This window comes from Neoarius graeffei, chromosome 22, assembly GCF_027579695.1.
Source record: "Neoarius graeffei isolate fNeoGra1 chromosome 22, fNeoGra1.pri, whole genome shotgun sequence".
Classification (NCBI taxonomy): Eukaryota; Metazoa; Chordata; class Actinopteri; order Siluriformes; family Ariidae; genus Neoarius; species Neoarius graeffei.
The window spans coordinates 45,216,965-45,470,292 of NC_083590.1; the positions used below are offsets into that span (position 1 = coordinate 45,216,965).

The 253,328-nt window shown below is 42.1% G+C and overlaps 2 protein-coding genes across 8 annotated transcripts; both read left to right on the top strand.

Annotated features, from left to right (window-relative positions):
* The first annotated feature begins 2,410 nt into the window (after positions 1-2,410).
* u2af2b (U2 small nuclear RNA auxiliary factor 2b) lies at positions 2,411-43,350 on the top strand. Of its 3 annotated transcripts, XM_060904852.1 has the most exons (12): positions 2,412-2,944; positions 9,658-9,678; positions 10,046-10,178; positions 13,922-14,025; positions 14,332-14,483; positions 16,090-16,206; positions 31,657-31,795; positions 32,026-32,105; positions 32,415-32,537; positions 32,628-32,714; positions 38,723-38,974; positions 42,595-43,350. In XM_060904852.1, the coding sequence occupies exons 1-12, from the start codon at positions 2,896-2,898 to the stop codon at positions 42,727-42,729; spliced, it is 1,392 nt and encodes a 463-aa protein (XP_060760835.1). In that variant the 5' UTR covers positions 2,412-2,895; the 3' UTR covers positions 42,730-43,350. The 3 variants fall into 3 exon arrangements, with proteins under 3 accessions (XP_060760836.1, XP_060760837.1, XP_060760835.1); XM_060904853.1 differs by lacking the exon at positions 9,658-9,678 and having other exon boundaries at positions 2,411-2,944; XM_060904854.1 differs by lacking the exons at positions 32,415-32,537; positions 32,628-32,714 and having other exon boundaries at positions 2,411-2,944.
* A 28,845-nt stretch (positions 43,351-72,195) lies between these two features.
* Positions 72,196-212,625, top strand: cnot3b (CCR4-NOT transcription complex, subunit 3b). Of its 5 annotated transcripts, none has more exons than XM_060904855.1 (20): positions 72,196-72,361; positions 120,658-120,718; positions 127,792-127,859; positions 128,058-128,132; positions 136,722-136,811; positions 143,464-143,592; positions 143,751-143,846; positions 154,904-155,123; positions 155,357-155,484; positions 155,609-155,662; positions 155,810-156,710; positions 156,843-156,948; positions 157,318-157,459; positions 166,167-166,238; positions 183,898-183,994; positions 184,233-184,277; positions 192,494-192,692; positions 195,310-195,442; positions 195,527-195,652; positions 211,030-212,625. In XM_060904855.1, exons 2-20 carry the CDS (start codon positions 120,694-120,696, stop codon positions 211,126-211,128), a joined length of 2,805 nt encoding a protein of 934 aa, XP_060760838.1. In that variant the 5' UTR covers positions 72,196-72,361; positions 120,658-120,693; the 3' UTR covers positions 211,129-212,625. The 5 variants fall into 5 exon arrangements, with proteins under 5 accessions (XP_060760838.1, XP_060760840.1, XP_060760841.1 ...); XM_060904856.1 differs by lacking the exon at positions 72,196-72,361 and adding an exon at positions 104,651-104,672; XM_060904857.1 differs by lacking the exon at positions 184,233-184,277.
* Positions 212,626-253,328: the final 40,703 nt, after the last annotated feature.

The following is a 253,328-nucleotide window of genomic DNA, read 5'->3' on the forward strand; positions in this document are numbered from 1 at the left end:
TGCTGATCCAAGAAATCAAACTGGTGACCTTTTTGTCCCAATGCTGTTTCTACAAACTTTAGGCCATGGCTTCTGCAGGATGGCTGCTGTAGGATTACAATTTCCCTTGTTCCAGCATGACAGTGCCCCTGTGCACAAAGCAAAGCTCCATTAAGACATGTGGAAGAACTCCATTAAGTTTGGTGTAGAAGAACTGAAGTGTCCTGCACAGAGCTCTGACTGAACTCAACCCCACTGAACGCCTTTGAGATGAACTGGAACACCGACTGAACCCCAGACTTCCTCATCCAGTGCCTTAACTCATGAATGCCGGGATCAGACTCTGCGATATTTTTGTCTTTCATGATGGTCACCATATCAGGTTAGTCAATCATAGTGTCATAAATTCTAGCCATGTCTTGATCGGGAGACTGAAAACACTCCAAGTTTGACCTCGACCAGTCATTGTTTACGTCCACGCATGTCAAGAAATTTTCAACCATGGTTACAAGAGGAACATCAAGGAACACGTCATAGGAGTTGTCAAACTTGGTGAGAAAATACAAAAAATTCTGACGTTCAACTTTTTGTCAGGGGGTCATGGGGGCATCCCGTACACCACATCACTGTTCTTTAAATATGTCACACGACAAGGCCTGTTCGTATTCTTATTCATATTCATATTCAGCCATGACAAAACTGTGTCAACATCAGGCTGAATTTGTGTCGTCTGATCCCGGCGTAATGCTCTGGTGTCAGAATGAACACAAATCTCCACAGCTATGCTCCAAAATTAAGTAAAAATCCTTCCCAGAAGAGTGGATATTATTATAACAGCAAAGGGAGAATAAATTTCAAATGGGACACTCAACCATGAGTGATAGTCAGGTGTCCACATACTTTAGACTGTTGCTGGTGGACTCAGTGGTGATTATAAGCTGTATAATTATAAGCTTATATAAGCTGTACAATTATAAGATGTACAATTACGCACTACCTCACCTTAACAGCTGCTAGTTTGTTTATACTGCTTATTTCATGTTTCATGTTTACCTGCGGCGGCACGGTGGTGTAGTGGTTAGCGCTGTCACCTCACAGCAAGAAGGTCCGGGTTCGAGCCCCGTGGCCGGCGAGGGCCTTTCTGTGCGGAGTTTGCATGTTCTCCCTGTGTCCGCGTGGGTTTCCTCCGGGTGCTCCGGTTTCCCCCACAGTCCAAAGACATGCAGGTTAGGTTAACTGGTGACTCTAAATTGACCGTAGGTGTGAATGTGAGTGTGAATGGTTGTCTGTGTCTATGTGTCAGCCCTGTGATGACCTGGCGACTTGTCCAGGGTGTACCCCGCCTTTCACCCGTAGTCAGCTGGGATAGGCTCCAGCTTGCCTGTGACCCTGTAGAAGGATAAAGCGGCTAGAGATAATGAGATGAGATGTTTACCTGCTATACCTCAAGTGCCCTTGACTGTTTGGTTATTTGAACCAATTTGTGTGTGTATATATGAGTGTTTAGTCTACGTCTAGTTCATATCTAGTGTTTATACTGTTTATATTGTCTGTTTGAGTGTTTAGTCTGTGTGTAGTTCTTATCTAGTGCTTACACTGTTTATATTGTCTGAGTGTTTAGTCTTTGTCTTGTTTTATCTAGTGTTTATACTGTTTATCTCATCTCATTATCTCTAGCCACTTTATCCTGTTCTACAGGGTTGCAGGCAAGCTGGAGCCTATCCCAGCTGACTACGGGCGAAAGGCGGGGTACACCCTGGACAAGTCGCCAGGTCATCACAGGGCTGACACATAGACACAGACAACCATTCACACTCACATTCACACCTACGGTCAATTTAGAGTCACCAGTTAACCTAACCTGCATGTCTTTGGACTGTGGGGGAAACCGGAGCACCCGGAGGAAACCCACGCGGACACGGGGAGAACATGCAAACTCCACACAGAAAGGCCCTCGCCGGCCACGGGGCTCGAACCCGGACCTTCTTGCTGTGAGGCGACAGCGCTAACCACTACACCACCGTGCCGCCTATACTGTTTATTTATACTGTTATATTGTTTGTCTGAGTATTTAGTCTATGTCTAGTTCCTATCTAGAGTGTTTATACTGTTTATATTGTTGTTTGTTTTTTTTAATTATTCTATTTTTATTCTATTTTTATTTATTGCATTGCCTGTTTGCACCGTGGGTCAGAGAGGACTGAAATTTCATCTGTGCTGTATGTCGAGCATGTAGAGCATATTTGACAATAAAGCTGACTTGACTTGACTTGTAATAACCCTCCGCGCCTTTAGATGGCTCCCGAGTCTGACGAAGCCGTGAGAAGCTGGCTGAAACACAAAAGCGCCAGTACTTCCTGTCTAAGCGCACTAACTAGGCTATACGTAGTGCACTGAAATACGCCATTTTGGATTCAACCCCAATTCCACTTCCGCCTGCGCAGAGAGAAACGAACCTGCTAGTAAATTAGCTACGTTGAGTCGGTCGCTTAGCTGGTGGTGTATTTGTGCGGAAGATTATTATCTACAACAGGAAACTGTTTTATATTTTATTTAATCCTTTACAGTAGGAAGAAACATAGTTATATTTACACGTATTTGTGTTCAGCTATAAAGCGTGTAAGGTTGTTTTTGCGAGAGCTTCCTTCGAACCAGTCAGCCTTGTTAGCTAGTTAGCTAACGATAGCTAACTTAGCAGAACAGGGGGGAAAAAAATAACCAACACCGCGAATTAGACTAGAGGAAGTTTCTGTACGGTTAATAATTGTGCATGCAGCTTTGATAAACCCAGGTTTCTCCGTTTGGCCGAATGTTTCATAATAGACAGAGACATTTAATTTTTGAAGTAAGATAACGTGGTAGGTTAAAGCGTTCACAGGGTTGCACACGGTTCCATTCATCCGCTGCGAATTCAAAATGTCGGAGTTTGACGAATTTGAGAGACAACTGACCGAAAACAAACAAGGTGTGTATCTGCTAGTGTGTTTCATTAGCACTGAGTTTCACTGATGTGATTGATTTTTCTTCTCCTGACGCATATAAGGCACAAAAAGACACGGTAAAAACAATGACATTTAATGCTAAACGCACTGCTAAACAGCGACAGAAATTTCGAATCTTTTCAGTGAGTCGAATCGTATGAGTCGGTTCATTTTAGGAACCGACTCCTAATAGGCTCAATTACAGGACAAAGGTGGTTTTGGAATGAAAATTTACGAGCCGTTCCACCGAATCGGTGCCATTTCCGTCCCTAGAAAAATTATATGTATAAATGCACATAAAAAGGTACTTTAAAATACATTTCCTTATTACGCAGAATGTCCTGCACATCCATCTGATTTCAAATTTTAAGATATATAATTGTAAGGATTAATAAAAAACTACCTAAAACACTGAAAAATAGCATGTTACCTGTCCCCGCACTCTAACTTTATACTTAACTATGAAATATTATGATTAAAATCCTTCAGAAGCAGTATTTCTTTTGCACTGTTGTGTGACTCCATATCCTATCCATGGTTTAAATATATTTTTTTCATAAGAAATCCACAATATCTTAGTTAAAATACACATTTTAGTCGTGTCCCTGGGTTTTCACTCAGTCCTGTTACCCAAACATATTACCTCATCTGACAAATTCCCTGTGGGAAGACCAAAAGTTAGTTCTCTCATTTGCTTTTCTGTATATTTGATTATTTTTTTTTAACTTTGACTGATAAGGTCAATGTCAACATACTGTCCTGTTACTTAAATTATTTCTTAGGTGATATTTGTTTATTTTAAAAATACAGATTTTTGGTAAATCACTAGAATGTGCTAAGTGTGGTCATGCTATTAGCGATGATGCCATGTGGCTTAATTCCATGTATTAGCTAATCCTAGGCTAAAAACCCAGTCCTGTTACTTTCAGTTTTGGTAACAGGACTGAAAAAAAGCAGCCATCTTTGACTTCCAAACCTTGTAACGTAGCCTGAGGTTGACCAATACACATTTTGAACAGTTAAATGTGTGTGTTGTTATAATCAGTGTTGAAAAGATGTAACAAATTAAGTTTGATTTGCGAGTGGTACAACAAGCAAATGGCACCCATTTGGTGGAATGTCCCTTACTCTTAACTGCATATTAACAGAATAACATTATTTTTCAAGGATATATCTGTACATACACACAGAGTACTGTGCAAAAGTGTTATGCACCCTATTATTATTTTTTTTAAGATGTCTGTCAAGTCAGTACAAAAATATTCAGATTTCCAAACACTAGTTTTCCAGCACAAAATTAAATGTTAAAGAAAATGTTTGTATCTGAGTACAGAAAGCAGAACATTATATAAGGGACACTTTTCAGACTAAAAAAAAACCCAATCAAAGGCTGTAGGGTTTTGCTACAAAAATAAGACAAGTGTGACAGTGCCAAGAAAAAACTGGGTGATTTTGTCACTCAGTAAACAAGTTTTGGGTTTTTTTTTTTTTTTAAATAAAACGGCACACACTTGTACCTGTTAGTGCTGTTTGTTTTTTTTTTTCTTTAAAACGAAAAAGCTTAGTCACTAAATCAACTTTTTTGCATTTATTCCTGTTTACTGCTACTGCTTTATAGTATTTCTTTCATATCAAAGCATTGAATTCCATTATTTGCGAAGGCGTCGTTACTCTACAGCCTTTCTTTGCATGTGCCTTTTGTGCAGTACTGTACTTCATCGATTTGCATATATTTACACTCACTCCAAATGTGCACTGACAAATCCTCTAAGAATCCTGTAATGATATTGTCTGTTTTTTATTAAGGAACTTCATTTCCATGTAGGTTGATAACTCCTCGCTTATATAGTACATCAGCAGGCAGCTGTGCAGGTGGAGCCTCCCTGTCATACTGTCCTTGTTCACACAGATGAGAGTCAAACATGTCTCAGCATTCACGCTCAGATCTTCGTCTCCATTGATCACGTTACGCTGCATGAGGAACAGCGTTGTATGGAAATCCCGAAAGGCCTCGAGTTATTTTTATTGTTCTTATGGTCTCAAGTTATTTTTCCTCATGAAGTTGAAATGCATTAGCTACACATTTGAGAATTTAACCGCACTGCACTATAAGAGAAAATAAGTGTCGCAGCGGGAGAGTTCTTGCTTTTACAGCTCTACGATCCTGAGTTTAGGTGACTGTGTGGCGTTTGACTGTATTTTCCCCAAATTTCCCCTTCAGGATCAATTCACCATATCTGTTTGTCCATGCTAGATATTGTCCAGATGAGTATATAACTTAGAAATCTGTACTATGCCATCATGGACACCTATAGTGATCCTGAACAGGTGATCAGTTTCATTGCTGGTCAGTCTGAGGTCCTGAGACGTCTCCAAGGTTACCGCATGAGGTTTGAGAGATGCTACCTCATGAGGCAAAGTAATTTATTTTCTGACATCGCTAAACAGGAGCCTTCTAGCATTACGTCACTGTAGCCAGTGACACAATTTTGCAGCAATTGCATCCTAGTTCCAGAAATCTTGATCACTGGTTGTCTTGTGAACAGAATCATTTCACCGATATCTATTAAATTTCATGCGGTAACCATGGAGACGTCCTGGTTACTAAAACTGACTAACTGTGAAACCCGTCCACGCAGTCACCCGAACTCATGATTACAACCTCATGTATGCTTAATAATGCATTTCAACATTATGATCTTGAGCCAACGGCTTGTATGGTGTGTTCTGGAGAAAACCATGCAGAAAAAAAATTAACTTGTTTCCTTACAGGAATTCCATAAGAATAGAATGTAGTTGCTGCAGGATCGCCAGAACACCAGTATATGGCAGCATGTCGCGTGCCAGTGTGCTACATGATTGCAGAAAATAACTTTGGTTATCTTGATCACAAAAAAAGTTGTGATTTTGAACAGTACAGGGAAGAAGAAAAATCTGACGGCTTTTGTTGACTTCTGGAGCATTGCCTTTTGTAGCATCTATTTTTAAAAAAAAAAGGCTCGAGTATGCAGGTCGTATCTCAGTGATCATCTAAAAGATCTATAATTGCATAAAATGGCAATGACTTTTGATTAATTACAAAGTGGACGTGTAATTTGTATGCAGAAATCTTATTAGTACTTAAGGTGGTGCTTGAAATTTTGTGAACCCTTAAGAATATTCTATATTTCTGCATAAATGTGACCTAAAACAACAGAGTTTCACACAAGTCCTTAAGTAGAGCATGAGAATCCAGTTAACGAAATACGTGAGACAAAATATTCGACTTGGTCATTTATCTATTGAGGAGAATGTTCCAATATTTACATATCTGTGAGTGGCAGAAGTATGTGAAGCTTTGCTTTGAGTATCTGGTGTGACCCTCTTGAGCAGCAATACCTGCAACTAAATTTTTGAGGTAACACTTGATCAGATGGTCCTGCACATCGGCTTGGAGGAATTTTAGCCCATTCCTCTGTACAGAGCAGCTCCAACTCTGGGATGTTGGTGGGTTTCCTCTCTAACTGCTCTCACAACATTTCTATTGGATTAAGTTCAGGACTTTCACTTGGCCATTCCAAAACATTATTCTTCTTTAACCATTCTTTGGTGGAATGACTTGTGTGGTTGTTGTCTTGCTGCATGACCCACTTTCTCTTGAGATTCAGTTCAGACAGATGTTCTGATATTTTCCTTTAGAATTTGCTGGAATAATTCAGAGTTCATTGTTCCATCAACGATGGCGAGCCATCCTGTCCCAGATGCAGCACAACACGCAAACCATGTTGCTACTACCACCACCATGTTTCATGAGCTTGAATTTTCTAATTTCTTGAATTGGCTAATCCTTCTTATATCGTCCAATCATTTAGCGCGTATTAAATTAAAGCATATCACGTGGTTCCCACATGGTAAGATGGCAACCCTATCCTGTATGGCAGGGGTGGGCAATTATTTTTTCCATGGGGCCACATGAGAAACAGAATTTAGTGGAGGGCCGGACCAAAAGGCTGAACTAAATTCTGCATAATATTAATTGTATTTCTTTATATAAAGCAGTAAATAACATTGTTTTTACAAGCTGCTAAGACTGGTAAGAGTATGTAAAAAACGAGGTTGCCTTACAAAAAATGTCATTTATTCAATCAAATTTCCCAAAACAATGGTTAACAAAATGTCAAAACACAAAGACATCACAATATTGTCTTTCTACTCCAAATATCAAGCAAGATACATCATATTATAATAATGATGCCCACATTTGTAGTCTAATCACCTCATTTGGTGTTTTTCAGTTTTTCGGATCTGCTCTCCGCAAACTAAACACATGGCTTTATCTCTGACTTCAGTAAATAAATACTTAGCAGTCCATGTTTTGTTGAAAGCCCTGCATTCGGCATCTACCTTTCTTCTTTTTGCGGACATTTTGGGGGCTAAAGTCTTCTTGTGACCTGCTCGCAACAATGTCGATTCGGTGTAGGTATCAGATCTATAGATCGGCTCGGGCGCCTGCTGGTGACGTCACACTATGTGATTGGCTGGACCGTTTGAAGGATGACGTACAAGTTTGTGGTTGGTCTGGACAAATTACGGAAGTAGTTATCACGGGATTAGGTTTCGTGGGATTTCATGTCATTTTCATGTCGCGCACATGTTGAACACAACTTCAAAATAAAAGCAATGCACATTCAGAAAAGAAAAAAAAGAAGAAACTGGTTGTACGAACCGCTATTCAGTCCATGCATGAGGTAAAATTAGAAAATACGTTTATTTTGTAATTTCTAATTAACCTTACGCAGGCCGGTCAGAATGAACCAAAGGGCCGGATGCGGCCCGCGGGCTGTAAAATGCCCGGGTCTGCTCTATGGTATAGCGTGATGGCAACCGCAAAAAAACCGAAAGCAAACGCTGTTCAATTTCAGCTTCGCAGAAAAAACTGGCAAGTCTCACGGAAAATGCCCAGCAGTGTTCTCCCTGGGTGCTTTTAAAGTGGCGCACCGCCAAGTTATAATTCTGGCCCGCCACCCTTCCCTTGGCCAAAAAAAGTAACTTCATCAGTATACACCAAATAAATCAAGTATTCGATTTATTCTAATTTTGTAACTATTTAACACGCAGAAGACCATTAAACGAATGCATACGGGGCTACCTGAAGTGGCCAAAATAACTAGCCAGCAGCGTTATTATGCACCGGTTACGCTTATCCATCGTCTTTTCTGACCACACACAGTTACAGTAATCATATAACAGCGCGCACACATTAGTTAAGTTCAGGTCTTTTATTTTACGTATCTGTGTAGGTGAGAGCTGCATTTTTCCGTTGCTTCAGTGTTTGTTTACTGCAGGACTTCCGGGTTCCTGGGTCAAAGGACCCAAACTACGGAGGCCGGGGTGGCTTTGTAGTGCCAGTCTTGGGCACGCGCGCCAACTCGTGCATTGATTGGAGTGGTTTCACCCAATTAACATTGTGTATTGTAAAAAATGTATGCATTTATTGTAATTGGGTATTTTGTTTGTGCATGGAAGTTAATTTATTTTTCACACACAGAAAAAATAATTAATTCAGGGATGCGCATCACTCAACTGAAATGTCAAATGAGTCTCACATTGACAATAAAGATGACGTACAGTAAGTGTTAAATTTTTTGTAAAATGATTTTAACAATGATTTAGCGTTTCCTATCCATTTATTGGCCAGTTTCACTGTCAAAAAAGCCCAAAGTCCATCAGCTTCAGGGGGACTTCATCCTCCTGGCCCGCCACCTTTTATTTTTGAAAAGTGGAGAACCCTGCCCAGGTTACATTTTAAAAGTTATTGCTATTTTGCATGTTGGTCGTTATATATTCGATTTCTTCGTTCTGCAAGCGTTCATATTATGTTCTGATTTCCCAAATCTTGATTGGGTTTTGTGGCATACAGACTGTAATTGCCATGAGACTCAGGAGTGACTGTTGAATTTCTATTTCAGGTGGACCATGGAGAACGAACGATTGGCTGTTAGAAATTGCGAAATGCGTTTTTGGACCCACATGGGGGCCTAGGCAGCCCCCATGACCCCTGGCTTAATCTGTTACTTTTCACATTTCATCTGTCTTCCATACTAATGAAAACCCTGGTTTTGTAACCTTTACCAGCCTGATGAGCCTCGACAACTCTTTTTGAGGTCCTCAGAAATCTCCTTTGATCGTGCAGCGATACACTTCCACAAACATGTTGTGAAGACCAGATTTTGATAGATTCCTGTTCTTTAAATAAAACAGGGTGAACACTCGCACATGATTGTCATCCCATTGATTGAAAACTCAACTCTAACTTCACCTTCATAGTAACTGCTATTCCGAGTTGTTCACATACTTTTGCCACTCCCTGATATGTAATATTGGATCATTTTCCTTAATATATAAACGACCAAGTATAATACTCTTCTTATTTGTTTCGTCAGGTTCCCATGATCTACTTTTAGGACTTGTGTGGAAATATAGAACATTTGAAAAGGTTCACAAACTTTCAAGCACCATTGTAAATGCAAAGTAATGGCGTGTTTTCCAGGGTTGCACTGCGTCGAGTACTGTATTGATTCTGTTTACCAGTTTTGTTTTGTTTTTTTCATGTCACTACACCAAGTCAGCGCAGCCGTGACCTGTTGGTGTGTGTGGTAAAAGAAGAGAGAAAATTATGGCACCCTCTGATTCTTACTCTCGTTCTCTTTCAATACAGGTGACGGCGTTAACGGCCATGGTGGGTATCAGTTTGGCGTGCTCACTTATCCAGTGCTCAGTAATACAAACATCATAACTTTTTTTTTTTTTACTTTTCTGTTTCTTCTTATTGCATATGTTTAAAAAAAATACTCTGTCAGATTTGTACATGCACAGACTTAAAGCTTTTCTTGTGTAAGGCTCAGGCAGGTCTTCTTTGTCTTTTTTTTTTTCTCCATTTTTCTTTTTTTCTGCTGCTGCTTCTATCGGTTCTTCTGTCCTCCACAGCATTATATTTCCTCCGGTCTGCCTTCAGCTAGGTGTATTTTTGTGACCTCTCCCTGTAAGTTTTGTGACCTCGTCGTCTTACTGTTTTAATCCTGCATTGCTCTGTTGCCTCTCTTTAGAGCGGGACAAAGAAAATAGGCACAGGCGTCGGAGTGGCTCGCGAAGCCGTAGTCGTGAAAGGAAGAGGAGGAGCAGAGAGAGAAGGAGCAGGGAGCGTCGCAGCAGCAGCAAAGACCGCAGGCATAGACGCAGGTGAGAGAGGAAGCAATGACTGCTAACCGAGTCATTCTAATACATTCACATGACTCTTGCTTGTAACACAATTCCAGTTTGTGATTTGTGTGTTGGTGCAGCTTCACTTGGTACACGCCTTTATAAAATAGATCTTACTCAGTCACTGGGTTTGTTTAAATCTTTGCTCCAATCAGTTTTTATCCTTCGCTGGCTGAAAGGCCCGAAGGGGGATTATGTCGTGGCGATTTCCGTCTATCCCGGTAAGGGTTGATTCTGAAATAAACTCCTCTCTCAATTTTTGGAGGAATTTCGCAAAACTTGGCAGGATTCTTTGCTATATGTCGGGAATTAGCATATTGCAATTTTGTTCAATTCCGTCGCATTTTACTAGAGTTTTGGCCTAATTGCCGGGGGGGGGGATATTGTGCTCTCAGAGCACTCTTGTTCTGGTCATTTCATGGTTTTAGTATTTGGCTCCTTTATTACTGGAATAAAAATACTTGAGCTAAACATGATGTATGAGAAATAGAAAATACAGGTAAGGCACATTTTGCTTTTCTGAGCTAAACTTAGTTCATTGTGAGCTCTAACTCTCCTTGCAGCAGAGGTGGTAGCATGCAGCCTCGTAGCATGCTTCTCTAATAGTCCAAAAAAAAAATCAAACTAATCTGAAGGAAGTGTTTATGGTGCACATGTCAAACACAAGGCCTACTGATGTTTCATTTGGTGTGCGTGAACTGGGGGGGGTTTAAAATGCCGTCACGGCCTGTAAAATCCTCCTGCTCAACAATTTCACACTACCCAGAATTCACAGCTAATCCATCGAGTAAGATCAGAAGGTAGTTACTGTAAACCACTCTACTATATATACATGCGCTCCAGTTTTCATCGTGGCTAGCTTGAGCACGATCGAAGCGCATGTGAAAATCAACGCTGTGTGCTGTGCTTGATGTCTCACATCTAAAAACCGTTCAGAAGCGTGACGTTTAAGGCACAATTCTCCACCAAACACACTTTCCATATTAGTAACACTGGCATGAAATACATCCAACAAGAAAAAGATTAAAATATGGTGTTAATAATGGGGTTAAAATATTATACTTTTATAAATTCTGATAAATTTTTCTTACAGAACTCATCGCAATGGTTTGATTTTGTCATTACGAAATAAATGTGTTAAACTGTAATTGTGTATCGTCTTGTGAATCCTGTACTGGGATCTCGCTCGTACAGTGGTGTTAATGTATCATCTCATGCCTACTACACACAGATAAAATCATATATTGTAATAAATAGATGAGACCATGTTATCATAATAAATTACAGCATGATGCACTTTCCTAAGATTTTGTTGCTATTATGATTAATTTTTTTTAATATTTTAAAAATAATTGCATGATAAATGGAACTGAATGGAAGCAGTTCATTTCACGTAAAGGATGGTCAATTATTATTATTTTTTTAAGCAGTGTTTTTTAATCCCCCGCTGGCTGAAAGGCCCAAAGGGGGATTATGTCGTGGCGATGTCTGTCCCGGGGAGGGTGCTCACCTTCTGAAATCAACTCCTCTCACAATTTTTGCAGGAATTTCATGAAACTTGACAGGATTCTTTGTCGGTAATGTGCATGTTGCAATTTCGTTCAATTCAGTCGCATTTTACCAGAGTTATAGCCCTTGATTACCAAACTTGTACTTTGACAATTTCATGAGGGTGTATTAAGTACTTATAGCATAGAGAGAGTTCCCAGCGGGGGATATTGTGCTCACAGAGCACTCTTGTTAACTTTTCCCAGTTTCAGCATTACAATTTAGTTTTTGGAGGCGTTAAATAAAAGCATCAAATTTGCAGTTTTAATGCAGCACTACTGTTGCTGAAAGTTTTTGCTAAATTGTATATTGTGATATGGTATGTGTGTGTGTTGTAGAAGTATGGTGATATATTTTTGTCATTTTGCCCAGTGGTAGCTGCAACTAATAATTTTGGTACTTGAATTACTTAAAGAATATTAAATGGCAAAAATATTTACTGAAAATATTTTCAGCATTTCAATCAGCTAGTACTGCTGAACAACTTTCCTCGGAGTAACTAAATAACTCGCAGCGCTATCTGCAGTCCACTAGTACTGACCTTTATCACATGATTTGTGATGGCATGAGAATGTTATACTGTGCCAAACTAACACCAGGGGACAGTATTCTGCTGGCTGGATTGTAATCCGAATATCTGGGGTGCAACTTTTTGATCAATGTTACTGCTGTTAATTCTGAAACACAAATGTGAGCTGCTTTCAGAGATATTGTGTTCATTAGTTCCTTTCAAAGTACTGCATGATATGTTTTGTTTTGATTGTTTGCCTGTGGTACTAATGTTGGTGGATATTTTACTTGAACCTTGAATTCGTGCCAGACTTGTTGCCTAAGCATCAAGTTGCATCTGCGTTGCGTATATACTATTTATCAAGAAAACTAACGCTCATATCTGCAGTAGTGTCAGTGAAACATGGGATAACAAGTGTTGCCAGGCAAAAAAAAAAAACCTTGCCCAGTAGCACTTATGAATATGAAGGAAGATATCGGGGAAAAAAATAGGTACCCTGTGGGTACATGTGGCCACTGCTTATAAATATAAAATTTTTTGATACCATGTCCATACAGTAAATATAGCGCATATACACACACTGAGGCAGTAGCCACAAAAATGAAGCGTAATTTAAAAATCACAGAAGTAGAATATACAAAGTGTCTGTAGTTTTCGAAACTGAAACCTCCGAACCAAGGCTGACCTACACATGCTGTCGCCATGGCCCAAACTCTTATTTCCTGGAAATGGCCTGGCACTAGAATACACTTTCCCTCTGTAATACGCATAAACGTGTCTGAAAGCAATTTTCTTTTATTCTAGTCAATTTATTTCAAATGGTGAACTGAATTGTATACACTCACCGGCCATTTTAATCCAACCACGGCAGTGCCGTTCTGGCGATGCGCAGTCGTTACACTCTTGCATATGAGTGCATGAGGCAGTAGCCACAAAAACCTTGACCAGATGACCCCCAAAATATTGGAGGTTCTATTTGAGACCAATGCTCATCTATCCTGAAAGTTTCATGAAGGTTGGTCCAGATGTTTTCCCGTAATGTCGTTAACAAAAAAAAAAAAACCAAAGAAACAAACCTGACCGAAAGCAATACCTCACCCCCAGTGGACCCCGTCCCAGGCGATGAGGTAATAGTTAATAATAAAAAGTGACTTGAGGCACTAAGACGATGAATAAACGGCATATGCATGCTTTTTGGTAATCCATATGTTATAACCGTGCATACACTATGCTGTTGCTATGCAAGTACAGGATGCACAGCCTTTACAGCATCACATGAACACTGAGTCACTCTGCACCAATTTGTGACAATACTGAGGATTTGCGCCTCTGTTATTTCAGTATGGGGCCAAGCATAACAATGCGTGTAATTTTTTTTTTTTTGTATATTTTTAACACCAAAGGTAACAAACAAGCAAAGACGATAGCATTGTAGGAAATACAGAAAAGCTTTGCCTTTGATTCCCCCCCCCCCCCCCCCCCCCAAAAAAAAAAAAAGTTTTTGTATTTGGAGTAAACTGGATACACGGGTGGCCAACGAACATCAAGAGGGGAAACTTTTAAAATGACCTGTGTCCATTTTGTGGTCAAAAAAAAAATCCTTCTTTCTGCCAAACTGTGTATATTATAAATACCTGTACCTAAATTTTGTCTCTGAATTCAGTCGCTCCCCACCGAGGGAGAAGAAGAAGAAAATCAAAAAGTACTGGGATGTCCCTCCTCCAGGCTTTGAGCACATCACACCAATGCAGTACAAGGCCATGCAGGGTGAGTAAAACACCGAGCAGTGTATATGGTGGACTCTTTAACCGCTTGATGCAACTTTTTACTTTCTATGTTTTCTGATATTTGCCCTTCATTTTGCCTTTTTTGGAGTTCCTTTCTTCAACAGATTTAATTTTATTCACCCTGTTTTTAATGTCTTGTGCTCAAGCACAAGTTTGACACCACATGTTAACGTCACTCAAAGTCCAGCTTTGTGTTTGTCTATTTTGTTTGTCATCCTGACTCGATAACTGCTCTCTCTGTGTGTGTGTGTGTGTGTGTGCGTGTGCGTGTGCGTGCGCGTTTCAGCTGCTGGTCAGATTCCTGCCACAGCACTGCTTCCCACTATGACTCCAGATGGACTGGCTGTGACACCTACCCCAGTGCCTGTAGTAGGCAGCCAGATGACCCGCCAGGCTCGGAGGCTGTATGTGGGCAACATCCCATTTGGCATCACAGAGGTATGTTGGAATACACTACGCTGACTGAACACCACTTCATCATGAGCTATTACAGTTAAAAATCCACTATGGCCAAAAGTATGTGGACACCAGGCTCTATCACCTGTATGTGGTTCAGCCACAAAATTTGTAGTGCACAATTGCATAGTGTCTTTGTCTGCAGTAGCATTAGTTTCCCTTCACTGAAACTAAGCCCATGAAGACGTGGAGCCCTGACCTCAACTCCACTGAATATCGACTGTACCCCCAGGCCTCCTAACCCAGCATCAGTGTCTGATCTCACTCATGCGCTTGTGCTCGAATGAACAAAAATCCCCTCAGCCACGCCCCAAAATCTCATAGAATGCCTTCCCAAGAGTGTGGAGGTTATTATAACATGATGGTCAGGTGTCCACAAACTTTTGGTCATACAGTGTAGATTTTGTATAAATAACATGACATTTTGCACCATCCATTGGGCCTGACCCCACACAAGCAAGCAAAACCGATTCCGTTTATAATAATGGGGCTAAACAGCTTCCAACCACAACATAGCAGACATGTCCAGTACGATACATCGTTTCTGCTTTTGAACAAACACGAGAATCTTTGCTAACCACACTGTTGATATGGAAGGAGACATGTTGTACCCTTTTTCCACAAGTTGACACCATTCCCTCAAGTCTTAATGAAATGTCTGACGCGCTTTGGTCAAAACATAAGGATGAAGAAACCCTTATCCCCCTGTCTAAACAGCCCTGTTCAAAATGTCTGGTTTGAGCATCTGTTCCTTTAAATGCTAATGAGCCACTGCTCACCACACCCCCTCTTCTGCCAGTCAATCAGGGAGCACTTTCCGAATGAATATTCTTTCGCGCAAACAGTTCTCAAGCCAGGAGTGGAGATAGCCTGATAATTCTAATGAGCTCCACTTGTGACACAGAAAGAGGAGCCAAATCTGTGGTGGGTTTCCTAAAGCCTCTTAACACTAAGAGCATCTTAACTAGGAGTGTGTGTGTCCACTGTGCTGCTCGCACTACTATTTAACGATCTTTGTGCTATGATGCTTTTGGGGAAACTCTGCACTGACTGGTTTGTTGAAGCCCATGTTTTCTGAAACAGGAGTCCAAAAGAAACTGACATTTCGGAGTTTTGGGTCAGTAGACACTCCTCCAGATACCCAAAAGTATATGCACAAGCACTGAAAAAGTGAGTTTTCTTGATATGTCCTCTTTAATATAGAAAAAAAGCTGAGTGGCTTAAATGAATACTTAAACAATCTTCTCAGTAGAGCGCGCACGCTGCATTAGCGGAGAGAAAGTTAATTGTACTGCTGAGTCATCTTGTAAGCAAAGCAATTTAGGACAAGTTATTGAATTGATGATTTGTCTATCCATACTCATGTAATGGTGTAATTATTGACGTGTTTTTTTTTTTCCCTGTTATCCATGGTACCAATTCCAAGTGGAAATTGTAAACATCCTATCTTGTCTCACTACAGACCACCTTTATTTTTCAAGCACATTCTACATTCATGGCGTCATCCATTTTTTTATACTTGTGTATGAATCATAAATAAAACATGAAGTTTCATATCCTGTTAATGCTTCATCTTCATAATCCTCAGGAGTCGATGATGGACTTTTTCAATGCTCAGATGAGACTAGGGGGTCTTATTCAGGCTCCAGGAAACCCCGTACTTGCTGTCCAGATTAACCAGGATAAGAACTTTGCCTTCCTTGAGGTAGGATGGTTTTAATTTTTTTTTCTCTCTCTCACACTTGCTCTCCTCTTACAAAAATCTATCCATGTAATCTAGTTTTCTACTGAATCTTTATTCTATCTGTCTTTAATCTGTTGATTTATAATGAGGTGAAGAACCACCATCATTCCATTTCTGCAGGATATCTCTGACAATCAAGCATATTTTACTTTGTTGTGCTGGTCTAAATGCCGCAAGGGAACGATTTGATTCTCAAAGTACTTTGGATGATTTTTTTTTTTATTAAACTTTTTACTGAAGGAAAAAAAAACAGGTTATATGTGCTGCTCTTGATTTTGTGTACATCCTCGAACTCCTAGAACTGCCACCTTATTGTGGTGGAGGGGTTTGTGCGCTTGAATGATCCTAGGAGCTATGTTGTCGGGGGCATTACGCCCCTGTTAGGGTCTCCCAAGGCAGACAGGTCCTAGGTGACAGGCCAGACCAAGAGCAGTTCACCAAAACCCTTAGGGAGAATAATCAATCAAGGACCGTGACGTCGCCCGGTATGGCGCAGCCGGAACCCCACCCTGGAGCCAGGCCTGGGGTTGGGGCTCGTATGCGAGTGCTTGGTGGCCGGGCCTTTGCCCACGGGGCCCGGCCGGGCTCAGCCCGAAGCGGTGACGTGGGCCCGACCTCCTCTGGGTTCACCACCCACAGAGGTAGCCGTAGGGGGCCGGTGCAGTGTGGATTGGGCGGCAGTCAAAGGCAGGGGCCTCGATGACCTGATCCCCCAACACAGCTGCTAGCTGTTGGGACATGGAATCTCACTTTGCTGGGGGGGGGGAAGAGCCTGAGCTTGTGCGGGAGGTTGAGGGGTACCGGCAAGAGATAGTCGGGCTCACTTCCATGCACAGCTTGGGCTCTGGAACCCAGCTCCTCGAGAGGGGTTGGACTTTCCACTTCTCTGGAGTCGCCCATGGTGAGCGGCAGCGGGCTGGTGTGGGCTTGCTTATAGCTCCCCAGCTCAGCCGCCATGTGTTGGAGTTTACCCCAGTGAACGAGAGGGTCGCCTCTCTGCGCCTTCGGATTGGGGAGAGGGCTCTTGCTGTTGTTTGTGCCTACGGGCCGAATAGCAGTATAGAGTATCCGGCCTTCTTGGAGTCCCTGGGAGAGGTACTGAGAGGTGCTCAGACTGGGGACTCCATTGTTCTACTGGGGGACTTCAATGCTCATGTGGGTGACGACAGTGACACCTGGAGGGCCGTGGTTGGGAGGAACGGCCTCCCTGATCTGAACCCGAGTGGTGTTTTGTTATTGGACTTCTATGCTAGTCACAGTTTGTCCATAACGAACACCATGTTCGAGCATAGGGGTGTCCATAAGTGCACGTGGCACCAGGACACCTTAGGTCGGAGGTCGATGATCGACTTTGTTGTCGTTTCATCTGATCTCCGGCCCTATGTCTTGGACACTCGGGTGAAGAGAGGGGCTGAGCTGTCAACTGATCACCACCTGGTGGTGAGTTGGATCCGCTGGCGGAGGAGGAAGCCGGACAGACCTGGCAGGCCCAAACGTATGGTGAGGGTCTGCTGGGAATGTCTGTCCGAGCACTCTGTCGGGGAGGTCTTTAATTCCCACCTCTGGGAGAGCTTCTCCCAGCTTCCGAGGGAGGGGGGGACATTGAGTCTGAGTGGACCATGTTCTCTACCTCCATTGTAGACGCAGCTGTTCGGAGCTGTGGCCGCAAGGTCTCCGGTGCCTGTCGTGGCGGCAATACCCAAACCCGGTGGTAGACGCCGGAAGTAAGGGATGCTGTCAAGCTGAAGGAGTCCTATCGGGCCATGTTGACCTACGGGACCGGACAGCCCTTAGCAAAGAGCCCCGAACCCCATACTCCCGAAGCACCCCCCACAGAATACCACGAGGGACATGGTCGAATGCCTTCTCCAGATCCACAAAGCACATGTGGACTAGTTGGGCAAACTCCCATGAACCCTCAAGCACCCTATGAAGGGTATAGAGCTGGTCCAGTGTTCCGCGACCAGGACGAAAACCGCATTGTTCCTCCTGGATCCGATCATCTCTGCTTTTTGCGGATGACGTTGTCCTGTTGGCTTCTTCAAACCAGGACCTTCAGCATGCACTGGGGCGGTTTGCAGCCGAGTGTGAAGCGGCTGGGATGAGAATCAGCACCTCCGAGGCCATGGACCGGAAAAGGGTGGCTTGCCCTCTCCAGGTTGGTGGAGAAGTCCTGCCTCAAGTGGAGGAGTTTAAGTATCTTGGGATCTTGTTCAAGGGTGAGGGAAGGATAGAGCGTGGGGTCAACAGGTGGATCAGTGCAGCCTCTGCAGTGATGCAGTCGCTTTACCGGTCCGTTGTGGTGAAGGAGCTGAGCCAAAAGGCGACGCTCTTGATTTACCGGTCGATCTCCGTTCCGACTCTCACCTATGGTCACGAGCTTTGGGTAATGACCGAAAGAACAAGATCGCGGATACAAGCGGCCGAAATGAGTTTCCTTCACAGGGTGACTGGGCGCTCCCTTAAAGATCGGGTGAGAAGCACAGTCACTTGGGAGGAGCTCGGAGTAGAGCCGCTGCTCCTCCACATCGAGAGGAATCAGCTGAGGTGGATCGGGCATCTCTTTCGGATGCCTCCTGGACGCCTCCCTGGGGAGGTGTTCCAGGCATGTCCCCCCGGGAGGAGGCCCCGGGGAAGACCCAGGACACACTGGAGGGACTATGTCTCTCGGCTGGCCTGGGAACGCCTGTGTTCTTCCCGAGGAGCTGGCCGAGGTGTCTGGGGAGAGGGAAGTTTGGGCTTCCATGCTCAGACTGCTGCCTCCGCGACCCAGCCCCGGATAAGCGGAAGAAGACAAGGCGAGTCTTATCAAACAGAATATGAAGAGAGAAATGCATCTTTCAAAAAAAGAAAAAAACGGGAAGGCTCACATCTTTACAAAAGCACCCTCCCCTCTATCACAGTAATCCTGTACTTAGCTGAACTAGGCAGTTTTAGGATTCAGATAGTAAGAAATAACTTGAAAAACAAATGAAAATAAAATGAACAATAGCCACTGTAATGTAAATGAATTTGTCTGCCCCATATGCACCTTCCCTTGTCCATGACTTTTCCTACTAACAGTACCTTATATTGGGATGGTAGTAACAGCAATGATAAGAACATCAACAATATAAGTAGTAATAATGAATAAAATAAAGAAAACTTGTGCATACATGTGTAATTCTGACTGAGAATTATGAAATAGCTGGAACATAAACAAACTGAACCAGATGAGTGGAGTCAAAACTAGGGGTTTTTATCACTTTACCCAGTCTCCTTGCCTGTAAGTTGCTATATAGTTTATCCAGATTTTCTAGTAATTTTCAAATTTATCTTGTTCAAGTCTAAGAACGAATGTTAGCTTCTCCCTAGTAAAAAATAGCCTGAACCACTTTGATCCAGTCCTCAACTGTAGGAGGATCTTTTGCCAACCATTTCCTTGTGATTGCTTTCTTACTTGCTAATAGTGGAATATCATACATATTTGTTTTCAGGCCCCTTCAGTGTCTGGTCTTAATCCCAGACATAAGGTCTCAAACCCTGGTGGAATCACTATCGTCATGATTTTCTCCATGGTCAATTTAATTTCTTCCCAATATTTTGAAATGACCGGGCAGTCCCAAAACACATGAAAATGTGTTGCCTTACTCTCGCCACAGGATCTCCAGCAAGATGTATTTCCTCCTAGGGAAATCTTTTGAGCTGGAACTCTAAAAAAGCTAACTATACTCTTCCACCCAAATTCTCTCCAAGACAGGGCAGATGTACTTTTCCATTGTTGTAAAATTATTTTTTCCTACGTCTCCAGCTCCATCACAATGTTGCATTCCTTCTCCCATCTCTCCTTTATATATGTAGTATCCTCCCCTTCCAATTCTTGTAATAATTTGTATATCTTGGATATATTTCCATGGCCAGGGTCTGACCTGCAGCCAAGTAGAAATATCTTCACTATACCCAAATTAATTTGTCGCGTCTCATTATTTTCTCTAAGTAATGTCTTGGTTGCAAAAATCTATTAAAAAAAAAATTCTGATTGGTTAAATCAAATTGATTTTTAAGATCTTGGAATTGTAGCAGTGTGCCCCCCCTCATAGAGGTCACTGTGTTTTGTTAACCCTTTATCGGCCCACTGTTTAAATCTTGCGTCCAGCGGTCTCAAAAGTAGCCGGTCACCGGCGGCAAATCGCCGTCTGTGGCTTGTTATGCCGCCGGCTATTGTCAGTCGAGTCACAAAATTTAATATTAAATATTTCTGACAGCAAAAAAAGTTGTGAACGTAAATTACATCCACTATGTCATGTATGTCCGTTGCCGCGTCAACTGTGTTTACATCCTCGACACGAGTGCAGCCATTACTGCCGCCTGTGTTTCCAGATTGGGCGGTTTTAAGTGCATTTTGGTGGGTTTTGAACATATTTTGGGCTGTAAAACGTCAGCAGTATCTGGCAACATATTTTTTTACTTAATACAAGAAATTAATGGATGCCAACGTTTTTGCCAAAATGATATTTTATTTTCCATTGTTTAGGCAGCTTCAGCATCATACTGTGAGATTCTGTTCAAATTGTTTTTTTCTTCTCTGAAGCCTGAGCCATTTATTTTATTAGTTTATAATTATTGTTTAATTTAGTCTTCAGGAGAGACTGCCTGCACACAGTACTAGTATTAATAGTTTTTTTTTTTCCTTACATGAAAGCTGAGGCATTTATATTATATTTTAAGGTAACTTCATGTTGTGCTGTGAGGTTCTCTGCACTTTAACTTTTGAACCAACAGGTGCATTTGGATAAGTAAAGCCTATTTTTCTGCATTTTTGTCGTCCTGGTAATCTTTTATATTGGTAAAGTTGTTTATAGGACCATTTCTCAGTGTCTGTTTTTTTTAATCAATAGTTTTTCAGTAATAACTTAATATTTAACATATTACTCAATTTTAAACAACCCCCGCGCCTCCCCCATAGTCTCCAAAATTTCTGTGGGAAACACTGGCGTGCGTAACAACACTAATCAAGCTTAAGCTAGACGACCCGCCTCAAATACCTGTCCCGGGTAAATGTTATCCCAATTTTAGATGGCCTGTTCCAAACCATCCCGCCCCATGAAAAATTCGTACTTGCATATCTATCTATCCGTCCGCCCGCCCGCCCGCTTTGCGTGCATTATGTCTGCCGCTGGCAGACATTTTACCATTTTACACCCTGTTGTAAATTATTTGTGCCCTGCTATTCTCCCAAACTTTGAAGCCCCTGGCGTCCATTCTGTTTGGTAAGAAATCTGAGTCATATCCATCTCATGATCCAATATGGTTCTTTGGCCTTGTTTGCAGTAACTACCCTGTGCCAAATCCTAAGTGATATTTTTATCCATGGATTTGTCTTTTTGGCAAGTAACAACCCACTGTCCCCTATAATTGCTTGTAATGGAATATCACTGGATATGACATTCTATCCCTTTCCACTTGGCTTTATCGGAAGGATTGCAGATGTTAACCAAAATTTTTATCTGCACCACTTGGTGGTAATTTTTAATATTCGGGAGGGAGAGGCCTCCCTTGTCTTTTGTTAGTTGAAGAGTCTTATCGCGGATTCTTGGCCTCTTCCCCTGCCAAATGAATCGTGATATTAATTTGTCTAATTCTTGAAATGTTCTGTTGGTATATTTTGGAACAGATATAACAGTCTGGGTAACACAATTTTTATTGCTTCCACCCTTTGTCCTAATCCTAAAAAGAGCACTAGGTTCCGTTTAGTCAAATCAGATTTAATTTTGGAAAGTAGGGGGTCGTAGTTCTCTGATTATAATCCTGTTCAGGTCTTTTGGAATATTCACACCTAAGTATTTAATTGATTTTGATTCCCAACTCCCTTTAAATTCCTCTCTAATCAGTTGGCTAGGAGAATAATTAAATGTCAAGATTTGGGATTTGTGGGTGTTTAGCTTATAGCCTTGATAATAGACCATATTCCCTCAGGGTTGCGAGCAATTCTGGAAGGGAAGTGGATGGATGTCTCAAGTATATCAAGATGTCTGCGAACAGGGCAATTTTATGTTGTTCTTGTGACACCATGATCCCCTTTATCTTCTCATTCTGTCTTATCCACTGACTCAGGGGCTCTATAAAGATGGCGAATAAGAGTGGAGAGACAGGACAGCCCTGTCGACATCCCCTTTCCAAATCAAAATTATTTGATGTTCCTCCATTAATCCGAATTTTGGCTGTTGGTTTATAGTGTCAAGCTCGTATTGTCCTAACAAAACTGGAATCTCTTTAGTATCTTATATAAGAGAGACCAATCAACAGAGTCGAATGCCTTCTCTGCATCTAACCCTAACAAGACAGCCTCTAAACTGTTATTGTTCATATGGTTAATTACATGCAATGTCCTCCTAACGTTGTCCTGTGTTTGCATCTGTCTAATGAAACCTGTTTGATCCAGCTGTATAATATCTGGGAGTATTGTTTCTAAACGTTTTGCTAGAATTGATGTGAAGAGTTTATCCTGATTCAACAGACTAATTGGGCGGTAATTGGAGCAATCTGTCCTATCTTTCCCCTCCTTTGGTATAACAGTTATGATCGTTTCTCTCCAAGATGGAGGGATCTCTCCTTTTTTAAGGACCCAATCAGTGCGTTTACATGCACATAGAGAAAATCGAATTTCTGCCGTTGCTCGACTGAAATCAAAGTTCTAAATGGCATGGAAACACCTTAGCTAGGCTGAAATTGAACCGAACCTGATTTCTCGTAATCGAGCTACACGACCTAGATTATGCGGGGTTTTTTTTTTTTTTGCGCTGAGCTACTTAGTGCATGTATACCCTATCGAGCTACGGAGTCGAGCTATTTACTTCAGCACTGCCCCTTCCAGAAGTGACTAGTGACAAGACCACAAGCGGGAAACACAACAGCCTCGGTCGGGAAAAAAAAAAAAAAAAAAAACAGCCTCGGTCGGCATGACACTTCACTTTAGCTGCCACTTTATTAGGAACACTTCTGTTCGTACATAAAAGCTACAAACACTCTTCTTGTGAACACGGAACTGATAACTTTGTTTATACTCTTGAATAGCTGCTCTTTATGACGACAACCGGAAGTGTACCAACATGATGGGGCGTGTAGCGCCACCTGTGGCTCGGGTGCACAATGTACCTCACACAATAGCTCGATTCCCTTGTGTGCATGTAGGATTGGATTTCTCTGGCACCCCTGCTGGGACCCTTAGCTCAATTACCGACAGTAGCTCGATTTGGATGTGCATGTAAACGTACTGATTGGAGATCACTAAAAGTCTTATCCCACTCCGCTGTAAATCCATCGGAACCTGGAGACTTATCAGGCTTGAGTCTAGAGATTGCCTTTTGCAGTTCCCCTTTAATCACATTGGCCTATAGGACTTTATTCTGGTCTTCCGTAATTGTTGGGAGGTTAAGTGATGCAAGCAGAGATTCAGGTGATTTGTCCCCCTAGTGGGCCATCCGGGCATATAGGCTTTTGTAGTATCTTTCAAAACAACTATGAATGTCCTGAAAGTCATGTTTCATTTGTTTAGTTATTGGGTCTTTAATTTATTGTACTACTCTCTCTGCTTGTTGCTTTCTTAATCTGTATGCCAAGATTTTAGTTGATTTACTACCTACTTCATAATATGTTTCAAAAAGGTTCGTTTCTTCTGAATGTCTGCCTCATAGATTTCTTTTATCTGATTTTTAATTCCCCAAATTTTCTGAGTAATGTCCAACTGGGTATCTTTGTGGGTTTTTTATTTTTCTAATTTTCCTAACTCTTTCTAGTTTATCCTTTTTTTTTTTTTTTTTCCTGTCTGAGCCTCTTTTGTAATGCCAATTTCGCAGTGATTTTCCCTCTCAAAACAGCCTTGCCTGCATCCCATACCATAAGTGGGGACACTTCCCCATTATCATTTTCGGACAGGTATAACTGAATTTCCTCTTCAAATTCCTCCTTCGTTTTGCCCTTAAGTGCATTTAAGTTAAGCCTCCAGGAGAAAGTATTTTTGCTATTTTTTTTTTTTTAGATTTAAATCTAGGTAAACCGGACTGTGGTCCACCAAGTCCATTATTCCAATTTTGCATGACCTTACCAAACCGATATCTTTACTGTACATAAAAAAATAATCAATCCTTGAGTAAGTTTTGTGCGATGAGGAATAAAAAGTCTAGTCTCTAGTTGTAGGATTGAACTCCCTCCATACATCACAAATACCCATCTCTCTTATCCTTCTCACCTTTTTGCCTACTGCATTATTCTGAGTTCATCTTGACACATCCCACTTTGGATTCAGCCTCAGATTAGTCACCACCATAAATCACCATTCCCTGGGCTTTTGTAATCATTAGATCAAAAATGTGTGTCTAGAACCCCCAGGTCGCACCTGGAGGTGCATATACATTTAAAAGAGTGACTTCTGACTTCTAATTTTCCTACCACCATATTGCACCTTCCTTCCTTGTCCGTGATTTCTGTTATCTTTTCAAAAATTACCCTTGTTGATATCCGTGTTGCCACCCCCTTCTGTGTCCCGTTTTATAGGACGCTGAGTAAACCTGATTAATGCCCTGCCTTTTAAGTTTAGCATGCTCGGAGTCAGTTAAGTGGGTCTCTTGCAGAAATATTACATCTACCTTGTCTTTTTTTTCATTTTGCCCAGAATTTTACTTCTTTTTACCAGATTAAGTACACCCTTCACATTATAAGAAGTCAACCTAAATGGGACTTTATGGCTTTCCATTGTAGATCCAAGTACTGCCTTTAATCCTAATGGCCCCCCCCCAACTCTGTAAAAACATAAACACAATAAAGAACACGAATAGAACAGTCCTGTGAAAACGTGAACTTGGTACATTTTACCAGTGTCTCAGGTTGAACTTCCTGTTTTTGAGGTCTTGTTTGTAACCCTGAAGGAGCCGAGATCTTTTCCCGGCTCGGAGGGAAAGCCTCCATACATCTTTAGGTGTGAAGGGCCCTCCTTAAAGTTTTCAAAGTGATCCGTGCTTTTAGCTTCCCTGATCAGGCAAATTATATTATTAATGTCATTAACGTAGCCCCAAACGCCTTCTGTAGTGGTGGTTTATTAATAGTTCGTTCCACAGTCATTACTATTATGCCTCCTTACCATGGAGAATCCGCGCCAAGACAAAACAAGTTCACTGGTCAGCCCGTCTGAAAACATCCAGTCTCTTTTTAAAACCATTCCGCTGCGCCTCTGGCTGCTGCTCTCCTCCTCTCGGGAACCGGATTTTGTGCCACATCAAAGTGGTTTGTATACAGTCACGGACAGACCTCTCTTCACCGTGTCCTTGGTAGCCTACTCTGCCGAGTTGTAGAGGCATGTCTGTCCCTCGTAAAACACACTCTTTCTGGTTTGGAAACGTATGTTATTCTCTCTCGGCACCTTCTTGTACCTCAACATCAATGTCCTTGACCTATGGTGTCCCCCAGGGGTCAATCCTTGGACCATTACTATTCAACCTTTATATGCTCCCACTTGGACAAATTATCAAGAACAACTCAATTTTGTATCACTGCTATGCAGGTGACACCCAAATTTATTTTGCTCCATCACTTAATGATTATGCCCCCCTTGAATGTCTCTACCAGTGTATCAACCAAATCAACAACTGGATGTCAAATTTTCTTTAGCTGAACACAGATGAAACAGAAGTAATTCTATTTGGGGAAAAAAAGATGAAAGACTCAGGATTACCACTATTCTTGACACAAAGGGGATTAAAACAAAAGATATGGTTAAAAATCTTGGTGTTTTCATTGACAGCGAGCTAAACTTTGACAGTCACATGAAAGCAATCACTAAATCGGCATTTTATCACCTAAAAACATTTCCAAACTAAGAGGACTTGTGTCAAAAAATGATCTGGAAAAACGTATACATGCCTTCATCTCTAGTAGGGTTGATTACTGCAATGGCCTTTTCACAGACCTGCCAAAAAAGACCATCAAACGACTTCAGGTGATTCAAAATGCAGCGGCTAGGGTTCTCACACGAACAAAAAGAACAGAGCACATTACTCCAATTCTAAGGTCCCTTCACTGGCTTCCAGTAAGCTACAGAATTGACTTTAAAGCATTGCTGCTGGTGTACAAATCTCTAAATGGTACAGGGCCCAATTACCTCTCTGATATGTTGCAGCGGCCTAACCCAATCAGATCTACCAGATCGCAGCAGCAAAATTTACTGGTAAAACCTGTTGTTAAAACAAAGTGTGGTGAAGCAGCTTTTAGCTACTATGCAGTGCAGCTATGGAACCAACTCCCAGAGGACATCAAAAATGCTCCTGCTGTTGGCAGCTTCAAATCTAGACTAAAGACCAAGCTGTTTTCAGATGCTTTCTGCTAACTGATAAATATCATTACATGTTTTAAACTTTACTTAACTTTTATTCTATTTTATTCTATTGTTTTTACTGAACTTTTACTTCATTTTATTATTTTACTTCTATTGTTTCTTTTTTTTCTCTCTTCTTCCTCCTTTATTTTATGTAATTTTATTTTCTATTGTTTACTGTTTTGCTTTTACCTCTGTAAAGCACATTGAACTGCCACTGTGTATGAAATGCGCTATATAATTAAACTTGCCTTGCCTTCGCCTCTGCGTATTCCCGGCGCTTCCTGAGGGTCTCCAGTGTGTAGTCGTGATCCACAAAAACTCTTCTCTCCTGATAGAGAAACCCCTTTTTTCGCCATACCAGTTTCAGGATTTCTTCTTTTGTTTTGCTGCTGGAGAATTTAACAACTATGGATCTCGGGGGAGAATCGGCCGGTGGTTTTGGTCCCAACGCGCGGAGCGCGCGCTCGATCTTGAGATCGTCGGTCTGAGGCAGCTCCAGTTTTTCCCTCAGCAAATTTTCCACAAATGTCATCGATGTGGAGTTGTTCTCTGACCCTTCGTCTATGCCGTGTATTCTTGTATTCTCCCGTTTTGCTCTTCCCTCTTGATCCGTTAGCTTATCTTCCAGTTTAGCCTGTAGCTTTAACAATTCCCTCATAGCCTCCTCCAGCCCCTGCACTCTTTCCTCTGTGTCTGAAATTTGCATTTCGGCCTTGTTGACTCTACTGTTAATTACCCTAACGCCCTAACGTCCTCTCATATTTCTCGGAGAGTGTCTGCGTTTTCCTGCCGAAACACTCAGCTCTTGCAGTATCGTTTGCAGGCTAGCCGTGTCTGCATTCACCTGTAGCTCCCCCGTGTCAGGATGGCTAGCTGTGTTGTCTTTGACCGACTGTTCCTCAGCTGATTGAATCCTTTCCTTCGCCTATGGTGCGTGTTTGTTTTTTTTGGGGGGGGGGGGTTGGGCATATTGTAAATGCCTCTTTAACTTTTGCTAATGCTTAACAATCTTTTGAATAAATATGGCGTATTTCTTGATTATCGGGGAGCTCTGATCTGCTGCTGCCTACATCATGGCTGCTCAACCGGAAGTCCTGGATGATGTTTAACAAGGTGCCGCCACAAATTTTTATAGTGCATCATGTATCTGCAGCATCTCATTTGGTAATATGTTTATGTAACTTAATTTGTTTTAATTATTTATTTATGAAGAAATGACGGTACATTTTAGAAATACCCTTGCCATGAAAAAGCCTGAGGTGCTGATGTGGCTTAAAAATAAGTATAATTAGGCCAAAGCTTTGTGTTGTAGATCAGAGTTTTGAGGTGCTTTCGTGCCTAAAAGTCTTTGCTGAGTATGAATTGAAATGAAATTTAAACTTTTGATTCATTTACCAATGAATTTGGTTCAGTTTTGCACTGCATATAATTAAACACAAAGCAAAAAAAAAAAACAGGTGAGTGGCCGAGTGGTTAGCATGTCCGCCTCTCGATCAGGAGATTGCAACTTCTACTCACGGTCGGGTCATACCAAAGACCAACATAAAAATGGTGCCTACTGCCATCTGGCAATACAGATGCGAGCGGGGAGTCAAACTCTCGTGCTTACCTGAGAATTAGCCCCCGCACCATAACCCTAGCTATGTAATATAGGTGAGAGACCGAGGGCTACAAAACTAATTGTCGCCGCCAAACGCGCCATGAATGGTACGTGAAGGACTTTGACTTTTGATACAGCAAAAACAGGTTGGTCAAGGAGTCATAAATACAGTGACGGAAAAAGGTTTATATAAAAAAAAAAAAAGCAGTGTGTGCAGAGAAATCACAAAGGTTCATATACCGCAGGTTAGTTGTTGCTTTTTTTTATTTTTTTAAACAGGTGTTACTTTAACTATGGACAAATAACTGTCAGGTTGGGGGGGGGGGACGAATATCAGAGAACTCCGTTCAATGCGATTTCCAGACAGTCTCATAACGGGTACGTTTTCCAGCTACAGCAACGACACAGTCAATTCTTTGGTCCTTCGTTGCTGTCAGTGATGTCAAGATGCATTTGGGTCCACGCTACAAATGTGATGTGGCCATGTGTTTCCCAGACCACCTCTGAATGAGGTTTAAGTGATCAGATCGCAATGCACGTTTGAGACATAACACCTGTCCACTTACCATCCTTCAGTGTGGGGGAAATAAGGAATTTTAAGCAGATGGTCACAAGTCTGAAATGTTGTCTGTCCATCCAAATTTCAGCCTGTCCGAATGACAGACCAAAGGCCCAGAACAATGTGGTCGGGGGGCCCCAGAAGCTGAAGGGCTTTAGATGCCTGGAGATGGCTTCTCAGCTATTTCCAGGCACATTTTTGTGATCTTCAAAGGCCAAATTACACGAGACATTAGTTGCTAATTACAGTACAAATTGAATATCATTTACAAGATAATGTCAGAAGATTCAAGAAAAACATGTTTAAAGTTCTACCCAAGAAAACAGTAGCACACTTTCAGTTCCATGTCCAGAAAAAAGTATGGGGGGGAGCAAGGATGTTCCAGTTGGTTACAGCTTACTGGTACTCATATATGTAGGTACTAGAATAACTCATGAAACATTTGTCAACAATGACCATTTTTTTATACTGTTTTTATAATCAGTCTATAAGACATTGAGTAATTAGCAATACAACAATTCTTAGTTCATAGAGTTAAAATTTTGAGTCCGAGATTCCAAGTAACTTTAACAAAATGACTTTTAAAATGACTCCAAACTAGATATGGTCATATCATTTGGCATTCAGACTAAAATCGGCTGGACTAGAAAATAAAAGAAAATAAAAACTCTCAAATCTACATCCTGCAAAAAGCATATGACTGTTATTATGAATGGGGAAAAAATGTGCATAACCATTGATTGGCAGTTTGGCACTGAACTTTACTGTACTGCAAAGTTTCATGTAAACTGAACTCTTAATCAACTGACTGGATCAATCAGATACTGTCAACCCTAAAACACTAGTTCAAGTACATCGTGCAATAAAAACTATTGGTTTATTATTGTTTTTCATTTAGTGTGCCACTCGGGGAGAGGGAGGTGCCTGTGAATTTTGATGGGGCAAGGACTTTCAGTGGCAGTTGTGATTGATTTTGATTTTTTTTTTTTATTTAAATCCCTGCATGCACAAGTGGCTGGAGCCAGGGCTTGTGCTAAAGTTTTCTGCGAGCTGTGCTCACTACTGCCGTTGGATCGGACCACGCCTGGGCTCGTTTGAAAGGTCTCAGGGAGAGGGATGTCTGTAAAGTTTGGCGGGGCTGGGACTTTGGGTGGCAGAGTTATGAATTTATAAAGTCGGGCCTGCAGGGCCCCTGTTTCACAGGCCGTGTTACGACATAACGTATTCGCCCAGTGTAACATTTGGAAGAAAATCACAAGTAGATTATAGGGCTGAACGATATATCGTTATCATATCTATATCTAGATATGAACATTCAAGATATTAATATCGAAAAAGCAACGATATAGACGATATAGATATCCCCTCCCTGCGCTCGCCCTGCATGTACAGCTCTGGCAGTCACAACAAACATCATTTTTACGATTGCCCTTGAGTGCACCGCTAAGGCCAGCCAACCACAAACATTATTTCATGCTTGCTGTGGATCGACAGCTGAAGCCAACCAATGACAAACATATGAGGGCAGGAGTGAGGGAGACGGAGACCGACGTGCGCGCGCGCACACTACACACACAGCGGGGAAATATTAAAAAGAGAGAAAGAAAATGAGTGCAGAAGATAATGCGGCCGGTGGCGGTGCAGAATCTGACTTGGTGCCAAAACACAAATCATCCTCCATTATTTGGAGGTATTTTGGATTCAAAAAGGACGATGTTAACCAGAGTGAGGTGTTGTGCAGGTCGTGCTTAGCAAAAATTGCGATGAAGCAAGGTAGCACAACAAACATGTTTCACCACCTGAAACACTATCGCGTGCTGCACGAAGAGTGTATGACAATGAGAGAAACACCGGGGACTTCTCAGTCATCCCAAAATAAGCCAAAGCAAAGTTTGATTGCTGATGCGTTCAGTAGCGTTACACCATACAAGTCGATGTCCACCAGACATAAAGAAATTACAGACACTATAACATACCACATTGCAAAAGACATGGTACCTGTGTACACAGTCTCGAAAGAGGGCTTTAAAAAATGGTTCGGACGCTGGACAAGCGTTATAAAATACCATCCCGAACACATTTTAATCAAGTGGCCATTCCGAAACTCTATAATGAGTTATAATGCATATAAATGCATTTTCTGCATACAGTTATGTGATCTTTTGAAGAATATAAGATGTTGCACTTCAGTGCACTTTCAATGTTCCACCAGCTGCTGCATTTATTTATTGTTAAAGCAGAGCTCCAGTAAAATGTTTGATTTGTAATTTATTCATAATTTGTTAATGTTTATGACTGGCAGTGAGTTCTTAAAAATAAAACTGCACTTTCCACATTTTTTTTTTTGTATTTTTTTTTTCTGAAAAATGCTTGGTTTTCCCCAAACCCGTAGTCATATCGTATCAAAATCAAGATATCTGGTATGAATATCGAGATATGAAATTTTGTCCATATCATTCAGCCCTGGTAGATTAGACCCATATCTTTGCGGGGGGGGGTTAAATTGGCCAGCCGGTCCGATGCTTTTAAAATACAGATGGACAAGTGCGAAAATGACCGGTAAATGTCTGCCGGTCTGGTTTTATTTCCCACACAGATTCTTTCACCCATGACGTAATGACGTATTTATGCCAGGTGTGAACAGTGCCTCACTTTTGTCCACACCGGAGTGCGATTGCTTTATTGTCTCCTGCCCAAGCAAATAGCCCTGAGGTGGAGAAATGCACCGGGGTTTAATTCAAACAGACCACAGATGTGAAAGCACCATTGGACTACAGTCCAAGATCCTGCTGTTTGCAAGGACCTATCAAAGCAAGTGTGGGATAAGGTCCTGAAAATGTACCAGGAAATCTTGTGAATAACTGCCTTTTAAAAGTACAATTAATTTCTCACTCTCTACTTTAGTTGCGCTCAGTGGATGAGACCACACAGGCAATGGCGTTTGATGGCATCATATTCCAAGGCCAGAGTCTGAAGATCCGCCGGCCACATGATTACCAGCCCTTGCCGGGCATGAGCGAGAATCCCAGTGTGTACGTGCCAGGTGGGTTTACTAGACTATCGCAGCATATGTCTTTTGACTTTAACATCATGGTATCGTACTGACAGAGCTATGGAATTTTCACGCTTTACACAATGCATATACTTCATGAATTTATAACAAGATTTATTTTCAGAGTAGATTTTTGTTTGGATGAATTGTTCTGCTTACTCGAAGGTTTGGATAATTCCTTTGGCTTGGATATGTGTGAATATAAAAATGCTGTTTTTCAGGAGTGGTGTCCACTGTAGTCCCTGACTCTGCTCATAAGCTTTTTATTGGAGGCCTGCCCAACTATCTCAGTGATGACCAGGTCTGTTTGTACTTCATCAAAATGACACGAATGCAAAAGATAATGTTCAGCTGATCTGACTGAACAGAGTATGCTTTTATTTTTTTATCCATTTGAAGAATCTTTGTCCATTTGATGTATCCGTTCCTCTTGGTAATGAAGACTAAATCTTGACTCTTCTTTTTTTTTTTTTTTTTTCCTTTTTTTATTCACATTCACTGCTTCTAACAGGCATTTTCTCTAATCTTCATTGGCTCTTTGAAACATACACATCACTTGGAACAAAGCAAGGACTTCACCACCGCCTCTGCCACCTGTTTTATATTTTAGGTAAAAGAGTTGTTGACGTCCTTTGGGCCTTTAAAGGCATTCAACCTAGTGAAGGACAGTGCCACAGGGCTCTCCAAAGGCTATGCCTTCTGCGAGTATGTTGATGTCAATCTTAATGATCAGGTGGGTTGAAGCATCTGCGTTGGAGGATACTCAACACTCGTCATCCAAATCAACATGTTTCATTGTGTTCATTTTGTGTGTGAACTTCAGGCTATTGCAGGACTAAATGGGATGCAGTTAGGGGATAAGAAGCTCCTGGTCCAGAGAGCGAGTGTAGGAGCCAAGAACGCAACTCTGGTAAGAAGGTGTAGTAATCCCTGATGCAGGTGGGGCACAGAAGCACGGCAGGCGAGAGTTGGTGTTCACGCAGACACTTTATTTTGCTGTTTTCCTTAGCTTTTCTCAGTCACACACACGTGTTCTGGTCAGGGGGGAGATTCTTCTCTGCTCTCCCCCTCCCTTTATACTCCATCCCTGCAACAAACAAACAAAAACACACACACTAATTGACACCAGGTGTAATGACTTAGCCACTTACCTTCCCCGACCCCGCCCTCCATTCACAGACTGCTGCTTGGCCACGCCTCCGCTGCCACATACCCCCACCGCCCGACTCAGGCCGGGGAGCTGTCCCCCCCCCCCCCCCCCCCCCCCCCCCAAACGGGACAGGAAGTCCGCCACCACCATCTGTGCCCCTGGCCTGTGGATCACCTCAAACTTAAATGGCTGGAGAGCGAGATACCAACGGGTGATCCACGCATTGGCATCCTTCATGTGGTGGAGCCACTGGAGGGGCACATGGTCCGATCAGAGTGTGAAAGGGCGCCCCAGCAGGTAGTATCGGAGGGCGAGGACCGCCCACTTGATGGCGAGACACTCCTTTTCAGTTGTCCTGTACTTGCTTTCACGTATCGACAGCTTTCGGCTGATGTACAGCACCGGGTGCTCCTCACCCTCCACCTCCTGGGACAAAACGGCCCCCAGCCCCCTGTCCGATGCATCAGTCTGCAAAATAAAGGGGAGAGAGAAGTCAGGGGAGTGTAAAAGTGGCCCCTCACATAGTGCAGCTTTTACCTCAGAGAAGGCCTGTTGGCATTGCTCCGTCCACTGGACCAGATCTGGAGCCCCCTTTTTAGTGAGGTCGGTTAGTGGGCTGGTGACGTCCGAATAGTTAGGTAGAAACCTACGATAATAGCCAGCCAGCCCCAAGAACCGCCTCACCTCCTTTTTGGTCTTGGGCCTCAGGCAGGCAGCAATCGCTGCAGTCTTGTTAATTTGGGGACGCACCTGCCCATGACCCAAGTGGAACCCCAGAAACCGTATTTCCACCCGCCCAATCGCACACTTTCGGGTTAGCTGTGAGGCCAGCTCGCCTCAGCGACCTGAGGATGGCCCTCAGGTGTTCCAAGTGCCGCGGCCAATCATGACTGTAGATTATTATGTCATCTAGATAGGCGGCCGCGTAGGCAGCATGAGGGTGGAGGACCCTGTCCATAAGCCGCTGGAACGTAGCGGGTGCCCCAAACAACCCAAAAGGGAGCGTGACAAATTGGTGTAAGCCAAATGGTGTGGAAAAGGCCATTTTCTCATGGGACAGAGGAGTCAAGGGGATCTGCCAATATCCCTTGGTTAGATCCAGTGTCGAATAAAAGCGAGCAGCGCCTAACCGATCAAGCAACTCATCAATGCAAGGCATTGGGTACGCGTCAAATGTAGACACTGCATTGACCTTTCTATAGTCCACACAGAACCGGACCGACCCATCGGTCTTGGGAACCAGGACCACTGGGCTGCTCCAGTCACTGTGGGACTCCTCGATTATGCCCATTTTGAGCATGGCCTTGAGTTCATCCCGAACCACCTTTTTCTTTTGTTTGGGCAAGCGGTAAGGGTGGCTACGCACTACCACCCCTGGGGGCGTTTCGATGTGGTGTTCTATGAGGTGGGTACGACCCGGAAGGGGTGAGAACAGGTCGGAAAATTCCTTCTGCAACTTGGCTACCTCCGTGAGTTGGGTTGGCGAGAGGTGGTCTCCACAAGGGACCGGAGTGGTCCGAGATGTTAACTTTTTTACCTCCGGCCCCAGCGCCGCCTTCTCTGGGACTACCAACGCCACGGGGAACCCCTCATTCCAGCGTTTTAAAAGGTTGAGGTGGTAGACTTGCAATGCCCCACCCCTATCCGTTCGCTTCACCTCATAGTCGACATCCCCGACTCGCCGTGTGACCTTGAAGGGCCCTTGCCACTTGGCGACTAATTTAGAACTCGATGTGGGCAATAATACGAGTACTTTGTCTCCCGGCGTGAACTCTCTAAGGTGTGTGCCCATCATACAGCCGGCTTTGACGTTCTTGTGCCTGCCATAAATTCTCCTGGGTTAGGTGCGTGAGGGTGTGGAGTTTTGCGCGCAGGTCAAGAACGTACTGGATTTCATTTTTACTCGGTGAAGGTCCCTCCTCCCAATTTTCCCACAGCATATCCAGAATGCCACGCGGCTTACGCCCATGTAATAATTCAAAGGGAGAAAACCCTGTGGAGGCTTGTGGGACCTCTCGTACTGCGAATAATGGGCTCGAGCCACTTATCCCAATTACGCGCGTCTTCACTTACGAATTTCCAGATTATGTTTGAGTGTCTGGTTAAATCGCTCAACTAATCCATCCGTTTGTGGGTGATAGACACTGGTGCAGATAGACTTAATCCCCAGTAACCCATATAGCTCGCGCAATGTGCGTGACATAAACGAGGTGCCTTGGTCTGTCAGGATTTCTTTCGGAATCCTGACCCGGGAGATAAAGTGGAAGAGTGCCTCTGCAATACTGCGTGCTGAGATATTCCAGAGAGGCACTGCTTCCGGATATCGCGTTGCATAGTCCACTAGAACTAAAATAAAGCGTTATCCCCGTGCTGACCGATCTAATGGCCCGACGAGATCCATCCCAATTCGCTCAAACGGGGTCTCGATTGGAGGAAGAGGGCGCAACGGCGCTTTTGGAGTGGCCGCAGGATTGACTAATTGGCATTCACGGCACGCTGCACACCACCGACGGACATCCCCGCGAATCCCTGGCCAATAGAACCGGGCCATTATTCAGGCTAGTGTTTTGTCTTGCCCCAAGTGTCCAGCCATGGGATTAAAGTGAGCCGTATGGAATACGAGTTCCCTACGGCTCTTTGGGATTAACAACTGGGTTACTTGTTCCTTAGTTTGAGTGTCCTACATCACTCGGTACAATCTATCTCTAATAATGGCAAAATAGGGGAAGGTCAGTGCCGCACTCGGCTGAAGAGTTTGACCATCGATTACTCTCACTTGGTCAAACGCATGCCGCAGAGTCTCGTCCCGCGACTGCTCTAACAGGAACTCCCCAAGGGACTCCCCGAGAGAGGGAGGAGGAGCAGGTTGCTCCTCACTCTGATGCAGTATCGGCGTGGACGGCTCTGCGACAGCTTCTCCAGCCAATGCCACACCGGGATCTTCCCATGACCTACTAAGGCAGGACCCACTACGTGTTAAATACTCCATTAATTCTTTAAATCCCGGCCAATCAGTTCCCAAGATCTGTGGGTAAGACTAGAACTAACTGCCGCCTTTATTCTATGTGTTTGGCCCCGGAATAGAATATGGACAGACACTAGCTGGTAATGGTGAACATCCCCGTGCACACACAACACCTTCACCGCTTGTGCTTCCCCCCAATGCCTCACCTTGCACCAGGCGTTGGTGAATTGAGGTCTGATTACAACCGGAATCCACCAAAGCGTGATATGTATCCCCTTGAATACTCACCGGTATGCGATACGTTCCGGCCCAATCGGGGACTGTTTCTGGTGCGTCGGGGATCCAGATGACAGCACCCACCTCCCTTGCGGAGCTCTGACTCTGGAGATGCTCCGATTCCCCGCCGCGCCAGCACACCGGCCCAGGCTTTCCCTCTGCACTGGTGTTATGGGTGTCACTCACCTGAGGGGGAGACAACACAGACACAGAAGAGGGAGATGGGAGGACACCACGGGTGCAGCGGGCCAGCTGGGGAGGAGCCAGCCACCGCCTTCGTGGCAGGGGAACGGGGTGGAGAGGGGGACAAGAGACAGGAGAGAGGGAAGAGAAGCGAGGGGAGATGCCTCGTCTGCCTGCCGTCAGAGCCACCTCCAAATGGTCCTCCGCCAGCTCGATGGCTTGTTCCAGCGACGCCGGGCGGTGACACTGGACCCATTCCGCTGTTCCTTCCGGAAGTTGAGCGAGAAACTGCTCCAGTGCTACCAGATCGATGATCTCGTCAGCGTCACGGTCTTCCGCCCTCAGCCACCGCTGGCAGGCGTCCCGGAGTTGCTGGCTGAATGCAAACGGCCGGCCGACCTCCTCCAGTGTCAGTGTCCAGAAGCACTGACGGTGTTGCTCCGGGGAGCGGCCGAGCCGCTGCAGGATGGCTTTCTTTAGGCCTGCATAGACCAGCCGGCTGTCAGCAGGGAGCTGCTGCGAGCTGCGCCTCGCCAGTCAGGAGCAGGAGGAGGCGCGCCGTGCGCTGCTCCAGCGGCCACCCCCACGCCTTGGCTGCTTGCTCAAAGAGAGCGAGGAACGCTTCCGGATCGTCCTGCGGTCCCATCTTCGTGAGGGTGGCGGCAGCGGTGGCCGATGGCCCAGCTGGCATGAGCAGGTGCCGGAACGCCTGGCGATCTTCCTGCTGGGCCAGCATCAAGGCTTCGAAGCGCTGCTGCTGCTCCTTCTGGAGGGTGATCAGCACTTGATGCTGGTTCTGCTGGGCGGTAGCAAGAGCAAGGATGAGCTCTTCGAACGGGGAGGACTCCATGGGGTGGGTCTCTTCTGTGTCCTGGGTTTTAGCACCACTGTAGTAATCCCTGATGTGGTTGGGGCACAGAAGCATGGCAGGCGAGGGTTAGTGTTCACACAGACACTTTTTTTTTTTTTTTTTTTTTTTTTTTTAAATTTTGCTGTTTTCCTTAGCTTTTCAGCTTTTCTCAGTCACATACGCAACACACACGTGTTCTGGTCAGGGGGGAGATTCTTCTCTGCTCTCTCCATCCCTGCAACAAACAAAAACACACACACACAAATTGACACCAGGTGTAATGACTTGGCCACTTACCTTCCCTGACCCCACCCTCCATTCACAGACTGCTGCTTGGCCACTCCCCCGCTGCCACAGAAGGCGATCAAAAAAAAAAAAGCTGCATCCGAATACTGTTTGTACTCATGATGGTTGAGTACCGACAACACAGCCCTAACTGTGGTACGTTCCATGACTATGTGAGCGAGTACAGAGATGTCCACAAGCACTGGCGACTGGTGGTTTTCTCCACTTGCACAGACGGTCTGTGCCGGCTACACGATCCAGGGGGGTTTAAATAGTCTCTGCTACCCATAATTTTCTGCAAATCCAATTATTTCACCACAAAATTGTCTTCGATTCGAGTCATGACTGGAAGCCATGTCATATTTGTTGATCAATTCTCACGCTCTGATTGGCTGGGCCAGACCATGTGACTACACCACACCATAGCATATGTAATGTTACAGAGCCAGGCAGCGCACTACAGCATAACTGAGAAAGCCAAGCGTGCATATATGTGGAAGGAAATTTCATACACGTTTTAGTAGTTTATTAGTTGAGAGTGCACCAGAAGGCATGTAAATCTCAATTTTTTTTTGGGGGGGGGGGGGGGGGAGTTGGCTACTTCAGATTTTCTGGAGAACCCTGGAGTAGTAAGGGGACAATTCAGTCATACACCGCTACTGTCTTACCTGTCCTCTCACCTGGATGTTCATAGATGTGAGACATCCACATCCGACATGAAAATTACGCATGTATGGTCTTTTTTTTTTTTTTTTTAAATGTATAAAAATTCTTCAAAAGCATAAATGTTTAAACAATTCCTGATGCGTGTGTACGTTGCTGGAATAAACGGCCTTGCTTTGGACAGCCATCTTCTATTTTTCCGTGGGGGAAATGTTCAGTTATTCTGAGGCTCCAGCTGAGTTGTGGGATATCATGGTGTGGTATATTTTGCATACTACGGATGTAACGGGTTACCTGGGTACTGTTTGACGACTATTAAATGAGTACTGAACATTTACACCCTACATGCTGCTTTATGCATACCAAAAGTATGGAAGTATGTGTATTCAGACGCAGCCATTGTCTTGTGCCCTGATGCCAATCTTTTGCTGCCGCCCCCTCCTCTGTTCCTATCTTTCCCTAATGTGTTTAAATGCTAAAGAGTACAAGAACCCAGATGGATCCATGAGTCTGTTTCTCACCGGTCAAACTTTCTTTGGATTACAGACGAGCATAAATGAGACCCCGGTGACGCTGCAGGTGCCAGGCCTGATGAACAACTCCATGAATCAGATGGGAGGAATTCCGACTGAGGTTCTGTGCTTGATGAATATGGTGGCTCCAGAGGAACTTCTGGATGATGAGGAGTATGAAGAGATTGTCGAGGACGTCAGGGACGAATGCTCCAAATATGGGCAGGTCAAGAGCATCGAGATCCCTCGCCCTGTCGACGGCCTGGAGGTCCCTGGAACTGGAAAGGTATGGAAAAGATTATGCTTGTCTTTCAATTGCAGCCAAACATCTTCATGATTATAGATTTTTAATTTCTTTATTTTGATCATTTATAATTCCTGTTCAATTTTACATCTATATAATATTTTGAAAAGCAGAAAGCTTTTTTTTTTTTTAAATTATGATTCCATGAATGTAAATGGTAACTAAAACAAATCTAAGCATGAAGCAGAATAGTGCTTTATATAAAAGTTCAAGTTAAGCATAAATTGTGCATGTGGCATTTTTATTTTTCTATTTTTAGCTGGAATTACTAGTCAATCCAGTGTCGAGTAAACTTTAAAGCCGTGTTGCACATCATGATGTCTCATTTAAGACTACGTTCAGACTGCACCCTGAAACGACCCATATCCGATTTTTTTTTGCCCATATGCGACCTGTATCCGATTTGTTATTGACAATCTGAACGACACAGATCCAATTTTTTTCACGTGACCCAGGCCGCTTGGATATGTGGTCCTAATTCCGATGCATATCCGTTATTTTCACATGCGACTGCAGTCTGACCGGACAGGTTGCATTCATGCGACCTACACGTCATCAACAAGAGACAAACGTCACTTCTGCGTTGGCTAATCCCGCCTCTTTGGTGGAAAACAACATTTGTACGGTTTTCGGAATTTAAATAGACTTTTATAGAACTGATCAAGCTAATGGTGGATTTGGTAGGGACCTGGATGTTGATCTGTTCGCCTGATTAAATAAAACAGTTTCTATAACTGATTTATAACTTAAACCATCCTGTATTACAAGATTATAAGATTGTTCTGGAAATTTCCAGTAATTTGACACCTTCGGTCTCATTAGTCTGCTGCCCACATTAATCAGATTATTGTGTGAGTTCCGCCGCCGCCACAAAAACCACATCGCCAGGTCTCGCCTCATCTCCATGCTTTACTTGCAAACTTGAAGAGTGCGCTTTTTTTTGTTGTTGTTGTTTACGTATTACGTAGATGTGCTTATTACGTGTTAATTTCCGTATGCGGGACACTTTTGGGTCGTTTTCCGTTCATATTGGAGATCGCATACAAGTCTCATATGGTAATGTGAACGGCCTAACAAAAAAAATCGGATTTCACAACAAATCGGATATGGGTCGTTTCAGGTTGCAGTGTGAACGTAGTGTTTGACAACTTTTTTTCTCCCCCCTTCTGAGGCAGATTTTCCGTCATTTCAACATAATGTAGTTTATATGTTTGCGTTAAGATGTCTTTACATGGCAGTGTTAACAGTGCTAACAGTGTGTAAAGGTGGGCCAGTGTGCAGAACTCCTAACAGCACATTGGATGTGTTGCCTGTGCTATGCGTCATACGCACATAATGATCAGTTTAATCAGCTTGCAGGATCATGCACTTTTCCTTTTTTCTCTTTTTTTTTTTTTTCTTCTTCATGCTGTAGGTGATGTAAAGCAGTTCTGTTGCATCATCCATCTTTTTTTCCACCAAGCCAGTTCTGCCTTGGTGTCTTCTCTGAACGTTTAGACAGGTTTGAGAATCATACATTAAGTCGCAGAAATTGGGATTATTTCCGTTGAAATGTTACCGGGGTAACATTTGCGCAGGGCAGAATCATGGTGAACAAAATGCATCTGCTTGACTTGCTTTTTGGAAATTTCCCCAAGTTGTTCCATGTTGCATTTGAAGTTTGCCAATTTCTGATCTCGCTTATGTTTTATCAGAATGGTGGCGAATTTCTTGCTGTAGTCCCTCCCATAGGCACTGATGTCAGTGGGATGAGTGAATCATGTTTTGCTGTGCTGATGGCAGATTTTTGGCACTGGCAGCAGTCTCTCTCTCTCTCTGGTTGAAATGTATTGGCCTGGTTCTAGATTGGGCACCAGCACACATCATTGGAAAAGGGCTCTTTGTGACAGAATTTTAGATAAAATCATTCATGAAATGGAAATACTTAAATAAATGTATTGCATGATGATTAATATGAAATATGTTCCAAAAATGGGAGTTTTATAACTAGTTGTTTTTTTTCCTTTGTGCAATTACACACTTGCCATCTTCAATCCATTATTCATGGAGATCTTTTTCATTCAAAGTCGTCTATTTTTCTTATTCTGGTGCAATACACTGCCCTCTAGGTAACTCCTAACATGCTTACAGGCATCTTTCAGCAAGACCTCTAAATCAGGTCTGACAAATACACTGCAACCCTGTTAGAATGATCTCTTTGAGTGATGTCCAAATGGTTTGTTATATGGAAAAGTTCGTAATACTGAAATGGACCCACTTGTCACACTCATTCTTATGTAAGACAAGACCAACTGTGTTTAATTTAGATTTAAGCTTAATTCGCTTACATGTTTCTGAAGTAAAGGAAATAAGTCCCACTCACCGTCGTTTGCTTGCCGCGTCATCTTTTTCAGCCCATTATGTCGATTGTAGTTGTGGACGAAGTCTTGGTACTCTTTTGCTTTAGAAGTTGAAATTGAATTTTTCGGGATGCCATATTCTTTCGACAAATTCGTTGCTTTTTCACCACGCTTTAGACAGTCCAGGATATGAAGTTTGTCCTCGGTGTCACGTCTGCGCACAGTGGCACACTTCGAACTGCTACTCGCGTGCAGCGCCATTAGGACTAATTGCCATGCACCTGTTCCAGATTATAGTGTAATCACAGCGCACGCTTTTAAGGACTCTCTCACACAGGCTTTGTGAATGCATGCGCTGTACCTTGTCTCATCGCGCCAAGCCTTTTGTAGCACTGTGTTGATATTCCGCTTCTGACTCTGTTTTGGGTTTTGCCTTTTGTTTCCCTTTATCATGTCTGTGCCTCGCTTGATTATTGCCTATTTCTTGACTAATTTTTGATCACTCATTTGGAGCTGTCTGCCAGCGTGTTTTTAAATGAAACAGTGATTTTACATCCATCTATCGCCTGCATTTTCTGAAAGATGGAGAGTAGCCATGACAGTGCTTATGGAGTAAAGACTCAAGTAAAACTGCTTTTCGCTCATAAAATAAAGGCCTTTTTTTTTTTAAATCTGTGATTGTCGTTCTCGATAATTGTTAGTGATTGACACCAAAGTGAGCCTTTGTTTTATGATAACATTGTTAACGTAACTGCAGACTTGATTAGGCCTACTTATTGTTCGTTGCTGGGGAGAAGAGGAGCGCATGGCTCAGTGATGTTTTTTTGATGACTCCGACTCGCTGTCATTAAAGGCGGGGGACATGAACTTGGTTCGTTATATCTGAAAGTTCATCGTAAGAGTTTATAGCGGGTTGCAGTGTATATGGCTATATTCTGACCCCACACACAGGGAGAAAGAAGTACCTACATACTGCATAGATACAGGAAGTTTAAGGTTCCAATTTCAGGTCATGAAAGCTTCAATCCTTCGCAACTTTTCAGGCAGCTGTCACATCCAGCGATATTTTTTTTCTCTTTATTTGCTCTGTGTTAAAGGTTAAGCAACTAATTATTTTTCAGGAAACAGAAGGCTGAAAAGTACAGCCAGACAAATCAGTCTTCTAGCAGGGGAAACTGTAGTGCGCGCGCACACAGCACATACTTCAAACACACAAACACCTCGCTGTACCAATGCCATCCTGTGTTTCTCTCCTCATTACAGATCTTTGTGGAGTTCACAACAGTTTTTGACTCCCAGAAAGCAATGCAAGCCTTGACGGGGAGGAAGTTTGCCAACAGAGTGGTTGTGACCAAATACTGCGACCCTGATGCCTACCACCGCCGAGATTTTGTCTAGATCAGAATGCATGGGAGTGGAGAGAAGAGGAGTGTGTGGCGCAGGAGAAACCAGATGAAAGGCTGTATTATGACCGAGGGGTGGCAAAAGGGGGATCTTTTCTTGTAGTGCAAGGTGGCATTTCATTTTTTTTTCTTTTTTTTTTCTTTTTTTTTAAGCAAAAATAGCTTTGGCACAATAAGTTTGCATTTTAAAAAAGCAAGGAGTATTAATTGAGTTGAATTTGTTTTAATTGCATATTGAACATTTGTTTCAGGGGGTGGGGGGCTGGGGGTTACAGTACATAATGCTTCTAAAACCACACGATATTGTCAGTGGCATGAGTGAAGGAAATAAATTGCTTCCTTTCACTTGACTTTGATCCCTCTATCATCCAAATTTGCTGTTGGTGACCTAACCACCATGATCCTACTACACTCTCTCAATTTTTCAGTCTTTTTATCTCCAAAATTAGTTTAGTTCAACTGTGTGTTAGTTTATATCCAGCTCTGTCTGTCCTGTTTCCAGTACACATGACTGCCTCTTCTATTGGTAATGTAACTTCAAGTCTAGCATGGCACCTTTGTGTCTCTGTGTGAACATAACCCTCTTTTGATAATAAACTTAGTGAGAATTTGAAAATTTATCAGTGGAGTGCGTTCTTATAAACCTCGGCCGATTAGTTATTTCCATGTGATGCTAAAAGACCACCTTTTAATGATTTTTTTTATTTTAGGGAAAGGGCTACAAATTAAAACTTAGGATGTCTGTAATGGATTTGTTCTGTTTCTCACTTTTTTTTTTTTCGAAATCACTTCATATTGTTAATCATGAAATAATTTCTGATTTGAGGCAGGAGGGAGAAAAATATGCATTCTGAGCCGATATAATAAGAATAATGAAGTGAATAATAGGCTTTCTTGATTTCCACTTTCATTAAACTACTTGCATAAAGTAAGTTTTTAGCACAATGCATTAGATTCTTTAAGACTGTAAATAAAGATCTCCCAGATTTCACTTAACATCTGTTCATTAAACACCTCAGGTCTGTGAACACTAATCATTTTGCCTCGTGTTTAAGATCTGCAGTTGGGCAAATGTTTAGTAATGCTAATGTATGATTTAGAGAATTCACATCAATAAGATTTATTTTAAGGAGCTAGAAAAAGGAAGAAATGGCATGCTGATATATTTTTATTCCTCCTCCAGTGAGATTTTTGAACATTGAATGTTTGATCACCAGCAAAGGAACTGATTCAATTTTGGAGTTTGGTCTGAAACGGATCAAGGTCGAATATCTAGAGAATATATATATATATATATATATATATATATATATATATATATATATATATATATATATATTTTTAAATAGCTTCCTTCCTGTTTGTCAGACAGAGATGTGACTTTCGTGTTCAGGAACTCAAGGCAAAATTTCTAGCTGTCTATGATTTTTGCCCTTGGTCTGTCCTTGCGTCTGTCCACAATACTTGTTAGCACAGTATCTCAAGAATGAGTGGTTGAATGTTTATAGGATCGCACGGAATTATCACTTGAACAGCAGATGAAGTGATTTGATCCAAACAGGGTCACGGTCACAGCAAAGCCTCCTTTATGTTGAAAGAATATTTTAATGGTATTTCTGGTGTACACAGTCACAAGGAGTAGACTTGGTGGGGATGGAGGAATTCCTGTCAACACTGCTGGCATTAGGTTCGACTTGCTTTAAATTTGCATCAAGTACTCATCGCTGTGAAGGTTTTGTACCAAATATAGTGCAACAACCCAGAACTGAAATGGATTTTTACCATTACACTGTGAGAGAAATATATTAATACACACATTACCACCAATCAAAAGTTTGAACACGCCCAATTCAATGATTTTACTTTATTTTTGTTAAAGTGTATGTAATGCCTTATTGTAATGCTTCAAAATGAATATCATTAGTAATGACCAAAATTAATTAAAGCAAGGGGGGAGGGGATGTTTTATCAAGCAAAAAACTTGATAAATCGTGGCTTTTGGATCCTGGAAAAAGGCAGCCTTGCTTCAAGTCTCATCTCGCATGATGTCTCGCATGGAATCTGGGTCATTTTGGTTCATCTGACCCCGTACTTGTTTCCTCACTGAAATTGGATATTGTTGGAATCTTACAAAAATAACGATGGGAAAGCGCTGCGTTGTTTGGATGTTCAAATTCATATACAACTCCGATTCCAAAAAGGTTGGGACAAAGTACAAATTGTAAATAAAAACGGAATGCAATAATTTACAAATCTCAAAAACTGATATTGTATTCACAATAGAACATAGACAACATATCAAATGTCGAAAGTGAGACATTTTAAAATTTCATGCCAAATATTGGCTCATTTGAAATTTCATGACAGCAACACATCTCAAAAAAGTTGGGACAGGGGCAATAAGAGGCTGGAAAAGTTAAAGGTACAAAAAAGGAACAGCTGGAGGACCAAATTGCAACTCATTAGGTCAATTGGCAATAGGTCATTAACATGACTGGGTATAAAAAGAGCATCTTGGAGTGGCAGCGGCTCTCAGAAGTAAAGATGGGAAGAGGATCACCAATCCCCCTAATTCTGCGCCGACAAATAGTGGAGCAATATCAGAAAGGAGTTTGACAGTGTAAAATTGCAAAGAGTTTGAACATATCATCTACAGTGCATAATATCAAAAGATTCAGAGAATCTGGAAGAATCTCTGTGCGTAAGGGTCAAGGCCGGAAAACCATACTTGGTGCCCGTGATCTTCGGGCCCTTAGACCGCACTGCATTACGTACAGGCATGCTTCTGTATTGGAAATCTCAAAATGGGCTCAGGAATATTTCCAGAGAACATTATCTGTGAACACAATTCACCGTGCCATCCACTGTTGCCAGCTAAAACTCTATAGTTCAAAGAAGAAGCTGTATCTAAACATGATCCAGAAGCGCAGACGTCTTCTCTGGGCCAAGGCTCATTTAAAATGGACTGTGGCAAAGTGGAAAACTGTTCTGTGGTCAGACGATTCAAAATTTGAAGTTCTTTATGGAAATCAGGGACGCTGTGTCATTCGGACTAAAGAGGAGAAGGATGACCCAAGTTGTTATCAGTGCTCAGTTCAGAAGCCTGCATCTCTGATGGTATGGGGTTGCATTAGTGTGTGTGGCATGGGCAGCTTACACATCTGGAAAGACACTATCAATGCTGAAAGGTATATCTAGGTTCTAGAGCAACATATGCTCCCATCCAGACGACGTCTCTTTCAGGGAAGACCTTGCATTTTCCAACATGACAATGCCAAACCACATACTGCATCAATTACAGCATCATGACTGCGTAGAAGAAGGGTTCGGGTACTGAACTGGCCAGCCTGCAGTCCAGATCTTTCACCCATAGAAAACATTTGGCGCATCATAAAACGGAAGATACGACAAAAAAAAGACCTAAGACAGTTGAGCAACTAGAATCCTACATTAGACAAGAATGGGTTAACATTCCTATCCCTAAACTTGAGCAACTTGTCTCCTCAGTCCCCAGACGTTTACAGACTGTTGTAAAGAGAAAAGGGGATGTCTCACAGTGGTAAACATGGCCTTGTCTCAACTTTTTTGAGATGTTGTCATGAAATTTAAAATCACATAATTTTTCTCTTTAAATGATACATTTTCTCAGTTTAAACATTTGATATGTCCTCTATGTTCTATTCTGAATAAAATATGGAATTTTGAAACTTCCACGTCATTGCATTCCGTTTTTATTTACAATTTGTACTTTGTCCCAACTTTTTTGGAATTGGGGTTTTATGACAGGACATTCAGTTCACAAATTTACGAGAAATGACACGAATCTAAAGCGACAGTGGGTGAAGTTTGTGCAAACAAAGTGGGCAGATTTCATGTTGCCTACTAATAATAAATCTGATTCAAGTGTTCACCACCACCATCAGAACGACCACATGGGAATTACTGGAGCAAAAAAGAAACCCATCGATTTTATAAATGACATTTGATCTGACATTTGGACAGTTTTTTTTTTTTTTTTTCCCTTCCCCTCCATAAGCTTTCTCGCACTCTCTCTCACACACACAGTGCACCAGACGCAGGATTATGAGCAACATTTACACGCTCGTGACAGCTGATCTTATCTGATGCACTTTAACAGGAAGAAAAATGTGTGCGTGTGCAGTCATTAATTATTAACTGAAACATGTTAAGTGCTTTCAGATTACAAAACTCAGTTTGTTTTTAGTTTTGTTTAAGAAAACATGATGAAAGGTCACCACTGCTTTCTGCACATCTCTATCCATCTTTCCATCTTGTTTGCGCAACAGAGGAAGACCGTCGTGAACTGAGTGAATCGGCAGTTTCTCATCTTGGGGGGGGGCTTGAAAAGAGAACCATTTACTCTGGAATATCCTTGATAATCATCTGCTCCTTCATCTGACAGATAAGAATCCCAATCATTATTCTCTCCAAAACGTGATTCCATATCGAGACTGCTCTAACCACTGCTGTGCACATGAATGAAATTGATACCTGAATTGTTACACGTGAGACATCACATACCCCTTTGGGATCTTCCGGTTCAGTCTCGGTAGATTCCATGAAAATCGGCTGATCTTATTGATTTTTCATTAATTTTATGGCCTTTTGGATCAGCAATGGTTCGAAAATACATGGTCAATCAAGATGATTGTTGCTTTGTACATGGAAAAAAGTGGGGTTTTGAGGCGTTACATACACTTCAGGTCTTAAAGTAATGATGGATGTTGTTTCTCTTTACTTACTTGAGCCGTTCTTGACATAATATGGGTTACTACAGTTGTGGGATAGGGCTATTTTATTTTTTATTATTTATTATTTATTGTTTGATCTCAAATGCATTAAGAAGGTAAGAAACTCGTCTACTAATTAACTTTTGACGAAGCACAGCTGTTAATTGAAAAGTGTTCCAGGTGACTACCTCATGAAGCTGATTAAGATCATGCCAGTAGTGTGCAAAGCATCAAGGTAAACACTGGCTACTTTGAAGAATCTAAAATATCAAACATATATTTTGTTTTTTAACACTTTTTTTTTGTTTGTTTGTTTACCACATAATTCCACACGTTCCAGATGTTATTTCATAGTTTTGATGTCATCGGTATTATTGTACAATGTAGAAAACAATCAAAATACAGAAAAACCTATGAATGAGTAGGGTGTATAAACTTATTGACTTTTACTGTGAGAGAGAACATGGAGGGTGGGGTGGGTGGTATTTTTTTTTTTTAAGTTTGTTTAAACCAAAAAGCAGCAGATTTGTTGGGCACGGGTCAGTACTGGAAAGGACCATCACTGCTGGCGCTTTTTGACAAATGGAGAACTTGTTCTTGAACTGGTTTCGTTCAGGATTCTTTGCCAGCTCGTGAACCAGCCTGCGTTTCCACCAGTTTTCAAGGGACCATTGTAATTAAGGATGCATCATTGGTGGAGGAAGTTGAACAATGCACAACAGAATTAAACAGTTGCAAGATGGTGGCGCACATTATTACCCGTGAGCTTTTTGTTCTATTGTTGCAGATATTTTTCATTCCATTTTTTTCTGAAGCTGTATTCCAGGGGTGTCCAAACTGATCCATGAAGGGCCGTGTGGCTGCAGGTTTTCATTCCAGCCATGCAGCAGCACACCTGAGTTGGCTCATTCAATCAATTGAACTGTCTTCACACAGTCAAATACTTGCAGCCACACCCACCCTTGATTAAAGGGTGGGTGTGTCAGTTGATTGAATAAGCCAAATCAGGTGTGCTGCTGCATGGCTGGAATGAAAACCTGCAGCCACACGGCCCTTCATGGATCAGTTTGGACACCCCTGCTGTATTCCATCCACCCCACCCCCATTGCTGTGCTTTGCTTCCTCTCCAAACTAATGAGACGCCCACTGATGTCACGGTTCACACTGGAACCAACAGCTATATTTTGGTTCTAGCTGGGAACCAACTTTTCAGGTTCTGAACCCATTAATTTTTGGTGGAAATGCTCTGGATGGTTCAACATTTGGCGGATGAACTAGAATGGAACCCGTTCCCTGTTGGTGGAAAAGGGGTATGTCTGTGATTACAACTGCAAGTCATCAGTGATATCTCTATCAGCTGTAAACATCTGCAGCTTGATGTGTTTGCCCTGTTTACGGCAAAATTGCTCAAGCCATGTGGTCTTGGATAGAAGTGGCTGATGAACAGCAATTTCAGTTTTAAGTTTTGCCACAGATTCTCAAATGCATTCAGGTCTATGTTTTAACTGGATCGGTTGTCTGTGTCTATGTGTCAGCCCTGTGATGACCTGGCGACTTGTCCAGGGTGTACCCTGCCTTTTGCCCGTAGTCAGCTGGGATAGGCTCCAGCTTGCCTGCGACCCTGTAGAAGGATAAAGCGGCTAGAGATAATGAGATGAGATGAGATCCTAAAATGTTCATGTTCTTGGTTTTGAACCACACCAGTGCAGCTTTAGGTGCTTTGGGTTGGCCTGTTGGAAGGATCCAGTTAACTTGTGTAATTGTATTCATGCGTCTTTTTGGTAGCCAATATGCAGTAGTAATATTCAGGAGGCAGGTAGTTAAAGGAAACTCCTGGATGTCTTAACTTGGGGCCCGATTTTCCGATTTCTTTGTGTCCAAATATTTACCAGGAACAAAAACAATTGAAATCAGTCCAGTATTGAGTTATAACCAATCATCTCTACGTAAACAAGTGTTGCCAGGCAAAACAAACCTCACCTGTCAGCACTTATTTTATACTTGTATGTTGAGTGATATTTGTCATCAGCTGTCAGATTATAGTCCAATGAAAATCCTTGAGTTTGACACTTCAAAGTCATTCAAGGTTGACGGTCACAGCGGGAACTGAAAGCCCATATGGGACAACTTATGTTGATAATGGTAAACATCTGGCTATCATGAACAATTTTAAAGTTATAGCCCTTTGAAAACCCATGACCTTCAGTTTGACCTTTCAAGGTCAAAGATCATGGTGCCAAATGAAAGGCAATATGGGAGTTCATATATGCTCATAATAGTAAACATTTGTCTATGGACAGTTGTTTTTAATTTGTCATGGAAAATGTTATTTTGACTGAAAGGCTGACCTTTCCGGTGCCCTTGACCTTTACCTTGACCCGATTACCCCCAAAATTTAATCAGGTAATCTACGGACCATTGCCCACCTACCCTGAAAATTTTGAAGTCAGTTGGTGCAACTATCTAGACGCTGGATTGTTAACAGACGCGCACACACACAAGGTCAAAGGTCATGCTGCTAAATAAAAGCCCATATATGACTATATGTTGATAATGATAAACATCTCTCTATCTCTAACCGTATTTGAGTTATAATGGAAAATATGCAAATTTTAGCAATGACTTTGACCCTCAACTGCTAAGGAAACTATGAGAGATACCCTGTCATGTAGCATATCAATGGAAGCAGAATTGAAAGATGGATATTTTTGGAATTTGTTGGAAGTAAATCTGATGAATATGGAGGAAGATATTGCAAAAAATATATATATTTTGACCTTTTTCTTGACCTTAACTGGATGACCCTCAAAATGTTGGAGGTTCTACAGTGCCTTGCAAAAGTATTCATCACCCTTAGTGTTTGTCCTGTTTTGTTGCATTACAAGCTGGAATTAAAATAGATTTTTGGAGAGTTAGCACCATATGATTTGCACAACATTCCTACCACTTCAAAAGTGCACTTTTTTTTTTATTGTGACACAAACACTAATTAAGATGAAAAAACAGAAATCTGGAGTGTGCATAAGTATTCACCCAATTCGTATGAAACCCCTAAATAAGAGCTGGTCCAACCAATTCACTTTGTAAGTCACATAATTAGTTGATTAAAATCCACCTGTGTGCAATCAAAGTGTCACATGATCTGTCACATGATGTCTGTATAAATCAACCTGTTCTGGAAGGACTACGAAGCAAGCAACATGAAAACCAAGCAGCACCCCAAACAGGTCAGAGACAAAGTTGTGGAGTACAGATCAGGGTTGGGTTATAAAAAATATCCCAAACTTTGAATATCCCAGGGAGCACCATGAAATCCATTATAGCAAAATGGAAAGAATATGGTACCACTACAAACTTGACAAGAGAAGGCTGTCCACCAAAACTCACAGACCAGGCAAGGAGGGCATTAATCAGAGATACAACAAAGACATCAAAGATAACACTGAAGGAGCTGCAAAGATCCATAGCGGCGATGGGAGTATCTGTCCAGAGGACCACTTTAAGCCATAAATTCCACAGAGTGGGGCTTTATGGAAGAGTGGCCAGAAAAAAAAGTCATTGCTTAAAAAAATCACATTTGGAATTTACCCAACAGCATGTGGCAGAGTCCCCAAATGGGCGTGTGGTCCGAACAGAGGGTGAAAGGGTGTCCTAGTAGGTAGTACCAGCAGGCGAGGACCGCCCACTTGATAGCCAGGCACTCTTTCTCTATCGTGCTGTACTTGCTTTCATGCATTGACAACTTCCGGCTAATGTACAGCACAGGACGTTCCTCTCCCTCCACCTTCTGAGACAGAACGGCCCCCAGCCCCCTGTCCAATGCATCTGTCTGTAAAATAAAGAGGAGAGAGAAGTCAGGGGAGTGCAAAAGTGGCCCTCCACACAGTGCAGCCTTTACCCAAGAGAAAGCCTGTTGGCATTGCTCCGTCCACTGGACTGGATCTGGTGCTCCCTTTTTAGTGAGCTCAGTCAGCGGGCTGGTGACATCCGAATAATTAGGTATGAACCTATGATAGTAGCCAGCTAGCCCCAGGAACTGTCTCACCCCCTTTTTGGTCTTGGGCCTTGGGCAGGCCGCAATCGCTGCAGTCTTGTTAATTTGTGGATGCACCTGCCCATGACCCAAGTGGAAACCCAGATACCGTACTTCCACCCGCCCAATTGCACACTTTTTCGGGTTAGCTGTGAGACCTGCACGCCTCAGCGACTTTAGGATGGTCCTAAGGTGTTCTAGGTGCCGCAGCCAATCATTGCTATAGATGATGATATTGTCTAGGTACGCAGCCTTGTAGGCGGCGTGAGGGCAGAGAACCCTGTCCATGAGCTGCTGGGATGTCGCGGGAGCCCCAAACAACCCAAAAGGAAGTGTGATGAATTGGTGTAACCCAAACAGTGTGGAAAAGGCCATTTTCTTTCGGGATAGAGGAGTCAAGGGGATCTGCCAATATCCCTTCGTTAAATCCAGTGTCAAGTAAAAATGAGCAGTGCTTAATTGATCAAGCACCTCGTCAATGCAAGGCATTAGGTATGTGTCAAATTTAGACACCACGTTGACCTTTCTCTAGTCCACACAGAACCGGACCGACCCATCAGTCTTGGGAACCAGGACCACTGGGCTGCTCCAGTCACTGTGAGACTCCTCGATTATACCCATTTTGAGCATGGCCTTGAGTTCATCCCGAACCACCTTTTTTTGTGTGTGTGTGTTCGGGCAAGCTGTAAGGGCGGCTGCACACCACCATCCCCGGGGGCGTCTCAATGTTGGTGTTCTATGAGGTGGGTACAGCCAGGCAGGGGCAAGAACATGTCGGAAAATTCCCTCTGCAACTTGGTTAGCACCATTTGATTTACACAATGTGCCTACAACTTTAAAGGTGCAAATTGTTTGGGTTTTTTAAATTATTATGACACAATAAGGTGAAAAAACAGAAATATGGAGTGTGCATAGGTATCCCCCCCCCAAGTCAATACTTTGTCAAGCCACCTATTGCTGTAAATACAGCTGCAAGTCTCTTGGCGTATTTCTCTATTAGCTTAGCACATCTAGCCACTGGGATTTTTGCCCATTCCTCAAGGTAAAACTGCTCCAACTCCTTCAAGTTAGATGGGTTGCATTGGTGTACAGCAATCTTCAAGTTATGCTACTGATTCTCAGTTGGTTCAGGTCTGAGCTTTGACTAGGCCATTCCAAGACATTCAAATGTTTCCCTGTAAACCATTCCAGTGTAGCGTTAGCAGTATGTTTAAGGTCATTGTCCTGCTAGAACGTGAACCTCCATTCCAGTCTCAAACCTCTGGCTGACTCAAACAGGTTTTCCTTCAGAATTGCCCTGTATTTAGTTCCATCCATCTTTCCTTCAGTCCTGACCAGCTTTCCTGTCCCTGCAGATGAAAAACATCCCCACAGCATGATGCTGCCATCACCATGCTTCACTGTAGGAATGGTGTTCTCAGTGTGTTGGGTTTGCGCCACACATGGCATTTCCCATGATGGCAAAAATATCAATTTTAGTCTCATTTGACCAGAGAATCTTCTTCCATGTGTTTGGGGAGTCTGCCACATGCTGTTTGGCAAACTCCAAATGTGTTCTTTTTTTTTTTCCCTTTAAGCAATGGCTTTTTTTTTTTTGGCCACTCTTCCATAAAGCCCTGTTCTCTGGAATGTATGGCTTAAAGTGTTCCTATGGACAGATACTCCCATCTCCCCTGTGGATCTTTGCACCTCCTTCAGTGTTATTTTTGGTGTCTTTGTTGCATCTCTGATTAATGCCCTCCTTGCCCGGTCTGTGAGTTTTGGTGGCTGGCCTTCTCTTGTCAGGTTTGTAGTGGTGACATGTTCTTTCCATTTTGCTATAATGGATTTAATGGTGCTCCCTGGGATATTCGAAGTTTGGGATATTTTTTTATAACCCAACCCTGATCTATACTTCTCCACAACTTTGACTCTGACCTGTTTGGAGGCTCCTTGGTTTTCATGTCGCTTGCTTTGTAGTGTTGCAGAGTCAGGGTCCTTCCAGAACAGGTTGAGTTATACAGACATCATGTGACAGATCATGTGACACTTTGATTGCACACAGGTGGAGCTTAATCAACTAATCATGTGACTTGTGAGGTTAATTGGTTGGCCCAGCTCTTATTTAGGGGTTTCATACGAAAGGGGGTGAATACCTATGCACATTCCAGATTTCTGTTTTTTTCATGTTAATTATTGTTTGTTTCACAATTAAAAAAAAAAAATTTCCACCTTTTAAAGTTGTAGGCATGTTGTGTAAATCAAATGGTGCTAACCCCCCAAAATCCATTTTAATTCCAGATTGTAATGCAACAAAACAGGACAAACACCAAAGGGGGTGAATACTTTTGCAAGACACTGTATACAAAAGAGAAAGATACACTGTATAAGAGAAAAACCAAAACAATGTCCATAAAAATAAGTAATTATAGTAATAAAATAGCTGTTCAAAAATGATCAGAGACTGAACTGGAAAAGGAAAACATCAGTAACAGTGAAGGGGAGCGCTATAAAGATATGTAAGGAATGTGGGTGAAGTGGAGAAAATAAGAGGAGATAATGAAAGGGAATAAAAAAAATCAGCAAATACTTTTCTTGGGGCAAATTTGATCGGATAGATCGGTTTAACACAAACCAAAGACACACGATGTATGTGGTAATATGAGGGCCAGATGGCTTCACTTATCTGTACAGCATGTATTGGCCAATGAGCTATCCAGATATTTTATGTCGAGGTCAGTGGTTAGAATGCTATCATCAGCAACTACAAAACAGATATACAGTGTCATCCTACAGGGTAAACATCCGCATCAAAGTAAACCGCTTGCTCTCACCACTGACAGACTCATATTGATGATGTAAGTGTCTGACAATATAGAAAGGATCCCTACAGAGATACAGGTTGGTTGATCATGAAATAAGGGGTAAAGACATAGGACTACCCAGGATGGAGAGTTCTGGGTCTACGTGTATTCTTGCAGGGTGGGCGTGGTTGTGAAATTCGATGCATATCCAATGCTGTGTATTGACGAACTTATGAATCGGCTGGGTGCAGCTCAATTTTACTCAGCATTGGATTTAACTAAGGACTATGGACAGGTTCATTCATCTCCACTATCAAGGGAAAATGGGTTTCTCCACACTGTTTCAGTTCACACACCTTTCTGTTCAGGGTTTTCAGAGCCCACTACATTTCAGCAGGTCACGAAAAGCATTTGGATACCCTACTGTGCATATACAGTCACATGTTTCCTTGAGATGGGTTGGCGTCAAGCCAAATTGGGTGAAATGTGAAATCAGGCGGGTGGAGTCAACTTCAATCAATTTTTTGTATCGCGCTTTCAACAATAAACATTTTCACAAAGTAGCTTTACAGATAAATAAATATTTTAAACATATGAACTAATACATTTATCCCTGCTGAGCAAGTCTGAGGTGAAGGCGGCAAGGAAAAACTCCCTTGGACGCCGGGAAGAAACCTTGAGAAGAACCAGACCTCTGGAGGTACGGTATTTGATCTCATGGTAAGTGCATCATCAGTAAGAACAACAGATGAAGAATAAGTAGAAGAAATCAGGAATTGATCTCACCAGACTAGTCCACTGACTGACCTCTCAATATCCAGTGATTTAGAAAAATTTGTCCAGAAAGTAGAGGGGGTTACCCACCTTTTGCAACAGGATGATGTCTGTCAGAGTTGAGGTACAGTTATATTTAGAAGACATCCTTATCCAAAGCAAAGCTTTTTCTTTTAGTTGACAACTGAGCAGTTGAGGATTAAGGGCTTTGACCCTGAAGGGACAGCTTAGTAATGCTGGGATTTGAATTCTCAACCTTCCAATCAGTAGTCCAGTGAATTATCCATTGAGATACAGCACCATAGATATTATGGAAATTTGATCTCCCAAATAGATGATTCTCACTATTTTACTTCCTCATGCCCCGCATGTCCCTCTTCCTTGTCTCTACTACATGCCAGATGCCAATATATGAATCATTCTTTGGTATCTGACATTGCTACCTTTGAAATTGACTGTGGTCTACTGTCCAGTGGACTGCAAGCTAGCCTAGTGGTTTGTATGTCCACATCTTGATCAGGAGTTCTAATCGTGGTTGGGTCATACCAAAGATCATCAAAAAAATGATACCTACTACCATTTGGTGAGGCACGCCATGATACAGATGTGAATAGGGAGTCAAACTCTCGCAGTTACCAGAGGACAGGCCCTCCACTGTACCCCTAGCTATGTAATGGGTGAGAGGCCAAGGGCTACAAAAACAGAGATTGGTGCCACCCAATGCACCTTAAGGCATTAATACCAGGTCCTGTTCCAGGAGGGACTTTGACTGTCCAGGGATTTCCTTTGTCATTTGTGGGGAGCTAGTCACTGGCTGTTTCTTCAGGTGGTGGGGGTAGGTGAGGGCAAGGTTTATCATGAGCCTGCTGCTGGAGGCTGAAATTTGGGAGATGAGCAGGTGATGCCCTATTTATCTTTTCTCTCTCCGAGAAGAGTTACAGCTTATGTGTTACCATGAGTTGAGCAAAACTAAAGCTTAGTAAGAACTGAAAAGCTGTACTTCTGTTTGTTTTAAGTTTTCGCTTGCTACCCTGTAAAGCCTGCCAGAGGGCACGAGCACCAAGCTCACAGGTCCTGGGTCTGCGGTGTTCTTTGAGTGGTGTACTGACAAGATTATTACACAGTTTGTTACAGTGTATAAAAAGTGCTGTAATTCCTTCACAGTTCATCCAATTTGGATGGAGATACAATCAAATTAAAGCTGAAAGTCTGTGCATTGAGTTCATATTATTTAAGTTCCAATTCAACAGACTGTGGTCGACAGCTGAAATAACTTTTTGAGCATTCAAATGTTTATATACTTGACTATATTTGTAATCTGTCTACGCTTATGCTGCTACTGTAACATGGCCTTGTGAGTGATCCATCCATCAGCTGTGAGGTGTTACGACTCCCACAAGTTTCAAGATATTTAATTATCATGTGTCAGGCAATGTCATCTCATGGAAAGATGGACTAGTTCTCATGCCTCATACTTTTGTATGAAGCTCACAGGATAGGTGTGGAAATAGACTGCTGAATATTCATTGACATTCTGTGGTCATAATTAGCAGTGAAGGGAACAGCAGACACAGCTTTGGAGACCTCTAAGAAGAAAAGGTTCTTTGCTGCATGGTCACGGCAAAAACAGGAAGGTGCAAATTAAGCACCTTTACAATGTTGGAAAGGGCAGGGGTTGGCAGCGGGCATGAGACGAATGAAATTTATGAAGCGCAGATCTCAGAGAAGCTAGTACAGCTGCCTTGCAGATGGAGATGGACCCTGATCTACTGATGTGGCTGCTTCTTATTCTCCAATTTGAGTAATGACAGCGATGGTAGCAACTAATACTGATTCATTCAGCTTATTCTAAGGTCTCACATAGCTGGAATCACTTCATGGTAAACACCGTTACATGGATTTTGAGCCTGCTGGGGGTCAACCGGTGCACGTTCCAGGCTCTTCCATCGGAATATGTGAGAGCCGGGGAGGTACCATCCCTGGAAAGTTTTGTATTGAAAATTGCCGTGGGTCAAGTGCCAGATGGATTCACCTGTTGCAACCGTGAAGGCATCCATGAGCATCCTTGAGGCATACCGTATGTGAGGCTTATGTGGGCTACCAGGGTTTACTGTCACATTCCTTCGCAACAATCAAGCTCAAAATGTTCATAGAACAACATTCTGGAGAAAGTGAAAAATTTGTCTAGGGGGCATGGCTTATTTTGTCTTGCCATGGCTATGTTGTACTGCAGTTGTGAAAACCGTACACATTGCTATCATTGCCATAAGGCCATATGTTGCTATACGTCGTTGCCGCCATTGGTTTTACCAACGTCTTCCGTTACTACCATTGCAGCTACCATGACTTCATTTGCATATTTACTCCACCCAAATTTATGCGACGGATCACCTCCAAAATCTGCCAGAATGGCCACAGGAGCCCCAGCCATGGTTCTCACAGATCAACCAGCTATGTCTGACCTTAGCATTAGTCACTTGCCCAAAAATGCATCATAATTAAAAAGAGATCTAGCCAGTGTTTTCACAAATTTGGGTTTCAAAAACTGCAACAGATGGATGGGGTTACTCAGCTAACAGAGCAGACCGAGCAATGAAAACTCAACAGATTCTGCCAGATTAGCGCCAAGGCATTTTGGCATCACGTTGGAAAATAAGCAGTCACTTACAGTTTTATTATCAACCACCACCAATCAAAAAGGGTGGGAGACCCATGACCACTGGCTATATTGAAATGCAGGTTCTACTAGAGCAGGCCAGAGCACCTGGCTGGGTTCTTTTCAAGTTATTTTCTGATTTAATAAAAGAGACTGAATCTAACCCATTCTGGATTGAAGAAGCTTAAATGTGTTTTTGAAACAACTGCTGCTTTGTCCACTATGATTTAATAGATGTCACGTAAGCATTGATCAATGATGGAATACAAGATTTCCTTGCTTTTATCTCAGTGAAGTGACCTATCCAGTTACTGTACTTACTTGAATCCTTTGCAGACTATTCAGTGGCATGACATGAGCCTTTCTGAAGGAAATTGCAAGTGACCACATACTGCCCAGTAGTAAAAACTGAGAATGTTGCACTGCAGATTGTTGGCTGAATGCCCTGTGCTTGTCAGCTATACCAGATGGCATGTGTGTACCCTGAGACTTTGTCCAACACACGTCATCATTCTTCAAAGGATGAAATAGTTGGGCCACTTGTGTCCCAGCCTGGCTGGGAGAAGTTCAGAGGAAAAAAAAAAACTTAAGTGGAAAAAGAGTTTCTTATCAGCTTATGTCCATTTTGGCAAGGGCTGCAGTATTTTCGTAAATCCTTAAGTAAGCCACATATCCTAGGACCACCATGGTGGGCACAAATTCACAAGGTACGTTGAGGTGGGTATGCAAGCTTTGGACATTGGCAAATGCATACCTTCTGTCTAAGCTTTGTCTATGTAATTTGATAGTGTAGCATGTGGTATCTCACAGCAGGCTTGTGCCTGTGGATAAGCAAATTTGCAAGGATGTAATTCATCTGCATGTGTCTGTTGCAAATAGCTAATTTTCATTCGAATGAGTCACTGAGGAGCACTGCCAAGCACTGAGTCATTACTTTAGTTCAGTTGTTGCTGACAGGCTTTGCTATTGATAACTGTGATTATGTCTTTCATCAAAAAATTCCTATGCAGGGATTGGCCAAGGATGGCTCATGTGACATAAAATATTTCCAACACTTATTAAGCATTGTATCTCATCTCATTATCTCTAGCCACTTTATCCTGTTCTACAGGGTCGCAGGCAAGCTGGAGCCTATCCCAGCTGACTATGGGCAAAAGGCGGGGTACACCCTGGACAAGTCGCCAGGTCATCACAGGGCTGACACATAGACACAGACAACCATTCACATTCAATTTAGAGTCACCAGTTAACCTAGCCTGCATGTCTTTGGACTGTGGGGGAAACCGGAGGAAACCCACAGGGAGAATATGCAAACTCCGCACAGAAAGGCCCTTGTCGGCCACGGGGCTCGAACCCGGACCTTCTTGCTGTGAGGCGACAGCGTTAACCACTACACCACCGTGCCGCCCTGCATTGTATCTCATGATGTCAAAAAAAAATTGATATGCTGTGAGTCAGTCATGGTGTAGCCTGGATATACCATGAAGTGACGTCAAAATTTCAAGCTCTATGGCCGACTCGAGTCACAGCTGTGGTGAGCATTTCAGTGTGTAGATCTACACATCATGATCATGCCTAGCGAGGCAGGCGATAGCATGGTACATTGCACACGTGCAGGTCGAAAGTCGCTCCGATGTAACCAACAAACATGGCTGCCTGCAATGAGTTTATGCCGAGATTCAATCTTAACACATTTAGCTTGAAATTTATATATATATATATATATATATATATATATATATATATGGGCGGCACAGTGGTGTAGTGGTTAGCGCTGTCGCCTCACAGCAAGAAGGTCCGGGTTCGAGCCCCGTGGCCAGCGAGGGCCTTTCTGTGCGGAGTTTGCATGTTCCCCCCATGTCTGCGTGGGTTTCCTTCGGGTGCTCTGGTTTCCCCCACAGTCCAAAGACATGCAGGTTAGGTTAACTGGTGACTCTAAATTGACCCTAGGTGTGAATGGTTGTCTGTGTCTATGTGTCAGCCCTGTGATGACCTGGCGACATGTCCAGGGTGTACCCCGCCTTTCGCCCGTAGTCAGCTGGGATAGGCTCCAGCTTGCCTGTGACCTTGTAGAAGGATAAAGCGGCTAGAGATAATGAGATGAGATATATATATATATATATATATATATATATATACACAATGTATGTGTCTTTACACAGTAGGATATACCGCAGCCACCGCACCTGCCAGGCATTAAGGCCTGCTCCTTCTGTCTGGTGGCTAGCATAGAAGTCGCTCCCCTCAGACGTCTTCAACTAAAAGCAGAGCTGCACGACGAAGACCTGTAGACTTCACAGGGTTTTCAAGTGGGCACCCCACCTCACCGGTGTTTCGTCAAGAAGCCCACGACACCTCAGTGGGGCTTGACAGCAGAACCAGCGTCCTGGAACTGCTCCCTCTGTCATTCAGGAACCTGCCATGCAACTCTGTCCCCCCTCTTCTCTGCCAGCCTGGCTTAGCCACTGGTCACTTCTCTTTAGCCACAGCCACCTGGATGCCTGTTCCGCCTGCTTTGAGATGCTGTTCACCAAGTTCTTACGGGTTACACCCCTAACCCCAAGCCGTCCTAGTGCTCTCCAAAGGGACTGCCCTGGGAACCCCCTGCAACCCACCTCCACTGGTAGGTTCCAGGTTCTCCACCCCCTCTTCTGGCTCTCTACAAGGAGGGGCTGGTACTTCCCCAGCTTGCGTTCGTGTGCCTCCTCAATCCTCTCCTCCCAGGGTACCGTTAGCTCTATCAAGGCCACCTGTTTTGTTGCATGGGACCAGAGCACGATATCTGGTCGGAGGCTGGTGACAGCAATCTCTTCAGGAAACCTGAGTTGCCTACCCAGGTCAACTCTCATTTCCCAGTCCTCTGCCATGCCAAGAATACCTGCACACCTGTCCTCCCTGCCTGCCTTCTCCCCAGGCCTGAGAAAGCTGATGAAGCAGGGCCCTTTGTTGTGGGCCTTGGTTCTTTTCCGCTTCCTCTCTTTCTCCAGGCCATCGGCCAGTTGCGCCAGCACTTTATCATGGCGCCACCTAAACCTTCCCTTGGTCAGGCTTGCTTTGCAGGATGACAAGATGTGCTCCAGGTTTGCTGGTCTCTTATACTGTGCGCAGAAGGGATCCTCTGTCAGCCTCCACCTTTGCAGGTTAGTTGGTGTTGGCAGCACATCATACACAGAACTCAGAAGGAACTTCAACCGATGCCCCTCCATGTTCCAGATGTCCTTCCAACTGAGGTATCTTCCCCAGACACTGTCCCACCAGGTCCAGCTACCTTGCTGCTTCATCGCCACTGCCCTAGCTTGCCTGTTCTCTTCCTCCACAGCCCGGATCTCTTCTTGTAGCATTCCCCTACGGTCCTTTGCCTTCGCCTTCTTCCAGCTTGCTCGGGTGATGACTCCAAGGCCCAACCTCCCCTGGGTCACAGTACCCAAGATGTCAGCATGTTGCAGTCGCCCCTCCGCTTCCCTCAGCGCTCCGCTAGCTCTCCACTTCCGACCTGTCTTCACAGTGATGTCTGCCTGTCGCACCGCCTGATCATCACTGTCGCGCAACATCATGACCAACCGGACCTTGGCTACCTTAAATTCCTCCATGACAGATGTGATTGGTAGTTGTAGTTTACTCCCAGAACTATATAGCCCTAAGGAGCAAAAACTCTTGGGGACTGCCAACCATCTCCTAAAGAAGTTATTGATCTTCTTTTCCAAAGTTTCCACTGTTGTCAAAGGAACCTCATACACAAGCAGTGGCCACAAAAGCCTTGGTAGGATGCCGTGTTGGTAACCCCATACCTTATACTTCCCCGGTAGGCCACTCTTCTCCAGGGCTTGCAGCCACTCTTCTGCCTGGCTGAGCATCTCCTTTACACTTGCCTTGTCATTCAGGTCAGCTCTGTACCACCTCCCTAAACACTTAACAGGCTTCTCTGTTACCGTGGGGATGGTGTCTTCACCTATCTTGAACCTGAAGCGATCTTGGACACGACCCCGCTTCAGGACCAAATGCCTTGATTTTGATGACTATATACACATATATAATCACGGGCGATTGCTCTAAGACAACGAGGGAGGCTCAGCCTCCTCTAAAAATTCTGGATCTGAAATAGCAATGTTATAACACTGCTATTTCAGATCCAGAATCATAGAAATATATGTGCTCAACCCAACTACAGTGCGAATTCATTCCGTTATAACTTTCCCCAGTTCGCCTAATGTGCGCGTGAGTTTCTCCCCCTCGTGACAGTGCGATGCAGCCCAGCCTCAGTGGACTTCAATGGCATTTGGGAGCTGTGCGCGTTTCAATATCAAAATGCAAGATGATTATTGGACAAATACTGCGAAAACGCCCGCCCACGGAGTCTCACGGACTCCCAGCCTCAGTGGACTTCAATGGCATTTGGGAGCTATGCGCTTTTCAATCTCAAAATGCAAGACGGTTATTGGACAAATACTGCGAAAATGCCCTCCTACGGACTCGAAGCCTCACAGTGGGAGGGACATGGCAGTTTCCGCGAGGAGACTGGTGATTGGTGAAAGCGGCCGGATATTTTCTTTGATTGACAGCTCGTTTCAAATATAGACAGACAGCGGTGAATTTCAGTTCAGTCCCATGCGGATTCGCAAGTGCTGTGGTGTATTGTAAGAAATCAGCTTACATTTCGATTTCATTCATTACATACGGTTTCTACCAGCTTTTTTAGTTTGTATATATTTTCATTGTAAGTAAAGTGTAAATATAGTGTTGTCAAGTTTGCTATCTTAGTTCCAGAAATTTCGTTTATTTGAGTGACTGAACTTGAACTTGAGGGGGCTAGTCAGCTAGCAAGAAAGCTGTGCACGGATGCCAAGCATTGCTGATTTAATTTTGGCGAAGCCATTTGCCAGTCTTCCTTTCAAGGAAAACATTAAAATTAAAGAGTAGGGTAGACCAACGCCTCAAATTGACTTGGTGAAAAAGGTAGGGATTAATACTCGTTCCTTTCAGCTCTCCTGGTACGAGGAAGTGAATTGGCTAACAGCAAGTGACCCACATCAACAACAGTAAATAAGCTACTTTAGTAATATGTCATGGATGGACCAAAAATATAGAATCTATTAAAAAGGTTTATGCTGAGTATATTATATTGGAATATATATTTTTCTGGATATGAATTAAACACAGCTACAATTTGGAAAACATTTTTAAACAAAAACACAGCCGAGAACATTTCACACTACAGACCTGGATTAAAAGTGATGGGTTATCAAAATTGTCAATAAAACATTTCTCAGTCAAAATAAGTAAAATATAGGGAAAGTGTCATTGAATGAAATGTTTGGCTCCCCAAAGTCAGTGCTTGTGCCTATTCCAGAACATTCTGCTGTTACTGCTGAGGTTCCTGACAAAGAGCTGCTTTCAATAATGATCAATTTTTAAACAAAATGCCACAATTTTAAAATATAAAATGTTAAAATATACCCCCCCAACACCACCATCATGTATATTGGACAGTAGGCTAATGGGCCAAAATAACCTGTTATTTCACCGTTTGTGACCCTGCCAACAATCAGCCAGATCAGAGGCAAGAGTATAGGCAAAATTGATGTTTTTTCTTTTTTCTTTTAAAATCTGGAAATATCATAACCGACCAGCCTCCCCTGTTTGAAAGACTACCAGCCGCCACTGATATATACACATATCTATCTATCTATCTATCTATCTATCTATATATATTGTGTGTGTGTGTGTGTGTGTGTGTATATAACAGTTATTCCACAAAATCAAGTTGTACATGAACTGATAGCGAACAAGGCATGTAGCGCAGAGTGGACGACTGTTTTATTCTATCCACATTCATTACATGACAGGCATTTAGCAGACACTCTTATCCAGAGCAACATACAACACACCCAGAGCAGCCTGGGGAGCAGTTGATGGTTTGGTGCCCTGCTCAAGGGCAGTTCAGCCATTCCCACTGGTTCAGGGAATTGAGCTGGCAAACTTTTGATCCCAAAGCTGTTTCTCCAACCATTAGGCTTCCCTGGATTCACTAGATTTTGAGAAACAGACCATTTTTATTTTTTGCAAATTCGATAAATAAAAACTTTATACAAACCATCTGACAAAATAATTTCTGCTTAGAATGTAAACAAACCAGTGAAATGACAGGAGCAATTTGTGAAAAATGCTACAATAATAATTCTTGAAAAATTAAAAAAGGATATGTTCACACCAGGGCGGCACGGTGGTGTAGTGGTTAGCGCTGTCGCCTCACAGCAAGAAGGTCCTGGGTTCGAGCCCCGGGGCCGGCGAGGGCCTTTCTGTGTGGAGTTTGCATGTTCTCCCCGTGTCCGCGTGGGTTTCCTCCGGGTGCTCCGGTTTCCCCCACAGTCCAAAGACATGCAGGTTAGGTTAACTGGTGACTCTAAATTGACCGTAGGTGTGAATGTGAGTGTGAATGGTTGTCTGTGTCTATGTGCCAGCCCTGTGATGACCTGGCGACTTGTCCAGGGTGTACCCCGCCTTTCGCCTGTAGTCAGCTGGGATAGGCTCCAGCTTGCCTGCGACCCTGTAGAAGGATAAAGCGGCTAGAGATAATGAGATGAGATGTTCACACCAGGGGCGGCACGGTGGTGTAGTGGTTAGCGCCGTCGCCTCACAGCAAGAAGGTCCAGGTTCGAGCCATGTTTTATCAATAAGAAAATATCAATTAACTGATATTTCAAACAAAATATGGCCAAATAATTTGTTTATTTTTTCTCCACAAACTGAAATGGATCCCAAAGAATCTACACTCACTGAGAGTTCTTCGACTATCGGGCTAGCTAGCTCACAATGATTTTTACACTTCTGTTAAAAGTGCTTCTGGTCATATTCCAACTTCCTTTCTTCCTTTTTATTTTCTTCTGATACGCTTTCATCATTTAAGCCAGAAGTTATGTATATTCATGAAGAATGCTGCTCATCCAATCAGGTTAGTAGACCGGAATTACCTGTTGTATAAGTAAGGGGTGATGTGTAGCGAAATAAACCCCAACAGGGTGATACAGGACCCTGACATGAAGTGGACGGGTCTTGAATCTCCCTGAAGGGGTTTACATCGTGATACTGACTGGCTCGCTGTATATTATCCCACTTGTTACATGGATACTTACTAAAGAAATCAATAATTAGGCACAAAATATAGATTTGGAAATTATTTTATTGCTTCTGCTAAAATCAATAGTCCAGTGTTGTGGTTGAGGCACTAAACCTCAGGTCTGAGTCCAGTCTCGAGTCCCCAGTGTTCAATTTTGAGTCAAGTCCAAGTCATCGCATCTCATCTCATTATCTCTAGCTGCTTTATCCTGTTCTACAGGGTCGCAGGCAAGCTGGAGCCTATCCCAGCTGACTACGGGCGAAAGACAGGGTACACCCTGGACAAGTCGCCAGGTCATCACAGGGCTGACACATAGACACAGACAACCATTCACACTCACATTCACACCTACGGTCAATTTAGAGTCACCAGCAAGGGCGGCTGGTGCATAAGGGCGATTGGGCGACGCACTGCCAAAACGAAAAAAAAAAAGTTTTTTTTCTTTTTTTAAAACAAACTTTCACCAGCACTGCTTGAGGCCGTTTTAATCTGTCTCTGGGTATCATTGTCCAATCAGGGTGGTCTTGCTTCTAGAGTACCGCCCCTTTTGGGGCGATTTCAGTCACGCTGAAAATCGCCCAAGAGTTCACTGATAGAGTCCCATGTTAATATATTTTTTTCTCCTGACTGACACTTCAATGCAATCTCTATGGGTTCCAGGGGGGCTTGCCCTAACGTGCTTATGTCACTGCGAAGCGCGGCAAAGTTGCGTTCGATCCGCTCAGTTTCTGAGGTGAGATGGATGTGGAAAGCAATTCAGTGCGGTCCTTAAAAGAAGTTCCATTTAGTCAGCGATCAAATCGAGCTAAATTAGCAACAAAACAAGCTGGACCCCCCTCGACCAAATCTAAACATAAAACAAATTTCGACAAGGGGGGGAAATCATATACTCGAGGTTTTACTTCAACATGGTCCCAGTGCAAATCCTGGCGAGCTGGCTGCAAGGATGCCTCAGCGGTTTTCTGCTCCCCCTGCTTACTTTTCCACCCTGGAGGTGGCTCCATGGACAGCACTGCTTGGACGGTCACTGGAGTTTCGGACATGCATCATTTGTCGGAGAAAATAAAAAAACATGAGTCATCAAAGATTCACATGAGCAGCTGCCTGAAATTTTCGGCTTTTAGGAGAGTGAACATCGCTACACAACCAGATGAGGGCTACAGGCTAGCAGTTCACTGCCACAACAATGAGATGAGCAAGAACAGGCACATATTAGACTATGTTCAGACTGCACCCTGAAACGACCCATATCCGATTTTTTTTGCCCATATGCGACCTGTATCCAATTTGTTATTGACAATCTGAACAACACAGATCCGATTTTTTCACATGCGACCCAGGCCGCTTGGATATGTGGTCCTAATTCCGATGCATATACGTTATTTTCACATGCGACTGCAGTCTGACCGGACAGGTCGCATTCATGTGACCTACACGTCATCAACAAGAGACAAACGTCACTATTCTGCGTTGGCTAATCCCGCCTCTTTGGTGGAAAACAACAACATTTGTACAGTTTTCAGAATTTAAATAGACTTTTATAGAATTGATCAAGCTAATGGTGGATTTGGTAGGGACCTGGATGTTAAATCATCCTGTATTACAAGATTATAAGATTGTTCTGGAAATTTCCAGTAATTTGACACCTTCGGTCTCATTAGTCTGCTGCCCACATTAATCAGATTATTGTGTGAGTTCCGCCGCCGCCACAAAAACCACATCGCCAGGTCTCGCCTCATCTCCATGCTTTACTTGCAAACTTGAAGAGTGCACTTTTTTTTGTTTACGTATTACGTAGATGTGCTTATTACGTGTCAATTTGCGCATGCAGGACACTTTTGGGTCGTTTTCCATTCATATTGGAGATCGCATACAAGTCTCATATAATAGGTAATGTGAACGGCCTAACAAAAAAATCGGATTTCACAACAAATCGGATATGGGTCGTTTCAGGTTGCAGTCTGAATGTAGTGTTAAACCGGCTCATCCAACGCGTGAAATTTTGTGGAGTGTTCGAGTTAGCTCTACGAGGCAAAGACGAAACTGAGGGCTCCAGTCACCGTGGTGTTTTTCTGGGTTTGGTTGACTATTGACTTGCTACCTAGGTCAATTTATTTCAGTCCTGTGGACATTTATGGTCTGTGTAGACATAACAGGGGAAAATTGCCCCCCCGAAAAAAAATTCAGGAGCCGCCACTGGTCACCAGTTAATCTAACCTGCATGTCTTTGGACTGTGGGGGAAACCGGAGCACCCGGAGGAAACCCACGCGGAGAACATGCAAACTCCACACAGAAAGGCCCTCGCCAGCCACGGGGCTCAAACCTGGACCTTCTTGCTGTGAGGTGACAGCGCTAACCACTACGCCACCGTGCCGCCAGTCCAAGTCTCATCTCATCTCATCTCATCTCATTATCTCTAGCCGCTTTATCCTTCTACAGCAGGGGTCTTCAATCCTATCCGCAAAGGGCCGGTGTAGCTGCAGGCTTTCATTACAGCCAAATTGGAGGCTCACTTGATTGTTGACTGGAGACGAGGGTGAAATGATTAAACAAGTGAAATCAGGTGTAGCTCCTGCTTGGTTGGAATGAAAGCCTGCAGCCACACTGGCCCTTTGTGGATAGGATTGAAGACCCCTGTTCTACAGGGTCGCAGGCAAGCTGGAGCCTATCCCAGCTGACTACGGGCGAAAGGCGGGGTACACCCTGGACAAGTCGCCAGGTCATCACAGGGCTTCATGTTAAACTGTACATTAAAATTAATATAAGAAAAATCTTCCAGGGTGTCTTCTGCTGGAGTAGGACAAAGGGGGGTGGGGGGACATTTGGCCCTGTGGGGTATTCAGCCCCACTACACTGAAAATGCATGGAATTTATCACCAGCCTGTCGGCCATGATTGCAGATTACTCAGGAGCCAATCAGAGCCAAGTTGGACTCTTCTGCTGGGGGCTTATTGCCCCACACCTGTACAGAATCAGCTCTACTGTAAAAAAGTTGACTTGTTGAAAAGCTGTTGCACTTTTATCATTGGATTTGATGCCTGCTAATGTGAATTATGTGTTTGTTTGTTCTATTACATTGTTAATAAAGTTGAATTCTCTATACCATATAATTTTTTTAAAAAACAAAAAAGTGTGGGGTCTAATGCCTGATTTTGCCTGAACATTTTTTAAACCACAGGGTGTTGTGAATGAGCTGATGTTAATTGGATTATTAAAGCAACAATATTTACCAGACTGCACCACGAGTTGGCCTAGTGGTTAGTGTGTCTCTCTCTCAACTGGGAGTTTGTGAGTTCTATTTGTGGTTGGGTCATACCAAAAATCATCATAAAAATGGCATCTACTGCTGTCTGGCAAGGCATGCTGCAATACAGATGTGAGTAGGGAGTCAAACTCTTGTGGTTACCAGAGGACCAGGCCCCCCACTGTAACCCAAGCAGTATAGGCGAGAGACCGAGGGCTAGGGAGATTGGCGCTGCCCAATGTACCTTAAGGGCTTGGCTCGTACTGGGATGGGAGACTGTTTGGGAAGACCTGGCATGGGAAGGACTTTGATTTACCAGACTTCTTTCTGGGGATTGTTATGATCGGACATGGTCCTCCAGAGTCTATGATCAGAACTGCACCCATAGCGACGGTCTGTTATTCATAACAATACTCTGCTATTCATAAATAACAGAGAGTAGGATGCTGTAATTGCCCAGTCAGGTAATCAGGACAACACCACAATTGAATGTTTGATACTGTTTTTTATATGTTACAGTTCTATAAACAAGAAATTAATGTAGAGTAATTTACATTCGGACACAACATGGGCAAATATTTAGTTGATTTTTGCTCCATCAACAAGAATAGTTCCCAAAAAAGCCACAGCTCGGCACAGTGGTTAGAACTGTCGCCTCACAGCAAGAAGGTACTGTGTTTGAACCTCACCGTCGACTGGGGCCTTTCTGTGTGGAGTCTGCATGATCTCCTCGTGCCTGCACAGGTTTCCTCAGGGCTCTCTGGTTTCCTCCCACAGTCAACGACGTGTGGATTCGGTCAACTAACTACTCCAAATTGTAACTCCAGCTTCTCCAGGACTTGGAATGAATAAATGGTGTAGAAAATGAATGAAAGCCACAACTGGATTGAGTTGCATGTTGCCATGGTAACGCACAGACACAGCTTGTACTAAGTGTTATAAGTGTCGTGGATAAGGCTAGATAAGTGGATCTTATCGAGCAAGCCCAGACACGCGGCGAGATACGAGTAAAATGTGAAGTGGACCGGAACGAACTCTTGTATAAACATATTAATTAATATAATTGTTTTAAGTGTGAATAAAACATCCAAAGGACTCATAGTATCATTATTGCTTACATTATTAAAAATAGACAGCCTTTCGATTTCATAAAATCAGTGAAATTTAGTTCCCTCTGAAATTTGGTAATTGTGATACATGTTTATTTCTGTAATATCTTAAAAAAAACCAGGCCATTCCGTGGCTGGGAAGTTATTTAATTTGAGGGGATTAAACAAATAATGTGCATGAAATCGCTCTCTTTGTGCAGGCAAGCAAACAGGGAAGCCTGTGTGTCCATGTGCAGGTTTATCTTTGTCTTCTTCTCTTGGGTTTCATGGCAGCTGACATTCACAGTGTTGCGTTACTGCCATCTACAGGTTTACCTTTAACCGTGCACTGACAGTTCTATCATTCTGTCACTAAACGAACAGCTGATCACACCGAGGTGCTCGCTGAGCGCCGATATTTATTAGTTTGGTCCTGTGTTTCCTTTCCTTCGCAACGTAACGTCTTTTCTTCTCATTTTCCGTTAAGCCCGGCGCACACAGCCGATTTTCCGTCGCTTAGTTGTGCAACTTTTTGACGCAAGCAAAAAATTGCTTCGTGTGCGGATATTTGCAACAGCGATTTTTTGTTGCTTGCGACAGATAGCAGGTATCAAACATGCTTGATATTCCGCAACAAAAAATCGACACTTGCTGACTCGTTGTAGAGATATCACCGTGTGTGTGTCTTTGCGATAACTAACTAAGCGATCACCTCCAAAGGCTAAGCCAATCCCCGCCTGCTAAATAGTCACATGATTTCCATGTGACTTGCATCCCTCTACCCAAATCGCCCATTGGTTGCAGATAACGTGCACATGCAGCTACCCGAGAGGGGAAAACTTGCGTCCAAAAATCGCAATATGCTTGCGACAAGAAGTCGCCCGTGTGCGCCAGGCTTTACTATAGTCAGTCTTCCACGTTTCATTCTCACACTCACGCCATCCATTTTTCTCTCCTGTTTCAAAATTTTATCTCACAATGCCTTGCGTGAACGAGAAAAGCCCATCACATGATGCATGACATCATGTATTGTGTCATGGTGAAGCATGAAATAAAAGCGGCGAATTTAGGCCCACATGGCCCTAAATTCATTAATTGTTCTACTTAAAGGGCGGCACAGTGGGTTAGCACTGTCGCCTCACAGCAAGAAGGTCCTGGGTTTGAGCCCAGTGGCTGGCGAGGGCCTTTCTGTGTCTGCGTGGGTTTCTCCTCCAATCCAAATGCATGCAGGTTAGGTCAATTGGTGGCTCTAAAGTGAGTGGGAATGGTTGTCTCTATGTGTCAGCCCTGTGATGTCCAGGGTGCACTCCACCACTTGCCCATAGTCAGCTGGGATAGGCTCTAGCTTGTGACCCTGTAAAACAGGATGATGGATCTCATCTCAAGCTGCTTTATCCTGTTCTACAGGGTTGCAGGCAAGCCGGAGCCTATCCCAGCTGACTACGGGCGAAAGGCAGGGTACACCCTGGACAAGTCGCCAGGTCATCACAGGGCTGACACATAGACACAAACAACCATTCACGGTCAATTTAGAGTCACCAGTTAACCTAACCTGCATGTCTTTGGACTGTGGGGGAAACCGGAGCACCCGGAGGAAACCCACACAGACACGGGGAGAACATGCAAACTCCACACAGAAAGGCCCTCGCCGGCCACGGGGCTCGAACCCGGACCTTCTTGCTGTGAGGCGACAGCGCTAACCACTACACCACCGTGCCGCCGGGAGTGACATCATTGGAGTGAAATATCAGGGAATGTGTCACTCAGATCCGTGATATATTTTGTATTAGAAATGTGAGTTTTTCAACATGAGAAGATAAACTTCATATCTTCAAGTCAACGTGTGATTTTCTTTGTATTATATCAACACATTCACAAACAAAAAGTCCCCAAATTTAATCAATACAACTCACTGATTTCCTCACGAGTGACATATAAAGATTTTTGTCCCGGTCTTTGGGGGAAACCGGAGCACCTGGAGGAAACCCACGCGGAGAACATGCACAGAAACTCCACACAGAAAGGCCCTCGCCAGCCACGGGGCTCGAACCCGGACCTTCTTGCTGTGAGGTGACAGGATGATGGATTTCATCTCATCTCATTATCTCTAGTCGCTTTATCCTATTCTACAGGGTTGCAGGCAAGCTGGAGCCTATCCCAGCTGACTACGGGCGAAAGGCGGGGTACACCCTGGACAAGTCGCCAGGTCATCACAGGGCTGACACATAGACACAGACAACCATTCACACTCACATTCACACCTACGGTCAATTTAGAGTCACCAGTTAACCTAACCTGCATGTCTTTGGACTGTGGGGGAAACCGGAGCACCCGGAGGAAACCCACGCGGACACGGGGAGAACATGCACAGAAACTCCACACAGAAAGGCCCTCGCCGAGCACGGGGCTCGAACCCGGACCTTCTTGCTGTGAGGCGACACTTCTGTTTAAAAAAAAAACCTAATAAAATTGGAATTCAGTAGCTTTTGGTCCACTAAAGAAAAATAATTGGGGAAAATTCTTTTTATGACCTAAACCTGAAAAATATGAAAGGCGGTCCACCTTTAATGATAACAGCAACGCATTATTATTATTGTCGGAGCAGTAATCAAATGATGTTATAATTCTATCTAGCATATCACTGATGGCTTCAGCCATTCAAGTCTTCAGGAAAGAATTAGAGTTGTGGATTATTATCCTCTCAGTCATCCACACACGGGCAATTTAGAGTAACCAGTCAACCTAACTCACACCTGGACTCGAACCCAGAACCTTCTTACAGTGAGGAAAGAGTGCTAACCAGTGCACCACACCGCCGGATGTTCTACTGCACAGTGCTGAAGTGCCCATTCCCAGAGACCGGTACACCTTTAACCCCACAACCGTCGCGCGAATCGCACGGCCTTTGCTGCGAGATGAACGTGAGCTCTCGTCCAATCAACGCCGACCACCGAGCAGCGACATTCAATAGGAATGAAGGGGGCGGGGAAAGAGTCCAGCAACGCCTCAACGGAGGAGGTGTTCCTGGTGGCCGCCATCTTTGATGCGCGGAGTGATTGTTTGGCGAATAGAAGTAATAGGAAATAAAAAATAAAGACAGAAAAGAAAAAGTTGGGGAAAAAAAAGCTAACAGGATACAAGCTGAAAGAAAGAGAGAAGGAAAGGAAGGGAAAGGAAAAGCAGGTAAAGCGGCTCTTGTTTTGTAATACCAGGAGAAGCATTATTCAACTTACATGCTTATTATTATTTTTTTTTCTAATTTGTATCCCGGCCAAAAGCTGAGCTGTATGTATGTGTGTAATTATAATTTTATATATATATATATATATATATATATATATATATATATATATATATGTACATGTTTATACATACACCCAGGACTTTAGAAAGCTTTTAGTAATCAGTCCCAGTGTGTTAAGCATGCACACTGGGTTAAATATAGAGATTCTGGTTCTGGAAGAAACACTGTTTATTGACTCTCTCTAAGTTGTAACTCGGGTTCCTTCTGCTTGTCCATCCGAGAAAAGCAAATCTGGAGAAGCACATGCGAGTATAACTCCAACACTATCTGATCATCCAGGGTTTGTCTACATTCTTTCAGATTGTGTTATTTTTGAAGTGTTTATCTAGTGCCAGTGTTCACACAAGTGCATTTGAAGTCTCTCCAGCCGGCTGGATTGTGGCCAAACTTCCTCATGCTGCTTTTGTGTTGCATTGTTGCCACCAGGTTGAGTTGCAACAAAGTTGCAGCATGGGCAGGATGGATGTGTTACAGTGTGTCTCAGGCTTTCATTCAACACATCTTTGGCTACTTTCACACTGCAGGCAAAACTGGTCCATGTCTGATCTGTCTCATCCCATCTCATTATCTCTAGTGGCTTTATCCTGTTCTACAGGGTCGCAGGCGAGCTGGAGCCTATCCCAGCTGACTACGGGCGAAAGGCGGGGTACACCCTGGACAAGTCGCCAGGTCATCACAAGGCTGACACACAGCCCTTTTCCACCAAAGCAGTTCCAGGGCTGGTTCGGGGCCAGTGCTTAGTTTGGAACCGGGTCTTCTGTTTCCACTGACAAAGAACCGGCTCTGGGGCCAGAAAAACCGGTTCCAGGCTAGCACCAACTCTCTGCTGGGCCAGAGGAAAGAACCGCTTACGTCAGCGGGGGGGCGGAGTTGTTAAGACCAACAACAATGACAAGACCGCGAAAGATCGCCATTTTTAAGCGACGAGAAGCCGCAGCTGTACAAACGCGAAGTCAGCGATTATTATTATTGTTGTTGTTGTTGCTTCTTCTTCCGTGTTGTTTTTGCTTCGATATTTGCGCCAAGGTTTATGCAAACGTAGTGACGTAACTGACATATACAGTGACGTAATGACGTAGCTCCGCGAGCTATGGAAAAGCAAACTGATTCTCAGCTGGCTCGCAAGGTGAACGAGTTGTGAACCAGCACTGGCCCCGAACCAGCCCTGGAACTGATTTGGTGGAAAAGGGGTAACGTACAACCATTCACGGTCAATTAATACCCTGTCCACACTAGGGATTTTGTACCGATACGAAACTACTTTCGTACCGCAACACCTGTCCACACTAGCAACTATACCTGTACTGTAGCGCTTCGCTGTAGTGTGGACAGATGAAGCGGCTCTGTATCGATACAAATATAATGCGCATGCGCAAAGTCACACACCTCAATCGATGTCTTCGCTGAATAAAATAGTGAAGAACGGAGATTCGTTTGTTTCTTTCTCAACTGCCTCGCGCGTTTTATACGATTCGACGGAATAAATGACCACCAGAAATACAGACTGTACATTGACAACAAAAAGCACACACACGTTGTTTCATCCGCTGGAAGGAAGTTACTCGGTAACCACGGAAACATTTCGCGCACGCGCATTTCAACTACCGTGAAAGAAAACCGCAAACATTTCTCGCTAGTGTGGACAGATGCACTAAACTGTACCGGTATACTTTGTATCGAGACAGTTATACCACTTTCGTACCGGTATAAGTGTGAACACAGCATTAGAGTCACCAGTTAACCTAACCTGCATGTCTTTGGACCGTGGAGGAAACCGGAGCACCCGGAGGAAACCCACGTGGGCAACATGCAAACTCCGCACAGAAAGGCCCTCGCCGGCCACGGGGCTTGAACCCGGACCTTCTTGCTGCGAGGCGACAGCGCTAAGGGTTGTTTTACAATCAGGGTACAAAGTTCAAATTGATTCAAATTGGTTCTTGTACCAGTTTTTAAGTGAAGGACAAGTTAAAGAACAGATTTCAGGTGATTTTTTGACGTGTGTGTATGGTAGTTTTGTGTAATCTGCTATAAGATGGGAGAAACAAATGAAGTGATTCTCGGAGAGGACTTTTTTTTTGACAGTTCAGAATCCATGACTTCCATAGTGCTTTTAAATATAAGGCTGTAAGCTTTGTGTTAGTCATCTCTATTTATGTCCCAATATCTTGACCACATTTTAGGATGAAAATAATCATTTTAGATATGTTATTTTATATTGATAAATTAGCTGTCTCTGAGAGGACATTTTTTTGACACAATTCCATACTAATTTGATCAAAATAGTCTGAAAACTTACTGGCATTCAACATTAAAACTTAACTATGTTTCCAATGATATGGAACCAAATATTTGTTTTATGGTATAAAGAATGATTTAAGTGCATCCCTTTTGGAGCTACCTGTGGTCAAAAAAGCACTTTTTCTAAATGACACGAGTAATTTTGCTAAATATGACACACATTGCCATACATTCACCAAAAATAACGTTATCACCAAATTTTTTTTGCATGGTAAATAGAGCGATCACAGGGCTACAATAAACAAGCAAGTTTATTTAGTCAAGCCTTTTGATATTGAAGATAATAAGTGTTAAATGTGATTTTTAGCTTGCGTACCCTGATTGTAAAACAATCCCTAACCACTACACCACCGTGCCGCCCTGTCTGATCTGTGAACAGAAAAAAACCCCAATAACCATGAAATCTAATCTAATCTCAATTCTGATTTGGGACATTGTCTATAAACAGAATCTGATTTATGTGTATATCTGATTGGAATTCGATCAATACCCACACACAGGCCAGTTTATTAGGATCACCCATACATCCACCTGCTGTTTTGAATGATGCAGTTCTCGAATCAGCCGATCCGTCGACATCAGCAAAAAAATGATGCAAAAAAAATCATGCAGATACAAATCAAGAGCTTCAGTTAATGTTCACACATCAGAATGGGAAAAATTGCGATCTCAATTTTTGTGTGATTTTCTTTCACTGTGGCATGGGTGTTGCTTTGAGCCAGATGGACTTCTGGTATTTCAGAAACGGCTGATCTACTGGGGTTTTTGCACACAACAGCCTGTAGAGTTTCCACAGATGGAATGGTGTGAAAAACAAAAGCATTGAGTCGAGTGAGTGACAGTTCTGTGGGTGGATATAAATGCCTTGTTGATCACACTCCAGTTCATGATGGGTTTTGCGAATACTTGGCGATGGAAAAATTGGTAGCATCACCACCAGTCGTGTGACGCACAGCACATGTTCTCTGAGCTTTGCGAGTTGTTTTTTTGGTGAGTGGCCAAAAACATTGCGAACAATTTCAGTGCATGCATTGTTTTCGTCGGCAAACTCAGTGACGAGTTTGGGAATACTTCCTATAGCTTGGGGAACCTTCGTTGAGCTGCTTGAGATGTATTTATCTCGAATCCATGTCCCCGATGCTCGCAGGAGAATCATCAACGTAGCAGCTCTGCATAGCCGTAGGCTACCGTGTAAGCTCTGTCAATTTCAGCGACAAATTAAAAATGGAAGCGGACGAATTGGTTCCTAAAAGAACGAGTAAGGGGTCAGTCATCTGGCATTTTTTTGGATATCGCAAGGAGGATGTGGAACAGCAAATGCCAATTTGTAAAGTGTGCAAAAAAAAACCAGTATCAAAATACTCGGGTCTTGAAATAAATGCACATTAGTCATGAACAATGGGAACTACTCTCTTTTGTGTTATTTTTGACAGAAGTCAAATTCATACATGAACAAATTTTGGCGAGTTGATTTTCTGTTTGGCGAGTTACTTTGGAAGGTTACTAGTCCGGCTGGCTGGTGAAAAAATATACGTATTTCGAGCCTTGTAGTCAGTCAGTCAGGAAGATCGGATTCAAATCTGATTTGGACTGACAGTGTGAACCTACATACACTACCGTTCAAAAGTTTGGGGTCACCCAGACAATTTTGTGTTTTCCATGAAAAGTCACACTTTTATTTACCACCATAAGTTGTAAAATGAATAGAAAATATAGTCAAGACATTTTTCTGGCCATTTTGAGCATTTAATCGACCCCACAAATGTGATGCTCCAGAAACTCAGGCTACATCCACACGACAACGGCAACGAGATTTTTTTTTTAAAAAATATTGCGTCCACATGGACAACGGATCAGTAAAATGTCAGGTACATATGGGAATGCAACGCTTGCTGAAAACGATGCAATACACATGCCACACCTCTACGTGCACTGTAAGATGGTCCCATCGGAGACACCAGAACAATAGAAGAAGTAGACGCATGCGCATAAACCCCTTCTTCTGTAGCATCAGCCACATAAAGTTTTGATGATTAATCAGTAGCGTAAAACGAAAGACGCGGAAAGAGGAATGAACGGGGGTAGATGGAAGCCGGTACGCCAACATTCTGATATCCTCCAGAATTCTTTAATGGTCTGAAATAAATTGAATGCTACACGTTGATGGATTACTTTGTTCTTCTACGCCCTTTTTGAGTAATGTATTGTCGGACTTGAACCAACATCTGAAGAGGTGAGATCGCTCCTTTTTTTTTCCTATGTTTGCTGGTGGGATTGTTTTTGTTTTTGGAAAGTGCACGGGCGGTGCGCGGTTTGGTTATACTCGGTACTTCCGCAGTGTTTGGACTAAAGACTCTGCCCTAAGGGCTATTCTCTCTCTCACACACACTTTGCACCATTACACAATAAATATTCACAGTGAAAATATTTTGTAAGCGCGTTTCATGAACCAAGTTATAGGATTTGTTGACAACTCGCATCGAGTTCGTTACACTTCTACCCGGCGTGAAGCACTGACAGTCATGTGGTTGTGACGTCATCGTAAGCAAATCCGTTCTACTCATCCAGACGACTTCGCAACGGCGCCGTTGCCAGATTTTTCCACTCTGGGACCCGTTCTCAAAAGATTTCGTTTTGGGGCACCCAAAATGCCGGTGCCGTGTGGACGCCAGGCCGAAACGATAAACAATTTTATCAGATTCACCTGAATCCGTTGCCGTGTGGACAGGGCCTCAATCTGCTCAAAGGAAGGTCAGTTTTATAGCTTCTCTAAAGAGCTAAACTGTTTTCAGCTGTGCTAACATGATTGTACAAGGGTTTTCTAATCATCCATTAGCCTTCTGAGGCAATGAGCAAACACGTTGTACCATTAGAACACGAGTGATAGTTGCTGGAAATGGGCCTCTATACACCTATGGAGATATTGCACCAAAAACCAGACATTTGCAGCTAGAATAGTCATTTACCACATTAGCAATGTATAGAGTGCATTTCTGATTAGTTTAAAGTGATCTTCATTGAAAAGAACAGTGCTTTTCTTTCAAAAATAAGGACATTTCAGAGTGACCCCAAACTTTTGAACGGTAGTGTATATAGTTCTAAATCAGATACAGGTCTCACTTTATTTGCAGTACAACTCTAGTTTGGATTAGGGATGTCCGTTTCAGATTTTTTTCGTCACCGATAGTCGACGTTCCTTAATTGAGGATTAACCGTTAACTGATGAGAGTGTAGGCCTGGCTAGAATAGATGAGTGACTGTGACACCAATACAAAAAATGCTTTTGAAATTAGAAGTGCTTTATCCCCCCGCCCAAAAGTGCAATTACGTCATAACCGATGTAAATAATTAGCAAGATGTTGCAGCAAAAAAAAAAATTAACAAAACAAACATTTAATCCTCCAGCACCAAGTGCGCTTAACCGGCGCAGCCGACATCACTCATGTCAGAAAATATTGGAAAATTCAGTTCTATTAAAATGAACAGCAAGTGGGCACACTTTCTAATGTATGATCACAGAGTGCTGTAAGGCAAACCAGCTCCGCTATCAGGTATATGTAATTTAATTAATGATCAACAGCCATCGTTTTAACAAAACGGAAAGTTGTGCCATTCAACCCGGACAACTTGTTTCCTGATTTTTATTGAGAAATAGCAACGTGTCGAGATGCTGTGCGGTCAGTCTAGTGCACTGTCTTCAGACTGTGAGACCCGTGGCAGAGAATACCCGCTCAGATGGCACCGATGTCCCCGGTATGCTCCTGAAAACCCTCTCCGCAGACCACACGAATGGGCAAAAGGTCTTTTCTCCACCATTAAACAAATCCTCCGAGCTATCTCCTCAGACTGCCGGGAATCGCATCTTCTCCTGGCGAACACGGAGGGCAAAGTTTGTTGTCCTCCATCACACAATGCTTACAGATGTTTACTCCGCAAGTGGTACTGCATGGCGGTTGTACAGCTGCTGTATTTCAACACTGCACAACATAGGACGACGCGGTTATCTGTTAAGTTTTCAGCCGAAATGCTCCCAAACACCACTGCTTTTGGCTCGTTTCATTTCGCTCAGACTGCAGCCTGTATTTGTTGCACGTGTCGATACGCCCGCATGAGTTGATGAGTGGTAATGTTAGGCCCTGTCCCAGATTTCTTTTACCCTCTATGGCTACGTTCACACTGCAGGCTGAAGTGACTCAAATCCGACCTTTTCGCCCATATGTGACCTGTATCCGATCTTTTATTGACAATATGAACGATACAGATCCGATTTTTTTTCAAATCCGACCCAGGCCGTTTGGATATGTGGTCCTAATTCCGATTCCTATCCGCTCTTTTCATATGTGACTTCAGTCTGAACCGCCAGGTCGCATTCATCCGACTTACACGTCATCAACAAGCCTCAAACGTCACTATTCTGCGCTGAAGTAGGCGGCGGGTCTCTCAAAAAAAGTTACAACAACATGGCGCATAATCACGGGCGCAGACAGAGGGTGGGACTCGTCCCACCCAGATTTAAATTCACCTCGCTCGGTCCCTCCCACTTATAGGGAGGAAAAACGTCTATGCTGTCTTTCTTTGCATAAGGCAAACCTCACGGAAAAATCAAAAGACTAATTACCATTCGGTTTATTGAGGTGCACAGCAGTGTATACATAGTTGCAACAATTCACATAAAACAAAACAAAGACTGATATTCGGTTGGTTGAGCTGCGCAGACTGCACAGGTTGTGAGCTCGAGCTTGGTTGCTATGGTAACCCACAACAAGTTTGACAGGCATATCGGGGTTGGGGTTGGTTTGCTGGCAGCTTTGTCCCCCCCCAGTTTTTTGTCCCCCCCAGTTCAAAAAACGTATCTGCGCCCCTGCGCATGACATCAATGCGAGGGACGCTTCGGGCTGTGAAGGTTCTGAATCTTCTCAGTGGAAGGACGCAGAGGTTAGGGAGCTGATTTCCATTTGGGGGGGATACAGCTATTCAAGCTAGATTGGATGGGTCATACCGCAACCGGGCGGTTTTACTTCCGTAAACACTGGCCATGCTCACTGCGTGTGACGTCGTCGTATCCTGCAATGCGCATGCGGAACACTTTTAGGTCGCTTTTCGTTCATACTGAGGATCACATACAAGTCGCATATATTTGTTAATGTGAACGACCTCACAAAAAAATCGGATTTCACAAAAAAATCGGAATTGAGCATTAAGCCTTGCAGTGTGAACGTAGCGTATGTTCTATTCGTTTACCACACTGTAAACTTTTTTTTAAATGAACTGATTGTATAAATCGGTTAAACAGTGATTTCTGAACATCCCTCATTTGAATCGTCATATCAGAATTCACGTGACTTTTTCCCCTCACTAGATCAACATTTGTCACAATTCTGCGTTGGCTGGAGTCACTCGGTGAATACAAACACGGAAGACCTCTGTGATATTTGGGGGGGGGGTTCGACCTCATCAGTCGGCAGTTTCGGATGACACTAATGTACAAACAAATCTCATCTCATCTTGTAACCTGTATGTGTTTGAAAGCGTCTCAAAACACAAATGGGCAATTCCATGTAAATGTCAACCTCACAGGAGATCCCAAATTTCAGACTAAATAAATAAACAAATAAATAAATACATACATAAATATTTTGATCACCTAATATGTCACTGTCAGTCTTTTTCTTATAATGTAAAACCCAAGCTAAAATCAACTTTGATCATGTGCAATTCTATATTATTGCCACAAGCCACAGAAATGTATGCTAAAATCCACAAAACAGCAAAACAATAGCCATCCTAAATATTATTTAAGAACTTGGATAGTTTTAGCTGATATTTAGAGAGTTTTTCAAAGGGTTATGGTGGTTAAATTGCTGATTTCCTAAACATATGCCATGTCTATTTCAGACGCGTCACATCCATAACGGAATTTCGTCACATCCATAACGCTGACGTTTCCTTCCGAAACTCTGCATGAAACACAATGTTTTAAACAAAGATTTTTTTAATATTCACCTTGGACCCCTCTATCAAATGGCTATCTCCATTTCGACATTAGGTTTACAATTTCACAGAGTTTGATAAAAATGTACAGTCACCCAAGAAAAGTGAAACTTTTTCTGTCACATCCATAACGCATCTTTTATTGGCATTTTCTGGCATGCCCTAGATGTACTATGGGAATTGTTCTTGTTCTATCACTTCTCCAGTATGGTACAGCCTTAAACTATGCAACACCTGTTTAAATACTGGGAGACAATAAGGTGGTGTTTACATTAGACCGTATCCGTCTCGTTTTCGTCGCGGATGCACTGTCCGTTCACATTAAAACGCCGGGAAACGACTCCACAGGCGGAACAACTTGAATCCGCCAGGGCCCACGTATTCAATCCATTATGTATCTGATCCGGTGCTGTGTAAACATTGAGGAACGAGGATACGCTGTGCTGAGCTCTAGCTGACGTCGTCATTGGACAACGCCACTGTGACATCCACCTTCCTGATTCGCTGGCGTTGGTCATGCCACGTTGGTCATGTGACGCGACTGCTGAAAAACGGCGCGGACTTTCACTTCCTGCTATTTGTCCCGAATCACTGCTCTTGCGCTTCACTCGCGCGCTCTGTGAGCTGCGCAGGGCCGGAGTGCGCACCCTCCAGAGGGCACTCGCTGTTCAGGGCGGAGTGATTTGGAGCGCAGGATGCCTGCGGAGCCGAGCGTATCCGTGTATTGGCGTTGCTGTGTGCACGCGAATCGTGTATTGGCGTTGCTGTGTGCACGCGAATCGTGTATTGGCGTTAATCTGATGATCCGCTGATACGGTCTAATGTAAACCCCACCTAAAACATGCACCGGGTCATTTGTTGCCATTTTGAGTTCAAGTGTCACGTCCATAACGCTGGAATTGCTCAAATTTGTCTCTCCTTGTCCTCTGCTCTCACATTCGCTGGCAGCATAAACTTATAAATGAAGCCATAAACACTCACCAGCAACTTTTTGGAAGGGCCGGCAGAAGGTTTAAAACTAGACGGCTTTTCGATTTCATAAAATCTGTGAAATTTGGTTCTCTCTGAAATTTGGTCATTGTGATGCATGTTTATTTCTGTACTGTAGGAAAAAACATCAGGCCATTCTGTGGCCAGGAAGTTATTTAATTTGAGGGGATTCCCGAGCAAATAATGTGCATGAAATCGCTCGCTCCGTGCAGTCAAGCGGACAGAGGAAGTCCGTGTGTGTGTGTGCTGCGCATGCGCAAGTTTACCTTTGAGCGTGCACTGACAGTTCCATCATTCTGTCGCTAAACGAACAGCTGATCACACCGAGGTGCTCGCTGACCGCCGATATTTATTTATTAGTTTGGTCCTGCGTTTCCTTTCCGTCGTCTATAACGTAACGTCTTTGTTCTTCTTGCTTTCCGTTACTGTAGTCGGTCTTTCACGTTTCATTCGCATCCTCCATTTTTCTCTCCTGTTTCAAATTTGTATCCCACAATGCCTTGCGTGAACCGGGAAAGCCCAGCAAGTCGTAAGGAAGCAGAGACTGCTTGTTCTCATTTCTATACACCCGTGCAGTAATAGTGCAGAGCAATAAACAGCAGTTTTGGATCATTCATGTTGTGTGAGTTTTGCAGGGTTCTGTGGTGAAGGACTGTTGTGAACTTCAGAGGTTTTTCTTTTTTCACTTTAGATTGAGTCATAAGTTGAGCCTTTTTTTTTTTAATCCCCCGCTGGCTGAAAGGCCCAAAGGGGGATTATGCCGCAGCGATTTCAGTCCGTCCATCCATCCTGGGAAGGGTGCTCACCTTCTGAAATCAACTCCTCTCACAATTTTTGTAGGAATTTCACGAAACTTGGCAGGGTTTTTTGTTATATGTCAGAAATACGCACATTGCAATTTCGTTCAATTCAGTCACATTTTATTAGAGTTATGGCACAGTTGCCAGCGGGGGATATTGTAGCCTGGGCCCGCCCATCCTAAGTGTGACGCAACACAGGGGGCTGTTGCGAACTTAGTCTGGCAAGGCAAGCTATCTCCAGCTCTTCCAAGCTCCCAAAAAATCGAGAGCCAATCAACTTTGAGCATCTCCAACGGCCCTGGGTAGAGGCGTGTTCAAGGCAGTGACGTAGTAGAACTGCGACCGGAAGCCATAGATTGTTTACAGAATCTATGCCGGAAGCGCTTCATTCACTAGAAACATTACGAACATGGAGCAGCGGCAAGCCTTTGACACAGCGGTAGATGCTGTATTGAAAGCATTCAACGGGAAGTTCTCATTGAAAACGGAGCAAAGAGCAGCCCTGGAGGTATTTATTGAAAGGAAGGACGTTTTCGCCTTGCTCCCGACCGGCTTCGGTAAGAGTTTAATCTACCAGTTAGCCCCGCTGGTAGCAGTTTCCGTCGCATCACGTACGTCAGAGGAAAGAGTAATGTGATTGGTTTAAGCTTCGTCACAGCCTTTTCTGGCTTCGACCAGTAGCAAACTGAGGCATTTCAGGGAGGCGGGTCAACCACGCGCTTTGGGAAACGGTTGGGCTTAATATCTATGCCAGACCAAATGCTCGCAGAGCTTTGAAGTTGCATTAGCCAGACTAGGGATATTGTGCTCTCAGAGCACTCTTACAGTGGTGCTTGAAAGTTTGTGACCCCTTGAGAATTTTCTATATTTCTGCATAAATATGACCTAAAACATCATCAGATTTTCACACAAGGCCTAAAAGTAGAAAAAGAGAACCCAGTTAAACAAATGAGACAAAAATATTATACTTGGTCATTTATTTATTGAGGAAAATGATCCAATATTACATATCTGTGAGTGGCAAAAGTGTGTGAACCTTTGCTTTCAGTATCTGGTGTGACCCCCTTGCACAGCAATAACTGCAACTAAACGTTTCCGGTAACTGTTGATCAGTCCTGCACACCGGCTTGGAGGAATTTTATCCCATTCCTCTGTACAGAACAGCTTCAACTCTGGGATGTTGGTGGGTTTCCTCACATGAACTACTCACTTCAGGTCCCTCCACAATATTTTGATTGGATTAAGGTCAGGACTTTGACTTGGCCATCCAAAACATTAACTTTATTCTTCTTTAACCATTCTTTGGTAGAACGGCTTGTGTGCTTAGGGTCGGTGTCTTGGTGCATGACCCACCTTCTCTTGAGATTCAGTTCATGGACAGATGTCCTGACATTTTCCTTTAGAATTCACTGGTATAACTCAGAATTCATTGTTCCATCAATGATGGCAAGCCGTCCTGGCCCAGATGCAGCAAAACAGGCCCAAACTATGATACTACCACCATCATATTTCACAGATGGGATAAGGCTCTTATGCTGGAATGCAGTGTTTTCCTTTCTCCAAACATCACGCTTCTCATTTAAACCAAAAAGTTCTATTTTGGTCTCATCCGTCCACAAAACATTTTTCCAATAGCCTTCTGGCTTGTCCACGTGATCTTTAGCAAACTGCAGATGAGCAGCAATGTTCTTTTTGGAGAGCAGTGGCTTTCTCCTTGAAACCCTACCATGCACACCATTGTTGTTCAGTGTTCTCCTGATGGTGGACTCATGAACATTAACATTAGCCAATGTGAGAGAGGCCTTCAGTTGCTTAGCAGTTACCCTGAGGTCCTTTGTGACCTCGCTGACTATTACACGCCTTGTTCTTGGAGTGATCCTTGTTGGTCGACCACTCCTGGGGAGGGTAACAATGGTCTTGAATTTCCTTCATTTGTACACAATCTGTCTGACTGTGGATTGGTGGAGTCCAAACTCTTTAGAGATTGTTTTGTAGCCTTTTCCAGCCTGATGAGCATCAACAACGCTTTTTCTGAGATCCTCAGAAATCACCTTTGTTCGTGCCATGATAAACTTCCACAAACATGTGTTGTGAAAATCAGACTTTGATAGATCCCTGTTCTTTAAATAAAACAGGGTGCCCACTCACACCTGATTGTTATCCCATTGTTTGAAAACACCGGACTCTAATTTCACCTTCAAATTAACTGCTAATCCTAGAGGTTCACATACTTTTGCCACTCACAGATATGTAATATTGGATCATTTTCCTCAATAAATAAATGACCAAGTATAATATTTTTGTCTCATTTGTTTAACTGGGTTCTCTTTATCTACTTTTAGGACTTGTGTGAAAATGTGATGATGTTTTAGGTCATATTTATGCAGAAATATAAAAAATTCTAAAGGGTTCACAAACTTTCAAGCACCACTGTATGTTTTTATGCCTCCGCCACCGTAAAGCTGGGCATACACTGTGCGATGTTTTTCAATCGCTGTATTCAGCTGCTGCTCACACTGTACGAGTGAATCGCAGGGGTAAACAGCATGCAGCTTACGATTCCTGTTCTCACACTATATGATCCGATGCTCGGATGCGATGCTCAGGATTTCAAACAGGTTTGATTTTCATCCGATCGATCGGGAGGAGGTCGTGAGGTGTTAATCACTTGTCGTTACCCCATGTATACTACACGATCCAAGACGCACGATTGAGCCAAAACTCGGCCAGATCTCCAAAATAGTTGCACGAGTGAAAATCATGTCAAAATCGGGTCAAAAATCGCACAGTGTATGCCCAGTTTAAGGTGCAGGAGGCATTATGTTTTCGGGTTGTCCGTGCGTGCGTGCGTCCGTCCCGAAACCTTGTGAACGCGATATCTCAAAGGCTAATGAAAGGAATTTCACCAAACTTTCACCATTTGTGCACTTTGGGACAAACATGAACTGATTAGATTTTGAGATCAAAAGGTCTAAGGTCAAGGTCACTGTGAGGTCAAAGATGTCCGAAAACCTTGTGAACACAATATCTCAAAGGCTAATACAAGTCATTTCACCAGGTCAACATTACTGTGAGGTCAAATGTCCATCCCCAAATCACAACTTCATAAGGCATGTAGTCTACCAGGCGGAGGCATCCCCGTTGATGCCGTTGGCAGCGCGTTCTATCTAGTTATTGAATCAAACGTTCTGATACAGTGTGTAGAATTGTAAGAAACAAAACCGTGAAATGCGTTTGCAGTGATTTCAGATAAGTTATCAGTTACATGCAGTTGCTACATAATGTGGATAAAATGTGCTGTAATATATTCGACTCCTGCTACTTCATTTAAAAAACCACACCACATGATTTCAGGACTGTAAATCTACTCAGTCTAGTGTCCTTAAGTCTGAGCACTTTTGGGAAAGTTGCTAAATTTGCCTCACCAGAGAATGAGAGTGAATTGAGAAATTCTCTTTTTTTTTTTTTTTTCTTTTTTTAAATGCATCATGCCAAAATTATTCTTGGCTCAACTTAATGTTTGCACATTTTCAGTTTTCTAAAAGTGTTGAAATAAAGTGGTCATGAATATTTTTAGATTGTTAGTCCTCACTCTGAGCCCTGTTTGGTCTGTCTCTGATCTCATGCAAAACAGGTTGAAGGGCCACCTGGAACTGGGAAAGGCTGGTGTTACTGGGTTTCACGTGACGTCATATCCGCCTCATTAATTATTCAAAACTTTAGCTGGTGGTCGACCAAAGCTCAGTTGACAAAGCGTTTGTACGGAGAAGCTGCATTGCTCGCGTGAAAAAAGCCTTACGCTTGCGTTGTTTTAGGTTGTTCGAATCCAACAAACCATGAAACTGATAAGTTTCTTCAGGGTTCCCCATGAACTAATAAAAAAAGGGTGAACGAACACAGGATTTCATAAAAAGACATTGAGAAAGGTGGCTTTTGAACCTCTCATGCCCCTTTTCCACCAAAGCAGTTCCAGGGCTGGTTCGGGGCCAGTGCTTAGTTTGGAACCGGGTTTTCTGTTTCCACTGACAAAGAACCGGCTCTGGGGCCAGAAAAACCGGTTCCAGGCTAGCACCAACTCTCTGCTGGGCCAGAGGAAAGAACCGCTTACGTCAGCGGGGGGGCGAAGTTGTTAAGACCAACAACAATAACAAGACCGCGAAAGATCGCCATTTTTAAGCGACGAGAAGCAGCAGCTGTACAAACGCGAAGTTATCCATTATTATTGTTGTTGTTGTTGCTGCTGCTTCTTCTTCCGCATTGTTTTTGCTTCGACATTCGCGCCAAGGTTTATGCAAACGTAGCGACGTAACTGACGTGTACAGCGACGTAACTGACGTGTACAGCGACGTAACTGACGTGTACAGCGACGTAATGACGTGGCTTCTCTTAGCACCGCGAGCTATGGAAAAGCAAACTGGTTCTCAGCTGGCTCGCAAGTTGAACGAGTTGTGAACCAGCACCAGCACTGGCCCCGAACCAGCCCTGGAACTGATTTGGTGGAAAAGGGGTATCTGTGAAATCGAAGGAATCCAAGTCGAAGCACACTCGAGTTTGCAGTGATCACTTGGTGAAAGGTTTGTATTTCCCTCTCAGCTCTGTCCTTAGTGTTTTCCAAGGACTTTTCTTGCTGTGTGTCGTTATTTTACGGTACTTTTTTTTTAGTCACGAAGCGCTGAAGTCCCCAGCTGTTTCATTTACTCTTCACAAAGTCTATATGCATGAAGGTCGCGGCAAAATTCTTCCCCAGCCGTACAGTTACAATGCGCCGTGATCACTTCTCCGTCTCGTTTAACTAAGATCCAGGTCTTTAAAGCGGTTTCTGATGATCTTTGTGAATGATTTCCCTGAGAGATGAGAGCCAACACAAGTGAGAGTCATGCGAACTGTTGTTTGTTTACACTTCAACTTGCAGCACTTCGTTGTAAAGATGTGAACGAAAAGCTTTAAAAAATAGTTTCACGGGCAAAAACAATACAGGATTCATTCGGCAGCGACTTGCTACCGAGGTCCTTTACCCAGCCACATACTTAAAAAGTTGTAAGCCTCCATACTCTTCCACACTTTCATCTGTTTTGCGGTGTAGAAGGACGTCTGCAACACCAGATAGTTCGAGATGTCGGGGAACTCGACTGAAGGGTAGTTTTTGAGATCGTACGACAAATCCTCTTTCCCAGACTGTAGGGGTCGAGTCCATTGCACTAGGGATGTCCCGATCAGGTTTTTTTGCCCTCCGATCCGATACCGATCATTTGATTTTGAGTATCTGCCGATACCGAGTCCCGATCCGATACTTCTTATAATCCATAAAAAATAATAAAGACGAGGAAAGAAACGGATCCAGGATGTTCCTCATTTTTTTTATTTAACACCTTATTTTAACATCCAACAACTCCGTTAGCAAACAGAGCACTTACGTGAGGTAGTTTGAACAATAAATAACATAAATTAAAAACATAACCTTAAAATACCTGGCAGGAATGTAAACAAATTAAAAAAAAAACTGCCACAGTGCCAGTAATTTGCTTTTAAGAACGCATCTCACAGTGGTATACAGTAATTTCAATTAAGGAAATGAACGTTTTTCTTGATGAAAACAAGCATTTCTACCCTTTCAGGTTTGAGCCTGTTTTTGTCATCCAACACGTTTGCAACAGCACTAAAAACTCGCTGTATTGTGTCGGGTGTTTGTTTTTCAGGTGCCGTATCAGGTTTGTTGTATTAAATGCGGCCCTTTCCTGTCCACCCCTTGAAATTCCAGCTTTACATATTTCACAGTTTGCTATGGCAATGTTGTCATCAACTTTGAAATACTGCCACACCACAGACATACTTTGCTTTCCGCTTCGAACTGCTTCCGTGTTCAACTTTGCCGGCAACGGGCAGCCAATAACCAATAGCGTCTCTGCTACAAAGTGATGTCATGCCGCACGTGTTTTTGTTGCTGTGTTGAGACAAGACGTCTGGTCTCACTCTGTGCCAACGCATAGCTATTGATGTGTTAAAAATGAGAATATATTATATAGATATATATCCGATCCCTGATCGGGAGGTAATGCCCGATTCCGATCGAGTCTGAAACCACGTGATCGGGCCCGATTTCCGATCACGTGATCGGATCGGGACATCCCTACATTGCACATAGCAATCTTCTGAATATATCTAAAGCCAGCAGTGGCTTCTAGATTGCGAGCGTCCTCTGATAACTTATCACTAGTTGTTTGCAGTACGGCAGCTGTTTAGACCACCAGCTATTTCACTTCCAGTAAAACCGCTAAGAAAAGTCACATGACTGAAACCCAGCAATATTTCTGGCCCAACTATCCCTACAGGCCAGTGACAAAACCGGAGTTCTTTCTACCCTTGCTTCCGTACGACAGCGTGCTGCATGGCATGTGACGTCTTTGTTATTGTTCTTTTGTGCACTCAGGATTGTTCACACTGGAATCTGATATTGGTCAAGTTTAAAAATAATGTGAACAGCCAAACAAAAAAAATTAGATCATCATTGTTTTCCCGGCTGCTCCCGTTCGGGGTCGCCACAGCGGATCCAATCCGCATATTTGATTTGGCATAGGATGTCCTTCCTAACGCAACCCTCCCCAGTCTATTTGGGCTTGGGACTGGCACGAAGTAGGTATGTACTGGCTTGTTCAGCCCCAGTGGTTGGGTATTTTCCCTAATCTGCATGTCTTTGGACTGTGAGGGGAAACCGGAGCACCTGGAAGAAATCCACGCAGACACCGGGAGAACATGCAAACTCCACATTATAAAGGCCCCCATCGGTTGTGAGGTTCGAACCCGGAACCTTCTTGCTGTGATACGACAGTAACAAAAAAATGAGATCTAAATTAGAGCATAAAGGCTTGCTTCTATACATCACAGGTATAACTGCATACTTTTTTTGGGGGGTGTGTGTGAAGTAATGACGTTAAAGGTCAACTTTCAACATCTTGAAAGCCATGGGATATTTTTGTGTTGGGATATTTGTGACGTCCATGATGGTTTTGGTACGGATTTGTTATTGAGTTCTGTATTGTCGTTATTACTGTCAGAAGTTGTGTTGCGAGTTGGGAACACTCACCATAGGCTGAGTCTGAGCTACTTGATTCAGTGCGTTATTGTGTCCGACCTAATCTGAATATAATTGAATGTCAGTTGAAATGTTGCTTTTTGCTGAAGTCGAATTTTCGGATGACGTCGCTTGCTCGTGTGAACGGAAGGTGAAACAGCTGCCACCTGTTGGATGCCGTCATTTGTGGTGTATTTTGCCATGCCGTCACTATAGTTGGCTCTTGTTCGCACCAGATGAATGTGTTGAATAGCTTTTCCAAAGCCAGTTGGAGAGAATTCTGGGATCTTTTGTTTGCTTAGCAGGCCACAAGCTACAGGCTCGGGAATGCTGCAGACTGATCGGGTGTCCGCATGTCTGGTTTGCACCGTCAACAAACTTCTGAATGCTGTGAGCTTTACAGAGCAACATAATGCCAGAATTAAATGCGTTAAAATGGAGCCCAGATCCCATTTTAAGGACTGTGGTTTCAGTCTTAATGGCAGGTGCGGTTTGAAAAACATGTCCTTTACAACAGCGGTCCCCAACCTTTTTTGCGGCACGGACCGGTTTGATGTCAGACAATATTTTCACGGACCAGCCTTTAAGGTGTGGTGGATAAACTGTGGTATTTTCTAAATATAGTAATAAACGTGAATCCACTGTGTACTCGTATGCAACTTTATTAGCAGCATCCTCGTAACATCGCGTCAGCAACATAACATGAGTAATGTCCTCTCTCCAACATTCTTGGTCGCTGAGATAAGCGTCTTGACATGCGTCAAGAGCAGAGCATGTGAGCGGAGCGGACGAATTTTGAAAAGAGCGCGGAGCGGGATTTTTTTTTTTTCAAGGATGGGAAGGATGGAGCGAGGCAATGGCCGCTCCAGTTTCGCCCCGTTACCGCTCACATCACGAGTCTGAAGCATGCCCAACGTGGCTCAGAATGAACGACAGCGGTGTTTGTTTGCCACCTGCGCTCCGCCTGCTCGTGATGCGTTTAGAGGCGGCTCGGAAAAACGCGTTTCCACGTGTTAAAAATTAATTAAGTGGTTGTAATGGCTGTAAAAAGTGCGGGGGACAGAGGGCAGAGATACGGGAAGTGCTCCGCGTCCACTACGCGCATGCGTGCACATGTTTTTTGAGCGAGCGTGGAGTGGAGCGGGATGCAATCTTGGTGGAGCGCTAAGCGGTAACGGGCAAAGCGGCATGGTGCGACATTGAGCGGGGAGCGAGCGGAGCGACCACCTCCGTGAGCGAGGACCGAAATTCTCGCCGCTCCACTCCGCTCACATGCTCTGGTCAAGCGTGAGTTATAGACGGATGTAACGGAGAGAATCCGGTCATTTTTCAAAATCAAACATCGTTCAGACTCAGATAATGAATGAGATGCAAATAGTGCAGGTTATTTATTCTTTCTGTGTGGCCCGGTACCAAATGACCCATGGACCGGTACCGGTCCGGGGGTTGGGGACCGCTGCTTTACAACGTTGTTCTGCGAGTGAACAGTGACCGGTCACAGTGCCTATTTTACAGGAAGTTCCAGTGCATGAATATTAGTGCTCAAAAAAAGGAAGAGCAGAGATGAGAGATAATGTCCATGTGCAGGCTTCTGGAAAGGAGTTAATTAGGCCTCATTCGCCAGTCTTTTAGTGTAGCTGTGTGTAAATATTTGTGTAAGATGAACCAAACTGAAACTAGAAAGGGCGAAGCACATTCCAGACGCAGCTCATTTGCATGCGGAGATGCCCACAAAACTCCATGAAAGCTCAAGTGCACAGACGGCTAAAACAGACGGAGTCAAGCCAGAAGTGGAAGTGATTTTTGACTCACTCCTATACCGATTAAACATTTAATAATAATAAGTGTGTGCTAAATCTTCCTCCAGCTCAGGTATTTGTTTATGGTTTATGGCCCTGTGCAGACAGACTGACCTGTTCTCTGTTTATAAGGCACCATTTCCTTTGCATAATTTAATAAGAAGTTCCATTTTTATACAGAGACTCAAATTGTTGGCGCGCCTGCGTCTAATACCCATTTTCCACCAAATCAGTTCCAGGGCTGGTTCGGGGCTGGTGCTGGTTCACAACTCGTTCAACTTGCAAGCCAGCTGAGAACTAGTTTGCTTTTCCATAGCTCGTGGTGCCACGTCATTACGTCGCTGTATGAGCAATTCCAGCGTTATGGACGTGACACTTGAACTCAAAATGGCAACAAATGACCCAGTGCATGTTTTATTGTCTCCCAGTATTTAAACAGGTGTTGCATAGTTTAAGGCTGTACCATACTGGAGAAGTGATAGAACAAGAACAATTCCCATAGTACATCTAGGGCATGCCAGAAAATGCCAATAAAAGATGCGTTATGGATGTGACAGAAAAAGTATCACTTTTCTTGGGTGACTGTACATTTTTATCAAACTCTGTGAAATTGTAAACCTAATGTCGAAATGGAGATATCCATTTGATAGAGGGGTCCAAGGTGAATATTAAAAAAATCTTTGTTTAAAATATTTTGTGTTTCATGCAGAGTTTCGGAAGGAAACGTCAGCGTTATGGATGTGACGAAATTCCGTTATGGATGTGACGCGTCTGAAATAGACATGGCATATGTTTAGGAAATCAGCAATTTAACCACCATAACCCTTTGAAAAACTCTCTAAATATCAGCTAAAACTATCAAAGTTCTTAAATAATATTTAGGATGGCTATTGTTTTGTGGATTTTAGCATACATTTCTGTGGCTTGTGGCAATAATATAGAATTGCACATGATCAAAGTTGATTTTAGCTTGGGGTTTACATTATAAGAAAGAAAGACTGACAGTGACATATTAGGTGATCAAAATATTTATGTATGTATTTATTTATTTGTTTATTTATTTAGTCTGAAATTTGGTATCTCCTGTGAGGTTGACATTTACATGGAATTGCCCATTTGTGTTTTGAGACGCTTTCAAACACATACAGGTTACAAGATGAGATGAGATTTGTTTGTACATTAGTGTCATCCGAAATGCACGAACGGGTCAGACGTATATTCAATATGGTGGCGGTCAAAACAAATTCATCCGATGCTGAAATCTGTTGAATATCCAGATAATTATGTTGGAAGTTGCATATTTGTGCAAGATTTTCGATAATGAGACCATGAAGTCAAGTAATACGCCACGAAATGTTCCAAATAGGGTATAAAATGCTTGCGCCCATATTGGCCCCTGCCCCTCTTGACAATGCGTTCATTATTCGAAATAGTGCGTCTTATGCCCCTTTTCCACCAAAGCAGTTCCAGGGCTGGTTCGGGGCCAGTGCTTAGTTTGGAACCGGGTTTTCTGTTTCCACTGACAAAGAACCGGCTCTGGGGCCAGAAAAACCGGTTCCAGGCTAGCACCAACTCTCTGCTGGGCCAGAGGAAAGAACCGCTTACGTCAGCGGGGGGGGCGGAGTTGTTAAGACCAACAACAATAACAAGACCGCGAAAGATCGCCATTTTTAAGCGACGAGAAGCCGCAGCTGTACAAACGCGAAGTCAGCCATTATTATTATTGTTGTTGTTGCTTCTTCTTCCGTGTTGTTTTTGCTTCGATATTCGCGCCAAGGTTTATGCAAACGTAGCGACGTAACTGACGTATACAGCGACGTAATGACGTAGCTCCGCGAGCTATGGAAAAGCAAACTGGTTCTCAGCTGGCTCGCAAGTTGAACGAGTTGTGAACCAGCACCAGCACTGGCCCCGAACCAGCCCTGGAACTGATTTGGTGGAAAAGGGGTATGACTGAACATTGTTGGTTTTAGGGCACTTTTATAACTCATGGTCCATTTGCTGAGTCTGAATCCAAGCTGGCCACAGCTGGTGTAGCAAGCACGAACTGGCAAGTGATGTTCTCCTGTGGAACCCAAACCAGGGCGAGCGAAAAAGAGGAAAACCATAAAAAACACATGTCGATCAACTCCTTGAAGGTGCTGGCTGGCATTTTGAAGACTTAACAAATGCCATGACCAGTCAGGACAACTGGAGGAGACGTGTCACGAAATGCTGAGCAAGCTCGATCCAGTAGTAATAGAATGCAAGCAAAATGGAAGCTTTTGGTTTGTTTGCTATTTGCTTGGGTTTCACACCTTTAGGAGTCTCGCCTGCTCAACTACACGCATCATCCAAGGCATGATGTGGCTGACAGTAGACAGCGTTTTACCTGGTGGATTAATTGGCATGCCTCTCCTGTTTACTGTATTCGGTCTCCTTATGCTCAGATGGACCCAAAATAGACGCGAGCCAGAAAATAACAGCACGAAGTTTTGTTTTTTTTTCTGTATTTTAAACCTGGCCTGTCTTTGGTTTCAGTTTGGTTTTGGTGGGAAATACTAGAAAAGCACCAGCACTTCGTGGACTGTGTTTACGCTGTAGAAAACCTTTCCCAATGGATAAGACGGCATCTTTACCCAAAGAAATCTCTTCCATTGTCAGTTTTTATGACTCCGAATGAATGGGTTTTAATTAGTGCTGTCAAAGTTAACGCGATAATAACGCGTTAACGCGATCTCAATTTATCGCGATTGTAGCGGCCAAAGTAGAATTCATAGAGACGTGAATTACAATTTATGTTAAAAGGTATAAATAATTTCATTTGAGTGTGTAATTTCATATAAGTAATTTATTTCATGATTAAAATGATGAATAACATGTGGCAAGGTTAGAAGAATTAGAAGCATTAGAATTAGAATTAATATGTGAAGAATTAGAACTGTCTCACGCTTCTCAAGAATTAGAATTCATTCAGCTATATAAGAACGGTCTCGCGCTTCTCAGGTAGATCTTGAGAAGGCGTGGAAGCGAACAGTTTTTCTTACCTGACTCTCTGACTCACCGACTCTCTGTATCTTAGAACCTTTGTAATTGTTAAACGAGGATTAAAGTTCAACTTTCAAGACGTTTCAAGTGGATTTATTGCAAGGCACACGGACACTGAGAGTGGAAACAGTTACTTTGGGACAGAGACTTCGTCAGCGTAAGCTATAGCACTTTTCTCAAGGTCTCACTACGAACGAGCCTCTACAGCGATTAAAAAAAATAGTGCCGTTAACGCAAATTCTAATTTGGCCCTGCGAGTCACCCGTAGTTCCTGTTGAGGCTTGTCGCGCGCTGCTTCAATAAGAGTACGTGTGAGTGATGGAGAAAGGCATAGACATATAAACATCCTCGCCGCCATATTGGATGGGGCAAAGCCGAGAATAAAGATGCCTCATTCATGTGCTGCGTTTAACTGTACCAACAGGTTTACCATCCAAACGAGATCACATGGGATTACCTTTCACAGGTGAGACTGGAAAAATACTTTTCAATACTGTTCCTTCAGTCTTCAGTTTCCCAGCTCATCTCCACCGAGGAGGTGTAGAGTTATAAGCAGTGAGAATTAGATAATACAGCGCCAGCCACACTATGATGAACATTTTTGAACGTATGATGAACGTTTTTACTTTTATCTGTTTTTTCTTCTTTTATGGCAAATACTCCTCTTCAAAAGAAACTAATGAAGAGTAAAATAAAACATTTTTTTATTTTCACAGTGATATGCACTTTATTTTTCATCCCTTGGTTTTCTCATCTACAACCCCAATTCCAAAAAAGTTGGGACAAAGTACAAATTGTAAATAAAAACGGAATGCAATAATTTACAAATCTCAAAAACTTGTATTCACAATAGAACATAGACAACATATCAAATGTCGAAAGTGAGACATTTTGAAATTTCATGCCAAATATTGGCTCATTTGAAATTTCATGACAGCAACACATCTCAAAAAAGTTGGGACAGGGGCAATAAGAGGCTGGAAAAGTTAAAGGTACAAAAAAGGAACAGCTGGAGGACCAAATTGCAACTCATTAGGTCAATTGGCAATAGGTCATTAACATGACTGGGTATAAAAAGAGCATCTTGGAGTGGCAGCGGCTCTCAGAAGTAAAGATGGGAAGAGGATCACCAATCCCCGTAATTCTGCGCCGACAAATAGTGGAGCAATATCAGAAAGGAGTTTGACAGTGTAAAATTGCAAAGAGTTTGAACATATCATCATCTACAGTGCATAATATCATTAAAAGATTCAGAGAATCTGGAAGAATCTCTGCGTGTAAGGGTCGAGGCCGGAAAACCATACTGGGTGCCCGTGATCTTCAGGCCCTTAGACGGCACTGCATCACATACAGGCATGCTTCTGTATTGGAAATCACAAAATGGGCTCAGGAATATTTCCAGAGAACATTATCTGTGAACACAATTCACCGTGCCACCCGCCGTTGCCAGCTAAAACTCTATAGTTCAAAGAAGAAGCCGTATCTAAACACGATCCAGAAGCACAGACGTCTTCTCTGGGCCAAGGCTCATTTAAAATGGACTGTGGCAAAGTGGAAAACTGTTCTGTGGTCAGACAAATCAAAATTTGAAGTTCTTTATGGAAATCAGGGACGCCGTGTCATTCGGACTAAAGAGGAGAAGGACGACCCAAGTTGTTATCAGCGCTCAGTTCAGAAGCCTGCATCTCTGATGGTATGGGGTTGCACTAGTGCGTGCGGCATGGGCAGCTTACACATCTGGAAAGACACCATCAATGCTGAAAGGTATATCCAGGTTCTAGAGCAACATATGCTCCCATCCAGACAACATCTCTTTCAGGGAAGACCAGGGCTCGAAATTAACTTTCTTTCTTTGTGTCCCCCAGTGGTCCCGAATTCTGTGTTGTATTGTCCCGAATGGAAGCAATAGTGTCCCCATTTTTTTCCTCTCTGAAATAACCATTGGTTAATATTATCATATGAAGTTACTATTATATTTGTAACTATGCGATTTTGAACCCTTTATATAATTTTTACAATAAGTCACAAGACACAAGCGACACATGTCCTATACATCATCTACTTCAAAATTACAGTTATTGCATTTTTAGTTTATTAAACTTTGGCGATCTCACTGTATGAATAGATATCCGTTTATTTAAAGGGGCCAACTAGCTCATTCAGAAAATGTTTCAACTCACTACATCTGCAGTACACTTTAGTTGAAAATAAGACCCCTTTTATGTTCATTTCATCTACTTATACCTTGAATATCTGTTGGCACTTATAAGGCCAACTTATAATTTTCACCATTACCGTTATCCATAGCCCTGTGATGACCTGGCGACTTGTCCAGGGTGTACCCCGCCTTTCGCCCGTAGTCAGCTGGGATAGGCTCCAGCTTGCCTGCGACCCTGTAGAACAGGATAAAGCGGCTACAAATAATGAGATGAGATGAGACCGTTATCCATTTTTATGAACTTTCCGTTATCCATTACCGTTATCCATTTTTATGAACTTTCCGTTATCCATTACCGTTATCCATTTTTATGAACTTTCCGTTACCCATTTTATGAACTTTCGCTGCCGGGTGCAAATGTTAGCAACATCAGGATAGTGGCAGGTCCGAGCCTAGTTGTGCTGCTGACTGACTAAACTTTCTGAACTAGAAAGACACCAAGAAAACTCACTTATTCTGTTGAACGGTATCTTCTGTCAATATCATCCACATCATTCCTGTTGTATTTTATAACGTGTCTAACAGTGTTCATTAAGTTCATTCAGTTGCTAGCATTGCCTGCAGACCAGGCGATGACACTTTGGATCCTGAAGGTCCCGGAGACGTTATGTCTGGGCTTTCAGTTTCTTCCCCGCGGTCGGTCCGCTTCAACCACTTAAGCATTTTTGTTCTGGCAAGAGTCGGCGCAGCGTGTGCGGTAGCAATTCCATTCCAAGTCCATATAATGCGGACACCGGCCGAAGATTCTAGAACAGAATGCGCTGCTCTGTAGCCTACTGATGCAGGTGCATCGAAAGTGTAACTACTATGTATTTTTCGCTGTTAACGTTTTAAAATTAAAATTGACAAATTAGGTGAATGTCTACGTATGTGTTACGGATTTGTAAATAATATTAATGTAGAACTTTTTTTCTAGATCTATTTTTTTCCATTGTCCCGGGATTGTCCCAGATATGATAATTTTGTGTCCCGATGACATTTTTTATGGTCCCCGGGACGTCGGGACACCGTTAGTTTCGAGCGCTGGGGAAGACCTTGCATTTTCCAACATGACAATGCCAAACCACATACTGCATCAATTACAGCATCATGGCTGCGTAGAAGAAGGGTCCAGGTACTGAACTGGCCAGCCTGCAGTCCAGATCTTTCACCCATAGAAAACATTTGGCGCATCATAAAACGGAAGATACGACAAAAAAGACCTAAGACAGTTGAGCAACTAGAATCCTACATTAGACAAGAATGGGTTAACATTCCTATCCCTAAACTTGAGCAACTTGTCTCCTCAGTCCCCAGATGTTTACAGACTGTTGTGAAGAGAAAAGGGGATGTCTCACAGTGGGAAACATGGTCTTGTCCCAACTTTTTTGAGATGTGTTGTTGTCATGAAATTTAAAATCGCCTAATTTTTCTCTTTAAATGAAACATTTTCTCAGTTTAAACATTTGATATGTCATCTATGTTCTAATCTGAATAAAATATGGAATTTTGAAACTTCCACATCATTGCAGTCCGTTTTTATTTACAGTTTGTACTTTGTCCCAACTTTTTTGGAATTGGGGTTGTAATATGGAAATTATGGATGTCAGTGGCTGTGACAAGACGTGTCATGCTCTGCAATAAAAAAAAAAAAACATTGGTACAAAGCAAGCCCATTCACTTTTTTTATGCTGATAAGAGAATTACAATGGTTTTTCATGTGACAAAAATGTGCGATTAAATTGCGATTAATCGCGAGTTAACTATGACAGTCGTGACATTAATCGCGATTAAATATTTTAATCGCTTGACAGCACTAATTTTAATGAATTCCACCTGGGTTCTGAAATATTCTCCCCTTTTTTCCTCAAAAAATAAAGTCAAATAAATATTCTTCCTTTTCTTTTTAATATCGTTTTTAAAAAATTTTTTTTTATCAATTCTTTTTAATATCTTTTTAATAATAATAGAAAGTTCATAAAAATGGATAACGTACATATCAAAGCGGACTTAATACAGGTTTATACCAACCAAACTGGCCCAATTCAACTCTTTGTACAGATACAGGTCTCTCCATTTACATATAAAATGTAGGCTGCACTCCAGCGTGTAGTGAGAGAGACTTTGATTTTGGGCAGCCTGTGCACCATCAAGCTCAGATAAACCTCTTTAGTTTGATCTTTCTTCAGGTTATGTTTGCATGGAATTTTTTCAAAAGCGGTATTTGGACTCTCTTAAGCCTTTACTTCAACACACAACTTGATTTACAGTTGAACAGAGTCGAGGAGAATCTGGAAACAACCAACAGTGAAGGAATCAGATTTTCCCGTTGATTCACGAACCGAACACAGAATGACATCGCGGTTTACATCATACGTTAGCAGCTAAAAGAGCAGGGGCTCAGGCAAGCTTTCCTGGGGCTTGTATTGTGTTTTTTTAAGGGAGATTGGCATTGATAGATTGGGGAGGTTCTATCTAACTTTTTACAAGATATTATCACCCACACCCATTCAAACGTTATCACATTTTTTTTTCATCTCATCTCATTATCTCTAGCCGCTTTATCCTGTTCTACAGGGTCGCAGGCAAGCTGGAGCCTATCCCAGCTGACTACGGGCGAAAGGCGGGGTACACCCTGGACAAGTCGCCAGGTCATCACAGGGCTGACACATAGACACAGACAACCATTCACACTCACATTCACACCTACGGTCAATTTAGAGTCACCAGTTCACCTAACCTGCATGTCTTTGGACTGTGGGGGAAACCGGAGCACCCGGAGGAAACCCACGCGGACACGGGGAGAACATGCAAACTCCACACAGAAAAGCCCTCGCTGGCCACGGGGCTCGAACCCGGACCTTCTTGCTGTGAGGCGACAGCGCTAACCACTACACCACCGTGCCGCCCTCACATTTTTTTTTTTATTAGTAATTTTTGCACTGCTCTTTTTAAATTTGTCGTTCACTTCAGTTTGTTTCCTTATTAAGTTAAACATTCCTAACGCCGCAGGAAACTGAGGCAAGTGTCAATTGACTATTAAATGCCACTCGTAAAATTAATCATCACTATAATAAAAATATATCATGTCTCATTGATGCATCTCTGCTTTAGGACCACAGAGACACCACTGCGAAGCTCAATTATTATGGGTTGTTTTACAATCAGGGTACAAAGTTTGTGTCACAGGGGTCCAAAATTCACATTGATTCAAACTGGTTCTTGTACCAGTTTTTAAGTGAAGGACAAGTTAAAGAACAGATTTCAGGTGATTTTTTGACGTGTGTATGGTAGTTTTGTGTAATCTGCTATAAGATAAAGAAGATTAAGTGTCGCTTTAAGCAGGGCTGGGAGAAACGAAGTGATTCTCGGAGAGGACATTTTTTTTTTTTTTTTTTGACAATTCAGAATCCACTACTTCCATAGTGCTTTTAAATATAAGGCTGTAAGCTAGGGCTGTAACGATACACCCAACTCACGATTCGATTCATATCGCGATTTTTGACCCACGATTCGATACGCCCACGATTTTTTTAAAAATGTTTTTTTAAAGTAGTAAATTTGACTTATTAACATTTACTTACTTACATTAACTATTTAATAACAAATAATTCAGACCACTGCAGAGAATAAGTAATATGTATGCAAAAATGAACAAATGTAGATCCAAAAATTGTTTTATTTCTCAAAATAATACTGTTGAGCCGGAAGCTCTGGTTTTTTCGGTTCTGAAAGTCATTTTTCCAAATCGTGTAAATCCGTTAAGATTTTTTTGGGGGGTGGCTCTCTCACTGTCTCACTCTCATAGGGCCAATGATTTTCTGTGATCACGGAAAACAAATGGAAATTACGGAATTTTTATGGTGAAACATTGCTCGCGTGTCAAAATGTAACTGCCGCAGAAGGCTTCCGCCCAAGCAGACATGCCTTCAGTGTTGCCAGATATTGCTAACGTTTTCCACCCCAAAATATGTTCAAAACCAGCCAAAAAGCACCTAAACCTGCCCAATCTGGCAACACTGCATGCCTTTCCGGTCAAGTGATTGTGATTGGCTTGTGGCACACCTAGCCAGCCAACGAGCTGCTTGTTTACAGATTCGCTCCCCGCGTCGCAACCAGAATGGCGACCGCTTAAAAGAAACGAATGCTCTGCCAGTGGCGAGTGTGGACGTTGCGTGACTCGCAGAAGATTGTCGCAGGTCGGCGAAAAAACGACTTACTAATAGATATAAAAAAATAAAAGTAATTTAAGTAAGTTTAAAATGTAATTTAAATAAAAAGTAAAGTATTCATAAATTGAAGTGTGGAAGCGCCTCTGTTTTTGGGCTGAGGAGGAGTTTGAAAGGGTGTACCGCGATTCTGCCTTCTTGTATCGCGATACGGATCGTGGCTCTGTGTATCGCGATTTCGATTTTGATACGCATATCGTTACAGCCCTACTGTAAGCTTTGTGTTAGTCGCAGGGCTTTGAACCGGAATTTTTTTCCTATTGGTTCGTTCTGAACAGAAACGGAATTTTAACGTTTCCGGTTTTGGGTTCCACCATTAAATAGACGTTCCCGAACCGGTTAGAACAAAAAAATTTCGTTCCCGGAACGGTTAATTACGTTCCCTGTCAGCTGTTTAACAAATGGCTATAAAATTATGTCTCTGTCTCATCCAGCTTAAGCCAAATGTAGGCTAATTCTATTACAACCTTCATTAAATAAGACAAGAAATAATTCAAAACAATTATCATTTCAAATGTTGGCGATTTGGATTCTCAGTATGTCTTCCCATCTACACAAACAGAAAAAGTGCCAAAAATGAAAGAGAATTCGTTTAGTGTGTTACCAAAGGCTAGTCAGGCCCTATAGAGGGCTACCGCATGACGTCACCGCGCCGCGAGATTTTGTTAGGCGCCATATTGGAAGTACACATCTATGCAAGTACATACATTCATAAACTACAGCTGAAATGTAGCCAGGGCCGGTTCTGCCCTAATCTGGACCCGGGTGCAACATCGCGCAACCCCCCCCCAAAAAAAAAACACCAGTCTAAATCAGGACAACCATCACATAACTATAAACATTTTATATCAACTATTTTAACTAAATGGGCTATAATAAATAAGCCTGCAGGCAGCCACGGCGGGCTGCCTCAGAAAAGTAACCATTTGTCCTACCTTAAAACTCGTTTTGCATTTTCTGCCTCCTTTTTTGTATTTTCGACCCTCCGTTTATTTTCTTTCCTTTTCTGAAAACCCGATTTGTGTCCAGACATTTTGTTCTGCTACCAACGAACTAACTCGTCAGGTCTCGTCTCTCGAGCCCGCGATGATTCCCGTGGGAAGGGCAACAACTGATACATTTTTACAAACAGCCAATAAACAGCCAATAGGGAGGTTACATCGTTCAGGCTCTTCTTTGCTCAGAGACACTCAGTAATGCACTTCTCACTAGCAGTCCACCTTCCCGCTCTCTCCATTCAGTCAGCGAACGTCACACAGGAAGTGAACCCCAGCGGGTCATAGAAACTTGCGCAGGAGAAGAATGACTATTTGTAGGCTACAGAAACTTTGAGGAACGAAATAAAAACCGGTATTAACCGGTTACCATTATTTTTAATAAGCGTTTCTGTTCCGGAACATAAAAAATAATAAAGTTTCTGGTTTCGTTTCTGTTCCATGTGAAATAGAAAAAGTTCCCGGTTTTCGTTTTCGTTCCTTGAACCGGTTCAAAGCCCTGGTTAGTCGTCTCTAATATTTATGTCCCAATATCTTGACCACATTTTAGGATGAAAATAATCATTTTAGATGTTATTTTATATTGAAAAATTAGCTGTCTCGGAGAGGACATTTTTTTGACACAATTCCATACTAATTTGATCAAAACTTACTGGCATTCAACATTAAAACTTAACTATGTTTCCAATGATATGGAACCAAATATTTGTTTTATGGTATAAGAGCAATTCCAGCGTTATGGACGTGACACTTGAACTCAAAATGGCAACAAATGACCCAGTGCATGTTTTATTGTCTCCCAGTATTTAAACAGGTGTTGCATATTTTAAGGCTGTACCATACTGGAGAAGTGATAGAACAAGAACAATTCCCATAGTACATCTAGGGCATGCTGGAAAATGCCAATAAAAGATGCGTTATGGATGTGACAGAAAAAGTATCACTTTTCTTGGGTGACTGTACATTTTTATCAAACTCTGTGAAATTGTAAACCTAATGTCGAAATGGAGATAGCCATTTGATAGAGGGGTCCAAGGTGAATATTAAAAAATCTTTGTTTAAAATATTCTGTATTTCATGCAGTTTCGGAAGGAAAAGTCAGCGTTATGGATGTGACGAAATTCCGTTATGGATGTGACGCGTCTGAAATAGACATGGCATATGTTTAGAAAATCAGCAATTTAACCACCATAACCCTTTGAAAAACTCTCTAAATATCAGCTAAAACTATCAAAGTTCTTAAATAATATTGATGATGGCTATTGTTTTGCTGTTTTGTGGATTTTAGCATACATTTCTGTGGCTTGTGGCAATAATATAGAATTGTACATGATCAAAGTTGATTTTAGCTTGGGTTTTACATTATAAGAAAGAAAGACTGACATATTAAGGCGAAGGGAACAATTCTTGTGACAAATTGGTTCAACTTCTTCACATCTGTAAAATACAGGCCTAGGTGATATCTCTGGGAGTGGTTTTGATGTATTACATGTTGCTTTATTTTTGCATGGTGAGGTTGACATTTACATGGAATTGCCCAAAAAGAGTGATTTAAGTGCATCCTTTTTGGAGCTACCTGTGGTCAAAAAAGCACTTTTTCTAAATGACATGAGTAATTTTGCTAAATATGACACACATTGCCATACATTCACCAAAAATAACGTTATCACCAAATTGTTTTTTGCATGGTAAATAGAGCTATCACAGGGCTACAATAAACAACCAAGTTTATTTATTCAAGCCTTTTGATATTGAAGATAAGTGTTAAATGTGATTTTTAGCTTGTGTACCCTGATTGTAAAACAACCCTTATTACAGCATTCAGAATCCCAGATGACACCCAGTCAGTTGTTTTGTATTAATGTCTTACTCTTTTTGAGGGTGTAAATACCCGGGGCTATGGTCCGAGTGATGAAGCCTAATGACACCACAGCGTTAGCCACGGGGACTCGACACGCTGTCCGAAACATCGAGCCCTTCAGTCGCTTGCCGGCTGACAGCATTTTCACTTTGGCAGTTTTTTTTTTTTTTTTTTTACCGACCCCTGTATTGCTGACGCTGTCTGATGTGCTTGGGGACGGTGGGGGCTCTGAGTGAGCCTCCCCTGTGGCTGTTTCCACCCTTAAATCATCTTCAGTGCTTGAAGAAGTCCACCTAAAAAACTTTGTCAGCATTCGGTTCACGCAGAGGTATTCACACCACCACACCAGGCCAATTAAGACACACTGCGATTGGTCAAAAGCTTGGCGCTCACTTGGTCATTGTGTAGCCGGTTTTTATTGGTCACAAGTGCGTGCTCATTGTTTACACTCCGGCTTCTCTTCACTAGGGTTGGATTTTGGCAAACGGAGGGATTTCTATAAAAGATGACTTGATGAATACGCATACATTCTTCACTGTGACGACCGCCAGTAATTTTCTGATGGATTATGTTTGTCAATGACGAGTATGACGAGCGCCAGCGGGAACCCTGTAATTGGTCTTGTGAAAACATCAACAGTAAACTGTCCAATCATACAGCATGGCTAACGGTGCTTTCAAACCGGAGGAACTTTGAGAGTTCTGAGAACTGTTGTGGAAGCTTCTCTTTCTTGTGTCCGTCCTGCAGGGACTGAGAATGATCACAGTTCTGAGAATGCTGCTGTTAGGGGTTTGTTTCGCTCCTGTTTCAGGCGAGGTACTCTCACAGCACAAGAGGAGCCACGAGTGATGGAAGTGTACTGTGACTGATCGAACCAGTGCAGCACCGGCAACCACCATTTTTGGAAAGTCCATGTCAAACCACAGCTGTTAACGTGAGTGTTAAAAATACGGGGGAAAAAACTGACCGTGAAGTCCATGCTTTATTGTGTATACAGGGCTGTGCAAAAGTCTTAGCCTCCTATTTTTTTCATACAAACTGTTACAGATTTCTATTTTATGACTTCTACGTTATTGGGTCAGGGCAAAAACATTTGAGAGTCCAAACGTTCGTTTTCCAGCACAAAATTAAACGTTACAGGGGGAAAAAAAATTTAGTATCTGAGCAACATATTCCATAAGAGAGCACTTTTTTCAGATTTAAAAAAAGGAAACATAATGAAGGCTGCTGGGTTTTGGTGCAAAATTAAGAAGCAAGTGGAACAAAGTGTCCAGAAGAACTGTGGCTGGTTCTGTAAGATGCTCAGTAAAACCTACAGCTCATTTCCGCATAAAACTGCACTCATTGGACCTGAGACTAATTTTATTTTATTTTTTTTTAAAGCAAAGGGTCGTCTCTAGGGCTGGGAATCTATCCAGATTTCCTGGATCGATTCGATTTCGATTCATAAGGTTACGATCCGATTCGATCCGATATCGATCTACTTAGATATTGCTGGATTGTCACTTTCAAGTAAAAACTGTCCCTATGGAGCACTTGCATGTGACGTCACAGCCGATCCAGATTGTGACAGACGCCATCTTGTCGGTCAAACGCCATATTCCGCCTTCTACTTCTACGTCTGGTTCTACTTCTGCTTTTACTTCTACCTTTTCTTCTGGAAAACCCTACTATATACGATTCTACTACAGCGGCTGCGGCTACAAGCTCTCCCTACCTGTGCACGTTTTTTATGTGTATTTTTGCGTGTTGTTCGTCTGTACCGGACTTCAATACCCACTACAACCGTATGGACTTACTGGACATTGGTTTCCAGCAGAAAATGACGGTTTGTAGCGATTTCCATTGCATGCACAACATTCCGGACGAGATAGCGAGACCAGCGGGGTCTCTGTGGATTGTTATTGGAAGCAAAGCGAAGGAGGCGGCGCCGGGAGCGGAAGCAAAAGCGAGGCTACAAGCAGAGCCGGCCTGTTGACTAAGCTCAGAAAACAGCCACTCAAATCTCCACTGCCAAGCCTCTACCTCTCCAACGCCAGATCCATGTAAACAAGACGGACGATTTGGAATTACCTTATTCTATTCTATAATCGGCTGGTCAGTGCTATACTCAATACTTAAGTGACTTACCCGTCCAATGAGGATTCTTGTTTACAAGATGCCACATCTGAGTCGCTGACAAATCCTGAATTTCTGTAGAGATAACTGTCCAGAGATTTATAAGCACGCAGTGCTTCACCACTGAACAGCGAGGGAAAGTTAATGAGGTAATTATACACGTCTGGGTATTCCACCTCTGGCAGTTCAAAATCCGGTCGTGAAAACTCCGTCCGGTAAGCCATAAGGGTCATAAATCTGTAGATCGTTTATTTTAGACATGTATCTAGTTATCTGTTCATTAGAAAAATGAGCCATGTAGTCCGTCGGTTCAAATTGATCCATTCTGTACACGAGTGCAGCAGTATTCAGCTGTGTTTTTGACCGACAAGATGGCGGTTGTGTACTTTCCGGTCACGTGACTGCAAGATCTCTATAGACAGGAACAGCCCCATATGTGTTTGTGCATGTATCTGTGTATGTGTAAGAGGGACACACAGAGAGAGAAGAGTCAAGGATTTAAAGGATTTATTTTGGAATGAAAAAAATCCAGGTTTTATTTGAATTCTAAATCATATTTTACCTCTATGTGGCACAGTTTGCACACTGCTTTTGTTCTGTCGACTTCGTCTCTGTCCTCGTAACGTTTGAATCCAAAGTAATGCCATACATCAGCTTTCAGGCCAGGCGGTGATTTTAGCTGTGCAGCTTCAGCCATCTCGCGTTCTTAAGTTTCAGTTTCGTTTGCCGGCACCCACTTTTTATAGCGGTCCTTGTGCGGTCGAGAAAATAGTGCCTATAGCCACCTGGAAGAGATCGATCCACACACTTTTGAATCGATCTCGTATTTTTTGAACGTGAATCGATATCGGCTTGTGGAGCGATCTTTTGAACCCAGCCCTAGTTGTCTCACGCCAAATACTGATTTTGTTTTATTTATTATGGCTTACTGCTTACTGTTTATAGTATTTAATGTTGAAACATTTAATGTCATTATTTTTAAGCCATTTTTGGTCTACAGCATTTCTTTACATGTGCCTAAGACTTGTGCACAATACTGTACATGCGATTGAGGAAATACAGCACGATTTTGACCCGTCGAAGCAAAATAGAAAGATCTTCACTTGCATTTCCAGCTTAGCTCACTTAAAGGAGATACGCAGAGCCATGGCCTCACTTTCGTTTATAAATGCCTTGAGACTTCAAGAATGGCACAGGAATAATTTTAAACGTAAACAATAAATCTAATATCGTAATTTTTACGATTAAAATGATTCATACAGGTAGCGGTCTGAGTGAATGACCTTGACATCTGTGACGTCACCGCAGGAAGGCTGTCGGTCTCATCGCCATTTCCGCGATACTAAAACACAGAGCTGAGTGCTAGGGATCGACCGATATGTTTTTTTCAGGACCGATACCGATTATTATGGAATTGGGATGCCGATAACCGATATGCGCAACTGATAAATGTAAACATTATAATTCACATGAAATTAAACATAGCACACACTGACACAGACCTTCATATCCATGAAATGTATGTTTAATTGTAAAATTGAACATGAAATTTTGTGCAGGGAGATGCCAGCAGCATTTGTACAATAAAGTCAAACATTAGTTAGAATAAAATGAGAAATAAAATAATAATAAAATAAATATTCACCAATAAAAAAAATAAATCACTCCCTACTATATTACAGCTCACCATTTTCAGTGGAAAATAAATGAAAATACACTCTGGATTCTTTTACACTAAGAACTAAGTAAGACTTACCAACTTCAAGTAGTTTTTAAATAACAAATCAAGTGTAGGGAGCTGCCTGCAGCATTTTTTAAAAAGTAAAATCAAACATAAAGTAGGCTATCACTCCCTATTATGTAATAACTTGACAAGTAACCATCTACATTCTAATGCTTTTAATGCCCAAGCCTAATATTCTCAATTTAGGAGGATTATATTGTAGTGAAGGAAGCGTTACATGTAGTTTCAGCGAGACTAGTTGGTTGTAGGCTAATTCAAGTGCTTCCTTCCGTAAGCTAAGTTTGCCTGGCTACACAGATGCAAATGGACAATTTTAACGAGTAGTAGATGAAGAATGTAAACATATAATGATGTGCTTTTGCAACTTGTGTGTTTGTGACTTATTGCGGCAAAAGCAGCGTGTCCTTACCTTGAAGTGGGATCTTCTTCTGCCCGAGTGCCCATACGGCCGCCTTGAAACAGTTCATAGCGTTTAGCTACGCGTGTTGATTGGCCCCTTGTGCCGCTTCTGCCTGAGTGCCCGTACGGCCGCCTTGAAACAGTTCACAATGTTTAGCTACACGTGTCGATTGGCTATATCTCTTGTGCCAAACAAATCAGATGTTGTGGTGGGTGGGACCGTGTTCTTGAACTCAGAGAGGTGAGTGCAGGAAAGGACGTGCAGTGACAGTCGTGTTAGGAACGAAATGGCTGCAAAAAGGCATGTTATCGGCATATCGGTGGAAATTATGGCCGATACCGATAACCCTAAAAATGCAGAATTTCGGCCCGATATATCGGCCAGGCCGATTATCGGTCGACCCCTACTGAGTGCAACTCCGATCCTCCATTTTGATCTAATTTATCGCCATACCATGTAGATGTGTTGCTGGCCGGTGCAGCAACACGACAGAAGCTGGATTTACGTTGCATTCATGGCCCAAGAATGTTCAAACTGCAAAGATTTGGATGCGTTTTGCGAGAAGTTCACGGGCACATTGGGTGCCTATGAAGTGTTCTCTCCTCTGCTCTGCACATTTTACTGAAGACTCGTACAAGACCTCTGATCTGTTGAGGAGCGTTGGCTATAAGCCCGTATTGAAAGAAGGTGCTACAAGAAAAGGAAAGGTTCATATATATATAAAGGAAAGTAAGTTTGGTTGCACCAGTTCTTGTGGAGTGTGAGCCGAGGGTTGTTGCTAAAACCCGGGACAGGATGGGACGTGACCTATTATTGCTCGCGCAGTGACCTCCCCGCGGTTGTTGCTAAAACCGGTGACGTCCCGGGTTTTAGTAATTGCCTGAGCCGAGCAGTAATGGCGGAGTACTCAGTATGGAGAAAATGGAGAATGAGTGGAGCAGCCGTCTGATTTCTCTGCTGGATGTGCTTGCCTCAGCAGCAATATCTCGCCCTTACGTGGAAGAAGTAAATGAACAGAGAACTGAACGAACAACTGAAAGTCAGATTGTTTCGAAACAATCGGCCTTCAAGAAGCAAGAACACAGACGGGCAAGATGCGGCTCTCATTTGGTTACAAAACAACACTCGTCGTTTTCCGTCAGTGGGTTGCCATAGTATAAGCTTGTGAGCAACTTTGTCACTGTGGCGTACAAGATGTCCTGCCAAGTGCGATCTTCGTTGCTGCCCTTTTGTGGATGCAGTTGGGAGATCTCCATATAGCTCTGCATTTGTTGTGTGGCTCTTCCAAGACACATTCGGAGCCGTCCTGAGCATTTGTGTGTAGTAGTCATCCAATTGCTTTTTCAATGATTTTGACGTTGTCCAGGTTTCGGCACCGTATAACACTATGGTTTCTCCTAGCAGTGAATAATCTTATCTTCTTGAGTTTTCTTGAGAGTTTGGAAGACCATATTTTTCTCAGTTTGTGCCAGACATTCCAGGCAAGAGCTTTTCATACGGAAGTCTTTTTCTGTGCTCTCTGTCCCAGGGCCGAGGTACTTGAAATGTTTAACTTCTTTGATGGTTGTTTTATCTTTAGCTTTTATAATAACTTCTTCAGTTTGGTTGAAAGATTGAAGCTCTGATTTCTTAGCATTACAGTGCAGCCCCACGTTGTCTGCCTCATTTTCTCGGCTAAATAGAATTTCTTGTGCCTTGAAAATTTCGTCTGTTACTATGGTGAAATCATCTGCGAAATTTCGAAATGCAACCAAAAAAAAAATCCTTTGGCGTTATGTAGTTCTCGGAAGAGCTTCCCATTGGGTAGTTCCTCTTAATACGTCCATAGAACTGTTTGGTCTGAAAGCACTTACTGTAATAACCCTACTGTTATTGTCAGCTGTGGGATCCGAGAGAGCTTTTCAGTGGGATGTGATCATGTGGCTATTGTTGGCACAGTCATTTTGCGTCCATTTGGTGTGCTTGGGTTATAGTTTTCTCAGAAGTGCTCCTGAGGATGGTGTGAATTAAACTTCTGGAAGGCCCAAACATTCATTCATGTCCGTAACAGCATGCTTGAATTCTCAAATCTGATTGGCCAGAAGGTCTGTACTGTTTCTGTTTAACAGCACAGCTCAGTCAGTCGCTCTCTCTGAAATATGAACTACAGGTTAATGTTAATGTGCTCATTCTAATACGTTACTGTTTCCACAGTAACGGCTGATACACAGCATACGTATAGCAGACGCACCACATACTCTGACTAATAATAAACGTTTGTTAAAAGTATCATGTTTATGTAACATATGATGTGGTGACGTTTTCCATGAAGAGGCATTTATTGAAGGTTTATGGGCGGAGTCTCGGGTATCGGAATTTTAACAGTTGTGATAATCGACCCAGCAGGGGTAAGTCTTCAGGACAGGGGAGTTTACGATTTCTCATTTCTCAGAAAAATGACAAGCTGCGTTTTCTGAGACACAAAGAGAGAGAGAGAGAGAGAGAATAAGCAGACCAGCTGTTTATTGTGACTCTAATATAATTATGAACAGGAACAAACTTGTCTCTTAGACGTTCCACAACATTAAGTCTTAACTGTAAACCATTGAAATGTGCAATGTGTCATTCATTAATAAATTAACCATTAAGGCCAATTTATGCTGACAATGCAGTCCTCGCAGATGGCGTCGCAGATGGCGTCTGCGTAGCCCCCCCCTTCGCAGACGCTCTGCGCGCACCTCCCAAAAATTGTGACCACCGCAGAAGCCTCGCAGACAGCATCGCAGACAAGAGGGCTCTGATTGGTCCACTCTACATCCGCTGTACACTCACTTCCGCTTCCCTACTTTCCCGGTTTGTTTTGTTTTCACGACCGCCATTTTTAAAAACACGAGCGAAGATGGAGCAGCACGAAGAGCGGTTGATCGAGGAAGTGAGGAAGTACGTACATCTATACGACTCCAGTTCTAGTCATTATAAGTAACCGGAGGATAAACACTCCACTAACCACACCCACCAACTACTCCTAGCGATTTCGCGACTTCGCGCCCCCTTGCGTTGTGGCGGTGAATAACATCGCGCACGCCTATTACTCCCCGCTCAACGATAAATTACAACTGTCTGCGAAAAGCTATCTGCGAAAGCCTTGTTGCAAGAGCATGCAGAGGCCCTTATGGTGCATCATTTGGCCTCACTTTCATAAAATCTGATGCATTTTTGTTTGGGTGTTCCTTTTCACCAATAAAGACATCCTGTAAAATTTTTGACCATATTCAAAAGTCTAATGGTGGCACCATGAGGTTCATTTTTTGCCAAAAAACACTTATTTTATGTTTTCGCGTAAGGTTTGAATCACAATGTTGGACTCCGTTTATTGATTCCTTGTGAGCCAGAGATCATGTTAAGAACCTTTGCAAGGGATTGAGAAGCATTAATGTGATTCATAATACATTTGTATTGTTTAAAAGTAGTTGAACAATGATTCAATGAACAGCTAAAACTCAAACTGTGCTTGATAATATATTTAGAATATGGACTAAAAATGTGTATCTAAGATATTTGGTATACTCTATAAGGTGCCATAATGTTTCATGAAAAGTGATCGAAATTTTGTCATAAAAGTCATAAAATAGCAGCTTTTTCCATAACTTTGAGCTCCTGGTGCCACCATTAAACTTTTGAATTTTGTCAAAATATTTCACCCAGTGTGTTTTCTTACCAAAAGGAACATAAAAACAAAAATGCATCATGATTGGAGGAACTTTTCATTTTTAGGGGGCAACTGATGCACCCTATTAACCATTGTATTTGTTGCTACATCAATGTGGATTAAATGGAATAACTCACTCCAGACTGTGCTGTGAGAGGAAAATAACTTGGGGGTAGGGAAGGGGGTGTGTTCCATATAATGTGTGTGGGGATATATATACATTGTATAAGTGTGTGTGTGTTTAAAAAAAAATTATGGATATAAATGTATTTTTATTTTTTTAAAGCTGGGAAATACGCCACTTGTATTTTTCATCTGAGCTAGATCTGGGACATGGAGAACCAAAACCGGGACAAAAATCTCTATATGTCACTCGTGAGGAAATCAGTGAGTTGTTTTGATTAAATTTGGGGACTTTTTGTTTGTGAATGTGTTGATTTATAATACAAAGAAAATCACACGTTGACTTGAAGATATGAAGTTTATCTTCTCATGTTGAAAAACTCACATTTCTAATCCAAAATATATCACGGATCTGAGTGACACATTCCCTGATATTTCACTCCAATGATGTCACTCCCGGCGACTGTCGCCTCACATCAAGAAGGTCCGGGTTCGAGCCCCGTGGCCGGCGAGGGCCTTTCTGTGCGGAGTTTGCATGTTCTCCCCGTGTCCGCGTGGGTTTCCTCCGGGTGCTCCGGTTTCCCCCACAGTCCAAAGACATGCAGGTTAGGTTAACTGGTGACTCTAAATTGACCGTAGGTGTGAATGTGAGTGTGAATGGTTGTCTGTGTCTATGTGTCAGCCCTGTGATGACCTGGCGACTTGTCCAGGGTGTACCCCGCCTTTCGCCGGTAGTCAGCTGGGATAGGCTCCAGCTTGCCTGCGACCCTGTAGAACAGGATAAAGCAGCTAGAGATAATGAGATGTCACTCCCAGTGTTTTCCCGCTCACTAGATGTGTGTTGTCAAAATGGCAAACCACACACACTGGCCACTTTTAATAGGAACTTGTTCTTGATTCGAAGATCCCTGTTCTTGGCTGCAGGAGTGGAACCCAATCAGTGCGTTTACATGCACATAGAGAAAATTGAATTTCTGCCGTAGCTCGACTGAAATCGAAGTTCTAAATGGCATGGAAACACCTTAGCTCAGCTGAAATCGAACCGAACTGGATTTCTCGTAATCGAGCTACATGACCTAGATTATGCAATTGTAGCCGAGCTACTTGGTGCATGTAAACCCTATCGAGCTACGTAGTCGAGCTACTTACTTCAGCACTGCCCCTTCCGGAAGTGACGAGACCACAAGCGGGAAGTTCAGCCTCGGTCGGCATGACAACAGGAGTAGAAACGTGCACTTCTGGAGCAATGAGGAGATAGAGTTCATGCTCATTCAGCTTAAGGAGTTTATATATATATATATATATATTTATATATATTTATATATTTATTTATTTATATATTTATTTATATATTTATTTATATATATATATATATATATATATATATATATATATATATATATTTATATATATATATATATATATATATATATATATATATATATTTATATATATATTTATATATATTTATATATATATATATATTTATATATATATATATATATATATATATATATATATATATATTTATATTTATATAAATATATTTATTTATATAAATATATTTATTTATTTATATATATATTTATTTATTTATATATATATTTATATATATATATATATATATATATATATATATATATATATTTATATATATATATATATTTATTTATTTATATATATATATTTATTTATATATATATATATTTATATATATATATATATATATATATATATATATATATATATATATATATATATTTATATAAGTGCTGTCAAGCGATTAAAATATTTAATCGCGATTAATGTCGCGACAGTCATAGTTAACTCGCGATTAATCGCAGTTTAATCGCACATTTTTGTCACAGAAAAAACTATTGTAATTCTCTTATCAGCATAAAAAAGTGAATGGGCTTGCTTTGTACCAATGTTTTTGTTTTTTTTTTTAATTGCAAAGCATAACACGTCTTGACACAGCCACTGCAAAGTGAAACCTAAGCCGAGCACCGGCGCGGGGCTAGCAAGAGAACCATGAGTGAAATGATCTACTGTTTGAGTTAGTCTACAACTCTAATTAGAGAGATAGGTTACACAGTGACGGTAGGCTTGACATGCTTGATTATAATATAAAGTACACCATTATATTAACTTTAAGTTGTTCGTTGATAAATATTGCATTGAATCTGATCTTTACTGTTTCAGCTCACTTAACACATTTTGTACTTTTACACTTTCTGCCTGTTGATGCGTCGCGCTGTCCAATCAGAGGCGGCCAAATTTGCATATTACAGGAAGGATTTCTGGGATAGCATTGAGTTTACAGTTCAGAGGGATCTGGCTTCTTTAGAGGCTGTCTTCTTAAAACTGAATAAATATTTAAAAAGAGCCAAATTAGCCAGTCTTTTGAACGTCTCTTTTCAAAGAACGGATCACAAAGATGCGGATCCCATCAAAGAGCCATAAATCCCATCTCTACTAGCGCGCCCTGCCTGCGCTGGTTCTTTGGGGTGGGCAGAGGACTCTGGCTGTGCGGGGCGTGGCATTACAGTCTAGCTGCTATCAGTTTTCTAAGCAAAGTCTCTGTTCCAAGTTCCTGGCAGTTTCAAAAGCTTATGAAAAACCTACATCATGTCACAGAGCGTTAATCTCGCGATAAAAAAAATTATCGCCATTAAAATTGAGTCAAGTTAACGCGTTAATAACGCGACATTTTTGACAGCACTAATATATATATATATATATATATATATATATATATATATATATATATAATCTCGATGTTGCTGTCCTCGTCGTTGTTATTCTTGTGAACACGGAACTGATAACTTTGTTTATACTCTTGAATAGCTCTTCATGACGACAACCGGAAGTGTACCAACACGATGGGGCGTGTAGCGCCACCTGTGGCTTGGGTGCACAATGTACCTCACACAATAGCTTGATTTCCTTGTGTGCATGTAGGATTGGATTTCTCTGGCACCCCTGCTGGGACCCTTAGCTCGATTACCGACAGTAGTTCGAGTTGGATGTGCATGGAAACGCACTGAATGTGGTCTTGTGCTGTTGCATGCTGAGATGCTTTTCTGCTCACCACGGTTGTAAAGACTGATTATATGAGTTACTATCATCTTCCTGGCAGCTCAAACTAATCTGTCCATTTTCCTCTGACCCTCTGTCATCAACAAGGTGTTTGTTTCCACCCACAGAACTGTCGCACACTCAACTCAATGTTTTTTTTTGTTTCTCGCATCATTCTGTCTGTGTAAACTCTAGAGACTGTTGTGTGTGAAAACCCCAGGAGATCAGCATCTGTCCATCTGGCTCAAACCAACACCCATGTCGCAGTGGAAGTCACATACATCACAATTTTCCCCGTTCTGATGTTTGACGTGAACATGAACTGAAGCTCTTGATTTGTATCTGCATGATTTTATGCATTGTGCTGCTGCCAAGCGATCGGCTGATTAGAGAGCTGCATAAAACACCAGGTGTAGGGGTGTACCTAATAAAGTGGCCTATGTGTAGGCATGATTGGATTCCAATCCGATATACACACACATCAGATTTTGAATATAGCCAGTGTCCTAAATCAGAATTGAGATTATATTTCATGGGTTTTTTTTTCATACTGTGATTGGGGGGGCATATCTGAGTCACTTACTTTAAGCCTCGGTCACAACCGGCCGTACATGCTCCTACGGCCGGTCTACGTGCAAAAAAGCAAGAAACGAATGGAGGGCACGCGTGAAACGCACGGAGGGCGCGCGTGTGACGTGCTGATTTTCGAGCCGCAGACCGGCCGCAGAGGTTCTTTGTCATGTCAAACAAACTCTACGGGCGCTTACGTTTTTTTCAGGTTGCAAGACAAACTTATGGCCAACGTGCATCTTTCTTCATGAACAAAAAAAACGCAGCGATTTGAGAAACGCCAAAAATCGCACGGCCAAAAAAATCATACGTCCGTCCGGTTGTGACCTAGGCTTTAGGTATATCAGATACTCACTGTCTGTGCTGTGAAAACTGTCCATGAAGACACTCATTTAAGTTCCCAGATCTGTCATTGCTTAAGTCTGTAATATTTTCTATCGTGAATACTATCATTAAAAAGCTTATCTCTGCTTTCCAAAGAAATTTATCTCGTTATGATCTGTTCAGTATTTCGGGAGTAACGGCAGGGTGAAGTCAGTCCAACAGAGTAAAAACTGCTCGCGTGATGTCGGGGGAAACTGCCAGTGCTTTTTGAGTCACGGGAAAGCGGTCAGGCTCACTCTCTCCTGATCGGTTTCTCACTGGATTATTACGGATTAAAGTAAATAAATAACTGTTTTAGAATACAACTGTAGTTGTTTTGATGAAAAATATTGAGATCTTAGTGGTTGGAATGAGATTTAAAAAAAAAAACCCGGAAGTCAGAAACGTGAGTGTCAGTTCAGTTAATGTGAATTGTTTATTGGATGTGGATCAGACAGTTGTTTCGAGCTGTGAATATTAATCAAAATAATCATTTATATTCTTTCATATAAACACGAGTAAGTTCTACTTAGAAATACAAAGCCTACAGAGCACAAAGAGGGGATTAGAAATGATCTTTTATTACATGTTTATTTTGATAGAGAACGGTAGATGTGAATGACCTTGACATTCAATGCTAATTTATGCATATTTTATAATTAATATTGATGTATAAATGAGAGTTAAGATCCGCTTTATATTGTGCAAATAAAGCCATTTGGTGAAACCTTGAAGTAGGGATGTTAACCGATGACCGTTTGACTGGTGGTTGACCGAATCAACGTCAACCGGTTAATTTTTTTTTGGTTGTCGGTTAAAAAAAAAAAATCAATCATTTTGAAGCTGCCGATTTTGTAGCGGAGAACCTGGAATTCTGTGTTGTAAACGCTTGGGGCATGCCATGCGGTGTAAGGACGACAGCTGACAAATCAGAAACACCCATTCAGTCATGTCCCGCCCTCCCGCCCCAGTTGAAGATAGCTGCCACTCGGCGAAAGAAAAGTGTAGACACAGGCTTTTTAGCTTACAAATTACTCTTCTGTTTTTTTTTTTTTTTTTTTAATTATTATTAGAAGGCACATTGAGTTTAGTCCTGCCTTGGCCAGTGCATTCTGAAAGTATGTTTCGGTCTGTAGCCAACAATGCATGTTATTGCAGATCATATCTCTCCACACAAACTAAAGGCGCAGATGCCGACTTTTTCACGGCTGAATTGTGCAGATCCGATTTTTTTTTTCTTTTTTTTTTGGGGGGGGGGGGGGGCGTTGGAGTGTCTGAATAATTTCATCAGAGTAAATTCTGTATTAAAATTACTAAATAAGCAAATGCCGTTCCAGTCCATGAAACATAGGAAGTATAAGTATGAGAAGAAAACAGTAAATCAGAAAGCTGCGCACACACATTTAATACAGAATTTACTCTGATGAAATTATTCAGACACTCCAACGCCCCCCCCCCCCCCCCCCCCCCAAAAAAAAAAAATCGGATCTGCACGATTCAGCCATGAAAAAGGTGGCATCCGCCGAAAGGTGCGCCGTTTGCATCCCTGTTTAAACTCATAGGTTAACCGACTTTAACCGGCTATTGAGGCTCGGTGGTCGGTCAAGATTTTTTTTTTTTTTTTTTTAGTTTTCGCCATCCCTACTTTGAAGAAGAGAGTGTAGCAGTTTAACATTTAAACTTAATTAGCATAATATTAATTTATACTAATTTGCATAATTGGTTTTCACTAATTTTTCAAACTTTTTATTCAGTATACAACCATCCATGTGCTGCCAATTTCCATGCAAATATCCTGAACAATGAAGTTAAGAAAAACCATGTTCTCATTGGTTAATGAGGCCCATTTTGGACCATGTGACCCTCATACAGAACATTACAGCAGTTTTCTAAAAATTAAGCCGCTTTTTCAATCTTTGATTTGTAATATCTCAAGAACGGATAAACATTTTAATTCTGTAAAAGTATTTTGTTCTGCATTCAATTCTGAATTCACTGAGAGCCATTTCAAGCAATTTGGATTGAAGTTGAATTTTCACCTGATATGCCTACATACTGTATGGGGGGATCAGATATGGACCACTTTTGCCTGCAGTGTGAAAGTAGCCAAAGATGTATTTAATGAAAGCCTGAGACACACGGCTTATAGACTGTAGTGTGTCGTCTTCACCCATATATGTGTGTGTGTGTGTGTGTGTGTCTTGCAAAAGTATTCATCCCCCTTGGTATTTGTCCTGTTTTGTCACATTACAAGCTGGAATTAAAATGGATCTTTGGGGGATTAGCACCATTTGATTTACACGACATGCCTACCACTTTAAAAGTGCACTTTTTTTTTATTGTGACACAAACAATAATTAAAATGAAAAAACAGAAATCTGGAGTGTGCATAAGTATTCGCCCCCTTTATATGAAACCCCTAAATAAGAGCTGGTCCAACCAATTCATTTCATAGGTCACATAATTAGTTGATTAAAATCCACCTGTTTGCAATCAGTGTCACATGATCTGTCACATGACGTCTGTATAAATCAACCTGTTCTGGAAGGACCCTGACTCTGTTACACTACTAAGCAAGCAACATAACCAAGGAGCCTTCAAACAGGTCAGAGTCAAAGTTGTGGGGAAGTATAGATCAGGGTTGGGTTATAAAAAATATCCCAAACTTTGAATATACCAGGGAGCACCGTTAAATCCATCCATCCATCTATCCGCTTATCCTGTTCTGCAGGGTCGCAGGCAAGCTGGAGCCTATCCCAGCTGACTACGGGCGAAAGGCGGGGTACACCCTGGACAAGTCGCCAGGTCATCACAGGGCTGACACATAGACACAGACAACCATTCACACCTACAGTCAATTTAGAGTCACCAGTTAACCTAACCTGCATGTCTTTGGACTGTGGGGGAAACCGGAGCACCTGGAGGAAACCCACGCGGACACGGGAAGAACATGCAAACGCCGCACAGAAAAGCCCTCGTCGGCTGCTGGGCTCAAACCCAGGACCTTCTTGCTGTGAGGCGACAGTGCTAACCACTACACCACCGTGCTGCCACACCATTAAATCCATAATAGCAAAATGGAAAGAATATGGCACCACTACAAACCTGACGAGAAGGCCACCCACCAAAACTCACAGACCGGGCAGGGAGGGCATTAATCAGAGATGCAACAAAGACACCAAAGATAACACTGAAGGAGCTACAAAGATTCACAGCAGAGATGGGAGTATCTGTCCACAGGAACACTTTAAGCCATAAACTCCACAGAGTGGGGCTTTATGGAAGAGTGGCCAGAAAGAGGTCATTGCTTAAAAAAATCACGTCTGAAGTTTGCCCAACAGCATGTGGCAGACTCCCCAAACACATGGAAGAAGATTCTCTGGTCAAATGACACTAAAATTGATCTTTTTGGCCATCATGGGAAATGCCGTGTGTGGCGCAAACCCACCACCCTGAGAACACCATCCCTACAGTGAAGCATGGTGGTGGCAGCATCATGCTGTGGGGATGTTTTTCATTTGCAGGGACAGGAAAGCTGGTCAGGACTGAAGGAAAGATGGATGGCACTAAATACAGGGCAATTCTGGAGGAAAACCTGTTCGAGTCAGCCAGAGGTTTGAGACTGGGACGAAGGTTCACATTCCAGCAAGACAATGACCCTAAACATACTGCTAAAGCTACACTGGAGTGGTTTAAAGGGAAACGTTTAAATGTCTTGGAATGGCCTAATCAAAGCCCAGACCTCAATCCAATTGAGAATCTGTGGCATAACTTGAAGATTGCTGTACACCAACGCAACCCATCTAACTTGAAGGAGTTGGAGCAGTTTTGCCTTGAGGAATGAGCAAAAATCCCAGTGGCTAGATGTGATAAGCTAATAGAGACATACCCCCAAGAGACTTACAGCTGTATTTGCAGCAAAAGGTGGCTCTACGAAGTATTGATTTGGTGGGGGGTGAATATTTATGCACACTCCAGATTTCTGTTTTTTCAACTTTAATTATTTTTTTGTGTCACAATAAAACAGCAAGTTTCACCTTTAAAGTGGTAGACATGTTGTGTAAATCAAATGGTGCTAACCTTCCAAAATCCATTTTAATTCCATCTTGTAATGCAACAAAACAGGACAAACACCAAGGGGGATGAATACTTTTGCAAGACACTATATATAAAATTTATTTAAGAAAACTACTTAGACTTAAAAAAAAAAAAAAACAGTTCATGATGCACTTAAAGATCAGCTGTCTCAGCTGTGCTGATGCGTTATGCATTGCATTGATTCAGCCAAACAAAATACGGATGATTTCGTTTATCTAAATTTTTTTAAATAATGTTTTTATTAAAATGTTGTTCATTGTCCCCATATATTTTTGGGGTATTATGTCTTACTGAGGGCGGCACAGTGGTGTAGTGGTTAGCGCTGTCGCCTCACAGCAAGAAGGTCCGGGTTCGAGCCCCATGGCCAGCGAGGGCCTTTCTGTGCGGAGTTTGCATGTTCTCCCCGTGTCCGCGTGGGTTTCCTCCGGGTGCTCCGGTTTCCCCCACAGTCCAAAGACATGCAGGTTAGGTTAACTGGTGACTCTAAATTGACCGTAGGTGTGAATGTGAGTGTGAATGGTTGTCTGTGTCTATGTGTCAGCCCTGTGCTGACCTGGCGACTTGTCCAGGGTGTACCCCGCCTTTCGCCCGTAGTCAGCTGGGATAGGCTCCAGCTTGCGGCTAGAGATAATGAAACAAGCATGCTCAGGTCAAAAAGTTTGTACATTTTTACTTTCCGTATGGACCAAATCTTTTACTCATTTGACTAACGATGTACTTTGTTTTTTCCATTCTAGCAAAAGAAGGCATGAAGAAAACATCTTAGTCAAGTCATGGCTGATAAAAGAAAACTCCAAGGTGAGGAGGAGTCCGTTCCATCATCGCACATTCTGGAAATTGTTCAGCTAAGATGATGTGTCTGAGACTTTGTAAAACCAGGAGGGAATAACACACTATTAATTTGGCAGACGCCTTTAAGTACGACACCAAAGCCCTACGAATATTGAGCAGATTTAGAAACGGAGACCGCTCAACACAGACTGCAACTGAACATGAGGATTACAGATTGTACATAGGACTGCTACAAGCACAAGGACTACTGTGTGCATGATTCCAGTTCAGTACAAGTAGTAATGGTCAAGGGCTTAGCCTGACATGAAGAAGTGGGAGTCACGAGCAATCGGTGTGAACTTTTTTCTCAAACAGTAACATCAACACTATTAAAATTAATTCTATTAAAAAAAGGTTCTATAAAAACAATCTAGCTTACTCATGCCCCTTTTCCACCAAAGCAGTTCCAGGGCTGGTTCGGGGCCAGTGCTTAGTTTGGAACCGGGTTTTCTGTTTCCACTGACAAAGAACTGGCTCTGGGGCCAGAAAAACCGGTTCCAGGCTAGCACCAACTCTCTGCTGGGCCAGAGGAAAGAACCGCTTACATCAGCGGGGGGGGCGGAGTTGTTAAAACCAACAACAATAACAAGACCGCGAAAGATCGCCATTTTTAAGCGACGAGAAGCAGCATGTGTACAAACGCAAAGTCATCCATTATTGTTATTGTTGCCGCTGCTGCTTCTTCCGTGTTGTTTTTGCTTTGATATTCACGCCAAGGTTTATGTAAACGTAGCGCCGTAACTTCCGTATACAGCGACGTAACTGATGTATACAGCGACGTAATGACGTATACAGCGACGTAATGACGTATACAGCGACGTAACTGACGTATACAGCGACATAATGACGTGGCACCGCGAGCGATGGAAAAGCAAACTGGTTCTCAGCTGGCTCGCAAGTTGAACGAATTGTGAACCAGCACCAGCACTGGCCCCGAACCAGCCCTGGAACTGATTTGGTGGAAAAGGGGTATAAGAGCATCTGTCAGCTTACGTTTCAAAACCGCAGCATCAATAAAAACATGAAATGAGCTTATATAGTGTAAACAAGAATCTGATTTAATGACTTAATTTTACCGTACATATTTTCATGCTTCAAAGGATGTTTTGACATCGTAATAAATGCTGGCTATACCATAATGCAGGCTTTTGGCTAAACGTATACAAACAAAGCATACAAACTATCACAGAAAGTCTGATTAAACACTGAAGATTCAAGCTAATCATATGCCAGTGTTTCGGAAACGGCCTCGTCTGTTTTCTCTTCTTTGGAACTGAAGTGCTTTTCTCTCGTCGGGTTTTTTCTTTGGAGGCTCTTCTTGTTTCACTTGGCTCTCTGACGTTGACGTCAATTCACATGGTGGTGATTGTACAGGATCCTCATGTGAAACAGAAGCAGTTTCTTTCAACAAGGCAAAAAAATTTGTCATTTTCGCCATCGTCTACTACAGGCTTTCGTCTAAACCGGGGAACAGGGGCGCTGGGCCCTCTTACTCTCGGCATGCGCCCCCTTACCGAAATGCCGCTTGAACCCCAAGTCACACTTAAGCCATGCACTTATATGCTACTGCACAACATGCAATCTTTCTCAAAACGATCTTTTCTCCGTGAAAACATCCCAGCAACACCACGTGACAATGTGTCTGATCATCAAATACGTTATAATTACTTCAAAAATATTCCAGTCATAGTAGATACACCGCCAGACGGTGCAAAAACAATCCGAATTGGCGTTTTCCAGACCGAGGCGCCATGTTGTTTAGTTGTTTACTTGTCACGGCTGCTCTCGCGAGATTTGACGTGGGTTACATACAAGGTCAGCTGACTTGTATGTCAGCGAGAGTTCTCGAGACTGAATGACCTTTCACCCACTGGCGCGGGAGCTTTTGACGGAAGTAGTTTGCGAGTTGTTTTTGTTGACACTTGGGCATTTTAAAGATGTCATCCCGCGGCACGAAACGGAAGAAAGCCAAAGACTGTCCGGGGCAGAAGAAGATAACTTCTTTATTTTTCAATGTTGACAGACAATTTGTTACAATTTCCCTCTCGGATAGCCTCAGAATGTCCCATTGTAGCCTCAATTTTTCAAAGGCTTCGCACGGCGGAGGGGGGGACGGACAACCGGCACCATCTCCCCCCGTCGCTTCGCTCCCTCGCCATGGTGAGCGCCCTCATACTAAATTTTTCTAGACTGTACTATCTTCTTCAGAATGGCTTGAAACTAAACCGACTAGTCGGCTGTTCTCTGGCGTGAATGCAGTCGGCGCTGGTCACATGATACAATTGACCAATGATATGTCGGTTGCATTTCGGCACTCGGCCGTTTTCGTAACTACTCATCATCAAAAACGAAACCGAGTTGTCAAATCTCCATAATGTTCCCATGGAAACAAAAATATATGATGGATCAGAGAGTAAAAGCTTAACAAAGTAGTGACCGGCAGGACGAAAAAATTCCCGTCATGTCACACTTTTGCCCGTCACACACTGGCAACTGCCCGTCACAAGGACAGGTTGACGGGTCTCTGGTTAAGCACTTGGCATCTTTCGAGTCAAGTCAAGTTTATTTGTATAGCGCTTTTAACAATAAACATTGTCACAAAGCAGCTTTACAGAATTTGAACGACTTAAGACATTTATCCCTAATCTATCCCCAATGAGCAAGCCTGTGGCGACGGTGGCAAGGAAAAACTCCCTCAGACGGCATGAGGAAGAAACCTCGAGAGGAACCAGACTCAAAAGGGAACCCATCCTCATTTGGGCAACAACAGACAGCATGACTATAGGGGTGTTCACATGGCACATATTTGCATCGATGCTGCACCGATGTATTTTGTTGCGATATATCTTACACCGGTGTAAATTTTGTGGAGCGTTCACACGTCACAAACCTGCTTACTAGAGAGAAGCGTGTTAGCACCGGTGCAGCCCCACTTGCGATCACACGGCAGTTTTTGCGACCGTGCTATACGATAGTAGTAATGCGGAAATGAAATATGCGCATGCGTGAAAATGTACTTCCTTTTCCCGGTTGTCATGGCATCACCAAGCACCGGGAAAACGACGTGGATGAAGAGACCAGTGTTGCCAGATACTGCTGATGTTTTCCAGCCCAAAATATGTTCAAATCCGCCAAAATGCACTTAAAACCGCCCAATCTGGCAACACTGGAAGACACGCAGTTCTGTTGTTGTTGATATTCGCCATTTTGGAAGCGTAAAATACCAGGATGCAAATTATGCAATGCCCGTATGTAATCAACTCTCCTCATGCGTAGCGAGTCTACCCCTGTAGCGTTCAGACGTCCCATTTTATATCGGTGCTGCCCCGCAAACTAGCATTTACTCCAGAGTAAATTTCTTAAACCACCTCCCGAGCAGGGTTAGATTTGCACCGGTTTAAGCAGCTTTCAGGGGCTACACCGGTATAACTTTGTACCGTGTGAACGCTCTACCGGGGCAGCCCCGGTGCGACACCGGAGTAAAAGTTGCCGTGCGAACACCCCTTATAACATTAACAGTTTTAACATGAAGCCAGTTTCAAATTGATGAAGGTTCCAACCAGGCTGCATAATCTTTGTTTTCGAGCACTGATTGGCACTTTTCTTCATACTATTCACTTTCTTTTATAATTCTGTTTAATTACTCATGAAGTAAATTTCATGATTTTATTGAACACTTTTATTCATCATTTTTAGCCTGGAAATCATTTTCAGTATGCGTCCCCTTATATGACCGGTAAAAACCTCTTTTTGGCATTAAACACCTCCAGAAAATGTTTCCTGTACCTGCTGATCAGCCGTGCACAAGAACGATGAGAGAATTTCTCTCTCCAGAATTGATTCATCAGTATTTCTGGAACCTCCTGCATGAAGCCCTTTTCAGGCCATGCGACATGCAAATTGTATCAACCAGCTTGTATTAAGTTTCCGGTTGCACAGCGCCACTGTGATATTCTCCTCGGTATGTGATGATCTATCGTGCAATGATAAATCATGATCCAAATTTCTGATGAAGGTTCCAACCAGGCTGCAGAATCTTATTCTGATTCTGATTTTTCCTCGCGTAATTGTGTTGCTCAGACAGCAGAGGGTGCAATAAAGTACAGTACCAGTCAAAAATTTGGACACGCCTTCTAATTCAGTGGGTTTTTTTTTCTTTATTATTATTAATAGTTAAGACACTTCATGTGTGAAAGTAATGATGGATGTCGTTTCTTGTTACTTACACTACGTTCAGACTGCAACCTGAAACGACCCATATCCGGTTTGTTGTGAAATCCGACTTTTTTGTTAGGCCGTTCACATTACCAGTTATATGAGACTTGTATGCGATCTCCAATATGAACGGAAAACGACCCAAAAGTGTCCCGCATGCGCAAATTGACACGTAATAAGCACATCTACGTAATACGTAAACAAAAAAAAAGCGCACTCTTCAAGTTTGCAAGTAAAACATGGAGATGAGGCGAGACCTGGCGATGTGGTTTTTGTGGCTGCGGCGGAACTCACACAATAATCTGATTAATGTGGGCAGCAGACTAATGAGACCGAAGGTGTCAAATTACTGGAAATTTCCAGAACAATCTTATCTTGTAATACAGGATGGTTTAAGTTATAAATCAGTTATAGAAACTGTTTTATTTAATCAGGCTAACAGATCAACATCCAGGTCCCTACCAAATCCACCATTAGCTTGATCAGTTCTATAAAAGTCTATTTAAATTCTGAAAACTGTACAAATGTTGTTGTTTTCCACCAAAGAGGCGGGATTAGCCAACGCAGAATAGTGACGTTTGTCTCTTGTTGATGACGTGTAGGTCGCATGAATGCGACCTGTCCGGTCAGACTGCAGTCGCATGTGAAAATAACGGATATGCATCGGAATTAGGACCACATATCCAAGCGGCCTGGGTCGCATGTGAAAAAATCGGATCTGTGTCGTTCAGATTGTTAATAACAAATCGGATACAGGTCGCATATGGGCAAAAAAATCGGATATGGGTCGTTTCAGGGTGCAGTCTGAACGTAGTCTTAGTTGAGCGATTCTTGACATATGGATTACTACAGTTGTGGAACAGGGCTATTTACTGTATGTTTATTATTTACTGTTTGATCTCAAACGCATTAAGAAGGCAGAAACTTGTCCACTAATTAACTTTTGACGAGGTACACTTGTTTCCATCAAGTCGTTTTATACACAAAAGTTGTCATTCGTTTTAATTTTGTACAAAAGCTTTACCATTATGGGTGTCCACTTTGTATGCGTATTAATGTAATATTTTATCAGTTAAACAACTGCAAACCGGCTGCTCCAGCCTTCGTACAGCACGTTGGCCCGGCCGCTGGCAGCCTGTTCACAGAGCATGTTTTCTGACGGCTCACTCAATTTCCCATTGGTCAGAATCGCTCAGAAACGCTGACAGACTCATAGATCGTCTCTTCAGCCGCATTTTCATGTAAAAATTATGCCTGTCACGCCACTATAAGTGGTTGAACTATTCAATTAAATCTCATCTCATTATCTCTAGCTGCTTTATCCTGTTCTACAGGGTCGCAGGCAAGCTGGAGCCTATCCCAGCTGACTACAGGTGAAAGGCGGGGTACACCCTGGACAAGTCGCCAGGTCATCACAGGGCTGACACATAGACACACAAAATCACTTAATAAATGCGAAATCCATCAATTTTTACATAAATAGAAAGCTTGGATGTTCCGTTTTCAAAAAAAATATTGGTGCGGGGTCAAATAATCTGATGTGAAACTGCGTCTTGAATTTATTCGCTTAAGTCTCCTCGCTGTCAACGTCAACTCTGCGCTAGAAACGTGGCAGATCCGGCGCGCGGAATGTCAACAAGTGACACGAACACTCGAAGTTGACATTTCCTCTCAAATATACAAAGAATTGTGTCCGTCATCGCTTTCTAAAACCATATTATTTCCCTTACATGAATCTTGTCGCTTAAATTTGCATGGAAGTTATGGAATCACTGCGAACGTTTCTGCGCATCTCTCTGGCTGTTTCATGTTTTAAAATCCTGATTTATCACAAATAAAGCTCAGGAGTCACGACCGCCAACGGGTGATGACGGAAGTTATTCGTAAACATCGCATGTTGAACACGTTACTTTGTCAAGTTAAAAAAAAAAAATCTGAATTTCTCTCTGCATGAATGATTTACATCCAACAGAAATAAATGATATTTCTTCCCACAACAGCTAACGTTCAGTTTCCTAACGTTTCCTTATATGCTCTGAGCTAGAGGTCTGCGCGGGACAGAATTTTCAGTCCTGCTCCCGCATTGTGCAGTCCCGCTCCCGCAAAGAATTATGATTTTCGCTCCCGCCTGCGCCTGCCATATTTTGTCCCGCTCCTGCCCGCAAATCCCGCATGATGCAGACGTTCGCGTTATTTCTCATGAAAGTTCTTGTCATTGGCTTGGGGAATTAAACATGCTGAGCTCTCCACTGACCGATCCTTCACCTAGCGCACGTAGTGAGGGTGCGCGTTGCCAGGCGGCATGCGCAGCTGAGGCTTTACAGAGATACCCAATAGGACTCTTGACTTTTTAACGGTAAATGTACCTCTTTTTAAAGCAGCACTTACTTCTGAAGCACTGTGAGCTTCACTAGAGGAGCTCTGCTCTTCTGCCATGATCGGAGATCTCAAACACGGAAGAGCGGAAAGGAATCGGAAACGTACGCGAGATTAGACCACATCCGCAAATTTAGGCATCTTAAAATGTTTTTATTAATGCCAAATAAAATATCCAGCACAAATTATATATGATAGACATAAATTAATAATTTATAAATTTTATTTTAAACACGTTTTTAGTTAGCGGGACTGCAGCTGATCATCTCTCCCGCCCGCTCCCGCATTGTGCACTCCCGCCCGCGCCCGCAATGAGCTTTCAGAATTTGTCCCGCACCACACTGCTTTGCGTCGGGTCCCGCGGGACTCCCGTGGGAGTGCAGGGCTCTACTCTGAGCCTCTGACTGTTTTTTTTTTTTTTTTTTTTTTTTTTCTTTTTTTCGTTTCAGGTGAAATTGATCGATGTCTAAAAAAAGTCGCAGAAGGAGTAGAACAGTTTGAAGACATTTGGCAAAAGGTAAGCGTCTGCAGCACACATGGACTCTCACCAGTAATTGATTTATGCTTACTTTCAAGCAAGATGACCAGCGTGATCAAATCTGTTTTTAAAATATTTTAGCGATCCTTCAAAAGTGTATATATTTTGCACTTGGAGCACATAATTGTTCTCCTTCAGCAAATGTGCATGTCTGTGCTTGTGCTTTTCTTTCTCCAGCTTCACAATGCAGCCAATGCCAACCAAAAAGAGAAGTATGAGGCTGACCTCAAGAAAGAGATAAAAAAACTACAGGTGACACATTACACACATTTGGTTCTAAATGCTCTTTTCTTTGTACATGTATGAACTGCTATGAAACGTTTCAATTCTGCGATACAGTGGTGTCCCGAAATATTTGGACATTGACAAAGTTATGGTTGTGTACTACAGTATATTGGAGTTGAAATTATACAGGAAAGAAAAAAACCCTCACACACTGGCCACTTTATTCGGAACACCCATACACCCACCTGCTGTGTTCTGCAGTTCTCTAATCAGCTGATCCCTTGACAGCAGCATGATGCATCAAATCATGGAGATGCAAAATCAAGAGCTTCAGTTCACAATGTTCAAACATCAGAATGGGAAAAATTGTGATCTCAAAGTGTGATTTACTTTCATTGCGACATGGGTGTTGGTTTGGGCCAGATGGACTGGTTGGAGTGTTTCAGAACCTGCTGATCTCCTAGAGTTTTCACACACAACAGTCTCTCGAGTTTACACAGAATGGTGTGAAAAACAAAAAACGCTGAGTGAGTGAGTGAATGACGCTTCTGTGGGCGGAAACAAACGCCTTGTTGATAAGAGAGGTCAGAGGAACATGGTCAGATTGGTTCGAGCTTTTTTTTTTTTTTTGCCAGGAAGGATATAGTAACTCATATAATCAGTCTTTACAACCGTGGTGAACAGAAAAGCATCTCAGCATGCAACAGCACAAGACCACGTTGGGTTCCATTCCTGCAGCCAAGAACATGGCTCTTAGAACCAAGAACAAGTTCCTATTAAAGTGGCCGGTGAGTGTAAACACAACACTCAACCGTTTCAAAAACGTATTGAAACTAAATTAATGAATAGAAACATGACCGCTAAGGGCCTCTGCATGCTCTTGTGACAAGGCTTTAGCAGATGGCTTTTCGCAGACAGTTGTAATTTATCGTTGAGCGGGGAGTAATAGGCGTGCGCGATGTTATTCACCGCCACAACGCAAGGGGGCGCGAAGTCGCGAAATCGCTAGGAGTAGTTGGTGGGTGTGGTTAGTGGAGTGTTTATCCTCCGGTTACTTATAATGACTAGAACTGGAGTCGTATAGATGTACGTACTTCCTCGATCAACCGCTCTTCGTGCTGCTCCATCTTCGCTCATGTTTTTAAAAATGGCGGTCGTGAAAACAAACCAAACCGGGAAAGTAGGGAAGCGGAAGTGCGTGTACAGTGGATGTAGACTGGACCAATCAGAGCCCTCTTGTCTGCGACGCTGTCTGCGAGGCTTCTGTGGTGGTCACAATTTTTGGGAGGTGCACGCAGAGCGTCTGTGAAGGTGGGGGGGCTACGCAGACGCCATCTGCGAGGACTGCGTTGTCAGCATAAATTGGCCTTAACGTGGACTGATGAAGCTCTTATCCACTGATTTTTCACCTGGTTTGGGGATATGAATACATGCACAAAAATATGCAGAATGGTGGGTCGTGAAACAGAACTCAGACTCTCTTAGTGTCTGGTGTGATCACCATTTGCCTGGAGTAATACCACACAGCTCCTTCACGTCGAGTTTGTGGCTCGTCAAGTGGTGTTCCTCTTTCAGGGGCTACACCGGTATAGCTTTGTACCGTGTGAACGCTCTACCGGGGCAGCCCCGGTGCGACACCAGAGTAAAAGTTGCCGTGTGAACACCCCTATTGTTGCCACAAAGATGGAAGAACACAATTATATAGGATGACTTTGTACACTGTAGCATTACAATTTCCCTTCACTGGAACCAAAAAGCTAAAACCTGTTCCAACATGACAGTGCCCCTGTGCACAAAGCAAGCTCCATGAAGATATGGTTTGCCAAAGTAGAAGAACTCAAGTGTCCTGCACAGAGCCCTGACCTCAACCCCACTGATCACCTTTAGGATGAACTGGAACCCTGACTGGTTTCCCTAATGCTCTTGAGGCTGAATGAACAAATCTCCACAGCCACACTCCAAAATATAGTGGAAAGCCTTCCGAGAAGACTGGAGAATATTATCACAGGAAATCTGGTTGAGATCAGCAAGCACACATGAATGCGATGGCGAGGCGTTCAGAAACTTTTGACCATATCGTGCACTTGGGTTTGCTGTCCGGATGAAATGCCAGGCCGTAAAAAAAACCCTACCACAACTGTGGGTCACGGTTTTCCAGCACACCAAAGGATGTTGGTTTCGATGATGACCTCCATTAAATTAGCATGATAACACGTGGCCTGTGATTGTGAGGGTGCCTGATGGATGTGCTGTCAATATTCAAGCATGTACTCTACAGCTTTAATTGTAATCTGTTTAATTGTCTTTATAATAAAAGTTATGGCCACGCCAGACAATTTGGCACAATCAGTGACCAGAAACTTATCAAGAGGACGCTGTTGACTAAAAAAAATATTTATAAACCTTACCAAAAAGAATGAATTAAACCTGAAGGAGTCTGGAGGTCTGGCCCAAAAGAACCAAAAAAGATGGCGGGGGCCTGAGCCAGCCAGGCCATGGGCCATCGGACCTGAAGTTTCTCTCCTCAATTAACCAAAACGGTGAATAAACTAAACTAATAAACAAAGCCGCAAAAACTAGACGACCAGACCTCCGTTCTCAATAAAAAAGAAAGCGGGGGGGGGACAAGGAGCAGACTGGGGAAACTGCTTCATCCGAGTGTGAGAGAACGACGTCTCCTCCAGCACCGCTTTAATAGGCTCCTCGCCAAAATCAGGAGTACCTGAGGAAAGAGAAGGGGGGAGCACGTAACAATAAGAACCACCTGTGGAATGAGCATTCTGCTTGAACATGATGTGATGCCGATCATGTTGTGATGCCACCCATGCAGTAAGGTCTTGTGTGTCTAGGAAAAAAAAAAAACATTAAATGGTTGTGTGTGTGTGGTGGTTTTTTTTTTTAAATCCATTTATTTATAAAAGCTGAAAAATTGGCACAAAATGTGTTGCATTTATATTTTGTTCAGTATAGATTAAAGCTAGACAGCCTTTCAATTTCATAAAATCAGTGAAATTTAGTTCCCTCTGAAATGTGGTCATTGTGATTGTTTATTTCTGTAATATCTTTTTTTTAAAAACCAGGCCATTCTGTGGCTGGGAAATTATTAAATTTGAGGGGATTAAAGCAAATAATGTGCATGAAATCGCTCGCTTTGCACAGTCAAGCAGACAGAGGAAGTCCGTGCGCGCATGTGCAGGTTTACCTTTGGGCGTCGTCGTCTTTTGGGTTTTACGGCAGCTGGCATCCACAGTGTTGCATTACTGCCATCTACAGGTTTCCCTTTGAGCGTGCACTGACAGTTCCATCATTCTGTCGCTAAACGAACAGCTGATCACACCGAGGTGCTCGCTGAGCGCCGATATTTATTAGCTTGGTCCTGCGTTTCCTTGAAAACATAACATCTTTTCTTCGTTCTTTCCGTTACTGTAGTCGGTCTTTCACGTTTCGTTCGCACACACTCACGTCCTCCATTTTTCTCTCCTGTTTCAAATTTGTGCCTTGCGCGAACGGGGAAAGCTCACCACGTGATGCATGACGTAGTATCTTGTATTGTGTCACGGTGAAGCAGGAAAAAATATGGCCCTTGTGGTCCTAAAATCATTAATTGTTCTATTTAAAAAAAAAACAAATACAATTGGAAGTCTGTGATTCAAATTCAGTAGCTTTCGGTCCACTAAATAAAAATAACTGGGTGTCGGGAAAATTCTTCTTATGACCTGCACTTGAAAAATCTGAAAGGCAGTCTACATTGATGGAAGTTAGTAGAGGACCTGGGTTAGACATGTATGCACGTAATTTAGGAGAGGATTACTCAACTGTTATAGGCTGATTTGAAATCAAGGAACAACTTGGGATGTGTGCCAAAATACAGTGGTGCTTGAAAGTTTGTGAACCCTTCAGAATTTTCTATATTTCTGCATAAATATGACCTAAAACATTATCAGATTTTCACACAAGTCCTAAAAGTAGATAAAGAGAACCCAGTTAAACAAATGAGATAAAAATAATATACTTGATCACTTATTTATTGAGGAAAATGATCCAATATTACATATCTGTGAGTGGCAAAAGTATGTGAACCTCTAGGATTAGCAGTTAATTTGAAGGTGAAATTAGAGTCAGGTGTTTTCATTCAATGGGATGACAATCAGGTGTGAGTGGGCACCCTGTTTTATTTAAAGAACAGGGATCTATCAAAGTCTGATCTTCACAACACATGTTTGTGGAAGTGTATCATGACACGAACAAAGGAGATTTCTGAGGACCTCAGAAAAAGCATTGTTGATGCTCATCAGGCTGGAAAAGGTAACAAAACCATCTCTAAAGAGTTTGGACTCCACCAATCCACAGTCAGACAGATTGTGTACAAATGGAGGAAATTCAAGACCATTGTTACCCTCCCCAGGAGTGGTCGACCAACAAAGATCACTCCAAGAGCAAAGTGTGTAATAGTCGGCGAGGTCACAAAGGACCCCAAGGTAACTTCTAAGCAACTGAAGGCGTCTCTCACATTAACATTAGCCAATGTTCATGAGTCCACCATCAGGAGAACACTGAACAACAATGGTGTGCATTGCGGGGTTGCAAGGGGAAAGCCACTGCTCTCCAAAAATAACATTGCTGCTCATTTGCAGTTTGCTAAAGATCATGTGGACAAGCCAGAAGGCTATTGGAAAATGTTTTGTGGACAGATGAAACCAAAATATAACTTTTTGGTTTAAATGAGAAGCATTATGTTTGGAGAAAGGAAAGCACTGCATTCCAACATAAGAACCTTATCCCATCTGTGAAACATGGTGGTGGTAGTATCATGGTTTGGGCCTGTTTTGCTGCATCTGGGCCAGGATGGTTTGCCATCATTGTTGGAACAAGGAATTTTGAATTATACCAGCAAATTCCAAAGGAAAATATCAGGACATCTGTCCGTGAACTAAATCTTAAGAGAAGGTGGGTCATGCAGCAAGACAGCAACCCTAAGCACACAAGTCGTTCTACCAAAGAATGGTTAAAGAAGAATAAAGTTAATGTTTTGGAATGGCCAAGTCAAAGTCCTGACCTTAATCCAATGGAAATGTTGTGGAAGGACCTGAAGTGAGCAGTTCATGTGAGGAAACCCACCAACATCCCAGAGTTGAAGCTGTTCTGTACGGAGGAATGGGCTAAAATTCCAACCAAGCCGGTGTGCAGGACTGATCAACAGTTACTGGAAATGTTTAGTTGCAGTTATTGCTGCACAAGGGGGTCACACCAGACACTGAAAGTAAAGGTTCACATACTTTTGCCACTCACAGATATGTAATATTGGATCATTTTCCTCAATAAATAAATGACCAAGTATAATATTTTTATCTCATTTGTTTAACTGGGTTCTCTTTATCTACTTTTAGGACTTGTGTGAAAATCTGATGATGTTTTAGGTCATATTTATGCAGAAATATAGGAAATTCTAAAGGGTTCACAAACTTTCAAGCACCACTGTAGGCGAACAGGTCAAAAATTACCAATCCAAGATGGCTACCGGTAGCCATATTGAAAATATCAATTTTTGAGCCACTCACCACAGAAGTATGTGCAATACCTCATTTTATGTTTTTTTGGATATGGGGACTCCATTAGTACTCCATGTCATTATTGAAGGAAAAGGGAACAAGCTGTGGTCAAGGGCAAGGTAAAAAACCACCAAAAATTGGCTGTGGCGAAGTGAAACCCAGGTCTATGGGGTGCCAAACCTGCACCCTGACCACAGCGCCAAAGAGCCACACTCCATCACACTGCCTTCCCCTTCGGGAGGCGCACCCGTGTGCTTCATGCACACAGGCGTCCCTCGTGCATCCCCCAGCCGCACTTCTCCCATACCCCCCACACACACTTGTGCTTCACCCATCTCTGGGGTCCCTCGCACAGGGGTCACCTATCCTGGTGGTCCCTCGTACGGCTCACATACAGGGCACACCTCCGATGACCTCACGGCAAGCCATTCCACTTCTGACACCATCTGTAGCAAAGTGAGAGAACAGTCACCTTATCCTGCTTTGAACCCAGGTCTCCAGGATGCCAAACCTGCACCCTGACCACAACACCAAAGAGCCAGGCTCATTGGTATGGCAGTCAGAGCGCATACTCAACTGTAGTGACAGGCACTCCGTCACACTGGCCAAAATTGCAGGTTCACAAAAAGCATGAGAAAAACAGAATAAACCCTACCTCAAATATGAACTCATGGAACTGGGAGACCTATTGCACATAATTTAGGAGAGTATAAGAAAGCAAGCATTTGATTAATATAAAGAAATTGTATTTTCAATCATACTGTTATGATCAATGGAACGTTAACTTAAAGTGAAAAATACAAAACTTATTACTTTAGTAGGCAGCGATATCTTGAGAACCTAAATGTTTAACAGCCAACAGTGCAACTTTTAACATCACGTTATTACTGTTTGTGTCACATAAACCAGGGTCAGGAGCATGAAGAGTAACACAATAATAATTCCGTAATACTGGTGGCCATCTTGGATTGGTAATTTTCAGGCTGTTCTCCCCGGATAGCGATTTTGGCACACATCCCAAGTTATTCCTTGGGGTCAAATTAGCCTTTAACAGTTGAGTTATCCCCTCCTAAATTATGCGCTTATGTGTCTAAGCCAGGTCCTAGACTGAGTGTACAACCCCGATTCCAAAAAAGTTGGGACAAAGTACAAATTGTAAATAAAAACGGAATGCAATGATGTGGAAGTTTCAAAATTCCATATTTTATTCAGAAAAGAACATAGATGACACATCAAATGTTTAAACTGAGAAAATGTATCATTTAAAGAGAAAAATTAGGTGATTTTAAATTTCATGATAACACATCTCAAAAAAGTTGGGACAAGGCCATGTTTACCACTGTGAGACATCCCCTTTTCTCTTTACAACAGTCTGTAAACGTCTGGGGACTGAGGAGACAAGTTGCTCAAGTTTAGGGATAGGAATGTTAACCCATTCTTGTCTAATGTAGGATTCTAGTTGCTCAACTGTCTTAGGTCTTTTTTTGTCGTATCTTCCGTTTTATGATGCGCCAAATGTTTTCTATGGGTGAAAGATCTGGACTGCAGGCTGGCCAGTTCAGTACCCGGACCCTTCTTCTACGCAGCCATGATGCTGTAATTGATGCAGTATGTGGTTTGGCATTGTCATGTTGGAAAATGCAAGGTCTTCCCTGAAAGAGACGTCGTCTGGATGGGAGCATATGTTGCTCTAGAACCTGGATATACCTTTCAGCATTGATGGTGTCTTTCCAGATATGTAAGCTGCCCATGCCACACGCACTAATGCAACCCCATACCATCAGAGATGCAGGCTTCTGAACTGAGCACTGATAACAACTTGGGTCGTCCTTCTCCTCTTTAGTCCGAATGACACGGCGTCCCTGATTTCCATAAAGAACTTCAAATTTTGATTCGTCTGACCACAGAACAGTTTTCCACTTTGCCACAGTCCATTTTAAATGAGTCTTGGCCCAGAGAAGATGTCTGTGCTTCTGGATCATGTTTAGATACGGCTTCTTCTTTGAACTATAGAGTTTTAGCTGGCAACGGCGGATGGCACGGTGAATTGTGTTCACAGATAATGTTCTCTGGAAATATTCCTGAGCCCATTTTGTGATTTCCAATACAGAAGCATGCCTGTATGTGATGCAGTGCCGTCTAAGGGCCTGAAGATCACGGGCACCCAGTCCGGCCTTGACCCTTACGCACAGAGATTCTTCCAGATTCTCTGAATCTTTTGATGATATTATGCACTGTAGATGATGATCTGTTCAAACTCTTTGCAATTTTACACTGTCAAACTCCTTTCTGATATTGCTCCACTATTTGTCGGTGCAGAATTAGGGGGATTGGTGATCCTCTTCCCATCTTTACTTCTGAGAGCCGCTGCCACTCCAAGATGCTCTTTTTATACCCAGTCATGTTAATGACCTATTGCCAATTGACCTAATGAGTTGCAATTTGGTCCTCCAGCTGTTCCTTTTTTGTACCTTTAACTTTTCCAGCCTCTTATTGCCCCTGTCCCAACTTTTTTGAGATGTGTTGCTGTCATGAAATTTCAAATGAGCCAATATTTGGCATGAAATTTCAAAATGTCTCACTTTCGACATTTGATATGTTGTCTATGTTCTATTGTGAATACAATATCAGTTTTTGAGATTTGCAAATTATTGCATTCCGTTTTTATTTACAATTTGTACTTTATTCCAACTTTTTTGGAATCGGGGTTGTAGAACTGATGGATGTCACCATGCATTCATTCATCTTTTGTGCTCTGATGAACTGGAGTCTTTTGCATCTTTGATGTGTTGTCAACTGTGATTTTCACTGAATTATGTTTTTGGTTTTGTTTGTTGCTGTGAGCATTCTTGCTCCCAAAGTCAAGCACATACACACACCTATATTGTACCTGTACCTTTGCGTGAGGTCAGCTGTGCTTGGCCTCACAGGGCATGTCCCTGCATGCTGGACTCAAGCATACAAGCATACTCTCAATTTCTCCTTATAGTCATCACTGTGTTTCATTGTCACTTCATTTTTCTTTCTCTCTCTCTCTCTTTTTGGGCAATCCATCTGGCTTTTCCAGCGCCTCCGAGACCAGATTAAGACGTGGGTGGCCTCAAACGAGATCAAAGACAAAAGACTGCTTGTGGACAACCGCAAACTCATAGAGACAGTGAGTGAATGTGTGTTTGTGTGAGAGAAACTGGAATGTACTACCACGGGTTTTTTTTTTTTGGGTCAACTTGTTAACAGGGTAGAAAAGGTTCACGTTTGTAGACCGGGGACATTATGAAATTTTGGCTGATGATTGTCGTACATCATTACAATTGCCTAAATTTCACTTGAATATATTAAAAGCCTCAGCAGTTTACTGATAGAGACAAGTTCGTTTATTCACACTGAACACACGATTAAATGAAAATCCGATTTTCCTTTTCGACTTTAAAATGCACATGGCGTTAATTTACACACGTTATATTTGAAATGCACACTATAGCAAGAGCTTTGTAAATATATAATGCACAGCTCTAATGGAATAAATCTTCTCATTAGTTTACAGCCCTGTTAATGTATAGGGGTGTTCACACGGCAACTTTTACCGGGGCTGCCCCGGTAGAGCGTTCATATGGTACAAAGTTATACCGGTGTAGCCCCTGAAAGCTGCTTAAACCGGTGCAAATCTAACCCTGCTCGGGAGGTGGTTTAAGAAATTTACTCTGGAGTAAATGCTAGTTTGCGGGGCAGCACCGATATAAAATGGGACGTCTGAACGCTACAGGGGTAGACTCGCTACGCGTGAGGAGAGTTGATTGCATACGGGCATTGCATAATTTGCATCCTGGTATTTTGCGCTTCCAAAATGGCGAATATCAACAACAACAGAACTGCGTGTCTTCCAGTGTTGCCAGATTGGGTGGTTTTAAGTGCATTTTGGCGGATTTGAACATATTTTGGGCTGGAAAACGTCAGCAGTATCTGGCAACACTGGTGTCTTCATCCACGTTGTTTTCCCAGCGCTTGGTGATGCCATGACAACTGGGAAAAGGAAGTACATTTTCACGCATGTGCATATTTCATTTCCGCATTATTACTATCGTATAGCACGGTCGCAAAAACTGCCGTGTGAACGCAAGTGGGGCTGCACCGGTGCTAACACGCTTCTCTCTAGTAAGCAGGTTTGTGATGTGTGAACGCTCCACAAAATTTACACCGGTGTAAGATATATTGCAACAAAATACATCGGTGCAGCATCGATGCAAATATGTGCCGTGTGAACACCCCTTTTGAGTGTATTGAGTGACAGAGTAGTTGTATGTTGTTAATAAATAGTTCATAACCAAAAGCCTTTGAATGAGAATAATGTTTAAAATGCAGCAGTGTAGTGAGCAGATTGCATCAGAAAAAAAAAAAATTAAGAATGAACATTGTGTTTCCACACAACATAACTGGGGTTCTGCTGCTGTTACTGGATGAGTAGTGACTCGCTGAGGTCCCTTCGACCAGTGGGTCTCAAAGCGGGGTCCAGGGAACCCCAGGGGATCTGAGATTATTTTATTACAGTGGTGAAAATCACATCGTACACAAATGTTCATTGTTAGATTTATTATTGAGTTCTTATTGTTGCAGTCCTATAATAATGGTTTGATTATAAGAGGGCATGTATAATAACTGGCTTAATATGATCTGTAGGAAGTTCCCAAATAAAACAATTGTAAATCACCTTAAATCTGTCCTGAGGAGGTCCATGGTATTGATTTTACAGTTCCCTGGCTCCAAAATGTTTGAGAACATGCATTTGACTGTTCATGCAGAATCAAAGCCAGTTACTTTGACATAACAAATAATGATTTGTAAATCCTAGGCATGCCACGATTCACCTGATTCTTCATATTGGGTTCATGATTTGATCTTCGGGGGGAAAATGAAGAAAAATTTTATTACCAAACAATGAAACATTTATTCTCCTATTTATCAACTTAAAAGTAGACGTCCTTTCGATTTCATAAAATCGGTGAAATTTAGTTCGCTCTCAAATGTGGTCATTGTGATGTAGGTTTATTTCTGTACTATGGGGAAAAAACCCCAAAAAAACCCAGGCCATTTTGAGGCTGGGAAAATAATTTAATTTGAGGGGATTCCCGAGCAAATAATGTGCATGAAATCGCTTGCTTCGCGCAGTCAAGCAGACAGAGGAAGTCTGTATGTGCATGTGCAGGTTTATCTTTCGGTGTCGGCATCTTCTTTTGGGTTTTACAGCAGCTAGCATCCAGTGTTGCATTACTGCCATCTACAGGTTTACCTTTGAGCGTGCACTGACAGTTCCATCATCCTGTCACTAAACGAACAGCTGATCACACCGAGGTGCTCGCTGAGCACCGATATTTATTAGTTTGGTCCTGCGTTTCCTTTCCTTCGTATATAACATAACGTCTTTTCTTCTCGCTTTCTGTTACTATCGTCGGTCTTTCACGTTTCATTCGCACACTCGCGTCCTCCGTTTTTCTCTCCTGTTTCAAATGTGTATTCCACAATGCCTTGCGCCAACGGGGAAAGCCCACCACATGATGCATGATGTGGTATCTTGTATTGCATCATGGTGAAGCAGGAAATAATAGCAGAGAATTTAGGGCCACTTCGTGCTCAATTCATTAATAATTGTTCTATAAAAAAAAACTAATAAAATTGGAAGTCTGAGATTCGAATTCAGTAGCTTTCGGTCCACTAAACAAAAATAATTGGGTGTCGGGGAAAATTCTTTTTATGACCTACACTTGAAAAATCTGAAAGTCAGTCTACCTTTAAATATTCCTTTTGTTAAAATAATAATAATTAAAAAAACCCTTTTATTTCATTTTCTTAATAATCAACAATAATTATTTACCCACATTTGTAAAGGTTGGAGTAGAATAATATAATATAGCTTATTAACTAAAATATTCCTTTTATTCAAAATGAAAAAGTTAATAAATCAGCCTTTTTGTAATAAACACTGATGAATATTTGTGAAGATCGTAGTGAGCTTAAACATAAACTACCTCCATTTGCTTCTCTTTTCTTTAGCTTTCAGCATTCTGTAAAAAGAGCGCTCCAATTTCTTGTGGAATGTTTGTGTTTTTGCAGCATTAGAGCAGTGTTACTTCTGCCTACAGAGGGTTCCTGCTCATTCCCTCTGTTGTACTTTATTGCTCCCTCTTTTGTCTAAACCAGGGCTTTTCAAAGTGTGGGGCGCACCTCCCCTAGGGGGCGCCAGAGTTCTTCGGGGGGGTGCAACGTGAGGAAAAATAAACCAGAATAAGTTACTATTGCGGACATTTAACGAACTTCAGCTAGCCTTTACCAGAGACAAAATGGATCGATTTTTAGTACCTAAAGGTGATGATACACGGGGCAACTTTTTGGGCAATGTTGCCGAGCAATGTTGCTGGCAACGGGCAACTAGGTGAGACACAGGGCAACTTTTCAGGGCAACTAACAATGGGCAACAACAGTTAGCAATGGCAGTTTACAGTTAGCTAAAAAAAATCAATGTCTTAATTTTTGCTGTGACCATTTAATCAAGCTGTCTGTTGTTTTTTTCGAGCTTTGGTGAGGTAAATTCCTCCATATAGAATATTAAAATAACAACTTACCGGCATAAAAACAGATGAGGAGTCTCTCCATCTCTTCACTCCACTGACACTGAGCGGCCGCCATATTTGTTTGAAATTTCTGATCCGAACCTCACCGGAGGTCACATGACTCGATACTCGCGTTCTGATTGGCTTATCTCAAAGTTGCCAGAGATTATCAAAACCATTCAGAAAGAAACAATGTTGCCCAATCTCAATAGAAAAGAGTCAAAACGCAATTGCCCAGCAACATTGCTCGGCAACATTGCCCAAAAAGTTGCCCCGTGTATCATCACCTTAAAGCTACAGTGAGTGAGGAGACAGAGTCTGGGCAAAGCAAAAAAAGAAGGAAGTATGACCACGATTATTTAAAGTTTGGATTTTCATTGGATCTGAAGATGCTCCACTGCCACAGTGTGTTGTCTGCCAAGAGGTGCTAGCTAACGATGCTATGAGATGTTTAAAATGTGTAAAACAAGATGTTTTAAAAAGCACAGATGTTTAAATTGTGTAAAAAAAAAAGAGGTTTTAAAAAAGCACAGATGTTTAAAATGTGTAAAAAAGATGTTTTAAAAAGCGCAGATGTTTAAAATGTGTAAAAAAGATGTTTTAAAAAGCGCAGATGTTTAAAATGTGTAAAAAAGAGGTTTTAAAAAAGCACAGATGTTTAAAATGTGTAAAACAAGATGTTTTAAAAAGCACAGATGTTTAAAATGTGTAAAAAAGAGGTTTTAAAAAAGCACAGATGTTTAAAATGTGTAAAAAAGAGGTTTTAAAAAGCGCAGATGTTTAAAATGTGTAAAAAAGAGGTTTTAAAAAGCACAGATGTTTAAAATGTGTAAAAAAGAGGTTTTAAAAAGCACAGATGTTTAAAATGTGTAAAAAAGAGGTTTTAAAAAGCACAGATGTTTCAAATGTGTAAAAAAAGAGGTTTTAAAAAAGCACAGATGTTTTAAAATGTGTAAAAAAAGAGGTTTTAAAAAGCACAGATGTTTAAAATGTGTAAAAGAAAAAAAAAAAAATGTGTACAACAGCCATTTTTTTTAAATACGAATAGGACATTAAGTATAGCAACAATAAAAATTGTAAGGGGGGGGGTGCTGTTGTTTATTTGCTCTCTGGGGCGGGGGGGGGCTGACTCTCCCACACTTTGAAAACCCCTGGTCTAAACAATGCAATTATAGCTAGGAAAAATTAGCTTTTTTTTTTTTTATTTCAGCGATTTGAATTGACGTTTTTATTGTGATTTATTGTCGCGTGATATATTGTTACATGCCTAGTGTATCCATATCCTCAGAGTTTCCCTCCGTTTGTGAAACCAGCTCTGATGCTGTTAACCAGCCATGGAGTCTTGAGTTAAAGACGCCACATAGAGTTGCATTTGAGTAGAATGTTGATTCCAGACTGAAGACTCATGAAACTTCATATTACATAAAGCCACAAAACAACTTTTTCTTGGGTGATTGTCAGTGAGTTTTGTCACGAACATGAACAGTTTGTTCAAGCACTATTTGCACTCCCTGGACCAGCAGGAAAGGCTCAAGCGCCCTTGAACAAGGCAGCAGACCCCCACCTGCTCCCCCAGCTGCTCTGGGTGTGTTGTACGTCGCTCTGGATAAAAGCGTCTGCTAAACGCTGTTAATGTAATGTAACATCCAGTTCTATGATACGCTAACCTCAGGGGTGAAAGTAACTTTTATTTCTTGCCGGTACTATTATTTTGAGGCATAGTGCACGCGCGCAGCGCACGCTGAAAAATACACCTAATTATTTATTACTGTCTACTTATCAAGCATTCACTAGAACTTATCACTCAGTAGTACTAGTATAGTACTTTTTTATCACACTATCCACACTAGTTTCATCCACCTGTATCAGTTTTTGATTATAAATAAATTGCAAACACATAATTTCAACAACAACAATTGTTTTAATAACTTTTTTTTTTTAGCTGAACAGTTGAAAACTAACTTTTCATTTTGGACATTCCGTCTACTAAAACACTTTGGATACCAGCTGCGCATGTTGGCGCAAGCAGTGGGCTCCGCGCACTATCTCGCACGTTGTCTGTCGAGTGAAGCACGGAAGGAATTCAGTTCAGACATAATTCAGAGACAGGTCAGAATGAGTTATATGCAATGTATATTGAGGAAAACGTGTTGCTTTTGGTAAATTGACGTTAGCAGGTGTGTTGTTATGCTGAAAGTGCATCCCCCCCCCCCCCCCCCCCCCCCCCCCGCCCCAGAGACAGTATATTTTTCTTTCCGGTACGACCAAATCTTTAGTGGTACGCCAGGACCGGCTTACTTTCACCCCTAGCTAACCTGTAGTTTCAGACTACTGTATAACAGCAGCTCCTTTTGGTCATTCAACAAGAATCTTTAGTGAGAAGAAAAACAAGTTATTGACGTGGGGCCGCAGGATTTTAACTTGGAAATTCAAATTCCTCGCGCCAGGTTGTGGTAACAGCTGTTTATTTATAAACCTTTCTGTACAGTATTGTGAATCACTCTGACAAAGAACAATTGTGTTTCTAACCTTCAGTAAAATTGGTTTATATGCATGTCCAAATTTTATTTTAATTTTTTTTAGCAGAATGGTGTTTTTTTTTGTTTTGTTTTGTTTTTTTAATTCAATTTCGGTTAAAATTAAAACGTTGTTTTGGGTTTTTTTTTCCATTTAGACTATGTTGGTATACTGTCCCGAGATGTTTTCTTGTCCAGTGTCTAGACCTATGCAGCTAAAGATGAATGAATGAATGTTTTTAAATGATAAAATGGTAATTATCATTGAAGTTAGGGCGGCACGGTGGTGTAGTGGTTAGCGCTGTCGCTTCACAGCAAGAAGGTCCGGGTTCGAGCCCCGTGGCCAGCGAGGGCCTTTCTGTGCAGAGTTTGCATGTTCTCCCCGTGTCCACGTGGGTTTCCTCTGGGTGCTCCGGTTTCCCCCACAGTCCAAAGACATGCAGGTTAGGTTAACTGGTGACTCTAAATTGACCGTAGGTGTGAATGTGAGTGTGAATGGTTGTCTGTGTCTATGGTGTCAGCCCTGTGATGACCTGGCGACTTGTCCAGGGTGTACCCCGCCTTTCGCCCGTAGTCAGCTGGGATGGGCTCCAGCTCGCCTGCGACCCTGTAGAACAGGATAAAGCGGCTAGAGATAATGAGACGAGATGAAATAGTTTTTGAAATGCTTTTTTTTTGCGTGTGTCCTCAGCAAATGGAGCGCTTTAAAATTGTGGAGAGGGAGACAAAAACGAAAGCGTACTCCAAAGAGGGACTCGGCCTTGCTCAGAAAGTAGACCCTGCGCAAAAAGAGAAAGAGGAGGTTGGACAGTGGCTCACGGTAAGTGCAAACATTCGATATGCCCCAACACCACCTGATGATGATGATGATGTTTTCCACTTGGTCATTAACCAGAGACTCCGTATAGAAAACACTGCACTGAACTATTATTAATCTATAAACGTCTTTGTTTCCTCTGATCCACTGCTGCACCATAGACAACGATAGACACATTAAACATGCAGGTGGACCAGTTTGAAAGTGAGGTGGAATCACTCTCAGTCCAGACACGGAAAAAGAAAGGAGACAAAGAGGTCAGTTCTTTGTTCATCTATTCCTGTGTTGTACCATACTGGACAATAAATTAAGAGTATTGCTCCATTTCTGAAAGAATTTGTTTTTATCTGCTACTGGACTACAGTTGTGAAAAAGCAGCCTTAAATAGAAACCATGTTTGAATGATACGCAGTGATTTTCATACGAGTACATACATAGGTTTTTATGCCTCCGCCACCGTAAGGTGCAGGAGGCATTATGTTTTCGGGTTGTCCGTCTGTCCGTCCGTGCGTGCGTCCGTCCCGAAACCTTGTGAACGCGATCTCTCAAAGGCTAATGAAAGGAATTTCACCAAACTTTCACCATTTGTGCATTTGTGGACAAAGATAAACTGATTAGATTTTGAGATCAAAAGGTCTAAGGTCAAGGTCACTGTGAGGTCAAATGCCTGTCCGAAAACTTTGTGAACACAATATCTCCAAGGCTAATACAAGTAATTTCACCAGGTCAAGATTACTGTGAGGTCAAATGTCCATCCCCAAATCACAACTTCATAAGGCGTGTAGTCTACTGGGTGGAGGCATCCACATTGACGCCATTGGCGTCAAGTTCTATCTTTTTTTTTTTTTTTTTAAATGTTTTTTATGCCTCCGCCACCGTAAGGTGCAGGAGGCATTATGTTTTCGGGTTGTCCGTCCGTGCGTGCGTCCGTCCTGAAACCTTGTGAACGCGATATCTCAAAGGCTAATGAAAGGAATTTCACCAAACTTTCACCATTCGTGCGCTTTGGGACAAACGTGAACTGATTAGATTTTGAGATCAAAAGGTCTAAGGTCAAGGTCACTGTGAGGTCAAATGCCTGTCTGAAAACCCTGTGAACACAATATCTCCAAGGCTAATACAAGTCATTTCACCAGGTCAAGATTACTGTGAGGTCAAATGTCCATCCCCGAATCACAACTTTAATAAGGCGTGTAGTCTACCAGGCGGAGGCATCCCTGTCAATGCCATTGGCGTCAAGTTCTATCGAGTTAACTGCTGCATTTGAAACAGAATTTAAACATGTCCAGTGGTTTCTTCTGTGTTGACGCTTATACTGGTTTATTTCCAACCACTACATGTGCTCTGGAAGAATACATTTATGAAGCATGATCAATCAAATAAGCCCTTGTCTAAGTAGTTCTGGTCTTTGACTTGCATCTACAGTCCCCTCTGAAATTATTGGAACAGCAAAGCCAAATCTCTTTTTTTTTTTTTCTTCTTCTTTTTTTTTTAAAAAACACCCCTCCCCATCCTCTGAAGACGTCTGGGTTTGAGATCAAAAGAATTTAAGCTTTCATTTCCTCATATTTATATCTAGGTGTGCTAAGCAACTTTCAATACGGCACCTTTGGTGGCAAACCACCCACTTTTTAGGGGAGTAAAAGTACAGGATCAGCTAGTCTTATAGTAAATGAGTCATTAGTTACATATAAAGGTAAGTGAACCAGTTCCAGAAGCACCCATGCAAGCCCAAGCCGTGATACTACCTCCATCAAGCTTCCAAAATGAGCTCCTCTGTTTTGGATCATGAGCAGAACCTTTCTATCTCCTCACTTTGGTCGTGAGTTCAGGCAGCAGTCAATATGGCAGTTGCATCATCGATGAATGCACTGGTCTTTTTCAAATTTCATGCCTTCTTATGTGGCTTTTTTTTTTTTTTTTTAAATAAAAAAATAAATACGCTGTTCATAATCTGTTTTGATAAAATTAATTTCCCATGTCTAGCATGCTCCATGCATAAATTAATGCACGTAGCTTAATCCCCAGTTTAAATATGCATATAGATGACTTGGAACCACATGATCAAAATGTGCTACGTCATGAGCGTCCACCATGATGGTGGATATACACAGCAACTAGGATGGCAGCCGCTGAAAGCGTGTCTGTAAACAATGTTGAATTTTCTCATTATTGCCACGATTTGAACGGTTGTGCGAAGATTCGATACAAAGAGAAGATAGATATGTGTGGTTTTGACCCATCATCATCTGTCATCCGGCGAGCCGGTGACGTGATAAGATATCCTATCCCAGACCCGCCGGTCGAGCATAGCTGCTCTGAGTTGATCTTCCTTCAACCCCGTCTCTCGCTCGAGGACCGTTTTCAGAGTGGTACGTGGTTGACCGACTTTACGCTTCGCCTCAGGCTCCCACAAGAGAACTTGTGTGGCAGGTTGATCGTGACGAAACACATGGCCGCACAATGCCAGACGGCATTTGGCGATTATGGTCAAGAGGCGTGGTAGGGAACCGTACAGGTGGTTGTTTGTCCAATGGTCCTGCCAGCTGACATTGAACACTGCGGAGCATGCGGGTGTACGTGGATGCGGGTGCACAAGGATTGCTCTTGTGCTCTCATTAGAGACCAAGACTCTGATCTGTAGAGAAGAATGGATTCGACTGAGGCCTTGAACACTCTGATCTTTGTGTCTCTGGACAGCGGGGCAGCCCACACCTTGATTAGAGAATTTAGGGCACCCCAGGCTTTGGCCTTTCTGGAGTTGATGTCATGAGCAGTGTTCATCCAACTGCCAAGGTATTTGACGTCGTCCACCTTCTCGATAGTAGAGTTGTCAAGCGCATGGAGAGATTGGTCCGTAGAGGAATTTATATGCATCCATTTGGTTTTGCATGCGTTCAACTGAAGGCCAACTGATTTAGCAGCCAGTTCTACTCGGTGGAGAAGATCCTCGCCCGAATTCACAGAAGAGCAATGTCATCAGCGAAGTCGAGATCGGATAGATGGACAGCAGGGTGGCGAGAACTTCTACGGCGTTTAAGAGTGAGCCCATCACCCATGCGAACTTGGCAGCAAGCGGTCCCTCTATCGAGCCTCTCACATGCCGAAGACCGTCCGCGTGGCTCTTAGCGATGCCCCTAGTGTTGCAGAACGCGGTGGACTTATGGGAGTAAAGGCCTCTGCATGCTCTTGCGACAAGGCTTTCACAGATAGCTTTTCGCAGACAGTTGTAATTTATCGTTGAGCGGGGAGTAATAGGCGTGCCCGATGTTATTCACCGCCACAACGCAAGGGGGCGCGAAGTCGCGAAATCGCTAGGAGTAGTTGGTGGGTGTGGTTAGTGGAGTGTTTATCCTCCAGTTACTTATAATGACTAGAACTGGAGTTGTATAGATGTACGTACTTCCCCACTTCCTCGATCAACCGCTCTTCGTGCTGCTCCATCTTCGCTCGTGTTTTTAAAAATGGCGGTCGTGAAAACAAAACAAACCGGGAAAGTAGGGAAGTGGAAGTGCGTGTACAGCGGATGTAGAGTGGACCAATCAGAGCCCTCTTGTCTGCGACGCTGTCTGCGAGGCTTCTGCGGTGGTCACAATTTTTGGGAGGTGCGCGCAGAGCGTCTGCGAAGGTGGGGGGGGCCTACGCAGACACTATCTGCGACGCCGTCTGCAAGGGCTGCATTGTCAGCATAAATTGGCCTTAAACCCAGACAGAAAATCCCGGGAGTATTTGCGTCACCCCGGTTTTTCACAGCAATTTGAAAACTTGATGATGATATCCAATACTTTGACCCATATTATTTAAAAAAGGTGGATTTTTCTGAGGATAAGACGCTTCTACCGACCATCGAGTACCTAGATATCCCGTTCTATCTGGATTGGCAGACTATGTGGGTCGACGAATTTCAAATGAAGGCTTAGAAGTCCATGGAAACCGATACCTTCTTTGTCTCTGGATGGGTAAATACCTTATTAATTAAACCAGTCAGTGATGACAAAGCAGTTTGTACTTGCAAGGGTAAGTTAGAGCTTCTTTTGCATTTAGCTTTATGGCTCTCAAATCACATTTCAGTTTATTTCAGGTCAACCACTTGAAAATTATATCACAGTTTTATAATAATAAAATTAAAACAACAACTGAGTGAACCACAATAAGAGAACGCTCATTTTATAGCAAGATTCTGGCAACACGAAATAAAATTCTTCCAAGATATTATTGAGTGAGCTTTTAAATCTCACCTGAGATAAAATGATGACTGTGAGCACGAGCTGTTTTGGTTTTAGCCTCTGTTAGAGCAGCGCTGCCGATGTTATTCAGCTGCGCTCGTCTCCTCTCTGTACTAAGCCTCAGAGTTTCCTCGCCCTCTTTCCGAATCACGGATGGAATTCTGAAAAATTGGAACGTGCCACGGTCACGAGTACTGTTGTAACCACAAAGATATGGCAGAGCGAAAAGAGCGCTTAAAGCAGTGGAAAAACAAAGAGAGTTGCGCACACGTGACTATGTTTTGTACGGAATGTCACTTGAACCCGTATTTGTATATTCACCAACATGGCCGACATCCGGGTTTCTATTTTGCTTTGACGTCATTTACAAGTCAAGGATATTCAACCTACGCGCACTCTAGACAGATGCGCCCATGGCACTGTGTCGGGAGCGTGCTTTTGTTTTGATAGCTCAAGGGCTTTTCCCAAAACACTGGCTAGGAAAAAGAAATTTTGGCACTTGACTGGGGATACCCTAGTACATTGTGGGATGTATGCGTATGTAGATTTTCAAGCCATATATACCACAGCTTGTTCAAAACTCAAACCATACATACCCCTTTTCCACCAAATCAGTTCCAGGGCTGGTTCGGGGCCAGTGCTGGTGCTGGTTCACAACTCGTTCAACTTGCGAGCCAGCTGAGAACCAGTTTGCTTTTCCATAGCTCGCGGTGCTAAGGGAAGCCACGTCATTACATCGCTGTATACGTCAGTTATGTCGCTACGTTTGCATAAACTTTGGCACGAATATCGAAGCAAAAACAACATGGGAGAAGCAGCAGCAGCAACAACAACAATAATAAATGACTTCGCGTTTGTACAGCTGCTGCTTCTCGTCGCTTAAAAATGGCGATCTTTCGCGTTCTTGTTATTGTTGTTGGTCTTAACAACTCCGCCCCCCGCTGACGTAAGCGGTTCTTTCCTCTGGCCCAGCAGAGAGTTGGTGCTAGCCTGGAACCGGTTTTTCTGGCCCCAGAGCCAGTTCTTTGTCAGTGGAAACAGAAAACCCGGTTCCAAACTAAGCACTGGCCCCGAACCAGCCCTGGAACTGCTTTGGTGGAAAAGGGGCAACAGTTGAACCTTCAGTGAGTCTTGCGAATTTGTCTCAAATTTTCCAGGGAAGTTGCACGATCTGCAGAAAAAAGCATATGGAGCGAGACAGATTGATCTCTTGTGCCCAATATTACACTGCTTTCATTTCAGTATTGAAGCTGAGGAACAAGTGTTTTGCCACTTTTGAACACCAGCACCACTTGTTTCAGAATCCTCAGTTATATGCAAATGAGGTTAAAATATGTTGATGCACATATTTCCTTCCTAACATTTTAAATGACTGCCAGAAGCATGGTTAGGCTACTGAAAACATTTTCAGCCAAACTTGCTGGCAGAATATTTATATATGAGTGATTCCATGCTTATGGGTACTGAAATGGGGACATGAACTTATTTTTAAAAATTCACCTAAAACCATTTCTTTTTTTACCATCAGGTCACAAAACATGTAATCTTTAATGAATGATATATTAAAAGATAACTTTAATTTTCTGAGATGTAATAAAAACATATTTATATGCCAAAGTCAAGCCTATGAGTTCCAAAATGATGTCTGTTACATTACTTCTGTTACGATTGTCCATCTCGCGTCTGTTACAAATTAATTACAATCTAGCTATATACCATGTTAATCTTATTGAAAGAATGTGTATGTTTATTCTACTACACATGTTTATTAATCATATTTGCTAAAACATCACCTTCCTCTGTTTCAAAAAGTAATTCTACATTGTTAAAATTGAGAATATATATGTCCACAACACTTCTGTTACGTTCTGACTTTGGCATATAAATATGTTTTTATTACATCTCAGAAAATTAAAGTTATCTTTTAACATATCATTCATATCATTCATCATAAAAAAGAAATGGTTTTAGGTGAATTTTTAAAAATAAGTTCATGTCCCCATTTCAGTACCCATAAGCGTGGAATCACTCATATATATTTTTTTTTTACATTATTTAGGCCTAATTAATGTGTGTATGGGGGCGGCACGGTGGTGTATTGGTGAGCACTGTCGCCTCACAGCAAGAAGGTCCTGGGTTCGAGCCCAGTAGCTGACGAGGGCCTTTCTGTGTGGAGTTTGCATGTTCTCCCTGTGTCTGTGTGGGTCTCCCCTCCGGGTGCTCTGGTTTTTCCCAAAGACATGCAGGTTAGGTTAATTGGTGGCTCTAAATTGACCATAGGTGTGAATGTGAGTGTGAATGGTTGTGTGTCTCTGTGCCAGCCCTGTGATGACTCTCACCCATAGTCAGCTGGGATAGGCTCCAGCTTGCCTGCGACCCTGCACAGGATAAGCGGTTACAGATAATGGATGGGTAATGTGTGTTTGCAAATTATCATGTATATGCAAATTAGCTGGTTGAGACACTTTCAAGATGTTCATGGCCCACAGAAACTTCCAGATGTTGTTCAAGCAATACAGTAAAAAAGCGTATTGTTATGACCATTTATCCTCATAAACTGTATGTAAATTAGATAATTTTAAGCTAATTAGCCTCATTAATTATGCCCATAAGTTTAAAAAAAAAAATGAAATGCCTGGATTCTGCAGAGAAAAACAATGTAGCACAGGAAATTTCATCAAATTTGGCAATTTAGTAACAAAAATACACAGTGTTATTCCCAGGATCAGCACTTTTTTCTTAAAAAAACACCACCACTATTATTCCTTGCTAATTGCCTGTTGTTTAATACAGGCCCATTTCTCTGAAAAGACCAATGTCCAAGACATAATGTCCATAAAAACTGAACCACTGGACTGATTTTTAAAAATTAATCGGCACGTTTCAAAGATTAATTATTTCAGTATGTCTCTTGGCCATTCTTCAGGTTTCTGTCTGAACTCTTGAACCGTTCCATCACTCAACCAAACCATTTGGTTGAGTGATGTTCTAAAACCAAGATGATGGTTCCATCATCTTGGTTTTAGAACATTTGTGACTCGACTCTGTACAGTGGTGCTTGAAAGTTTGTGAACCCTTTAGAATTTTCTATATTTCTGCATAAATATGACCTAAAACAACAACAAATTTTCACGCAAGTCCTAAAAGTAGATAAAGGGAACCCAGTTAAACAAATGAGACAGAAATATTATACTTGGTCATTTATTTATTGAGGGAAATAATCCAATATTACATATCTGTGGGTGGCAAAAGTATGTGAACCTCTCGGATTAGCAGTTAATTTGAAGGTGAAATTAGAGTCAGGTGTTTTCAATCAATGGGATGACAATCAGGTGTGAGTGGGCACCCTGTTTTACAACCCCCGATTCCAAAAAAGTTGGGACAAAGTACAAATTGTAAATAAAAACGGAATGCAATGATGTGGAAGTTTCAAAATTCCATATTTTATTCAGAATAGAACATAGATAATATATCAAATGTTTGAACTGAGAAAATGTATCATTTAAAGAGAAAAATGAGGTGATTTTAAATTTCATGACAACAACACATCTCAAAAAAGTTGGGACAAGGCCATGTTTACCACTGTGAGACATCCCCTTTTCTCTTTACAACAGTCTGTAAACGTCTGGGGACTGAGGAGACAAGTTGCTCAAGTTTATGGATAGGAATGTTAACCCATTCTTGTCTAATGTAGGATTCTAGTTGCTCAACTGTCTTAGGTCTTTTTTGTCGTATCTTCCGTTTTATGATGCGCCAAATGTTTTCTATGGGTGAAAGATCTGGACTGCAGGCTGGCCAGTTCAGTACCCGGACCCTTCTTCTATGCAGCCATGATGCTGTAATTGATGCAGTATGTGGTTGGCATTGTCGTGTTGGAAAATGCAAGGTCTTCCATGAAAGAGACATCGTCTGGATGGGAGCATATGTTGCTCTAGAACCTGGATATACCTTTCAGCATTGATGGTGTCTTTCCAGATATGTAAGCTGCCCATGCCACACCCACTAATGCAACCCCATACCATCAGAGATGCAGGCTTCTGAACTGAGCACTGATAACAACTTGGGTCGTCCTTCTCCTCTTTAGTCCGAATGACACAGCATCCCTGATTTCCATAAAGAACTTCAAATTTTGATTCGTCTGACTACAGAACAGTTTTCCACTTTGCCACAGTCCATTTTAAATGAGCCTTGGCCCAGAGAAGACGTCTGCGCTTCTGGATCATGTTTAGATACGGCTTCTTCTTTGAACTATAGAGTTTTAGCTGGCAACGGCGGGTGGCATGGTGAATTGTGTTCACAGATAATGTTCTCTGGAAATATTCCTGAGCTCATTTTGTGATTTCCAATACAGAAGCATGCCTGTATGTGATGCAGTGCCGTCTAAGGGCCCGAAGATCACGGGCACCCAGTATGGTTTTCCGGCCTTGACCCTTACGCGCAGAGATTCTTCCAGATTCTCTGAATCTTTTGATGATATTATGCACTGTAGATGATGATATGTTCAAACTCTTTGCAATTTTACACTGTCGAACTCCTTTCTGATATTGCTCCACTATTTGTCGGCGCAGAATTAGGGGGATTGGTGATCCTCTTCCCATCTTTACTTCTGAGAGCCGCTGCCACTCCAAGATGCTCTTTTTATACCCAGTCATGTTAATGACCTATTGCCAGTTGACCTAATGAGTTGCAATTTGGTCCTCCAGCTGTTCCTTTTTTGTACCTTTAACTTTTCCAGCCTCTTATTGCCCCTGTCCCATCTTTTTTGAGATGTGTTGCTGTCATGAAATTTCAAATGAGCCAATATTTGGCATGAAATTTCAAAATGTCTCACATTCGACATTTGATATGTTGTCCATGTTCTATTGTGAATACAATATCAGTTTTTGTGATTTGTAAATTATTGCATTCCGTTTTTATTTACAATTTGTACTTTGTCCCAACTTTTTTGGAATCGGGGTTGTATTTAACGAATAGGAATTTATCAAAGTCTGATCTTTACAGCACGTTTGTGAAAGTGTGTCATGGCACGAACAAAAGAGATTTCTGAGGATGCTCATCAGGCTGGAAAAGGTTACAAAACCATCTCAAAAGAGTTTGGACTCCACCAATCCACAGTCAGACAGATTGTGTACAAATGGAGGAAATTCAAGACCATTGTTACCCTCCCCAGGAGTGGTCGACCAACAAAGATCACTCCAAGAGCAAGGCGTGTAATAGTCGGCGAGGTCACAAAGGACCCCAGGGTAACTTGTAAGCAACTGAAGGCCTCTCTCACATTGGCTAATGTTAATGTTCATGAGTCCATCATCAGGAGAACACTGAACAACAATGGTGTGCATGGCAGGGTTGCAAGGAGAAAGCCACTGCTTTTCAAAAAGAACATTGCTGCTCGTCTGCAGTTTGTTAAATATCATGTGGACTAGCCAGGAGGCTATTGGAAAAATGTTTTGTGGACAGATGAGACCAAAATAGAACTTTTTGGTTTAAATGAGAAGTGTTATGTTTGGAGAAAGGAAAACCCTGCATTCCAGCATAAGAACCTTATCCCATCTGTGAAACATGGTGGTGGTAGTATCATGGTTTGGGCCTGCTTTGCTGCATCTGGGCCAGGACGGCTTACCATCATTGATGGAACAATAAATTCTGAATTATAGCAGCGAATTCTAAAGGAAAATATCAGGACATCTGTCCATGAACTGAATCTCAAGAGAAGGTGGGTCATGCAGGAAGACAACGACCCTAAGCACACAAGTCGTTCTACCAAAGAATGGTTAAAGAAGAATAAATTAATGTTTTGGAATGGCCAAGTCAAAGTCCTGACCTTAATCCAATCAAAATGTTGTGGAAGGACCTGAAGTGAGCAGTTCATGTGAGGAAACCCACCAACATCCCAGAGTTGAAGCTGTTCTGTACGGAGGAATGGGCTAAAATTCCTCCAAGCCGGTGTGCAGGACTGATCAACAGTTACCGGAAATGTTTAGTTGCAGTTATTGCTGCACAAGGGGGTCACACCAGATACTGAAAGCAAAGGTTCACGTACTTTTGCCACTCACAGATATGTAATATTGGATCATTTTCCTCAATAAATAATTTGACCAAGTATAATATTTTTGTCTCATTTGTTTAACTGTGTTCTCTTTATCTACTTTTAGGACTTGTGTGAAAATCTGATGATGTTTTAGGTCATATGCAGAAATATAGAAAATTCTAAAGGGTTCACAAATTTTCAAGCACCACTGTATTTCTTTGAGAGTTCCAATCTGGACATCCAATTCCTACTGCTGATGAGTGGATTGCATCTTGTGGTATGGCCTCCATATTTCTGCTGTCCAAGTCTTCTTGGATTGGTGGATTGTGATACCTTCAGTCCTGTGGAGGTTGTTGGTGATGGTAGTTTTTGAGTTTTTTTTTTTTTTTTTCACGGCTCTGACAGTGTTTTTGTTATCAGCTGCTATTGTTTTCCTTGGCTGACCTGTTCGATGTCTGGTTGTTGGTATATCAGTGGTTTCTTTCTTTTTCAGAGCATGCCAAAATGTTGTATTGTCTGTACCCAATGCTTGTGCAATGGCTTTGATCGATTATTTTTTTCCCTCCCTGCCTCCTTTTCTGAGCTTCAAATTGGCTTGCTTTTCTTCAGTCGACAACTCTTTGGTCTTCGTGTTGGTTTATTCTTATTAACAAAGAAAATTGCAGTCTACACTTTCAAGTTTAGACTAGACTTTCAAGTTTGATCACTTGAAAAATTGGTGTGTTCAACCAAAAGGTGCCATGTTTTAAATTGTCAACACATTCTAGAGGCAAACAGCAGGAAATGAAAGCTGAAATTCTGATCCATCATCTCAACTTCACCGGCCTTGCTGTCCAGCCCAAAATGATTATCTTTTTTGTAAAATATATTAGTTACCAAACATTGCTTTTTTTTTTTTTTTTAAATCCAAAATGACCAAAATCACAGATAATACAGTTCAACTTTACTGGCCCTCTTTCACATGAGATATTATACAGTTTTCCTTCTTGTTAAAAATGACCATGGCTTACCCTTTTTAAGCTGTGAGTCATTGGCAGCTCTCTCTGGTTTCTCCCATCAGAAGCAGGATCGGATAGATGAGCTGAAGAAGTTGATTGAGAGGCACCGCTACCACATTCGCATGCTGGAGACCATTTTGCGAATGCTAGATAATGACTCCGTACAGGTGGAGGCTGTCCGCAAGATCAAGGATGACGTGGAGTACTACATCGATTCTTCTCAGGATCCTGACTTTGAGGAGAATGAATTCCTCTATGATGATCTGGACCTGGAGGATATATGTAAGCTACAGGAGTTCCTCTTTGCATGTATTGCTCTTCAAGCCTAAAAGTCGACTGTTTATAGTGTGTGTGTGTGTGTGTGTGTGTGTGTATATATATATATATATATATATATATATATATATATATATATATATAATGTGTGTGTGTGTGTGTGTATATATATATATATATATATATATATATATATATATATATATATATATATGGTGGTGTTTCTGTGTAAAAATTAGCCCAGCCATTGGTTGCCACGTCGCCTCCAGCTCACATGGAGGACGAAATCTTCCAGCACTCCAGTTCCACGCCAACATCCACCACGTCGTCTTCCCCAATCCCTCCATCCCCGGCTACTTGCACTACGGTAAGGTTGCACAATTCAAGACATTTTCTGCAGCTTGACACATGACCAAAGTCATAGTTATTATTAATGCGTTAATAGAAGTAAGTTGTAAATGGATCAGTTGTCTCTTTTTTTCCTCCTGAAGAATTCCGAGGATGATAAGAAGCGAGGTCGTTCCACAGATAGTGAATTCAGTCAGGTAATTTAAAAGCATCCTGTCATTTATGTGGAGTCTGTTACAGTATATAGCCATCATGAAACAGCGGTCGTTGAAGAAGGAGCATCATATTAGCCATCAAATGCATTGAATGCAGTAGTTGATATTTGGATACTTTTTCACCTTTAGTCTCCAGTAAAGAATGGCAATCCATCATCTCTTTCCTCATCGTCATCATCATCCTCTTCGTCTTCGGGATGCTCCTCTACCTCAGTGGTGTCTGTAGCGACCATGGTGAGTAGCAGCAGCAGCAACTCGGGAGGTGGGGGCAGTAGCCTCTTGAGCAACATGGGAGGTCATGTACAAAACTCATGTAGCTACAGCTCTGCCATCCAGCAGCAAGTGCAGCATGGCCAACTGCAACATCAATCCAAAAATGCCATCAACTCCCAATCCAGCACCTTGGTCTCTGCAGCTCCTTCCAGTCTTCTCTTACCCAACCCCACGTCAACCTCTTCACCTTCCAGTATCAGTACACCCACCAACCAAGCGCAGCCTCTGCTCACTCAAAGTCCAGCTTCCAGTTTGAGCCATCCTATGAGTCTGGGCCTAACTAAGAGTGGTGTGCCGACGACCAGTGGCGTTGGCCAGATTCCCGGCCTTGGTCTTTCAGGGATGCCGGCATCTCGGACCAGTATGCCAGGACCCTTGCAAGCCTCCACCCCAGCACCGTACGCCCAAGCTGCTGCATCTGGCACTGCCAATGCCACAATTAATGCCAATGTTACAAACTCCAGTGGAATTCCAGCAGCTGGCACAAATGGAAACACTGCCTCAACAGGTCTCTTGGGGTCAGCACCAGGCACTACAGGCATCAGCAGTGCGGTCTTAAGTCTGGGGACCACACAGACTGCAGGGCAGCCCTCGTCCTTGATGACGTCCAGCCCTGTTGGAGGGGGACTGGTGCAGACGAGCAGTATTGGCATCATTGGGAGTAACGGTGGAAATTCTGCATCAGGAAGGGAAACAGCTGTGGGGACCTCTGGACTTCCACGGCCACCTAGTGGGCAGAAACAGAACGGTGGCACAAGTAAGTGATGGCTATAAACATTATTCCATAATTATAAGCATGAAAAATGAGTCTGTGGTTTTAAAAGATGGACTTGAACACACACACGCTTTGAAATCTTGTTGGCTTTCCTTCCACCCCCAATCTCTTCAGCCTATAGTGCCGTAGTAGCAGATAGCACATCTGAATCTGCCCTCAACAGTGCCAGCCAGTTACAAAACAACCAAGCCTCAACCTTAAATTCAACAACCAATCTGCCGTGAGTATAATCTTTTTTTTTTTTTTTTCTTCTAAGTAAAGTGTTGCTGAGTTTGCACACAGTTAGAGCCTGGCGCTGCCGCTTCCATGGAGTGCGGGGTGTAGGTTGTGTGCTATAACAATTGCAATGTCTCCATTTTTACAGCCTTTAACTCCACACTTTAAAGGAAAATGTTTGGATTATGCAACATACTGATGTTTGTCATCCCCCCCACCACCAATTTCATTATCAGATGTACAATGGTAGTGTTCAATTAGAGTTGTTGTAGTTGACATTATTTCTCATCAGCTGTAATTGAATAATTCCTGTCCAGTTTAATTAATTAAACCTAAAATACCGTGCATGCTTCTCTACTTCCTGTCCTAACAGTAAGGACAGTGGGTCCAGCCTTCTGGGGTCTATGACTCTTCCTACCAGTTCACCAACGCCTTCGTATAGTGAGAGTAAACCAAGCGGGGGCAGCCTGTTGAATGGACCTCACTCCTACACACAAGCGGCTGATGCCATAAAGGTCTCTCTCTCTCTCTCTCTCTCTCTCTCTCTCTCTCTCTCTCTCTCTCACTCACACACACACACACACACACACACACACACACACACACACACACACACACACACACACACAAAAAAAACCTCATTGCAGATTTGTCAAGTAAATAAATGGGTGTGTTTCTCACTGCATGTTTCAAAACAAGAACAGTCTCAAACAGATAAATGGAACGTGGGGTTCTGCAGTCAACTCTGTTGCCATCCTTCATGAAAGTCAGCAAAAATGAATAGGAAAAAAGTAAAAATTAATTAATATAAAAATCGAATCTATAAACCTCAGCAGAACTGTGTTGTGTTGAATTAAAATGTTTTAAAACAAAAAGCATTCTTTCCAAGACTGCAGGTTGGCCCTAGTGGTTAGCGTGTCCGCCTCTCGACTGGGAGACCATGAGTTTACTCGCGGTCGGGTCATACCCGAGACCATCATAAAAATGGTACCTACTGCTATCTGGCAAGGCACGCTGCAACACAGATGTGAGTAGGGAAGTCAAGCTCTGGCGGTTACCAGAGGACTAGCCCCCCCACCGTAACCCTAGCTGTGTAGGCGAGAGGCTGAGGGCTATGGAAACGGAGATCGGTGCCGCACCCATGCGCCTCAAAGAGCTGGTTGTACTGGGACAGGAGACTACCTGGAAAGACCAGATCCTGGCGTGGAAGACTTGCATTCTTTCCAATTCCTTCATCAAAACGGAGTTAAAAATTCTCACGACGCCCTCATCATCTAGCCTCATGATTCTTCGATTCAGACTACAGAATTTCAATAGGGTTTAAATCCCAGCACTGAGAGAGCCAAATCACGGGTTTTTATGTTCCTACAGCCATTTCTGTGTCAATGGCTCTTATGTTAATGGGTTTTGTTTTACTCAACATTAGTGGGATTTAACCTTGTAGCTCTACCCCAGGGTAACTGACAACAAAAGTGTTTTTTGGGGACTGAGAGCAATTCCAAATGTTTTTTTTTTTAAATGATAATTTTGCATTTATTTGAAATATTGTAGGGGTCCCAGTATGTTTGCTACATATATTATGGAATATACTTTTATTATCTTTTTAAATGCTGTGAAGTTTTTAGGGTAGCTATTTTTGTTTGAGGAAAGGGACATACATTTTCCAGTTGTTTGAATAAAAGATTGTGTGTAATTTTTACAGTTATTTCCCCTTGAAGGATGGCAATAGTTTTGGCAATTAAATATTGCCTCTCCTCCTTTTTGCACCAACTTGAGAGACCACTGTAAATGGACACTGTGATGAAAAAAAAACTGTTAAAATGCTCATATGATCTAGATTTCTATTCCTTTATAGTGCCAGAAACTGCTTTGTGCTGCTACAGGGTTTGAGAAATTAAACTCAAATATTTGTGTAGGTTGAGGGGCGGAAAATAGCACAGTACGGTTTGCTTTTCTTCAGTTGTGTGCTAATGCTGGAGTACCTTTAGGGGGTACTCCTATGAGGCGATCTGAAACAGCCTGAGCATGTTTGACCCCCAAAGACTGGTTCATTTGACTATTGTGATTGATGTGTGCTGTACTCGGGCACGGTTCAGTTGGACTTGGGCACGGAAAGCATCAGTGTGATCGGTAACCATGCCCAAGCTCGTGTCTGGTTCTCACCTCATTGATGAACATGAATTGTAGTCGTTGAGGAAAGTTGCAAAATTTGTCCCTCAGCATCCGCTGCTTCCACAGAAGTCTTCTTATGCATGCAGCACACCACGTGAAAGGGCTGTCTGTCACCACGTCCAAAACAGCTCCAAGCAAGTGTTGCCAGGCAAAACAAACCTCGCCCGGTCGCACTTAGGATGAATATGAAGGAAGATATCGCGAAAACAATAGGTACCCTATGGGTACATGTTGCAACTGCTTATAAATAAAATTGTTTTCTGATACCATGTCCATACAGCAAATATTTACTCTGAGGCAGTAGCCACAAAAATGAAGCATAATCCAAAAATGAAAAATTTAAAAATCACAGAAGTAAAATATACCAAGTGTCTGTACTTTTACTGTATAATATTCTCATCTTACAGTTTTCGAAATTGAGACCTCTGAACTGAGGCTGACATACACACGCTGTCGCCATGACCCAAACTCTTATTTCCCAGAAATGAATGAATGAACCCTTTATTGTCACTTCGTCACAAGTACCAGCGAAATTAGCCGTCAACCCGTCCGTACATATACACATACACAATTGACACAGGGGGATTAGACAGGACAGGAAGACAGGGATGAAAAATACAGAGTAACATGAGGGGAGGGGAGGAGAAAAAAAAGCAACCTCCACACTATGCTCCTGTGGGGAGTACAGCGTGGGAACATTAAAAAAAAACACCTCAGCACATAAGCACAAAAATAACACAGTACACTTTACAACATGAAAACTCGGGGCTCAAGGGGGAAGGGGGTGAGGGAGGGGGCGATCATGGGGGGGAGGGGCAGAGGTATAGGTAACCCAGCGCAAACAAGCAGTCCGGTCCTGCAGCCGAAGACGGCGCTTACCCACTTGTCACACTGGGGGTAAAAGCGGCGACCGTGGGAAGTGGAGGAAGGAAAATGAGAGAGTCTCACAGCAGTGACCTTCAGGGGGAGTTGTTGTTCCAGCAACGGCCTTGGCCAAGGCCAGTGCTGTCTGAGGGAGCCGAAAGCAGATAAGATTGGGATTGTTTGGTCTTGGGGCAAGTAGACGCATTCCTTTACACGACTACTGTTTGTCCATTCTGGTCACCGAATCGATCCATTTTCCTTTGCAAAGCCAAAAGCTTCTCCATGATGTTACCCATGTTGCGGTTCAAGTTCTGAATAGCCACAGTCTGAGTGCCGACAGCTCTGCCCACCGTTTCAATCATGTCGGGCAGCTTTATGGGGCTTTGGACAGCTGTCACCGTTTTCTGATTTCCTCGATAAACCAGGGCAATGTCTAATCCAATCAGCAAAAGTCCTGCAATCGTGGTTCCGAATAGGTAGATGTCTTCAATGTCCTCCACAGAAAGAACCGCCAGGCACACGACCCGCCACCTCTCCCACGTGTCCATCGTGTAGCCAGCTGCAAACGTTCCGGCAGGACAGGCTGGTTCCCCCGAACCCAGGCTTCTCGTCGAGATGATTGTGTCAATTGCGTGAAGAGACCAGTTTATCAATTCCATGATTTTTAGTTTGGAGAGCAGTGCGGAGAGAGTCTCTCAAAAATATAGACAATAGACAGACGAGACAGCAGAAGCAGGAAAGATGAGGGAAGGGAGAGGCAGAGAAATGCGACCGCCTTCCGTGAGAGCACGGAGAAGTGATTAAACACACTTTGTGTGAAATGGCCTGGTGCTAGAGCTCAGTGGAATGCAGTTTCCGTCTGTAATAAGCAAAAGCATGTCTAAAAGTGATTTCTTTAGTGTAATCAATTTATTTTGAATGGTGAACCGAATTGTATACACTCACCGGTCATTTTAATCGGAACACGTGTATGCGCAGCGCACGATCGTTACACTTGCGTTCTTACAGTACGATGATGTAGTGGCTAGAGCCTCTATATGAGGCAGTAGCCACAACAAAAACGATTTTGACCTTTTTGGTGACCTTGACCAGATGACCCTTAAAATATTGGAGGTTCTATTTGAGACCAATGCCCATCTATCCTGAAAGTTTCAGGAAGATTGATCCAGCCGTTTTCCCATAATATCGTTTACAAAAAAAAAAAAACAAAGAAACCTGACCGAAAACAATACCTTACTCCGTAGCAGGCGAGGTAATTAGCCACAATGTGAAAATAGATATGTTTTTTGTGTTATCATTCTATGCAAGAGTGTTTGTGTTGAAGAAAAACAGTTGCATTGGGATGACGTAGGTGTACTTGGACCTGCAACAGTGTGAGCGTAGGCCGGGGGGGGAGACACAATCGTACTCGGGCACAACACAAGGTAACTGTGTCTAGTGTGAGTACACCCTTATTTTCTTTTGATACCAGTTTTGGGCACAGTTCTAGGTTTTTCTGTAATTTTCTCTACTATTGTGCAGTTGAATTAAAGCTGTTTGCCTCCAGGTAGCATTGATTGCCCTGATTATATTCTTAATGTTTATTGCTGATGCTAACAGCACCAACGTACTCTTGCTTTTGACATGCTTGATCTGTTTAAACATTGGCAAATCATTATATACAACTATAATTGCCTAAGCTTTATGATTTACTTTTCAACTTTTGGAATCAAAAGGCTGAAAACTTTTAGCCGAGTGAACAAATAAAATGTATAAAAACATGGGTAAAATTGCGTTTTCATAATTAGGCATATAATGATGATGATCGTCCTTCGGGGTCAAAGATGACCATGACTTCAATTTGGTGGATGGCAGTTGTGGGTCCGGAGGTGACTGATGAGGTCAATCCAGGCTTTGAAGCTATGCCCACATGTCGGGCACGCGTGGGTAGGTGCTGTATTGGGGTTGGTGAAAGTTCGAGCCTTCCGTGCAGCTCGGTTCTTCTGGGCCTCGGCGATGCGTTTCATCTCTGCTGTACATGCGCCACTGGTGAGCTTTGCTCGTCATGCTGGACAATTTTAAGCAGGCGACTCCCAGGAGTTCAGATCAATTTCGAGGGGTTTGAGGAACACTTGGAGATTGTCCTTGAAGCGTTTCTTCTGCCCCCCCAGATGAGTGCTTGCCTTGGCACAGCTCTCTGTAGAACAACTGTTTGGGCAGTCAACTGTTTGGCATCCTGACAACATGGCCGGTCCATCTGGCTTGGGCTTTCTCCAGAAGTGTGTTAATGCTGGGAAGCCCAGCCCCCAGGAGAGTGCACACATTTCACAAGCCAATGTTGAGTACCTTCACTATCTTTTATTTATTTTCTTATTTGTTGTATTTTGACCACTGAGTGGGATCCCTGCCAGCTGCAGTGTGCTGGCCAGGGTGAGGTGAAGCACGCTATGTTTGGGGCACCTTTTCTAGTCCCTTCCTTCATGGAGCTGAGTAGAGCAAATCCTAAACAGGGCTGCTAAGACACCCAGGGGGCTGTTGAACTCTGCTGCTGCTTCGTTCCAGCAGAGAGCCACCCTATGCCCTGGGCTGCCTGTGTGCAGGTTCATGATTACAGTTTCCAGTGTTTCCACACCTGCTGCTTTTCAAATTTGAAGCCATGACTTGCGCGTTACTTGGATGAGAAAGTGAGGGAGACTTGCACAGCCATCAGCCTCACTCTCTTGTCCCAACCTAAAGGGTCCAGGGGCAAGACAGAATCAAGACGGCTGGAGCTAGGTCAGGATGCAGTGGATGACCAACAGTGTTCTACATGTTGCGCTGTGCCCCGATCACACTCCACAAACGTTGTCGGGTCCGCCTTTCTGCCCCTTGAACCACCAGGTGGTAGTCTGACGAGTCCAGTCTTCAGTCATAACCATGACCAGGGGAAGCGAGGGGTTGCTAGTGCTTGCTCAAGGCACCATCCCAGGCTAGTTGGAGGGAAGGAGACACCTTACTACTCCATTGCATGGCGGTCAAGGATGGCACATGCCCACTGCCTTAATACAGATTCTACACTATTTTGTAACCCATTCTATACTATATTCTGTAATACAGTCTACAGTATGTTCTACAACACACTCTACACTATTACATGACACAATCTACACTATATTCCGTAACACAGTGTTCAATAACACATGCCACTATATTCCATACACATTCTACGCACTATATTCTGTAACACATTCTATGTACTGTATTCTGAAACATATTCTACACTATATTCTGGAATACATTTAACATTTATGTCCTATAACACACTCGACACTATATTCCATAACACATCTTCCACTATGTTCTGTAACACTCTTTTTAATATTTACACTATGTACCAGTGGTGGCTGGTCAATGGGGTGCGGTTGGGCATATAACAATACATCGGCCAACGATAAATCACAATACAGATTTAATGATTTGAATCGATGAAATAAAAAATGAATTGTGATGATCAGGCTGCATAATCTCTTCGCTTTTTCTAGCTGTAATTGCATTGTTTAAACAGCAGAGGGCTCAGTGTACAATAGACCCCTTGCACTGACGTCACATTTACCTTATTAACCATCTCTACCCTTGTCCTGGGGGACACGCAAACTTCACATACTGAAGACAAGCGATATTGAAGATGTCAGACGTCTGTAGTTCGAAGAAAACTACAACTAAAAAAGCTCTACTACCGGATTACTTGGATAATCTTAGTCAGAAAGAAGCGAAGGATAGATATACGTGGAAATTAGAGTTTATTAGCGGTTATGATCTCTAAACATTTGGTGTGACGGTGCAGATTTGTGGCCTAGTGTTAGCGACATACATCCCCTGAAGAGTCCCGACATGGAAGAACAGTTTAAAAACTACAAAAACAAGAAAACCACCTTTGTGTAAAGACTTTTTTCCCCAGCATTAGCTTTTGGGAACAGAATGTTGCGAAAGCCAAAGCATTTACTCTCAAAGGACTGTGGGCTAGACGGTATCCCCACCCCTCCATATCTCAGCAATTCCAAGGACCTCTAGTTACAGAGCTATTTACACTCCATTTATACAGTGATGTATAAATGATAGAGTGTAAATAGCTAACAGAATCAGCACATTCCAGTTGTAACTATAGTCATATAGTAACTATAATCTCCCTTGTAATAATAATTTCAGTAAACGGTTAATGTTCAGTTCCCTCTTCATTTTATTCTCTATTCAAAAGGCACAACTGAGTTACACAGGTTGATAAGTGTGTAACGGACAGTAACAATTTTATCCAAAATAGTTTTTCCTGCCTTAGTCGATTTATTTCCATTTCACATGCGTGCAGCTGTTGTAAAGTTCAGTGTGTTTGTGTAGAACTCTGTCAAACTAGGTTCATTTTGTACAGGACTGGGTTCCTCTGATCACAGAAACAAAGCTCCAGTGCTCTCTGCTCTTAATCTTTTCTGTTCTTTCAGGATATATCGCACGTCGCTCCTTGTTGGGTTTTTACTGAGTTATGTCCGAGTTGTTTGTTTGGTGCCCAATCTGGGTTTTCTGTGTCGAATACAGAAGCTGCTTCACCTGTAAGAAAATCACTTTCATGGCGAAGCTAACTCAAATGCGAGCAGAAATAAGATGAGATTCTTAAGCAAACTCTTCCATACTTATGACTTTGTTTTTTTTTAAATGCAAGTTCTTACCTGAAATAAAATGATCGCTACAAACGCGGCGATTCACAAATTTCTCTGGAGTTTGCTCCTCCTCTCGTATTCTCTTTAACTACTCATTTCTTCATTCTTGAAACATTTTGCTTCTTTAACGTTTTTCTTGATAGCAGGGAGATGATAATACCTTTTATCTATTTCTCTACTTGCATGATTTGAACAACCAAAAACAGTGCAAAAATAAAACGTACTGAAGGCAGATTAAGTCTTGCTTACATGAAAGATGGTGTCTGTCTGTCCCCCAGGTGAAATTGTCACGTGACGTCATGTCTAAGGGGGTCTATAGGAGAAATGCATGTGACTTCACCCTATGCGGAAGTACCATAGCTCTAATGCCACAAAAAAAAAAAAAAAACTAAAATGGGAAAGAGCTGTTGTGTGATTAACTGTACAAAAGACAAGGAAACACGGGTACAAATGTTCTCGAAAAGTTTATCAAGAAAAGGCCTGTTTGTTATTAACTATTTTTTCATTTTTAATAAAAGGAATATTTCAGTAATAAGCTGTTATATTTTCCTGCAACCTTTTACAAATATGCATAAATATTGTTGGTTATTAAGAAAATGATTATTTAACAAAATTAATATCTAAGTTGATAAAAATAAGAAAATAAATGTTGGGGTTTTTTTGTAAGAAAATGGTTTCATTTCGTGGGTTTTTTTTTTTTCCCAAAAAATATCATGTGAAAATCGAATCATGAATTGGTGAATCATGGCACGTCTGTTCATTACACATTGAACCCTTTTCAGCAGTATAGCATCACTTTAACACGCTGTGCATGTGAGACGGGCCTTGCTCAGTAACTCAGACTGGGTAGAAACATGCATCTCGGGCTGGTTGTTTTGAAGTTGATGGAACTTGATCAGATATTAGTCTTGAACAAAGCCCCTTTTCTAGCTGTACCACACTCACATCTCATGCTCTCTCTTTCTTTTGTGTAATTTAATCAATAAATATAACACTGTTATTTTCAGCTCCTGATAAACATACTGAGTTGTGCACAGCTTCTGATCAGTTGAGTGCAAATAAATTTAGAAACAAGTCAAGTTTATTTGTATAGCGCTTTTAACATTAAACATGGTCACAAAGCAGCTTTACAGAATTTGAATGACTTAAGACATGAGCTAATTTTATCCCTTATCTATCCCCAATGAGCAAGCCTGTAGCGACGGTGGCAAGGAAAAACTCCCTCAGGCGACATGAGGAAGAAACCTTGAGAGGAACCAGAGTCAAAAGGGAACCCAGCCTCATTTGGGCAACAACAGACAGCATGACTATAACATTAACATTTTTAACATGAAGTCAGTTTTGTTGATGTTATAAACTCTTCATTGATGGAAACTTGAGTGCAAAACTGTTCATGACAACTGCAGTCCTAAAGTTAGCAAGTCAACTGTAGTCCTCAGCCATAAAAGCATTACTGTAAGTGTCCAGAGCGTCCTCCAGGTGTGACTTTCAACTGTCCTCATGGGGCTGTCCTCCACAGGAGCGATGCGATGAGACTCCAACCAGACACGGGGCACCAGGATGGATCAGGCAGGTCCGAGGAGCAGAGGAGGTCAGCATCTCGATCCCAAGACCGACATGTACAGTTAGGTCCATAAATATTTGGACAGAGGCAACATTTTTCTAATTTTGGTTCTGTACATTACCACAATGAATTGTGAACAAAACAATTCAGATGCAGTTGAAGTTCAGACTTTCAGCTTTAATTCAGTGGGTTGAACAAAACGATTGCATAAAAATGTGAGGAACTAAAGCATTTTTTTAAACACAATCCCTTCATTTCAGGGGCTCAAAAGTAATTGGACAAATTAAATAATTGTAAATAAAATGTTCATTTCTAATACTTGGTTGAAAACCCTTTGTTGGTAATGACTGCCTGAAGTCTTGAACTCATGGACATCACCAAACGCTGTGTTTCCTCCTTTTTAATGCCCTGCCAGGCCTTTACTGCAGTGGTTTTCAGTTGCTGTTTGTTTGTGGGCCTTTCTGTCTGAAGTTTAGTCTTTATCAAGTGATGCTCAATTGGGTTGAGATCAGGTGACTGACTTGGCCATTCAAGAATATTCCACTTCTTTGCTTTAATAAACTCCTGGGTTGCTTTGGCTTTATGTTTTGGGTCATTGTCCATCTGTATTATGAAACGCCGACCAATCAGTTTGGCTGGATTTGAGCACACAGTATGTCTCTGAATACCTCAGAATTCATCCGGCTGCTTCTGTCCTGTGTCACATCATCAATAAACACTAGTGACCCAGTGCCACTGGCAGCCATGCATGCCCAAGCCATCACACTGCCTCCGCCGTGTTTTACAGATGATGTGGTATGCTTTGGATTATGAGCTGTACTACGCCTTCACCATACTTTTTTCTTTCCATCATTCTGGTAGAGGTTGATCTTGGTTTCATCTGTCCAAAGAATGTTCTTCCAGAACTGTGCTGGCTTTTTTTTAGATGTTTTTTAGCAAAGTCCAATCTAGCCTTTTTATTCTTGAGGCTTATGAGTGGCTTGCACCGTGCAGTGAACCCTCTGTATTTACTTTCATGCAGTCTTCTCTTTATGGTAGATTTGGATATTGATATGCCTACTTCCTGGAGAGTGTTGTTCACTTGGTTGACTGTTGTGAAGGGGTTTCTCTTCACCATGGAAATTATTCTGCGACCATCCACCACTGTTGTCTTGTGTGAGTGTCCAGGTCTTTTTGCATTGAGGAGTTCACCAGTGCTTTCTTTCTTTCTCAGGATGTACCAAACTGTAGATTTTGCTACTCCTAATATTGTAGCAATTTCTTGGATGTGTTTTTTCTGTTTTCGCAATTTAAGGATGGCTTGTTTCACCTGCATGGAGAGCTCCTTTGACCGCATGTTTTCTTCACAGCAAAATCTTCCAAATGCAAGCACCACACCTCAAATCAACTCCAGGCCTTTTATCTGCTTAATTGAGAATGACATAACGAAGGAATTGCCCACACCTGCCCATATAATAGCTTTTGAGTCAATTGTCCAATTACTTTTGGTCCCTTTAAAAACAGGGTGGCACATGTTAAGGAGCTGAAACTCCTAAACCCTTCATCCAATTTTAATGTGGATATCCTCAAATGAAAGCTGAAAGTCTGTACTTTATGTCCATGTCCATTATATAACTATAACTTGAATATGTTTCAGAAACAGGTAAAAAAAACAAAATTTGTGTCAGTGTCCAAATATATATGGACCCAACTGTAACTCAGAAGGACAGACTGGGGAGAGGGAAACATAGGTTGTGAGGTATGCCCAATGTCACCTGAATAAGTAGGAACAGTATACATATTGCACTGAGTACAAGCAGGGACTCTGGCAAAACTAACTATGACAGCATAACTAAAAGGGGAGAGCCAGAGGGTAACACAGGCATGAGGGAGCCCCGGGACATAAAGCAGCCAGCCACCACACCATCAACAAACTCAAGTGAGCAAGTGAGTGTGGGACTTGCAGCATCCATACATCCCAGTTTACCAAAACACTCTGTCTGAGAACCCTCCAGATCTACACCTTTACCTCATAAACACCATTAACAAAAGGCTTGACTAAGCAAATACAGTGGGGCAAAAAAGTATTTAGTCAGTCACCAATTGTGCAAGTTCTCCCACTTAAAAAGATGAGAGAGGCCTGTAATTTTCATCATAGGTACACTTCAACTATGAGAGACAAAATGAGAAAAAAAAATCCAGAAAATCACATTGTCTGATTTTTAAAGAATTTATTTGCAAATTATGGTGGAAAATAAGTATTTGGTCAATAACAAAAGTTCATCTCAGTACTTTGTTATATACCCTTTGTTGGCAATGACAGAGGTCAAACGTTTTTTGTAAGTCTTCACAAGGTTTTCACACACTGTTGCTGGTAATTTGGCCCATTCCTCCATGCATATCTCCTCTAGAGCAGTGATGTTTTGGGGATGTCGTTGGGCAACACGGACTTTCAACTCCCTCCAAAGATTTTCTATGGGGTTGAGATCTGGAGAGGCCACTCCAGGACCTTGAAATGCTTCTTACGAAGCCACTCCTTCGTTGCCTGGGCAGTGTGTTTGGGATCATTGTCATGCTGAAAGACCCAGCCACGTTTCATCTTCAATGCCCTTGCTGATGGAAGGAGGTTTTCACTCAAAATCTCACAATATATGGCCCCATTCATTCTTTCCTTTACACGGATCAGTTGTCCTGGTCCCTTTGCAGAAAAACAGCCCCAAAGCATGATGTTTCCACCCCCATGCTTCACAGTAGGTATGGTGTTCTTTGGATGCAACTCGGCATTCTTTCTCCTCCAAACATGACAAGTTGAGTTTTTACCAAAAAGTTATATTTTGGTTTCATCTGACCATATGACATTCTCCCAATCCTCTTCTGGATCATCCAAATGCTCTCTAGCAAATTTCAGACGGGCCTGGACATGTACTGGCTTAAGCAGGGGGCACTGCAGGATTTGAATCCCTGGCGGCATAGTGTGTTACTGATGGTAGCCTTTGTTACTTTGGTCCCAGCTCTCTGCAGGTCATTCACTAGGTCCCCCCGTGTGGTTTTGGGATTTTTGCTCACTGTTCTTCTGATCATTTTGACCCCACAGGGTGAGATCTTGCATGGAGCCCCAGATCAAGGGAGATTATCAGTGGTCTTGTATGTCTTCCATTTTCTAATAATTGGTCCCACAGTTGATTTCTTCACACCAAGCTGCTTACCTATTGCAGATTCAGTCTTGCCAGCCTGGTGCAAGTCTACAATTTTGTTTCTGGTGTCCTTTGACAGCTCTTTGGTCTTGGTCATAGTGGAGTTTGGAGTGTGACTGTTTGAGGTTGTGGACAGGTGTCTTTTATACTTATAACGAGTTCAAACAGGTGCCATTAATACAGGTAACGAGTAGAGGAAAGAGGAGACTCTTAAAGAAGTTGTTACAGGTCTGTGAGAGCCAGAAATCTTGCTTGTTTGTAGGTGACCAAATACTTACTTATTTTACCAAGGAATTTACCAATTAATTAATTAAAAATCCTACAATGTGATTTCCTGGATTCTTTCCCCCCATTCTGTCTCTCATAGTTGAAGTGTACCTATGATGAAAATTACAGGCCTCTCTCATCTTTTTAAGTGGGAGAACTTGCACAATTGGTGACTGACTAAATACTTTTTTGCCCCACTGTATGTTTTCAACCTAGACTTAAACGCTGAGACTGTGTCTGATTCCCAAACATTACTTGGAAGGCTGTTCCATAACTGTGGGGCTTTGTAAGAAAAGGCTCTGCCCCCTGATGTAGCCTTCACTATACGAGGTACCAGCAGATAGCCTGCACCTTTTCCACATCATTGCATTCTGTTTTTATTTATAATTCGTACTTTGTTCCAACTTTTTTGGAATCGGGGTTGTATAATCAATACGAAATTTGATTGGGAGCCAATGCAGTGTGGATAAGACAGGGGTGATGTGGTCATATTTTCTAGTTCTAGTAAGGACTCTTGCTGCTGCATTTTGAACTAACTGGAGCTTGTTTATGCATTTATTGGAACATCCAGACAGTAAGGCATTACAATAATCCAACCTGGAGGTAACGAAAGCATGGACTAGTTTTTCCACGTCATGTAGTGACATTAAATTTCTTATCTTGGCAATATTTCTGAGATGAAAGAAAGCTATCTGGGTGATGTTATCAATGTGAGTTTTGAATGAAAGACTGGGGTCAATAATCACTCGGAGTTCTTTTACTGCTGCATGTGAAGAAACAGAAAGGCCATCCAGAGTTACTGTGTAATTAGAAAACTTGCTTCTAGCTGCATGTGGTCCTAGTACGAGTACTTCAGTCTTGTCAGAGTTAAGCAGAAGGAAATTAATAAGCATCTAGTGTCCAATGTCCTTCACACATTCCTCAATTCTATTAAGCTGGTGTCTCTCATCAGGTTTTGCAGAAACATGCAACTGTGTGTCATCAGCATAACAGTGGAAACTAATACAATGTTTACGAATAATATCACCCAGAGGTAACATATATAAAGAAAAAAGCAGTAGACCCAAGACAGAACCTTGTGGAACACCAAACTTTACCTCAGTATGTCTAGAAAAATCACCACTTACATCAACATACTGATAACGATCAGTTAAATAAGAGCTGAGCCAGGAGAGGGCCGTTCCCTTAACTCCCACAACATTTTCTAGTCTACCCAGAAGAATGGAATGATCAATGGTATCAAATGCTGCACTAAGGTCAAGCAACACAAGCAGCGAGACACAGCCCTGATCAGACACCAAAAGTAGGTTGTTTACTACTTTAATCAGAGCTGTCTCTGTGCTATGATGAGGTCTAAATCCTGACTGATACATTTCATGGATGTTATTCCTATGTAAATATGAGCATAACTGCTGTGCTACAGCTTTTTCAAGGATGTTGGAGATAAAGGGGAGGTTTGATCTTGGCTGATAATTGGACAGCTGACAGGGATCAAGGTCAGGTTTTTTAATCAGGGGTTTGATAACTGCTAGTTTAAAGGATTTGGGCATGTAGCCAATCGTAAGAGAAGAATTTATTATTTTTAGAAGCGGTTCAATTACTTCAGGTATTATGTGTTTGAATAGACGTGTAGGTAAGGGATCTAGTACGCAAGTTGAGGCTTTTGATGCCGAGATTAATGAAAGTAATTCAGTTTCTCTAAGGGGAGTAAAACATTCTGACTGATGATCTGATACAGTTATATTGTTTACAGGGTCACTTACATTGTCTGACCTTAAATTATTAGTTTGAATTTTTTGTCAGATATTCTCAATTTTGTCATTAAAAAAATTAATGAAGTCGTTGCTACTACATACTACAAGTATGCATGTGTCTATAGTGGACTTATTCCTGGTTAATTTTGCTACAGTATTAAATAGGAATCTAGGATTATTTTTGTTATCTTCTATTAGGGAGGAGAGATATGTTGATCTCGCAGCACTAAGAGCTTTTCTGTACTTCAGGAAGCTCTCCTTCCACGCTAATTTGAACACTACCAATTTTGTTTTACGCCATTTATGTTCCAATTTTCGAGTGGTCTGTTTTAATGTGCGAGTGTCATCATTATACCAGGGTGCTAATTTTTTGTCTCTGACCATTTTCCTTTTAAGAGGAGCTACATTATCTAAGGTATGGCGGAACGTTGACTCTAAGCATTCAGTTGCCTGATCAAGTTCTGCAGGGGCTGACAGTGACCCAGTCAAAGTTGATAACTCTGGGAGATCATTTATAAAGCTCTGTGCAGTAGTTGACATGAAATGTACGTTTAATACAGTAGTGTGGTGAGGTGCATATAATGGGGCTTTTCCACTACCAACGCGGCTGAGTTGGGCTGAGCTGTGCGGTGCTGAGTGGGGCTGTTGGGGTTGCATTTCGACTACAACTGCGCTGAACCGTGCTGGCTGGAAGTGGGTGGACACATTGGGTGGAGTTAGCGAAAGTGGGTGGACGTCACGTGATGTCGTTAGGCGGCGCAAACAGTGACATCAGTGAGCTTTTAAGCGGTAGTCTCACAACCCGGATAGTAAACGATAAACATGGAGGACATGGAGTCGTTAGTGTTGCTGGTCTTGGTGCTGTGGCTTGTTGTCACCGACAACGCCAACAGATACTGGCAAGAGCGTATAGATGAGGCGAGGCGCATAATTTGTCGTAATTCTTCTTCTTCCGGGTTTACGGTGTTTACAGATCCCAGCGTGCTCGTGGGGCATGTGTGGGCATGTGAGGACACTCCTCCTCACCAATCAGTGCACAGGGGAGTGTCTCCTCATGCCCCTAGCCCCACTCGGCTCGGTTTGGCTCACTTCAGCCCCTCTCCAAAACCGTGTGAGTTTTGGGTGCTGAGTAAGGCTGAAGTGAGCTCAGTCGTGCTGCTCTGAGGTAGTCAAAACGCGAGCCATGTTGGGCTGAAGTGAGCTGAAAAAGGGTAGTGGAAAAGGCCCATATTATTACTCAGACATATTTTGAATGAGATGAGATAATGATCTGAGAACTTCAGACTGTGGAAGTATGACTGTACTTTCTACATTTAACCCAAATGCTAGTATTAAATCGAGGGTGTGACCACCATTATGGGTCGGTCCTGTGACATTTTGATTAATCCCTACTGAATCTAAAATGGACACAAACGCTGTTTTCAAAGGGTCTTCTGGGTTATCGAAGTGAATATTAAAATCTCCGACAACTAAAGCTTTGTCTAAGGAAATAACCAGATCGGAGAGAAAATCTGCAAATTCAGAAAGAAACTCAGAATATGGCCCTGGGGGCCTGTAAATAATAAGTAACGGAATTAACTGGGTAGAGACCTGAGAGAGAGGGGGAAAAAAGGAAAGCAAAAGTGGAAAGTACAAAAAGGAAAGTACAATAAAAAAAATGAAGAGGATACTGGAAAATTGTTTGTAGAAAAAATAAAAAAGGATTAGTGATTCACGCCAACACTCACGGAAAAAAGACTCGTCGCAAACAACTTGGGAACCAGGAAGTGCGTAGCACAGAATGCACATGTGCAACCCAATCACCCAATCGCTTCACTCAGAAACGGTCTGAGACAAATGGAGTGTTCAGAATGTCACCACTTACCATCAGCACAATAAATGAATATTGAATTAATTGATGTTTATTTCAGTCCTGTTACTTGAAAATGCTCTGTGTATGATGTTAAAACAGTATATTATGAGGAGTTGAACGGGTAGCAGGGTACTGTGTGCTCAATAAATGAGTGACGAAAGCTAGCCTACTGTTATTTTACACATCGTTGAGTCAGTGCTACCATTTTATTAACAACGTTCATGCTTTATGGAGCTGTTTTTTGTCATGGTTAGTCATGGTGTGCAGTCTGAGAGACTGAAGCTGCACTATGAACTTGGACAAGTTGACAGATAATGCGGACATTTGTAACTTTCATTATAAGTGGAGTACTGACGCGAGTCTTTATAATGAGTGTTTTTATACGCTACAGCCCTACTGTGTCTTTCTGTTACTGACGGTCTGATCATGTCTTGTGTAAAATGGCTGCTGTTCTGCATTTCCTTGTACATCACACTCGTGCATGAACATGTTTCCAACCCTATTTACTGACGTCATCTAAATGCAGTTGTCACTTAGTCACTATTACCCCTTTTCCACCAAATCAGTTCCAGGGCTGGTTCGGGGCCAGTGCTGGTGCTGGTTCACAACTCGTTCAACTTGCGAGCCAGCTGAGAACCAGTTTGCTTTTCCATAGTTCGCGGTGCTAAGAGAAAACACTTCATTATGTCGCTGTATACGTCAGTTACGTTGGTGTATACATCATTACGTCGCTACGTTTGCATAAACCTTGGTGCGAATATCGAAGCAAAAACAACACGGAAGAAGCAGCAGCAGCAACAACAACAGTAATAACAATAATGGATGACTTCGTGTTTGTACAGCTGCAGCTTCTCGTCGCTTAAAAATGGCGATCTTTCGCGGTCTTATTGTTGTTGGTCTTAACAACTCCGCCCCCCCCGCTGACGTAAGCGGTTCTTTCCTCTGGCCCAGCAGAGAGTTGGTGCTAGCCTGGAACCGGTTTTTCTGGCCCCAGAGCCAGTTCTTTGTCAGTGGAAACAGAAAACCTGGTTCCAAACTAAGCACTGGCCCCGAACCAGCCCTGGAACTGCTTTGGTGGAAAAGGGGCATGTGTCTGGTGAAACGCAGCTAGTTTCCATGCCTCAATAATGAACCCAATCATCCAAAATCAAGGTCACCTGCTTGCTTAGCTGCTCAGCCTGCCACAGAGCATAGTATGATGACCAAAATTAAGAATTTAACATGTATTACACCTGTCTGGGACACCCCCCCCCCCCGATTATGCTGTTTATTTTAGGCATGTAATGATTCACCCGAATCATGGTTCAATTAAATTCATGATATTGAATTCACGATTTGGTTTTCCCTGTTTTTAAATTATTATTATTATTATTATTATTGTTATTGGGCGGCACGGTGGTGTAGTGGTTAGCGCTGTTGCCTCACAACAAGAAGGTCCGGGTTCGAGCCCCGTGGCCGGCGAGGGCCTTTCTGTGTGGAGTTTGCATGTTCTCCCCGTGTCTGCGTGGGTTTCCTCCGGGTGCTCCGGTTTCCCCCACAGTCCAAAGACATGCAGGTTAGGTTAACTGGTGACTCTAAATTGACCGTAGGTGTGAATGTGAATGGTTGTCTGTGTCTATGTGTCAGCCCTGTGATGACCTGGCGACTTGTCCAGGGTGTACCCCGCCTTTCGCCCGTAGTCAGCTGGGATAGGCTCCAGCTTGCCTGCGACCCTGTAGAACAGGATAAAGCGGCTACAGATAATGAGATGAGATTATTATTATTATTATTATTATTATTAATAATAAATTAAAAATTTTATTTCAAAAATACGCAACATTTTTTCCTATTATATTCATTTTGTTAAATTAAAAAACGCCTTTCATCTTCCAAATAACCAACAATAAATATTTACCCATGTTTGTAAAGGTTGGAGTAAAATATAATAGTCTAACTAAAATATTCCTTTCATTATCCCCCACCCAAATGAAGTTTGGTGGGGGATATAGTAACGGGTTCTGTCCGTCCGTCCAGTCACATTTTCGTTTCCGGGCCATATCTTTAAAACTACTGAAGATATCTTCATGAAACTTAGTATATATATCAAGCAACATGTGAATTGGTGCCTTTTGCTGTCTTGGATTTTTGGAAAAAAAGTATTTTTCAAATTTTTACATAAAAAATAGATTTTGAATTAGATTCTAAGAGCACTGTTTGTTTCCGGAGCATATATCCAAAACTATTCATGATACGGATTTGAAACTTGGTATACATGCTAATAAGGTTATATAGATGTGCCTTTTCATACTGAGAAATTTGAAAAATTAAAATTTTTCATGTTTCCATGGAAACAATTTCAGAGTGGTTTTGTTTCTGGAGCAGAACTCGAAAACTATGAGTGGTACGGTCTTGAAAGTTGGTATACGTGTTGATTAAGTAATGTATATGTGCCTTTTGATACTAAGAAATGTGAGAAATTGTAATTTTTAGCTCACCTGGACCAAAGGTCCGCTGGGTTTATGCCATGGGCTGCTGAGGTCAGTGTAAAGAGGTAGGATTGGTTTCCTGCAGCAGAACTAGAAAAATGTGACAAATAATATCTTGAAACTTGGTATATAGTGCGGGGGATATAGTCAGTCTTGTTAAAAATGAAAAAGTTCATAACAAAAATAAACCTTTTCTTAAGTGTTTATGAATATTTGTTCTACCCCCATTTGCTTCTCTTTTCTTTAGCCTTCAGCAGTTTGTAAAAAGAGAAATCTGATTTCTTAAGTCTATTTGTACAGTCACACATCAGCTCCTTCACATTTTAGGTGTGCGCGTGCGTATGTGCGCTTCTGCAGCATTAGAGCTGTTACTTCCACCTAGAGTGGTCTTGTGTATTCCTGCTATTGCATGTTATGGCTTCCCATTTGAAAATATGGCTTAAAATCAGGAAATTGTCGATGATGTTACCCAGTCGTCTACATGATCAGTCATCATTATTGGTCTACGTATGTCATAACACACATTATTCATATGGGCACACTTTCCCTTTCTCCAACACATTTTTAAAAACCCTGCATGTTTTTGAAATGGATGTCAGCAGCTGAGAAACAGTGGAGATGCAGGGCTCGCCTGAATGCTGATCCTGCAAGAAGGACAGCTTATTTTGAGACGCATGGCATAAACTGTGTGACTTTCATTCAGTACGTTTACATGCACGTTAACACCCACTGTTCTTCTGAATAGGACAATATTCGGAATTTGATACGGGTCATGCAAACAGCATATTCCTTTTGGATATTCTGAATTTGGCCTTATTCCGAATTTAGCATTTTCCATTTAAGACATGGGATATGTGGATATTATTTAAGTTGGAGGAGTGTTCTTTGGATATTTATTTTTTTCAAATCAAACTGATTCATGTAAATAACTGTTTTAGAATATAACTCGAGTCATTTTGATGAAAAATATTGAGATCTTAGAATAGAATGCCTTTATTGTCACTGCACAAATGTACAACAAAATTTAGTTCATCCTAGGAGAGCGAAGCCGCTGCGTACTTGCACTCCGCCACTCTTGGGTACTTCAGCCCAAGGCCATCCCATGTTAACCTAACTGCATGTCTTTGGACCGTGGGGGAAACCGGAGCACCCACACAGACATGGGGAGTACATGCAAACTCCGCTCAGAAAGGCCCCCCCCGTCAGCCGCTGGGCTCGAACCCAGAACCTTCTTTCTGTGAGGCGATAATGCTAACCACTACACCACCGCCTTAGTGGTTGGAATGAGATTTAAAAAAAAAAAAAATGGAAGTCAGAAACGCGAGTGTCAATTTCAGTTCAGTTAATGTGAATTGTTTATTGGATTCTGTTTTTTCGAGGTTCGCCTTGAAAGCTGTGAATATTAATCAAAATAATCATTTATATTCTTTCATATAAAGTAGGTTCTACTTAGAAATGCAAAGCCTGCAGAGCACAAAGAGGGGATTAGAAATATTCTTTTCTTACTTTTATTTTGATAGCAAACGGTAGATGTGAATGACATTTAATGCTTATTTATGCATATTTTATAATCAACATTGATTTCTCCTTCTTTGTGATTTATAAATGAGAGGTAAGATCCGCTTTATATTGCACAAATAAAGCCATTTGGTGAAACTTTGAAGAAGAGCGTACCGATTTAACATTTTCACCTAATTATCAAAATACTAATTTACATAATTTGTTTTTAAACAATTAGTAAACTTTGAGTATACAACCATCTATGTGCTGCCAATTTCCATGTAAATACCTTGGAAAAAATAGAAAAGTTAGTAAGAAAAAACATTTGATCTCATTGGTTAATGAGGCCCATTTTGGACCATGTGACCCTCATACAGAAATATTACAGCAGTTTTCTAAAAAAATTAAGCCCTTTTTTCAATCTTTGATTTGTAATATTTCAAGAACAGATAAACATATTTTAATTCTGTAAAAAGTTTGTTCTGCATTCAATTCTGAATTCAGTGAGCCATTTCAAGCAATTTGGATTGAATTAGAATTTTCACTTGATATGCCTAATATTAGGTTTTTTTTTTTTGCTCCTTTTGATGTACTTTCTACAGAAATAAAATGAAATTATTTACATCACAGCATCAAAAGGTTTTTTTTTCCCCCTCGCCCCCAAAAAGAGAAATACACTGCCACCCTGCTATAACAAACGCCTTGGGAGACGTCCAGATAGTTTGTTATACTAAAATGGACCCACTTGTCACACCAAACGAGTGTCACATTATATGCAAAACTTTAGGCACGTTCTCCTCATCACAAATTTCTCCTTTCGAGTCACTATCGCAGTTCACTGACTGAGTTAAAGGATCATGAATGGAGGCGATGATTTCTTCATCTGTTTGGAAATGACGGTGGTTACCAGTGTATCACTGTCGGTGTCCACCCACTGACTCGCTATGTTTAAATCTTCATTCATGTGTTACAAATCACCGATGATGTCATTTATGTCATGCCGCAGGGCTGGGTGAGGCTGGGCGGGGGTATAAAAATGCCACCAGTGTGCTTTAACTAAGTGTTAAGTTTATCGGTATCAGCAGTCATTTCGTCCTTTTATCGATTCTTTGATCACCGTTCTCGATAATTGTTAGTGATGGACGCCTAAGTGAGGCTCTTTAAGCCTTTGTTTTATGGTGTGAACACATAGTTAACTTCACTGCGGACTTGATTACTTATTGTTTGCCTCTGGGTGGAAGAGGAGTGCATGGCTCAGGCTACATCCACACGACAACGGCAACGAGATGTTCTTAAAAAAATATCGCGTCCACATGGGCAACGGATCAGTAAAATATCAGGTACATATGGCAACGCTTGCTGAAAACGATGCAATACACATGCCACACCTCTAGGTGCGCTGTAAGACGGTCCCATCGGAGACACCAGGACAATAGAAGAAGTAAGGACGCATGCGCATAAACTATTATGCGCAAGACTTCATATTAGCCACAAAGTCAGGAAAATCTGTTGGTAAAGTTGCGTTATAATGACCAAATACAATGAAAAGTATTTTTCCAGTCTCACCTGTGAAAGGTAATCCCATGTGATCTCATTTGGATGGTAAACCTGTTGGTACAGTTAAATGCAGCACATGAATGAGGCATCTTTATTCTCCGCTTTGCCCCATCCAATATGGCGGCGAGGATGACTTATGATTCTACGCGGAAGGCAGCGTCTTTAATGGTCCGGAATAAATTGAATGCTACACATTGATGGATTAATTTGTTCTTCTACACCCTTTTTGAGGAATGTATTGTAGGACTTAAACCAACATCTGAAGAGGTGAGATCGCTCCTTTTTTTCCCTATTTTTGCTGGCGGGATTGACTCTGCCCTAAGGGCAGAGTCTCTCTCTCTCTCTCTCTCTCTCTCTCTCTCTCTCTCTCACTTTGCACCATTACACAATAAATATTCACAGTGAAAATATTTTGTAAGTGCGTTTCATGAACCAAGTTATAGGATTTGTTGACAACTCGCATCGAGTTCGTTACACTTCTACCCGGCGTGAAGCACATGTGGTTGTGACGTCATCATAAACAAATCCGTTCTACTCATCCAGACGACTTCGCAACGGCGCCGTTGCCAGATCTTTCCACTCTGGAACCCGTTCTCAAAAGATTTCGTTTTGGGGCACCCAAAACGCTGGTGCCGTGTGGACGCCAGGCCGAAACGATAAACAATTTTATCAGATTCACCTGAATCCGTTGCCGTGTGGACAGGGCCTCAGTGTGTCATGTAAGCAGGTGAATGACAGATGTAATTGCAGGAAGAGTGTTTGCAAACGGGCAGGCAAACAGTTCAAAAATGTAAGACAAAGGCAGGGTCATAAACGGGCAATGGTCACACGAGGCACAAACAGAATGGCGGAGGCAAAGATGAAAGGCAGAGCCCTCATACACAAACCAAAGTCAAAACCAGAAAAGCAATACACAGATATAAGGCTTGGTAATGTGAGACACGTGAGGTACAGCACATATACCTCACCAAGTCTGTGTGTGTGTAGAGAGTCTTTATAAGCGTGCGCTGTGATTGCAGTCTAATCCAGAACAAGTGCAGAGTACTGTAATTAGTCCTAATGGTACTGCGCACGCTGGTGTGACAGGTTTTTTATTTATTTATTTATTTATTTATTTATTTAGGACTCCAACTCATTGTCACTAAAGGCAGGGGACATGAACTTGGTGCATTATCTGTTAAAGTTCATAGTAAAGGAGTTCATTATAGAGGGGTTGCAGTGCAATCATTTAGGGGGTGAATACTTTCTGGAGTCCTATGGCTCCTGGTTGTTTGGAATGAAATCCTGCACCCACCCCGAACCTTTGCGGACAAGATTGGACACCCCGGTATAACTAATTCCCAGGATACCAAATTTTAACGAGTTACACTCACAGCTTACTGACTACTAACGATGCTGCATGGTTAATTTTCTAGTAATGATTCACAGAAGCAGTTCTTTTTGCCATGACCTTTAAATGTCATGGAGCCCTCATCCTTAGAGAACAGTCCTGAAAGACTAAGCTGTGCCATTGTTGCATGTTTCTGCCCTCAGTATTGGCCTTTAGTATAAATATGCAGGTGATTTTATAGGAGATCGCACACTTGACTGATTGGTCAAGAAATTCAGACTACAACCCCGATTCCAAAAAAGTTGGGACAAAGTACAAATTGTAAATAAAAACGGAATGCAATGATGTGGAAGTTTGAAAATTCCATATTTTATTCAGAATAGAACATAGATGACGTATCAAATGTTTAAACTGAGAAAATGCATCATTTAAAGAGAAAAATTAGGTGATTTTAAATTTCATGACAACACATCTCAAAAAAGTTGGGACAAGGCCATGTTTACCACTGTGAGACATCTTTTCTCTTTACAACAGTCTGTAAACGTCTGGGGACTGAGGAGACAAGTTGATCAAGTTCAGGGATAGGAATGTTAACCCATTCTTGTCTAATGTAGGATTCTAGTTGCTCAACTGTCTTAGGTCTTTTTTGTCGTATCTTCCGTTTTATGATGCGCCAAATGTTTTCTATGGGTGAAAGATCTGGACTGCAGGCTGGCCAGTTCAGTACCCGGACCCTTCTTCTACACAGCCATGATGCTGTAATTGATGCAGCATGTGGTTTGGCATTGTCATGTTGGAAAATGCAAGGTCTTCCCTGAAAGAGACGTCGTCTGGATGGGAGCATATGCTGCTCTAGAACCTGGATATACCTTTCAGCATTGACAGTGTCTTTCCAGATGTGTAAGCTGCCCATGCCACACGCACTAATGCAACCCCATACCATCAGAGATGCAGGCTTCTGAACTGAGCGCTGATAACAACTTGGGTCGTCCTTCTCCTCTTTAGTCCGAATGACACGGCGTCCCTGATTTCCATAAAGAACTTCAAATTTTGATTCATCTGACCACAGAACAGTTTTCCACTTTGCCACAGTCCATTTTAAATGAGCTTTGGCCCAGAGAAGATGTCTGCGCTTCTGGATCATGTTTAGATACAGCTTCTTCTTTGAACTATAGAGTTTTAGCTGGCAACGGCGGATGGCACGATGAATTGTGTTCACAGATAATGTTCTCTGGAAATATTCCTGAGCCCATTTTGTGATTTCCAATACAGAAGCATGCCTGTATGTGATGCAGTGCCGTCTAAGGGCCCGAAGATCACGGGCACCCAGTATGGTTTTCCGGCCTTGACCCTTATGCACAGAGATTCTTCCAGATTCTCTGAATCTTTTGATGATATTATGCACTGTAGATGATGATCTGTTCAAACTCTTTGCAATTTTACACTGTCGAACTCCTTTCTGATATTGCTCCACTATTTGTCGGCGCAGAATTAGGGGGATTGGTGATCCTCTTCCCATCTTTACTTCTGAGAGCCGCTGCCACTCCAAGATGCTCTTTTTATACCCAGCCATGTTAATGACCTCTTGCCAATTGACCTAATGAGTTGCTATTTGGTCCTCCAACTGTTCTTTTTGTATCTTTAACTTTTCCAGCCTCTTATTGCCCCTGTCCCAACTTTTTTGAGATTTGTTGCTGTCATGAAATTTCAAATGAGCCAATATTTGGCATGAAATTTCAAAATGTCTCACTTTCGACATTTGATATGCTGTCTATGTTCTATTGTGAGTACAATATCAGTTTTTGAGATTTGTAAATTATTGCATTCCGTTTTTATTTACAATTTGTACTTTGTCCCAACTTTTTTGGAATCGGGGTTGTATTTCTTGATGATCACCTCAAGCGACTCGGCAAAATGGCGTCCAAGCGCTTTGTCCCCATCAGTGAGGAGGAATTACAAATTATGAAAGAAAATGCTGTTCCTAAAAACACTAAAGATGCTCCAAAGTTTTGTCTAAAATTATTCAAAGATAAGGGGAAGCCATGGCCTAATGTTTAGAGAAGCAGCTTTGGGACCAAATGGTTGCCGGTTTGATTCCCTGGACCATCAGGAATGGCTGAAGTGCCTTTGAGCAAGGCATCTAACCCCCAAACTGCTCCCCAGGCTGCTCTGGGTATGTTGTACGTCGCTCTGGATAAGAGTGTCTGCTAAATGCCTGTAATGTAATATAATATAATTGTGATTTATCCATTTCAATCCAAAGCATTTTATGTGACTCGGTGTAGATAAGTGACATAAGTCTGTACACACCTTTATTACATTTGCATGCTGCTTTTGAAGTTTGAAATCAATTATTTTTTTTATACAATTTTTATTCCCCGCTGGCCGAAAGGCCCGAAGGGGGATTATGTTGTGGCAAAGTACGTCCATCCAGGGAAGCTTCTGAAATCAACTCCTCTCTCAATTTTTGGAGGAATTTCATGAAACTAGACAAAAGGCATAGTCAGTAGTACGCATATTGTTTTGTTAAATCCGGTCACATTTTACCAAAGTTACAGCCCTTGATTAACAAAATTATACTTTGACAATTTCATGAGTGTGTTTTCCTTCTGAAATCAACTTCTCTCACAATTTTTGGACGAATTTCACCAAACTTGTCAAGAGGCCTTGTTGTATGTCAGTAGTACGCATATTGTTATTTTGTTCAATTCAGTCGCATTTTACCAGAGTTACAGCCCTTGGTTCACAACCTTGGACTTTCACAATTTCATGAAGGTGTACTCGCCTTCTGACATCAACTCCTCTCACAATTTTTGGACGAATTTCTCGAAGCTTGGCAAAAGGCCTCGTTATATGACGATAATGCGCATATCACGATTTAAGTTTGTGAAAATTTGACCAGAGTTTTGACCCTTGATTAAATAACTTGTACTTTTGACAATTTCACGAGGGTGTACGTTCTTCTGAAATCAACTCCTCTCACAATTTGTCGGAATTTCACCAAACTTGGCAAAAGGCTTTGTTATATTACCGTTATACACAGATTGAAATTTCGTTTAATTTGGGCAAATTTTACCAGAGTTATGCCCTTGATTATTAACGAACTTTGGCAATTTCATCAAGGTGTGCCTGCTTTCTGAAATCAACTTCCCTCAATTTTTATCCCCCGCTGGCCGAAAGGTCCGAAAGGGGATTATGTCGTGGCGATGTTCGTGTGTCTGTCCGTCCAGGAAGGATACTCACCTTCTGAAATCAACTCCTCTCACAATTTTTGGAGGAATTTCACCAAACTTGACAGGATTCTTTGTTATGTCGATAATTTGCATATTGCAATTTCGTTCAATTCAGTTGCATTTTACCAGAGTTATGGCCAAGTTGCCAGCGGGGGATATTGTGCTCTCTGAGCACTCTTGTTTTAAATAGTCACCTGTGTATTTATACTAAAACAATTATCCGCCTCGGGTTCAGTGAATATCGGTGAATATTAACCTCGACTTCGTTTTGGTTATTATTGACCGATGTTCACTTTGCCTTTGGCAAATAATTGTTAAATAAGTGCCAGCCATGATGCTGTGGTAGCCTTTATTTCAGAGCATTGAAACGCTGCCTGAAATGCTCTGCCTGTGGACAAATAAAATGGAGTGCTGTAGTAGTGTCTATAACGCATATGATACCAACTTATGCATTTATTGTGGCATTTGAAGATTTTGTGTCTCTGACACTGTACTGTGTGCGCGCGCACCTGCATGTACATGGATTTTGAGTCTCTACTGTTTTTTCTTTTTCAGCCCCAGGAGCCACTCAGTTCCCTGAAATCGATGGCAGAGAGAGCAGCTCAGGGCTCGGGTTTAGAGGGAGAGCTCTCTGCGCTACATCTCACTCGAGGTGAATACGCAATACACCCACATGTACTTATCTTTGTAGGGCCCCTGTGGATTCTGTTTTCCTGAACTGACAGAGAACTTAACAGTATTTGCACGTAGTCATGGAATTTCCACATAAACATGGAACTGCAGTGAAAATTAAGTTTTCAAAGACTTGTTAAAGGTTACACAATTAATGTTTAACTAATAAATGACCATTTTTTTTGATCAAAGCTAAAGGTTAATAAATTAATTTCCAGTAAACAAAGTTGGAGATTGGAATACACGCGTGTGCAATGGTTCAGGTAAGCCAGCGTTTCCATCCAGTCTTCACAACACAGCTCAATGTATGTTAACTGTTGTAGAAATAATTGTTAATGGTTTAATCATCAGAATGATTACCCTTAAAAAATTGCTTTCTATTTCTTTGAACTAATTTAAGTTAAGATTATAACATATCCATGTTTCATATTTATCATGGTGTGTGTGGAGAGGATTGTTGTGTTAACTTGAGTAGCCCATAACATTACTCATGCATGACTACTGTTTGAATATGTCTCCTGTCTAAATCCATTCCACTCTCTCATCTTTTCCACTCCCTTCCTGAAGCAAGGATTTCCTTAACTGTTTACTCTAAAGGTGGCTGTGGATGCTGTTCCTTGGATAGTCTAAAGACTGCACTTGCCAAAAACAGTTATGCTCAGATCCTGATCATTGATACAATTGACAAAATTACAACTCAAATGAAATCAGAAATGACTCGTGCTCGTACCCAAGTTCCTTTCAATGCACGTAGTACTGCTTGACTGGGTCTGTTTAAGCCTAGGTCACAACCGGCCGTACGTGCTCCTACGGCCGGTCTACGTGCAAAAAACGCAAGAAACGCACGGAGGGTGCGCATGTGACGTGCTGATTTTCGAGCCGTAGACTGGCCGCAGACCGGCCACAGAGGTTCTTTGTCATGTCAAACAAACTCTATGGGCGCTTATGTTTTTTTCAGGTTGCAAGACAAACTTACGGCCAACGTGCGTCTTTCTCCACGAACAAAAAAACCGCAGCGATTTGGGAAACGCCAAAAATCGCATGGCCAAAAAATCGTACGTCCGGTTGTGACCTAGGCTTTACTGAGTATGCAGTTACAGAAGAGAGATCATTTATAATCGCACTATCTGGCCAGATCTAGATGAGGTTGGGCTCCCTTTTGAGTCTTCTCGAGGTTTCTTCCTTGTGTGAGTTTTTCCTCACCACTGTCGCTTCTGGCTTGCTCATTTGGGACAGATTTACAATATATATATCCCGATTTCTGTAAAGCTGCTTTGTGACAGTATCCCTTGTCGAAAACACTATCTGTCAACAAATAAAACGTATTTGAATATTTAAAGGTGCTGAGTGCAAAGTTGAATTCTGGGCAAAATGTTGTATGTCTGTTGCTGTTGGAGTTTTGAGATGTTTCGCTGCTGCGCGCGCACACACCGTGTATCCTGTGTGTAAATGTTTTGCCGAGATAAAATGTGTCCCGCGTTTTATGATTCTGGATATTGTTGAAGCAAGTGAGCAGCAATATCACATGACCACCATGGGGCATGTTTGAGCTACTTTTAACCAAAACAAGTCAGCATAGGCAAACATGGCGGACTCAGCTCTCTCACCAGCTAAAAGCCAGCGGGAAAGAAAAGGAAAGCCTGCCTCGTGAGTGCAACTGCAAGATAGAGCACGGTTAGATGACTGGTCATTTTTCTGGACCGATAACTAAATCATTCTAGCTAACACTTAGCTATCTTCGCCTTAGACTGCATGGGCTCGACTCCATGGTAGGGAGTATGGAGTTATACATCTAATGTTTTGATCTTACAGAGAAAGAAACAAGAACACACAAGCAAGAACCGAGAAGAGATATATTTGTCTTTTGTTTCATGGATCAATTTGTGAATGTCGACCACAAATTACATCCCTGCGACCCAAAACTCTCCGAGGTTGATGCAGAGTCACCATCTTGGTGTGACGCAGTTCCATAGTCGTGATAATTAGTTAAAGCTCCTCGCGTTCGGCTGTTTCCGTAGGGCCACACTGTTTTTGCCTCAAGGGAGAGGAAAACAGTCCCAAAACAGAGAAAAGTGACCCTCAGCACATCAAAATGATCACATCTCGTCTGCATGGTATTGCTTTTGCGAGACAGAGGAAAATGCCATGCACAATTAAAAAAATATATATATAAATAAATTTAAAAATTCAGATAACTTTGCAGTCAGCACCTTTAAGTAGTTGCTAAACAGCCTTTAGACTAACCAGTATCCAGGAAGAAGCAGCACCTGGCTTGTTCCTTTCCTGGAACAAGTACACCCAGTTCATACTCGTTTTAATGCAACATGAATGCGACTGTGGACAATACAGTGAGCACAAGTAAGCATGATCAGGTGATTATATAATAATCCTAATGGGCCTTTTGGTGATTCACTGCACGAGTGGAAAACTCTTAACTTTTGAATGAGGCAATTCCAGTAGAATGTTTGACAAATCTTTGAAAATGCCCCTGAAATCAAAATTCAGGGTTCAGTTTTGGACCTTGGTCTTCTTGTCACGGATTAAAAAAAATAACAATAATAAAATACAGAACGTAGTTTTGCAGACATGGATCATCTGTGCGTTTTTGGCTTTGCATCATCCACTTCTCTTCCCTTTTCTAACCATCCCTTGATTTGAGGTGAAAAATGGTGGGAGTTTGTTTTGAAGAGGGTGGACTTTGTACAGGGTCATGGTTATGTGGCAGGCACTTTTCGGAGGTGTTTCATCACCTTGGGGCTCTTCAGTACTGGAATATGTCACTTCTTAAGAATAAGCAAGACCTTGATTTTGTCTTTATACACCACCAGAGCTTCTCCATCAGTACGAGTAAGTAAACAGCACTCGTTAATCTCTTCGCTGTTTTTCATACTCGGATAGCTTGCTAAGCTACTGTCAGGGTTGTTTAAGCGGTCAGTCAAGCACGTCAACATCACTCACTACGTTTACATGCACATCCAAATCAAGCTGCTGTCGGTAATCGAGCTGAAGGTCCCAGCAGGGTGCCAGAGAAATCCAATCCTATATGCACAGTGTTTAAATCGAGCTATTGTTATGAGGTGCATTGTGCACCCGAGCCACAGGTGGCGCTACACGCCCCATCGTGTTGGTACACTTCCGGCTTGTCGTCATGAAGAAGAGCTATTCAAGAGTATAAACAAAGTGACTACAGCCGGAAATTAGCATGCACTGCTATAACCTGGTACAGACATCTGTCCTGACCACAAGGATAATGTTTAATTTGTATACTGTCCCTTTTAAAAATAAAATAAACTCTAAGAAGAGTGTTTGTAGTTTGTATGTACGAACAGAAGTGTTCCTAATAAACTGGGCGGCTAAGGTGAAGTGTCATGCCGACCGAGGCTGTTTTTTTTTTTCGACACAATTCACAGCTATGCAACAGCTGTACAGATGTATTTGGTGATACAGTAAGTGAGCTAAATTTTAACAGTGCAAACAATGCCACAAAAAGAAAAGATTCATGCCGTTGTCATGCCGACCGAGGCTGTTGTGTTTCCCGCTTGTGGTCTCGTCACTCGTCACTTCCGGAAGGGGCAGTGCTGAAGTAAGTAGTTCGAATACGTAGCTCGATAGGGTTTACATGCACTAAGTAGCTCGGCAGAAATCGCATAAACTAGGTCGTGTAGCTCGATTCCAAGAAATCAAGTTCGGTTCAATTTCAGCCGAATTAAGGTGTATACATGGCATTTTGAACTTCGATTTCAGTCGAGCAACGGCAGAAATTCGATTTTCTCTATGTTCATGTAAACGTAGTGACTCTGACTTCCAGTTTCAGTAACAAATCTCGACATCACAGCTAAAAAGCCATTTCATGGGGACTTTAACGAGGCTGGTTGATTTCATTTGAACAGGCAGTGCTAAGATTTGAAAGAAACTGAATCATTTTCCCAATTTCATCCACTCAAGACATCTAGCATGGATATTTCAAAATCCACCGGAACTTTTAATTTAATTTCTTGCACAACTGTCATTTCTTTTTGTTCCTGCAAACAGAAGAACAGTGGGAAATGGCTTAAATCTGGCAGTCTCTTTAAAGTACCTGTATCGGACCATGCTAGCAACATTTTCTTATTTCACGTCCAAGTGGATGAGAGGGTTACTTCAAACTAAGATAAGCAGAGTACCTATGTGGCAGTGGGGGCGTGGTCAAGCGTCGGCCTGTGACCGGAGGACGGAGTCAGGGAAGGTAAGTGGCAGAATCACTGCACCTGAGGTTAATTATTGTGTTTGTGTGTCTTCCCCAGTGACCGCGCCCTATTTAAGGAGAGAGAGCGAGAGCAGAGGGAGCGCTCTCCCCAACCAGACGACTGATGTGTGTGCGTGTGTCTGAGTGTCTCGGAGAGTGGTGTAACGCTGAAAAGTGTACCAATAAAAAGAGTTTTGTGAACTCAGTACTGGCCTGCCGTCCTTCTGTGCTCATTCCCGGGTTTCGGCACCACTGTGACAGTTCGTATGGGTGGGTGGAGCTTAGAAGGACGGCAGGCCAGTACTGAGTTCACAAAACTCTTTTTATTGTTACACTTTTCAGCGTTACACCACTCTCCGAGACACTCAGACACACACGCACACATCAGTCGTCTGGTTGGGGAGAGCGCTCCCTCTGCTCTTGCTCTCTCTCCTTAAATAGGGCGTGGTCACTGGGGAAGACACACAAACACAATAATTAACCTCAGGTGCAGTGATTCTGCCACTTACCTTCCCTGACTCCGCCCTCCGGTCACAGGCCGACGTTTGACCACGCCCCCACTGCCACAACCATCAAGCTGTAAGTTTACTCCCGATTAGAAAGGAAAAGCTAATGTAGTCAAGCTAACAGTTTGTGATATTACGGCTGCCACAGGGTCTTTTCGAAGTTCAGACTCGGAGGAAGGCCACAGTGCTTAGGCTGCTGTTTTGCAGAGTTAATTCTCTTCCCAGAATATTCCTGAGTAACACCCATAACTATAGTGACATCATCAAGAAGTGCTCTGTACGAAGGGATCCACAAAACATACATTGGATCATCAAAAGACATTTGGGTTTGAGATCAAAAGATGAACATGAGAGAATAAATCAGAATTTCAGCTTTCATTTCCTGATCTTTCCGTCTTGATATTTTAAACAACTTGGAACATGGCAGTTTTTGTGGCAGACCACTCAATTTTTAGGTGATCAAAAGTTTTGGATCAGACAGTCTTAAAGTAAATAACACTTATTATTCTGACCCATACAGACCCGTGCGCGCGCTCTTAATAAATCCATCGGGAAAAGTCACGTGACTGGGCAGATATAGATTTTTGAATTCGGTCTGGAAGAAGTCATATGTGGCCCCGGACCTGTTTCCCTCGCTTCCTCTGTTTTCATTTTGCTCTTAGTTGTTACTTTGAAAAATGAGTGACACAACCGTGCACAGTGAAAGTGGAATTTTATTCTTTTTTTATTTTTAACAATTTTTAACTTTATTAAAATTGTTTTCTTCAACAATAGGATCAAATATCTCCACAAGTCAAGGCTTCTGTGGCATTTAGTTTGTTGCCTTTTCCATTTTCTCTGAGGTCTCTGCGCTTGGACTTCAGGACTTTCTTGGACTTTTTAAAGTCTTCATCTTTCAGGATGTTTATCTTACTGTTGTCAACAATTAGTGTTGAATACTTTGCGAAAAGGAAGACAAAGTGTCAGGTTCGTAGTCTAAATCTCATTTTTTTTCTTTGCTTGTATGTCGAGACTACATAGCAAGCTGTCTTAACTCCTTAGAGGGGATGACTGCAAGAAATCTTTTAAAAACGTTCATGTCGTACTTAGTTTTTCTTGTTGTTGTCCTTGTATAAACAAGTGAATTTCTTCACTCGAAAGTACCTTTTTTCCATTTTCTTCGACAATTTCAGCTTGTTCAATTAGGTCCGTGTCTGATAATGAAATTCACTTTCACTGTGCTCAGTTGAGTCATTTTTCGCACACTCACCGTTGTTCATTGTTTTCCGCTGTGTTAGTTTAAAAAGGTCATATGATAAAATGATTTTTGACTGAGTTGCGTCGGGACGTATGGGAAAATATTTGGCTCTTGGTCATTTGTACGGCCCTCAGTGCACTACAATGAGTAAGTACATAATATTTAGTTTGCAATAACTGCATCAAGATATCACCGACCCACTGATATCGCTAAACTGTTGCATTATTCTTTTGTGATGCTTTTCCAGGTTTGTACTGCAGCTTCTTTCAGTTGTTTGTTTTGGGGGTTTCTCCTTTCAGTCTCCTCTTCAGCAGGTGAAATGCTGGTGATTGACCTTGGCCCTGATGAAGTCCTTTGTTGTGTTGACAGTGTGGTTTGGATCATTGTCTTGCTACATGATGAACATCTTGAAGTTGAATTAGATTGGAGGCATTTCTTCTAAATTACATTCCAGGCATTTAGCAGATGCTCTTATCCATAGAGATGTACAACATACCTAGACCAGCCTGGGAAGTTGGGTGCCTTGCTCAAGGGCACTTAAGCCATTCCTGCTAGTCCAGGGAATTGAGCTGACAACCTTTTGGTCCCAAAGCTGCTTCTCTAACCATTAGGCCATGGCTTCCCCTTGGCAGACAGAATGGTTCTGTAGACTTCTGAATTCATTCTGCTGTTGCCATGATGAATTACACTGTCAATACAGAGTAGTGAGCCAGTTCCAGAAGCAGCCATGCAAGCCCAAGCCATGACACTACCTCCACTGTGCTTGACTGATGAGCTCGTATGTCCAGGCTCATGTGCAGATCCTCTCTTTCTGCTTATGCAATGGCTGTGATGGATTTTCCCCTCTTTTCTCAGCTTCAAAATGGCTTGCTTTTCTCCCATAGACAGCTCTCTGGTCTTCATGTTGGTTTATCCTTTTTGATGATGATGATGCCCTTTATTGTCACTAGTCACATATACCAGCGAAATTAGCTGTCAACCTGTCCATACATATACAACATACAATTGACATAGGGTAGACAGGACAGGAAGACAGGGATAAAGATAAAAAGGAAACACAACATGAGGAGAGATAAGGAAAAAAAGAACCCCCCCCCCCCCCCCCCCCCCACTATGCTCCTGTCAGGAGTACAGTGTGGGAACATTTAAAAAACCTTTGCACATAAGCACACAACAACACAAGTACACTTTAAACACGGGACTTGAGGGGGGGAATCGGGGGGGGAGGGGAGGAGGTAATCCAGCGCAAGCAAGCAGCCGTCCGCTCCTGCAGCCATGAAGGCGCTGGTCACGCACCCTCTTGTCACACTGGGGGTAAAAATGGCGACCGCGGAGAGTTAGAGAAGGAATGCGAGAGTGTCTCCCAGCAGTGACCTTCAGGGGGAAATGTTTTCTCAGCAACGGCCTGAACCAAGGCCGGAGCTGTCTCAGGGAGCCGAATGTTGATAAGATATGAATTGTTTGGTCTTTCCAGACGCAGTCTTTGCACGTCCACACCGCTCGTCCATATCTGTCCATTCCGTCCATTCTATTCAAATTGATCTCCGAAAAACGTATTCCTTGCAAAGCTGAAAGCTGCTCTGAGATAACAACCATTTTGTGGTTAAAGTTCTGAATGTCCACAGTCTGAGTGCCAACAGCTTTGCCCACCACTCCAATCATATCGGGCAGCTTTGTGGGGCTTTGAACAGCTGTCACCATTGTCTAATTTCCTCAATATACCAGGGCAATGCCTAATCCAATCAGCAAAAGTCCTGTAATCATGGTTCCGAATAGGTAGATATCTTCAATGTCCTCCACAGAAAGAATCGCCAGGCACACGACCCGCCACCGCTCCCACACATCCATTGTGTAACCAGCCGCAACCGTTCCGGCAGGACAGATGGGTTCCCCCGAACCCAAACTTCTTGTCGAGAAAACTGTGTCAATTTCGTTAGGAGACCAGTTTATCAATTCCATGCTTTTTTTAGTTTAGAAAGTAATGCAGGAAGAGTCTCTTCAAAAAGTACAGCAGACGAGACAAGACACAGAAGCACAAGCAGGGAAAAAAAGGAGGGAGAGGGAGAGCAGAAAATGCGACCGCCTTCCGTGGAAGCACGGAGAGAAAAAAAAAACACGTTTAACAACAAACATAGAATTCACATGTGATACCCAGGGCTCAAACCAAGAGAACATATTCAGTGCTATTAATTGTTTAAAAAAAACAAAACAGCAGACCTGAGCAGCAGTAACGTGCTCCAATATTTTTGAGCACTTTAAAAATGCTAAAAAAATATTGAAATGGGTTCAAATAAAAGGTGCCACATTGTAAGTTGTTTAACACCTCTAGATGTAAACATCAGGAAATGAAAGCTGAAATTCTTAAATATTGTTTCATATTCATCTTTTGATCTCAAACCCAGGTGTCTTCAGTGTAAAGCAAAAACAAAAGAATTTGCCTTGCTGTTTCAATACTTATAGAGGGAACTGTATATTCCTGTAGTTGAGATTAACCTGTGTCTCCTCTCCTAGATATCTTCCCTAGTTCCACAACCCCATCAGGTCCCCCTACAGCCCCCCAGTCTTCTCTTTCAGAGGTGAACATTCCTCCATCTCTGGGCGTCTGTCCTCTGGGTTCTGTCCCCATCTCCAAAGAGCAGCACTACCAGCACGTTATGCAAGAGGCCGCATGGACGCACATGCCCCACCCTTCAGACTCGGAGAGGATCAGGTACACATTCGTTGTGTTCATCTGGCTTTCACAGATACACAAACCAAACTGCTTCAGGCATGTGCCTCCAAAGCTAATGCTGATGGTGAATGTTTGTGGAATGATATTTAAATAATATATGCTGGCTTTGAGTGGTCTATCAGATATATTCCATTCAGCTAGCATGATATTGAACGAGTCGAAGATGAATAGCTGAATGGAATATATCTGATAGACCACAAAAAAATGCCATCCGGTATTATTATTATGCTACATATCAGCATTCTCGAAGGCCAACGCGAGCTTACCTGCGACTCTGAGCTGTTAGTGTGGCAGTCCAGTTACCTTCCAGCCAGTGTAGTGTTAGCACAGGCCAATGCTAGTGCAGTCAAGCTGATTTATTATTATTGTTGTTATTATTGTTATTATTTTCCCTGTGTAATTTACTTAGTTACTTTTAAAATCAACATTGACAACTACACACACCGGAGCGACCCAGCAGCTAAAATTCTCTCAAAATCTTCCGCTTTTAACAAAGCAAACCTCATGCCCATGTTTGTTTACAAACTGTCGGCCACTTGCTAGCATGGAAGTTTTACATCTCCAATGTGTCTTTTTTGCCAGTTTTTCGATGTCCGTTGGTCTGTTTTTCTCTTGTAAATATGCATGAAGAATATATAACGAAGTTTTGGTAGCCTTTCAGGTGTTCAGCGTGTCTTTTAGTTTTGGTTTATTTATTTAGTGCTTAAACCTAGCACTGAATTAACCCCGTCTTCTCTGTCTCCTGGCGGACAAAGAAATGATCGTGCGCATGCACAGCAGAAAAGTTTTGTCACTGAATATTCGCATGAGCTCTGATGTGACGTCGTGTTGTCTTGACAACATGCAATATTATAACAATATTGCACGCTCATTCTCCATTGGGGAGAGTGGTGTAAGACATGGAGGATAAGCGATATGATAATATTGCATGCCATCAATAAACCCACTAGAAGGGAATAGAATACATGTTTTTATTCCATGAAAAAGGTGGCCCGTATGTATAATAATTAACTATATATAGAGTCTTTGCACCATCACGTGACCCCATAGCAGCGGTAACTACAGCGCCATGATAGGGGGCACGCTTGTTGTGCTTCATTCAGACAAGTTAGTTGTTATTGAGCGGTATGGGAAGGTTTTGCTGCGTTTTGGGGTGTGTAAATAGTTTTGAATGAAACAAATACATCAGATTTTTTAATTTACCAAAAGTAATTCATCGGGCGGAAATCTCGAGAGGTTTCTAAATGTGGAAGGGAAAAATGAGGGGGGAAAAAACATTCAGCGGGACTCTGTGTTGAACGGAGCAGTGAAAAACCCGATGGTATGTTCACTTCATTTCCACGAAGGTAAGAATTCCAAAAAATAGCGTCAAAATCCACACTATATGTTTCGTAAAAACATTCAGTTGGTAAACAGGAAGTTGATGTGTGACAGACCTGAAAACGGTATACACGGTATAGAACCCCAAGCTGAAGTTTGGTACCAAGTGGCTATGATTTGTGGTTACTGAGAAAAGGGGCGTTTCAGACGGACGGACAGAGGTAAACCAGTCCACCACCCCCCACCCCCCCAGCAGGGGTATAATAATCATCATAGCTGCAGTGTGGTGCTCATTCTTATCCAGTGAAGTGAACATGAGTGACACAGTGGTTCTGCACCACCTAACCTTCACCGAGACTTAAAACATGCATTCCCAATCGGGGATCCTTTGGCGCACTTGGGACCCAGTCATTATGGGAAACACTTGATACTGATTTGAGCACAATCAGCACGCTGTTTTCACAGAGACTTTGTGAAGTATTCTGTCTGGTATGCGGCGGTAGACGGAGCTAAGCGCAGGAAGAATGTTTATTAGCAGGCGTAATATTTACAAAAAGAAAATACAAATGAAACTCAAAGAGTCATAAACATGGCTAGAAACAAATGTGACAATACTTCACAAAGCCTTTGTGTCCTTATATGCATGTGCTGATTTGGACTCAAATCAGCATTGGGTGTTTCCCATAATGACTGGCTCCCAAGCGCAAGCACCACGTGCTCTGAAGGATACCAGAATGAAAATGCACTTCTTAAGTCTCGGTGAAGGTGAGGTTGTGCCGAACCACTGTTACACTCATGTCCACTTCACTGTATGAGCTCTGTGCTGCAGTTCTGAAATGATTTTTGAATTCTTACCTGAGTGGAAATGAAGTGAGCACACCATCGGGTTTTTCACCTCTCCGTTCGACACCGAGTCCTGCTGAATGTTTTTCCCCTTTTTCTCTTCTACTTTTAGAAATCTCTCTAGTTCCCTCCCCCCAAATGATGAATTACTTTTGGTAAATTAAATCTGGTGTCTTTGTTTCGTTCAAAACTATTTGCACATCCAAAAACGCAGCAAAACCTTCCCATAACGACCAACTCGTCTGAATGAAGCACGACAAGCACGCCCCCTGTCATGGCAGCATAGTTACCGTTGCTATGGGGGTCACATGATAATGCAAAGCCTCTAGTTTGTTAGGTTTTTAATAGTTCTTGGTCATTAACTCCTGTAACCTTTTGATTTTGACGATGATGTGCTGTCTGAACCTGTGTTGTCTTCCCTCTACACACACAGGCAGTACCTGATGAGGAATCCCTGTCCCACATTGCCTTTCCATCACCAGGTGCCACCACCACACTCTGACTGTGTGGAGTTCTACCAGAGGCTGTCCACAGAGACGCTCTTCTTCATTTTCTACTACCTTGAGGTAGGCGTTCATTCTGCTGCTTCTTGTGCAGACACTGCATTTAACTATATGTATATAACTAGTATATATCCATTTTATTGGTAGGGCACAAAAGCTCAGTATTTGGCAGCCAAAGCCTTGAAAAAGCAATCCTGGAGGTTCCACACAAAGTACATGATGTGGTTCCAGAGGCATGAGGAACCTAAGACCATCACTGATGAGTTTGAGCAGGTGAGACCGAGTGGTGAGCTTGTTCATGGAAAATTCCACGGGAGGTTCCTTGTCTGCACATACTGTATAGTGGATATAAAAAGTTGACACACCTCTTTTAAAATGGCTAGTTTTGTGATGCAAAATAAATGAATTCAGGATCGATATTGTCCGCTCTCTTTGCACCTTTAATGTGATTTATAGCAACCAGCAAAATTAAAATGAAAGACAAGTAGAAATGTTTGGGGGGGGGAGGGGCGTATGCGTTTGCTTGTAATTACAACACTCTTTTTGGGTAAGAATCTATCAACTGAGAAATTTTATTCCATTCTCCCTTGCAAAAATTATCTAGTCGTATGAAACTGTCAGGGGATCTCCTGCGCACAGCCCTCTTCAAGTCACACCACAGGTTTTTTTAACAGCATTTAGATCTGGGCTCTGACTGGACCATTCCAAAACGGTGATTTTCTTCTTCTGAAGCCTTTTTTTGTTGAATTGGATTGAGGATTTAGGCCATTATTGTGAAGGAAGATTAAATTTTTCTTCCTCTTCAGCTGTCTAACGGAGGCCTACATGTTTTGTGCAAAAATAGATTGGTATAGACCCCTTGCGCATGATGTCACGCGTCGTGTGGTAATTTCACCTGGGGGTCAGACAGACACCGTCTTTCGTGTAAGCAAGGCTTAATCTGTCTTCAATATGGTTGATTTTTGCACTGTTTTTGGTTGTTCAAATCAAGAAACCGATAAAAGCTATTACCGTCTCCCCACTCATCTCATCTCATTATCTGTAGCCGCTTTATTCTGTTCTACAGGGTCGCAGGCAAGCTGGAGCCTATCCCAGCTGACTACGGGCGAAAGGCGGGGTACACCCTGGACAAGTCGCCAGGTCATCACAGGGCTGACACATAGACACAGACAACCATTCACACTCACATTCACACCTACGGTCAATTTAGAGTCACCAGTTAACCTAACCTGCATGTCTTTGGACTGTGGGGGAAACCGGAGCACCCGGAGGAAACCCACGCGGACACGGGGAGAACATGCAAACTCTGCACAGAAAGGCCCTCGCCGGCCACGGGGCTCGAACCTGGACCTTCTTGCTGTGAGGTGACAGCGCTAACCACTACACCACCGTGCCGCCCCGTCTCCCCACTATCAAGAAAAACGTTAACGAAGAGAAGCAAATGCTTCAAGAACAACGATGAAATGAGTGGTTAAAGAGAATACGACGAGAGGAGCTAAGCCTGAAAACTCCAGAGAAATTTGTGATCATATTTAAAAAATAGGAAGTTGGAAGTGAATATGGAAGAGTTTTGGTTAAAGTCAGTATCTCACTGGGCTGCGGCAGCTTGCGACAAATCGCGAACGTCATTCGCAAGAGAGTTTCAAAAGTGTCTTGAAACATTCGCAGGGCTTCTCAGTTTCCTCGCATGAGTCGCAAAGTGTCGCTCCTTCGCCGCTGAAATTTTGAACATGTTTAAAAAATTTGTGCGACAGAATTTCTCTCAAAATAGCCGCAAATGCGTCGCTGGTGTCGCAAAGCCGTCGCAAACCCTTCTCAAGTCAGTTTCCGTAAGGCTTCCTCGCATGAGTCCTTCCTTCCTTCCTTCCTTCCTTCCTTCCTTCCCTGCCTGCCGAGGGAAAGCCGGGCTGCGACAGCCTGCGACTAGTTGGAGACACAACAGTTGCGGTAAAATATGCGAATATCAATTCAGTGCGATTCCAAGTGAAAATTGTCGCTAATTCGCATATTTTATCGCAATTGTCGTGTCTCCAACTAGTCACGGGATGTCGCAACCCAGTGAGATAGTGCCCTAAGAATCTCGTTTTATTTTTTCTGCTCACGTTCGAGTTAGCTTCTTCATGAAAGTGATTTTCTTACAGGTGAAGCAGCGTCTGTATTTGACACAGAAAACCCAGACTGGGTACCAAACAAACAACTCAGACATAACTCAGTAAAAACCCAACAAGGAGCAACATGTGCCATATATCCTGAAAGAACAGAAAAGATTAAGAGCAAAGAGCGCTGTAGCTTCGTTTCTGTGATCAGAGGAACCTAGTCCTGTGCAAAATGTCACCATGAACGTAGTGTAGTAATGAACCTACAGTTTGAGAGAGTTCTACACAAACACACTTAGTTGAAATAAATCAACTAAGGCATGAAAAACTATTTTGGATAAAATTGTTATTGTCCGTTACACACTTATCAACCTGTGTGACTCAGTTGTGCCTTTTGAATAGAGAATAAATGAAGAGGGAACTGAACATTAACCGTTTACTGAAATTATTATTACAAGGGTGATTATAGTTACTATAACTACAGCTACAACTGGAATGTGTTGATTCTGTTAGCGTTTGTAATTATTGTACCATCCACTATTAGATAAAATTAAAAGAAAATCTTACAATATTGTTTGAAAGTCTAGAGCAAGATATTTTATTTTACAAAAAAATAACACTTTAGATATTGTTTTAACAATAATAAGCATCAATCTATAAATGATAGTGTAAATAGTAGGCCTGTCACGATAACACATTTTGTTGGACGATATATTGTCTCAGAAATTATTGCGATAACTGATATTATTGTTGACGTCTTTTCAAGACAAATTTATGCCACTAGTAAAATAATGATCATGCAAATACACCCTTTCAAAGAACAGTAAACTTTTTAATGACATCAACTTATTCAATTCAACAGTGGAACATAAAAAATATAAATATGAATAAATAACCTAAAGAAATAAAACAATCCAGCAAAACCACTCAAAAACAATAAATAAAATACAATCTATGGCTCTTAAAAATTGCACTTAAGTAAATATTAACTTGGCACGGGGTAATAAAAAGACATTCTTTTCTTCACAGGCAGCATTCTGCCAATCCAGTTTCTCAAAGGTTAGTACCCAGATAAAGTGCAAAGTAACAGCGTATTGCCAGCTGTCATTTGGATTAAAGTAACAGCAATCAGAATGAGATAACATGTAGGCGAGGACGTAGGTTTGGTATTAACATCGGTGGGGACATAACCTAATGCCAACTTCAGGTCAACATTAGAGGGTCACAATATTTTGCTCCGTTGTGTTCCACCAAAAGAGTCTCCATCATCTCTCCAAAGGCCAGACTTTTAAAATTTGAAGTTCAGAACTGTAGTAATTCATGAATAATAATAATAATAATATGCAATTCATTTGATTAATTGCAAATCTTGCATGTGATTTATTAACTCATTCTACCAGTTTGCAAATGTGTTTTACAAGCGAATAACGCACTGACTGTCGGGAGGGTGTATGTTCCTTTCCCTCATAAACGGAAATAAAACCCATCCGGAGCCTTAGGGCGTATTCACACCTACGTTGTTTGGTCCGGACCAAACGAACCAAATTTCCCTTGGTCTGGACCTTTTGGGTTGGTCTGAATACAAACCACCGAACTCTGGTCCGGACCAAACAAGCAGACCGAGACCGAGCTGCAAGGTCGGACTCTGTCCGGACCAAAGGAACCCTGGTGCGGACCTTTTGGAGGTGTGAAAGCAGACCGGGCCTAATCCGACAGTTTTGCTTTTTTGTACCTCGGGAGCTTCCGTTGTTTGTCGAGCATTATGGGAAACAGAGTCCTGACACTCCACCGCAAAGCGCAAACACTGTTTCGGTTGTCAAGGGAACCTTACAACAGTCGTTCAGTCATTCAGGCTAGACTACAGAGTACAAAAAATGAGTAGGGGGCAAACGTGGGCCGAGGAAGAAACGCGTACCCTTGTGGATATATGGGCAGATGTCCACATATCTGAGCTTTTGGAGAGAACACACAAAAATGCCGACGTGTTTGCTGTATTCAGTGAGAAAATGAAGGAGAAGCGGTTCACGCGCTCCCCAGAACAATGTCGGCTAAAAGTGAAGAAACTCCGTCAGACCTACATTAAAATCAAGGACATTCTTTCAAAAAGTGGCGGTACTAGCGACTTGCGTGAAGAGCCAGAACTGTCACAACATGATGTGCGCTCATCAGCGCTATCCTCCGTGACTACTTTTGAACTTAACGCTTTGTGTGCGTGTCGTCTCTGACCAATAGCTGAACGACCTCAGGGCGCGTGGCTTTGTTGACAGATTTTGGTCCGCTTACTAAAATGTACAGTGTGAAAGTGAACCGCACCAAAATGAAAAAATAAAAAAAAAACATTTGGTTCGGACCAAAGCAAGTGAACTATCGAACTATCCTGGTCTGAATACACCCTTAAACACTGTTCCATGAGGCTGCAGGGGGAGTCGGCTCTCTTCTGTGGGATCTGTAACTGGTTTTAGAATGCTAGTTTAAGCTGATATGTGATTGATCTAACGGTAAAACAGGACGAGGGCTCGAGAACTTTTTTTGACACGTTGAAAGGTTACAATTTTACTTGGCAACAGAATGTATCTGAATTCTGATTGGTTGTTATATTATTACCCTTTTGTTGTCTTCTTGAGCCCAGAGCGGAGAGAGGAGGGAGTGACAGGGTTCTACAGAGAAAAGTTTTTAGCCACCGCTTTCAAATGAACCCCCTTGAAAACCAATCAGTTCAGCGTATGTGTGTACTTGGTATGTGACATTTTCAAAAGAGGCGGGAGTAACCAAAAATTTCTGATCAAGAAGGCGGAGGCTGTTATGCTTATTATGTGAAAATGTTTTATTTGATTAAAAGGTGTCTGGGCCACGAACAATGTCCACATCACCATCGGGTTGTCTACATGTGTCATGTTACACAAACTCGGTCAGGGCTCTGCAGGTCTTAACTGAAGCACTTCAAATTCAGGGTTAGCCGGCTGCTAAAGTTTGCAGGCACTTCACAAACAAGACTCAGTGCAATATTAGCCAACATTAGCACAATCTGATATGATTTAATAATGTCTTTGTGACCTTAATGAACACCAGTTGTTGTCGGTATCAAGTTGGATTGATATTTACATGCCACGCAAACTTAGAAACAGTCATATGTTGTCGTTTTTACACACTGAATACGAACTGTTGTTAACTGATTAATTTTATGATCTAATCTAACATTACATTCCTCAAGGACGGTTTGCTAGCTTGCTACCTAGCAGCCGGTCACTGCACTGCAACCACACTTGCTAATTGACATGGTAGCCGAACTTGCTTGCTGTTTTCGCGATCACACCCCCAGAGCGAATTTTCATGGGCGAATTTTGGAAACCTACAGAAACCATTTGTGTACCGTGCACGGAGCGGGATTTTTTTTCCCCTTCAATCAGAAATATTGGTAGGGACATATCAGCCGTCGTTTGATATTGGTAGGGACATGTCCATACCCGAATCTACGCCTATGGTCTGTACAACAGAGCAACGTATTGTCTTTTCCCCATTCAGTGGATACCCTGGCTGGATAACTGTTGCATGCTGGGAGGCCCCACCTCTGACAGAGAGCCGCATGAGACGACAGAAAACAGCGCAATGTTTTATTCAGTCAGTGGGTCAAGCTAATACTCTGGCGACTTCCCTATGTAGATGTATAGCTCATAAATGCCAAAATCATGGTAAAAAAAATTACAGAGTTCATTTTCATTTACCGTACAATAAGTCGATATCTTGAATATCGTGACAGGCCTAGTAAATAGCTCTGAAACTGCAAGTCTTTGGGGTTGTTGAGACATGGAGGGGCGGAATACCATCTAGCCCACCGTTCAGGTCGGAGTCCTTTGAGAGTAAATGCTTTGGCTTTCTCAACATTCTGTTCCCAAAAGCTGATGTCGGCGGGGAAAAAGTCTGGACAAACCTTTGTGGAAACACAAAGGTTTTCTTGCTTTTGTAGTTTATTTATTTATTTATTTATTTATTTATTTATTTTAAAGCTGTTCTTCCGTGTTGGGACTCTTTGGGGGGATATATTCCAACATATAGCTAATGCTAACGCTAGGCCACAAATCTGTACTGTCACTCCAGTCGTTTCGAGGAATTCTGTACAGATCATAACCCCTAATAAACTCATTTCAGCGTATATCTATCCTTCGCTTCTTTCTAAGATTATCCAAGTAATCTGGTAGTCAAGCTTTTTTTTAGCTGTAGTTTTCTTTGGACAACAGCAACAGATGTCGGACATCTTTACTTGGCTTCAGAATGCGCACAATAAACAAGGTCATGTAAACATGTAAAACCGTCGGCAAAGTTGTTTTCATGTACAAATGTAAATAAAGTTCGCTTGGTCCGCTGGTCTAGGTTAGCGACAGTTGTTAAAGCAGACACGCAGAACCTTTATTTTTAAATAAATTTCTGAGTGGATAGTATCTCCATCCTTGACACTTGTATGCTGCATAAATGGGAATTTTAAAAAATGTATTTTTGAGAGTTAAAATCGACCGCAAAGTTGGAATTGGAGCTGCCCCGCTGAGCTAGCTATGCCTGAGTGTGTGACATCACTGCGGTAACTGGTTTTAAGGCCGAGGCCTTTGACAGATATAGACCAAAGTCATATAAATAAAAATTTTTGGTGAAAATAAGAAATACCTTTACCGACTTGCTCAACTAAGACTGATTTGACTCTCATTAAAACAGGATAGGTGTTATAACTTATGCAACATACATGTACATGCATGCATTTTCACTGATAAAACGTAAAAGGCTAATTAAATAATCAGATGAACTGAGACAATCACATTCTGAAGCAAATTAAATCTTATACCGCTAACTTAAACACACAATACAAGTTACATGTATCTAAATGCACGTAAACAATGTGTTTTTGTATCCAAATGAGAGTCGGAGCTTACCCATCTGTGTTCTCGCTTCTTGAAGGCCGACCTTGTGGCCAATTGTTTTGAAACAACCTGACTTTCAGTTGTTTGTTCAGTTCTCTGTTCATTCGCTTCTTCCATGTAAGGGTGAGATGGCAGCAATATCCAATTTAGAAAACAGACGGCTACGCCACTCTTTCTCTATTTTGTCCATACAGAGTACTCCGCCATTACTGCTCAGCTCAGGCAATTACTAAAACACGGGACGTCACCGGTTTTAGCAACAACCGCGGGGAGGTCACTGCCCGAGCGATAATATGTCACGTCCCATTCCATCCCGGGTTTTAGCAACAACCCTCGGCTCACATTCTGGGAGGACTGGTGCAACTGAACTTTTCCTTTTAAAAAAAAAATAAAATAAATACTTTCCTTTTCTTGTTTTCTTTTCCTTTAATTGTTGATACTGCACCCTCTTTCAATACGGGCTTATAGCCAATGCTCCTCAACAGATCAGAGGTCTCGTATGAGTCTTCAGTAAAATGTGCATAGCAGAGGAGAGACCACTTCGTAGGCACCCAATGTGCCCGTGAACTTCTCACAAAACGTGTCCAAATCTTTGCAGTTTGAACATTCTTGGGCCATGAATGCAACGTAACTCCACCTTCTGTCGTGTTGCTGCACCAGCCAGCAACACATCTACATGGCATGGCAATAAATTAGCTCAAAATGGAGGCTCGGAGTTGCACTCAGCTCTGTGTTTTAGTATAGCGGATATGGCGATGAGTCCAATAGACTTCCTGCTGTGATGTTACGGACGTCAAGGTCATTCACTCAGACCGCTACCTGTATAAATCACTTGAATCATAAAAATTACAATATTAGATTTATTGTTAACGCTTAAAACTACTCCTGTGCCATTCTTGAGGTCTCAAGGCATTTATTAAACGAAAGTGAGGCCATGGTTCTGCGTATATGCTTTAATGTAAATGTGACAGTGCAAGGGATCTGTTTGGCGCTATCTGTAATTCCCAGCTGAAGAGAAACAGTTCCATAGCGTGATGCTGCCACCACCATGTTTCACCCTGGATATGGTGATTTTGGGATGATAAAGTGTCTTGTTTGTGTGCCAAATATGTCTTTTTAGAATTATGCCCAAAAATTTTTACCTTGGTCTCATCAGACCATAAGCCATTTTTCCACGTATTTTGGGGTGATTTTAGATGGCCTTTTCTGGGGGGGAGCTCCCATCTAGCCACCCTACCTATAGTCTAAACCAAAGAAGAATGCGAGGGATGATTGTCACATTCTTGAAGTGGCAAGTACTTGTCAGATATCCCAGAAGCTCCTTTAGTGTAGGTCGTAGGTCTTTTGGCAGCCTCACAGGAGTCTTACAATGTATATGAGCACATTAATCTGCAGTCACCTTGAAGTTTCACCAGATCTTTTGTAAATATCTCTGTGTGGAGCTGGATTGCAAAATTATTGGCAGACCTGGTGCATGATACAGTGGGGCAAAAAAGTATTTAGTCAGCCACCAATTGTGCAAGTTCTCCCACTTAAAAAGATGAGAGAGGCCTGTAATTTTCATCATAGGTACACTTCAACTATGAGAGACAGAATGGGGGGAAAGAATCCAGGAAATCACATTGTAGGATTTTTAATGAATTAATTGGTAAATTCCTCAGTAAAATAAGTATTTGGTCACCTACAAACAAGCAAGATTTCTGGCTCTCAGAGACCTCTAACAACTTCTTTAAGAGGCTCCTCTGTCCTCCACTCGTTACCTGTATTAATGGCACCTGTTTGAACTCGTTATCAGTATAAAAGACACCTGTCCACAACCTCAAACAGTCACACTCCAAACTCCACTATGGCCAAGACCAAAGAGCTGTCAAAGGACACCAGAAACAAAATTGTAGACCTGCACCAGGCTGGGAAGACTGAATCTGCAATAGGTAAGCAGCTTGGTGTGAAGAAATCAACTGTGGGAGCAATTATTAGAAAATGGAAGACATACAAGACCACTGATAATCTCCCTCGATCTGGGGCTCCATGCAAGATCTCACCCTGTGGGGTCAAAATGATCACAAGAACGGTGAGCAAAAATCCCAGAACCACGCGGGGGGACCTAGTGAATGACCTGCAGAGAGCTGGGACCAAAGTAACAAAGGCTACCATCAGTAACACACTATGCCGCCAGGGACGAAAATCCTGCAGTGCCAGACGTGTCCCACTGCTTAAGCCAGTACATGTCCAGGCCCGTCTGAAGTTTGCCAGAGAGCATTTGGATGATCCAGAAGAGGATTGGGAGAATGTCATATGGTCAGATGAAATCAAAATATAACTTTTTGGTAAAAACTCAACTTGTCGTGTTTGGAGGAGAAAGAATGCTGAGTTGCATCCAAAGAACACCATACCTACTGTGAAGCATGGGGGTGGAAACATCATGCTTTGGGGCTGTTTTTCTGCAAAGGGACCAGGACAACTGATCCGTGTAAAAGAAAGAATGAATGGGGCCATGTATCGTGAGATTTTGAGTGAAAACCTCCTTCCATCAGCAAGGGCATTGAAGATGAAATGTGGCTGGGTCTTTCAGCATGACAATGATCCCAAACACATTGCCCGGGCAACGAAGGAGTGGCTTCGTAAGAAGCATTTCAAGGTCCTGGAGTGGCCTAGCCAGTCTCCAGATCTCAACCCCATAGAAAATCTTTGGAGGGAGTTGAAAGTCCGTGTTGCCCAGCGGCAGCCCCAAAACATCACTGCTCTAGAAGAGATCTGCATGGAGGAATGGGCCAAAATTACCAGCAACAGTGTGTGAAAACCTTGTGAAGACTTACAAAAAATGTTTGACCTCTGTCATTGCCAACAAAGGGTATATAACAAAGTATTGAGATGAACTTTTGTTATTGACCAAATACTTATTTTCCACCATAATTTGCAAATAAATTCTTTAAAAATCAGACAATGTGATTTTCTGGATTTTTTTTTCTCATTTTGCCTGCGACCCTGTAGAACAGGATAAAGCGGCTAGAGATAATGAGATGAGATGAGAATGAGATGAGATTTTGTCTCTCATAGTTGAAGTGTACCTATGATGAAAATTACAGGCCTCTCTCATCTTTTTAAGTGGGAGAACTTGCACAATTGGTGACTGACTAAATACTTTTTTGCCCCACTGTATTTCTGTAGGGAAAGTACTGGTTTAGTGAACAGCAAAACTAGCATGCAAGTTTGTTGTTTGTGAACGATTGATCTTATGATGTTAATTTTTTTGTAAACTACTACACTTGCTGGTTAGCTCATTAAATAGAATATTAATTAGCAGCCTCTAGTCAGGGTGGCACGGTGGTGTAGTGGTTAGCGCTGTCGCCTCACAGCAAGAAGGTCCTGGGTTCGAGCCCCGGGGCCGGCGAGGGCCTTTCTGTGCGGAGTTTGCATGTTCTCCCCGTGTCCGCGTGGGTTTCCTCCGGGTGCTCCGGTTTCCCCCACAGTCCAAAGACATGCAGGTTAGGTTAACTGGTGACTCTAAATTGACCGTAGGTGTGAATGTGAGTGTGAATGGTTGTCTGTGTCTGTGTGTCAGCCCTGTGATGACCTGGCGACTTGTCCAGGGTGTACCCCGCCTTTCGCCCGTAGTCAGCTGGGATAGGCTCCAGCTTGCCTGCGACCCTGTAGAACAGGATAAAGCGGCTAGAGATAATGAGATGAGATGAGATGAGCCTCTAGTCATGTAACGATATATCATGTGGTGATGAATCACGATACAAATTTATGGAGCTTTGAATCGATGTACTAAAAAATGAATCAAGATTATTATCAGGCTGTGTAATCTTAGTTTTTATTTGCTGTAATTGCATTGTTTACACAGCAGAGGATGCAAAAACGTACAGTAGCAGGAACGACTGGGTTGTATCTGACGTCACATCTGCGTCATTAGGTATGCAAGGCATGAAGTGGTGGTCAGCTAAGCTCGCTGTTTACAAAGTGTTCCTATTGCTCAGGCGCCTTGCTAGTCGTTAAAATGCCCTATGCTTGTGGTGTTTTGGGCTGCTCGAATCAAACAGTGAAATTGATAAAAGGTTCATCCACGTTCCCTGTGAAGTGATAAAGGTTGAAGAAACAAAGCATTTTACCAAAAGACAACAGGAAAGGTGGCTCTTGAACTTTTTGCTGCGATGGAAGAGAGCAGAGTCAATGGCGTCCGTCTGTCTTTCAATCTGGACAAGTTTTCTCAAAAACTACATAAGCTACATCAATGAAACTTTGCGTGCTCGTTCAACTGTTCATGATCTAAGTTGATTTCGAAAATCATTTACGATTAATTATTTTGAGAGTTATGGCCCTTGATTTTTGTTATTGGACTTTATACAAGTGGACTCAATCTGGGCAAGTTTTCTCAGAAACTACATAAGCTGCATCAATTCAACTTTGTGTGCTCATATTACTGAAAAAACCTGGGTAGCGTTTTATGAAGGTGTCATGGCATTTATGACATCATAAGTCAATATAAAAGCAATGGGCTTCTAAGGCCGTAAGTGTTAAGAGGTCTTCATAAAAGGCTCATGGCAGGGATAGTGATGACCACGTCTTGTTTCGTTTGGATTCGCAAATCACTTTTCTTGCCATTTTTCGTTATTTCCTGATGTTTTGAAGTTCAGGAGATGCTTAAGTCCTTAGATGCGTTTTTGTTTACTTTTTGATCATGGTTGCCATATTGTAAAGTAATGGGTATATAATCCTCAGGTCTTTAAAGGGGTTTCTGTGGATCTTTGTGAATGATTTACCTGGAAGAGAAGAGCAGGGAGGATTGAGAATCGAGTGGCTGTGATTTGTTTACACTTGATACTCAAGTTTGTCGCGTCCTAGTAACCATTGCAAATATAGTGGTGCTTGAAAGTTTGTGAACCCTTTAGAATTTTTTATATTTCTGCATAAATAAAACATCAGATTTTCACACAAGTCCTAAAAGTCGATCAAGAGAACCCAGTTAAACAAATGAGGCAAAAGTATTATATTTGGTCATTTATTTATTGAGGAAAATGATCCAATATTACATGTCTGTGAGTGGCAAAAGTATGTGAACCTCTAGGATTAGCAGTTAATATGAAGGTGAAATTAGAGTCAGGTGTTTTCAATCAATGGGATGACAATCAGGTGTGAGTGGGCACCCTGTTTTATTTAAAGAACAGGGATCTATCAAAGTCTGATCTTCATAACACATGTTGGTGGAAGTGTATCATGGTACGAACAAAGGAGATTTCTGAGGACCTCAGAAAAAGCGTTGTTGATGCTCATCAGGCTGGAAAAGGTTACAAAACCATCTCTAAAGAGTTTGGACTCCACTAATCCACAGTCAGACAGATTGTGTACAAATGGAGGAAATTCAAGACCGTTGTTACCCTCCCCAGGAGTGGTTGACCAACAAAGATCACTCCAAAAGCATGGTGTGTATTAGTCAGCGAGGTTACAAAGGACCCCAGGGTAACTTGTAAGCAACTGAAGGCCTCTCTCACATTGGCTAATGTTCATGAGTCCACCATCAGGAGAGAACACTAAACAACAATGGTATGCATGGCAGGGTTGCAAGGAGAAAGCCACTGCCCTCCAAAAAGAACATTGCTGCTCGTCTGAAGTTTGCTAAAGATCACATGGACAAGCCAGAAGGCTATTGGAAAAATGTTTTGTGGACGGATGAGACCAAAATAGAACTTTTTGGTTTAAATGAGAAGCGTTATGTTTGGAGAAAGGAAAAACACCGCATTCAAGCATAAGAACCTTATCCCATCTGTGAAACATGGTGGTGGTGGTAGTATCATGGTTTGGGCCTGTTTTGCTGCATCTGGGCCAGGGCAGCTTGCCATCGTTGATGGAACAATGAATTCTGAATTATACCAGCGAATTCTAAAGGAAAATGTCAAGACATCTGTCCATGAACTGAATCTAAAGAGAAGGTGGGTCATGCATCAAGATAACGACCCTAAGCACACAAGTCGTTCTACCAAAGAATGGTTAAAGAAGAATAAAGTTAATGTTTTGGAATGGCAAAGTCAAAGTCCTGACCTTAATCCAATGGAAATGTTGTGGAAGGACCTGAAGCGAGTAGTTCATGTGAGGAAACCCACCAACATCCCAGAGTTGAAGCTGTTCTGTATGGAGGAATGGGCTAAAATTCCTCCAAGCCGGTGTGCAGGACTGATCAACAGTTACCAGAAACATTTAGTTGCAGTTATTGCTGCACAAGGGGGTCACACCAGATACTGAAAGCAAAGGTTCACATACTTTTGCCACTCACAGATATGTAATATTGAATCATTTTCCTCAATAAATAAATGACCAAGTTTAATATTTTTGTCTCATTTGTTTAACTGTGTTCTCTTTATCTACTTTCAGGACTTGTGTGAAAATCTGATGACTTTTTTTTTTAAAGATTTTTTTGGGGCTTTTTTTCACCTTTTTTTTATTATTGGATAGGACAGTGTAGAGACAGGAAATGAGCAGGAGAGAGAGACGGGGAGGGATCGGGAAATGACCTCGGGCCGGAATCGAACCCGGGTCCCCGGATTTATGGTATGGCGCCTTATCCACCTGAGCCACGACGCCCCATCTGATGACATTTTAGGTCATATTTACGCAGAAACATAGAAAATTCTAAAGGATTCACAAACTTTCAAGCACCACTGTACGCATGCAAAAAGCCCAAAAATGCTACTTACCTGGGCATAAACAATACAGGATTTATCTTGTAGTGTCCCGATCCCCAGATCTTTAACCCAGCCACATATAAAAAGTTGTACACCTGCTCTTTTCATCTGTGTCCCCGTGTAGAATGAAGTCTGCAGCGCCAGGTAATTTGAGATGTCGGGGAACTCAACGGATGGATAATTTTCCAACTCATTGGAAAAATCCTTCTTTGATAACGTGTAAGGATCTATCCCATTGCAAAGAACAACTTTTCTAGACCGTGCATTAGCCTCTAAACTGTGAAAATAGTCAGAGACGGTTTCACTAGCTAGGTTTCACATAATGACAACCAAATTGGCTTGTCTAACTACTACTTCATTCACCAGAAGTAAACTGGCAAGAAAAAGTCACGTGACTGAATACAACCTGTAGTGAACCATGGCTTAATGTTGAACAAGTATGTTCTCTCTGTTTGTGTGGATTTTCTCGTGTGTTCTATGGTTTCCTCACACTGCCCAGAAACATGCAGGTAGGTGGACTGGCTAGTCTAGATTGCCCCTAGGTGCGAGTCAAATGCATGCATTGTGACACTGATGGTAAACTTGCAAGCAAAAGTCACGTGACTGAATACAATCTTTGCACGTGACCCCACTGTAGGCGGAAGTAACACAGCTCTAATGATGTTAAAACGCACAAAAACAGTTCTAAACCTGAAAGAGCTGTTGTACTGTCCAAATAATAACAAATCAGAGCTCTCTTTATACAGACTGCTGAAAGTTAAAGAAAAGCGAAGCAAATGGAGGTCGTACAACTGTTCATAAAGGTTTATTAATAAAAGGCCTATTTGTTATAAACTTATTAAAAATGAAAAAGGAATATTTTAGTTAATAGGCTATTATTTTACTCCAACCTTTACAAATATGGGTAAATAATTATTGTTGGTTTTTAAGAAAATGAAACAAAAGTTTTGTTTTATTTTGCAAAAGGAATAGTTAAGTTGATTTTTTTAAAAAATAGAAAAATTAATTTTGCTTTTTTTTGGTAACTTTTATTTTTTCATTTAATTTTTTTTCAAAAATATTGTGGGGAAAATCAAATCATGAACATATCATGAATCAAATTGCGAATTGGGTGAATCATTCCATGCCTAGCAGCAGCTTATAATAATTTAGCTAGTTTGTGATAACTTATTCAAAATAGCTAAAGATACGTTGGTATGTACATTCTGCTCTTGAATCATAGTGTGTACTAAAACAGTAATAAGTAGTTCCCTCATGTTGAGTCTTTCAGTCAGACCTGACTCCAGGCCCGCACCCCTGTTTTTCTGTTGGCCCACTTTTTAGAGAATGGTAGATTTGCTGGGTTCAGTTTCATCCAAGACAAACTCGGTCCAAAGCAAAATTGGTGAAAGTGTAATTTTACCCTCGACAGCAATCAAATCTCTTTCAGCTGCTGGGCTTTTTCACATCATCTGTGACCTTGGCTTCAGATGATTATCACTGTTATCAGCAAAAATAACATTTTCACGGTTTCTGAATTACTGTAAATGTTTTTATTTTCATTCATTAATTTTTATTATGAACTACAAAGAAGAAAAGTGACCGACCATGTTTAGGAGCTGTTTAGGATCTAGGCACATAAGGGAAAATATTTATATTTAAAAAAAAAAAAAAGACAGGGAAGCATTTCAAGCTAAATTACACTAAAAATCAGTGAACATTTATACACGTGAGATGATAGATTGAGGATTTATTTCTAGGATTTTAGTGATGTGAATGTTTTCATCTCTAATGGTACTCACATCTAGTCCACTTTAAACCTGCAAATATTTAAATCTTATCAACTTCCATTCATTCTTTGTAGTCAGGACCTTTTGTTTTGTTTTCAGGTCACTTGAAATAGAAATACCCCAGATGAGAAAATTGTTTTGATGCTAACTTTTCGAGCCAGATGTTTTATATTTTGTTTTTCCTTTTTTGTGCCTCAGGGGACATACATTTACTTTGACTACGAGAAGTGGGGCCAGAGGAAAAAAGAAGGATTCACGTTTGAATACAGGTATCTTGAGGACCGGGACCTCCAATGACCGACGACAAGACCTGCAGACTACTGTTGACATTCCTGGACTGAATCCGCACTCTTGTGTGGATGTGTGGTGTGGCGACTCTGATGCGAGGCTGTTTTATGTCTCGTTGGTGCATATTGCCTTCGGAGTTTATCCCAGTACCTATAAAATCCACTTGCCCACTACTTTTTCCACTTAACACCTAGTTTTAATCAATTTACTTAAAAATCTTGACGGAGCATTCTTGAGCCAAAGAGACACAAGCCGACAAACGTTCGTCCAGCACAGGAGACAACAAACACAAATCAGATTGTGTTGCTGGTACGAGTCGTAGTGCACAAGCAAATGTTAAATATCTGTTCTAGCACAATGAATACTGAGCTTTGGGAGGCCAAATTCAATTGCTTATTCTTGAAGTTGTCATCATTTTAAAGCTGGATGAAATGAACTGGCCTGCATTTCATATGTCTGACCACAATCATAATCAATTATTCCATTCGCTTCCTCCTCCTATCTTAAGATTGTTTTTTGTTTTTTTTTTAATTAAAAATTATGGTTGTCCACATCCTCATCCATCAGTCAAGAGTTATCTGCAGCCCACTTCATCAGTCAATATCCAGCCCCTAATTCTAACTGAAGATCATGACACTGCCCAGAGTGTGAGAGAGAATTGGAATGAAAAGCACCAGCACTAAAAAAAAAAAACATCCTCTAACATCAGTTTGTGTGTCTGCTCTTTCAGAATTGGACGTGCTCCCATTACTGAGGCTCAGGGGGGGAAAAAAAAAAGTCATAATAATTAGTCTGCATGACCACAATATTGTGTATGGATCATACAAAACTTTGATTTATGATTACTGACAAAAAAAGAAAAAATATTTGGTGGATCATTAAAAGCCCTTGGTAACTATAAGATTAATTGGTACTCTGACCTGCTTTTGGACATTCTCAAAGGAGAGAAAGAAAAAAAAAAAGACATGTTTTTCTGAAGCATCACTAAAGTCGCATTAGGGACAGAATGGCCCTGACTACTTTCACCTTATTTGCCAGCAATCTGCTTCCTTTCACAAAGCCTTCTTAATTATAATATTCTCCAATGTTTGGAGTGCCACCTCAGTGATTTATCCCCCACCCTGGGAACTTGCCATCTTAGATACAACTATCTGAAGAAAGTAGATAATCAGCCATTTTTATTTTCATGAAACATGAGTATGATACCTATGTGACAAGTGGCCATGTGCCCCTTCCAGGTTTTGTTACGTTTACCTTTTCTGAGCGTACTGTATGGAAGAGAATTAAAATGTGAAATATATATAATTTTTTTTTCCTAACTGGAAAAAGGTGATGTACAGAGCATTCTTTCATGTCATGTCTTTTCTCCTCCCCCCCCCCCTCCATTTTCAAAGGAACAGCATAAAAAAAGACGGTTGCAAAGTGGAGAGGAGTTCAAGATCATTACACAAGACAATAAAATGAAGTAAAAGATTGTAAAATATTAATAAAGAAATTACTTTTCAAGTAACTTGTTGATTCGTTTCTGAGTGCTGTTTTATCACTTGACATTCTTCTTGAGGATAAAGCATGACTTCTAAGCAAATTTAGGAAAATTAGATGCACATCCTTAAGGAATAAAGCCCTGAAGAACAAACACTTGGGGGGACACCACCACATGCATCATATTTTACAGCATGTAGTTATGCAGTGGTTTGTTTTTTAAATTCTTTCCCACTTGATTTTTTTTTGTACAAACGGAGAATAAACAAATGCGTAAATGACCAATTCAGTCATTTTAATCAGCTCACTCTGAGGAATAAGTCCTTTTGATAGTGTAGAGAGTGGTTAGGTTTCTGCAATCTTGCCTGAATGTTGGGAGTTTAAATCCCGTGACAGCCAGAGAGCACTTCTTGATTCCTTGAACACCTCATCTCATTATCTCTAGCCGCTTTATCCTTTTCTACAGGGTCGCAGGCAAGCTGGAGCCTATCCCAGCTGGCTACGGGCGAAAGGCGGGGTACACCCTGGACAAGTCGCCAGGTCATCACAGGGCTGACACATAGACACACACAACCATTCACACTCACATTCACACCTACGGTCAATTTAGAGTCACCAGTTAACCTAACCTGCATGTCTTTGGACTGTGGGGGAAACCGGAGCACCCGGAGGAAACCCATGCGGACACGGGGAGAACGCGCAAACTCCACACACAAAGGCCCTCGTCGGCCATGGGGCTCGAACCCGGACCTCCTTGCTGTGAGGCGACAGCGCTAACCACTACACCACCGTGCCGCCCCTGAACACAACTCTCAAGCCTCAAATACTCTGGTTTAACCCAGACTGTATTTTGTTTTTTCAACAGTGAATTTTGATCTAGTTTTAGTCTTTTATATGTAAAAAAAAATAATCTTTTGGTTATTTAGTCTGGGTTTAGTTGCTGGAGGAAAAAGTCAAATTTAGTCAACTAAATTTTTTCTCCCAAAATTTAATCATTAATTTAAAATCCTCCTATCTCTAGTGCCACCTAGAAGAGTCTGGTTTGTGTGAAGGTTTCTTCCTCATGTCACCTCAGACGTTTTCCTAGCCACTGCTACTTCTGTAACTACTAAATGTGTATTGTTATAAGCCTTATACTAATTGAGTTGAGGATGGTGCAGTAGGTAGCTTTGCCATCTCACAGCTGTAGGTCCTAAGCTTGGGTTGTCTGTATGGTGTTTTATATGCCATGTGCTCTCCTCAGGACTCCTACTCATATTAAGATCATATCCAACATCCTGGTACTGTCAGTCTACTGTTGATTAGCGCTGATGTGTTGAAGTTTGAAATGCTGTCGGTCATGATTGTTAATTGCTATGTTAATAATTGCAGGTTGATCACAAGGCCTCCCAATCATCATATGAAGAGGCATCCAATAAACAATGAGACATTTGTGACTCTGCCAAGGAGGTTATGTTTTCAGTGCAGTTCTTTTGCTTGCCTGGAAACAGGATTACGTAAAACCTACCAACCTGATTTCCATGAAACTTGGTAGAAGGGTGTAGCATAGGCCAAAGAACACCACATTAAATTTTGGAAAGGGTTCTAGTCACAGAGTGGATCTGTGAATTTAGTTTCACTGTCACTAATGTTGCAAGGCATGTGGATGAAGTCTGTGCTCAATAATGCCATACATTTTAAAATCCAGTAGATGGCAGTAAAATTCAATAGTGATGAAATGTAGCCAGTGTAGAAATACGATGACTCCATATTGCGATCCGTATTCATGGGTACCAGTATTCCTGATATACACATGTAGGCACATAATTCTAATAGTTTTGGAAATGGATCCAGAGATATAAAGTGGATGCAGTTGCATATTTGCACATCATACGTCATAGAGTTGACGATTGTTCTTGACAGAGGTCTGCACTCTCTGAGTGCCCTTCTATGCAAAACCCATCCAGCTGTGCATCACAGTTCTATTAGCAGTGCTTCTACTGCCTTGGATAGCTGTTGGCTGTCCATCACTAGCAAGGATGGCTGCTTCACCAGGATGTGCAGAAACGCAGATGGGCCGCGAGGCCTGCGACAGAGTCACCTGCAGCGGTGGCACAAATGGCCCGGGCAAGTTGCCGTGGGAATGTGTGGCCTCGTGAGCTCTCGCATACTATTCTCCTCTCCTAATGTAGTACCTTACACGGTAAGGTAAGACAGTGTCATGCTCCCATCGTGTTTTCTCTCTGGATCTCCAGACCTGATACCAAGTGGTGCACAAAAATGCCACAGACCTGACGGGTATTGAAGTTGCCCTGCAGTGACGACTGACTTGCCGAGTGATGCCATCCATTGGCCATTTGAGTGGCTCTTCCACATGCCATTTGGTGGTGTGCCATTGACCCTGTTGGGTTCATCTGCCACATTGCACCGAAAAGCGCCCTGCTGCCAGCACCTTATTGGTGATGTACTACTTAACCCATAGCTGAAACCCAGGCAGGTGCTACCACTCTGGGTCAGAGTGGACCTGGGAGCAATGGTGATTAAGGGGTAACTCCACTTTCCCCAATCCTCAAGTCCTCCTGGACCTGAGACTCTCCACCGGTTGCAATTTAAAGTCATACCCAGGACTAATTAACATACAGGAAGTGCATGACAAACAAAGGATGCTAATTAGCCGTTACTGTAAAGCAGTACCCCTCAGTGGCAAAGGAGGCCAATCCAGAAGTGACTGCTAAAGACTTGATAGAAAGCTCAGCCTCCCTTCAAATTTCATTAAAATGCATTAGGGAAATGTTTACCAGTGTATCTAGTGAATAGTACAGATTCTATTCAATACTTGATCTTGGCTCAAAACTGGGCGGCATGGTGGTGTAGTGATTAGCACTGTTACCTCACAGCAACAAGTTTCTGGGTCTGAGCCCAGTGACCGACGGGGGCCTTTTTGTGTGGAGTTTGCATGTTCTCCCCATGTCTGCGTGGGTTTCCTCCCGGTGCTCCGGTTTCCCCCACAGTCATGCAGGTTAGGCTAATTGGTGGCTCTAAAATTGACCGTAGGTGTGAATGTGAGTGTGAATGGTTGTGTGTCAGCCCTGTGATGATCTGGTGACTTGTCCAGGATGTACCCCGCCTCTCACCCATAGTCAGCTGGGATAGGCTCCAATTTTCCCGTGACCCTGCACAGGATAAGCAGTTAAGGATAATGGATGGATGGCTCAAAACTGGTTTGTAGCTACAGTTTTATTTCACTACCATGTCTCATCTCATCTCATTATCTCTAGCCGCTTTATCCTTCTACAGGGTTGCAGGCAAGCTGGAGCCTATCCCAGCTGACTACGGGCGAAAGGCGGGGTACACCCTGGACAAGTCGCCAGGTCATCACAGGGCTGACACATAGACACAGACAACCATTCACACTCACATTTACGGTCAATTTAGAGTCACCAGTTAACCTAACCTGCATGTCTTTGGACTGTGGGGGAAACCAGAGCACCCGGAGGAAACCCACGCGGACACGGGGAGAACATGCAAACTCCACACAGAAAGGCCCCCGCCGGCCCCGGGGCTCGAACCCAGGACCTTCTTGCTGTGAGGCGACAGCGCTAACCACTACACCACCGTGCCGCCCTCACTACCATGTGTTAACCCTTAAACCCTCACTGCTGCATGATGCTTAGCACAGAGGAGAGGGGAAAAAAACCCTGCTGCAGTAATGACCCACAGCCCTGTACCAGTTCAAGGCAAGGTGGGTGGAAACCTCTGCTTTACTCTGCTCTCTGTTCTATCTGGAATGCTAAAGACGGTTGTGGAACTCAGACAAAGCTTTTGACATGCTCTCTCCCTAACTTCCTGCTTCAAAAGACAACACATCAGCACACATAGAATCAAATCAGGACTCTTGCACTTTAAAGTCATACTACTGTATAAGCAAGTTCAAAGCCCAAAATACAAGTTATTGTTTTGAAAGAAAAGAAAACACAAGAACCAGGATTCCTGGTTCATACTGATGGTGTTGGAATGGTGTGAAAAGAATCTTCTGTAATTGAGACCCATAATGAACAAAGATTTCTCGCTTTTATGGACGTAACCTAATAGCTTGCCACAAAGCTTCACAGGAAGCCTGATGGATACAACAAAGAAGTCATGCTATCAAGGGGTTAATTAACATGCTTAAAAAAAGTAGATGCTCCAGAATCTTTTCAATGTTCTGGAATGAACGTTCTCCATCATTAAAATAAAATCTTCATTATAAATTAAGATGACCTAATATAATTAGGCATTATAAATGAAGATGACCTTGTTTTGACTAGCTGCGGCACTGAATCCTAGATTCTTAATAGATTCTGATAGTGTATTCACAAATGTTTCAGATCTTTCTGGAATGGAACCAATTAAAAAAATAAATGCAATATTATTAGGTGGCTATTGTCAGTGGAAATGGAGATCGGTGCCGCCCAATGTGCCTTAAAGGAACAGTCCACCGTACTTCCATAATGAAATATGTTCTTCTCTGAATTGAGACGAGCTGCTCCATACCTCTCCGAGCTTTGCGCGACCTCCCAGTCAGTCAGATGCACTGTCACTCCTGTTAGCAATGTAGCTAGGCTCAGCATGGCCAATGGTATATTTTTGGGGCTGTAGTTAGATGCGACCAAACTCTTCCATGTTTTTCCTGTTTACATAGGTTTATATGACGAGTGATATGAAACAAGTTCAGTTACACAAATTGAAACGTAGCGATTTTCTATGCTATGGAAAGTCCGCACTATAATGACAGGCGTACTAACACCTTCTGCGCGCTTCGACAGCGCATTGATACCTTCACCCCTCTTCGGGCACGGCCAGCTCCGTATCAATGCGCTGTCGAAGCGCGCAGAAGGTGTTAGTACACCTGTCATTATAGTGCGGACTTTCCATAGCATAGAAAATCGCTACGTTTCAATTTGTGTAACTGAACTTGTTTCATATCACTGGTCATATAAACCTATGTAAACAGGAAAAACGCGGAAGAGTTTGGTCGCATCTAACTACAGCCCCAAAAAATACCATTGGCCATGCTGAGCCTAGCTACATTGCTAACAGGAGTAACAGCGCGTCTGACTGACTGGGAAGTCACGCAAAGCTAGAAGAGGTACGGATCAGCTCGTCTTAATTCAGAGAAGAGCATATTTCATTATGGAAGTACGGTGGACTGTTCCTTTAAGGGCCTGGTTAGTAAGTGGATGGGATACTGTCTGGGAAGACCAGGTCCTGGCATGGGAGGGACTCTGACTTTTTGATTGTTGTCAGCAACATTGATTTGGGAAAGATGTTGTTTTGAAAGATAGTTCTCTAGCTTAGTCACAAGAGAGAGAAATTTTGCCAGAAAGTTCCACAGGGTATCTGATTGACGAGTGAAGTAGTGATTGAAGTAGTGATTGAATTTGAGAGAAGTAGCCGAAGTTGCTGAATTGTACATGTTCATGGGTTGGATAAAGTTGTTCTGCAAATTGCTATTTGTTATAATTTGTGAATGAACAATCACTTCTGAAGCCCTGTTTTTCCCCCAGTGGAGCATAGTGGAGGGAAAAAAAGATTCTGGTCTTGACCATTCCCACTTTTGTTTTAAATCCAGATAGATTTCCCTCTAACCGTCACTAGATTCAAGTTGACGTTATTTACAGGTCTGTTTGTTTTCGAGGTGTTGAGGTTTGGCTTAAACCCTTTTGATTCCAGTGGCCAGTCAAATATACTAATAATGGTTGCAACTCGGTAATAAATCTAATAATTGTTAATATTGGGCTGTGATTTCCACCATTATAAGAATATTTGATGACTGTTGACCCCTTGGCTATGACTTACAGACCATTTGGGGGGCCTAAACCCCACTTTAAGAACCATGGACACAGTTAATCTGAATCTGGGGTTGTCAATAATCCAGTGGACACTCACTGTCTACTTTATTAGGTACACCTGCACAGTCATGCAGTCATCTAATCAGCCAGTCATGTGGCAGCAGCAGCGCAATGCATAAAATCATGCAGATACAGGTCAAGAGCTTCAGTTAATCTTCACATCAAACATTAGAATGAAAGCAAAAGGTGTGATCTCTGACTTTAACCTGAAAAGCAGCTCATCGAAACTTGAGGTGGATGAGCTACAACTGCAGAAATCCACATCAGGTTCCACTTCACTTAGCCAAGAACGGGAATCTGAGACTATCATGGGCACAGACTCACTGAAACTGGACAGTTGAAAACTGGGAAAGACCAGATGTGCCCATGATAACCTCAAGTTCCTGTTCTTGGTTGGCAGGAGTGGAACTTGATGAGGTCTTCTGCTGTTGTAGTCCGTCCACCTCAAGATTTGATGTTTTGTGCATGCCGAGATGCTTTTCTACTCACCACGGTTGTAAAGAGTAATTAGCTGAGTTACTGTATCCTTCCTTCCTGGCAGCTTGAACCAATCTGGCCATTTTCTTTTGACTTTTCAACAAAACAACAAGGCTTTTTCCATCCATAGAACCATCACTCACTCAATGTTTTTTTTTGTTTTTCCACACCATTCAATGTAAACTCTTGAGATGGTTGTGTGTGAAAACCCCAAGAGATCAGCAGTTTCTGAAATACTCAAACCAGTCCATCTGGCACCAACACCCAGGCCACTGTGAAAGTCACACTTTGAGATCACAATTTTCCCATTCTGATGTTTGATGTGAACATTACCTGAAGCTCTTGATTGGTATCTGCGTGATGTTTATGCATTGCGCTGCTGCCACATGATTGGCTGATAAGAGAACTGCATAAATCCACGGGTGTATACTGTAGGTGTTCCTCATAAAGTGGATGGTGAAAGCATGTTTCACTATCTTCTAGTATTGTTAATTTAAATGTTAACTATATTAAGTCAAGTCAAGTTTATTTGTATAGCGCTCTTAACAATAAACATTGTTGCAAAGCAGCTTTACAGAATTTGAACGACTTAAAACATGAGCTAATTTTATCCCTAATCTATCCCCAATGAGCAAGCCTGTGGTGACAGTGGCAAGGAAAAACTCCCTCAGACGGCATGAGGAAGAAACCTCGAGAGGAACCAGACTCAAAAGGGAACCGATCCTCATTTGGGCAACAACAGAAAGCATGACTATAACATTAACAGTTTTAACATGAAGACAGTTTTGTTGATGCTATAAACTCTTCACTGATGGAAACTTGAGTGCAAAACTGTTCATGACAACTGCAGTCCTAAAGTTAGCAAGTCAACTGTAGTACTCAGCCATAAAAGCAATACTGTAAGAGTCCAGAGTGTCCTCCAGGTGTGACTTTCAACTGTCCTCATAGGGCCGTCCTCCACAGGAGCGAAGCAATGAGACTCCAACCAGACACAGGGCACCAGGATGGATCGGGCAGGTCCGAGGAGCAGAAGAGGTTCAGCATCTCGATCCCAGGACCAACATGTAACTCAGAGGGACAGATTTTTTTTTTTTTTTGGGGGGGGGACACAGGTTGTTAGGTATGCCCAATGTCACCTGAATAAGTAGGAACAGTATACATATTGCACTGAGTACAAGCAGGGACTCCGGCAACTAACTATGACAGCATAACTAAAAGGGGAGAGCCAGAAGGTAACACAGGCATGAGGGAGCCCCGGGACATAAAGCAGCAGCCACTACACTGTCAACAAACTCGAGTGAGCAAGCAAGTGGGGACTGACAGCATCCATCCATCCATCCATCCCAGTTTACCAAAACACTCTGTCTGAGGACCCTCCAGATCTACACCTTTACCTCATAGACACCATTAACAAAAAGCTTGACTAAGCAGATACAGTATGTTTTCAGCCTAGACTTAAACGCTGAGACTGTGTCTGATTCCAGAACATTACTTGGAAGGCTGTTCCATAACTGTGGGGCTTTGTAAGAAAAGGCTCCGCCCCCTGATGTAGCCTTCACTATATGAGGTACCAGCAGATAGCCTGCACCTTTTGATCTAAGTAGGCGTGGCAGGTCATAGAGGACCAGAAGTTCACTCAGGTACTGTGGTGCGAGACCATTCAGTGCTTTAAAGGTGAATAGTAGTATTTTATAATTAATACGAAATTTGATTGGGAGCCAATGCAGTGTGGATAAGACAGGGGTGATGTGGTCATATTTTCTAGTTCTAGTAAGGACTCTTGCTGCTACATTTTGAACTAACTGGAGGTTATTTATGCACTTATTGGAACATCCAGACAGTAAGACGTTACAATAATCCAACCTGGAGGTAACAAAAGCATGAACTAGTTTTTCCGCATCACGTAGTGACATTAAATTTCTTATCTTAGCAATATTTCTGAGATGAAAGAAAGCTATCTGGGTGATGCTATCAATGTGAGTTTCGAATGAAAGACTGGGGTCAATAATCACTCCAAGGTCTTTTACTGCTGCATGCGAAGACACAGAAAGGCCCTTGCCAACCACTGGGTTCAAACCCAGAACCTTCTTGCTGTGAGGCAACTGTGCTAACCACTACACCACCATGCTGCCCCAATCTTGGCTGATACATTTCATGGATGTTATTCCTATGTAAATATAAGCATAACTGCTGTGCCACAGCTTTTTCAAGGATGTTGGAGATAAAGGGGAGGTTTGATATTGGCTGATAATTGGACAGCTGGCAGAGATCAAGGTCAGTTTTTTTAATCAGGGGTTTGATAACTGCTAGTTTAAAGGATTTGGGCACATAGCCAATCGTAAGAGAAGAATTTATTATTTTTAGAAGCGGTTCAATTACTTCAGGTATTATCTGTTTGAATAGACGTGTAGGTAAGGGATCTAGTACGCAAGTTGAGGCTTTTGATGTAGAGATTAATGAAAGTAATTCAGTTTCTCTAAAGGGAGTAAAACATTCTAATTGATGATCTGATACAGTTATATTGTTAACTACAGGGTCACTTACATTGTCTCACCTTAAATTAGTAGTTTGAATTTTTTGTCGGATAGTCTCAATTTTGTCATTAAAAAAATTCATGAAGTCGTTGCTACTACATACTGCAGGTGTGCATGTGTCTATAGTGGACTTATTCCTGGTTAATATTGCTATAGTATTAAATAGGAATCTAGGATTATTTTTGTTATCTTCTATTAGGGAGGAGAGATATGTTGATCTCGCAGCACTAAGAGCTTTTCTATACTTCAGGAAGCTCTCCTTCCAAGCTAATTTGAACGCTACCAATTTTGTTTGACGCCATTTACGTTCCAATTTTCGAGTGGTCTGTTTTAATGTGCGAGTGTCATCATTATACCAGGGTGCTAATTTTTTGTCTCTGACCATTTTCCTTTTAAGAGGAGCTACATTATCTAAAGTATGGCAGAATGTTGACTCTAAGCATTCAGTTGCTTGATCAAGTTCTGCAGGGGCTGACAGTGACCCGATCAAAGTTGACAACTCTGGGAGATCATTTATAAAGCTCTGTGCAGTAGTTGACGTGAATGTACGTTTAATACAGTAGCGTGGTGAGGTGCATATATTATTACTCAGAAATATTTTGAATGAGATGAGATAATGATCTAAGAACTTCAGACTGTGGAAGTATGACTGTATTTTCTACATTTAATCTGAATGTTGTATTAGATCGAGGGTGTGACCACCATTATTGGTCGGTCCTATGACATTCTGATTAATCCCTACTGAATCTAAAATGGACACAAACGCTGTTTTTAAAGGGTCTTCTGGGTTATCGTGGTCAAACACTCATTTGGTTAATGACAAAAAAACATTACTCTGTAGATATGAGCGCGGTGCTGTTATTTGTTTGAAACACAAAATGTGTTGACAGAAATACTGTAATTATAAAGTATTCTGTTCAGCTTTGAGGAGAAAGACTTTAAAATCCAATGTTCTTTGCACAAACCAATGTTGATTCTTTAAGGGCAGTTAACAGCTCTGTGCAGTGGAGTATAAACCGAGTATTGCGCTCTCTGTAAGTTCTTTACTCCTCACTGGGATGGAGATTTCTTCCTGAACACTGAAGGTTCTGCGTGCTCACCCTAATTACAGTGATGCACATTTTACTTTCTAATTATAGTAAGAGTGCACTTTTGGTGCACCATTGGTGTTTACATTCTTCTCTCAGTTAAGACACAATATGTTTCACTGTGTCAGTGTTTTAAACTGATCTATAAGTTCCACAGGGCTGCATTAAAACAGCATGATTTATACAATACAGATGACTATGCATTTAACTGTTACCAAACGATCTTCATGAGGAAATGCTGTCTGGTGTTTCATTTTTTACTTTTTCTGTACAGCGTATCATGTTTACATGGGGAGCAGTATTTATATGATTGCTGTGCATTCATAGTAATAAGGTGCCATATTCAGAGATATCACATTAAATTGGTAGCTTAAGTTATGTCACGGGTGGCACGGTGGTGTAGTGGTTAGCACTGTCGCCTCACAGCAAGAAGGTCCTGGGTTCGCAGCTGGCGAGGGCCTTTCTGTATGGAGTTTGCATGTTCTCCCCGTGTCTGCATGGGTTTCCTCTGGGTGGTCTGGTTTCCCCCACAGTCCAAAGACATGCAGGTTAGGTTAATTGGTGGATCTAAATTGACTGTAGGCGTGAATGGTTGTTTGTCTCTGTGTCAGCCCTGCGATAACCTGGTGACTTGTCCAGGGTGTACCCTGCCTCTCGCCCGTAGTCAGCTGGGATAGGCTCCAGGTTGCCTGCGACCCTGTAGAACACGATAAGTGGATACAGATAATGGATGGATGAAAGTTATGTCAATTCAGTGCCTTTAATAAATATTCACCTGGTTACATTTTTCCACATTGTACAGTGCTAAAAGCTGGAATTGATATGGACTTAATTGGGATTTTCCCCATTAGATTTTGACAATATTCCTCACACTTGAAGATGCAGAACATTAGTTGGTAGCATTAATATTCAACACTTTGGGTTAATATTTGATAAAAAACACTTTTAGTTGGAAGATCTAATGTCTGAAATAGTTTTTCTTCAATAGCCTCCATCCTGTTTGTCATCCAGAGAAGTTACTTACATGTACATGTTTGGGAACACAAGATTCATTTTGCGCTCACTACAATTTTTGCCATCAGTTTGTCCATGTGTCTATCTGAGATTCATGATTTTTTTTGTTTGTGTGATATCTCAAGGATGAATGGGAGATGTTTGAAGGATTTATATAGAGTTATTATAATCAGCAGGTGAACTGAGTCAAATATTTTGTATTTAATAACCTCCTCCTTGTTTGAAGTAGTTTTAAGGGTATTTCCTGCAAACAAATTAGTAACAAGAAGGAGTAGACTTGTGGCAGAGACATCTGCCTATTCTACTTTTTTTTTCCTGTAATTCCATTTTAGTAACCAGATTAGCGAGTCTTGTCCAGGTTATAACACTACAAAATGTGAAAACGATCAAGGGTGTTGAATATTTATGCAGGGCACTGTATTCACACATCTTAAGTTGCCAACTTATTTCAGCATCTCTGATTATGGCTTACAAATGTGCATCAGTTGATTTTCTTTGTGGCCCATGCAGATTATTAAAATATATGTGTAATACATGACTAATCTGAGATTGCCAGATTTTTATTTTGAGAGAAGATTTTTCACAATCTACTGCCCTGCCATTAAAGACAAGCACCTGCCTTTAAGCCCAAGCAAGAACCGGGTGATAGAAAATATGGACTGAAGAAGCAGTCTGTAGTGTTGTTTTATTTTCTTTGCTGTTCATGGCAGTGCAATGTAATGTAAAAGCAAGAAAGGGGGAAAAACCAACAAAAAAACAAAGACTAATATACTCATTGGCCATTTTATTAGGTACACCCATCCACCTGCTGTTTGATGCAGTTCTCCAATCAGCCGATCCCTTGACAGCAGCACAGTGCATAAAATCATACAGCTACAAATCAAGAGCTTCAGTTAATGTTCACTTCAAACATCAGAATGGGAAAAATTGTGATCTCAAAGTGCGACTTTCACTGTGGCATGGGTGTTGGTGCCAGATGGACTAGTTTAAGTATTTCAGAAACTGCTGATCTCCTGGCATTTTCACACACAACAGTCTCTCGGGTTTACACTTAATGGTGCAAAAAACAAAAAAACATTGAGTGAGCGACAGTTCTGTTTGTGGAAACAAACGCCTTGTTGATAATAGAGGTCAGAGGAAAATGGCCAGATTGGTTCAAGCCGCCAGGAAGGATATAGCAACCCTTTACAACCGTGGTGAGCAGAAAAGCATCTCAGCATGCAACAGCAGAAGACCACACTGGATTCCACTCCTGCAGCCAAGAACAAGAATCTTAGAATCAAGAACAAGTTCTTATTAAAGTGGCTGGTGAGTGTATAATGATACATAAATGTAGTTCAATTAAATTTTATTTGGAGAGCAATTTTAACAATGATCACAAAGCAACTTTACAGAAATATATAAAATCTAGATATAAATTTTAAACAGATGAATTTATAAATTTATCCCTAATGAGTAAGCCTGAGGTGACGGTGGCAAGGAAAAACTCCCTGAGACAACATGAGGAAGAAACCTTGAGAGGAACCAGACTCAAAAGGGAACCTGTCCTCATTTGGGTGACACTGGATAGTATGATTATAAATTACTCACTTTTATAACTCTGGCCTATATGGTCACACCAGGAAATTCATGATAGTTTTAACATGAAGTCTATTTTGTTGAAGTTCACTGATGTTCACTTGAGTGCAAAACTGTTCATGGTAACTGCAGTCCTAAAATTATCATGGCAGTTGTGGTCCTAAGCCATCATCGCAAAACTGTTTGTATTAATTGCAGTCCAAAGCTGTCTTCACAGTTTCTAAGTGTATCTTTAGATTATCCATCCTCAGCAGGATTGAGATGGTGAGAACCTCCAACCAGAAGTAGAAAATCAAGATGGATCAGACAGGTCCGGAGACCAGAAGGAGTCAGTGGTATCTCAGGAGTAGCAGAGAGATATAAGAAGATGGCAAGTATTTAAATAAACCCTTAAATATTGCTTCTGGTCCATTTTTGGCTTTGCAGTTCAAAAAAACAAGTGTTTTAGATCTGATGAAGATCAGATTGGAGTTGCAGTATTCCAATCTCAAAAGGTTAGTTTGTAGAAGGCCAATGTACAGGATGGGTGTGAGGGTCAAATGTCCACAAACTCAGGTATAAACCAAATTTGCCTCAGTCCTGAATTACATAAATGATGATCAGGTTCAAACCTGCCTGTCAACTGCGGCCTTTCTGTGTGGAGTTTGCATGTTCTCCCCGTGTCCACATGGGTTTCCTCTGGGTGCTCCGGTTTCCCCCACAGTCCAAAGACATGCAGGTTAGGTTAACTGGTGACTCTAAATTGACCGTAGGTGTGAATGTGAGTGTGAATGGTTGTCTGTGTCTATGTGTCAGCCCTGTGATGACCTGGCGACTTGTCCAGGGTGTACCCCGCCTTTCGCCCGTAGTCAGCTGGGATAGGCTCCAGCTTGCCTGTGACCCTGTAGGACAGGATAAAGCGGCTAGAGATAATGAGATGAGATGAGATGATCAGGTTCAAACCTGCCTGTCAACTGTGGCCTTTCTGTGTGGAGTTTGTATGTTCTCCTCATGCCTGTGTGGGTTTGCTTTTACAGTCCAAAGACATGTGGATTACAAGGGTACTTCAAAAAGTTCTCAGCTTCATCTGGAAACAAGGAGTGTAACTCCCATTTTGGGGCATAACTGTATACTATAATGCCTTATATCACTGTCCAGAAAAACTCAACTGAATGAAGCAATCACAGAAAAAAAGGAGAAGAACGCTTAGAACTGGTGTGCTGTTGCTCCAGGGCAATGCACCAGTCCACACAGCAGAGGTGGCAGGGGCAGAAGCAGCCAAATGTGACTTTAAACTGTTGCCCCATGCACCGTACTCATCCGACCTGGCACTGTCTGACTTCTATCTGTTTCCCAAACTGAAATCCCACTCACGTGGTTGCTATTTTCAGAGTGATGATGATGAAGTCATTGGTGCTGTTGAGGAGGATCTGGAGGCTCAAGATGTGACCACCTTCCACGAAAGGATAGCAAAGCTATCTGGGGGCGCTCTGGACTCTTACAGTAATGCTTTTATGGCTGAGGACTACAGTTGACTTGCTAACTTTAGGACTGCAGTTGTCATGAACAGTTTTGCACTCAAGTTTCCATCAATGAACAGTTACAACATCAACGAAACTGTCTTCATGTTAAAACTGTTAATGTTATAGTCATGCTGTCTGTTGTTGCCCAAATGAGGATGGGTTCCCTTTTGAGTCTGGTTCCTCTCGAGGTTTCTTCCTCATGTCATCTGAGGGAGTTTTTCCCTGCCACCGTCGCCACAGGCTTGCTCATTGGGGATAGATTAGGGACAAAATTAGCTCATGTTTTAAGTCATTCAAATTCTGTAAAGCTGCTTTGTGACAATGTTTATTGTTAAAAGCACTATACAAATAAACTTGACTTGACAAAGCTTCAACATTGGTCGACCAAGTGCATTGAAGTTAAAGGAGACTCATCTCATCTCATTATCTCTAGCCGCTTTATCCTTCTACAGGGTCGCAGGCAAGCTGGAGCCTATCCCAGCTGACTACGGGCGAGAGGCGGGGTACACCCTGGACAAGTCGCCAGGTCATCACAGGGCTGACACATAGACACAGACAACCATTCACACTCACATTCACACCTACGGTCAATTTAGAGTCACCAGTTAACCTAACTTGCATGTCTTTGGACTGTGGGGGAAACCGGAGCACCCGGAGGAAACCCACGCGGACACGGGGAGAACATGCAAACTCCACACAGAAAGGCCCTCGCCAGCCATGGGGCTCGAACCCGGACCTTCTTTCTGTGAGGCGACAGCGCTAACCACTACGTTAAAGGAGACTGTGTTGAAAAATAATGCAAGGACAGTCTTTCTCCCATGATGTTTTCTGGGTGAAGCCGAGAACTTTTTGAAGGACCCTTGTAAGTCAACTTGAAATTGTCCATAGGTATGAATGTGAGTATGAATGTCTCCCTGAGATAGCTTGGCGACCTGCTCAGGATGTATCCTGACTCTCACCTGATGTCAGCTTGGATTGGATGGATGGATGGATGGATGGATGGATGGATGGATGGATGGATGGATGGATGTTGGGACGATCAACCCACCATTTTGGGCAAAACTGGTTTAAACTGTGTGCTCATCCAGGTGGAATCAAAAATTGTGTATACAGTTTGCTGTGAGGGCGGCACGGTGGTGTAGTGGTTAGTGCTGTCGCCTCACAGCAAGAAGGTCCGGGTTTGAGCCCCGTGGCCGGCGAGGGCCTTTCTGTGCGGAGTTTGCATGTTCTCCCCGTGTCCGTGTGGGTTTCCTCCGGGTGCTCCGGTTTCCCCCACAGTCCAAAGACATGCAGGTTAGTTTAACTGGTGACTCTAAATTGACCGTGAGTGTGAATGGTTGTCTGTGTCTATGTGTCAGTCCTGTGATGACCTGGCGACTTGTCCAGGGTGTACCCCGCCTTTCGCCCGTAGTCAGCTGGGATAGGCTCCAGCTTGCCTGCGACCCTGTAGAACAGGATAAAGCGGCTAGAGATAATGAGATGAGATGAGTTTGCTGTGATGAATGAAACACAATCCATCTTCTCCCTCACGATCAGATGCAAATGCGCATGCGCAACTGGGGTAAATAAATATAGTAATTACGAAATAACAAACAATAGAATCCACCCATAGAGAAGAAATTCCTTTAGGCAATAACCCGTGGTAATGATTGGTAGATAATTTTGACAAATGAAATGCGTCCAATTGCCAGTTTATCCAATCAATGCCTGTGATCCGGGTCTTTAAAGAAGCGAAATGATTTTTCCTCCCAGTTCTGTCTGATGGAGCGGAAATGATGAGCTGCTTTGGCACAGGGACCGAGCGCACCGAGCGCACTGGGGCTCAAGGGACAATAGGAGAATTAGTGCGATTTAATTAACACTGAGACACATCACACAGGTCGCGTTTCATCTCGGCTGGAAAAGGTGTGTGTGTGAGAGAGAGAGAGACAGAGAGTGGTGTTGCCGAGTGGATTTCAGGTTTTTATTATTTATAAACCGTTATTTTTCCCTGGATGCTGCATGGGGCCAAAATGCGCGCTGCTGCTGCTGGTCCAAAAACAAAGGACATCTCAGTCGGGGATTGATCTGATCTCGTCTAATCTGATCTCATCTTATCTGATCTGATCTTATCTATCTATCTATCAATGCACGGCCAAGGTCATTTGCACACCCCTTGGTGGCTGTTTTTTTCTTCTTCTTTCCTTTCCTTTTGTGCGCACATTAGCGCGCGCTACACGTTGTACCGTTGATGCTGCGCGCTGCGAAAAAAATGAAAAAAATCCAAGTTGGATGTTTTTTTCTGGCTCCATGAACATCACCGCTGGAAAATCGAGAGGAAGCCGTGATCTGGGACTGTGAGCAAACAGTGTTTGATTTATTATTATTATTATTATTATTATTATTATTATTATTATTATTATTATTATTATTTTATTTCTGTGTGGAGGCTTTGCTGTTGCTCTGAAAGTACTGCGTTATTTTCTGGCCCGGAAATAGCTCGCGCGCGCTATTTCCAAGCGACACGTCAAATTGACAAAACCTGACTGTTTTTGTTTTTTTTAAAGAAAGGAAGCTGTGATCTCGAAACTTTGGACAAGCATACAGAAGAGCTCCATACAGGTAACAGGGCACCTTCATTTTGCCTCCTCCTTTATTATTATTATTATTATTATTATTAGTATTATTATTAATTGACACACTGTGCATGTAAATATCAACCATCGCTAATCAATATCAGACTTCAGGAATGCTAATATCCCTAATCCCCTGATATTCTGTGTTATTGTCAGGACATCATGTCCCTCAGTGCTACATGTCATCATTTTTCATCCCCAATAACAGAACTTGTTGCTGGATGTTATCCATTTGCTCAGTCCTGGACACGGGCTCAGTGTGGTCCGAGGCCTGCTCGGTCTTCTTGCCTCCATCAGCCTTATTTTGTCTCCGTGTTTTCCTTCTACCTGTTTTATCCTGAGAAAAGCCTGATGCCTGTTATTTTTTTCTCACTCACAGAGAGGTGTGGTAATTGAGGGATAAAAGGGAAACAACGAGACGAGATGAGATGATGTGTTGGTATTGTTGCTGCTTAGTGACCGTGTACACAGTGACAGTGTAGGCTACTGAGCATACAAGATCCGAAACAAACAAATGTATAGATCGAAGGGCTTCTTCCTTCCATCTCATCCCTGTCTTTTTCTCTCCGTCTCTTTCTTTCTCTCTCTCTCTCTCTCTCTCACACTGACTCCCTCTCCTGCTCCCTTTGCTATGGTGTTATCCTGAGAGAGCAGCTTCTACCCACATACTGATTTTTAAAAAAAAGACAGAAAGCAGAGACAAGCTGCTGGGAAAATTGTAAAGTGGTTGTGTGTACTAGAGCGAGAGAGAGACAGAGAGAGGCATTAGATATGTGCATGTACACAGATGTAGGCACCTGATAGGGGGTCTGCCTCTACAGCTTTGCTTCATTGCGATCATTCAGATGGTTCTGAACACACTCTGGGGCTGTATGTATTTTACACACAAACACATACACACTCTCTACCTTTTTTCTTTTTTTAACCCTTTTTCTACCTTCTGCTGTGAGTCCTTATCCACAGAGACTCCTCCTCTCTTCCCGTCTCTTCCCCCACCTTGCGGCATTGGGTTCCTCTCTGACTTGCCAACCCCCACATCTGTGCACTTTCTTTCTTTCTTTCTTTCTTTCTTTTACTGCACCCCTCACCACAATTCATCTTCTCCCTAACTCGTCCCTTTGAATGAACTGTGGCTTTGTCATGTTAAAAGATCATACAGATCACATTTTCTGCTTTGTCCACTCTCGACTCGAACCTCTCTCGAAGTGTTATTCTTAGCAAACTGCTGTGTTGCATCAGTCAAGCCTACATGCTTGTTGTGTAAGGATGTAGTGGAGCTTATGTTATGGCAGTAACAGTTACTCATCAAGATGGCTTTAGCATATGACTCAACGTGTGAGACAAGGTCACACGTCCCTGCACATTAAACTCTAGCGCATGCATATTCAGGATGGAATTTGCATGTTGCTGTCGAGCGTGAATGAATATGGGGATGAAGCATGTTCACATAACAGTTTGACATCAAGAAACATGGCCCTGAAGAAAACCAAAATCTTAAGCCAGTGGTTAGAAAGCTGCAGCGTAACCATGGATACTATAAAATCGTAGACGCAGTTCCTAGCTACTGCGATATATTGATGTATACGTCCACCATATTACAAAGGGTCACACTGAACTGTAAGTCAGTGCACATGTAACATGATCAAATCATCTGTCGTTTGCTTTGTCAGAGAAATAAGACTTTTCTGTGTATTGCAGGAGATTTGCACTGTATATTTATGTTTATCTGAACGGTGTATCTGGAGAAACAAGGTATCGTAACTCTAGGAAATACATATGAAATAAAAATAGGTCTCAAGCATAAATTAGCTTGTTGTGTGTGTTAGAGAACTAATGTGCCTCATTTATTTGTTAATTTTTTTTTTATTGATTCATTACAACACATACAGTGTCTTGCAAAAGTATTCATCCCCCTTGGTGTTTGTCATTATTTTGTCACATTACAAGCTGGAATTAAAATGGATTTTTGGGGGATTAGCACCATTTGATTTACACAACATGCCTACCACTTTAAAGGTGCAAATTGTTTTTATTTTATTGTGATACAAACAATAATTAAAATGAAACAACAGAAATCTGGAGTGTGCATAGGTATTCACCCCCTTTCGTATGAAACCCCTAAATAAGAGCTGGTCCAACCAATTCACTTCATAAGTCACATAATTAGTTGATTAAGATTCACCTGTGTGCAATCAAAGTGTCACATGATCTGTCACATGACGTCTTTATAAATCAACCTGTTCTGGAAGGACCCTGACTCTGCAACACTACTAAGCAAGTAACATGAAAACCAAGGAGCCTCCAAACAGGTCAGAGACAAAGTTGTGGAGAAGTATAGATCAGGGTTGGGTTATAAAAAATATCCCAAACTTTGAATATCCCAGGGAGCACCATTAAATCCATTATAGCAAAATGGAAAGAATATATCACCACTACAAACCTGACAAGAGAAGGCCGCCCACCAAAACTCACAGACCAGGTAAGGAGGGCATTAATCAGAGATGCAACAAAGACACCAAAGATAACACTGAAGGAGCTGCAAAGATCCACAGCGGAGATGGGAGTATCTGTCCATAGGACCACTTTAAGCCGTACACTCCATAGAGTGGAGCTTTATGGAAAAGTGGCCAGGAAAAAAACATTGCTGAAGAAAACCCGTTTGGAGTTTGCCCAACAGCATGTGGCAGACTGCCCAAACACATGGAAGAAGATTCTCTGGTCAAATGAGACTAAAATTGATCTTTTTGGCCATAATGGGAAATCCCATGTGTGGCACAAATCCATCACCCTGAGAACACCATTCTCAGGGTGATGGAAGCATGGTGGTGGCAGCATCATGCTGTGGGGATGTTTTTCATCTGCAGGGACAGGAAAGCTGGTCAGGACTGAAGAAAAGATGGATGGCACTAAATACAGGGCAGTTCTGAAGGAAGTGGGGCCACTGTAATTGGTGCAAACTGCAGTGGTTTCCCAGCCATAATATATGTACATATATCTTGCTATGGCAAAACTAATAAAATTAAAAATTGAAAACCTGTTTAAGTCAGCTAGAGATTTGAGACTGGGACAAAGGTTCACATTCCAGTAGGACAATGACCCTAAACATATTGCTAAAGCTACACTGGAGTGGTTTAAAGGGAAACATTTAAAGTCTTGGAATGGCCTAATCAAAGCCCAGACCTCAATCCAATTGAGAATCTGTGGCATAACTTGAAGATTGCTGTACACCAACGCAACCCATCTAACTTGAAGGAGTTGGAGCAGTTTTGCGTTGAGGAATGGACAAAAATCCCAGTGGTTAGATGTGCTAAGCTAATAGAGACACACCCCAAGAGACTTGCAGCTGTAATTGCAGCAAAAGATGGTATTGACTTTGGGGGTGAATACCTATGCACACTCCAGATTCCTGTTTTTTGTTTTTATCTTAATTATTGTTTGTGTCACAATAAAACAACAATTTTCACCTTTAAAGTGGTAGACATGTTGTGTAAATTAAATGGTGCTAACCCCCCAAAATATCCATTTTAATTCCAGCTTGTAATGCGACAAAACAGGACAAACGCCAAGCGGGATGAATACTCTTGCAAGACACTTTATAATGTAATAAAATGTAAAACCTGGGCTAGAACCTTGCTTATTATTACTGTACTTAGGATCTATTTAGGAAAAATGAATGAGTTTTAATAGTGCTTTGTTACAATATATTCTGTCTTCTGTAGTATTAACAAGAAAATATGACATTTGAAAATAGTAGCTATTATTTTGGAGTTTACCACAAGGACTCCGAGTGACTTTTTCCGAGTGAGCTTTTGACTTACGCCTAGGTCACAACCGGACGTACGATTTTTTGGCTGTGCGATTTTTGGCATTTCCCAAATCACTGCGTTTTTTTTGTTCGTGGAGAAAGACACACGTTGGCCGTAAGTTTGTCTTGCAACCTGAAAAAAACGTAAGTGCCTGTAGAGTTTGTCTGACATGACAAAGAACCTCTGTGGCCGGTCTGCAGCCAGTCTACGGCTCGAAAATCAGCACGTCACATGCGCGTCCTCCGTGTGTTTCTTGCGTTTTTTGCACGTAGACCGGCCGTAGGAGCCCGTATGGCCGGTTGTGACCTAGGCTTTAAGCTCAAGTATTGGGATGGATTTATGTTTGATGTTGTGTTTCTTTGTTACACAGACCTGGCAATCATGCTGTCCTTCAACGAGAGCTTGTATTTTAGGCTAGGGGGCTAGTTAACTGGCTAGTTTGCTCTGTTAGCCTTGTGTGCTGTTCATACGGTCGCACCACATCCTTCCATTCCACTTCCATAACTTCCAAACTGCCAAGGAGTAGTCCTTTAAAACTAGTGGTGGCCTGGTTTCAAAGTCATCCTGAAGGTTGATATCCTGGGAGTGCATTCCCCTTGACAGCACTTAAAATTCGTGTTATTGTACTGTACTTGATACTGTACTTTATTGATGATGATAATGATGATTGATATAAATCAACATTCCAAATACTGTTTCCAGTGAAGGGAAGAAATGCTCATGGTGCTGATACTTTCACTGAGAATGAAAATCACTCAAACTTATCACAGAATGCAATGAAGCAACATTTTATCTGTAAAATCTGGCAAGGGCGGTTGGTGAATACTGCAGGTACAGCACATCTCTGCAACTACATCTCCCATAACTCCCTCACTTCCTGCCCTGGACAATATCCGCCTCATCTCATCTTTCACTGCGCCATGATTGGGTAGTGTACTGCTGTGGATTGTGACACAAGCTTGCCTATAAATTGGGCAATCTCCTCTCTCTGACTCTCTCTGCCCAACCTCCCGACATGGAGTCTCCTGTGTCCCGCCATGCCCCACCGTGCGAATGCCTCGCCACGGCCACGTGCTGCTGCCGGTGCCCCGCACCTCCATCCTCCCAAAACCAGATGCACCTTGGCTCTCTGACCGACACTCTCTCTCTGACCAGTGCGCTCTCTCTGATCGACATGCTCTGACCAACGCTCCATCAGTATTAAAAAGAGACACTATAGCCTGCGGGGCGGCACGGTGGTGTAGTGGTTAGCGCTGTCGCCTCACAGCAAGAAGGTCCGGGTTCGAGCCCCGTGGCCGGCGAGGGCCTTTCTGTGTGGAGTTTGCATGTTCTCCCCATGTCCGCGTGGGTTTCCTCCAGGTGATGACCTGGCGACTTGTCCAGGGTGTACCCCGCCTTTCACCCGTAGTCAGCTGGGATAGGCTCCAGCTTGCCTGCGACCCTGTAGAACAGGATAAAGCGGCTACAGATAATGAGATGAGATGAGACTACAGCCTGCAGGTGGAAGCAAAGAAACAAAGGAACTAACACGTATTGTTGTACGGACCACTGGCTCTGGTTAAAAATACCTCAGTCGCGTTGTTTCACTTTCATAGTGTTTGAAACTGGCTACCATTATTACTACGCCGTAATAGCACAAATTAGGAAGCTTAGAGGCGAGCGGTTCCCTCCACGTCTTTAACCAATGAGCATTCGACCAAGGACCTTCTGGATCATGAGATCCTGTCTGGGAAGAACTTTTGCAACATAGCAGAGGTGCATTAAAACTAAATTGAAGCTGTGCTCCGCACTCTTCAGGAGAGATGGGAGATCACTGACAAACTCCTTCATGCTGCCACGTGAGAGTGGTCCCAAGTAAGGCTGGCATTTGGGCAATGTTAGTCTTGGTTTGATTAGTTTATGTGAAAACTGCTATTTAAACCTAAGGTTGTTTCAAGTGTGTGCACAATAATCACATAGCTTTGGTTTGATCATATGTTACTGTATTTCTCAGTTTTATTCTGGTAGATAGATTTTGCATGCCCGATCTCTCTCTACCTCTCTTGCGCACATACCATGCACCATTATACACATCTCAGCATTTCAGCCTTTAAGAATGTAATGGCTGGTTTGGCTCAGCTGAGTCGAGCATAGGGCTAATAATGCCAAGATTGGGGGTTCAATCCCTGTGCCGGCCAGTGATTACTTACGTGCCTTTTGTTAAAATCCTTTGTCTAATCAGTCACACAGAGTGCCTACAGTCCCTTTTTGCACCTTGTTCACACCTTTTTTTGTGCGCTTTCACTTACCTGCAAACACACACACACACACACACACACATATTACTACCTTATATCACTATTTTGTGCCTTGATTGTTAAACTGCTGCTAGTATTATTGAATGTACCTGATCAGTATTATCCTCACTTAATTTTGTCATTTTAATAAATTAAATATTTACAAGAAACTATCTTTTCTGTTTTGCTGCAGTATTACTTGAATCCATCCTCTGCCATCAAAGAATTCACATTGCCTTCACTGATCTAGTGTATCACTTGAGTAATTCATTCATTAATTTAATAACAATAAAAATATTGATGAATAAAATTAATGAACTGATATTTTATGAGACTGACTGTATGAGACTGATTTAATAATGTAATTACACCCACATAATTTTGGTGTCTCATGTGAGGACTGGTATTGTAACCACATAATTTTGGTGCCTCGTGTGAGGAGTGCACTTGCGCCTACAACACGATATCGCTTCTTCACAGTTGTCTGCAAATTAGTACCGACCTTGCAGGAGGTAGAAGTGCAGAAGGAATCCATAGTGGACATCAACTGGTATCTAATGCAGGGTGGAATCCATTGTTACAGTTACCCTCTTTGCAGGGAAAAAAGCTGAGGTTGTAAGGAACCAATTTATCAAGGTATGCATGCAATACCTGTCTTTGTGATATGGCTGATAAGCACTGAGCATTCGTTGAAGCAGTCTCTGGTGTGATATTCCCCCACAGATCCTACAACCCCAAGTCCAAAAAAAGTTGGGACACTGTGTAAACTGTAAATAAAAACAGAATGTGATGATTTGCAAATCATGGAAGCCCAAGAGTTCATTGAAAATAGTACAAAGACAACATATCAAGTGTTGAAACTGAGAAATTTTATTGCTTTTTTTGAAAAATATATGCTCATTTTGAATTTGATGTCAGCAACATGTTTCAAAAAAGTTGGGACAGGGGCATGTTTACCACTGTGTTGCATCACCTCTACTTTTACAAACACTCGGTAAACATTCAGGGAACTGAGGAGACAGCTGCAGTTTTGAAAGAGAAATGTTGTCCCATTCTTGCCTGATATACATTTTCAGTTGCTCAACAGTTCGGGCTCTCCTTTATCATATTTTGCGCTTCATAATGCACTAAATGTTTTAATGTCTGGACTGTAGGCAGGTCAGTTTAGCACCCGGACTCTTTTACTACGGAGCCATGCAGTTTTAATATGCTCATAAAGTGGTTTGGCATTGTCTTGCTGAAAGAAGGAAGACCTTCCCTGAAAAAGATTTTGTCTGGATGGCAGCATATTGCTCTGAAATGTGTATATATCATTCAGGATTAATGATGCTTTCCTAGATGTACAAGCTACCCATGTCATGTGCACTAATGCACCGTCTTACCATCACAGGTGCTGCCTTTTGAACTGTGCCCTGATAATAAGCTGGATGGTCCCTCTCTTCTCCTCTTTAGCCTGGAGGACGTGGTGTCCATGATTTCTAAAAAGAATTTCTACTTTTGATTCTTCAGACCTCTGGACAATTTTCCACTTTGCCTCAGCTCATCGTAAAAGAGCTCGGGCCCAGAGAAGGTGGTGGTGTTTCTGGATATTGTTTATATCTGGTTTTAACTTGCATGTGTGGATGCAGTAATGAACTGTTTTCACAGACGATGGTTTTCTGAAGTGTACCTGAGCCCATACAGTAATTTCCACTACAGATGTGTCTGCTTTTAATGCAGTATCACCTGAGGGCCTGAAGATCACAGGCATCCAATGTCAGTTTTCAGCCTTGTCTCTTGCATAGAGATTTCTCCAGATTCTCTGAATCTCATCTCATCTCATCTCATCTCATCTCATCTCATCTCATTATCTCATCTCATTATCTCTCGCCGCTTTATCCTGTTCTACAGGGTCGCAGGCAAGCTGGAGCCTATCCCAGCTGACTACGGGCGAAAGGCGGGGGACACCCTGGACAAGTCGCCAGGTCATCACAGGGCTGACACATAGACACAGACAACCATTCACACTCACGTTCACACCTACGGTCAATTTAGAGTCACCAGTTAACCTAACCTGCATGTCTTTGGACTGTGGGGGAAACCGGAGCACCCGGAGGAAACCCACGCGGACACGGGGAGAACATGCAAACTCCGCACAGAAAGGCCCTCGCTGGCCACGGGGCTCGAACCCGGACCTTCTTGCTGTGAGGCGACAGCGTTAACCACTACACCACCGTGCCGCCATTCTCTGAATCTTTTAATGATATTATGTACAGTATTATGTAATTTGGGGATAATGTGATCCCCAAATTCTTTGCAGCTTTACATTGAGGAACGTTATTCTGAAATTGTTGCACTGTTTGCCCATGCAATCTTTCACAGAGCGGTGAAAGAGCCTCCCCGTCTTTACTTCTGAGAGACTCTGCCTCTCTGGGATGCTCTTTTTATCCCCAATTGTGTTACTGACCTGCTGCCAATTAACAAACTTTTTTTTGGCCTAACACAACTTTTCCAGTCTTTTGTTGCCCCTGTCCCAACTTTTCTGAAACGTGTTGCTGACATCAAATTCAAAATGAGCATATATTTTTAAAAAAAACAATAAAATTTCTCAGTTTCAAAATTTGTGATGATGTCTTTGTACTATTTTCAACAAAATACATGGCTTCCTTGATTTGCAAAGCTTCATATTCTGTTTTTATTTGTTTTACCCAATGTCCCAACTTTTTTGGAATTGGGGCTATAGAAAGGGTCATGGGTAATGCGCAGGCACTTGGAATTTCATGTACAAATCCATAATTGAGACTGTCCTGACTTCCATCAAGAAATTTTGCATGAGTTGAGCCTCGCGGCACTGAACAGTCAGCAAAGGAGTAATGTGACTCTTTTCATGATTGACTTTTAGTCCTGGCTCATAACCTGCTGTGAGGACCGTAGCCGATCATTCGAATTAGGGAATAGGCACTGAGCCTCGGGTCTCTACTGCCACTCTTATTCACTTCATGCGAAAGCTAACCCAAAGGAAAGGCTCAATCACTCTGCTTAAAGCAGATAAATATTCCACAGCAATTGACACATGAAAATGTATCTTTCTACGGTTGCAACCAATTGTGTACGTCTGTTATACCCGTACATAGCAGCCAGTTTGTATTAAAAAAAACATGTATGCTTTTTAGATCCAGAATGGGCCAGGTTCCAGCTACTGTAATTTGATATTAATAAAATCTTTTAAACATGCAGTACTGTGCAAAAGTCTTCGGCACATGTAAAGAAACGCTGTAGACCAAAAATGGCTTAAGATAAAGAAATGAAATGTTTCAACATTAAAATAATACTATAAACATCAGTAAGCCATAATAAATTAAACAAAGTCAATATTTGGTGTGAGACAACCCTTTGCTTTAAAAAAAAAATAGTCTCAGGTACAGTGAGTACAGTTTTATACGGAAATGAGCTGTAGGTTTTACTGAGCATCTTACAGAACAAGCCACAGTTCTTCTGGACACTTTGACTGTCACACTCACTTCTTCATTTTGCACCAAAACCCAGTAGCCTTCATTATGTTTTCTTTTTTAATCTAAAAAGTGCTCTCTTATGTAACATGCTGCTCAGATACAAACTTATTTTTTTCTGTAACATTTAATTTTGTGCTGGAAAACGAACATTTGGAACTCTAAAATGTTTTTGTCCTGACTCGATAATGTCAAAGTCATAAAATAGAAATCTATAACAAAGTTTGTATGAAAAAAATAACACTAGGTGCCTTAGACTTTTGCACAGTACAGTACGTGTGTGTGTGTGTGTGTGTTATTTCAACTGCCTGATTATCGAGAAGGGGCTGCATTACTGCAGTCAGTACAGTTGTTTGCCGTGGGTTTAGCACCTTCATGGGGTTGACCCCTGTGTTTCGTGGGGGTTGATGGTGAAACTCTATGTAATCATGTATTTTCAGATAAGATGCTGAGATTGTACCTCTGCACTCTCAGTGAATCAGTGCCTGGAAACATGGTCACACCCTGATCTGGCATGAACTGTTTTAGCGTTCCAAGTTTGTGCTGTATTCTGCCTAAGTCCATCTCGTACAAGCATGGCACCAGTAATGCCGATGCAGCTGATGTTTATTGAAACTCATGTTAAAATGGAAGCTTCATGTAATGAACCTCAGTTCCACATAAATTTGCTTCAGAAACATGCCCCATATGAATTGGCCTTTGGTGTCTAGAATACACTTACACACATCTATGTAGAGTCACAGTCACAAGTAGAAGATGACAACTTGTTACTTAGCAAGGAAACAAGTATACAGGAATACGCTGCTAGTTCCAAAGGAAACCTTTGTGGTGGACCGGAACATGAGGAAGTCGAAGAGTAAATCAATGTCCAAGAAAGGCTGATTTTCCAGACGGTTCAAGGGGAGACTTACTATACCTGAATATACCTGAAAATCTTTTAGGTCTCCCGATTGAGAGGCGGACACGCTAACCGCTAGGCCCGCTTGCGGTTCTAGAAATAAACAAAATGAATACTATTACTAAAGTCCTATCCGCACCATGCCTTGGTCTTCCCAGGCAGTCTCCCGTCCCAGTACTAACCTGTGGTGGGTTTCCCAAAACCCTCTTAATGCTAAGAGCATCTTAACTAGGCGAGAGAGTGTTCATTGTGATTATCTTTGTGCTACTATGCTTTTGGGAAACTCGGCACAGGCCGTTAAGGCGCATCGGGTGGCGCTGATCTCCGTTTCTATAGCCTTCGGCCTCTCACCTATACAGCTAGGGTTACAGTGGGGGGCTAGCCTTCTGGTAACCATGAGAGTTTGACTCCCCACTCACATATGTGTTGTAGTGTGCTTTGCCAGACGGCAGTCGGTACAATTTTTATGATGGTCTTTGATATGACCCGACCGCAAGTAGAACTCGCGATCTCCTGATCAAGAGGCGGACATGCTAACCACTAGGCCCGCTCGTACTACTACTACTAATAATAATAATAAGGGAAGCCATGCCCTAATGGTTAGAGAAGCAGCTTTGGGACCAAAAGGTCATTGCTTCGATTCCCTGGACCAGCAGGGATGGTTGAAGCAAGACACCTAACCCCCAAGTGCTCCTCAGGCTGCTCTGGGTGTGTTGTATGTTGCTCTGGATAAGAGCATCTGCTAAATGCCATTAATGTAATGTAATACAAATTAAAAAAACATTTTGTTCATGTTTTTGTGTTATTACTCATCTGTGAAACAGAAATATAAGCGTGTTCTGTGTGAGAGTGATGTGATGAGCTTGTGTATCTGCTTGATGAATATTTCGATGCAATGGTATATCACATTCAAGGTCAAGAGAAAGAGCACATGTAGTCTGTTTTAGGAATTTCACTGTGGGCAAAAAACGGAAAAGCCTTCGTTCTATAACATCTGGAGATTGTGGGTTCAAATCCTGACGATGCCACAGCCATCTGTGGCCGGGACTACGAGAGAGCAAAAATTGGCCAGGTTCTCAATGAGGTGGGTGGGATACGCTCTCTGCCCTGTCAATCACAGTGACACTAGCCAGTCATGGGTGTCTGTAAACACTTGTATGCTGAAGTGGGTGGATAGCGCTTTCCTCAGAGAGTTACGTTGCCACATAACATTACATAAACAGCGATTCAAAATGATTGGAGTCTTGGAGGGAGTATGTGATAGATTTTGCTCTTCCTGGTTGGTAGGGGGAGACCGAACTGGAGGGTGGGACTTAAATTAGAGATAAAATCTGGGAAAAATCCAAAAGCAAAAAGTTACCAATGTATTAAATAACTCAAGTTGTCTTTCCAAGCAGAATTACACTAACTACAATTTCTATAGTGCAGTCACTACAATATTAAATAACATCTTTAGCTCGGAAATTGCTAAAGATTTCACAGGTCACATATTCTCTAGTGGGCGGCACGGTGGTGTAGTGGTTAGCGCTGTCGCCTCACAGCAAGAAGGTCCGGGTTCGAGCCCCATGGCCGGCGAGGGCCTTTCTGTGCGGAGTTTGCATGTTCTCCCCGTGTCCGCGTGGGTTTCCTCCGGGTGCTCCGGTTTCCCCCACAGTCCAAAGACATGCAGGTTAGGTTAACTGGTGACTCTAAATTGACCGTAGGTGTGAGTGTGAATGGTTGTCTATGTGTCAGCCCTGTGATGACCTGGCGACTTGTCCAGGGTGTACCCCGCTTTTCGCCCGTAGTCAGCTGGGATAGGCTCCAGCTTGCCTGCAACCCTGTAGAACAGGATAAAGCGGCTACAGATAATGAGATGAGATGAGACATATTCTCTACAGCTGTCTGCATAAACCTGATCTCTCACACCATTCATTACGTCGCTGAGTTAAAACAAAGTAAAACCATGTTTTGTACTATGTTCAAACTTAAGCTCATGCGCAGTTTTTTATTTTATTTTATTTATTTATTTTGTGTGTGAGCTGTTGTGTAAGAGGAAAATTGTTAAGCCATCTTGCTCTTTTATTTCAGTTTCCAAACGCTTCTCCTCCTACAGTGTTTGAGATAAAACCACTACATGTTCCAAAAACCTTCATCTCATGCCCACTCACAGTTTACTTGCATCCATTTCTTTCTGAGAGCTCTGCTTTTTGTCTCTTTAGCCTCTATTTTTGTTTCTATCATTGCAGTAACGTGCACTGATATTCAAAAAGCAGATTTTTATCCCCCACTGGCCAAAAGGGCCAAAGGGGGATTATGCCATGGCGATGTCTGTCCATCCTGGGAAGGGTACTCACCTTCTGAAATCAACTCCTTTCACAATTTTTGGAGGAATTTCACAAAACTTGACAGGATTCTTTGTTATATGTTGGTAATACGCATATTGCAATTTCGTTCAATTCAGTCCCATTTTACCAGAGTTATGGCCTAGCTGCCAGCGGGGGAGATTGTGCTCTCAGAGCACTCTTGTTTTTACTAGTTTAGCCGTACTTTATGCCTTCTGACATTTCCATTTCATTATAAACACTCATGGTCCACTTTATAAGGAACACCTGACACCTGCTCGAATGATTCATGCAGTTCTCTTATGAGCCAATCGTGTGGCAGCAGCACAATGCAGAAAATCATGCAGTTACAGGTCAAGAGCTTCAGTTAATGTTCACTTCAAACATCAGAATGGGGAAAATGTGATCTTTGACTGTGACGTAGTTGCTGATGGGTTGTTTTGAATACTTCAGAAACTGCTGATTTCTGGGTATTTTCATGCAGGATCGTCTCTAGAGTTTAAACGCAGTGGTGTGAAAAACAAAAAGCAGCTACTTTATTAGGTACACCCATCCACCTGCTGTTTTATGCAGTTCTCTAATCAGCCAATCCCTTGACAGCAGCACAATGCATAAAGTCATGCAGATACAAATCAAGAGCTTCAGTTAATGTTCACTGCAAACATCAGAATGGGAAAAATTGTGATCTCAAAGTGTGACTTTCTTTCACTGTAGCATGGGTGTTGGTTTGAGCCAGATGGACTGGTTTGAGTATTTCAGAAACTGCTGATCTCCTGGGGTTTTCACACACAATAGTCTCTAGAGTTTACACAGAATGGTGCAAAAAACAAATAACATTGAGTCTGCAACAGTTTTGTGGATGGAAACGCCTTGTTGATAAGAGAGGTCAGAGGCAAATGGCCAGATTGGTTCAAGATGCCAGGAAGGACATAATAACTCATATAATCACTCTTTACAACCATGGTGAACAGAAAAGCATCTCAGCATGCAACAGCAGAAGACCACATTGGGTTCCACTCCTGCAGCCAAGAACAGGAATCTTAGAATCAAGAACAAGTTCCTTGTTAAAGTGGCTGGTGAGTGTATATCCAATGAGCATCACTGTTGTGGGCAGAAACACCTTGTTGAAGCAAGATGGTCAGAGGAGAATTGAGAGACTGATTTGAGCTGACAGGAAGGTTACATTAACTCAAATAATCACTCTTTACAACCGTGGTGAGCAGAAAAGCATCTCAGAACGCACAATACATTGAACCTTGAGGCGGAAACTGGACCATTGAAGTTTGACCTTTTTTTGCTGTAGAATTTCACTGTAGACTCAGATTCATCTTCTTGGTTGACAGAAGTGGACCCTGAAGTGGTCTTCTGCTGTTGTAGTGCATCTTTCTCCAGAGTTCAGTATTCAGGGTTCAGCGGTTTCTTGCTCAACTCAGAAGTTCATGGGTGACCTTTAAATAAACTTCATTTTTACTCAGATTTGCACATCTTTACATGCTAATATTATTTGTGGTTTCTATCATACATCAAAAACTCCACTTCAGAGAACAGTTTGCTTTGTTTCCTAATTTCTATGCAAAATCATCCTTGTTGAACACTCTGGACTCAGTCAACTTTCTACTTTTTTTTTTTTTAATTCCTCAGCTTGGATTTCAGGCACATTCAGTTGGTATTGGATTTGATTTGTGCTCCATTTTGGAATGGGGGAAAAAAAAAAACCAAGATAGTAGTAAGTGGAAAATAGCGAGTATTGAATGAATGAATGAATGAATATACACACACACACACAGTGTGTGTGTGTGTGTGTGTGTGTGTGTGTGTGTGTATATATATATATATATATATATATATATATATATATATATATATATATATATATATATAAAATTTGCCCATCTCTTGCTGCATTTGGCACCGATACTGATCTTCTTTCTTCACTCCATCATGTCCAAATACATACAGTGGTGTTTGAAAGTTTGTGAACCCTTTAGAATTTTCTATATTTCTGCATAAAAACGACCTAAAACAACATCAGATTTTCACACAAATCCTAAAAGTAGGTAAAGAGAACCCAGTTAAACAAATGAGACAAAAATATTATACTTGGTCATTTATTTATTGAGGAAAATGATCCAATATTACATATCTGTGAGTGGCAAAAGTATGTGAACCTCTAGAGTTAGCAGTTAATTTGAGGGTGAAATTAGAGTCAGGTGTTTTCAATCAATGGGATGACAATCAGGTGTGAGTGGGCACCCTGTTTTATTTAAAGAACAGGGATCTATCAAAGTCTGAGCTTCACAACACATGTTTGTGGAAGTTTATCATGGCATGAACGAAGGAGATTTCTGAGGATCTCAGAAAAAGCGTTGTTGATGCTCATCAGGCTGGAAAAGGTTACAAAACCATCTCTAAAGAGTTTGGACTCCACCAATCCACAGTCAGACAGATTGTGTACAAATGGAGGAAATTCAAGACCATTGTTACCCTCCCCAGGAGTGGTCGACCGACAAAGATCACTCCAAGAGCAAGGCGTGTAAAAGTCGGCGAGGTCACAAAGGACCCCAGGGTAACTTCTAAGTAACTGAAGGCCTCTCTCACATTGGCTAATGTTAAAGGAAAAGGCAACTTTTGTACAAAACCAGGTGTGTAATAGGAGAAAAACATATATGTAATCAATTCCGTTAATTATTTCCATTATATATCGAACATGAAAAAATATTTTTAACTTTGAAATCATGAATTGACACAGAGGAGTCGAAGTTGGAGGAGGCAGCCATTTTGAGATTGTGGGCAACTATAAACCAATCAGAATCTATCGTTAATGTGCCTCCCTCTGATCTGTGACGTCACTGGGCCCATGAAAACAGTGTTTACAAGCAGATCACTGTGATTAGGAGTCCCGGCGGGTGGCTTGTATTCGATTCGTTTATATCCCGACCTTGTCAGCTGTCAGATTTATGTTCATGGACCCGGTAAGCTGGTAAATAATTTTTTTTTTTTTTTTTCTTTACCAAATTCTAACAGAAAACGAGAGCGCCCGAAAGGGAAAACCGAGCCAAGCCGCTTCATGCATGCGCAGTAGGCTTGGTAGGACAAATCCAAATAGCAGTCATTCAGGATTCAGCCATGTTTTTGCTCCGTGTTTTTACTCAACCAAAGTTATACAGTATTATGAGCTTTAAGTTGCATAAATAAAACCATTTGGTGAAACTTTGAAGAAGCGATTGTACTGTTTTTTTACCTTATTACCATGAAGCACTGAAGAGTTCTTTTCAGTGGTGGGCCACATGACGTCACGCAGTAGATCAATATGGCGGAACGCATCTTCGCTGAGCTCAGCGCAAGCCCATATTATTAAAAGTTAAAAGATACTGTTATGCAGTCTGTTCTTTTACTATAAATTCCATGATCGATTACTTTATATATTTATCTATCTATTTGTGGTGATTTTGTACAAAAGTTGCTTTTTCCTTTAATGTTCATGAGTCCACCATCAGGAGAACACTGAACAACAGTGGTGTACATGGCAGGGTTGCAAGGAGAAAGCCACTGCTCTCCAAAAAGAACATTGCTGCTCGTTTGCAGTTTGCTAACGATCACGTGTACAAGCTAGAAGGCTATTGGAAAAAATGTTTTGTGGACAGATGAGACCAAAATAGAACTTTTTGGTTTAAATGAAAAGCGTTATGTTTGGAGAAAGGAAAACACTGCATTCCAGCATAAGAACCTTATCCCATCTGTGAAACATGGTGGTGGTAGTATCATGGTTCAAGCCTGTTTTGCTGCATCTGGGCCAGGACGGCTTGCCGTCATTGATGGAACAATGAATTCTGAATTATACCAGTGAATTCTAAAGGAAAATGTCAGGACATCTGTCCATGAACTGAATCTCAAGAGAAGGTGGTTCATGCAGCAAGACAATGACCCTAAGCACACAAGTCGTTCTACCAAAGAATGGTTAAAGAAGAATAAAATTAATGTTTTGGAATGGCCAAGTCAAAGTCCTGACCTTAATCCAATCGAAATGTTGTGGAAGGACCTGAAGCGAGCAGTTCATGTGAGGAAACCCACCAACATCCCAGAGTTGAAGCTGTTCTGTACGGAGGAATGGGTTAAAATTCCTCCAAGCCAGTGTGCAGGACTGATCAACAGTTACCAGAAGCGTTTAGTTGCAGTTATTGCTGCACAAGGGGGTCACACCAGATACTGAAAGCAAAGGTTCACATACTTTTGCCACTCACAGATATGTAATATTGGATCATTTTCCTCAATAAATAAATGACCAAGTATAATATCTTTTGTCTCATTTGTTTAACTAGGTTCTCTTTATCTACTTTTAGGACTTGTGTGAAAATCTGATGATGCTTTAGGTCATATTTATGCAGAAATACAGAAAATTCTAAAGGGTTCACAAACTTTCAAGCACCACTGTAAGACACATTTTTAGATTCAATTTTAGATCATAGGTAGATTAATTTCAATTTAGAGTCAACAAGTTAGATGTATGCAACCAGGTGTTCATATATGACAGGATTTCATTCTTCAATTGTTTAACGCTATTTTAATTTCTACAGTTTCTCAACGTTGTCATCGATTTCAAATTCCTGGGTCTCAGAAAGTGTTTGAGATTTTGAACTTTTGAGCAAGGCCTTTAATCGTAACCTTCCCAGCTATTCTGTATGTTTGAAGTATATTCTGTTTCACTTATTAAAAAAAAATTGAACAATAACCATTGTCAAATAAGAATATATTGTAAATTACAGTAGGCAATATGCTATTTTTATTCTCATAGAAATAATTATCTCATCTCATTATCTCTAGCCGCTTTATCCTTCTACAGGGTCGCAGGCAAGCTGGAGCCTATCCCAGCTGACTACGGGCGAAAGGCGGGGTACACCCTGGACAAGTCGCCAGGTCATCACAGGGCTGACACATAGACACAGACAACCATTCACACTCACATTCACACCTACGGTCAATTTAGAGTCACCAGTTAACCTAACCTGCATGTCTTTGGACTGTGGGGGAAACCGGAGCACCCGGAGGAAACCCACGTGGACACGGGGAGAACATGCAAACTCCACACAGAAAGGCCCTCGCCGGCCCCGGGGCTCGAACCCAGGACCTTCTTGCTGTGAGGCGACAGCGCTAACCACTACACCACCGTGCCGCCCCAGAAATAATTATTTGGAATATAAATATAAATGCTGTTGATTGATTAATCCCTTGAATAAGTGTGAAACTGCATTTCATAATAACATTGAATGTATTGTCGTATTCTTATACACTCTATGGGCCAGATGTACAGACAACAGGATTTCTAATATTTACTGTACTAAGGGCTGGATGTACTGGGTTGTTTGCATCCATTTCAGGCACAGTTAGGCCACATTCTGCATGTATAAGCCTAAATGCTTCATTTCCTGCTGAAACATGCAGACTGCACTTTTCTCCCTCGTACATATGCCTGTAAGAGAGGATTGTACAAAAAACAGAAAGTGAAGCTGATTACATATTCTGTTCACTGTCGTAAAGTTTGGACAATTAACAGCAGCTGATGTCCAATGTGATTTTGTTTCATCCCCTCAAAGCCAGGTGTAAGTCAACGTCTTGCTTGATGGCTATTAATCAGATGCGTGGTTAATCTGTAGACTCTAGATACTTTGGTTTTTGTATGCCTCCCAAAACTGTTGCACTTTGTGCAGCTTAGTACATTAATTTTCATTTATTCCTCTTCAGTATCCTCTTTATCCGGGGCAGGGTCATGATCAGGGTCAGGGTGGCTCTGGAGAGTATTCTAGGAGCATGGAGCACAAGGCAATTATGCACTCTGAATGGGATGCCAGGTTACACTTGCTGAAGTCAATTTTCTAGGTGACCTGCATGAAATTCATATAATGATGCCGAGACCACCATGTAAACACAAGCACTCGTTTTTAAACCTGAAAAATCATTGATATTAAAAAAAAACTAATACAGTATGATGGTAAACACTTTAATCTCTGTGAACATGGTTTAACTTAATAACATTAACACCCTCATTATTTATCAGCTTATAAAAAGTACTTGATCCAGCACATCCTATTTGGCATTAGTTTGTGCTGTATTTTATCATGCTCACATAGTTACAGTTTAATAAAGCCACAAGATATTAAACCAAGGTCCTGATTGAAGGATTTTAACATTTTCATTTGCTATTTTAGATTGCTGAATTAGAAAATTGTGCCAACATTTTTCTTCATTTGAGGTGCTCTGTGGTAAAGAAAACCTGCCCATGGTTTGAAGGATAAATGGACGAGACATGCAGTATCTGATAGGCTTATGCTCACTTATACACGCTCAATGCTCTCCATGAGGAAAAAAAAACTTCTTGTGGACTTTGTGATAATACTATTAATGATTAGTTTTGTCATATAAGTCAATATTAATTAACAATTATCTGCCTCAGGCTTAGTGAATATCGGTGAATAATAACTGAGACAAATTTGAGGTGATTATTTAAATACACTGGTGATTATTTAAAATAAAAAAAATTGTATTAAAAAACATTTATTTCAAACTTCAAAAGTGGCATGCAAATGTAATAACGGCACGGCGCAGACTTGTCACTTAGGTACGCTGAGTCATATAAAATACTTTGGATTGAAATAGATAAAATAAATCACAATCCCACTTTACCTTTGAACAGTTTTAGACTAAACTTCGTAGCATCTTTAGTGCTTTTAGGAACAGCATTTTCTTTCATAATTTGTAATTCTTCCTCACTTAAGCTGACAAAACGATTCGCCGCTATTTTGCCGAGTCACTCGAGGTGATTCTCAAGAAATAGTTCGAATTTCTCGACCAGTGTGCATGATTTTCTGCAATCACTTGTGTATTTATACTAAAAAGTATTAATTTAATATTGGCCTCAAATGACATTCCATAGTTTTGTGTGTACTTACACTGCTCATAACGAATCTTGGAATGACATAGTGTTTAAATGCACTGGATTTATTACTGCTCCTTCCTTGAGCTGATATTGTCCAAAAATATTATACTTAAGTCCAAGGTTAGAATGATACGCTAGTGTATTAGTGACAGTGTCGGTAATAAATAAAAATATGGCGCTGAGGAAGGGAGTAATATTCTGAGAAGAAAATCAGTTTCCGAGATTAAAGTCGGATATTCTCTGAGATAACAATCACATGCTTCCCGGCTGTAGTGCATTCTGGGAAATGTCCTTAAAAATCTCTTTCGAGGGGGAAACATTGCACTTCCTACAACATTCGGCTGTACTGTGTGTGTACTGTGATGACATTGATCCAGCCTTGCAAACTGAAGCAATCTGGTTCCTTGATCTAAATTTTGGACATTAAACCCAGAAATTCTGAGGGTTTTTTTTCCCCCAAAAAGATATTAGCCCCTTCCTCAGCTCCATTTTTTTAAAACTACAATGGCCCTAATACACTGTCATAGAATCACGTGCACCTGAGAAACACTTCTGTTTTAGGTAAACTCCAGCCTCTGTGTGTGCAGTGTCTTGCAAAAGTATTCATCCCCCTTGATGTTTGTCTTGTTTTGCTGCATTACAAGCTGGAATTAAAATGAATTTTTGGGTTGTTAGCACCATTTGAGTCACACAACATGCCTACCACTTTAAAGGTGAAAATTGTTGTTTTATTGTGACGTAAACAATAATTAAGATGAAAAAACAGAAATATAGAGTGTGCATAGGTATTCACCCCCCCCAAAGTCAATACTTTGTAGAGCCACGTTTTGCTGTAAATACAGCTGCAAGTCTCTTGGGGTATGTCTCTATTAGCTTAGCACATCTACCCACTGGGATTTTTGTCCATTCCTCAAGGCAAAACTGCTCCAACTCCTTCAAGTTAGATGGGTTGTGTTGGTGTACAGCAATCTTCAAGTTATGCCACAGATTCTCAATTGGATTGAGGTCTGGGCTTTGATTAGGCCATTCCAAGACATTTAAATGTTTCCCTGTAAACCACTACAGGGTAGCTTTAGCAGTATGTTTAGGGTCATTGTCCTGCTGGAATGTGAACCTTCATCCCAGTCTCAATCCTCTAGCTGACTCAAACAAGTTTTCCTCCAGAATTGCCCTGTATTTAGTGCCATCCATCTTTCCTTCAGTCCTGACCAGCTTTTCTGTCCCTGCACATGAAAAACATCCCCACAGCATGATGCTGCCACCACCATGCTTCATTGTAGGGATGGTGTTCTCAGGATGATGGGTTTGCACCACACATGGCATTTCCCATGATGGCCAAAAAGATTAGTCTCATCTGACTAGAGAATCTTCTTCCATGTGTTTGGGGAGTCTGCCATATGCTGTTGGGCAAACTCCAAACAGGTTTTCTTATTTTTTTCTTAAAGCAATGGCTTTTTTTCTGGCCTTGCTCTGTGGAGTGTATGGTTTAAAGTGGTACTATGGACAGATATTCCCATCTCCGCTGTGGATCTTTGCAGCTCCTTCAGTGTTATCTTTGGTGGTTTTGTTGCATCTCTGATTAATGCCCTCCTTGCCTGGTCTATGAGTTTTGGTGGGCGGCCTTCTCTTGTCAGGTTTGTAGTGGTGCCATATTCTTTCCATTTTGCTATAATGGATTTCATGGTGCTCCCTGGGATATTAAAAGTTTGGGATTTTTTTTTTTTATAACCCAACCCTGATCTATACTTCTCCACAACTTTGTCTCTGACCTGTTTGGAGGCTCCTTGGTTTTCATGTCGCTTGCTTAGTAGTGTAGCAGAGTCAGGGTCCTTCCAGAACAGGTTGATTTATACAGACATCATGTGACAGATCATGTGACACTTTGATTGCACACAGGTGGATCTTAATCAACTAATTATGTGACTTATGAAGTGAATTGGTTGGACCAGCTCTTATTTAGGGGTTTCATATGAAAGGGGGTCAATACCTATGCACACTCCAGATTTCTGTTTTTTTTTTCATCTTAATTATTCTTTGTGCCATAATAATAAAAACAATTTGCACCTTTAAAGTGGTAGGCATGTTGTGTAAATCAAATGGTGCTAACCCCCCAAAAATCCATTTTAATTCTAGTTTGTGATATGACAAAACAGGACAAACACCAAGGGGGATGAATACTTTTGCAAGACACTGTAACTCGTGTCTAACTTTTGAATCGCAATGTGAGCAATTTTGGTGTTAAATCCCCGGTATGTGCACATAACCCAACTCTGAATGCAGACCATATTACACAATGACATTTCATTTTCTCGAAATAAATAAACGAGCAGTTATATCAATTACGAGTATAAATTAAATGAGTAAGTACTAATATCTGAATCAAATGTTTGATTCTGCCAAATAAATAGATGCAATCAAATAACGCAATCACCAGATTCATTCATTCAAAAAAAAAAAACAGGTAGAAACTTGTCCCAATTGTGTTATTTTTTTCTTGGAAACATCTGTCTTGAAAAATGTGAGTTTTATCACAGAGGAGATCATCACCCAGTGAAACAAATCCAAATATGGCTTTCAATTGTTATCAGTCTCACTGAATAAAAATTCTTTCCAAAATAAATGAAAATATGAAGTGCACAAAGAAAGACACAACTTTATTGATTGCCATTCACTGCTATATCTGCTAAAATCAGTTTTTAAAAAAATAGCATCATTTTGCTATGGCCATATTGGTTAATGTTTCCAATCTGTTGTAATAGTTATGAACGTAATACAAAATATGAAATGTTCAACTTAAAGTCAGTTTGTTCTGTCATGACAGTACCTTTTTTTTAATTGAGAGGAGTAAAAATGATAACCTGTAATATCACGAGATTCTACCCATTTTTCAGAAATGAAAACATTCAATTAAATTTGGATTTTCACTCATTGTGATCTTCTATTTTCTTTCAGTGAAAATTCAAGATTGACAAAGGCATATGCACGAGCTGAGACGAATTCACTGAAAACTATGTCAGTGTGGATGAAGATGACTGGATTACCAGCCAAGAAGAAAAATCATTCTTTTTTAACAAGGCTGCAGGAGCATCTGTTTTTTTCTCTTTGTATGAGCCAGGGTTTTTTGCAAAAAATATTGAATTGCACATATTGAAATACTTGTCTTCTCGTTCTTCATCTGTTTTTGGAGTGCAGCCAAAACCAGTGCCAAACGTTAACAGTGCCAAGTCGTTGAGGGGGGAAAAAGCAAACAAACAAACAAAACGTTTCAGCTGTATTTTTCACATATTTTTCAATCCTTTTTAAATGCTTTTACCTTCCATTCAACATGAACTTACACATGAAGTGCTTTATTCAGGAGTGACTGTTAGCTGTGCAATTAACCTCACTCTCACTGGTAGGAGTTGGCCCTTGATTGAGTGACCAAAAACAGGCCAACAGAAGCCTCTTTAAACCCCACAAAGTGATCTGCTGCTAATTTTGTCCTTGTGAGGCCTGGCATGTTTCTGCTTCATCAATCAACCTTCAAGCCATTTTATGCTTCTGAATTTACTTCTCTTCCTACTTGATTTCTGTGCACTAGAAAAAAAAAGTTTTGTCTTTGGAAAAAAAAAGAAAAACAATCCTCAAGCCATAGTTAGTATAGCCATTCCTGTCATGACAGTTAATATTGGGTTATGAGACGACAATATTTACGAATTTGACTCATCTGAACAGGTTCAAAGGTATATTCAGGGATACTCTTGAAGCCAGTGACGAGAGCATTCTGCCATATTCACCAGCATATAATGAGCCATTAGTATGTTTACATAAGTTTTCCATTGGTTTTCATTTTTTGGGAACAACACATTCAAAGTAAAAATACTATTCAGTACTATACTTTGGATGAGAAAATTACTTGTGTTAATTTGTTGCCCTGAATGTGTTCCAATATGGATGAATGACTCCCCGAAACTACCCCTCCAAAAAACCAACACATATTTCCTGACTTGATTTCATGTCACGGCTGCTTAGTAGCTTTTACCCTGACTGATCAGACTCTTCTGAAGCCTTTAGGATGTTCTTCTTGTATAACTTTTAAAAGAAAAAAAAAAAAGTTAAGCACTTCCTCAATGTTTCATTTGCAGTCACCTTTTCTGAAACTTTTTAACAGTCGTACTGCGTACTGTGTAGTCTCAATAACTTCCTAAACACAGAAAACATTTAGAAGTTTGTATTTATGTATGCAAAAAATCATGATTCAGATTCCAAGCTGTTTAGAGGCATGAACAGTCTTCGTTGTGTTTTACTTTTTTAATATTGCCACAGCCAAAAACTCCATGGCATTTT

Bases quoted from the DNA above. Each gene is read 5' to 3' on its own strand.
- cnot3b (XM_060904855.1), top strand. From the start codon at position 120,694: ATGGCTGATAAAAGAAAACTCCAAG. The intron at 120,719-127,791 runs GTGAGGAGGAGT...TTTTCGTTTCAG, and splicing joins TGATAAAAGAAAACTCCAAG to GTGAAATTGATCGATGTCTA. The intron at 166,239-183,897 runs GTCAGCATCTCG...TTTCTTTTTCAG, and splicing joins AGGTCCGAGGAGCAGAGGAG to CCCCAGGAGCCACTCAGTTC.
- u2af2b (XM_060904852.1), top strand. From the start codon at position 2,896: ATGTCGGAGTTTGACGAATTTGAGAGACAACTGACCGAAAACAAACAA. The intron at 9,679-10,045 runs GTGGGTATCAGT...GCCTCTCTTTAG, and splicing joins TGACGGCGTTAACGGCCATG to AGCGGGACAAAGAAAATAGG. The intron at 32,715-38,722 runs GTAAGAAGGTGT...TTTGGATTACAG, and splicing joins GAGCCAAGAACGCAACTCTG to ACGAGCATAAATGAGACCCC.